Raw genomic sequence first — 284,252 nt, forward strand, 5'->3', positions numbered from 1 at the left:
TTTCTGAGCCCAGAGTTATCCAGGTTTGTGCTTTCAGCAGGTGAGAGGTGCAAAGTGATAAAGCTTAGGCAAAGCTCCTAAAGCCAGGGCTGAGTTCAGGGCACTTGTTGTGGGCTCAAAGTGCTCGTGGCAATGGTTGATTTGGTTCAGCTGATATGGGATAAACTCCTTGGAGCTGTGCAGCCAATTAGGAGACTTTTTTTTAATATTTTGGCTCTGGAATCTGATCAGAGCATGGGAAGATTTCCCTGGAAGTGTCCCCACGAGCTGAAGGCAGGACACGCTGAGCTGCACCCCCAGTCTGTGCCACGGCTCGTGGTGGGATCAGATCCCGTTCCGGATTGCTTGAGGTGGGAACTCCTCCCTGTGTGAGGGACTGGCACAAATCCCAGTGGCCACACTGGGGGAACTGAAGTCTCTGCCTTGATCCTGGGCTGAGACTCAGCTCAGCTCTTTCAGGTCAGTTTGGAAGATTCCTTTACCTGGGACCAAGGGAGCAGTTCTGGGAGCAGCCCTTTAGCAGGTGCCTTTCCTGGAGGAGGGACTCCATCCCGGAGCTCTCATGGCTCAGTTTGGACTGGGGATCCCAACCTGAGCCAGAATGTTGTGTCTGGCTTTAGCAGTTCGTCTCTCAGGGATCAGATTGAAGCACTTGGTCTGTCACACCTGAGGAGATCATTCTCTGCTGCATCTCCATGTCATGGAATCCCAGGGTGGCTCAGGCTGGAGGGAGCCCAGAGGGTCCCTGGTGGCTCCTCCGTGCTCCAGCAGGGCCATGCCAGAGCTCAGGGCACTGCAGGGTGTGCTCACAGCTCTGCAGTGTCCCCAGGAGGAGACCCCACAGCCTCTCTGGGCTCTGCTCAGGGCTGGCACTGCCCAGGGCAGCAGTTCTGCCTCCTGGGCAGGGGCAGCTCCTGGGCTCAGGCCCTGCCCGGGGCTCTGGGGCCATCGCTGGGCCTGGAGCAGAGCCTGGGGCTGCTCTGCCCTCCTGCACACAGGGACAGACAGGGACACACAGACAGGAACAGACTGGGACAGACTGGGACAGACTGGGACAGGCAGGGGCAGCCAGGGCTGAGGCCCCTCTCACTGGGGCTCCTCTCCAGGCTGAGCAGCCCCAGCTCCCTCAGCCTTTCCTGGGCACCGAGATGCTCCAGGCCCCTGCTCAGCTCCAGGAGCTCCTGTCCCTGCTGTGCTGAGGATCCAGAGCTGGGCACAGCACCCAGAGGTGTCCCCAGGGCTGGGCACAGGGGCAGATCACCCCTGACCTGCTGGGAATGCTCTTCCTCATCCTCTCCAGGACACCCCAGGATCTCCCACCCCTGCTGCCCTGCCCATCCCCACAGGCTCCTCCTCTTTGCCCATCCCTCTGTCCTGGAGCATTCCAGGTCACAGTGACCCTGGCACCCGGTGCTCACACCTTCCCAGGAGATTTTCCCCATTCCTCATCCCCTCCTGGAACCATCTCCAGGTGGCAATAGCAGGGGACTGGGAAGGTGGAATAATCCCAGTGGAGCTCTCCCCATTCCAGGCTTTTGTTGTCTTGGCTGTTTCTTCAGCACAGAAAGCTCTGGGACAGGGAATGCGCCCTGGATAAACTTCTGGGAAATCAGGCTCAGAAATATGGGCAGGAAAATGGATACATTAATACATTTTATTTGAGTTTTCAATTTCCTGAGCAGGAAAGGGATGATTTTGATCATGAATATTAATAACATGAGGGCATTAGATGAGGAGAAAGTCTGAGGCTGCCCATGGGAAGCCAAAGGCTGTGTCCTGGCCTAGGCAGGGAGGAGGCCAGCACTGCCATCCTGGATTTCCCATCATCTACCCCATCCTGGAGGGACAGCAATTTGATCCTGATTTCCTGCCGAGCTCCTTCAGGCTGTGGAATCCCTCCCAGCATGATTTGCCATTGCTGGAAGCCATCCAAGGCTGGTTATTTTATCCCTGTGCTGTGGGTGATTTGTACCAACATTCCTATTATTTTCCTGGCAGCCAGGGCCAGGCCATGCCCGTCTCCCCATCCCATCCCATCCCATCCCATCCCATCCCATCCCATCCCATCCCATCCCATCCCATCCCACTTCCACCAGTGCTGCTGGAAAAGTTCATCTCTTGCAGCATCCCATTCCCATTAACACACTCTCATTAAAATGACAATGAAAGCAAACATCAGCAGCGCCAAGGCTGCCTCAGTGAGATCTCAGCAGCTCCTGGAGCAGCTGACCTGGGCCTCCAGGAAGGTCCCCCCTTTCCCTGCTGCTGTGGGACATCACCCCGGTGCTGCGGGGCAGGGTGACAGCCACCCCTCACTCCCTGTTTGCCACCTTCTGCTTCATCTCTGCTGGCTCCATCCCCGCTGCTGCTGCAGGGCTTGGTTCATTGCCAGGCCTACTTTGGTCCTGAGACTTTTTTTAATCTTCCTTGGGTTGTCAGCCTCGGAGCTCCTGCTGCCTGACAACCATCCTTAGAGCCAGATCCTGCATCTTTATTGCTCACACTTTGCCCAGCTCCCTTCTTTGTGTTTGCTAGTGGGGGATTAACAATAACAGAATATCACTGATGATTAGGAGGGTTAAATATTGCTTTTGATCCCCCAGCTTTATGGCAAGCATTTGTAGAGTTCAGGTTCCTAGGAGGGGGTTCATCCTGCGAGTCACATTTAAAGAAAATATAGTGAAGTGATCCAATTTTCTCACTTTCAAACATCAAAAAATATTTCAAAATCATGTCAAACCTTCCTTTTGCTCCTCAGAGTGACCAAGGGCTCCCTGAAGATTAAATTCTGATGTTTTTGTTGGGAACATAATTTCTGTGATGTTCTTTTGTTGTCTTTTTCCCATAAGAACCCACAAATTTACAAAATTATTCTTTTTCTTTGCTCCTGGTAGCATTTTATGTTAAATTTCCTGGAGAAGTGCAAACAAACAAACAAAACCTTGTGTAAATAATGAAGGCAAACCTTATTAACCTACATAGAGAGCAGCAGCCAGTTCAGGGATAAAACAATTGCCCTACTTTAAGTGGGAAATCAGGAAAAAACACTAAACCTGCTAAAAACCAAGCGAGTTTTCACATAGGCAAAGGTGGTGGTGAAAGGCAGAGCTGGGGAATAAATCAAGGAGCAGTTTATGGATGGATAAAGGGGTTAAAGAGGGAGTCAGCCACTGGGATTTGGAGTTGATGTCTGGGGAGAGTTGTTGTCCCCAGCTCCAAGCGTCCCTTTGAGCCCCTGCAGGACCACGGACTCCAGGGAGCCTGGGACACCCATTCAGGAAGAAAAGGCATTTTCTTGGAAATGGATCAGCCTTACCAAACTCCTGAGTGTTGTCTCCACAATGTGCTGTTCCCAGCAGGATGTTCAGGAAGGACAGGGCACACAGACCTTTCCCAGCTCCCTGGCCAATGCAGGGATTGTGATCCTGCAAGCTGCAGAAAGTGATGAAATGTCATGGGATCGTGGAATGGGTTGGGTGGGACGGGACCTTAAAGCTCATCCAGTGCCACCCCCTGCCATGGCAGGGACACCTTCCATTGTCCCAAGGCTGCTCCCAACCCCATCCAACCTGGCCTTGGGCACTGCCAGGGATCCAGGGGCAGCCACAGCTGCTCTGGGCACCCTGTGCCAGGGCCTGCCCACCCTGCCAGGGAACAATTCCCTCCCAATATCCCACTTGAATCTTCTCTCTTTCAACTTAAAGCCCTTCCCCCTTGTCCTGTCCCTCCATCCCTTGTCCCCAGTCCCTCTCCAGCTCTCCTGGAGCCCCTTTAGGCCCTGCAAGGGGCTCTGAGCTCTCCCTGGATCCTTCTCTTCTCCAGTGAACCCCCCCAGCTCTCCCAGGCTGTCCATTACCACACCATTCTCTGGAAACCTTTCAGAGAGCCCAAATCTCCATGAAATGCCCTTAGACAGGAATTCCCAGCCCCATTCCCTGTCTGCAGACACTCCTCAGGGGCTGGCCCAGAGCTTGTTCTTTCCAGAGCAAGATTATCCAAATCCCAGCGTTCCCAAGGGAAGCAGACATTGTTAGGAACAGCAGCAGCTGCATCAATCTCCAAGGCCCCAAAGTCACTCCTACTGTGGATATTTCCCACCGAACTTCCCAGAGAGTGCCCTTCTCCCAGATGGATACCACCCCAACCCTCTCCAAGGAGATCCTCAGCTGAGGAAGCAGAGTGAATTCTCATTATTTTCCTTGCCATTTTTTTTTCCTTCCATGGATCTTTTGTCAACCCCCCCACAAACAGAATTTTAGGCTAGAGCTCTTCCATGAAGGCTCTTTGATCCATATTCATGGCAGATTCCTGCCTTATCTCTGAGCACCACTCACACATGCAGCTCACTCGAGCTGTTGGTATTTTTTAATGTTTAACATATAAAAGTTTAATCACAAAGTTGTTTGTTTCTTATGAAAAGCATTGTTAGTGCTCAAGCCACTCCTCTGGAGGTTTTCCACGTCTGTGCTGTGCTGGATCTGAATTTAGATGGAGTGTTCCAGGATGCAGCACTGCTACTGCTGCTCCTCAGGGCTTCCCAAAGTTCAAGGCTGGGTGGGAAACTATGGATGGGAAAACCCAGCCCAGCTGTGCTCATCTGGGAGCATTTGGGGAGCTGCTGGAAGGAAATGCCCCAGGTTCAACCAGGGAAAGGCAGGTCCTGCACCTGGGGAGGAACAACCAGCACAGGCTGGGGGCACCTGCTGGAGCAGCTCTGTGAGGAAGGACCTGGGGACAGCGAGAGTGACCTGGGGCCCAACGGGATCCTGGGGGCATCAGGAAGAGCATTCCCAGCAGGTCAGGGGTGATCTACCCCTGTGCCCAGCCCTGGGGACACCTCTGGGTGCTGTGCCCAGCTCTGGATCCTCAGCACAGCAGGGACAGGAGCTCCTGGAGCTGAGCAGGGGCCTGGAGCATCTCGGTGCCCAGGAAAGGCTGAGGGAGCTGGGGCTGCTCAGCCTGGAGAGGAGCCCCAGTGAGAGGGGCCTCAGCCCTGGCTGTCCCAGTCTGTCCCAGTCTGTCCCTGTCTGTCCCAGTCTGTCCCAGTCTGTCCCTGTCTGTGTGTCCCAGTCTGTCCCAGTCTGTCCCTGTGTGCAGGAGGGCAGAGCAGCCCCAGGCTCTGCTCCAGGCCCAGCGATGGCCCCAGAGCCCCGGGCAGGGCCTGAGCCCAGGAGCTGCCCCTGCCCAGGAGGCAGAACTGCTGCCCTGGGCAGTGCCAGCCCTGAGCAGAGCCCAGAGAGGCTGTGGGGTCTCCTCCTGGGGACACTGCAGAGCTGTGAGCACACCCTGCAGTGCCCTGAGCTCTGGCATGGCCCTGCTGGAGCACGGAGGAGCCACCAGGGACCCTCTGGGCTCCCTCCAGCCTGAATCCATCTGGAATTCCATGAAATCTCCTTCTTGATAATTCTGACTGGGATGTGGGACTAAACAAAGCTCTTCTGAAGGCAGGCTGGGCGCTCAGTCCCGTCCTGCAGCCTGAAGAACAGCTCATGCAGGAGACAGCCCTTGGAGTGGCTGGGAAGGAGGAGATAAGAGCAGGAGGAGCTGCCGGGAGGCTCTTTGTGATTAGGCTGTGCCTGGAGCCGCTGCCGGCTCAGGAATATTCATTCCCTTCACAGAGAGTCACCGTTCCCAGGATTTTACATATGCAGAACCTGTTCTGGTATTTCCAAGGAAATACAGCAGCCTGCTGGCTGCTGCCTGAACTGCTGCGGTGGCCCCAGGCAGGTGGAAGCAGGAGCAGGAGCAGGAGGATGCCAGGAGTGCCAGGGGAGTCACAGCGAGTGGATAGAAGAGCCACTGGGATCAGAGAAACGCAGGAAAGGGAATGTCCTGGTCGTGCTTAATGTGCAAATGGGAATTATGGCCAGGGCGGAGAGAAACCAGATTACAGAGTGTCGGAGTCCAGGATATCCCTCTGGCTGCCCTAGATGTCTTGAGACTCTGGCAGGGAGCTCAGGGACCTTGGCACAAAGTTAAAAACACCTGTGGCTTCGATTTTAGCCCATGGGAGAGGCTGTCAACTCTGTATGAGGAATTACAAGCCAAAAGGGTTTGAGTAGTGTAATGAGTGAACTAACACAGGGTGGAAAAGTAGAATTCTGGGGTTATTAGAATGTAATTCAGGGGTAAAAGATGGAGGAATCTGGGCGTGCCCTAGCCTTTTCTTCCTTCTTCTTGTCCTCCATGTCTTGGTGTGATGGTGACACTTTTCTGTTAGTTTAGGATAGGGACACATTGTCCAACATAGATTTTAAATATTACTACAGAAACTGTAAACATGGTACATGGAATTTTGAGTATATGATGTGGGAGACGCCCGGGGCTCGGGGCAGACTGCCATGGCTTCTGTACCAGGCAGACCTTGGCAGGTCAGAGAGAAACTCTTATAGATAAGAAAAAATAAACAACCTTGAAAACTTGACTTCACGCATTCCAGACCTCTTCTTTAGCTGCGTTCGGGTTAGGGAAGCAAAGACTCTTTACGATCTCTCTTAGGGTCACCCTAACCTATAGGAACCCCGAGAGAGAAGAAATCCACAGCAGAGGGTGTCCAGAACCCCTCTGAAGGGCTGAGAGTGTGCCTGGCTCTGTGTGACCACATCCTCTTCAGCTGCCCAAAGAAGCTGCACTCCCAGTGGGAGGGATGGCTCCCGAGGATTGCTGACAGGAGCACAGAGCTTTCCCCTCCTCGTACCCAGCCAGGATGTGATGGACACAAAAGGCAGCCAGGCCTGTCCTGCCGCTCCCCAGGGGATCCAAAGGCAGAAGTTTATTCACTTTCACTTGTTGGGATGCTCCGTGGTCCAGGATGAAAAGATCCAACTGAGGGTCAAAACAGAGAAAATCCAGAGCAGGGGAGGCTCCTGCAGCAGCACTGACCCCTTCCATGTCTGCCTGGATCAGTGCTGGAGACACCAAAGTGCTCTGGATCTGGTTGCAAAGAGCTCCAGCCATGCTCCAGGTGGTTATAGTGCCCGTGGAGGGTCTGGCCAAGCCTTCCAGTTCCCTGGAGAAGTGCTGGCCCCATGGAGAGGGACATGGACACTTGAGGACAGAGTGGGGGTGGGTGGGTCTGGCAAAAAGCAGGAGGATAAGAGGGGTCAGAGAGCCACCTGTGCTTGGCAAGGAGTTTAAAGGGTGATGCAGCCAATTTCTGTGGCAGCAGGGCAAGGGAGAGTTGCCAAAGCTTGAAGTAGAGGAGGCTCAGGTTGGGAACTGGGAAAATATTGCTCCCTGGGATGGTGGTGAAGCCCTGGACAGACCACCAGAGGGGTGGGGAAAGTCTTGGAACAGCTGAATTGACCAAGATCTACCAAGCTGGATTTTGATGATCCTTGTGGGTCCCTTCCAGCTCAGAATATTCTGGGATTGTAGATCCAGAAGCAGAGACCTGGTCTAGTGTGGGAACAAACCTTCAGGGGTCCCTTCCAGCACAAACCTTTGGGACAAAGCTGTCCTGGAGTGGCTCCTAAGGGTAAGAGGTTTGTTGTGAGGAAAGGAGGTGTCAAGGATACAAAACATCATTGGAGGGGTGTGGGCATCTCCTTTCTCCTCCTGGCTCTGGAATTATTTGTGACTTTGCCCCTTCACTGGCCTGGGGAAGGAAGGCTGGTGAGCAATGTTCCCACAGCTCTGGTTGTGCAGAACATCCTGGGACATAAGGATGGATGGACAACCTGCAGAGCAATTGTCATTTTTGGTGCTGCTGCCAACCCAGTGCCTAAACCCAGTCTATAGGATGCTGTGCTGGGCCACAAACCCCTGGTCTGAGGGGTGTTCACATCCTGGTTTCTTCTCCTTTCTTCCCACTGTGCACAAGCTGGAATTCTCCCAGGAACTGGGCTGTTCCTTCTGTCCAGGGCCCTCATTTTATCCCTGCCTGCAGCAGCCAGTCCATGACCCCCAACCCCTCCTTGCTGGTCCCCAAACGTGACCTGCAGACAATAAAACCAGCTGAGTTAAACTGGCACTGACAGACATGCTCTGAGATCTTCAATTGTCATTTACAAACATGCTCTGAGATCTTCAGAAAGTGGGTGGAGGACCCACTTTTAATAATGAGGCAAGGGATACAAATAATTAAGCAGCTGTTTCCTGTAGGGTGCTGCTCCCTCGCTGCCAAAGGCCAGAGTGGGACTTTGCAGAGTGCTCAGCCCCCTGATCCCAGCATTCCAAACATCCCAGCCATGGAACAGCCTTCACACAAATGCCCTTTCAAAGGGAATTGTCCCAGGAGTTTGAGAGGAGCAGGGTCAAGGGCAGAGCAGGAGATGCACCACGGAATTCCTGCCCAGTCAGTGCCCTGCTCTTCATCTGCTCCCTCTCCTTGTGCTCCCACAGGGGCAGAGGCCCTGGCAGATCCCAGCCTTTAGCCCAGGAGCCGTCTGTGCCAGGCTGATGTGAGTCCCATGGATGAGCTCTCAGTCCCCATGCTGTGTGCTGGGCTGAAGGACAGCCTCAGGAGGGACTTTCTGCCAGGCACTCCTGACCTCTCCCGTGGCCTGAGCTCTCGGTTATTAAAAGCAGAGTCCTTTGCTAATGAGCTGGTCCTGAGCTGGAAGAACAACTGGGCCCTGCTCCTCCTGGCTCCGCTCCCTCCCCCAGCAGTGTCCATCAGAAAGGTGCCAGGAGCAGGGGCTGCTGCAGATCCCATCCCTGCCGAGATGGGATACAGGGTTGGTGAAGGGTTGGAAGCTTCAGCAGACCCCTTGCATCTCTTCTTTCTCTCTCTTCAGTGGCAGCTCTTGGCCCTCCCAAAACAGAGTGGCTGAGCTGTGGAGGCCCCTCCACATTCCCTGAGGCTCAGGAGGAGGCACAGCCAGAAGTGGTCACCTTAAGGACCTGGGCTCCAGTGCCTTCCTTGGGACTCTTGAGGGGGATTTTGCCCTGCTGTAAACAACCTCAGCCCTTGCAGCAGTGAGAGAAACACCAGTGACCTTCGAGGAGGCTGAAAGTCACTCCTGAAGCCGGATGAGTCACTCTGTGTTTTGTGTCTTCCCAGACTCTTTGTGTCCAAGTCAATCTCCCAGGCCAGCAGTGTGGGCACATGTCCTGATGTCCTTCCCAGGCCTGGAGTAAACAACGGCCATTCAGCCACCAAGTCCCCCAAGACTTCCCAAATTGAGAAATCAAGTAACGAAATCCCGGAGTGGAGCAGCTGTCAGACAAAGCTCTGCGGTGGCTGCACGGTAATTCCAATGTCAATGAGAGCATGGAATGGGATGGGGAGAGGGTCTGGAAGCACTGCACAGCTGGGCCTTCACTGACACCCCCAGCTCCACCACAGAGCCCTGGGTTTCAGACACTGCTTTGCAGAATCCTTTAAAATCTGTGGGTTTAAAAGTCCTTTAAATAGATTTTTAAATCCTTTAAAAATCACCAAAGGTGACAGCATGGTGTGGTACTGAGAGGACAATGAATCATGGAATATTCTGAGCTGGAAGGGACCCACAGGCATCATCCAGTCCAGCTCCCTGGCCTGCACAGACACCCCAACAATCCCACCCTGTGCACCCCTGGCAGTGCTGTCCAAAATCTCCTGGAGCTCTGGAATTGGGGCTGTTTTTGTTTCCCCTCCCAGCCCAGATGTGTGTGACCCACCCAGCCCATCCGGCCCAGGGAGTGAGGAGGAGCAGAGGACCCGTGGTTGATGGGCAGGGCCATCCCAAGCTGGTGACAGGTTTCAGGAGCAGGGCACCCTCAGTCCCCAGCGAGGAGTGAGCATGGTCCTTGTGGGAGAGCCCCAGCCCCCACCCTGAGGGTCAGTCCCTGCTCAGGGTGGGTCCCCTCCCTCTCCACACGGACCCCAAGTAAAGCTGTGACCAGAGAAGGGAACCTCCAGCCCTTCTCCTTGTGGAGGAGGAAAGAAACCATATTCTGCTCTCTTTTCCAGCTGCTGGGAGCCAAGTATACCTCCCTCCTCCTCCTCACTGTCAACACCTTGGAAATGCCTCGGTTGCAGGCAGTGCTGGGATGCCTTTTTTTATCTGTCACTTGCTCTTCCAAGCTGATCTCTCTCAAATCACTTGGTTTTCTTGGCTCCCCACTGCTGAAGACAAAACTCAAGGATGCTGGAAAGAAGGGGAACCAAGGTGCTCCGAGGGTTTCTCTGGGGCACAGGGGTCCCACGGGGGGGGTGGGACCTCCCTTCTGCAAAGGCAGAGAGCTCAGAAAGTGGCACAAAGTGAGAACTGCTGAGTCCCCAGGGAAGGGCTCCTGCTGGGAGGGGTTCAGGTGCCACTTCCTCTGTCCCAGTCCTTCCTTTTCTTTCAGGAACATCTGCCCCTGTGACGAAAAACATGGATAGCTGACAACTTCCTCCCCAGAGATCATCCAATGCTTTGGAATCTTGAAGATCTGAGGATGGCTGAATCCAAATTCTTCAAGCCAAGCCCCTCTCACAAATTCAACATTCGCTCTTTGCTCCAAAGCTAAAATCCTAACAATTTGCCCTTGGAATTCTTGTTCCTGAACAGTCCCAAGTCGAGACCTCGGAAGTGTGTAGGGAGAAGCCCTCAGTTGTCTGGAAATGATCCTTCTGCTCCTTCCAGCCTTTTTTTCCCCCCCTTCCCTTTGCTTCTCCTGCCGGGTGAATCCATTTTATTAACAGCTCTTCATAAAGCCTGGCAGCATTTGAAAGACTGCGACGTTTGCCTTGGAATATCAATCAGCAGCTGCCTTTCCAGCTCAGGGAAGGTTTAAAGGAAGAAAGAGGGGAGCTCTGAGGATCAGTGATCAATGCCAGCCCCACGGGGCGCCTGAGTTTAGGAGATTTGTTAGTGAAATATTAACTCAGTTCCTGCCCAGAGTGGGCTGAGCAGGAGCTGTGCTGGAGGACTGGGGAACCTCCAGCCACGACGTGTCCTTCAGCACCAGGAGCATTCCTGGAGCATCCCCTCCATCCCACCCCAACACCAACAGCTGCATCCATGGCCAGGAGAGAAACTTCCAGGTCTCTTCTTCCAACAGAGCTGCTGCTTTTTTTTTTTTTTTTTTTTTTTTAATCAGGTAATCTCCTGAGTGGGAAAGGAACCATCAGGATCATCCACTCCAGCTCCTGGCCCCCCAACAATCCCACCCTGGGCATCCCTGGCAGCGCTATCCAAAGGCTCCTGGAGCTCTGGCAGCCTCGGGGCCGTGCCCATTCCCTGGGGAGCCTGGGCAGTGCCGGCACCCTCTGGGGGAAGAACCTTTCCCTGATCTCCAGCCTGAGCCTGCCCTGGCCCAGCTCCAGCTGTGCCCTGGGTGCTGTCCCTGTCCCAGAGCAGAGATGGGAGCTGCCCCTTGCTGAATGCACCCCTCAGTCTCCTCCTGCTAGAATTCTCTTCCTCCTTCGATGGACAGGAATGGAAGGTCAGGGATATCAATCCAGCCAATGTCCAGTTTAATTCCAGGCTCTTCTGCTTGGGCTCAGCTCCAGGAGCCTTGCAGGAGCCAGGAGGGCACCACTGGATGGGGCTGGGCAGCATGGAATTGCTTTGGATACAGTGTGTGTTTGTTTTGTAGAAAACACCATTTCATCAATTTTCTTTTTCTTTTTTTTTTTTTTTTCCCCACCCAAACACATCGGTTTTGATGAAATATTCATGGGAAAATTGTTTCTCTGGTCCAGGAGCAAACTTCTAATAAGTGAGTGACAGACTACAAGAACACTTTGCCCCATGTTTGGGGCACTGACATCAGACTCCAAGGAAATCCTAATCCTCCAGAAGGGACTGGAGCATAGAGCTCCCACTCCATGGCAAATCCCCTGCACCAGATCCTTGTTTTTAAGGTTGACTCCCTAGCACATTTTTGACCTGAGATCCCATCCCAGATCTTGGCAGCTTTCCCAGTTCAGCTTTAATGGAGACTTTCCAGCAAGACATTTCACTTTTGACAAAAAAAAATAAGCAAACAAGCGAAGGGTGGCAAAAAAATATTGTATTTAGCAAATTCCCTGCTCAGCCTCTTGGCTGTCTCCATCCCAACCCAAAATCTGCTTCTGTTCCTGTAAATCAAGCCTGTTTTGACTGGGTCCAGAGCTGCTCCTGGCCATCCTTCCAGATGAGCCACATCCTTTGGGAATCTGGTTCTTCCCAGCTGCTGGTGCCTCACAGCTTCTGCAGATTTGGGGTCCCTGCAGAGGAATGACCTGAACTTGGTCTTGGACTTCAGAATCCACTTGGCTGAGGGGGAACAACACCTTGGAGGGGATGGAGAAGGAGCAAACCCCTGCCTGGGGGAAATTCTGGGGAGCAGCAACCAGACTGTCCTGGCTCTCCTCTCCCTGATCTCATGGACTGCAGCTGCTGCTCTCTGGGATGAAGGGTTCTGGCAGGACAAAGCAGCACCAGGGGCAGGAGCAGCTGCTACAGGGGGACAAAGGAGGAGAAAAGGAGGCTCAGGGGAGCCCTTGTGGCTCTGCACAACTCCCTGACAGGAGAGGACAGCCAGGGGGGTTGGGCTCTGGTCCAGGGAACAGGGACAGGAAGAGAGGGAACTGCCTCCAGGAGATGTTCAGGTTGGACATCAGGAGGAATTTCCCCATGGAAAGGGTGGTCAGGCCTTGGAAGGGGATGTCCAGGGCAGTGGTGGAGTCCCCATCCCTGGAGGTGTCCAAGGAAGGACTGGACGTGGCACTCAGAGCTATGGGCTGGGGACAAGGTGGGGATTTGGGACAGTTTGGACTCAATGGCCTTGGAGGTCTTTTCCAACCTCAGAGATTCTGGGATTCTGTAAGTCCGTAAGGAGCTACAAGTACCAGGCTGATTTAATCCTCCATGGATGGCTCCCTGCACACAAATTTTACCTGGATATTGTGTAGCCCTTTCCTGACATCCAAAGAGGAAAAATAAAGATACTGAGAGCAATTTGGTGACACCTCGATGCACTGGGTTGGAAAGGGTGAGGAGCCAAAGCGCTGCAATTTAAAATTGCAAAATGCCTCAGGGAAGATCAAGAAATGGAGGGGAAGATAGACATGGAAATATCCAGGGAGCTACATGGTGAACATGGACTGGAAAGCAGAAAATACAGACAGCAGAATCCTCAAACACAGTTAACAAGGGCTGGAACATGAGCAGGGTTGGGGAACATTTGGGTTCCAGTGCTCAGGGATGAACAGAATTCTTCTGGGCATCCTTAGGGTCTCAATACCTGGCAGGAGAACTTCCACACCTCCTTCTGCCACCTCCTGCTGCTGCTGGCTCCCCACAGGTGACAGCACAGTGGTGGCCACCTTTGGATGGTCACTGTGTGAGGAACTGGACCAGCCCCAGTCACATGGACATTCATCTTCATCCCCAGCAGCACCAGGAGAAGGAATCCATTGGCAGAGTCCAGACTGGATGTGTTTGGGTAAGGAAGGGCAGCAGCAGCAGTGTCCCATTTCCCCTCCCCAGGAGCACCCACAGCTCCTGCCCCGCTGCCCCTGCCCCACCCTGGGTAAAGCAGCCAGATCAGCGCAGCCAAGGAGGCCCCTCCCTGCCCGCCGTGGCTCCCTGGATTTTGGAGTGCCTGGGTCGCTGTGCTCCCCCTGTTTCCGAGGACAGCCAGCGTGAGGAGACATCAAAGGGGACTTTGCAGCCTGCGCTCCCTCCAACACAGCAGCGAGCAGCAGCAGCTGGGAGCTGAGCTATTAAATATGCACAGCCTCACAGATCACACGGTAGCACTTAGCTGGCCTCTAATTAAGAGGCAGCTGCTTCCTCATCCAGGGCAAAAAGCCTGCTGGAAGACACTGGAATTTCCCTGTGTGATGGCTGATTAATGAGGAGCCCTGAGCTCTTTTCTGCCTGGCTCCAAGATGCCAGAGGGACCCTTCAGCCCTCCAGAGCTGCTAAGGGGCTCTGCTCAGGACACTCCCAGCCAGGCAGAGGGTTGGGATCTCACTTCAGCTAAGCTGGAGCTGCAAAGGTTAATGCTAGGAACAGGTGGAAGAACTTCTGGTGGTCCATGCCAGCTCCAGAGCTGCTTCCTGCACAGAAGAGCTTGGAATGAATAAAAGAAATCTTGTTGCCCGGAATCCGCCCCTCCAGCCATGAGCTCTGCCTCCCCACTGGTTCTTCTCATTAATTAATTACATTTGTATTCACGGAACAAACGAGTTTCCCAACCATGGGCCAAGATCCCACCCTGCTGGGGTTGGAGCAAACAAAGAAAACACGATTCATCCTTCTCCAAAGAGCTCCAAGTCTGGAAAAGAGGTGACTGCAGTCAACCAGCCATGGAGTGTGGAGGGATTATCCTGCCCTGAACATATTTTGGGGAAGTGCTGAGGCATTTCATGGCAGTGGGATGCCAAAGGTGCCTTTTGTGTGATTCCCAGAATCCTGGCATAGGGAAAGCCCAACTGGCTGCTCAAAGGAATGTTCCTCTGGAGGACATGGGATGCATGGGCTCGGCTGGGACAGACAGGGTCAGCCTCTTTTCCATCAGTCCCCTTTTCTTTCGGTGGGGAAAGAGGCTTCCGGAAGATTCCAGGAGCTTCACACAGGGTCAGCAACCCCTTTTCCATCAGCCAGGTGAGGCAGGAAGCTTCCAGAAGCTTCCAGGAGCTTCATCCATGGTTGGCACCCCTTTTTCCCTCAGCCAGGTGGGAATGGAGCCTTCCAGGAGCTTCCTGGAGCTTGGCTGAGCACCCCCCAATCACCCCCCAGATCACCCCCATCTCCCCCCCAACAAGGGGGACAGCAAGTCTGGGACCCTCAGGAGGAGCCGGACATGGATTCTCCTACTCAGCACCATCCCCATGAATGGTGGGGATCAAAACCACCCTGCCTCACGCTCAGCAGGACGCAGGGTGAGTTCTGAGTGGCTGCACAGCTCCCAGACAAAGTTTCCCCTTAACGAGAGTGGAGTCATTAGGGATGAGTTGGTTATTTATGCTCCTGGAGAGCAGAGCTGATGCCGAGAGGAGACTGGGAGGTGCTTCCCATTCCCTCAGTAATGAACCACAGCCTCTCACTGCCACCCACTTCTTTGCACCAATTCCCAGCCCCTGCTGAGAACTGGGTGCCCAGTGAAGCCAAATTTCCACTCAGCCTCTTCCACCAGTTGCACAACGCCTCAAATCCAGGCATGGGAGGAGATGGATAGGGATGGGGAAAAAAAATCCCGCTTGAATCCCATATTTGTTTATATATTTAAAGTGAAAAATTAAACAGCGAACAGACCCTGTATCTCTATCAAAGCCAATGGGATGAAAAGGATTTGCAGTGGTTTTGCTCACTGTTCTATTTATGCCATTTCAGTGAAATCCATGGATAAATTCTTCCCAGTGTTTCCCAGAGCCTTCATGGGAAAGCACAGGCACCCAGGTATGCAGGCAGTGGGCAGGTAAAGCACAGCTTAAGGATTTCGGGAGCAGGGCCCAGCTTGGAAGCACATCCCAGATCCTGTCTGGGAGGTGGAGGGGCCACAGGGATTTTTGCATAATCCCTCCCAAGGATCTGAGCTCTGGAATCTGCAAATATTTGTCCAAGGTAAACAGAGAAGAGGTTTGCTTGGGATGAAACACAGCAAGGAGCCATCCTGGGATGAACTTCAGAGGGAAAACAGGCTGGAGCATGGAATGGAGGCTGCTGCAGGGATCAGCTTGGGAGCAAGGCTGGGATCTACTCCAGTGCATCCAGCCCTGATGGGAATCCTGTGTGTCATTTCCCTTGGTCGGACCAAGGGAATCCTTTGCCCTGGCACTGGGGTGTTGCTCACCTGGGCAAAGCTGTGTGGTGGGAGGTGCCCCATGTCCCTGTTCCCAGGTGTCCTATGTCCCCATTCCCAGGTGTCCCATGTCCCTGTTTCCAGGTCTCCCATGTCCCTGTTTCCACGTGTCCTGTGTCCCCATTCCCAGGTGTCCTCTGTCCCTGTTCCAAGGTGTTCCATGTCCCATGTTCCCAGCTCCTCAGCTCAGAGGAATTGTCTAGACCAGGGAAATAAAAATGAGGCTCTCTGGGCAGACAAGGAAGCACTGGGAGAGGAAGCCCTTGGGACATCAAGTCAGGGAAGAGCAGGACGGAATTTGAATTCCCAGATCCAACCAACCTTTCTGTCAGGGAACAGTGACCTGACACCCCCTCCTTGCTTTGCATGTTGGGGCAGATGCTCATTTCCCTCTCCACAGGTTCCCTTTTCCCACCAGGTTCGACTCCAGAGCTGCTCCCTGCTCTCCCAGCACGGATTCAGGATGCACCTTGATCAGTATCCAGAGGCAAAGGAAAAGGAATCTATGAGCCACCCTTTTGTTTTTCTCCTGTGGACTGTTTTCAACATTTAGAAATATTATGCAAATGGAAATGACTTAGCTTCTAAATATCCTAAAAAATACCCACTCCAGCAGTTTGTGTTGTATGGAAATTATCTCTGCTGGGATGTTGGGAGATAAATCACCAGGAAGGGGAGGATGGATTGGCCAGCAGGGAACAGCTGATGTGGGAGAGAGGAGGTTTGTGCTTAAGTGTGGGACCTCCCAGATGGATCCTGCTGCATTTCCACTGTAGAAGGTCCCTGCCAGTCCAAAGGCAGGTCCTGGGAAGTTGCTGGTTCCTTTCCAGAACACACCACAACTTCAGCTTTTCATCCTCAGGAAATGATCCTGCTGGAGCTGATGAAGGGGCTGCTGGTGCTGGGAACCAAGTCAGGATCCTCAGGAAACAGGGATCATGGAGGGTGGAGTCAGAAGCAAAGACAGTGATCTTTGGCAGCACTGCACTGTCTATCCATCCCTCCATCCATCATCCATCCATCCATCCATCCATCCATCCATCCATCCATCCATCATCCATCATCCATCCATCCATCCATCATCCATCCATTCCATCCATCCATCCATCATCCATCCATCCCTCCATCCATCCATCCATCCATCCATCCATCCATCCATCATCCATCCATCCCTCCATCCATCATCCATCCATCCCTCCATCCATCCATCCATCCATCCATCCATCCATCCATCCATCCATCATCCATCCATCCATCCATCCATCCATCCATCCATCCATCATCCATCCATCCCTCATCCATCCATCCATCATCCATCTATCCATCATCCATCCATCCATCCATCCATCCATCCATCCATCCATCCATCCATCCATCATCCATCCATCCATCCATCATCCATCATCCATCCATCATCCATCCATCCATCCATCCATCCATCCATCATCCATCCATCCATCCATCATCCATCATCCATCCATCATCCATCCATTCATCCATCATCCATCATCCATCCCTCCATCCCTCCATCCATCCATCCATCCATCCATCCATCATCCATCATCCATCCATCATCCATCCATCATCCATCCATCATCCATCCATCCATCCATCCATCCATCCATCCATCATCCATCCATCATCCATCCATCCATCCATCCATCCATTCATCCATCCATCCATCCATCCATCCATCCATCCATCCATCCATCATCCATCCATCCATCCATCCATCCATCCATCCATCCATCCATCCATCCATCATCCATCCATCCCTCATCCATCCATCCATCATCCATCTATCCATCATCCATCCATCCATCCATCCATCCATCCATCCATCCATCCATCCATCATCCATCCATCCATCCATCCATCATCCATCCATCCATCCATCATCCATCATCCATCCATCATCCATCCATTCATCCATCATCCATCATCCATCCCTCCATCCATCCATCCCTCCATCCATCCATCCATCCATCCATCCATCCATCCATCATCCATCATCCATCCATCATCCATCCATCATCCATCCATCCATCCATCCATCCATCCATCATCCATCCATCATCCATCCATCCATCCATCCATCCATCCATCCATCCATCCATCCATCCATTCATCCATCCATCCATCCATCCATCCATCCATCCATCCATCCATCCCCAGGGTAAAGGAGACCCAGGAGGGAGGATGCAGATATAAATCCATGAGGATTTTGGAAGGGACTGCGGAGGGACTCAGAAGTTCCCACGAGGATGAATCCAGGCAGGAGCAGGAGGAATGGGGCCAGTCCTGGTGCAGCTTTACAGACAGAGTGGAAAAAACCCCGCTGGGAGGAATCAGGTTCTCCTCACATGACAGGGAGAGCAGAGGTGGGTGGGGGAGGCAGGGAAGGAACCCTGTGATCCTTTCCTATGGAAAAGGATGGGGAATCCAGACCGTGGGACTTCCCAGAACAGGCACAGGGGGTTGTGGTGAAGTACAGGGGGATTGGGACCACTCGTGTTTATTCCTGTGAGGGAGAATAAATGCAGTGGTTTAGGCCCTCTGCATTGGAAATAAACATTCCAGAAATATTCTATGGCAAAAGGAATTCACTCTCTCAGCTCTTTAAGGAGGTTTTCCACAAGCCCATGAAATTCCAGTGTCTTAGACATGGTAAAAACTGTTATTTACATGTGGCATAGAATTATGAGCTCAGTCTTCCCCAAAAAGAAGCCTTAAAGGAACAAAAACTGATCACAGGTCACAAGTTCTGGCTTTTCCTAAATGAGCCCAGAGGACTCAGGGCTTGGGCAAGTTGACTGTGGAAAAATGGCTCAGTAGAAAGGAGAGAAAGTGGTTTGGAGGCTGGGACATGGCACAAGTGGGTGGCTCAGGAGCTGAGGAGAGGAAGAAAAGCCTGTGGAGCTGCTGCAGGGGGTACCGAGCAGGTTCCATGTGATGGGCAGGTCTTTGGCTCTGTCACCACATAGAAAGGATGGATGAGAAGTTGAGGAGACTTTAGGAATCAGAAGCTTCAGGAAAATATGTCCACAGGGATGAAATTTTCCCAGATTGCCATGGGAAGAGACATAAATCCAGGTGAGAGGGAGGAGGATTGGAAGTAATGCTTGTTCAAAAGGAAGAGAGGTTTGAGTGGACAGCACCTCTTCAAAAGATACCCAATGCTGGGAAGAATTCCTGGTAAAATATCTCATGGTCCCAAAGATTGTTCCCTGGGAGGGTGGGCAGGCCCTGGCACAGGGTGCCCAGAGCAGCTGTGGCTGCCCCTGGATCCCTGGCAGTGCCCAAGGCCAGGCTGGACAGGGCTGGGAGCAGCCTGGGAAAGTGGGAGGTGTCCCTGCCCATGGGAGGGATGGCACTGGATGAGCTTTAATGTCCTTTCCCACCCAAACCGTTCCATGATTCCATGGACTGGCATCAATGGGTGATCCAGGGTGTTCCTTGGCACAATCCCTGGCCTGTGATGTCACTGTGGTGCCAACACAATGCCAGGTGCTCTGGCTCTGGGCAGGCTTTTCCCTGGGGTTGGCAGAGCTGTTTGGAGTTAGGAAGGGCTCAAGAAGTGTTGAGGATTTTCAGGTATTTGTGTGCTCATTTGGGAATGAAATCTTTGCCATCCCCTGGAAATGGAAGCCTCTTTGATGCTGAGGACAGCATGGATTCTCTGCCTCATTAAATCCCAGCACAAACCCGTCCCTACTCTGCCTGGAGCTGACTCCCACTGAAATTCATCCTACCCAGGCCATCCATGGAACTGAGGTGCCCTCAGCCTGCCCTGGCCCCCAGCTCTATTTTCCAGGAGCATTCCAGCAGGACAGGTGGGACAGCTCCCAGGGGAGCTCACCTTGCTGGGTGCCTTTTCCCCCACTAAGCTGCAGGACTGCTGCAGGCACTGAATCAGAAATTGGAATTCTGTTGCTCTCCATCCCATGGGAATTCTCCTGCCTCCTAGGTGAAAACAGCCCTTCCCAACTCCACCAGGATCTGAGGATTAGAGCAGAATAAAGGGCTGGAGAGACACAAGAGGAGGGGCTTTGGAGTTTATTTTCTGTCCCTTGTCTGCCCCTCCAACATCCAGCAGACGATGCTGCCTTAAAAGGCAGAATTTCTGACGCACTGAGGAGGGAAAGGTTTATTTTGGGGTTTCCAGCTCTGGTGTGAATTTCAAATCTCATTCAGCAGCAGCTGACTTGCTCATTAATTGATTCTGCTGCAGGGCTCCCTTGTTATCCTTCACTGCCTTTTCCTCCCTTGCAGGATGTGTCCCCACTGGATTTTGCCATCATTTCCAAGGAGAAAAGCTCTGTCCTGAGACCCTAGAGTGTCTCCTGTTCCCCTTCTCCCTGCCCCTTCCTCAGTTGGTTCCTCTCTTCCCTGTTCTGTGTCACCCATGCCCTTCCCCGCTGCCCTCCTGAGGTGCCACCTCTGCCTCGAGTCTCCTGTTCCACTGCAGTCTCCACTTTTCCTTCCATGAGTTTTCCCTCCCCTTGACTTCCCAGCCTTTTCCTGGCACATCAAATAAATCCCTCAAACCCACCTGGCTGCCCTGCACTGGGACTTTAACAGTGCTGGCGGGTCAAAGAGCAGGTATGACAGAGAAGCAATAACCCAAATGATTGTCTGGTATCTCATAAATCCAGTTTATTTTGAGCTGTACTGCCCTGAAATGCCTCATTTTGTCCCTCCCTTGCTCACTGACTTGTGTATTAAACAAGCTCCCCAGGAATGGAGCACCAGAGGTGCTGGAGTGATGCTGAATTCCAGAATCCCAGAGTGGTTTGGGTTGTGTTGGGTTGGAAGGGTCCTTTAACGTCATCTCTGCCATCTGCAGGGTATCCAGGGTCTCATCCCACCTTTCCTGGAACAAGAGCCAAGTGGAGCATCCCCAAACCCACAGCTGGACCTCACACATCCCCTTCCAGGTGCTGTTCATGGGACTCCAGCCTTCCCTGCTCAGCCACATTCCTAAGGAGAAGCCCTGGGACACCCAGCACCATGCACAGTCCATCAGGGCTCGCCTGATCCCAGGATTTTGGGAGCTTGGGGAGCACCAGCTGTACAAAAAAACAGAGCCTGAAGAGGCATCAACAGCCAGGAAAATTTTGCTTTCAGGGCTGGGTTTTGTCAGAATGAAAATGTCTCTAGAAAATGATTTTAATATTTCCCTCAGCATTTTCTATTATTCATTAAAAAATTAAAGCCAAGGGTTTATCTGAAGTGGTTTTGTGAGAAGTTCAACAGCCTGCACAGGAAAAACTTGGGGAAAAAAAGGAGCAGTTTAGGAAAAAATATTCAATTCTCCATCAAAATAGGACTTGACTGGGGAAATATTAAGCAGCTGTAACAATATTGGATCAGGAGGGAAATCACTGCAAACAGAAGCTCATTTCTTGGAGCTGACTTTTCATCAAAGCTCTCCCTTTTCTTCTGTCTCAAAATTTCAGTTGAAAATATGATTTTGTATCCCTACAGGAATCAGGAACTTTCTGAAATCAATTTGGTTTAGTCAAGAATCCAGGAAAAGTTTGGGCAGGAAATCCTTGCCCATCTCTCTCCATTGCAAGTGACACCCTGTTCCCATCCCCCAGACCCCTCTCCTGCACATCCCAGGAATTGCTGGTGAATTTGTTCAGAAACCCTCAGAGTCCCCAAAGAGGTCATTAAGTGTTCCTTGGATTTTATTCCCTCCTCACTGTTTTCCTCTTTTTATCCTTGATTTTTTTTCTCTTCTGAGCATGATGAAAGTCTCACCTGGCATCTGGACTTCCCATTTTTGTTGGGATTCGGGGCCATAATGAGCGTAACAGTCTCCCTCAAATGTTGATCCTTATGCAATGAGCTGCATATTCATGGGAGAGGCCCAAATGAGCTGGTTTTGCCATAAATCCCTGAGCACTGTGCTGTGCACGGAATAACTGACGGCACCTCATCAGTTCCGGGTTGGTGTGGCTTTGGGATGGTGCATGGGGACACAGGAGCAGTGCTGGGTATTCCCAGGGAATGCCTGGGAACAACATCATGGACATGCTGGGACAGCTGCATGAGTGGGGTTCAGGCTTTCCAGAGCTTTCCCTGGTCCTTGCGTTATCCCTGATCCTGAGCACTCAGGATGAATTCACAGCACATGGAGGCAGTGGATGGAGAAGCCCTCAGCAGTCAGCGGGAAGAATCCCCAGGGATTCTCCACATGCAGCATTCCAGCTTTCCTCAACATCAAAGGGCCTCTTTACTCTGTTCCTAATTTGGCTTTTTCCATGAGCAAAACCATCCCCATTTTCTGATAAGAAAGCAGGCAGGTGCTGCTGAGGAAAATGCTGACACTTCCCTGCTGAAGTGAAAGGTTTTTCATGGAATCTGTGCCAAAGGCATGGATTTGGTCAGCTGGGAACCCCTCGCTGGCACAGCCAGGTTTGGCCTCAAGCTCCGTGTGCGAGGGGGCTTCCAACAAATCCCTCATTGGAGAATTCGGTGCTGCCTGAGCAAAAAGCAAACAGCAACTGCCAATTTCTCCAGGTCTTAAAAGCACTGGAGAGGGAGATTCCTCTCAAGGATAATGAGCCATGGAATATTTGTCACAGAGCTGAGCAGCTGATGTGACACTGCCGAGGCTCGGGGCTGCTGCTGGGCCGGGCAATGTGCCCTGCTCGTTAATGAGATCCTGCAGCCGGGGGTTCCCAGGGATCCCCTCAGCTCGGGAGAGCTTGGAATGAGTGCCAGCTCCTGCCAGAGCCGGGCTCCTCCCAGGAGCAGGACTCCCAGGGGGAGCAGTGATGAGTTGTGGTGCCATGTGCCCATGGGCTTGGGAGCAGTGGGAACAGCACAACCTCATCACTCTCCACAACTCCCTGAAAGGTGGCTGTGCTCATCTGGGGTTGGGCTCTTTCTCCAGGCAGCACTGACAGAACCAGAGGACACAGCCTCAAGCTGCATCAAGGGAAATTCAGGTTGGATATTAGGAAAAAGTTTTTCACGGAAAGAGTGATAAAGTTCTGGAATGGCTGCCCGGGGAGGTGGTGGAGTCACCATCCCTGCGTGTGTTTAAAACAAGCCTGGATGTGGCACTGGGTGCCAGGGTTTAGTTGAGGTGTTGAGGCTGGGTTGGACTCGATCTTTAAGGTCTCTTCCAACCCAGTCATTCTGTGAATTCTGTGAATTCTGTGAACCGGTACACCTCAGCATCTCCACGGTGGGTCTGCCCAAGTCCTCAGGCTTGGATTGTTTTGGCTCCCAGAGCTGCCTTGGGGCTTGGAAAGAAGCATTTGGAAAGTTGTTCCTCTGAGCTGATGGCCTTTGGGAAACTGCCTTTGGAAAACTGCCACTTCCAGGTGATGCACCGGGCCCAGGAGGTGAAGACACCTGGAAGAGCTGCTGGGGGTGGAGCTGAAGGGAGAACATGTCTAAAAAATATTCCAGAAAAATTGGAATTTGCCTTCAAGCAGCACAGCCACATCCATGCCGGAGAAAGGGTCAAGAAAGGTCCTTCAGTCCCCAGGGAATCCAGGGCTGCATCTTCATCCTGCTTGCAGGAAGAACTGGGGACTCATTGGCTCAGAAGGGGTTTTCCTTGGCTCTGAGGGTGGCCCTGGATGATCCACACACAGGTGTCTGTACTGCAGCCATCTCCAGGCAGGGAACTGCATCCCACTTTGGTGCTTCTGTCTCAGGGAAGGTTTGGATTTGCCTGGACAGCTCCCAGAACCTCTGCCAAAGGAAAACCAAACACAGAAACCCTCTGAAGCAAACAAACAAACAAACCCCCCAAAACTCAACCAAATAAACAAAACAAAACAAAAAAAACAAAAAAAAAAACCCAAAAAAAAACCAAAAAAAAAAAAAAAAAAAAAAAAAGTGACTCTCAATGGAAAGAGTGCAGATGGATGGGATACTGGGAAGGAATTGTTCCCTGGCAGGGTGGGCAGGCCCTGGCACAGGGTGCCCAGAGCAGCTGTGGCTGCCCCTGGATCCCTGGCAGTGCCCAAGGCCAGGCTTGGCACTGGGGCTTGGAGCAGCCTGGCACAGTGGGAGGTGTCCCTGCCTGTGGCAGGGGGTAGGAATGGGATGGGTTTTAAGGTCCCTTCCAACACAAAACATTCCATGATTCTGTAAAAAAACTTAAAAAGTAAACTCTGACATCACTATTTGCAGTTTGGGCTGGCTCTGTCCCAAGAAACCTTGGTGCCAATGAATATTCCCAGTTCAGCTCCATCCAGACATGAATGAAAGCTGGAGCACTGTCTGCTCTCCGAGAGTGGATTTGTGTCTCTGTTCATCCTCACTGGCCTTTTCTAACTGATTTTTTCCCAAATTCCCATATCATCCTGTTGAAGTGAGACAACCAGGAAGGCCCTTGGCCTGCAGGCTGCAGATCCCTTCCTCCTGCTCTGCTCCTCATTCCTCAGCCTTCCAAGTTCCCTTTGCTTCCAGCTAATCAGAGCCCACTGAAGCCCTCACAGCCTTGTCCAGATCTTCCCATTCCCAAGTGGGATTTTTTTGGAGCTCATTCCTGTACTCAGGTGGGAAGGATTGATGATTATTTCCCCATCTGTTTTCTTTTGCCTTTATCAACCTTTATCCTAAGCAACAAACTCCCAGCCTGTGGATGCTGTTGATTCCTGCTCCCTTTCCCACCAGCTGCTCTCTAACACACATCCCATGCAAATGTTGCCACCTTTTAATGTGCTCCTTTTCAGGTAGTTTAGGAATATTACACATCCCAAATCCCAGCAGAGACCTTTGGGGAGCATGCCTGGCAACCACTTCCATTTATTTCTGCTCTTTATTCTTCTTCCTTAACCCATAAAGTGCTCCCACCAAAGCCAAGGTTCCTGAGGAGCTCCTAATGAGGGAACACGCAGGAGGCCTTTGGGAAATCCAGGATCACCCTCTTCTCTGTGTTTGCCAGCTCCTTTCTCCCTGCTGCTCATCCATTCTGCACTGCAGCTCTTCCCAGTTGTCATGGTTTGACACTGGCGCAATGCCAGCACCCCCATGAAAATGCACCTTCCCCAAATAAATGCTGTGAGATGTTATCAGGAACAGAGCAGAGCAGGCCCAAGCCTAATAACAAAGGGGAAAAAAACTTTATTAAACTACTACTACTACAGAAAACACATAAACTAAATCCAGGATGAAGACCTTTTAAAACACCCCTCCTCTTCCCAATTCCTACAACACCCACCATGAAACATCACCCGGGATTCCTGATCAAATTACCACCCTTCAGATAATCAATACTCAAGCTATCAAGGGAGAGAGAAGTCTCTCTTTCACCACAGACCCCCCAGGAAACACAGTTGCCACCTCCTGTGTTTCCCTGTCACACATGGCAACCGCCCGGAGAAAATCTGCCAGTGTGACACTCTCCTTTCCATGTCACAGTGCTCTCACCACCGTGCATGGACAGACTGCTCATAGGGCTCCTTTAAGGATGCTTTGCCACGGACCCAAAGATACAACAGTTCAGCTTCTCATCTTGGGACTACAGTCCCCCCCATTTTCCCCTGGGGCCAAGGGTCCAAGAACAGAGATCATCTTCTTTCCCGAAGACAGAGGGCATCACCATTCCCTCCTCAGCTTTCCTCTGTTCTTGCCATTCCTGTGCTGTTAGAAGCTGAAGCAGGTCTCCTTGGGTCACCACTGCATCCCCCTAAAATGCAGTCTCTATTGCAGGAGATTTTGGTTCAGTCCATGGCTAACAAGAAAAGTCCAGCCAAAAGCTACTTCATCATCTCCTCCCACCTAAATATTTCTTCTTCTAACATCTCAGGTCCCGGACTGTCTCTCTTCCACTACAAATCAAGGAGGAGTAATATTTTACAAAGCCCTCATTTCCTGGAAAGGGTTGAAAGTTCAGACTCCCTGGATGGCTGAAATCTCTGTCCAGCGTTCCGTCTCCCACGCTGGACATCATCCCCCCCCCTTTCTGCTTCTCCTCTGCTGGCAAATTTCCAGGTGCCGCCAGGCTCTCTGTCTCTTTCCCTCTTGGGGGGGTGGGCAAAGGCATCTCTACTTCTCTCCACCCTTCCGTCCACAGGAGCTAGCTCGGTTCCAGACCCTCAGCCCCTCGGCCTACCTGGACAAGGCCGCGTGGCTTCCCCTCCCCCACCCAGCCTGAGGCTGGGCAGGGGAGAGCCTGCACTCTCTGACGACCGGAACCAAAGAGACAGTTCCCCTGGGAGTTCTTGCTTTTAACCCCCTGTGTTCTCAGAGGCGTGTCCATACTTTCAGTGGTCACTCCAGGTGCCAATATCCAAACCTGACCACTGATTGGTTTGACCCAACTTCCTGGAAAAAAATTCACTTCCATGTCAAACCACGACACCAGTGTTCCCAGGGCAGCAGTCAGACTGCTCCGTGCTTCCCAGCTTCCCTGGGAGCTCCTTTCAGACCTTGGCATCTCCTCTGCCACCTCCCTTCCCTCTGGCACTGGGGCCAGAACCCCAGCAAGGGGTTCCCAAGCACAGGGAAAGCTCAGCAATTCCATATCTGGGCTCCTTGACAAGGCTGGGTCTCCAGCTGGGATGGACAGTTTGTCATTATTCCCTTGACTGATTCAGTCTCAAATCCCGTCTTCTGGCTCCTCAGCTCCTCTCATTTGTCTCTCCCAGCACCCAAAAGGCCTTTGGCCAAGGATTGTCCCCGTGTTCCAGTGCAAAGAACCATCAGGAACAGGGATTTTCTGCTATCACTTTTCCATAACAAACCCTCCACCACCCTTGGGTCACCTTTGGCTCCTGAGGGATTCAGCAGGTTCCCTGAGCTTCTCTCCTTCCCAGGATTTGCTGGGGAAGGACTGAGCAGAACTGAGGATGAGACAAGGCTTTGCCTTTTCCTAGTTTTACTCCATGGTGGTTTTTCCCCTGTGCCCACCCAAGGGACAGGATGTCCCAGTGAGGAGCCACCAAAGCAGGCCCTTGGTGTGGCCTTTGCAGCCTGGGAGGAGCAGAGCTCAGCACCTGCCTGGATTTCCTGCCAGTTCTTACAAATGGAACGTGTGGCGGAGCTTTGGGAAGCATTTAAGGAGTCCTGGGTATTTTCTTTTTAATTTGGCGTTTTCCCCTCCATGAATTAAAAAACATTGGGGGTGAAATGGAATTCTTCACCCGCTGCTCCCTGCTCCCCTTGTTACCTTCCTGGAACCCTTCCAGCAGGGCCTGGAGTTGCTAGAAACCCAAACCAGACCTCCTCAAAGCAGAATCATGGAATCATGGAATGGTTTGGGTGGGAAGGGATCCCAAAGCCCATCCCATTCCAAGCCCCTGCCATGGACAGGGACACCTTCCACTGGCCCAGGTGCTCAGAACATGTGGCTCAGCTGAGATGAGGGACACTGAGGAGGGGAGGGAAATGGGAATACACCTTCCAACCATTATATACAACCCCAAATCCAGGATGCTAACCTCTTCTCCATGACAATGCTGGGAAAACCTTTCCCCTCTACCACTCTGGGAAAACTTTTCCCATCTGGCAGACCGGGAAAACCTTTCCCCTCTACCGGACTGCCTTTAAAACACAACAACTAAAACCCCCAAACTCTGAGCTCCTTCTTACCAGGCCCATGTGTAATCGGTGTTCCAAAATTCCGTGACTCCCCAATAAATATCCTTAGAGGAGCTCTGTGCCTGTTTCTGGTCTCTGAGGATGGGCAAGCAGAGCTCCCTGCCCACCACAGCCGTGATTTCCTGCTCTGCTCCACACAATCCCTCTGTCCCCCTGCCCACTGCCCAAATTCCCGGAGTAATGGTTTGATTGTCACAAGCAGGGAGCTGCAAGGGCAACTCCACGCTGGCACCACATGGCAGCCATTCCTCAGGCCTCTCATTAATGCTTAATGAAGAGCTCTAATGAAGCCTGAGGAACTGGAACTGGAAGAGCACCACCTGGACTAGCAGACACCATCCTGAGCATTCCAGTGCTCCACTTCCAGGGAGCGGCCAGGGTGAGGGGGTGAAGGTGCAGAGGAGGACAAGGGGAGGATGTCCCCACATCCATTCACACAATCCCTTATGGATGCAGCTCCCAGCAGAGCCAGGAGCTCCTGGAGGTGGTGGTGGCACAACGGCTGCTCCCAGCATCACATGGGGAGCAAGGACCAAGGTGCTCCAGTGGCCTCTATACAATCATGGAATGGTTTAGGTGGGAAGGGACCTTAAAACCCATCCAGTGCCATGGCGGGGACACCTCCCACTGTGCCAGGATGCTCCAAGCCCCAGTGTCCAGCCTGGCCTTGGGCACTGCCAGGGATCCAGGGGCAGCCACAGCTGCTCTGGGCACCCTGTGCCAGGGCCTGCCCACCCTGCCAGGGAACAATTCCTTCCCAATATTCCATCTAAATCTACTCCCTTTCAGTTTAAAGCCATTCCCCCTTGTCCTGTTGTGACTCCATCCCATGTCCTAAGTCCCTCTCCTGGAGCCCCTTTAGGCCTTGCAAGGGGCTCTGAGCTCTCCCTGGAGCCTTCCCCTCTCCAGGTGAGCACCCCCAGCTCTCCCAGCCTGGCTCCAGAGCAGAGGGGCACCAGCCCTTGGAGCACCTCTGTGGCCTCCTCTGGACTGGCTCCAGCAGCTCCAGCTCCTTCCTGTGCTGGCCCCAGGGCTGGGGCAGCTCTGCAGGTGGGGCAGAGAAGCAGAAACCCCCCTTCCCTGCTGCCCACGCTGGGGCTCAGCCCAGACTTGGGGGCTTTCAGGGCTGGGGCAGGTGCAGCTCTCACCCAGCAGCACCCCAAACCTTCTCCCAGAGCTGCTCCCCAGCCATTCCTGGCTCCTCGTGCATTGCCCCAGACAGGGGCAGGATTTGCTCTGTGGCAGAGCAGAAGGACAAGTCCTCCCAGTGGGGATGGGGCTGTGGAGCGGCCTCAGCTGCAGGTACAGAACATTTGCTGCTCTGGGAGCAAATGCTGCTTTTTCTGCCTCTTGATTTTGGCCCAGAGAAGGGCCCTTGGGTGGGCACAAGAGGATCCCATGGCTGGGAGATCAGTGCCTTCCACCTCCTGCGTGTCCACGCTCTGGCTTTTCCTACCACCTCCATTTATTCGTGGGCTCAACTTCCCTTCCTGAGTTATCCCCCCAAGAGCAGATCTCCCCCTGCAGCACTGATTCCTCTGGACTAATTTGCCCCAATGAAAGCAGCAGTCGGAGCGCTGAGCGCAGCCCCGGCAGCGGGAGAAGCTGCACACAAATTCCAAAATGTCACTTTGGAAGTTCGCACTTCATCTTTTTTAGCTGTGGAGGGGAAAGATCCTCCTCAATGCAAATTAGCACTGCAGCAAAGATGCCAAAGCTTCTTTGCCTCCCCCAGTCGTGGTGAGATTCAAGATTGCTGCATGATTAAGCCCTGGCAGCTTTGCCTCCCCTCCTTTTTCTAAAACAAACATTAAATTATGAAAATAAATGTAAAAAATCCCTTCTGCTCCTGCAATCTGGATGTTATGTATCCAATGGACCGGAGTCAGAATATAGAAATTCAAAAGGTTACAGAGAAATATCAGCTCTTCATCCTTCATTTCACAGCCTTTAAATCAGGATTAAATGATTGCATTAAGGCAGCCGAATATTAGAGAGGGAATTGGCTGAAATTTTGCAGGAATACTTCTAGTCAGGGAAAATGGAAATGTGGGGAAAACAAAATGTTTTGCAAATCCATATTTGTTTTGCAACTTGTGCATTTATTAGAGATACTTGGGCAATGTCACATTCCTTGGGTTCCCATCATTGTGCTTTTGAGAGTTTGAGGTTAATTAAAAAAGGAGAGAGAGAAAAGAGGATGTCCCAGTTTTCAATTGAGATGTATCTGGTTTGTCAAACTAATTTTCACTTTAGCCATAAGAAATTCTTCTTCGAGTTTCTGCTTTTCCAAAAAATTCAGTTTGGGTTTAGCTTGGAATTGAGTTCTGTGATTCTGTGAAAGATCTGGGTTTGCACAGAATTCAAGTTGCTACCAAATCCTCTCCTTTTGTGTTTTCCAGCTCCTCAATTTGCATCCCAAGTTTTCTGTCTTTAATTGCTCCAGTCTATTTTAATAAATACTCAGTCAGCAAATCAGTCAGAGGCTCTTCTCCTTCCTTTCTTCTTCCTTTCATCTGCAAAACGCAGACGAGATCTGCATCAGGGCTGGGAACTGAAGGACACAGGAAGGGACATTCTCCATTCCCAGCTAATTTTTCCTGAGAAAAGCCCTGGAAAATCATCGTGTTTGACATTTTGGCATTTGCTGGGGATGAGCCCCATGTGGGTTGTTGTCCTCCCTCCGCAGAGGTGCTCAGCATCACCCTGTGCTTGGAATGCTGCCCATGGATGGACCAGAGCTTCACTGGGAGAGCCTCCATGGAGCCCTTCCTCAGAGAGCCGCAGGTGTGAAGGGAAATCCCAGTGGGAAATGGGAGAAATCAGAAGTTTTGGAGGAGGGAGCCATGGGGATGGATGCCAAAATTCCCAGGAGGACTTTTCCATGTGCTGTTCAGCGAGGGAACGCCACAGCCAATCCATGGGAGAAGGCCAAGGGCACCATGGCACTGCTCCCCTGCTTCCCTCAGGCCCCAGGCAGGAAGGAAGGAGAGATCCCAGACTGTGGAACACAGCAGGTACCTCCCATCTCTTCTTAGAAGATTTCCTTCACCCAGTAAGGCAGGAGAGTATTTCCATTTCCTGGGCAGATGGTAATGGGAAAGAAAAATAAAAAAACCCAATGGAAAAAAGAAGGAAGGAAGTGTGCAATGGCTGATTGGGTGAGCAAAGCTTTTGGGGCTTATCCTACATTTATTGTGGGAATAAAGTAAATATTTCTCTTTCCCAGGAGCAGACAACCTTCATTCATGCTCCCAACCCTCCTGACAAAGGTGGATTTCCAGTTGGGAAACCCAACAGCCATGGCTGGGATTTGGTGAATCAGCCACCAAGGGATAGGGAATGACAAAGAGCCCCCAAACTCTGGCTCCAGGTGGGAGCTCCTAAACTCTGGCTCCATGTGGGAGCCCTCAAACCCTGGACTGGGAGAACCTGGACAAGGAGCAGCTTCTGCCCATGTAGAGCAGCCCGCAGGGATGGGGGTGACTGTGCCCCACACCCAGGGCGTTCCTCCAGCTGGAAGCTGGAAGAGCAGCAAGGCAAGGAGAAATTAATCAGCCCAGATTTATCCTTTGACAGCCTCAGCACATGGAGCCAAGTGGAGAAAAATCCAGGTTTCAGCAGGAAAATCACTGCTGTCGCTGCTTAGAGATCTCCCTGAGGGATTCTTGGCAGGGAGGATCCCTCACTGCTGACCATGATGGGACTCTGGATCATTTCTGGGATGGAGACTTCTCCATTCTGCCCCAGTGTCTGTGCAGACAGATCCTGCTGGGTGCCTGATCCTTCTGGCACCCACGGACATCCAGAGGGAGCCCCATGATCCCCCTGTTCTGAGGGTCACATCCCATCCTCCTTACCCCCCTTCTCCCCATCCCTGTTCCCAGAGCAGCTGTGGCTGCCCCTGGATCCCTGGAAGTGCCCAAAGCCAGGCTGGATGGGGCTTGGAGCAGCCTGGGACAGTGGAAGGTGTCCCTGCCCATGGCAGGGGTGGCACTGGATGGGCTTTCCAACCCAAACCATTCCAGGATTTTGTGTCTCTTCCCCACATCTCAGTGTAGGTTGTGTCCATGCAGCCTCTGGGTTCCCATCCCAGCTCCAACACAAGCCAGGTGAGCAGCTGGGGATTAAAATTCCCCCTTTCCTACAAATCATAATTAAAAAAACACCCCCAACATAAACGACCCATTTCTTGTCAGAGAAAATGTTTCATTTGGCACTATATCCCAAAAGGAGCAGTTTCACTTCACCAGAATCTCTGTAAAGTTGTAGTTTTGGGTCAGCCTCACGCTATTATTTTTTTCTGGCTCACTGGCCAAATCCAGGGAACAATTCCTTGCAGATCCCTGCTCCCGACAATCTGACAAGGCAGCCTTGGCCCCCATCTACAAAGAGCAGAAGGAGGTGGAAGATCTGAGCTGTCACCACCACACCCGAACTGTTCCAGCTCCTGCTCCAGGGCCCACAAAACCAAGGGATTTTACAGGAAAGTGAATTATTCTCTGAGCTCCTTCGCCCGGAGCAGTGAGGGCGGGTGGGGCTGTGATTCAGAGAATGGATGTGCTTTGGAGATTCATGGAAACGTCGGGGTTAGGGAAGGGAAATGAGATGCAGGCAGAGCCCACGTCAGAGGCAGCATTGATGTTTCCAGGAAAGGCAGAGCAGCCCTCAATGAGAGCCCAGCACCTCCATTCAGGGCTGTTCCCAATTAGACTGATTACAGAGGGGATCTAATCACAACGGATCCTGGCCCAGAGCTATCGATAATTAAATATTTGCAGTTTCTTAGCGACATCCTGTTTTTTTTTTTTTTTTTCCACTGCAGGACAGCTCTGTGCTTGTTGCTGCCATTGCTTTCAGCCAACAAGGGCACATAAATCTGAGAAATTCAGAAAACAGGGAGAAATTACATTGTGAGTTCAACACAACAAAAGGAACAACATTCCCAAAGATTTCAGCTGCAGGTCCCATCTTTTTTCTAGCAAATCCTACATCCCTCCTTCCATGGGGGAATTCCAGAGGAAGCTCCATGTCTGCTCAAGCCCTGGCACCTGTGCAGTGCTGATGGGGATAGAGGTTCCAGACAGAATGGATGGAAGGTGGGTTTTCCTTTTCATTGCTCATTCTTGGATTGATTTCCAGTGGTTTCCACTGTGTCCCCTGGGGTTTTTTGTGTCATTTCCATCTCCATGGAAAGGGACTGTCAAAGGAACCAAATCACACCTTGGAAGGAAAGACTGACAACAGCATCTTCTTATTTTTGTATCCATGATCAGGAGCTAATTCCTCCTGGTTTGTGGAATGCTGGCAGCAGATAGCCCCAGCGAGCAGAGAATATTTGGGTTTCAGAGTTAGGGAAGCAGCCTGGCATCCGACACAGAATGACCTTGCTCCTTCTGCTGGAAATGGGAATTCATGGCAGAATTCTCTCCTTCCTTGAGAAAAATGAAGGACTGGAGTCCACCAAAGCAACACCCAGGAACACGTGGGTGGCCCTGCCTCAGGCTGTAATTCAGGAATATCCAAAATTTCCTAAAATGTCATCTCGGATTGCTGCCTAAAAATCTCTCACTTTGGGCTCTTTGTAGTTCCAGGACTCCGGATTTCTGTGTAAGATCCAGCCCTTCTAGCCTGGGCCCCCTGGTGCAGACTGTGTCTGGTTTTCAGAGGTTCTAACAACAGATCCTGAGCTTTTTAAAGAGCTCCTGTTATCAGGAATGGAGTCCCTGCGTCATTCCCAGCCTCAGCCTCCCATGCCTGCAATTTCCTACCCCTGGATCTTGATCTGTGCTTATCTGCAAAATTAGACATTGTTTTGCTATCAGGAATCTGCACCCTCTGGGGGGATTTTTGTGCTGTACTATTATTCACAAACTTCACTTTAATAAACTGAAGGATGGAACTGCTTCTGTTTGGCACATTCGGTTTTCCAAGCCTTGACTCATCCTTCTGAGGCTTTGTCTCCCTTTGCAGCACGACAACGTGTTTTAACAATGTGGATATCAACTCTGGGGGCACAGTTTATCTCTCCTCATTGTTGGATGCAGAAATCACGGCACCTTTTTCTCTCCACTTGGCATATCCCTATGAATAAATTCCTGGCTCCTGTTCACCATCCCCATTTCCTTATCTAGGAGTGAGAGCCCATTAAGTTGTTATCTCTGCTTATCTTCCAGTCATTGGTGGGGTCATGGTTTTATCATTTCTCATATCACCAATCTGATCTGTGCTGTCTGTGCCTTGATTGAGGCTCTTGTGTCTGGTGATGCATATCGATCATGGAATCACAGAATCCTGGAATATCCTGAGCTGGGACCCACAGGATCATCCAGTCCCACCCCTGTCCCTGCCCAGACCCCCCAACAGCCCCACCCTGGGCATCCCTGGCAGCACTGTCCAAAGGCTCCTGGAGCTCTGGCAGCCTCGGGGCCGTGCCCATTCCCTGGGGAGCCTGGGCAGTGCCAGCACCCTCTGGGGGAAGAACCTTTCCCTGATCTCCAGCCATTCCTGTCCCTGGCGCAGGGCAGAGATCGGAGCTGCCTCGGGAGGAGCTGCAGCCCCTGAAATCACCCCTCAGTCTTCTCCAGTTGAACATTCCAAGTGTCCTCAGCTGCTCCATAAGGAATTGACCCTTCCCAGCTGACCTGGATTTCTCAGTGTTTTTCCTGTAGCTTCCTCCAGCTCAGCTAGGAAGGAGTTGAAAGGTTTGGATCTGGAAACATCCCCAAGGTCTCAGGGTCCGGGTGCCGAGGTGACCCCAAGAGTGTAAAAGTCCTTGTTCTCCCAGCCTGTGCAGCCAAAGAAGGAGTCAGAATGCGCAGGGTCGGCTTCTCAGGGTTGTTTATTTTCCCTTATCTAGAACATTCTTTCTCTGCCCTGCTGAGCTCTGTCCAGCAGCTCAGCCATGGCATTCTGTCTGCCCTCAGGGTGGTGTTCACATTTTATACCAAAAACTCCATGTTACAATAATGTGCCAATATCTGTCATTTCTGTTGGACAGTGTGTCTGTACCTTAAACCAATAGAAAAGTGTCACCATCACAGCAAGACATGGAGGGCAAGGAGGAGAAGAAGGTCAGGACACACCCAAATCCCTCCATCTTGTCCCCTAAACCCCATTGTAAAAAGCCCCAAAATTGTACTTTTTCACCATATGTTAATTCAGCTATCACACTACTCAAAGCCTTGTGGCTTGTAATTCCTCACACAAAGTTGGCAGCTTTTTCCACGGGCTAAAATGGAAGCCACAGGTGTTTTTGACTTGATGCCAGGGTCTCGAGACAGCCAGGGCAGCCAGAGGGATTTCCTGGATTCCCACACCAAGGCAGCAGGGCGTGGGGGGCAGCTCCCAGCTGGGGCTGGGCAGCTCCGTGGGGATTTGCTTCCCATGTGGGAAAGAAGTGACTCCTCACCCTCTTCCTCAGTGAGAGGAGGATTTTAAGTGATTCCTGTGCAGGAATTTCAAGTGATTTAAGTGCATTGAGGGGAAGCTGCCAGTTACTCATATTAAACCTTTCTCCTGCACTGCTCTGTTTTCCATCATGGCTTTTGCCAGGATATTCCATTCTTACCTTGCCAATTGGAAAAGAGCAAGTCCCAGAGCACCTGGCCACTTCCCTCACAGCATCCCAGCTCCTGGAGGAGCTCAGAAGTGACACCCAGACCCCGGAGCTGCAATCTGGTGCTTGTAGGGCTCACGGGGAGGGCTCTTTTCCAAGGACAAAGCCATGGGAACCTCAGCTCCTCACGCACACCAGGCCGTGGCTGTGTGTGCACCGCAGCCCTGTGAATGCTGCACAGAAAATCCACTCAGCAGCTGCAGAAATCCCAGAGGAATTCCCAGGTTTGCTCCAGGTGGGATATCAAGACAGGCTGATCAAACCCTGGGGTTTGATCCACACAGGCCCAGCTGTGCAGGACACACCCGGGGCTCAGGTGGGCACAAGAGCACCCCAGCAGCGCCAGGAGCTCTCCCCAAAACTGCAAATCACACCAGCCTCCTGAATTACCACCTGGAAAGAGGACGTGAAACAGCAGCTACCTGGGAGAGGATTTTGCAGGAACAGCCAAGGGGAGGAGAGATCTGCGGTCAGAGGTACAGCTCCGTCCCCTCCAGCTGCAGCAGCCCTGCAAACCCAGCTCCTGACACCAAAACCACGCTGGGACAATACTGAAATCATAACCCCATCGTGTTAGGGAAGAAATTTGCTTTTAAGCATAATAATGCACTTTAAAATAGAAGAGAATTGGTTTGCAGGAGCAAACCAAAAACCCTGGGGAAGGCCAGGGGCAGCCCCTGCCCTGCAGGTGAGCAGGGATGAAGGCACAATCCCTGTGCCTGTCAGGAAAATTAACCCACAAACACCAGAGGTTTGTGTCCAAAAAGGAGACAGAGGAGTCCTTTTACTTTATTCAAATAAAGGGAGAGGCCATGGGGAATTCCCCTGGGGTCTCTCGGATTTTTGGGGGACGCAGCCTCCTTTTTATCCTAATTCCCTTCTCTCTTTCCCCATTGCCTGAGGCACTTGAGAGGTACCGACTTCCCAAAACACCTCATACCAAAGATTCCCCTCTAATGTATAACCTCCCTTTTAATTTTTAATTCTTATGGAATGTATGGTTTTTCCCCATTGTTTCTTTCATCTTTCAATGTCCAATTTCATTTATCAGCAAACCTCCAGTTTGTTTGTAAAGCAAATATCTTTTTGCGTTCATCAATCGGTGGAATCCTTCCCATTGTTTCTTTGATCTCTCAGTGCTAGTTTTAGCTGCCAGCAGACCCACAGCTGGTTTGTAAAGACAAATCCCTCATTCCTCTCAGTCCCTCATCCCAAGGCTGCTCCTGCCTGGCACCTGTGGTGGCAGTGCTTGTGCCCTGTCACCCACTCCTCCCCACAGGGGACACCAATGCTGATCTCCTCCCATCTCCCTCTCTCCCCAGTGGCCATCCAGCCCCTTTTTATGGCTGAGGGAGAATAGCTGTTCCAGCAGGACCTTAAATCTCCCCGAAATGCTCTGCCTGCACAGAATGCTGCACCTTTGGAGGCTGGGGGATGAACTTTGTGCCACTTTAAAGGGGGCAGCTCCTCCTCTGCTGCTTTGAGAGCCTCTCTGTGCCCATTCAGAGCTCTGCCCCGAGTGGCAAAGACACCCCAGCAGCCCCATGGCTCCCGTGCCCAGGAGAATGTGGTGTGATCCATTCCCTCACTTCCCATGGATTCCAAGTGCTCTTCCCCCAAAGAACCCAGACAAGGAAGTTTCCTCCTGCCTCCCTGCTCCCCATCCCTCCCCACACAAATGAGGCCTCACAAGCATGTCTAATTCCCATGAATAATTTATGCAAAGGAATAAGTTCCTGATGGCAATAAACAGGATAAATACAACTCCCAGAGACCACATTACTGAGCAGAATTCATTTTTACACAGATATAAAACTGTTATGATGGAGTAAGGGGAGAAATAATCTCCATCAATAACATTCCCTTATTTCCTCATTGTTTTATTTGCACAGGGCTTTGTCTCTGTGGAGTGCCCCATCCATCCAGCTGTCCTGGGGATGCAGAAGAAGCTGTTCCAGCCAGGACTGGATTAATCATTTCTCATCAGCACCCAGACAGTGGTGGAGGCTGTTCTTGTTTCCCTCTCAACATTAGATCACTTTGAGAACAAGCAGGGTGAGACCTAAACTTATTTTCCAGGTACTGAAAGCCAGACTTATTTATAAAAATCCATATTTTCCCGGTTAATTCCACACTGGCACTCAGCACACAAGACATAAAACGTCATTATTGGACACCAGGAGTGTTTGAATTCCGAGCTAAAAGTCCCTGGAAAGGCTCAGTGTCACTGGTGGCTTGATTGGATTTTTGCAGATGGCTTTTTCCATTTGGGTGCAGATTATCTTTTCCCATCATTTCCCAGCTTTTTCCATTTTATCATTCACTAAAGGGTTTGAGAGGCTCAACAGACACCTTTTGAGGCAGCATTTACTTAGCAGTGGCTGCATTCTAATGTCCTCCCTTTCCATAACAAGCGTTCCTTTCCCATGGATGTGGGAAAAGAAGCCTTGCCTGGGAAACTGCTGCTTTTCCTCATTGCTCACCTGATTTCCTGAACTCTGAAAAGCACAGGCTGGGCAGCAATCACCTGAAATTTCTGTGCTTTCATATTTTGACAGGGATTTGGGACTGGCAGTAGATAAAAAAACAAAACCAATTTGATACGTTGCAACTTTTTATCTCGAGCTCGGATTCCAGCAAGGACAACACTTCCTAATCAGCACAAATGAGCTCCCTCAGTGGGAATCTCTCCTGCTCAGCACGGAAAACATCAGGTCCCTTCGGAGGGGAAACACCTACCTCGGCAGCTCTTAATTGCCACTGTTAATTGCGGGGCTGGAAGCGCTGCCTGGCTGCCGAGATAAAGGCGAGATGAAAGGAGAACAAAGGCAGCGGCAAAGTGCAGAGGCGGGGATGTGGGGACAGAGCTGGGGACAGAACCAGGGCCAGAGGTGGGGACAGAACTGGGGACAGGGCTGGGGACAGGGCTGGGGACAGAGCCTGGGGACAGAGCTGGGGGACAGAGCTGGGGACAGAACTGGGGACAGAGTCTGGGACAGAGCTGGGGACAGAGCTGGGGGACAGGGCCGGGGACACAGCTGGGGACACAGCAGCTTGTGGCAGAGCAGGCAGGCGCAGGGGGATCCCGGGGAAGGGCTGGCTTTGGGTCGGTCAGCGGGGCTGCACCCAGAGCATCCCCGGGGCTGCAGCTCTGGGCTCCCACTGTGGCCTTGGCTTCTCCTCCCGCGCTTCCCAGCAGCGGCTCCGGGATCAGCTCCAGCACAGGGGGTTGTGGGAAGATGAGGAAGAGCTTGGTGGCACAGCCCAGCTGGTTGTGACCCCACAAGGAATGGAATCACAGGATCATGCAGTCATTAAGGCTGGGAAGGATCTCCAAGGTCACCAAGCCCAATCTTCAACCACTGAGCCCTGTCCCCAGGTGCCACATCTGCTCCTTCCTTGGACACCTCCGGGGGTGGGGACTCCGCCACCCCCCTGGGCAGCCCCTGCCAAGGTTTAACCACTCATTCAGGGAAGGAATTTTCCCAAAATTCACCCTGAGCCTGCCCTGGCCCAGCCTGAGGCCGTTCCCTCTCCTCCTGTCCCTGTTCCCTGGGAGCAGAGCCCGACCCCCCCAGGCTGTCCCCTCCTGTCAGGAGCTGTGCAGAGCCACAAGGTTCCCCCTGAGCCTTCTTTTCTCCAGGCTGAGCCGTGGAATTGCCCAGCTCTGCTCCTGGGCTTATTCCCTTCCCAGGGTTTGATCCCATGGAGGGAGATAAATGTGATTTAATGCCCACAGCTATGGTGCCAGAGCAGACTTTTCCCAAAAAGAAAGCATTCCATAGTAATTATCTGGGATGCCTAGCAGGGTCAGTTTGCCACATTGTGCAGGTGTTGGGAATAAATTTTCCCCAGTTTGTCTCCACCAGCAGTCAGAGAAAAATCTTGGAAAATGGCTCAGATAAATAATAACACTGAAACTGATAAGAGAACTGAGGTGGCCTCTGATTGTTTTTTTTCAATTACAGCATTTTCAGGAAGCAAAGAAATCTCTTTACAATTCCTTTCAAGGATTTCATTTTCACATGTGGAGTTTCCCTCTCGTTTGAACTTTGTCCTCTTCAAAACCATGGGCAAGCAGAGGAGAGCTCCTCATGTTTAACAAGTGAGGTCTTGGTTTTAAATATTCATGACTTCATAAAGCTACCTTTGGAAAAAAGCTGATTTTATCAGGTGGAAGCCAATATCCACATGGGAGAAGCTGAGTTGTGTCCATTCTCATGGGGTTTTAAGTGGCCAAAGAGAAGGCAAAAAACCCCACTCAACAAAGTGCACTTTCAAAGCCTTGTGAAGTTTTCTTTTTGTTTGCTTAAAATAGAAGCAGAGAATGAAAAAAAAATTGAAAATTAGTGTCAGTCCCTCAAAGCAATTTCCTTCAGAGAAACACTGGCTCTTCAATTAAGAAAGACATTTATTTTGGGAACTTTTTCATGCTCCCCCGATTAGCACCATCTAAACAAACACTTGCTTCTGAGAGCAGGACAAAGCCGGCAAATCCACAAACACTGGGTTTTTTACATTCCCACAGCATTGGATCTGGTTCCTCTCTGTCCTCAGCCACTCTCTAAAAACCCCAAGGGCATTTTCCATTGACCCACTTCAAACCAAAGTTCTGTTCTTCTGGGACAGATGCCACAACTTTTCCATGTAGAGCAGGGATGGATGTAACAGCTCCTGCCAGGAATCTGTTCCTGACAGATTTTTGTTTTTTGTTTTTCCTTCCCTCTCATTTTGAGTAGCTCATCTGGGCACTGGTTTTACCACCAAGGAGGCCTTGGCCACTTGGACCTTGGGTTCCTCCACACCAGGACTGGATTCTGGATGGTTTCATCTTAAAAGAGAGGCTAAAGTGGTTGATCTGTGTTGTCTTCGGAGGTCCCCAGTGCTCTGGGTTCCTCTCAAGGAGCAGCTGAGGTTTGTGTGGCACCTTTACTTCCTCACCTCATTTACAACCCTTTGAGGGTGAGCCAGGCTGGGAGAGCTGGGGGTGCTCACCTGGAGAGGAGAAGGCTCCAGGGAGAGCTCAGAGCTCCTTGCAGGGCCCAAAGGGGCTCCAGGAGAGCTGGAGAGGGACTGGGGACAAGGGATGGAGGGACAGGACACAGGGAATGGCTTCCCAGTGCCAGAGGGCAGGGATGGATGGGATATTGGGAGGAATTATTCCCTGGGAGGGTGAGCAGGCCCTGGCACAGGGTGCCCAGAGCAGCTGTGGCTGCCCCTGGATCCCTGGCAGTGCCCAAGGCCAGGCTGGACATTGGGGCTTGGAGCAGCCTGGGACAGGGGAAGGTGTCCCTGCCCATGGCTGGGGTGGCACTGGATGGGCTTTAAAGTCCCACGCATTCCAAACAATTCCATGATTCTGTGCTCTCAAGGCTCCTCTGCCCCTGCAGGTCTGTCTGAAGGGCAGGATGGGGACAGGGGCCGCTCCCTCTCCCCAGACAGCCTCACACCTGCCCAGGGCTGTGCCCCAGGGTGAGCATCCCTCCCACAGCCCCTCCTGGGACCTGCCTGGCAGCAGAATTCAAAGCAGCTTTTTCACTCTCCAAAAGGATGATCAAAGCCTTCCTCCCCTGAGCTGATTCCAGCAATATTCCTCATCAAAAAGCAAGGGAAAAAAAAAAGAACATATTTGCCTGTGGTTGTCTTCTAAATAAATCCCCCTCTCTCAGGAGGCTCGGGGCTGCTGTGTCACCCCCCCATCAGCTCTGGGGCTGCTGGTAAAATTCTTCTTTTCCCTTCAGCACCTCCAGAAAAAGAATCCCCCTATTGTAGGAATTGGAGATGTTTACATCTGCTTATCTTCCTTCTGATCTCAGGATTGCTGTAACATTCCAGCTTCCTCTTTGTATGTATCATTAGCTCTCCACAGATGACTGACAAAAGCCTCCTTGCAGAGCTGAAACCAGCTCAGCATCCCAGAACATCTCCACCTTCCTCTCCTCTGGCCTCAGCTCCCTTTATTTATTTCTCTGGACATGCTGGGGAAGGATTGCCACCCTGGTTTGATGGAGCAGCTCTCTCTGCAGCAGTGGCTGCAGCCAGACCCTGCCCCTCCTCTGTAACCTCTAAGGCTGCATGGGCAGATCTTGTAAAACGTGATATTCCTACTGAAATTCCTCTTCCAGAGGCACTTTGCTGTTTCCTTTCCAGGCACTCGCCTGTGCTGGAGCCCTGCATCCATGGAAATGGCAGTTTCCTGCCATCCCTGTGCTGATCAGGCAAGAGGGAAGGTCCAGCTCTGGCCTCAAAGCTGGACAAGCTGTGCCTGATGTTACAGAAATGCCCTCACAGGACATTTGTAACCTGCCACGGAGCAGGAACAGGTTTGAAATGCAGAATTGCAGGAGCCCCTGGGACACAGCTTCAGCCAGTGCTGTTCCTACTCAGGTGTAAAATTGAAATGATTTAAATGCAACAGAGCTGAGACAAAATAGATCAACCCAAATCCTTGTTCAGGTCCCTTGGACCCAAAGCCTTTCCATGATTCTGTGATGCACTGAGGGACATTTTTAAAGTCATTTGCATCCACGCCACCAGGCTGGAGCATTCCCTACTCCTGCTGCTCCTCAGGGATCCCACAGTGTTGTCCACAGGGGTCCAACCTGGCACACATCGCTTGGGAAGAGAAAAGGAGCTGAAAAGTTGTGTTTGACTCGTTCGTCTGTTGGCCCGTGAGGTGCAGAGGGACCCCAGAGCTGGGTCCCACTGAGGGCTCTATGTCACACCTGGGAGAGCTGTCCTGGTGCATCCCAGCCTGGTGGAAACGCCTCCAGTGATCCATATGCAGCACCCTGAGCGTTCCCTGGCACACAGCCCAGCACCCAACACCCCTCCAGGGATATCCTGCGGGAATTTGGGGATGGGATCTCCCTGCAATTCCTGCCTGAGGGGAGTGGCATCACCCCGAGGGCATGGGGAATTGTCCAAAGCAGTGCCCCAGTTTGGCTGTGAGCTGACAGCACACTGCCCACCAGTTACACCACCTGTTAACCCCACAGCATCAATATTCCTTGGAACTCACTAAGCAGAGAGTGACAGAGGAAAAGCAGCTTTCTACCAGTGCCACCAGTGGCTTGTATAAAGCCAAAATCACCTTTGTTCCCCTGTCCTGGATGCTGTGAAATCCCACCCCAAGGTGCTGGCCTGGCAGTGGCATCCAGCACCGTCCCCTTCCCCTGCTCCCTGCCAGAGCTGGAGCCTCCAGCAGCTCCAGGTGCCCTGCCCCAAACCATCCCACACTCATCTGCTGGTGAGAAAACACTTTTTAATGGAGCAGCCCTGCTCTGCTCCCAGGAATTATCTCAGGCTGCAGAGCTGCCTGCTTTTATCTGCACATCCATCCCGCTAGGCCCAGTGTTATCTGCAAATTCGCATTTATTTTTAGATAATTGATAGAAAAGTTGAAAAGTACAAAGGCTTCAGTGTTTCCTTGCGATTCCAGCAGAAATGTCCCCATTCAGTGACAGTTTTGTGTTGATTACTCGTGTTCGGGAGTTTGTTGTCACTTCCCAACCCATTTCACATGGATTAGGTAATGCCCAAAGTTAATGTTTAAAAACAGAGGATGATGTCAGGTCTCTTTCATGGTTATATCTGTCAGCTCCAAGCTGAGAGGGACTTCAGTGGCCTGGAGTCCAGTATTGTGTCACTGTGTCCTGCTTTAGTCGCACTGCACACAAAGGTCCTTGAACCTCACAGCAGCTCAGAGCAAAAACTGAGCTCCTGGCAGTGTCCTAGGCCAGGCTGGACAGGGCTTGGAGCAACCTGGGATAGTGGAAGGTGTCCCTGCCCTGAGACAGGGTTGGAACTGGATGAGATTTATGGCCCCTTCCGACCAAACCATTTTGGGATTCTCTGATCCAAGTCCAGCCAGGAATTCCCTCTGCCCTGAAGACTGGAGCTGCATTCCCACTGCTCCTCCCGAGGGAATTCTTGTGGTGCCCCAGCAGCAGCACAGCCTTTCTGCAAGTCTTTGCCGTGCCCCTGTGCTTTTGCCAGCACAGCAAGTGGATTATCCACGGGGATCAGGGAGTGGAGTCCTGCAGGGATTGTGCTCGGCAGCTCTGCTCCTGCCCTGTCCCCAAAGGCGGGCGGGCTGTCCCTGTCCCCGGTGGCGCTGCAGCACTGCCTGCCACATCCCAGCCTCCCCGGAACCATCCCCTCCCCATCCTGCCATCCTCCCTCTCCCCAGTCTGCCCACCCAGCAGGTAGCAGGGATGAGGCAGCTCCGCCGGGCTTCCTCTGACAGCCTCGTCTGCCTCTCTGCAATTAATTCTCCCTCCTGTCCACCGGCTCCTGGAGGTGTAAACAGGGGCTGTGCCAGTGCCTGGCAGCGCTCCAGGACCAGCTCCCAGTGTCAGGATGCAACAGGGATTTTTAGGTTTTTTCTTTAATCGTCAAGCTCAGCTCCAAACAAACCTTTAATTAATTCCTCCACAAAGTTCTGCTGAGCTCGTGGCCTCCAATTCCTCCAGGCTGCTAATTAACCTGATCTTCTCCCTCCCTGCTCCTTCCTCGTGATTGTCAGTTTGCACTTGTTGAATCCTAATGCCTTTCCCTGGTGCAACAATCTGCTCCTGTTCCCCAGACGCCTTCGCCCCCAGAGCACAGGCTCCACTTCTATTTTGCCTCTATGAGCTCATGCTCCAGCTGCCTGAGGAACAGCAACAGCTCCCACTCCTTCGCAGCAAAATTCCACTTCTTTCAACATTTCCCCTTAGCGCTGGGAAAGGAAATCACCCAGGGATTGCAGTTTTCCACTAAAATTTTCATTTTTAAAAGCTGTTGTCTTTTGGCTTTTTTCAGTGACAGTTACAGTGCTGTGGATTCATGGAATCATGGCATGGTTTGAGTTGGAAAAGGCCTTAAACCCCATCCAGTCCCACCCCTCCCATGGCAGAGACACTTCCATTATCCCAGGTTGCTCCCAGCCCCAATGTCCAGCCTGGCCTTGGGCACTGCCAGGGATCCAGGGGCAGCCACAGCTGCTCTGGGCACCCTGTGCCAGGGCCTGCCCACCCTCCCAGGGAAGGATTTCCTCACAATATCCAGTTTAAATCTCCTCTCCTCCAACTTAAATCCATTCCCTGTGTCCTGTCACTCCGTGCCCTTGTGAGAAATCCATCAGCATGTTCCTGTTGCAAATGTTTCCTGCAAAAACTTGAGGAAAAGCAATCCAGACTCTTATCAGATTCACAGATGTCCACAGGCATTTTGGGCAAAAGCCTGTTTTTTGGGGGGGATTTTCTTCCCTCAGCTCCATCTTGACCAAAAGCCCGTTGATTTCAGGCAGGAGGCACCCAGGCTGTTCTCAACATGCAAAGCATTTCTTGAGGCTGAGAAAAAGAAGCTCCTGAAAGGAACTGAGATGTTTTGGAGACATTTTAGTCTTTGTGTGACTCAGTTCCCTGAGACTGATGTGGGAGCACTGAGCCTTCCAAACTTCCACGCGTGGTGACACTGAGCACAAAAATGTTTGCAAAGCTTCCAGCTTTTGGGGGAGGCTCAGGTTGGATGCTTGGAAAATTTCTTCCCTGAAAGGTGGTCAGGCATTGGCACAGGCTGGCAGGGCAGTGGTGGAGTGCCCATCCCAGGAAGTGTTCAAAAAATGAGCAGAGGTGGTACCTGGGGACTACTGGCCATGGTTGAAGGTTGGACTTGATAGTCTTGGAGGTCTTTTCCAAACTCGGTGACTCTGTGATTGTTTCCATGATTCTACAATGCCCATGGGCACCGTGTGGCCATGGGAATGCTGAGGGTGGTGCTGGGGGGTGGGAGTTTGCACCCCAGGACCAGTCCAGTGTGGGATGTGGTGCCACAGGGACACTGAGGCACAAACGCTGTCTTTGCTCCATGTGGGAAAGCAGGGCTCTGACAGAGGGGAGGGAAGGCCAAGGTGCTGCCGAGGGCACAGGGACAGGTGGGATTGCCCACCTGCATGCCCATGGGAAGAGCCTGGCACGGTGCTGCAGCTAGAGGAATGACCCCAGAGGAGAAGGGAGTCGGGGGATTTCACACCGAGCCCAACGTGCACCATGAGGAGAAGCAAAGGGGACGCCCTGGGACCTCCACTGGCCTCCAGTGTCCTCTCTGCTGCCTGGCACTGCTGAGCTTGGTCTCAGAGGGACAGAAGCAGAGCAGGGACCAGGCCTGTGCTCCTCACCCTTGGCAGAGCTCCCAGGGCTGGCCTGGGGGACAGGAGGTGGCTTCCACCCACCTCTCTCAGGGACTGGCACCTCACTGCAGGCTGCTGTTACTGAGCTTCTGCTTCCAATGTCAAACCTGAAATAGAACCAATCCCACAGCTTTTTTTTTTTCTGTTGAACACACAGTTTTTGTCTTTCCAGTGCTCCTGAGGCAAAAAAAAAAAAAAAAAAAAAAAAAAAAAAAAAAAAAAAAAAAAAAAATTGGAGAGATGCTGATATTTCCATTGGGTCCTACTCTTCTGGCCTCAAGGATTACTGGGATGTTGGGTGGCTCAGCTCTCTGCTGAGACTGAGGCAGGAGCACTGAGACTTCCAAACTGCCCTGGGAGGTGGTACTGGGAGCAAAAAAATGCTGGAAAACTTCAAGACACTGATGTGGCCATGGAAATGCTGAGGGTTTGTGTGGGGACCAAATTCAGGGAATGAACCTACACCCCAAAACACTCTCATCAGAGACTCAGGGAAATTTGCCCAGAGCAGCTGTGGCTGTCCCTGGATCCCTGGCAGTGCCCAAGGCCAGGCTGGGCAGGGCTTGGAGCAGCCTGGGACAGTGAAAGGTGTCCCTGCCCATGGCAGGGGTGGGAGTAGATGTCCTTTAAAGGCCCCTCCCAACAGAAACCATGCCATGATTTTATAAATGCTGCCTGTAACCTGAATGTTTGGAATGGAAAGAACAGAAATGGCACAGTTCTGAGGGGCTTTTTTTTGTTATTCTTGTGGCTTTTGTTTGTTTGTTTGTTTGTTTGTTTGTTTTAACTTGTGTATCATCCTCAGAGCAGTCCAATCATGGATATTTTGTTTGCTGAAAAGGAAAAGTTTGGGAGCGCTTCCTGGCTCTTTGCTGCTCTAATAACCCAACAACCCAGGTGCATTTTGGGCAGAAGAGAGGTCACCAACCCCAACCCTGCTCTCCAAGCACCTGGAAAAAAACACTGCCTACAATGCTGATAAAATACCCTCCCTATTTTCCAACATTTACAAACCTTCCTGGGTGGCTGGGAAGCGCCTGGGCACCCCAGCAAGGAGCAGCAGCCCATTTTTAGTGCTGTATCCAGAGCAGGGCTGGGGGAGAGAGGCCACATATGAAACGTGCCTGTGGGAAGCAGAACTGAGCTGCTCTTCCACTCCCGGTGCTCTCGAGGTTGAGTGAGGTGAGGCCACGGGGAAAACGATGAGATCATTTCGTTCCTCATCTGAAGGAATCTTTGCCAGGAGTCTGACCCCACGCGGGGCAGCACTGCAATTCCTGCCTCATCCCACCACAAGGTTGCTCCCCAGGCCAGGCTTTCCAGCTCCAGCTGCCTATCCCGAGGGGGGAAAGGTCTCCAAAATCCACTCAGACCTGATATATTCCTCTGGTGGTGACACATGAGAGGAAACACAAAGGAGAAACCGTATCTAAGGGAACTTATATATTTGGGAAAGATGCTGATTGTTGCTTAGTTCAGGATTTAAATTCTGATGATTATGGGAGCCCCAGATGAAAATACAGCCGTTTGTGCCCAAATGCCACTTCTGAGGAGGAGAATCCCACTCTTGAGGCCACCTGGGGCATTTCACGCCCCCAGTCCCTCCGTTGTTCTGTGAGCAGTGACAACACAGGGCTGAGCCCTTCCCGGAGGGAATGGGGTGTGGAAGAGCAGCTCTGCCTGTCTCTGTAATACTCCTGTCACACAGGGCTCTGGTGATCCTGCTTTGGCTGCGTTTAGCTCTTGCAGATGGGAAGCAGAGGTGCCAGGAGCCCTAAAGGAACAGCTTCCCAGGGTGCAAACGCCTTCCAGGGGCTGAGCCCGTTCCCTGGGGAGCCTCCCCTGTCCAGCACGGCACCTGGGCTCCATCCCCCCGGGCAGGAGACAGCACCTGTGACATCTCCAGTGGGCCAACACAAGGCAAAGCAGACCCGGAGCAGGGGAGAGGGGGAGGACAGCCTTAAAATAAGATTCTTGGGGAAACAAAAAAAAAAAAAAAAAAGGCAAAAAAAGCCGCAACCCACCACGCCCCCTCTCCAACTGAAATGCTTTGAAAATGTGAGCGTTTCTCTGAGGCTGAGAGATGACAAAGAAAGAGCCCCAGGGAGAGGGGCTCAGTGGGAAGAAGAGAGCCCCGCGGAGCAGCAGGGCTTGCGGCCCGGGGGTGCAGGGGGATGCCCGCGATCCCATCACAGCCCGTTGTGCCCTTTGTTTCCGTGTTATTGTTAAACCCAGCCTGTAAATAGCTCGGCGGGGTGATTTCCTAATTGAGTTAACTCGGCTGCAGTGGCTGTGCCGCTGAAGGATGGGGCTGGTGATTAGATAAGAGCCTTGCCCCTTGCAGAACGAACACCACATTAAGGGGTTTTTCTAGGTCAGGCCGGGCTGCTCAGCAGAGCTCTGGCAGAGCCCGTGGCCCCAGCCCAAGACAGACACTCATTACAGCTAATGAAGGGCTGTGCTCTCCTTCCCCCGGGGAGCCAGGGTGGAAAACGGCAGCATCTTCATGCTGGAATCAGTGTCCTCTGCCACAGAGGCCAGGCTGGACATCTCGGGCTGCTCGGGCTCGCCAGGCACGTGAGGGGTCCCTGAGCTCTCCACAGGATCAGTCCCTGGTCATGGACCTCAGTGCAGAGCACAACAGCTCTGGGGTGTGACGGTCCCGCAGGGCAAGCCCCGCTGGTGCCCTTCCTGCAGACCCTCTCTGTGTCTCCCCAGAGGTGCCAGCCCCATACTGAGCCCGGCCAGAGCAGAGAACTCTGGGGCAGACTGTTCTGCCCTGAGTCACATCTCAGATGCATCTCCAAGGTGGCTGAGATCCAGACCCACATCAGGAGGATTCACAGCTCCAGGTGCAGGCCTTGGTGCCTGGATTCCTTGGGATGCCCACAGGAGAGCTGATGGAGTTGGTGGATCACAGAATCACAGAATCCCAGAATGGTTTGGGTTGGAAGGGACCTTCAAGCCCATCCAGTGCCACCCCTGCCACGGGCAGGGACACCTTCCCCTGTCCCAGGCTGCTCCAAGCCCTGCCCAGCCTGGCCATGGGCACTGCCAGGGATCCAGGGGCAGCCACAGCTGCTCTGGGAACCTCTGCTTGCACCTCTCCACCCTCCCAGGGAACAATTCCTAATTCCCAATATCCCATCTAACCCTGGGCTCAGTCACAACACCAGCAGCCCAGGCCAGACACAAAATGGGTGATGCTGTGGTGCCACCGTCCCCAAGGGCTTCACCCCTCCAGAGTCAGCCCAGAAGGACAATGGGGTGGCAGCAAGCCCTGGGGTTTCTCAGTCCCTCACGTCCTCCAGCTCAGAGGGACAAAGAGTTGGAGGCAAACCCTTCATCTCCAGTATGACAGGACTCAGAACAAAAGGATTCTTGTTCCCTTGGTGGTGCTGAGGCACCTAAACCTGCACTATATCCCAAAGGAGTGGCCAAGGGAACAGCAGGGCTGGGGACAAGCCATGAGGAAAGACTACCATAGCCACATTCCTGGATTCACTCGTCCACCGAAGCGCTTCCAGCCTGGAGGAGATATCCCAGAGGAGAACAGCTCCATGTCACACCCCCAACACCTGCACTGCTCCAGGGCTGAATCCAGAGCCTGCTTTGGCCTGGCTGAAAGCACAGAGGGAGCTGCAGGACATCTCAGCTCTCCCTGGAGCTTCTCCTCTCCAGGTGAGCACCCCCAGCTCTCCCAGCCTGGCTCCAGAGCAGAGGGGCTCCAGCCCTTGGAGCAGCTCTGTGGCCTCCTCTGGACTGGCTCCAGCAGCTCCAGGTCCTTCCTGTGCTGGCCCCAGGGCTGGGGCAGCTCTGCAGGTGGGGCAGAGGAGCAGAATCCCCCCTCCCCTGCTGCCCACGCTGAGGCTCAACCCAGGCTTGGGGGGTTTCAGGGCTGGGGCAGAGCTGCCCCCTCACGCTCAAACACCGGCCAGGCAGGGAACATGAAAGAAACTCCTTTTAACAAGAACTGAACGTTTTAAAGAGTGAAATCGTGTTTTCCCTGTCAGCCCAGAGCTGGAATTGGCAGCACACGAGCACCTGCCAGGGCTGGGCTGGAGTCATTAGCAGGATCAGAGCCCTGGCAGAGCAGCAGGAGCCTGGACTCGCTGACCTAATTTGCGTCCCTTCCAGCTCCAAGAGGCCTGTGATGTATTTTTAATGAAGCACACACAATAAACTGCTAACATAATATGAGAGGCTCACTTCAAAGCTCCACCAGGCAGGGAAATCAAGGTGAAAGTTTCTGGATTCATCATTATTATGTGTCACTCATCTTCACTATGACAACCCCTGGGCACACCAGATGCTTTCTTGCCAGCCTTTGGAACGTGGTTTGGAGCCCACTCTCCTTCTCATTTTTTTCCAAGCAAACCAAAAATAACCTGGAAAATAGAAATCTTGCCTAGATTCTCCTTATACACACATGCATTGTTCCAGCACCACAAAAGGTTTTGCAAGCAGCAGAATTTAGCAGCTCTGGAGAAAGCTAAGGCTGCTTCAGACCAGTTTTCGGCCACCTGGATGGCTTTTTGTTCTGCTCACCCATTCTGAGCTGGAGTCTGTGAGGTTTGGGATGTGTCAGAGCAGGATTAGAATGCCACGACTGGAAAAGGCCCCTCCAGCCACAGCTTTTCCCACAGCACCTGGGTGAGGGAGCAAATCAAGGGATGGTGGCCAGGTCGAGCCAGGAGCCCACAGAGCTCCAAGGGAAAGCCATAAAATCTGTCCATGCAGAAGCCAGGAGGGACACAGCAATGGCCAGTGAAGAGCAGCACTCCCCAGTATGGCCTGGAGGCACCAGGCTGGACAAAACTGGAGCTCCTGGGCCCAGGGTTTGGGTGGAGACACCAAACAAGGCTGGCCAGGACCAGGAGCACCCAGAGTTAGAGCAGGGCCCTGGCAAGGTGGGAGCTGCACCACCAACACAACTGAAAAGAGGGCTGCTGAGGTTCACTTTGCTCCTGCCCTGAACTCTCAGGCCACTCTTTCTCCCAAATAGTTTCTCCCAGAAAGCCAGACCCAGGCTGGGGTTGTTGGGGTATCCAGGAGTTGGACTGATGGTCCTTGTGGGCCCCTTTCAACTCAGGATATTCCATGATTCTACAAAACCTCTATTCCTTCTGGGATGGCTCTGCTTCCCCCAGTGGCTGGAAATCATCTCTTAGGTTGTTTAAAGCCCACAAATCTGCTGGAAATTAAGAGTATATTTCAAGGGAGAGAACAAATCAAAAACTGAAGGGTCCTCCGATAGGGTCACCTAAATATTCCTGGCCCCTCCAGCTGACAAGAGCTGGCCAAGAGCAACACAGTCAAAGTCCAAAGCACCTCTCAGGTCTGACCAAACCAACAATTTAGAACTTACCCACATGGAGCATAGAGAAAGCTGGAATTCAACACCTCTGGTAAGCTGAAATTGTTGGAAAATTCCTAAAAGCGAGACAGAAATTAAAACATACGGAGAAAAGTGAAATGTCCTGCGTTTTTTCCACTCCCACTGCTAATTCACAGAGATCGGGTGTGTGTGGGAATGCATTCCCACACTTCAAGTTGCTTCTCCTCCGTCCCCACATCCCAGCAAGGTCAGTCTGGCAGCAAGGCAGGAAAAGAGCAAAGAAAAGGCATTTAGTGAAATACAGAATGTAACAGTCTGGCTTGGAAACCTCGTTAGAATTCCAGCTTTTACTGCCCAAAGCCAACGGGAACATTTAGTCCTGAAGTCTTGAAGTGAGCCTGGAATTGGTGCGAGCGCCTGGCGGGGGTGAGGAGCTGCTGCTGCCCAGCCTCCTGCACCTCCTGGGCAGGCAGAGCCCCCAGGCCCTGGTGCTGGCTGGGGAGAGCGCGGGGATGCTCATGGTGGAGTGATGGTGATCGATTCCTGTCTCGGTGTGAGGACATGGGAATGTCACAGGGGTTTGTAAAGCCCTTGTAACTGTTACACGCAGCACTCGGAGCAAGAATCACACAGTATGATAACCCTCCCAGCCCGCTGCTCCGAGAGGGTGTTTGTACAACTGCTGGCTCTTCTTGACGTCTCTGCAAACAGCTCATAAATATTCCACTGTTGTTGTGGTTTGAATGGAAACACCGGGGAGAAAAGAGCAGCTCTGCCCTTATTTAGCAGCTTGCAGCTCAATCCGAGTCCTCAGGCAGCCACTCCAGGGCTGGGCTCCCGTGACAGCAGCGAGCAGCTCAGTGTCCTGCCCTTCTCCTGCTGCAGGACAAGCTTGGATGTGTCTGGAGAGCCAGCCCACACACCCAGCCGGGCCCTGGGAAGGGACCGAAGGACGCACCCGCGGTGTCACCGTGTGCAGGTGACACTGCTGCGGGCTGCAGCATCCCCCCGGCTGTGCCCCAGGGCTCAGAGGCAAACAGAGCTCCTCGGGATGATGGCTGAGGGCCTTGGGGGCACTGCCCATGGTGGGTGCTGTGGAAGGAAGGTGCTGGGCCCCTCTGGGCAGCCACAGGTACAGGAGAGCCCAGCACAGCCCCTGCCCAGGGCAGCAGGGCTGCCCAGCCTATGAAAGATGCTCCTGACACACAAAAAGGTTCCCTGTATCACTGCTGTGCTCCTGCTGCCCATGCCAGGAAACTTCTGCTCCTCCTCCAGAACTGCTGGGTTAACCTGCACTGGAGAGGCTGGGGCAGAAAGCAGAGCAGGATGTCCCAGCTCAGCAGGGAGCTGCAGGAATTCCAGTTTAAACCCCAGCAACCACCACCCGAGAGGTGCAGCCTCACTGCTTCAGAAACGTGAGCTACCCACTCCCACGGAGAAGTCCAGCACTCCCTCCTCGCACCAGACTGTGCAGTTATTCCCTTCCTAGTTGAAATTCCAGGGATAAGACTCCAGACCAGCCACAGAACAACAAATGCAGGTGGCACCCAGCCCTAACCACAGCAGCAGAAAGGAGCTGAGCAGTCAGCAAAGCACTGCCCACAGCCCCAACCCAGAGCTAACCCCTGCGGGTGGGCCCTGGCACACATAAACCCCTGAGGGTAGAACCTGACACCAGTAAATCCATGCAGGAGGACTCTGACACCAGTAAGGCCCTGCAGGAGGACCCTGACACAAGTAAATCCATGCAGATGGAGCCGCCCACCCGTGAGAGGCTGCGAAGGAGCCCAGCCTGTGAGTCATGCGAGCAGCGCCCGTGTTGCTGCCATGTGGAGTGCAGCAGGCTATCAAAAGCGATGATTTCATCCCAAAAAACGGCCCTGTTTTTGTGCTTGATGACAGCTGGGCCGTTTTGGTACCTGCTGACCTAGAACAAGTCTCTCCACCGGCACGGAAGGTGGGTCACTCTGAGATTTGAAGTGCCTCATCCTTCAGTGAGTGGGCAGGGTGCACCGTTATTTTCATTGTGCCTCTTTTTGCCCAGCCTCTGTTATCCCTATTTATAGATACCCTGGGTTGCAATTCCAATAAGTCTCACCTGCCTCAGCAGTTCCCCCTGCAGTGTCCTACTTATGGCACAAATCAAGGGGGCTCTAATTAGAGTTTCTGGCCTGAGCCAGACTCAGATGTTTGACTTTGGATTTATAAGAAAGGTTTTCACAGATTCCTTGCCCTCACCATGGTTGTAGGCAGAATTCCTGCTGTCTCCAGAGCTTCCCACCAGCAATCATGCACCGTGGTCCGATATCATGCCTAAAAAAACTCCTGTCTCTCCTGCCTGATCTCTGCTCTCCTGCCCACCCCCAGCTCTCAATGACTCTGGGATTTTTTTATCCTTTCCTGATTTTGAGAAGGAGGCAGAACAGCAAAAACTCTACTCCCTGACTGCCTAATGATGGGGAACTAATCCAGAAACACAGCTTGGAATTAAAAACCCTTCCAGCCTTTATTATTTCTATGCATCATGTTTGTTTGGAGCAAAACTCAGCAGCTCGGATAATCTGCTCTGTGTCAGAGCAGAGATGTGGAAACACAGCTTGCTCACAGGGCTATGGGGAATCTCTTTAGGAGCAGAGATCTCATCCCTGCGGAGTCACAGCCAGCTGGGAATCTGCCCCAGGATCTTCTTTTGGGGAAGGATGGAGCAGAGATGCCACCTGCCTGCAGCCCAGGTGTCCCCAAGGACAGGTGAGGACCGGAGCTCTGTGACACAGCTCTCAGTGCTCTCCTCATTCTGGTGGGATTTTGGGTTTTTCTTTTGATTCCCCAACTCCAAGGAGGAGCAGGGAGATTCCAGCCTCAGATGAGAAAACCCTTGGAAAAGGGTCTCCAGACCCAGAATGCAGCTAAGCAGGACTCAGGTGAGCTCCAGAAGCTGAGCTGAGCCCCAGTGCCGCTGTTGGGAACAGCTCAGAAATGGGGCTCCCTGTCCCAGGGGAAGGGCAGGAGAGGCAAAAGCAGCTCCTCCCACATCCAGTGGAAGAGAGGGAAGTGGGGAAACAAACACGTTTGAGGCAACTGTGGATTCCTCAAGTCTGAATGTAAGAGACAGCACCAGAGCAGGCACCAAGGGGAGCAGGACAGGGACAGCACCCAGGGAACGGCTGGAGCTGGGCCAGGGCAGGTCAGGCTGGAGATCAGGAAAGGTTCTTCCCCCAGAGGGTGCTGGCACTGCCCAGGCTCCCCAGGGAATGGGCACGGCCCCGAGGCTGCCAGAGCTCCAGGAGGCTTTGGACAGCGCTGCCAGGGATGCCCAGGGTGGGGTTGTTGGGGGTCTGGTCAGGGCTGGGGGTGGACTCCATGATCCTTGTCCTGTCCAGCTCAGCATATTCCATGATTCTGTCATTCTGCATGGAGCAAAGTGCCTGGAACACTCCTGGGGACACAGCCTGCTGTGGGTAGTGGGCAGAGGGTGTGCCCCAGTTGCCTGCCCGTGATCCCTCTGGCTGCCCCTGTCCTGCTCCCGGTCTCTCCCAGTCACCTGCTGGGTGCTCCTGCAGGGCTGACTCAGCAGCTGCAGCCACAAGTTCCAGCCCAGCCCCACGGGGCACTGTCACTGCCCAGACTCAGAGTGTTCATACCCCAAAGGCTTGGAGGGGCTCTGGACAGGAACAGAGAGGGATCCTCAGAACACAGCTTGTACTCAAAAGGCCTGAGCCACAGGGGTCAGAGCAGCCCAGGCCTTCCTGATCCATGGCCAAGATATTTTCCTAATCTGTGGCCAGGACATCTGCTGAACCAGGCCGTCAGGGGGGCTTCTTCCACATTGTATTACCCCTCTCTTGCCTCCAGCTTTGATGGGAAAGGTCTCGCTGATGGAAATTACATCAGAGCCACAACATCCCTCCATCAAGTTTTTATCCCGGAGAATCACAGTTATCCATTAGCAAAAGAAAAAAACATCTTCCAAAACCAGTTGGATGAAATTCCTCTTCCATAAAATCTGTCCACATCAGGTGTTGTAGCTTGGCAGCAGAGATGGGGTCCCCTGGAGTGAGGGGTCACCACACCTGTGTGTCAGGGACCCCATTCAGGATGGGTCAAACCCCCACCTGCACAGGCCTTTGGAATCCACTTCCCCATCCACAGGCAGAGGAACAGCCGCATCCCCTGTGCCCAAGGATGGGAAGTGGGAGGGAGGGGTGGAGGATAAACACCCTTCCATCCTTCCACCACAACAAGGAGAGGCACAATCTTCTCCTTGCCAGCTTGGGTTGTCCTTCCAAATGGACCTGAAAACCTGGAAGAAGGGTTTCTCTTCTGGTTCTCTTCCTGCTTGGAACTACCAGCCAGCAATCCATGGAGACAAATTCTGGAGAATTAAGGATGAGCACGGTTCCCACCGCTGTTGGAGGGCCTGTGGTGTGGCTGCCTCTTCAGCAGTGCCAGGGGTCTGGTGGGGACAGTGCCAGGGGGCCGTGGGTGCTGAGTGCTGCAGCTCTCTGCTGATGATGGGGAGCCCATTCTTCCCAGGGCTCCCATCCCTCATCTCTGCTGGCTCCTTGCTGCTGCCTTTGTCTCTGATTTCATTGCTGCCACCAGTGACAGGAGCAGAAAATTGAGTGTGACTTGCACGGTGAGAAAGGAAGGGAGAGGAAGGATCCTGAGATCTGCCAAAAAGGTCCTGAGCCCTCCTGGGTGAATCCCACTCAACTCAGTGACATATGAGTGTAAAGTAAGTCTGGGAATATCCAGAGAGTTGTGCAAATCCCAGCAAAGCTCAAAGCAGGGGTGAAACTCCCTTTCAACTCCTTTTCTACCTCACCAGTGCCAGAGCTCAGCCTTTGGAAGACCAAGCTTCTACGGGAATTCCTACTGCCCACTGCATTCCCTTCTTCAATATTTGTCATTCTAATGGCTGTAAACACAGGAATTGGCATCTGGACAGCAGGAAATCTAGGAAATTAGCACGAGGAACTCTCCTGGGCTTGTGGCCAATGTATAGTCCTAGGAGCCACTGAAAGCACAGCAGAGCCGAGCTCTAGAAAGCAGGAATGGTGTCACTGGGTTGGCAGAGTGCAGCTCCTGCTCCATTCAGGATAAATGATAGGCATTCCTTGTCTGCTTTGCATTGTCCACAGGGAGCCAAACTCCCCAAGATCCTGCTTTGGGCAGGGCAAGCCCAGCTCCCAGCTCTGCCCTTGAGATGCTGGGGAAAAGCCACAATGGTCTCTTTTTTCTCAGTTTTTTCCTTCCAGATTCATCCTGAATTTTTGCCACCTGGTCTGGCTTCCTCATGCCCATGGAGCAGGAATTTTGCCCTTGTACACTAATAGCTGTACAAGGGAGTTACATTGAGCCTATGACCCAAACAGGAGGTTCCATGGGAGCCCATCACAGCATCCCACAAGTCTTCCAGCTTTTCCATGGGCTTTGGAGTGCTACTGACCCCATGACCCCAAGCTGCTCTCTTCTCCTGAGCTTCAGATTCCAGTGTAGGTTTGAATCCTTCAAGAGTCTCAATGGTGCGTTTTGGGATGAGACAGAGAATGCAGGACCTTGGGAAATCCTTCCATGCTGGCATGATGGGACAGATGTGAGCAGGAATGGCAGGAAGTGGCTGGGGAGGTCCCAGTCAGTAGCCTGTGAGTGTGGACAAGTGCACCCCAAACTGGGCACACACAGCAGGGCTGGCAGGGCTGGCCAGCTCACCCCGGCACTGTCCCAGCACAGGCACTGATTTTCCACTCCATCCTTCTGCAGGGCAATGAATTTGCACCCAAACACACCTGGAGCCTCTGCAGAGCTGGAGCTGGGCTGGCAGGAATGGGATCTGCTGGGATCCCAGAGCTGTCCTGCACAGCAGCTCCTGCCCAGCTGGCAGAGACAGGCCTTGTCCCCATCGTGGTGACACAAGGCAGATGTTCACTCCCAGGGGTCTGTGCCACACCTTTTTGGAAGCTCCAGGGATGGATTTGGAGACAGATCACAACTGCAGCACTTTGGGCACTCCCTGTCACTCACCCAGGTGGGAACTGGCTGTGGCAGAGGTGGGAAGAGCCAGCAGCACCCAGAGTGGGGCCCAGACCCTGTCTTACAGTATCCCCAGGTGGGACATCAGTCATCCAAGCATCCTCCTGCTTCTCCCCATGGTCTCTGCTCCCTCCTTGTGAGCCATCAGGTCTAGGACAAGGCTGGAAGGAAGCCATGGCCCTGCTGATGCCCTTCACTCCTGGCTGGCAGTGCCTCACTCCTTCTGGGAAGCTCAGCACCAGTCCCAGTGCTGGGAACCCAAGGGATGGTGCAACCTGGAGCCCCCCAGTCTGACTTCCACACATAATCCTGGAGTCCCTGACAGCTGCGTGAGAGGCTGCTCCTGCCTTCAGAGACCTCCAACCCCAGCAGGAGAGAGGGGCACAGGACAATCTCTGTGCTTTGATAAGGAAAAGCAGCCTCCTGATAAGCTCTGTGCCCAACCCTTCCTAGCCAGGCCCAGGGGGTGGCTGCAGTGCCAGGAGGACACAGCCAGCTCCACTTCATGGACCACTGGGTCCCATGAGGTGGCATCCATTGCATGTGGACTGCAATGGTTTATTTTCTCAGCATCCCAAGGTCACCCTGCAGATGCAGCCACTGGCACAGTGACTCCAGGGATGGGCAGATGAGCTGCCAGGCCCTGTGTTTCTGGGGAGAGCCCCCCTATTTCCTAAATCCCAGTGCTGCTCCACGTGGGACCTACCACAGAGCTCAGCCCATCTGTGCAGAGCAGGAGAAAAATGGCCCTGCCCAAAGCTTGGGATTGTTTCTGACATTCCTCTACTCCAGCTCTGAGCAGCTGGGCCAGCATTTCCTGCTCTTCTGATCATTCTGGAATCTGAATGATGCTGGGAGGAGGTGGGATAGTTTGCAGGGAAACAGGAGCATGAGCAGGGCATGTTTCACACAACCAAACCCTTTGCTGGCACCACTTATGGGTTGCATAACCATCCAAAAATGCCTTATTTGTCACTGTGGTGTTAAATGCTCAGATCACGCTCCACATCCTCTTAAATCTTCAGCTTTTTAGCTGCTCCGAGTCCTTCACCCCTCGCAGATGACAACCACTTAGGAAAAAGAAATCTTTATTTTATACTTTTTTTGTATACTTGTACACAAGTAAAATAAAATGCATATCTATATATACTGCAATCTTGTGAAGGGGCAGGCAGCATTCTTTAACAAATGCTGCCCTTAAACGTGGTGTGAAGGATGGAATGGAGACGGAAAAACTGCAAGAGTCATCAACATAGGATTAAAACAGCATCAAATCCATTACCTCTGCAAATGGGAACCTGCAACAGTGTTCAGTGAGATGGTGAGTTACAAACAGATTTTAGACATTCTTTTCAGAGCATTTCTTACACTTTTTTTTTTTTTCCTGTAAATAAACCATATTTCTTTACCATCTGCTGTAGCAAAAGCTGCTTTGTGGGCAAGTGCAGCTCCGAAGACCAAAGGTATAATTCACAGGTTTCAGGACAAATAAATTATGTACATCTCAGTATTTGTCTTTTTGTTTTGTTTTGTTTTTTGTTTGTTTGTTTGTTTTAATAAAGGCATCCAGTTAAGTTTTGTGTAACAAAGCTTTCTCAGGGTGGATGGGAGTCCTGCTTTTGATTGCAACATTTATGGAGGTCAGCAAAAGTCGAGTATTAAAGTGTCATCAACCCAGGAAAAGAGTTAATTTTAGCAGAATAACAGTAAGCTCCACACCAAGGGGGGGATCAAAAGGCTTAGGCTGAGCTGTAATGTGGAGCTGTTCCCCTGCTGGGTGAGGCGGCACTGGGCCTTTGATCTGTTCTTTTTAGAGCAGCCCTGCCTCTTTTTGGTTGGGACTGTGGAAGGTTCAATGGGCTCTAGAAATTCGGGTCTCAACTTGGTCAAAGGAGGGTCTACAATGCTGGGGAAGGTCCCAAAGGGGGAATCGTTTATCTGCTTGTTGCTGCCGTTTTTGGAAGGGTCCGTCTCCATGTACTTGGGCCTGGACATGTTCTCCTTCTCCTTGAGGTGGTTGTTGGATGAGCGGCTGCTGTGGGAGGAGGGCCCTGCCTTGCCCTTGGCCTCATAAATGAAAGACTTGTCCATCTCTGGCTGGCAGCACTTGGAGGAGCCGTCGCGGGAGCCCAGTGGGGGCAGCCCCGTCGGGAGCTTCCCCGACCTGGTTTTGGTGCTGAAAACGCTGGTGCGGATCTGGTTGAAGGAGTCCACACAGCTGTCCAGCTCGGAGCTCTGCAGCCGCTTGAGGTCCCGCCCTGCCAGGCGAGGGGGCAGGTGGCACTCTAGCTCTGAGGAGGAGCCCTTGAACTGCTTAAACCAATTCCAGAGCGAGCGGGCCTGGCAGTCACAGATCCACTGGTTGCCGTTGAGGCGCAGGTACTGCAGGGACACCAGGGGGGCCATGGTGTCCCCCGTGAGCACGGTCAGGTTGTTGTTGAACAGGTACAAGGTCATCACCTTCCCCAGGTCGTGGAAGGCGCGCCGGTGCACCAGGCTCACCCTGTTCTGGTGCAGCAGCAGCCGGTCCAGGTTGATCAGCCCCCGGAAGACGTTCTCCGACAAGCTCTTGATCTTGTTCCCGTGCAAAAACAGGTACGTGAGGTTTGCCAGGTCGATGAAGGTGTCGTCCAGCAGGATCTGGAGGTTATTATCCTGAAGGTAGAGGTACTGCAAGGAGAACAACCCTCGGAAAAGCCCTGTGGAGAGCTCCAGGAGCCCGCAGCGATCCAGGTGGAGGGTGTGGAGGTGCACAAGCCCCCGGAAGGTGACAGGGTTGATGGATTTCAGGTTCGTGTTGTCGCTGAGGTCCAGCTCCTCCAGCTTGGTGAGCCCATAGAAGGCCCCGGGCTCGATGAGGCTGATGTTGTTGGAGTGGATCCACAGGATGGTCATGTTGCGGCAGGAGGTGAAGCTGGTGGCCCTCACCAGCGTTATCCGGTTGTTGTGCAGGAAAATGCGCTGGCTCTGGATGGGGATCTCCGTGGGGATGGCTGTCAGCCCCTGCTGCTGGCAGCTGATGGTGATCTTGGGTTCACTGTAGCATACACACGCCCCGGGGCAGGACTCCACTTCTGATGGGATGTTCAAGCAAAGCACCAAAATCAGCAGTTTGCTTCCTGAGGAAGGACAGAAATAGGGTGGGAATTAGGCAGGGTCATGGAGAGCGCTTCTCTTGGCAGAGGAGCCTGAAATTCCCCCTCCAAGTGTGGCACCACCAACCACAAACAGATGCCAGGGCAGCCAGTGATTAAAGTGTAGGATTAAAAATGGGATTCTGCCACTCAGCTCAAGAGCTTAAATCAATGTACACTTGTAGAGATGGAGTCCCAGCGCCTCCTCTGCCCCGCACCCTCGGGAAGTGAGAGAGAGGTATCAGCGCTTTGCATTTGCACATCCAACACCAGCCCTGTTCCCAAGATCTTATCTGTGAGCAAAGGGACCAAATTCTGGGGCATTTCCCTCTGCCATGGGCACACCTGAGCCTCTGGAAAAGCACCTGGGAGGTACCAGGAAACCCCAAATCCCATCCCAGCACCTCCAGCTCCTCACTTTGCAGGGTCACAGAACAACTCTTCCAAACAAGCAGGTGTGCCCACACTGCTCTCAAAATGTAACTGTGACTTTCCACAAATAATTTTGGACTGATTTGATCTCCTGGGAGAAATAACTGTGAGACATTCCCAGAATAACTTTCAGGTCAGACCTGCCTGGAGAAGTCTCAGGGCCAAAAGGATCCTTTCCTTCTCCTGCTCAAAACTTTAAGCAACATATTCCTGCTTCCTCTCTCCCCATATTTTTTTCCTTTGAACCTGTGCAGCCACCGAGGAAGAGGAGGAAACAGCAGGATTTTCCATTGTGCTGTTGTAGGAGGAAGTCACGTGCAAGGCTTCATTCAGGGATCCCACCAAGTGTGCAAGGCAGGAACAGATTCCATGTGTCCCAAGCATGCTGGCAGCCCCATGGGGCTGGAAAATCCCAGAGAGGAACAATTTTTTTCCTGCCCACCCACTTCCCCAGGAGCTGGGCTGCACAGGAATCCCAAGGAAGCATTCTGGTTCACCAAATTCCCCAGCTGGGGAGCTGGGAATGAGCCTGGAGGGAGGGAAGGGATGGAGAGAGCAGCACCTTCTCCAAAGGGCCTTCGAGGGTTCCTGAAGGTCCGGCTGAGAGACCTGAGGAGACCCAGGCTGTTCCCTGCCACTGGTGGGAAGGGAGGCAGTGCCAGCAGTGCTTTCCCAGCAATTAGCAGCCAGTAATTAGTCTGATTCCTCCAAATGGGAGATAAAATGAATGGACAGCAGCCAGGGCAGCAGGAGGCTCCATTTGGGGATGCCACATGTGAGCAGAGACACCATGACTCCTTCCCAGCTCCTCACAGCACCTCTGGCCAAAGGACACATCCTCCCCATCGTTGGGAATCTCCAGCCCAGGGACAAGAGCAGCTTTGCCTCTCTTGTGGGAGGGTTTTGACTCTGTTGTGGAAGGGTTTTTCCTTTGAAAAACTCAAAATATTGTTCTGGAATGTTGATGCCTCATTACAAAGTAAGGTGGAAAAGCAGAGTGCAAAAAGGCAGACAGGAAAGCCCAGTGGAGCAGAATGGGATGAACGGGGGAGACTGGAGCCAAATCCAGCCTTGCAAATTCCCGGGGGGAATCTGAAGCAGTGGCTGCACTTCCCTTCGAGCCTGGCAGGTGGTCGACACCAAACACCAACAGCAACAGATTTTAATCACACAGAAACCTCACAAAATCTTTACTGAAGGAATAACAATTGGAAAATCTGGGGTGGCAAAGTCTCCTTCCTGCACGAACAGCCCGGGATCTCAGCTTTGGGTGTCAGTCTGGTCAGAACAATTCACCGTGTGTGGTTAATAAATCTGATGTGATCCAATAGTCCAATACAGGCAGGAGACTCCCATATATCATATTCCACAAGGGATAAAAACCCCAGCTCAGCATGCAGAGATAATTGGAGCCTGATGCTATCAGCTGCTGAGCAACCCTGCAAGGCAGAGTTTGAGTGCAGTGTTGTGACACATTTTGGCTGCCTTGTCATGTTTTGACGTGTCACGTCCCATTGCATGAAGTGCAGTAAAACGAGACAACTGAGACTCCCCGCTGCAGCCATGGCACACCAAGAGCAGCCTCCTGGGAAATTAAAACAGTGCTGGCGACTCTCTGGCCACCCCTCTGCAGCTGATAATGAAACCCGTGGGCAGAGAAACGGGACTTTCTGGAGCCTCCCTTGTCAGCTCCGTGATTTGGGTGATGGGGCCGGGGGTGACACCACAGCAGTAGGAGTCACCTCCTTATGCAACATCCAGCTGTCCCCAGGCTGTTCCTCCCTGCCATGGCCTGGGAACAGCTGGATGCCACCCCAGTGTCCCAGTCCGAGCTGTTTTGCTGGAGTGCATCCCACAGGCCTTAGGAATAAATAGGAAACAGCAGAGGGAATGCAAAAGCCATTCCCAAGCGAGAGGAATCAGAGTGACACCATCCCTGTCCCAACTCCAGCGAAGGGCACAGTAAATCCATGTAAATCCATGTGTACACGGGGAGAGAGCTGCTGGCAGAGGTGAGCCATGAGCATCACCCTGCCCTGTGCCACCCATCCCGATGGCTGAGCGGGCACAGGTGATCCACAGGATCTCTCTTGGCCTGGGAAGCTCCCAGGCCAGGCAGCAGGGTCCTGCCCAGCTGCTGGCTGTGCCCAGGGCTGGAGCACTGTGGCCCCAGGAGGGAAGGGGCACATCCTGCTCCCAGGCTCGGCCCCCCTGCCCCATCCCATGCCCCGGAGACTGCCAGCAGCACTGAGTCAGTGGCACTGAGAGCGCTGCCAGCCAGCAGCACGGGGAAATTAATTACAGCAGGGCCAGGCTGTGTGCTTTAATTAGGGACCTGGTGCTCATGAGCTGCTCGGATTAGCTCCTTCCACCGAGACAGTTCCTGTCAATCATCCCCCAAAGCCTTTTTCCAGTGGCTTTCCCACTGTGCAGCCCAGCTGTGTCCTGACCGATCCATGGCACAGCCCAGCCCCTGTCAGTCCCCAGCCAGGGCAGGGCCAGGGGGAAGGGCAGGAGTGGATGGCCATGGGAAGCCAAGGTGACCCTTTTGTCCCCAGCCAGGCTGGGTGTGCCGTGACAGAGATCCCAGGGACCCTGCCACGGCTTTCCCTGCTCCTCCAAAACCCTTCTCCAGTGACTGGTGTCCAAACAGCAACCGTGCCTGGTCCCAGTGTCCCAGACCCCAGGGAACACCAAGTGCCATCAGCCACCCAGACCTTGCACAGGGATATTTTAATTTGTTTTCCTGGAGCACTGGGCTCGGCTCTGGCTGTGAGCTCCTTACCTTTCCAGGAAACTCCCCCCTGCCCTTGGCCAGAAGGACAGGAGACATTCAAGGCCAGGTTGGGCAGCTTGGGGTAGTGGAAGGTGTCAGGGGGTGGAACAAGATAAGCTTAAAGGTCCTTCCTGTTATATATGTATATGATAATTCGTGCAAATAAAATTGTCATATATTTTATAGTTATGTACTGTTAAGATGTACTCCTAGAAGAAGTTTTTAAAAACACACATGCCAGTGACGGGGATTGCAACACAATGTCGAAACCACCTGGACAAGGGAGGGAGAACCTCATTTACAATCAAATGAACGTGGCCAGCCCGAGCTGGATCATCCATCAAGGTGATCCCAGGAACGACGAATGCAGGAAAAATATCTGAGACTGAGATAGCTGGAGCCATGGGGAGATACATCTCAATACGGGGAACTGCAATCATGGGTGCTCATCACTCTCTGGACGTGTTTTGTTCAGCTTGCCACAGAGAAAGAACTCCACATGAGTATGTGCAGTCAGAAAAGGAAGAAAAGGGACTCTGCCTCGGGCAAGAAAAACCGTGATAAAAACCACTGGGACAGGACAGTCGGCGTGAAGCATAGGGGACCCTCTGCTGTAGCGGTCAAACCTGTGTCTCACCCAGCGCCGATACCTGGGCTCGGCACTGACCCTTTTTATTGGATAGTGGCTTTTCGTTGTTATTCTCTAAATTTTTACTTGGAGCATTTAATAAATTTTCTTCAATTAATAAATTGGAGGACTCATTTATAACACTCCCAACCCAAAGCATTCCAGGATTCTGTGATTCACGCCTGTCGGGGAGGAGGGAGGTCAGAAGGTTCTCTGTCTGCCCATTCCCAGAACATGCCACACTCAGCTCCCGGTGGGGAACAGCGTCCTCCCTTCAGCTTCCAGATAAATCCATCCCGACTTCTGTATCTGCAGTGAGCTCCCACCACCAATGGATGCTGGATCCTCCACCTCCAGCTGGACTCTTCCTCAGTGCCCATCCCTGAGGAAAAGGCTCTTGGAATGACACCCATCCCCCTCCTCTCTTAGCTGACAAACCATCCCTCCCTCTTTCAGAACATGATTGAAACTTAACTCGAGAGTTCCTGTCAAAAGCGAAACATGAAAGAAATTCCAGAACCTGGAATCTTCAGTCCCTCCAAGACTTTGGCTTTGAGTTTAGCATTTGTTCCTTCAGAGCTTTCTTGAAAGCCAGAAAGCTCCTTCAGTGAAGCTGCAGCCCTTCCCCTTTGCCATTCCCGAGTGTTCTGACTCATGGAACTGGAAGCAATTAAAGTGGGTCCATTATCTGCCTCTCCGCCTCTCCCCCGGGCCATCGCCTTGTCAAACGTGGCAATTAGAAAGAAAAGGCTCCGGGGACCTCCAACAGATGCTTTGCAAACTTTTTTTCAGGAGGCCAAAGCGAGCTGCAATGTGATGCCCTTTGCAGAGCCTCGGCCTCTCCCCGCTGCTCCGCTCTGCTCTGTTCTCGATTGATTTGGAGATATTCTAATGTGGCTTTCCTGCAGTGCAGGGTCAATAATCATCTGAATTCTCTCCTGCTCTGACATAAAGGGAACATTTTACAATACAAAGCCTTTTGCTGATGCACACAGCGTTTCGCCTTTGTTTATAGTAGGGACACACTGGAGCTGCCGAATTCCCCACTTGGAGTGGGCGTCCTTTGAAATTCCATGGGCATCCTTTGAAATTCCGTGGGCATCGTTTGAAATTCCGCACTTGGCTGCTCCTGGTGCCTCTCGCTTTGTCCTGTGGCCAAAGGTGGGGCTGTGCCTGTGCCACAGGGAAGAGGGCAGCGCTTTGATGCATTTCAAGTGGAGGTGAATCGAGAGGTCAGTGAGGAAGGACAATCGGCTCGGAGTCGTCTGGAATTTCTCTCCCTTCTGCTGCGGAGAGGAAGGATGGAGCATGAAGGTGCAGCTGGAGCAGCTCCAGCTGGGAGGAGAGGATGGGGGTGAAGCTTTGCCACCATGAAACACCCGTGACAGGCACCAGAGTCACATCTGCGGGGCAGAGCAGGTCCCTGCCACCCTCAGGCAGCTCTAGCACAACGTTTTGGGGCTGAAGCAGGTCCTGGGGCACCTCTGTATCTCCATGGGGATTTTGGGGTGTCAGACACCCCTCTCAGGTGGGACAGTCAGCGAGGTTACTGGGATGGGTGAGCTCTGGGGTTCTGAATCTCTCCCCAGGCTCTGCTGGGGATGTTCCATGTCCAGGGGCTGGAGCTCGAGCCCCAGCTCACACCAAAACACTGCTGATGAATCCCAGCAGCCTGAAAACAGGGAGCTAATTCCCTTTTGGGCACCCTTGGGGGCCTGAGGCAGCAGGAGTGCTGCGGGCAGGTTTGGCACAGATCCATGTGAGACCTGTGCCAGCCCTGCCTGGAGCTGCTGGGATGTGAGCAACAGCAGGGGCAGTGATTTAGGCACCTGAAGCCCACCCCTGGCTTGTCCCTGATCCCACATCCTCTGGGACTGTATCCAGACCCATTAATCTTTGTCACTGAGGTGCTCTTCCTTGCCTTTGGCAGCACAGCCCCTCTGGAACATCCTGAACAGGGTTTGAGCAGGAAAAATCCCAGCTTCGGTCAGGGCTGAAAGGTCATTTCTGTGATGCATCCGGGCAGGGAGGCAGGCAGTGCATATGCCATCTCCTCACTTCGGGTGTTCATCTTCTCTTCAATCACACTCCCTTAATGCGGTTTTTAGACTTAAGATTGCAGGGATATTTTGAAGGGAAGATGGTAAAAACGATTTATATCTTGTGCAGTTCTTCCACTCCATCCTCCCAAACCTCCAGGGGGGTTTGAACACTGGTTCTTCAGCATCTCTCGGGGCTGAGCTCCACGGCTCATTCCAGGAGCTCAGGGCAGCACAAACCTTCCCTGGGACAGCTCCATCCTTCCCTGGGATGTGCCAAAGCAGCTCCCACTTGTAGGGCTCCCCATCCCTGCCAGTGGCTCTCCCTCACTCCCCAAATTTTGGCAGCAGCCTGGATTTAGCCTAAGAACATTTGGCCAGGGTTATGTTCTTGGTGCTTTGCCAGCATTTCCCTGGGCAGCAGCAGAGAGAGGAAGGAGAAGGACAAAGTGAACAGTTTGTATTTCAGCCCATTTGAATGAGAACCCGGTGAGGAGCACAAAAATTAAAGTTTCTTCTGTAACCAGAGGGTTTCCATCCTGCTGAATTCCCAGGGCTGCTGCAAGGCACGGAGGTGTGAAAGCTGCTCAGAAAAAAGGTCACCAGAATCCTTCTGAGGGAAATATCAAGGGAGTCATCAGGTCCCTGGTTAAATAACAATTATCAATTATTGCAGCCCAGGAGTGCCCTGGGAGGCCAGGGAATGGGAAAAGTCCCGATTCCAATAAAAGAAGGTGAGAAGAGCTGCAGGGAGCCAGGCCAGGGACATTTGGGCTGGACTGAGGTGGGATCCAGGAGCAGACAGGGGTGGGAATGCAGCTCTAAATAGTGGAAGCATTTCCCTGGCACCTACTCCAAGCCCTGGGCAAGCAGTGGCCTGAGGTAGAGCCTCCCTGGCTCCCTACCAGACAGAAGACCTTTCCCCTCTTGGGGATTCTTCCAAGCCCGAGGTCCCTGGAGGAATGCTGCTCCAGACATTTTTGCTGTACTCCACAGGGGATACTTGGGGTGCAGGGGCAGCTTGGACCATGGCAGAGGTGCAGATGGAATTGGGCAGAGATTTAGAGGGAATTTTGCAGAAGTTCAGATGGAAAATTGCAGAGGATCAGATGGAGTTTCGTAGAGGTTCAGAGGGACCATGGCAGAGGTTTAGATGGAATTTTCCAGGTGTAAAGATGGAAGATTGTAGAGCTTTAGGTGGACAATTGCAGAGGTTCAGATGGAATTTTGCAGAGGTTCAGATGGAATTTTGCAGAGGTTCAGATGGACATCTGCAGAGATTTAGGTGGACTTTGCAGAGCTTTGGATGGACAATTGCAGAGATTCAGATGGAATTTTGCACAGATTTAGATGGACAGCTGCAGAGGTTTAAACAAACGTATGCAGGAGTTCAGATGGACTTTTACAGAAGTTGCACAGCTTCTCTGGAAATTCCATTTTAGCACCTCCTCTTCCTCACAAGGAACAATAAATAAGGACTTGGCCAACCCCACACAGGTTAAAGATGATATTTAAAATTATTTTCATGAAATTAAGAATAATCTTTGAGGTTCTTAAGCACTGAAAACCTGACCTAGTTATTCCTGTTTCCTATGGATAGGCACTGGGAAAGCCAATGGATACACCAGCCCATTTTGCAATGAGTGCTCCTGCCACTGCTCTGCCCCTCACCTGATGGGCTCTCTCTGCCAGGTCAATCAGCACAAGCAGAACTTTCAGCTGTTCTCATGTAGTACAAAATAAATCTGCATGGTTGCCACCTGACCTCTTTCCGTTTGCGGCACATCTGGAAGGGGAAAGCTCCTGACCTTTCACAGGGAGAAAATTATGAGCTTAAAGTAAAACATGGAGAATTCTTGTGGGAAAGGCCTCTTAGGTGGGTTTATTCCAGTCCTGTGCTTGACACAGGTCAGCCCTGGTCCATTTTGTGCAGACACTGCAGCTCTCAGATGCTGCTGGCCCACCCAAACTCCCAGTATTCCCATCTCCTTCCTCACAGCTGGTTTCCCCAGTGCAAGCAGGAGTGTGGCCCTTTTCAGGAAGTGATCATGTCTGGAGCTGGAATAACCATGGCTATGTCCAGCTCTCCTGAACACACAATGCAAAGCCTTGTCCTGAAGCCCTCTCCACCAGTGGCACACCACAGAGCCCCGCAGCACAGCAGCAGGCTCTGGACTCCAGGGAGCACATGGGATTTGTGGGGATTTGTCTCAGAGCAGGAGAATTTGCCTTGCTCTTTTGCCAGGTACCAAATTCCACAGTGACAGCAGGAGGAGAGGGCAAAATCTCCAGGAGATGCCCAAAGCAGGGGCCAGCTGTGCCAAAGGCAGGGACCCAAGGCTGTGGGAGCTGGATGAGAGGCAGAAAAAGCCCAGTGCTTTTCCTGGTTCCAGCACAATGCTGAGGGCACCCTAAGTCATCCCAATCCTCATTCCCATCCTGTCCAAATGGGATGCATCCAGCACACTGCACAAGCAGGATCACATGTGATCCTGCCACCATTCCATCCCCACACTGGGAGGAATGAAGTGACAAAATATTCACTGTGAATCACAAGTAGCTCCTCTGGAAGTCGGGATTATCTGTGCCATAGCTGTAAAAAATCTGGCACAAACAGGTGTCCAAAGGAAGGAAATGCAGGTTCCTGTGATGATTTAGGTCTCCCAAGGGGCACAAAGTACCTCAGGAATGCTTCAAAACCTTCTCAGGAAGAAGAAGAGTTTCTTGCAGCTCCAAACCTGGTGTTGGTGGCTGCTGTGTGTGTGTGAGTGACTCAGGGAGAGGAGAGGTGAAGCTCCAGATGGAATTTACACCTGCTCCCCCCCAGCCATCTGGGATTGCACCCCCTGCCAGCTGCAAATCCCACCCCCACAGCTTCTGGAAGAGCCCCCTTTGCCCAAGGCAGCATTTTCCTCGGTTTTCCTCTACAATAACATTATCTCAGTTTTTGCTCACAGCCCCAGCTTCTGCATCCTGTGGAGTGCAGGGATGAAGTTTAGGAAAGAGCCTGGAAGGGAAAGTTCTTCCAAACATTCCCTACGGCCCCAGTTTGGTTGTGTGTGTGTGTGTGTTTGTGGATGCAGAGTGAGCAAACAGCTTCAGGCAGCTCAGGCAGGACAGGGAGGGGGAGAACATTCCAACTCCAACCTTGGACACAGCCAAGGTCCCAGAGAACAGCTGGAAATGACCACAGAAGAGAGCAGGCACCGGGGACTGGAGATCAGATTTCTCTGCCCTGCTCACAACTTATTTCTCTCCCCTTGCTGAGCCTGGAGGACCAGAGCTCTCCAGATATCCCCAGGTTTGCTACCTGGAGCAGATGAGGAGCAGAACTGTGATCTGTGAGGTCTCCACCTCAACGTGGCCTTCAGCAGGCTCAGGACATTCCTCATCTCCCTGGGACACCTGGCCCCTCCAGCCTGGCCATGCTTCCCCCTCTCCCCCCTTTCCCCTTTTCCCCCAGCATCTCTCCCAGCTCCCAGCACACATCCCTGGCTCATCCTTTCATTCCCAGATCAAACTGGGACTGGTTTTTGGTAAGTGTGTGTGTCTCAGGTGAGTGCAGCTCACTCAGCCACGCTCCCCAGGTGAGGAGTAGGACACCTACAGCTCTATAAATAAATATATTCTCTGAAATGTGCAGCTTCTCGGAGCCAAGCTGAACAAGGACACAACAGGCTGCTAATTACACAGCTTCCTGTTTTCCTGGGAAGCGGGATTTCCCCTGAGCAATGGGGAAAGGATCCTGCAGCCCAGCAGGGTTTGAGCCCCCGGTGCTGGGCTGAGCTGCCCTCACCTCACCCCCACCCTGAGATCCCACAGAATTCCACTAGGAATTCACACCAGACTTCCATGCCCAAAGTCCTCAGTTCAAGGTCTCATTGCAGGCAGAGAAATGAGAGCCCCCTCCTGCTTTTCACTCCAGGTGGATAAAACTCCTGTTCCACCTGCAGCCTCCCCTCTTCCCTGTGTCCATCCATTTCCCCACTACAGGGCATTAAATGTCCAGAATCACCTGCTCCCCAGTGGGGCCTTAAATCACTTTTAGGCCCTGCAGCTCCCAGGCTGCTGGAGAGGCCCCCATTCCCTGCTCCCAGGCCAGCACCTGCTGGATTTTGATTCCCTGTTCCCCTGCTGCCACTCTCCCAGGCAGCTGCAGCTGCTCTGCATTAGAGCCCTGCCTTCAGCTTTATTTATTTATTTTAAAATCCCAGTCAGCTGCCAACTGCATGGGCAGGAATTTATAGATATTTTCTGGATCATTCATGAAAATAGAGAAATACAGCAGGGTGGAAGCTGAATCCTGCAAAGCTCCTGTGCAAGCAGCTTGTTCTGCACTGATCCTCCACCAACAATCGCATTTTGAGGGCTTTAAGCTGCCCGTTTCTTAATCCATTTAATAACTGTCCATTGATTCCATAGACAGCATATTCTCTGCCATGGAAATCGAGCGCCTGACATAAATCTGAATTTATTATGATCATCCAGATCCATGAGCAGAGGCTGGGGGAATTTGTGCACATCTCATCCAGCAGGACATTGGTCCAAGCCTGGGGCTTGCTGGCATCGAGGTGATGCCATCAATAAATAATTGTGACAGCAGTACCTTTAAAAGCAACATCAGAAAAAAAAAAAAAAAGACAACTGGGTTTAGAAAAAAAATCTGGGAAATACAGCAGTGGAAATTATTGGTGTTTCATGGACTTGTAGAATCAATAAGGTTGGAAAAGCCCTCTAAGATTTCCAAGTCCAAGTGTCAAGCCAGTGCCACATCCCCAGCTGCCACAGGGACACATTTCTGGAGCACTCCCAGGGATGGTGACTCCCTGGACAGCCTGGTCCAGTGCTTTTCCAGGCATTTTTCTCTGGATTTCTGTGCCTTTGAACCTTAGCTCTGTTAAATGTCTCCCCTTTCTCCACAGCACAGATGCTGAGCTGAGCAGCCTCTCCTCACCTCCAGGGCTTTCACACTTGCTGCTTCCAACCTTCCCTGGCCTTCCCTGCCTCTGGGAATCCTCTTGTTTTCAGGTTTATAAGGAATCAGAGCCAGGATCTTGTCAGCAAGTTCTGGCCACGCTCCCACACACAGTCCTTAGAAAGGGCTGGAGCATCCATCCATGTGGGATGATTGTCCATAAACCATCCTGGTGGATGGGCTCTCATCCCAGCTAGGCATCCCTCTCCACAGCTGTTTGAGCATTCAGGATCATTGCAGAGGAAAGAAAAGATTCCCTTGAATAAACAGTATTTTCTCCTTCCCATGGGAGCCGTTTGTCGCCAGGACTGGGCGTTGGTGTCACCCCTCCAGCCCTGGTGGTGGGGCCACCTGTCCTTCCCCTTCCCAGCAAGCACACAGGCTCAGCCTGTCCCTGACCTCAGCCCCTGGGGCTCATTTCTCGACTGAAAGAACCAAACCACGAATTTGATTGAAGACAATCACCACCCCATAGCCAGGCCCTCAAATGTCCAGGGGGACAGAGAATTCCCACCCTGCAGGTGCCTCCCTCCAGCAGAGCCCTTCCAGAGCAGCAGGGCTCTCTTCCCATAAGTGCCTGTTAATATTTCATGGGACTAAGTGAATTTCTTTCCATTTCATTTGCCATCTTTGTTTAATTCACCTCCCGCAGCACGAAAGGGAGACCAAGGACCAACTGCTGATGTGGGGGAAATATGAATAATCTCGTCAAAGGAATGAACTCAAGTGAAAAAAAGGAAGAAATTGGTCAAATTATAAATAGAAATTACAGCAGAATCACAGAAACGCCACTGGAAAGCTCAAACCTGCAGGAGCAATAACATCAGCCACCCAAATGGCACTTCATAGCTGCCATATATTAATTTCCAAACAGAATATCCCATCTCTTCCAGCCTGGAAAAGCCTAATCCCAGCATATTCACAAGGGTTTTTTTGGGATTTCTCATATAATGCAAGTCAAGGAAAAAGAAGAGTAAATCTTGTGGATTTGAAGACAGAAAAATCCCCATCTCTTTGTGTTCTCCTGCTCTTTTTTTTTTTCCTGGCACAGTGAAACTCTCCTTTCCCTAGGGAAATGATTTGTGCAGCTTCTGACAGGAGCAAGGACAGGGAGCACAAACCCTGCTGGTTCCAGCAGGAAGTCTCCAGACATCACTTCCCAAAGTGTTCTTGGTGCTAGCCTTGGTTCCCAAACCTGCTCTGTACTCCCACCTCTCAACCCCAAAACTCCACAAGAAGTGTCCAGCAAATCCCCTCCCAGTCTCATAGGGGGCATCATGGGACCTCTCGCAGGAAAAGCAGGAATGCTTTGGAGTGAAGCTGGGAATTCCAAATTGTGCCTACTTCTGATGCTTCTGCCTCTGCCTTCCCTTCCTGGAGGACTTTTCCAGAGCAAATTCAGCCAGTCTCCCCTCAGTTCCAGAGCCCAAACCCTAGATCACTACTCATGGAAATGTTTCCTCCCAGGATGTGATGCTGCTGGTCCTGCTTCACCGCCTTGGCCTCTTCCTTCCTACTTTCCTCCTTAGCTGTTATTTGGGGTGACACTCCCCTCACACAGCCCTTTTTCTGAAAACGGCCCGAACTCTCTTCCCCTGTGCACAGCCTGGTCACACGCACACGGGGCTCTGCAGGAAGGTGACGGCAAATCAGGGTGACAAAGAAACCAGGGACAAGTTCTGCTCTGTTTTGTGCATGCCCTGGGCTGATCCCACAGAGCAGGGGACCAAGGGAGGGGATTCTGTCCCTCTGCCCCACTCAGGTGAGACCCCACCTGCAGAGCTGCCCCAGCCCTGGGGCCAGCACAGGAAGGAGTTGGAGCTCTTGGAGGAGGTCCAGAGAATCCATGGAGCTGCTCCGAGGGCTGGAGCCCCTCAGTTCTGCAGCCGGGCTGGGAGAGCTGGGGGTGCTCACCTGGAGAGGAGAAGGCTCCAGGGAGAGAGCTCAGAGCCCCTTGCAGGGCCTAAAGGGGCTCCAGGAGAGCTGGAGAGGGACTGGGGACAAGGGATGGAGGGACAGGACACAGGGAATGGCTTCCCACTGCCAGAGGGCAGGGATGGATGGGATATTGGGAGGGAATTGTTCCCTGGCAGGGTGGGCAGGCCCTGGCACAGGGTGCCCAGGGCAGCTGTGGCTGCCCCTGGATCCCTGGCATTGCCCAAGGCCAGGTTGGACATTGGGGCTTGGAGCAGCCTGGGACAGTGGGAGGTGTCTGTCCCTGCCCATGGCAGGGGTGGCATTTAAAAGGTCCCTTCCCACCCAGACTGTTCTGTGGTTCCATGAGTGAAGCAGCAGCAGTGACCTGTCCTTGGGACAAGGGGGCCTCTGGCAGGGGCAAATGTCCCCAGAAGCTGCCAGTACAGAACTGCAGCTGCCACTGCACTCTCCAACTCATCCAGCTCCCTGGGAAGTCTAGGTGTGAAATTTAGATGAAATTCCTGGTACTTTTCTGGCACATGAGTTCCCTTGCCTCCCAGCAGTGTGAGGGTGCACATTTCCATCCCCAGGTGCTGGTGGAGCACGCAGGGTTTGCTTGGCCAGCTGGGCATGGGGAGGCTTCCAGAGGTGTCCAGGGCTGTGTCAGCATTCCTTAACCATTCCTAAGGCACCCATGAGCACAGTGGAGGGAGATCTGTTTGTTTCATCCTTCCAAAGTCCGGCCTGAGGGAGAGCCCTGAACCTTCACCCCCCAGCTGCAGCATCAGCAGCTCCTTCCTGACAGCTCTGCTGCACTGGGGGAACACTGGTCTGTTGTTCTTGTATCAAGGATGGAGGAATCAAGTGATAGAAATTCTTAGGTTTTTAGAAGGTAAAATGTTGCGTTTATTAGATACTGCACATTTTTTATAGATAGTTCTGACAAAGCTGGACTTGATTGGTTCTTAATTGCTACTTCTTATACTATTGGTTAATTAGGAATAACACTTTTGTATACATCTTACACATAAACAACACGTTTAAAACTCTTGTTGTAAAAATTAAGGATTGTTTTAATTTTTTCTCTGAACTTTCTCAAAACTTCCCAGAGTGGTGCCTGGGAAAGTTCATCTGACCAGACTGTCAGCATCCACACTGGTCCACATCATTCCATAGAGGAATCCCTTCTTCTGCCTGGAAGATCCCAACTTCAGTGGCTGATGGATGGAGAGGACACGTGCTGTGACAGGCCACTGGGACCACCATCACACCCAACTCATTAGAACTCTTGTTAATAATCTAATGAGGAGGGCGGGAAATAGCAGGTTAATTAAATCTGCCCCTCCTGAGCTGGGGAAGGTTTCAGCTTTAGCGGGGATGGATAAATGACAGGGAGGGCTGTTGAAAGAGCTGGCAGATTGTTCTAGGCTGGAAAACTGCTCCTTGTGGGGAAAATGAGCCTCCTTCCAGCTCATCAGGAAGGAGAAAGGCTGGAGATAAAAGAGATGTGTGTGAGGAGCTGCCAGGAGCTGAGAGGTGATGCCTGATAATGAGAGGGAAGAGCTGGGGGACTTGGGAGGGACTTTTTGCTCTGAGCTTGTGTTGCCAAATGTTACTCCTTGCCTGGGGCTCCTAGAGCCGATCAGAAAGAATCCAATTGTAATTGATCCCCGTCCCAGCAGCTCTTAGGGGCTGATGTTCTTCCTCAACCAAAACACCAAGAAACTCAGAGAAAGGGGGAGAGAAAGAGCTTTATCCACAGGTCATCTTGGAGCAGCACAGGTGGAAATATCTTAATTGTGTGTCCGAGGCGCTGGAGGATCCTGGAAATCCAGGATGGAGCAGTGTAGGCCAGTGAATTAACTAAGCTGGAGGAGGAGCTCCAGGACTTCCAGGGCTCATCAGCAAGGAGATGTGCAAAGAGAGCAGAGAAAAATGTTGTGTGACCTCTCCAGTTCAAATTTACCTCCTAACTGAGCTGTGCCATGACAGGGAAACCCATGTGGTATGGTACCACAAGGACACAGCACAGGACCACCAGGACAACCCCTGGCAGCTTGCAAAGAGCTGGGAAACAAAAAAAAAACCAGGAAATTATGGGCAAAATAGTCCCAGCTTAAAGTCTGTGTCACACTGGGACACTGCAACTGGCAGTGCCCAAGGCCAGGTTGGACACTGGGGCTTGGAGCACCCTGGACAGTGGAAGGTGTCACTGCTCATGGCAGGGGTGGAATTCCATGATCTTTAAGGTCCCTTTCCCACCCAGACCATTCTGGGATTCTGTGATTTGGCTGTAAGATCATCCCTCAGACCAGTACAGCACCACAGGTCAGCCTGTTATTGGTTATTTGGCCTCCTTTTTGTCATCCCTATCCAAGGGAAAGGAAGGAAAGGATGGCTGGTGCTCCACAAAAAGAAATATTTCAGGAGAAAAAGGGACAACAAAATGTTGCCTTTCCAAGGCAGAAGTGTGGGCAGAGTGTGTCTGTCCCAAGTTCTGCTCTCCCCAGAGTCAGAACTTCCCTGGAATCCTCCAACTTAAACCAGCTGCAGTCCAAGTGCTCTCTGAAACCACAGCAGTGAAAGACTAAATGACTTAAATCCTTTTCTAAAGGCAGGGACTTCAAACAAGAGGGAGAAGATATTCAAGGCAAATGTGGAAGTCTGACTACTTAAAACAGCTCCTGAAGAGCAGAGACAAGGCAATAAAGCAAGCTTTGAGAAAAAAAAAAAAAAAAAAAAAAAAAGGTGTTAAGGCTTGAGAGCAGCATTAATGCACAAAATCAAAGCAATTTCTCTAAGCTGTCAAAATAATCTCTGGATGTTGGGAGGAGCAGCCGCACAATTGGAGAAGGAAGGGATCCCTCCTGCCTGGGGGTGGGAATTCAACCATTCCTGACAATCACAATAGGAGCAAAGCCCATGGCTGAGTGGCATTTACAGGAGACTGAGAAGAAAATCTAAATGAGAAAGAGAGAATTGAAAAGCCCTGGCAAGCAGGGACACAAAAGATTTCTTTTGAGATGCTTGTAAGCCTTCGTGCATCTGAGACGTGCAGAAATTAATAAATCAGTGGTTTAGGGTTCTGATTAAAAAAATAAACCCATATATAAATAAGAGGTTGTCAGCTCCTGAGCACTTGTTTGAATCCACGTTGTGCCACCACTGATCAGATCTCACCCAGCAGGAGCAACTCAGCACCACAGTGAAATTAAAGACAAAAGGCAAGAAATCAGCATTTCTGACTTACAAGCTTTTTATAAACCCCCTAATCTGAGAGGAGAAACCTGCCAGGGTAAGAGGGACAGACCAAAGGGCTTCGGCCGAGTTTGGGTTGGGGGGGAGCTCCTGGAGCTGAGCAGGGGCCTGGAGCATCTCGGTGCCCAGGAAAGGCTGAGGGAGCTGGGGCTGCTCAGCCTGGAGAGGAGCCCCAGTGAGAGGGGCCTCAGCCCTGGCTGTCCCAGTCTGTCCCTGTCTGTGTGTCCCAGTCTGTCCCAGTCTGTCCCAGTCTGTCCCAGTCTGTCCCTGTCTGTGTGTCCCAGTCTGTCCCAGTCTGTCCCAGTCTGTCCCTGTGTGCAGGAGGGCAGAGCAGCCCCAGGCTCTGCTCCAGGCCCAGCGATGGCCCCAGAGCCCCGGGCAGGGCCTGAGCCCAGGAGCTGCCCCTGCCCAGGAGGCAGAACTGCTGCCCTGGGCAGTGCCAGCCCTGAGCAGAGCCCAGAGAGGCTGTGGGGTCTCCTCCTGGGGACACTGCAGAGCTGTGAGCACACCCTGCAGTGCCCTGAGCTCTGGCATGGCCCTGCTGGAGCACGGAGGAGCCACCAGGGACCCTCTGGGCTCCCTCCAGCCTGAGCCACCCTGGGGGATCCTGTATCTGTGACTTTGGAGAGTCTGAGAATGTGTGGCACTTTACAGAACGTCTGAATGGGCTCTGACAGAGCAGGGGATCCCACCCAGCTTTCCAGAGAGTGGGATACCAGCTGAAAGGGCACATCCCACCTCTGCCTCTTCTGCATTTTCCTGCCCACTTGAGGTGTGGAGCTGGAGGCCAGGATGGGTTTTCCATCCCTCACCGTGTCCCTGGGACTGTCTGGAATGCCAGCAGGGGGAGGGCAGGGGCCAGGGCTCTGCCTGAGATCATTACCAACGTTTGCATGAAGGCCCAACCTTTAAGAGGAATGGTTGGAGCTGACCTTTGGCTGCAATCCCTGCCCCGAAATCCCCCCCGAGGAAGCACAAACAATGTGACATTTCAGAGCACGGCCTCTGCGGCCACTCTGACATTACAGAGAGAGAAAACAACTTCAGACTGCAAGGGGAGTTTGCATCAGCTGCAGACACCTTGGCTGAAGGGAACACCCAGGGCTGGGTGACAGCCTGGGCTGGGGAAGGGCCGAGCTGGGCACGGCTGCCAAGCACAGCACGAACAATCCCAGATGCTGATGGGCTCTGTCCCTAAGCAAAAATGAAGGTGTAAATAGAGGGATTCTTGCTTATGAAGAGATCTAAACATTTCAGACACTGTTAACAGCAGCACAGCACGGGGCAGATCCTAGGAAAATGGGAAGGTGAATTAAAAGGGTGGAAAGCAAAGCCCCTGGGTGTAAATCATGATTTTTAAATAACCAAGCCCCTCTTGGACAATCAGCTGCAGCTCTGTCCCAGCACCACAGCTCTGCACACACACTCTCACACACTCCCACAACTGCTGGGTGAGAAGAGTCATCCCTCAGGTGCTCTCTAAGGCACATAAATCCTGGGAGCAGAGCTGTCAGATCCCATGTGCAGGTTAAAAACCACCAGTTTCTTGCAAAAGACAGGCCCTGCACTGATTCACAGTGCTAATGTTGATGCAAGAGCATTACAGCGTGAGGAGATGCTCCTGCACAGCCCTGGTGTCCTGTGAAACTGTGTCTCTGCACTTCCCAGGCAAATTCCCAAGCTTAAAGCTGTGCCTGTGCATCCCTGAGCATCTCGGTGCTTGGTGGGAGGCTCCAGAGAAAGAGGGGCCATTGAGCATGGAACTGTCCAGCTCACAGCCACATCCAAGTGGATTTGAGAGCAGCAAATGGGCTGGGTCAGGAACCTTGTCAAGAAGGACTGGAAATTGAAACAGTTCTGCCATGACAAATACAACCAGAGCTTGCAGAAAATGAGGCAGGAGATGAACTCGAGAGCAGGACAGAGAGCAGAAGGAGAAGGATTATTTCAGGCCCTGCTCTGAGCACTGTTCCTGTATCTGACATGACACAGCTGGGAATTAAAAACCAGAAATGTTTTGCTGAGAAGGGTGCGGGGGGGGGGGAAGGGTTCCTTCCCCCCCTGCGTGCTTCTGCTGTCCTCTGCTTGCTCCCTCGGGATCCCTGCACTGCTGGATGCATGTAGGATGGGAAGGAAGAGCTGCAGATCACCATTTCCCTCCCCTCTCCCTTCCCAACTGTCCATCTCTTGGGGTGGCTGCTGGCAGCAACCTGGACCACAAATCTCCAGCCTCTGCCTTGGCTCCCCCACTTGTGAGCCTGATGGCAAAGCTCAGCTGTGTGACATCAAACTGTCACCAATTATTTGGAGTTCATGCTTTGCAGACCCCTGGTGCACCTGGAGCACTGCATCCAGCGCTGGGCCAAACAGCACAAGGACCTGGAGCTGCTGGAGAGAGCCCAGAGGAGGCCATGGAGCTGCCCAAAGGGCTGGAGCCCCTCTGCTCTGGAGCCAGGCTGGGAGAGCTGGGGGTGCTCCCCTGGAGAGGAGAAGGCTCCAGGGAGAGCTCAGAGCCCCTTGCAGGGCCTAGGAGCTGGGGTTGGTTAGGTGAGCCTGACCAGGTTTGGGCACACAAGAGGGCACAGTCAGTGTGGAAAAATAATAAATACTTCAGTGAAAAGTATCGGGCCCTGGAGAGAGTGAGGTCACCAAGGGTTTGTCATCCTCAGACATCGTTTTCCTGACAGCTGCCACTCAGCTCTGCTCTCCCACTGCTCCTGCAGCCTCTCCCTGTGCTGAACTCCAGCTCCTGCTCCCCTTTCTGCATCCCAAAAATGCCCCAGCCTGTCAGAAAACCCACAGCTGGCTGCAGGTATGATATCCTGGGGGACAGATGACATTTATCACCACTCCCCTGACATTACAGACAAGAGGGAACTCTGAAATGCTTTTAAAGCAGGAGAATTCTGAGAAGGAACTCCAAACATCGCCTGTGGTTTCCTTGACAGAGGCTGACCCACGGGATGACTCCCCCAGGGAGATTACAGAGCTGTCACTCACTGCCAGCACCGGCAGGGAAATGATGGGATCAGGCTGCTGGGGAGTGTCTGTGTTCCTGTTAAACACAGGCTGCTCCATGCCTGCTCCTCAGGCTCAGGAGAGGCAGGGAGGGGGCAGGAGCCCCCCTGAGCTCAGCCCCAGGGCAGGGGATGTGAGGCACTCTCACACTGCAGCTCTCCCCACATTTCAGGGTTTGCCACTGATCTCAGGGTACTGAGCAAATTTTCTGAGTGAAGTGCCAGCTTCTGGATTAGGGGGCTCCTCACAACTTCCTTTATAATGCTATTTTATTTTTCTGGCAAAGATGAAAACATGAACTCTTCTCAAACCTCAGCGAGAAGGAGGGGTATGAAATATCCCAAACTGTGTCCTCTGGGAATCTTCTTCCCTGTTCCTGAGGTTTGCAGCTGTTTGCAAACAGGGTGGATGAGGAAAGGTTCAGGGACAGGCTCCTAAATCACACCACCCCTGCAGAGAGCAACAGCCCTTCCTCAGGATCAGGGCACCATTTTCCACGATTTTCTGATTTTGTGTGGGCTCCAAGCAGGGCAGTGTGGAAAGAGCAGAAGAAGGGCTCAAAACCAGAGCCTGGGCACTGAAGAGGATGGTGTGGGAGGACAGGGAATGGTGTGGAAGGACAGGGAATGGTTTAAAAGAACAGGGAATGGTGTGGGAGGACAGAGGATGGTGTGGAAGGATAGAGGATGGTGTGGAAGGACAGGGGATGGTGTGGAAGGATAGAGGATGGTGTGGAAGGATAGAGGATGGTGTGGAAGGACAGGGGATGGTGTGGAAGGATAGAGGATGATGTGGAAGGACAGGGGATGGTGTGGAAAGACAGGGGAATGGTGTGGAAGGACAGGGAATGGTTTAAAAGGACAGGGAATGGTTTGAAAAGCCAGCAGAGAGGGAGGACAATGCCGAAAATCCTCCAGCATAGGCTGAGCTCCAGGCTTGGCCCGCGGGCTCTGATTTACACGGCTGTGCCTTCTGGAGTGCAGATGACCAATAAGTGCTCGTCGCTTTTAAGAAAGCCCTTGTGCCTCGCAATAACTCAGCGCTGATTGCCCGCATTTCCTTAAAAGAGCTCATTTAGGGTTGATTTAAGCACTCCTGGGGAGGGCAGGCAGGCGGGGGGAGGTGATTTACAGAGCTGGAGTAGCCGCAGAGGCAGCTCAGGCGTTCCTGCCTGAAATGTGGGACTGGCTGGAGAACGGGAGAGCCAGGGACGCCCCAGAAAGGCTCCTGGAGCTGATCCATGAAAGGAGGGAATTCTTTTCCCCCTTTTCAAGGGCCAGCTGTGGTTCAAGCATGGATTTGCTGTGCCCCACAGATGCCAGAAGTCAGATGGTGTTTGTAGCTGCATTTCACCACTCGGATTTGGGGGAGGGCATCAGTCTGGGCTCCAGACTCTGAGACACTGCTGCTCAGGAGGAAACACTATTCCACACCACACCATTCCCTGGACTCCACTGAGGGCAAAGGGAACCTGCAGGGATTTTCAAATGAACGTCACTGGACAAGGAGATTGGATGTACACATCCCCATGGGGCCGATCCCTCTTTTTTTTTGCAGTGACACCTGCTATAGATACATATTATAATATTCACAAATATTAAAATGGATTTTATATGTGTAGTGTTAAAGTAGCTTTGTTATAAAGAGACAGTTTTTATTTCTGTTGTTAATTAAGCTCAGTGCAATAGCTGATATCAGTGTGCTTGTGTCAAATTGCCTGCTGGGATGGGATGACATCCCACGGACACAGGATGAGGACACCTGTACAGACCTGCCAACCATCAGCACTGATATCAGTCTGAAGGCAGTGTGGAGCAAGGCCCAAAAACTGGAGGTGATGAGAATGGACCAAAACCACAGCCAAGGAATCCACGTGCTCTAAAAAGGTGGAACCGAGGAGCAGCCAGGCTAAGCAGTCTTGGAACACGTAAACTGGTTTGGGAAAAGTTTACCATGCATAAGGGGCTATGAATATGCCACAGGCTGATGGAAGGGAAAAGGAATTTAAGGGGTACCCCGAAGGTAACAGGGTGGTCTGGGCTGAGTGCCAAGATGCACCCGGCCCTAACAACCTTTGCTCCATGGTCCCTGTCTCCTCTTGTCCTTTACTAAACTTTTTAAATGTTCTCAGGAGAGTGAAGGTGTTTTACACACACCCCTGCAAGAGCCTCCAATGAGGCCTTTAGGGCCCTGAGGGGAGGAGGTTTTGCCCCTGTTTTACAAAGCCTCCTCCCGTCTCTCCTGGCTCTGCAGGGAGTTGCTGCACTCGGGACAGCCCTGGCAGCAGAGGCTGGCAATGTGGGCAGGCAAAGCCCCCGATGGGTTCGCCATTCCCGAGCACTGCAGGACATTCCTGCCATGCCAGAGGTGTCCGAGAATGACAGGAAAATGATCCCTAGGCCTCTCAGCCACAGCCTCTGACATTCCCAGGAGCTGCCTGGCAGGTCCCTGCCACACTCCTGGCAAAAGCAGAAAAGCAGGAATAATCCAAACTTTTAATGACACATCTCCTAGTTTGTAAGTGTGCTGCCTCTTTAAAACACTGCCTGACATTTCTGTGCATCCCTGTCTGGAGGGGCTGGAAAACACTGAGAAGAGAAATAATGAGGAGAAAAGGATCTGCTTAGCAATGAGCAGAATGGGGAGAATTCTGCTGTTCTGCCCTCCCTGTGCCCAGTCCCCCTCTCTTCTCCTGCCCTCCCAAATTGGGAGCAAGGCCAGAAAACCAAGCACTGCCCCTCGTGTGCCCCGTGAGGTGCAGTAGAGGCTCAGAGCCTCTCTGGTGCTCGCTGTCGCCCACCCTGGAGCCTTGTCTCTGCTTCCTCGCTGCTGAGGGCTGGAGCTGGCAGAGCAGGGCCTGGTTTCCATAGCAAACCTGTGCAGAGGGACAGGCTCAGCTCAGCTGAGCCGGGAAGAAAAGCCTTTATTCCCCCACAAGCATGAAGGGCACGGAGAGCTCCGATGCCACGTGTGGTTTAGATTCCACGAGCTCCCTCTCAGCAGGGAGAGCCTGGCAGCCAGAGCCTGCTGGCAGCTTTTGTCTCCTGCTCAGTCCAGGGCTTGAAGCCTTTGTGGCTCCGAGCTGAGCTTTGCTCCCAGTTTATGGATTTGCTGCTCTCCCAGAGGAGATGCCCAGGGGGAGGATGGGCACAGAAGGAAACCTGCCCAGGGCAAGAAGCAGTGGAGGCACCAGCACGTCCTGGCATGAGTGGCAGGACGGAGGGGAAATGGAGATGGCCAAAAGCGCTGAGTCCTGTGGGAGGCAGGGAAAAACAAGGCTCAGGCACCTGGGATGAAGGCCCTAGAAAACCCCCAGGGAGGGGCCGGGCGTTGCCAGGGCCACAAAAGGTGAAAGCCCCCGGATCAGGGGTGGTGGGACATTCCCGTTATGGCTCTGCTCTGTCCCACCCCCACTCCCAGGGACCCCGAGGCTGTACCCCGGGTGTTCCCCCTCCCACAGCAGCGGGGAAAGCAGCACAGAGGCCACACTGTGCTCCCCCAGCACTGCAGGGTCACTGCCACCCACCAGCACCTCTGCTGCTGGTGCCAAGCCGCCTGCACAGGGACACAGCCGGGGTTTGGCTCTGGCTGCATGGAAAACAGGAGAGGACATTTCCCACATCCACCTCCCGGCACCACCCAGCTGATGGCATCTCCTGCAGCTCACCGAGGCTGTTGAGCTGTGGTTCTGTGTGTGTGAGTCCAAAAGGCTGGGCTATCTCACCTCACCTCACCTCACCTCACCTCACCTCACCTCACCTCACCTCACCTCATCTCTCTGCACTGCCATCAGGACCACAAACTGCTTCCAGTCACAGCCCTGCTCCCAGCAGCTCCAGTTCTCCTCAAGGACCGGGCTGCAGAGGGCTGGGAGGAGACACTTGTCTAGCTGACAGGGGAGAGGGAAGGGGATCCAAGGTCACAAAGGGTTACAGAACCCTTAATGGGAATTATTTCTCTCTGCCCTGTGGCTGGGGATCCCCAGCTCACTTGGCACAAGCCCTGTCGTGTCCCATGCGAGCCTTTGGGGACTGGGAAGGGCTGCAGGGTGCTGGGGACATCTCTGCCTGCACAGGGGCTGTTCCACATTCCCAGGGGCACGCGGGAATCCATCCTCTCCTTGGCAGGCCCCCAGGAGCAGAGAGATCACCCAGCCCACTCTGCCCCGGGGTAGCTGTGACTGTCCTGTCCTGTCCCCTGGGCAGGACCTGAGGGCTGTGTCCATGTCCTCTTGAGGGGTTCCTGAGCAGAGCGGACAGAGCAGCCTCCTCCCCTCCCCCAGATGCGGAGATCTGCATTTGCAGTGGACATTAAATCCACAGCAATGATAAAAAAGAAAAACTGTGCTGCAGCCATAAAGCTCCTTCCCTCAGGCAGAGCCCAGGCAGTGCCTGCAGTGGCAGGGACACTGTCCAGGCCAGGGCAGGCAGGAGGGGACACGGGTGACCTCAGAAGTATCACCTTTCTCACAGCTACCCAAGGGCAGGACAAGCATCCAGTTCCTCCCCTGCTGGACTCCTGTGCAGGAATGCACCAGAACACTGGAATGTGCTGGCAAGAGTTCCCTGGGCCCAGCGACCCCGGGGCTTTTCCGTGGCTCTGGAGTGCTCGGGCACAGCTGGGCTGAGCACTCTGCAGGTGAAGGGAACTGGATGTTGGACACAGGCTCTTCCTGCTCCCTCTGCCCCTTGCCTTCCCCTTCCCGAGGGAGGTGGGAACAGCCCGTCCTGCAGCCCTGTGCCCAGCCCTGGTGCAGAAGGAGAATTCCAAACTCATTTCCAAATGGTTGGTCAAAAAAAGGCAGTGAAGGAGGGAAGATGCTCTTTTATATATTAATTACACATTAACTAATTTGCTCTAGAGCTACACCAGGAGCACATGAAGAATTACTGCATTAATTAGGGAGTAAATGACCCCAAACTCATCCCTGACAGGCTCCCAGCCCTGGCAGCTGTTTGTTACCAGCAAGGAAAAGCCCCAGATTTCACTGCAGAGCAGAACAAAGAGTGACCACACACTCAGCACTTCAGCATTCCCCTGCCAGAGCACAGGGAATTGTCTGTCCCCCTGGGATCAGCCAGACCTGCTCCATATAACACTCCCAGCATCTCACACCTTTGATTTTGGGACCAAGAGATTTTTCCTCCAGCTGAAAATCTCTGCAGCAGCACATCAGAGCAATGACCAGGGGCAGCTTTCACTCCTGCACCGCTCATCCCCTGCCAGAACCCCAGCAGCCTGTGCATTCTTAATTGACAGAATTAGGAAGCTTATTTGAAGAATACTTGAGTCCTCAGAGTCTAATTTCCTGCTGTATAAATAATACATCGGCAACAGCAGGCTCTGGGAAAACCAAATAAATAAATAAATAAAAATAAAGAACCAAAGGAACCCAGATGAGTATTCCAGCTTCCATCACACTGTGAGAAATCCTTTGCAGAGGCTTTTCACAATAGCCCCCAACTGCATTGTACCATTTCTCGCCTTGTCTGCTGGAACCAAGGGGATGGGAGCTGAAAATTATTCTTGGGGCCCTCTCTCTGCAGGTGTGATCACACCTTGTGATGAGCACAGCCAGCGCTGGGCTGGCCAAAATAAACATTCCAGCCCCCCAGAGCCCAGCCTGCAGCTCTCCATCCAGGAAGACCCCCACCAGCATCCCCAGGAGAGCTCTCAGCCCTGCTGCCGTGGCCACAAGGGCTCATGACAAAAAACCACCATGAATGTCCCAGCCAGTGTCAACTCCCAGTGCTCCCAGTGCAGCCAATCCCAGACTGGTTTGGGTGGGAAGGGACCTTAAAGCCCATCTCATTTCACCTCCCTGCCCTGGGCCTGGACACCTCCCACTGTCCCAGGGTGCTCCAAGCCCTGTCCAGCCTGGCCTTGGACACCTTCAGGGGTCCAGGGGCCGTTCCTGCCCATGGCACAGCCCAGGCACAGCCCCAGGAGCTCACAGAGCAAGTGCTGTGTTACTGAGTCCTCATTCCTGGGCAGGAGGGATGAGAGATGCACAGGCACCTGGAATTTGGGCACACTGCACTTTCTTAGGGCTAAGTTTGAGGCTGGAACTCCCTCAGCAGGTCCAGCTCCAGCCCCAGGGTGACAGGGCAGTCTGGGCTATCGGGTTGGAAAGTGCCACTCTGGTGTCCCTGGAGCACTCCATGTGCCAGCATCATCCCCTGCCCCTGTGATCCATCCCAGGACCTGCACCCCTGCCCAGCAAAGCTGCACTCAGCAGCTGCCACCCGGATTTACCTGGAATTACTCAGCCCTGGGCCTGAGTTCTGATTTCATTCTTGCTTCAGCCCCACACTACTCTGCAGACACCATTGAGAGATCCAGGGAACCAGAGAAATCATGGAATGGTTTGGGTGGGAAGGGACCTGAAAGCCCATTCAGTGCCACCCCTGCCATGGCAGGGACACCTTCCACTGTCCCAGGCTGCTCCCAGCCCCAGTGTCCAACCTGGCCTTGGGCACTGCCAGGGATCCAGGGGCAGCCACAGCTGCTCTGGGCACCCTGTGCCAGGGCCTGCCCACCCTCCCAGGGAACAATTCCTTCTTAACACCCGATCTAAATCTCTCCTATTTAAATTCAAAACCACTTCCCATGCCCCCCCCCCCCCCCCCCCCCCGCTACTTCCTGTCCCTGCAAAAGCAGCTCCACATCCCACAGCCCAGGAAGCTCCAGGAGTTCATGGGAAGTGTTTCCGCAGCACAAATATTTGTATTCCTATGCTGTGGGATTTACAAGCACACACTCGACTCCAGCAGGGAGAGCCTGCAAACACAGGCGTGGTTTCTGTGTACTCACCACTTGCTCCTGCCTTTCTCCCTTCCTCTGGCTTCTCCCTCATGTTAGCTCCATTTTTTTCCTGTGCCTGACCCAGGGAATTGTGGTTTCTGGAAAGAGAAAGCCATCACTTGGTGCTCTCATCAGAGGCAAATCAGCCCCTGAGACTGGGAGCACACAGTGACCACTCAGACTGTCCCTTTCCTTCCTGGAATCCTGGAATCACAGGGTTGTTAAGACTGGAAAAGCCCTCTAAGACCATTGAGTCCAACTGTCAGCTCAACACTGCCAAGGCCACCACTGACCACTGTCCCCAAGTGCCACATCCACGTGGCTGTTGAAAACCTCCAGGGATGGGGCCTCCAGCACTGCCCTGGGCAGCTGTGCCAGTGCCTGACCACCTTTTCCACAAATGCATTTCCCCAAAATCCACCCTGAGCCTCTCCTGGCCCAGCCTGAGGCCATTCCCTCTCCTCCTGTCCCTGTTCCCTGGAGCAGAGCCTGACTCCCCCGGCTGTCCCCTCCTGTCAGGAGTTGTGCAGAGCCACAGGGTCCCCCCTGAGCCTCCTTTTCTCCAGGCTGAGCCCCTTTCCAGCTGCCTCAGCCTCTCCTGGGGCTCCAGCCCCTTCCCAGCTCCGTTCCCTTCCCTGGACACGCTCCAGCCCCTCCAGGTCTCTCTGTCAGGAGGGTGCCAGAGCTGCCCCAGCACTGGAGGTGCCCCAGCAGTGCCAGCTCAGGATCCTCATTCCCTGAGTGCCAGCAGCTCCAGTGAGCACGGCTGGAGCCTTGCGGGGGTTTGTGCTCCCACCCGGCCCTGTCCCCGGCTGGAGCTCCTGCGAGAGGGGCAGGGCAGATCCAGCTCCTCCAGAACCCCTCCCGAACCCCATCCCGTGAGCAGTGCCTGCTGTGAGCCCAGCCTGCAGGGTGCCACGGATCTGCAGCAGCTGTTGGACAAGCCCCCGGGGCAGTGTGTGGGGAATGGAGGTTCCAGCTGCCAGCACCCTGCCCCAGCACGGAGCTGATCCCAGAGCATCATCCCCAGTGCCCTCAAGTGCCCGGGTGCCCGTCCTGCTGGGATTGAACTTTTCCAGAGGCGCTGGCAGAGCGGGAGCTGTCACACACTGCTGCTGCAGCCCCGAGGGCACGTCAGGAGCAGCTTTTTCCATCCCCACCGAGATGGGAGCATCGGGAGCGGGACCAAGCTCAGAGGAGTTGCTCTGCAGCCGTGTGGAACACGATAACTTTGGGGTGCCACCTTTTCCATGTCTCCCCGAGCCCTCTGAGGAACGGTGGGGAGCGTGAGGGGCAGGGCTGTGCCCCACCAGTCCAGAATGTAATGAACAAAGTTCCCAGATGTTCCTGGGGACGCGGGCAGGGCCTTTCTAGTTCCCATGGCAACACTGGACCGGCTGCTGGCTCTAGCTGAGTACCGATATTGAAATGTTAATTACCTAATTGCTCTGTTTGTTTTCTCTAAACTACCTGGAGAAAACCTGCCTCCCCTTCCCACGCAGATATTCTAGGACTAAAATGCAAATTTAAATCCTTGGGATCATGGGAGTGTTTTTAGGGGATAAAGACACCCCTAAAAAAAGAACTAAACACAGTAGAGGGGGCTAGACAAATGCCCTAGGTGAGGAAGAGGGAAACACATCCCCTGATCGACTTTTGCCCATCACCATCACCTAAAAAAAGACTAGACTAGACTAGACTGTGGAAAGCAAAAACAAAGAGACAGAAATTCTTGGCGTTGCCACAAGGAAAGAAGAAAGGACAGCTGCTGCTCTGGACTTCAGCGACGGACTCTGCACGCCTCCTTCCCTTTCAGACACCTGGGAAAGCTACAACAGCAGGGGTGAGCTCCGTTCAGGCCCCCCGCCCAGCTGATATTTTCAATAAAGAGCTGAACATTAATAAAGGCATTAGCCCTGTTCATTACACAGAGCAGATCACTTGCACAGACCTTTCCTCTCATTGCCCTCATCCTGCCCCACCAGCAGCATCCCAAAAATGTGAGGGAAGAGGAGGAGCTGCTTAAGGAGGCATCAGTGCAGCCAGCAATGCAATGCCAAGGTGCTGGGAAGAACCTGAACCAAATCCAAATCTTGGCATTGGGAGGTTCAAGCACTTTTTCAGCATGTGACAGGCCAAGGCAGCTGCCACCAGCTCCTGCTCTCAGCCTGGCATAAATCAGCAGTAGAGGAACAAGGTGACTTGTCTCCACTCCAGGTTGTCCCTCTTTGGAGCTGGCACTGACACAGTTTCCATGAAAAATTTATTTTGCAAGAAAATGGGTTTTCAATCAAAGCAAGCGTTTCTGCATGAAATATTATTTACATTGACATTTCCCCATTTTTTTCCAATGATACACTTTCCTTCCTTCCTTCTCCCACTTTCTTCCAAAGAGACAAGCCCAAAAATAATTCAGAGGCAGTGTTAATTTTTCAGTGAAAGTGTCTGGCTTTGGGTAACAGAGGACTGCATATTTTGAGAAAAAAATCAAATATTTTCCCTCCAAACTGAGGAAAAGTCAGTTTTCAGAAATGAAACCATCAACTGGTAATGGAGTGGGGGTATCAGAACGATCTGGGGAAGGGTTTGCAGAGAGGAATGGGGATGCTGTGTCCCACAGCAGCCCTGAGCACGGGGAGAGGACAGCAGTGTCCCTGTGCTTGGGTCTGTCCTCCTCCTCATGAGCCAGAGCCCACGATGTGCCAGGATTCCCTGTGCCATCTCCTGCTCTCTGACCAGTCCTTAGATTGAGGCTAAGGAGGTTGGATGAGGCACCTAATTAATCCCCTCTGGTGGTACAGGAGGGAGGAGGCACGGTTCTGGTCCCTGGGGACACCAGCTCCCAGACTCCCACAGGTCCCAGGTGGGCTGGCTGCTGCTGGGGCCATGCCAGCCCCTGGTGCCCTGGATTCAGCTTCCTCTGCCCTATTTCTGCCTGGCACATCAAAGCGCCAAGGCAGGCTCAGCTTCCCAGAAGTATTCCACAGACAAAGGCTTTGCTTCTCCGAGCCATAGTAGATCATCCCTGGATGTGCCAGGGAAGCAGAGAGCATCACCTGCAGGTTCTGCATCCTCTGGGTGCTGGGCTGTCCTGGTGTGGGGCTCAGGGCCAGCCTGAGGGATGCCAGGGGCACTTGGAATGTTCAGCTGGAGCAGAGGACACTGAGGGCAGAGCTCCCCAGGAGCTCCAGCTCCTCCCGAGGGCAGCTCCCATCTCTGCTCTGGGACAGGGATAGCACCCAGGGAACGGCTGGAGCTGGGCCAGGGCAGGTCAGGCTGGAGATCAGGAAAGGTTCTTCCCCCAGAGGGTGCTGGCACTGCCCAGGCTCCCCAGGGAATGGGCACGGCCCCGAGGCTGCCAGAGCTCCAGGAGCCTTTGGACAGCGCTGCCAGGGATGCCCAGGGAGGGTCTGGGCAGGGCTGGGGGTTGGGCTGGATGGTCCTTGTGGATCCCTCCAGCTCAGGATATTCCATCACTCTGTGATTCTGTGACCTCATAACCTGTGATCCCACAGCAGCCCTGAGCTGGGTGTTATCCCCTCTCCCTGAGCCAGAGGGGAGCAGAGGTGCTGGAGCCAGAGAGGGTCTGAGGCCGTGGCTGTGCAGAGCAGCTGGAGCTGTTGAGGCTCTGCCCCCTGCTCCTGCACGGGGGACGCTCCTGGCTGCCCTTCCAAGGAGCAGAGCCAGCTCCAGAGGGGCCCGGGGGAGGCTCCCCGTGCCAGCTGTGGCTGGCAGCTGGCTGGGCATGCGGCCTTGGGAAATTCTTGCTATTTTCCAGCTCTTGCTCTTTTGCAGGGCTAGCAGAATTTCTCAGTGTGGAGACATTTGTCAATTTGCATAATTAAAGCATTGCAAACTCATCCAGATTCACAGATCCCTGCGCTGGCTCCCTGGAGACTCCCCACTTCTCTCCCATGAATTATTTATGGGCAGTGCTGGTTCTAACAGGGCCCTTTGTCTGCGCCTTTGCTCCACATTTCAGAGCTCCCAGGTGGAGATGAGGCGGCTCCCCCGGGGCAGAGCTGGGGACAGGAACAGCTCCTGTCCCACAGCCCTGCCCTTCCACTCTGCCGGGTGGGAACAACGGGAATTCCTGGAAGCTGTGGGGCTGCCAGTGGCGAGGGAGCTGAAGGTGTTTGGTCCAAGGCTGGACTCGATGATCCTGGAGCTCTTTTCCAGCAGCAGGGATCCTGTGAGTGAGCTTCATGTTGAGGTGGAGGTGTCTGCAGCAGGGCAGCCCCAGGGCTGTCCCCACACTGCTTCAGGCCTTGGGTGCATCATCAGCTCAGGGTGCCTGGCACCTCTCTCCCCATGTCCCACCCTGTCCCTGCGTGGGACCTGAGGGCTGGGAATGTCCATCCATATCCCCTGAGCTGGCATTCCTGGGGCACCTCCAGTGCTGAGACAGCTCTGGGACCCTCCTGACAGAGAGACCTGGAGGGTCTGGAGCGTGTCCAGGGAAGGGAACAGAGCTGGGAAGGGGCTGGAGCCCCAGGAGAGGCTGAGGCAGCTGGAAAGGGGCTCAGCCTGGAGAAAAGGAGGCTCAGGGGGGACCTTGTGGCTCTGCACAACTCCTGACAGGAGGGGACAGCCGGGGGGGTCGGGCTCTGCTCCAGGGAACAGGGACAGGAGGAGAGGGAGCGGCCTCAGGCTGGGTCAGGGCAGGCTCAGGGTGGATTTTGGGAACATTTCTGCATGGAGAGGGCAGGCAGGCATTGAAAGGAGATGCCCAGGGAAGTGTGGAGTCCCTGGAGGTGTCCAGGGAAGGCCTGGATGTGGCACTCAGTGCTCTGGGCTGGGGACAAAGTGGGGATCAAGCACAGCTGGGGCTCGATGGGCTGGGGGGGATTTTTCAGCCTTAGTGCTCCTGGGATTCCATGACCAAGAACTTCATGTGAGAAAGGTGACATGGCCACAGCCCCTTTCTGTGACCAGCTGCCATGCCCTGGTGACCAGCTGCCACGTCCTGGCTAGTCCCTGCACCTCCAGATGTACCCCGAGAGCTGGACATTGGTTATCCCTGAGCTCCAGGCAAAGGTTCGCATACCCCAGCATGTCACCAGTCCCAGGACAGACTGCAGGAGCCTTGACTGGATTGGGGCAATTCCTGGATGAATTTTTGGGAGCGTCTTCAGGTCTCTGCACTGCTAGTCATCTGCCACAGCCATCAGCCCTCGGAATGCAGCAGCTCCAGCCATCCTTCCTGCTGCCCTTGGGCAGGGAGCTGGGAGCTCCCCTGTGCCAGCGAGACACACAGCCCAGTGTCACCGAGAGCACGAAGGGACCAGAGCTTCTCCTCAGGGCCTGCCATGAGAGTGGAGGGACACAGCATGGTCCTACTGCAGAGCCAGCAGATCCTCTGCAGGACAGGGCTGCTCCTTTCCCTGGTACCAGAGGCTCCTGACCCATTTCATCAGCTCCATGGAACCACAGATCCATGGAATGGTTTGGGTGGGAAGGGACCTGAAAGCCCATCCCATTCCACCCCTGCCATGCCAGGGACACCTTCCACTGTCCCAGGCTGCTCCAAGCCCCAATGTCCAGTCTGGCCTTGGGCACTGCCAGGGATCCAGGGGCAGCCACAGCTGCTCTGGGCACCCTGTGCCAGGGCCTGCCCACCCTGCCAGGGAACAATTCCTCCCCAGTATCCCATCTAAATCTACTCCATCCCAGTTACAGCCACTACCCCCTGTCCCATCACTCCGTGCCCTTGTGACAAGTCAGTGGCCACATTTCTTGGGGACCACTGAAACCTTTGCAGGGCTGCACGGGCAGCTCTGGCTCCTCTGCCTGCTCCCTGCTCCTCCTCCCCGGGGACAGCTCACAGGGATCTGAGGGCGCAGCCTCATTTTACACTTCTGCCTGGGCAACTTGGCCAGGTGCACACAGGGGGATCAGAGGTCACTGCACCCTGCTCCACTGGCCACGGCCAGAGAGAAGAAGGCCCCGTTATTTTCTGCCTCAGCACTGGAGACAGACAGCAGTGCCTTAAAACAGGATCCTCTCATCAATCATTTATTGGATTTATGCAGCTTCACTTAGGAGCCTGATTTATATTTCTTTCAATTTACTGCATTTGAATTGTTTGCAAATAGGCATGTGAATCATCGGCTGGAGAGGGGAAAAAAAAAGCTATTTTCAAGCTTCATTTAGGCCTTTCCAAGCATTAATTTTTAGTTGCAAAGGCTATTTTTTGCTAAATTGGTTTTTAGATCTTGTCTTCCTTGTGCTGGCTTATAAATTTAGTGCAGCTGGAGCAAAAATGAGCAGAATTGGATATTTCCGGATATTTTTCAGCCTTCTGAGGCAGGTGCAAGGGCCCAACCCTGTGCTGGGTTGTGCTGTGGGATGAGAGGAGAGAATTTGACAGAAATACCCACCTTGTCCTCAGCACAATTCAGCAGAAGAGCTTCAGGACAAGCCCTGTGCACACTCCCTTGTGTTTCCTTGGTATCGGGGCTGGATCTTTCCTTTGAGAAGATTACAAATCCTTCAGCTGCACTCCAAGGGTGCCTTTGCTCCTGGAGCATCACCTCAGAATGCAGCAGGAGAAAAGCCTCCAGCTCAGCTGTTTTAAAGGTGAACTCTTTCCAGGGCCACAGCCTCCAGCAGCTTTTGTGGGTGGCTGGTGGCTGATGTTTTATTTAAACACAAAGCCATGAGATTCCAGCTCAGTTAAACAAATCCTTTGCTGGGAAAATATGCACATATTTTTGACACAAATCTGTCCGCAGCTCCATTAATTCTCCACCAAAGTGCTTTACCTGCTGGAGCAGATGATAATTCAGCAATGTAAACAGAGCCTTTTAATTTCATTTTGAGATCACGAAGGGAAACAAACTGATTAACAAAAGCAGGGTAAACAATGGTTCTGCCTCCTCCTGTTAGGATTAATGTTCGCCTGGAACTGATGCTGCTCTCCCGGGAGCCACGCGATGCCATGCCCTGCTCAGGGCCTGGCCCAGCCAAGGACGTGGGACAGGGCCAGCAGGGTGGTTTGGCTGCCTGGACACAGGAACGGGGCCTTCTCAACACTGGGATCCACCAGCACCGAGGGGATGCATCCCCTTGGTGTCTGCAGTGCCCCAGGGAGCTCTGTCCCTGCTGCCTGGGCTGCCCCACCACCCACAGGGTCAGCTCATGGAGTCAGCACAGAATACCAGAATGGTTGGGGTGGGAAGGACCTTAAAGTCCATCCAGTGCCACCCCTGCCGTTGCAGGGACACCTTCCACTGTCCCAGGCTGCTCCAAGCCCCAATGTCCAGTCTGGCCTTGGGCACTGCCAGGGATCCAGGGGCAGCCACAGCTGCTCTGGGCACCCTGTGCCAGGGCCTGCCCACCCTGCCAGGGAAACAATTCCTTCCCAATATCCCATCTAACCCTACTCTTTATCAGTGTGAATCCCCTTCCCTTTGTCCTGGCTCTCCAGGCCCTCTGAATTGTCTCCCTTCACCTTCCTTGTCATCCCCTCCAGGCACTTCCCTGCACACGCAGTGCAAACGCTGCCAGGGAGGGACTCGAGCTGGCACAGGGAAGTCTGGGCTGGGATTGGGGGGGTCTGGGCAGGGCCCGGAGCTGGGCTGGATGATCCTGGTGGGGCCCTTCCAGCTCAGGAGATTCCATGTTTATATGATTTACTTGCCAGGGGAGCCTTCAGGCAGCCCAGAAGGGTTTTGTTCAGGAGCAAGGGGAAGGAATAAATCTCCACACACAGAGGTTTTGTTCCTGACAGCAGAAGGGGTGACAGCCCCAGCCCCAGCCCCAGCCCCAGCCCTGGCTCATCTGGAGCTGCAGGAAGGGCTGGGAATGCCAGAGCTCCTCTGCAGGTGTCAGGAATGCCTGTGGGATCCGTGTAAGCATGGGGAGGGACAGAGGGAGGGACAAAGGTTATCCCAGCTGGAGCAAGGGCACAGGGAGGAGCTCAGAGCTCTTGTTCCTGAAATCTCAACCCAACGCTGCAAACCCAGCCTTCAGGGAAAAGCTGGGAACCTCAGGGATGGCAGGGCACAGAGTGGGGCTGGGAACAGGGGACATCACAGCTGCTCCTTGTCCACAACACCCGAGCAATAAAAAGCAGTTCAAGCACTAAAAGAGAGCAAGATGTGGCTCGTGGGTGGACAACGGCTCCATTCCATCCTGACTGGATCTGATCCATGCTGAGATGTAGGCAGGGAGGCAGATGGAGAAGGGAAAGGGCTGGAGGACAAGCACAGAGATCATGTTCAAGCCACAGGCTGAATTAAATCTTGATGATCTTGTTCGTGCTGCAGCTGCCAGAAGAGGCAAAGCCAGAAGGCACCAAAAGTTTTGGTGCTACAAATACAGGTTTTTCTTGCTTGATTTTGGTGCTGCTGTTTGACTCTTTGCTTTGGAGAACACCAGGCTGGGCCTCTGCAGGACACAGCAGGGGAGCATCTCCTAACAGAGCTGTGAGCCAGAGTGAGCCACGGGCACCACGGTGGCAGAGCTGGGCAGCAGAACACAGACCCAGGCACCAGGGAGTGCTGTGTCCATGGGGAAGGGATCCCTCGGGAAGCCCCAAAGGAAGAGTTTGTGTGTGTGAACAAGGAGAGGAGGAAGAGAAGCCAGCTGGGCTCCTGAGAGGTGCTCACAGGAGACCAGGGAGGTGAAGGGAAGGCAGAGCACCCACACCTGGCTTTGCTGGGCCTGGGCTAACAGAGGGGATGTCCAGACCAAGAACTCACTGAGACAGCTTACACAGATATCCTGAACCTCTGGATGCAAAGAACAGATTTCCCTGGCTGGGGCACAGAAGTTACCTCATCCTGGGCACTCCAAGCTGCTCGTGATGTCAAGTCAGAAACCTGGGAGAGCCCAGCAGCACATCCCAGTGCTCCAAGGGCTGGAGCCCCTCTGCTCTGGAGCCAGCCTGGGAGAGCTGGGGGTGCTCACCTGGAGAGGAGAAGGCTCCAGGGAGAGCTCAGAGCCCCTTGCAGGGCCTAAAGGGGCTCCAGGAGAGCTGGAGAGGGACTGGGGACAAGGGATGGAGGGACAGGACACAGGGAATGGCTTCCCAGTGCCAGAGGGCAGGGATGGATGGGATATTGGCCAGGAATTGTTCCCTGCCAGGGTGGGCAGGCCCTGGCACAGGGTGCCCAGAGCAGCTGTGGCTGCCCCTGGATCCCTGGCAGTGCCCAAGAACAGGCTGGACACTGGGGCTGGGAGCAGCCTGGGACAGTGGGAGGTGTCCCTGCCATGGCAGGGGTGGCACTGGATGGGCTTTAGGGTCCCTTCCCACCCAACCCATTCCATGGTTCCGTTGTCTTCCTGCTCAAACTGTGTCAAGTCCAGCTCAGGGGACACCTCCCACTCCTGCTCGAGGACTTGAGGGCAGGGATGGAAGGAAATTCACGGGGAGTGGTGAAGTACAAAGCTCCCAGGCCCCATCAGAGCATTGCAAGGAAACCATGGACAATCAGGGCTCCAGGAGGGTAATTCGGGAATTGTGTAGGAGCAAAGCACCCACCTGTGTGCTCATTTGTTACAACTGAATTTGCATTCCAAGGTTGTCATAAATATTGAATAAACAATGATTTTGGAAATGCTCTTATTGCAGGTTCTTTGTGAAGGAATGAAAAGGTTCCTGTGGAAAGGGAAGGAGGAGAAAAAAGAAAAATGAGCTCAAATGAGAGGGGAGACCGAGGGCCTGCTGTAGTGTGTGAGATGCAAAGTGCTGCAAAGCCTTCTTCCCACTGCAGTTCAACTGCCTCTTGCAAGAAGAGGCAAATGGGCAGAAAATCAGCACTTGAGGGTCTCTTTTTCTTATCCAAGAGATCCCTTCTCAAATCGACTGAAGAGCATTTCCTCAGCAGGCCTTCAGCTGCTTGAGGGGCAGCAGCAGGATGCCAATGTAAGGAAGCTCCAGGAGCAGTAGAATAAAAAGCTCCTTGAGATGGTTTCTGGGATGGGCGTGGATGGGATTCCAGAAGCCTCAGGACATCTCTGGATCCTGCTCATGAGCTCTGAGTTCTCCCTGCCAAGGGCATACACGAGAGCTCACAGAACCCAGAATCAGGGAATGGTTTGGGTGGGAAGGGACCTTAAAGCCCTTCCAGTGCCACCCCTGCCATGGCAGGGACACCTCCCACTGTCCCAGGCTGCTCCAAGCCCCAGTGTCCAACCTGGCCTTGGGCACTGCCAGGGATCCAGGGGCAGCCACAGCTGCTCTGGGCACCCTGTGCCAGGGGCTGCCCACTCTGCCAGGGAACAATTCCTTCCTAATATCCCATCCATCCCTGCCCTCTGGCACTGGGAAGCCATTCCCTGTGTCCTATCCCTCCATGCCTTGTCCCCAGTCCCTCTCCAGCTCTCCTGGAGCCCCTTCAGGCACTGAACCATCACAGAGTTAAGGTTGGATAAGACCTCCAAGGCCATGGAGCCCAAGCAGTGACCTCATTAACCAGACACTGCCCAGGCCAGCACTGAACACCATTCCTCCATCACCACATCTGCATGTTCAGGGATGGAGACTCCACCCCTCCCCTGGTTCCTTCCCCAAGCAGGACTTTCTGTGGTGTGGAACATCCCTCTGGCCAGTGTGGGTCAGCTCTCCTGGCCACCTTCCATCCCAACTTACTGCCTGAGTGTCACTATAGGACACGAGAAAACATGATGCGTTTTGTTGTTATTGTAGAGGTAATAAAGGGAAGTTTATTTTTTGACTCTAATATTTATAGTTTTCTAAAGGTGCCAGTGGACTGGAAGGTGAAAGTGTCACCTCTCCAACTACACTGGACAAACTATTAGTTTATCAAATTTCTCCACCACTATGAAGGAATGCAAAAACAGTAAGTTATTTACAGAAAATGTGTGAGAAAGTTTGCTACAAGAATGTAAACTCAGAAGGCTTTAGAAAAATCTTAAAAAATCAGGGTGACACCAGAGCCTGGCATACTGAGAACTCCTGTGTTTGTAGCGAGCACAGCTTGGCACCAACTACAGCCTCAGGGTGTTCTCAACGTTATCCTCACAACAAATCCCAAACACAGCCCTGCACCAGCTCCAGGAAAGAAGGGATCCTATCCCAGACCAGAGCAGGATGGCAGGACAGAGGTGACAGACAGCAGGACAGCAGTGGCAGCATCTTGCTGAAGGTGCCACATGGTCCCGCCAGAGTGACTCCGACCCCAGCACACACAGAGAGGGGATAGAAAGCCGGGACAGATTTGTCACCACCCTGCATTTGTGGACTGGTGACATCAGGTGTCCTGAGCACAGAAACGTCCTCGGGAGGTGACAGCCAGGCCCTGGCTCAGAGCAAGCTTGGGGAGGGGGAGTTCTTGTTCTCATTCCACTCCCAGCAAAACTTCCAGCTGAGAGAGCAGAGCACGGAGAACTGGCAAAGTCAATGAAGTTATTTGGAGCTTCCATTTAAAGAGTTCTGGCTGTTTCAGGACACCTGCAATGATTTAGGAGATTTGTGCTGGCCATGTGATCCATGACTGGCACAGAGCAGCTGGGGCTGCTCCTGGACCCCTGGCAGTGCCCAAGGCCAGGCTGGATGGGGTTTGGAACAGCCTGGGACAGTGGGAGGTGTCCTGCCCATGGCGGCGGTGGGGGGGCACTGGAAGAGCTTTAAGATCCCTTACCACCCAACCCATCCCACAGTTCTGTGATATTCATTTCACCAATTGGCTGCAGGGTCTGCGTGACTCTGCAGACCAAGCAGGGAGCAGCAACATGCTGTGGATTTTCACACTCACACACAATAAACCAATCAGAACTCCACCATCTGTGGGTGCTTTTTGGTAATTTTAGAAAACCATTAAAAAAAAAAAAAAGAAAAAAAAAAAAAAAGGACAGACATGAGCCAGGATGAAATCTGCAGCTTCTAAAAGTTAAATCCCTGCTTCTGCAGCACCCAAGCAGCTAGGAATCTGGGTCTTGGCTGCTCCCGTGAACCCTTCTAAAATTCTTTTTTTTGTACAAGCACTGGAATATTGAAGCACTACAAAGATCATGGGGCTTTCATCCTGTCCTGGCACAGCAGAGGCTCCACATGGGCCCGAGCAGGTGAGGCAGGGCAGAGTGTGACAGCCGGGCCACAGGGAACAGGCAGAGCTTTGGAGAGCTCCAGATTTGGGATTATTTACATGCACCACCCGCTCCACGGCCACCGTGGATCCCAGAAAGCCACTTTGCCTTTCCTCTCTTCAACCTCACTCTGTCCTTCAACTCCCACAGCATCCTGAGGCAAAGCCCTCCACAAGTGATGGATGTGTGGTGAGGTTCCAGCCTCACCTGTTCCCTGAGTGCCACCAGGGTTAGAGATGTGACCAGTTCCTCAGTGCCCCCTGCCCCGCCCTGGATACCTCTGGCAAAAAGGTGTAAAACCTCTTTGTGGGTCCTTGCCCACCCCAGCCCTCTGATCACCCCGGCTGCCCTTCTCAGCAGCTTTTCCTTTACTCCAGCATCTTTTCCGAGGCAGGACAATGAGAAATCCATGGATTATTCAAACCATGGACATAGCATAAGGCTTATTATATCCATATTAAAAACACTTCTCTCTTAGTGGCATAAAATCTTTGCACATTCAAAACAAATTGATTCCTTGTTAGCATTAAAAAGCGATCTTGGCTTGCAAGACACAAGGCAGCTGTAAAATTCCTGTGCATAGGGGCTGACATTTCCAAAGGCAGCAGGATAAAATCAGCCCAGTGCTCCAGCCAAAGGGAACAGGGAAAGGTTTACTGAAGAATGTCAAGGCTCGAGTTGCCCAAGTCCCAGAAAATTCATCCTGGAAAGTTTGATTGGATATAAAATCATGGAATGCTCTGGGTGGGAAGAGACCTTAAAGCCCATCCCAGTGCCACCCCTGCCACACCTTCCATCCTGCTGATTTTCTGCCCGTTTGCCTCTTCTTGCAAGAGGCAGTTGAACTGCAGTGGGAAGAAGGCTTTGCAGCACTTTGCATCTCACACACTACAGCAGGCCCTCGGTCTCCCCTCTCATTTGAGCTCATTTTTCTTTTTTCTCCTCCTTCCCTTTCCACAGGAACCTTTTCATTCCTTCACAAAGAACCTGCAATAAGAGCATTTCCAAAATCATTGTTTATTCAATATTTATGACAACCTTGGAATGCAAATTCAGTTGTAACAAATGAGCACACAGGTGGGTGCTTTGCTCCTACACAATTCCCGAATTACCCTCCTGGAGCCCTGATTGTCCATGGTTTCCTTGCAATGCTCTGATGGGGCCTGGGAGCTTTGTACTTCACCACTCCCCGTGAATTTCCTTCCATCCCTGCCCTCAAGTCCTCGAGCAGGAGTGGGAGGTGTCCCCTGAGCTGGACTTGACACAGTTTGAGCAGGAAGACAACGGAACCATGGAATGGGTTGGGTGGGAAGGGACCCTAAAGCCCATCCAGTGCCACCCCTGCCATGGCAGGGACACCTCCCACTGTCCTAGGCTGCTCCAAGCCCCAATGTCCAGCCTGTTCTTGGGCACTGCCAGGGATCCAGGGGCAGCCACAGCTGCTCTGGGCACCCTGTGCCAGGGCCTGCCCACCCTGCCAGGGAACAATTCCTTCCCAATATCCCATCCATCCCTGCCCTCTGGCACTGGGAAGCCATTCCCTGTGTCCTGTCCCTCCATCCCTTGTCCCCAGTCCCTCTCCAGCTCTCCTGGAGCCCCTTTAGGCCCTGCAAGGGGCTCTGAGCTCTCTCCAGAGCTTTCTCTTATCCAGGCTGGGTAATTCCAATCTCTCAGCCTTTCCTAACAGGAAAAGTGTTTCAGTCCTCTGACCATTTCGGTGGTGATTGATGATGATCAATCTTTGTGACCTGTAAGGTCAAATCCTAGCCCCCGGATCTTTCCCAGTGCATCAGAACTGGACACTGAGGCCCAGCAATCATTTCTACAGCCAGGCTTTCCCTTTCACTTCATGTCTTTCTGTATGGATGAGCTTTTTTAAGCCCAACCTTAAAAAATCAACTTCAGAAGAAGAACAGGTCTCCATAGGAAAGCTAGGAAGCTGCTAAGAAACTAATTAAAGGAACAAGCACAAAACAACCACTTCAGCAGTACCAGCCTCTAAGAGGAGCAGAAAATGAGGGAAAGAAAATGCAGCCTTGCAACATGAAAAGAAATAAAACTCATTTAAATTTTAAAAACTTTAAAAAAATTTATTTATTTTAATTTTTTTCCCCAGTTGCTTTGTGCTTACCCTGGTTTCTCTGCACACAACAGCCCTGGGCCACAGCTCAGCCACTGCCACCTCCCACCCAGGGAATTCTGTGCAAAGCTGGATTTTGCAGCTCGTTTGGATCACCAGATCCCCCAGCAGGGCCAGGAGCAGTGTCCAGGGCAAGGTGTGTACCTTCAGGGAGATGTTCCTCCTCTGGGCATGCAGTCTGCTTGGAAAAGCCCTCTGAGACCAGCAGCCCCAACCCTTCCCATGCCCATTCCCATTCCCACTCCCATTCCCATTCCCGTGCTCATTCCCATTCCCATTCCCATTCCCATGCCCATTCCCATGCCCATTCCCATTCCCATGCCCATGCCCATGCCCATTCCCGTGCCCATTCCCATTCCCGTGCCCATGCCCATTCCCATTCCCATGCCCATGCCCATGCCCATGCCCATTCCCATGCCCATTCCCATGCCCATGCCCATGCCCAGCCATGCAGGGATGGAGCTGTGGCCTGGGCACTGTCCTGCAGCCCCTGAGTGTGCCAGGGCGAGCAGGGGGCAGGGAATGCAGGCCACAGCAGCCTGTCCCATTCCTGCCTGGAACCACTGCACAGCCCTAGGAGAGAGTTGTTCCTCCCACCTCCTCAAAAGCAGACACAACAAAACTCCATGGATTTAATTCTCTTTCACAGCTGGTCAGGAGGGAAATGCCAACTCTGTCCTCCAGCCCGGCTGTCCCAGACCCCAGCTTGTCCCAGCAGGCACCTCCTGCTCCTCAAACACGGATTTTAGCTGCAGCTGCTGGCAGCAAGCCCTGCCTGACCAAAGGAGCTCCCTGCACTCCACTGCCTCAGTGTTTGAGCCACTCCAAAGCCCTGCAGCCCTGCAGGTGGAACCTGAGCTGGGGCTGCTGTCCCACAGCTCTGCCCCACACAGCCCCTGCCTCTGCACGGTGCTGCTGGGAGCTGCTCCTGCACTGTGGAATCGGAATCACAGAACCATGGAACCATTCAGGCTGGAAAAGAGCTCCAGGGTCACCGAGTCAAATCTGTGCTGATCTCACCTTGTCCCCAGCCCAAAGCAGAGTGCCACATCCAGGACAACTCCAGGGGGCAGACCTGCCTGGGTACCCCCTGCCAAGACTTGAGCACCCTTTCCATGCAGAAATTCCTTCTGCTGTCCACCCTGAGCCTCCCCTGGCCCAGCCTGAGGCAGTTCCATCTCCTCCTGTCCCTGTTCCCTGGAGCAGAGCCCGACCCCCCTGGTTGTCCCCTCCTGTCAGGAGTTGTGGAGTTCCCAGCAGGGATCTCAGGGGCCTCCTCCAGCTCCCAGTGCCACATTCCTGGGATTACTGGGGTCCCCTGACTTCTTCCAGGGAAACTAAGAGACCCAAACCAGCAGCACAACCCAGTATGACCCTGCACAACCCAGCATGCCCCAGCATGACTGAGCACAACCCAGTATGACCCAGCAGAACCCCAGTCTCTCTCCTTTCCCAGAGCAGTGCCCGTGGCAGAGCCGTGTGTGCAGGTCTACCAGCACCTTTCACCTGTACCAGCCCTGCAGAGGGTGGCCCAGGTGTCCCCTTAGCAGCACCTGAGGGTGCTTGGGCAGTCCCTCGGTCCAGCTGCAGCTCTGCTGTCTGCCACGCACAGGCTGGGTGGGGTCAGAAGTGTCCCCAGGCACTTTCCGACCTGAGCCTGGCACTCAGGAACTGCAGGGAGATGGGAAAGGTCGAGCAGTAAGAGCCCTTGATGTGATTCTTTGCTGAAGCACTCTGGAAGCTGGAAACACTCAGCCTGCTATTTCCAGAGCAGGCTTTCCCGGGAGAGGGCCTGGAGCAGGCAGTGGGAGAGGATGGAGTCATCACCCTCCCTGCACTGTGTCTCGGAGAGCTTCCCTGGGCCAAACCCATGGGAACACCTGAAATGGATGTTGCAGGACCCGTGGGAGAGGGGATTCCTGCATAGGAAAGGAGGGAAGCAAGCAGTGCCTGCTTGGAGGTTTGTGCAGACCTGAGTGTCACTGCCTGTCCGTGTCCCCTGGGGCAGGACAAGCCCCCGGCTGAGGGAGATGTGATGTGACCATCTCCATCATCAGATGTGGAGCTCCCTGCAGCTGAGGGAATTCTCCTTGCTGGTGGGGACAGATCATCCATGAAGAGGAGCAGGGAAAGTGAAGCTCAGAGTGACCAAGGACACAGACACCAAACAGCTCAGCACAGCAGGACACAGGACCAGGCATGCTTGGGTGGACCACAGGTCAGTGGGTGCTAATGAAATACTCTAACTAAAAGCCATGAATTCTTTATATCATCATTTTATCCTCTTTCATATTTTAAATGTGAATTAAAAACATCATTAAGGACTCCCTATGTATATCTCAGATTCTTCTTACTTATCAAGCAAATATTTTTTCACTGGTTTGCTCGAAGTTCTGCTGACTGCATTGCACATTTATTGGCTTGCTTTTTTGCTTCTTTTGCTGTCCCTTCTTTTTGCTTCTTTGTTGTCCCTCCTGGGATGGAGGTTTTGTAGGATTTGAGACCATTCTGACTAAAATCAGACTGTCCTGCCAGCTGCCAGGGCTTTGTGTCCTTTCAGACACGAGCAAAGCTCTGCACCCCCCTGCAGCCAGGACGCCCAGCCCAGCCCAGCCCAGCCCAGCCCAGCTGCTGGGGGACAGGGGCAGCAGGAGGACAGCTCAGGGATTCTGGGATTCAGGCTTGTCCTGGCTGTCCTGGAAGCCCCAAGGAAAGCCACCCAATGTCTAAAGTCTGCCCCAGGCAGTGCTGGCAGCCTCAGCAAAGGGTCCTGGGCTGGCTCATATTCCCAAGGGATCACCATCCCCTCAGCCTGGGCTGCGCAAGCAGTTCCCTGCTTTGGCCATGGTCCCCAGCTCTGTGGGGTGGGCAAAGGCCCTGGAATGTCTTCTCTGTCCAGCTGAGCCAGCACTCTGGCTCCTCCAGGGCAATGAATCCCTCCCTTCACCCGGGAAGCCCTGGGATGCAGCTCCCTCCAGCTGCCACACACAGGCTGGGGTCCAGCTCATGGCTTTGGGCCTCAGGGAGACTGGCAGTCACTCCTTGGGGCAGGGGTGGGCATGGAGCTCCGCCCTGCCTCTGCCACCCTGCACTGCATGTTCCTGGATGAGCCTTGAGCCAAGATTCAGCCCCACAGAGAGGGGAATAAAGTGAAATAAAACTTCATTTTCCGTATCCAAACACAGCAGATCCGGCTCTTCCTGCCCCACCCATCCATGAGTCCACGGCATGTCCAAAACCAGCAGCTGCTCATAAGAAGTGCAGCTTCCAGCCAATGTCAGCTCAAGCCACAGTGCTGGGACAGAACTCCATGATTAATCCCACTCTGCAAGTCCAGAAGGGAATTGGCCCACTGTGCACCAAAAGGAAGGCAGGATGATTAGAATATTGCTCCAGTGGAAATCTGTCCCAAGGGAGTTCAGAGAAAGGCACAAGACTGAGAGCAGTTGTGAAGAAGAGCCTAAAATGATGTCAAGAGCCAGGACAAACTGTGTGAATAAAGACACCTGATCTGACCGTCCCCTAAAGAAAAGCTAACAGCTGACCTGATAACAGTCCCTGAGCACTTCCAGGGGAGGAAACCAGTGGACACTGAAAGGCTCTTTAATCCAGCAGAAGATGGCAAAGCATGACCCAGGTTCCAGCCAGGGAATTCAATTCAGGGTCACAGTGGTCAACCACAGCCACAAAGGCTGGGGGGAGCAGCAGCTGCTCCATCAGCTGGTGCCTTCCAAGCCATTGTCCAGAATGCAGCCTGCATTCCTGCACCCAGTTGCTGCAGCTGTGCCTGCTGAGCCCCATTCCTGGCCCTGCTCCTGAGCCTTGCCAGTGGGAACCAGGCAGCCCTTCCCCCCCCCAGACAGGGTTTGCAATGCACAGAGGCAGGGGAGGCTCCGGGCCTGCTTTTGTAAGTCTTCCCATTCCCCCATGGCACCGAGACACAGAATGGTTTGGGTGGGAAGGGACCTTAAAGCCCATCCAGTGCCACCCCCTGTCATGGCAGGGACACCTCCCATTGTCCCAGGCTGCTCCAAGCCCCAGTGTCCAGCCTGGCCTTGGGCACTGCCAGGGATCCAGGGGCAGCCACAGCTGCTCTGGGCACCCTGTGCCAGGGCCTGCCCACCCTGCCAGGGAACAATTCCTTCCCAATATCCCATCCATCCCTGCCCTCTGGCAGTCCAAATCCATTGTCCCTTGTCCTGTTGCTCCCCTGGGACACTCCACTGCTGAGCCCCTCCTCCATCCCTCTCCCAGCGGAGCCCCTCAGGGGCATCCAGCAGCCAGGCCCAGGCCAGGGGTCCCTGCTCTGGGTCCTCGAGGGGATGTGACAGTTCTATTTCTATTCCAGCCAGTGCCTGACACTCCAAAATGGCCCCTTTCAAGGTGGGACTCCCAACATTTCTAAAAGCAGTGGTGGGGCAGGCAGCGAACCCAGCACTGCCCACAGATCCTTCTGGAGTGATGGGACAAGGCCCTGCTCAGGCTTGGTGCCTTCTCCACTCCCGGGTTTCCAGGGTTTTGCTGGAATTCCAGTGCAGCCAGTGACAGAGTGGCCCTGGATTCCAGTGTGCAGCTGGTGGATCAAAGGAGCCCTGCACCAGGAGCACACAGGCCAGTTTGCCCTGGGCCAGTTTTGCCTGGGACCATTTGTCCGATTTTGCAGCCTCTCCCAGGGCTCCAGACCCGCAGAGCTCGTGCCACCTTTCAGCCCTGTGCCACCTCTCAGCCCTGTGCCACCTCTCAGCCCCGTGCCACATTTCAGCTCCGTGCCACCTCTCAGCTCCTGCCACCCGCAGTGCCGCCCTTGCTAATGAAGGTGTTAATGAGAGCACGCATGCCGCTGCCCGCAGCCCCCCGGGCAGTCTCTGCTCGCTGTGACAGAGCTTCCAAACTCATCCCGAAACAAAGGTTCCCTGAGAATCCGCTCCAAATGCTCTGGAAATGTCCACCTTGCCCGGTCTCTTCATTTGAGATGCCAGCCCCAAGGGTGGAGCCAGAGGAGGGGCTCTTGGCAGGGCCTTTAGAAGGGCACACACCGAGGGATCACATCTCTTTTGGCAGAGCTCTCCAAACAAACACTCCAACACAGTTTGCTTCATTTTCCTGGCTTCCTGAGCATCAATTCCAAAATGGATCCTGTGGCTGTGTTTTTATTGGTGCAAAGCCTCCTTGGGAAGCACACAGAGAGAGAGAGAGAGAGAGAGATGCTCCCATGTTTGCAAAGCAGCCGAGATCACATTTCCATGGGAAAACTTCAGAGTTATTTTTGTTCTTCCTTGGGAAATCTGGGGTGGGAAGAAGAGGGGCTAACACTGGAATCTCACAAAGAATACTAATGCTGGGTTTTCAGCGTCTCTCCTGAAAGTAATTCCATTTTCTAAGCAGGATTAATTCCTGATAATCCTGGATCAGGTTTGCCCTGGGATCAGCTCTTTGCTCAGCCCTTGTTCCTGAGTTTGCAGGGTCAGAGGAGCGGTGCTGTGAGGTGTCCCTGCAGCAGGACGGGCCCCTGGATGCCAGAGCTCTTCTTCTCCACCTATCCCATGTCTGCCAGAGCTGCTGCCCAGGGAAGGGGCCCATTCCTGCTGGGAGGAGCACACACCTGGGCTCCAGTCCCACTGAGCTGCACATTCTGTGCTTCCCTCTCCCACAGAATTCCTGGGAGGAGGCTCCAGCTCCAGAGCTGGCGCAAAGGAGCAGTGCCCAGTGGGCTCAGGGAAGGACAGACCTGTTTGTGTCCCCCGGGCAGCTCTCTATTCCAAGGACACGGCTCTGCCCTCCCACGCCTGGGAATCACTCTGGGAATTTGGGTCTTGGCTTCCCCAGAGGAGCTCCGAGCTCCACTGCAGGAAGCGTCCCCTGGGACCTCGTGCCACCATCCACGTTCGTCACGGAGCGGCTCCGTGCTGGGCCACAGCTGCCCCGGGCCCAGCACATCCTGGTTCTCCCCCTATTCCCTGTGCCCAGGGGTGGGAGTTGGCACCAGGCTCTCCCTGCTGCCCTGCGACACCCTGGGTGCCTGGCCAGAGCAGCCCCAGGCCAGGGGGATGTCCCCATCAGGAAAAGTTCATGACCTTCACCTGAGCACAGCCAAGTGACAGGGCAGGTAAAAACACACCTGGGGCTGAGGAGCCACCCTGGCTCCCTGCTGGGTGAGCAGGGAAAGGGCATCCTGCAGTTTTCTCCATGGCCAGGGCTCTGCAGGGTTAAAGACACGAAGGTCCAGGACTGGCTGTGGGCAGCTCAGGTTCCCGGTGTGGGGGAGCTCCAGGAAACAACCAGGGAGGATCTGTGTGCCTGGAGAGGAAAGGTGAATTCACAGCTCAGCAGAACACAACAGCATCCGACTGACTGGAGCACATCTTCTGTTTGTCAAAATAAAATGTAGATGCTTAATAATTAATCAGCTCATATGCAAAATAGGTATCATAGCAGAAGGGGAGGGGGGAACGCATTGTTCCTTTAGAATAAATATTTAACATGATACAGAACAGCATGAATTTTTAAAGACAAGTTTTTGTAACTGCTGAGGCTCCGTTAAAGAAGCAGAACATCCTCAAGCAGCAGTGCCACCTTCTTGAGTGGGCACAGCCATTTCCACACAGGGACTGCAGAGAAGGAGGAGGAGGAGGAGAAGGAGGAGGAGGAGAAGGAGGAGGAGGAAGGACAAGAGAGCCTGGCCCCAGGAATAGCAGATTTTCAAGCCCCCTCCTCCTGCAACCACAGCAAAACAGCTCTCAAAGTGCATCTCCAGCTGGAGGGGGTGGTGGGATGGGAAAGGGCTCAGCCTGCACTGGTGGGTCTGTGAAGAAATCCAAGAAATTCCTGCTGATTTCAGGCTTTTCAGGATGTCAGTGAGAGCAAAAGTTCAGGGAGCAGAGATGCTCCAGCCATTTCTGCTTTCTGGGATGTGAGGAAGGTTTGTGTTCTACCCTGGGTGGGGCCGGCGGGTGCAGCACCTGGTGCCTGGGACCCTGCCTACCCCTGCCCATGCTCTCACCTTTCTCTCTCTCTCCCCACACCTCCCAGTGCCTCTGCACCATCAGCGGCTCCAGGCCCTGCCTGCAGCATCGGGAATGAGTCACAAAGGGATTTATCCTGCAGGGAATGCAGCTGCTCCAGCCCAGCTCAGTCCCCACAGTTCTCCCAGCACGGAACCCAGCAGAACCTTTGCCAGCCCTGGACTGCTCCAGGCTCACCCAGCAGCTCCCACTGGCTCCTGCTGAGGTTTCCAGCAGCTGGGATCCTCAGCTCCCAGAGCAATTCCAGGAATGTCCTGACCTGCTGGATGCCCCCAGGATCCTGTTGCACAGATGGTTCCAGCCACCCCCACCTCAGCTCTCCTGCCTGGGCAGCCCCTGGGCCATCCCTCAGTGGGGGTGTCGGGGGGGGGGGGTGACAATGGGGCACAGCACCACGGGGCAGGGAGAGGACAGAGATCACCCCACAGCTCCATCCCCACCTTCCCAAGGGCTTCGGGCTGCTCAGAGGGGCTTTGGGAATGGGAAGTGAGAGAGAAGGGCTAATCTGTCCCTCCAGCTTTCTGCCTGTTCCACCAGCCACGGGACACTGAGGGCATTTCTGCAGGCAGGAGCAGCAGGAGGTGACACTGCCTGAAGGGACACCTTGGGCCAGGTCCCAGAGCCAGGAGGCAGAGAGAGCCCAGGAACTGCACCAGCAGCTCTGGGTACGAGCAGGGAGGGACAGGAAGGACAAACTGCCCCTGGTGGGGGCAGGGGCATGGAGAGGGGGTGGGCACGGACAGGGCACTGCAGGAAGGTCCTGCAGGAAGGGCACGGAGCTGGGTGGGTTGAGCTTTGGGAAATCTCCCCTTCTTAAGTTTCCTATTCACTGCCAGAAGCCAAAGGGCTTTGGATCCCACTGCCAGCTTCCTCCCAGCACAGGTTTGGCACTTTGGGCAGTGTGGGGCAGTGGCAGGACTGTCCTTGCTGCTGAGCTGAAGGAGTTAAAGCAGTGCCATTGGTGAGTGTTCCCACAGCTGTCCCTGCTCCCAGAGACTCCAAGATGTCCCCCCAGGAGATGGGCCACAGGAAAGCTATTACACTGTGCCTGATATATACCTCCCATAAATCCAGGGCCCATAAATCAGGGTAACCTTCTGCTTTAAGAGCTGTCTGAGTCTGCAAAGACATCCCAAAGTCAGGCACATCCTCACTGGAGACACGGGAACTCTGTCCTCATTTCCCTTGGGAGCATGGCCCTGGGACAAGGGACAAACACCCCAGCCCAGGGGGCAGAGGAGCTGTGCCAGCAGCTCAGGGCCTGGGGAAACCCCCAATTCCTGTTCCCAGAGGGGACCAGGGCTGCTGTCTGATCTATTCTTGTGTCCTCAGGGCCTATCACCCCTGAGGGATGCAGCTCCTCTGTCCCTGTGCCCCTGGTTTGTCTTCACTGAGTACACAGAACAAGCTCTGAGTCCTCACTGACTTCTCAGAGGTCAAGGAAAGGGCCACGAAAAGGATGCAGCACTTCTGTGTTCCTCTCTGGAAGCACCTCTCCTCTTCCTCCTCCTCCTCCAGAGCTGAGTGGTCACTGTGGCCTTGTGCCGTGTCCAGGCTCAGGATGCAGCCCCAGGCTGACCCTCATGGCACCAAGGCTGCCTGGGCTCCCTCTTCTCTGTGCCATCCTCCCCTCCATCCCACATCCCAAACACCATCCCAGGCTGTGCTGGGAGCCCCAGGGATGAGAGCAACACAAGTGGAAATGGATCCAAACTGTGATTTACCCTCCTGGAAATAGACTCAAACTGGGATTCGCTCTCCTGGATCCAGCTCCAGGTTGATGGCAGGAATAACAACCCAGACCACAGCCCCAGGGGAACGGGAACCACTGGTCCCTCAGTGCCCTGAGGCAGCTGAAACCCCTCATGGAATTACAGCCATTCTGCTTCCACCTCATTCCTTCTCACTCTTCTCTTGCCTCTCCTCGGGAATTTCTCCTACCCAAGCAATTAGTACTAGAATCATGGATTTTGGATTGGAAGGAAGCTTAAAGGTTCCAGCCCCCTGCCAGGGACAGGGACACCTTCCACCATCGCAGGCTGCAGGAGCTGGGAGGTGACAGCCAGCAGCATGAGGACATTGCCGGGGGGCAGCACTTGCCAGCTGTGATCCAGCTTCCATCCCTGAGAAAATCCTGCTTTCCCAGCACCAGGATCCTGCAGGGGCTCCAAAGGCAGGAGAGCACAGCCAGGGCATGAGGGAGCAGATCCCCACCACCACGGGCTGCCAGGAGCTCACAGGGTCCGAGGCAGTCCTGTCCAGACCCCTGTGGGATTGACCCCTTCACGGTCCCAGGCTGTGAGGGATGTCCACCCCCTGTCCCAGGGGTGCAGGGGACAGGCCCCAGACCTGGAGCACCCTACTGTGAACCCAGCCTGCATGTCCCAGCCTGGCCCTGGAGCTGGCACCCGGCCTGGCAACGTTTCCCACACACCCAACATTCAAAGCTGAAACTAAACAGGATCAGCTTCCCAGCAGAAACCACCCCCCAAACCCAGCCTGCTCATCTGCTCCGGGATGAGGAATCTAATAAAGTCATCGAGGTGACTTCAGGCTGGGCACCATTATTCTGCCCCAATTTGAGCTGTCAGCCCCTTGTAAAACATGACATATGGCCCTGAAAATTCATCTTGGGCACCAAACTGGATTTATTCTGCTGTAAAAAAGAAAGAGACAGTGAGCAGTGGCCCAGGGACCTCCACACCACTGCAAACACACCCGCACTGATCTCAGCAAACAATTTATTTGATTCCCCACCGCCGCCATCCGTCTCCACTCCATCCACTGCCTGACCAGGCTGGCAGCAGAAGATGAGTTTTAAAGGTCACCACTTAATGATGTTAAGGAGCCATCCTCCCTCCCAGATAAAATACAGATCAATCTGTAATATTTCTGACAGGCCCTTGCTCGTGGAGAAGATACAGGGGGATTCTCTTCTCCTTTGTGCTTCCTATGAACTCAGAGCCTTTGCTGGCACCAGGCTGGAGCCAGTCCCAGCTGGAAGTGGCACATCCCGGCTGCAGGGAGCAGGCAGGAGGGGGATGGAGCTGGGATTGCTCTGCAGCATCAATGCAGTTAAATCCTAGCATAATATAAGGTACAAACCTTTGGCTCTTGCCTCTTCTGTCACCCGTGGGGAATCAGAACAGTTGGAGCAGCTCTGGAGCCACTTTTCCCCTCTTTGGGTGCCCAGAAGGGGCAGAAGGCTCAGCAGCCCTGAAGCATCACCTGCCACATGGATTTGGGATGTCTGGGATGCTGAGCAGGCTCAGGGACTGGGTCAGCAGGGACAGGGACACCCTCTGAGTGTGGCATCCCCAGGGACCTCCTGTCCCTGAGATAGGGCTGGGCTCCCCCAGTGGGGCTCCCTAGGCTCCACTCTGGCGAGACGTTCCCAAACCTTTGCTGAGCCATTCCTGGCTGCTCCCAAAGCACAGCAGCCACCAGGAGTCTGTGTGACAGCTCTGGCCACCAGGGTGGTGTGACACCAGGGGTCTGTGTGACAGCTCTGGCCACCGGGGGTGGTGTGACACCAGGGGTCAGTGTGGCAGCTCTGGCCCCCTACAGCCGATCCCTGCTCCGAGGAGAGCCAGCAGCATCCCGGGGCCATCCCGAGGGATGCCCAGGGCTACCCTCTGCCAGCCCAGCCCTGGCACCTCGGCTCCCCTGGCTCTGAAAGGCTCCTGAGCCCTCTCTGGAGAGCATCACACACCCTGCCCCACCCACCCCTCCCCAGCTCCCAGGCAGAGATTCCCCTCCTGAGCAAAAGGTAAATACTCCGAATCCACAATCCTCAAACTGAAGCAAACATCTCCATTCGATATTGCACTGAAGAGGATTTAATTTGCTTTTGGCTGTGCAGCCTCTGCCCGAGGATGGGGTTTATAATTTATTCAGCAGCCAGAGCATTTCCGAGTCTGTCAGAAGTTCCTCACAAAGAAAGCCACGGGGTGGGGTTGTGCAGCAGAATTTTATTTATATTTTAATTTTTTTTTAAACAAAGCAAGCAGGGTCAGCTCTGAATTTCTAAAGCGTCTGTGAGATGAGCAGACTTTTAAAGCTCTCCTGAGAGAGCACTCACATCTTTTCTTCCATCGTTCTGCTCTGCAAAGTCGATCCCTGAAACTTTGTTTTGCAAACAAATCAACACAAACCTGCCTGCCTTGCTCACGGAGCAGCCAGGCTCCAACCCTCTCCCCGTGGTTCCTTTAGCGAAAACAAAGAGAAAATTAACACCCCAGACCTCTCTTTACTCTCAAACAATTCCACAGGAAAACAATTTAGCTTTTACTAATCGAGGCCAGGAGTTTAAAGCAACCTGGGCTGCGCACAGCAAACAAAAGCGGGTCAGGTTTTTGCCTCCTTCCCTCGGTCTGGGTTTCAGAGGAGCTCCCAGGGGCTGGTGCTGCTCCAGCTGAGGCTGCAAGATGCTGTGTCAGAGAGGGCTGCAAAGATCCTGAATCCCAGAGGGCTCTGTGGATGCCCCAGGGAGGGTGGGATGTGTGGCACAGCCTCCTGAACCCACTGCCCCCATGGCCTTGGCTCCCAGAGCTTCCAGAGCCACCCCAGGGACAGCCCAACCTCCCAGCTCCACCTTCCTCCTTCTCCCGCAGAGGCAAAATCGAGAGAGAGCATTTTGAGGATGCCGGAATGCAGGGATCCCCCAGCAGGGATTTCCCAGGAGGAGCTGGCAGGGCCATGGAGCTCTCAGCGTGCTCTGGGAGCTGCCTGGGGCACAGCTTGGAGCTCCCGCAGCCACTGCCAGGGCTCCTGGTCAAACCCCTCAGCAGGGACTGGCCAGGGGATCCTGCCCCTCTGCGCCCCCGGGTGAGAGCCCACCTGCAGAGCTGCCCCAGCCCTGGGGCCAGCACAGGAAGGACCTGGAGCTGCTGGAGCCAGTCCAGAGGAGGCCACAGAGCTGCTCCAAGGGCTGGAGCCCCTCAGCTCTCAAGCCAGCCTGGGAGCACTGGGAGTGCTCACCTGGAGAGGAGAAAGCTCCAGGGAGAGCTCAGAGCCCCTTGCAGGGCCTAAAGGGGCTCCAGGAGAGCTGGGGAGGGACTGGGGACAAGGAATGGAGGTTGTGAAATACAAAGTTGTGTTTCGTGTCAGGTAAATAAAGGCAACCTGTGTAGTTGTGGTTATGAAATGTGTGGAACACTGTTGTAGATGCTGGTAAACCCAATGGGAAGAATGATGATGTCTGACTCCACTTCAGAAGGCTGAATGATTTCATTATTATAATTATGCTGTAATACATTAATATACTACATAAAAGAGGATACTAAAAACTACATGCTACTTTCTCTAACTACCATATCTGACTAACTCACAACTCGTGACCCTGTTCCCGAGAGTCCAGCCACAGGTGGATCCGATTGGCCATCAGGCTTAAACAATCCACCATGATCCAACCAAGCATTTGCTCCAGGTGAACAATTCTCCAAACACATTCCACGTAGGAAAAACAAGGAGCAGAAATAGAAATTGTTTTCTTTTTCATTTCTCTCTGTGCACCTCTATGAAAAATCCTGACAGAGAGAGAAATGTGCTTGCCACAGAACAAGGCCATGGGACAGTTACAAAGATGAGTTCTAATAAACAACTGAGGAAAGCATGGAAGAAGGCTTTTGAACCAATCTTTTGTGGGCAAATAACAATTATAAGTCTTAAGTTGTTCTGTAATAAGAACTTTTGAATTATAACTTTAGAATGCTGCTTAGTATTAAGGGTATTAAACTGTAGTTCTAGAATGTATAAGTCTTAAGCTGGTTTGTAATAAGGACTTTTGAATTATAACCTTAGAATGTTGCTTAGTACTAAGGATTTTATACTGTAGCTCTAGAATGTACAAAGGATTTAAACAGAAAGGGAAGGGACCCTATCTCAAGCTCCTGCAGAAGGAAGATGGACATCAAGATTGCTGATTAGTGACTTCAAAAGGGAAAGCTGAACATCACTAGCATAGATTACTAATCCCAGAAAATAGAAGTTGGACCCTACCATGTGGACACGCATCCTGGGATACACACAACAGGGTACAGAAATTGGAAAGGAACCAAACATCACCATCATAGATTTATGATCCTGGAGTATAGAATTGTCATGTTAAAGGTAGAAATGGAAACTGTCAAAAGCTCACGTAGGAACTGGGAAAAGATTATGAATATGCATGAATATGATTGATAAATGCCAGCAAGCCCAAGAACCGGTGTGCAGTCGGAGGGGAAAACCCCCACCACTGTACCAGCGCTGTCTTTGCTCATATGTTACCATATTAATTAATAAATTAATAAATTGAATTGCTGCTTGATATATTGGCTGAGTCAAGCTTCCTATTCCTAACAGAGGGACAGGACACAGGGAATGGCTTCCCACTGCCAGAGGGCAGGGATGGATGGTGAAAGGAATGAGGTGTCTAAAACAAACTGTGTGTCTGCTGGTAGATAAAGCCAGGTACTGAGAGGTGAAAGAAGCAGTGGAAGGAACCACAAATTCCAGAGGAATCCCATTAATTGACACAGACTGTTGCTCACCCAAGGATGTGCTAAATCCCTGGACTTAGAGAAAAAGAACAGAGACACAAAGAAAAAGAAGCAGGGGGATGCACAGTACAGAAGGGGATCTGTACCAGGCCATTTGAGAAGTCTGTATCTTGCAGGTACCTCAAGCAATGGGGAAAGAGAGGGAAATGTGGCCGGGAAATTGGGATAAAAATGAGGCTGTGTCCTTTGGCAATGTGAGAGACCCAGGGGAATGGCCCATGGCCTCACCCTTTATTCAAGTAAAGTTACAGGGCTCCTCTGCCTCCTTTTTGGACATGAACCTCTGATGTTTGTGGATTAATTTTCCTGACAATGGGATATTGGGAAAATACTGGGAGGGTGGGCAGGCCCTGGCACAGGGTGCCCAGAGCAGCTGTGGCTGCCCCTGGATCCCTGGCAGTGCCCAAGGCCAGGCCGGACACTGGGGCTTGGAGCAGCCTGGGACAGTGGAAGGTGTCCCTGCCATGACTGGGGTGGCACTGGGTTGGATTTCATGTCCATCCCAATCCAAAGCAGTTCATGATTTTATGATTTTACGAGCAGATGGAACCCCTGACTGAGGCCAGATCCCATCCCAGTGCTCCTGCAGGCACAGTCCCTGTGGAAAGGGCTGGAGCAGGGCAGGGTGAGGGGTGTGGAGGCAGCCCAGGGCTGCCAGGGCTGCACCACAACAAGACCACAACAGCCCAGGGCAACTGAGAGACAGCTCGGTGACACAGGGCTGGGGCTGCCCCGGCTGGCACAGACACAAGGCCTGAGGTTTGGGAAGGAGCAGGAGCTGGAATTCCTGTCTGTGTGACACTCGACAGTCTCCAGGGACACAGCCCTGACTGGAGCTCTCCACTCTGCTGGAACAAAGGCTCCAGCTGAGCAGAGCCCAGCACTGGCTGCAGGTGTGCACAGAACCACAGCAGGGACTGCCTCAGCACTGCACCCCCGGGGAATCCCTGGGGATCTCCTGTGGGGACAGCTGGGGCTGGTCTTGGGGCCTGTAAAGAGAAAAACTCTCCCAGGTAACTCTGTGACCCAAACCCACAAATGCATGGGTATCCACCTGCCAGCCATGGAGCCTGCTGGGCTTCAGCAGCAGGGGGATTCCTACAGCTGGACACTTGGAATGTTTCCACACAGGGAGTTTGTCACTTGGGCAGGAAAGGGTCCCCATGGGGGTGAGACAGGCACAGACACCCCTGCCACACCTGGGGGTGGGGGTGGAGTGGCACAAAACAAACAATCATGGAGTCAGAAAGGCTGGAAAAGCCCTCTGAGATCCCCAATTCCAAGTGCCCCCCCAAGCACTGCCCAGGGCATCAGGGACTCCTCCCCTGCCCTGGGCAGCTGTGCTAGGGCTGAATTTCCTCTTCTTCAGATGTTCCCCCAGATCCTCCCCAAACTCAGGGCCCAGATCCCGCTGGCTGCATCTCAGACCCCAAACAATCAGGAGTAGGCAGCAGCTCTGGCTGCTGAGGTTCCTGGACCCCAGCACAGGCACTGAGCACCCTCCCTCTCCGTGGGGACCCCTCTGCTGCCCACCTGGCCGGGAGAGCAGCTCAGGGACCAGCAGGGGCTGGGCCAGGGCGGGGCTGGCACTGCCAATGGGCTGCCCAAAGGAAAGGGCATTGCACACTGCAGCTGGCCTGGGAGTACCCAGCACTGGGGCGGCACGGGAGAGCTGCCTGGGAGAGGGAAGAAATGAAAATCAGGGTTGGGCGGGTTGGGCATGGGGACAGTGACATGAGGCTGCAGCCCCTGTCCCCAGGAAGGGCTGTCCCTGCTGATAGTGGTCCTGCTACCAAGCAGCTGTCCCAGCCCTGCTCCACTCTCCTCAGAATACCAGGATGGAGCTCAGGATGTGAGCAGGAAAAGGTGCTCAGGCCGTGGCCCAGGGAGCAGAACAGGAGATCCAGGCAGACATGGAAGAGCTGCATTTCCCAGCAATATCCCAACTCTGGAGCAGTGTGAATAGAAGAGAAATAAAGGCCTTAAATATGACAGATTAATGGGCTAGAGCTGAAATATGAGATTAGAAATTTCAGAATATGCCTGCATATTCCAGGTGCTCTTTAAATTTGTACAATCCAGTTACTCTATTATGTGCAATTTAATTGCCTAAGAAATCCATATCACTCTGTGCTCTCAGCAGCTGGAGCGGGGGCTCCTTACTTCTGCAATCTTTATTCAGGCTGCTTTTAAAGATTGAAATGTGAGCTCTCCTGGGTGCAGGGAGTTGACTAAATCAAGTGCCAGCCTTAGGCTGGAGCACAAAAGGAGGTGTCCAGCAGCAGAGGGAGGCAGGGTCTGCATGGCCAGGCTGCCCATAAGCCCCTGGGGTTAACAAAATCCATGGAATCACAGAATCATGGAATTATTTGAGTTGGAAGAGACCCTAAAGCCCATCCAGTGCCACCCCTGCCATGGGCAGGGACACCTTCCACTGTCCCAGGCTGCTCCAAGCCCCAGTGTCCAGCCTGGCCTTGGGAACTGCCAGGGATCCAGGGGCAGCCACAGCTGCTCTGGGCACCCTGTGCCAGGGCCTGCCCACCCTGCCAGGGAACAATTCCCTCCCAATATCCCATCCATCCCTGCCCTCTGGCAGTGGGAAGCCATTCCCTATGTCCTGTCCCTCCATCCCTTGTCCCCAGTCCCTCTCCAGCTCTCCTGGAACCCATTTAGGCCCTGCAAGGCTGGCTCCAGCCCTTGGAGCATCCCATGGCCTACCCTGAACCCAAACTGGGAGGGCTGGTCACAGCCTGGGCAGCAGAGCAGGGCTGGCACAGCAGCAGGACCCCGCACACAGGAGGGCTCAGGGGCTTCTGCTGCCCAGCTTTGGAGGATGCTGAGCAGACACTGAGGGGGGGGCAGAGCCAGACCCCAGAGACCCCAGGGCAGGGTCAGCACCAGCCACCCCCCCTTCAGCTCTGTCCCTGTGAGCAGAGGGATGGAGAGAGGACTCAGAGCCACTGCAATCAGCAACTCCCTGAGCTCTGGCAGCCCTTTCTGAGGAAATCCCAGCTCCTGTGCCTGATCTGGCAGTACAGGAGGATCAGGACTGATCCTGACTGGGCAGGAAGCCCATGGGCATGGGCAGGAGCCTCAGCAGGGGCTGAATGCATCGTGAGCCATGTCCAGGGACAGCAACCACCCCAGAATGTCACCCACAGCCTACTTCTCCAGGGCTCAGCATGTCTGCCTGGACTGGGGACAAGGGATGGAGGGACAGGACACAGGGAATGGCTTCCCAGTGCCAGAGGGCAGGGAAGGATGGGATACTGGGGAGGAATTGTTCCCTGGCAGCACGGGCAGGCCCTGGCACAGGGTGCCCAGAGCAGCTGTGGCTGCCCCTGGATCCCCGGCAGTGCCCAAGGCCAGGCTGGGCAGGGTTGAACACTCTCTCTTCTTGTCCATGCCCGTGGCATCCTGCGGTTCTGGGGGGTATCAGGCACTGAACAGCAATCCCTGAGCTGAAAATCTCACCTGCAAATTCACTCAGGGCCCTCTCGGAGGCACTGGGCAGAGCCAGGACTGAGCAGAGAAATCTCTGTGAATAATTTGCTCTCAGACACTCAGCCTTGCACAGGCAGAGCAACCAGCTGAGGGATATTTAAGGTTGCTCCTGAGCACTTAATATAGTTTATATTTACAGCTTAATGGCTTTTCAGCATCACTAACTTCCACTCCAGCAAAAAGACTTCTACTGTATTGCCTCGGCTTAAGTGCTAACGACATCTTCACATTAATAAATATTTTAAAACAGTGGAACTCTAAACTCCTCTGGCAGCGAGCCGGCATCCGCTCAGCTGGAGACATCTGCACACGGGGGAAAACAGAGAAGGGGAAAACCCCTTCGGGGTCCTCGGGCCTGCAGCAGAGCAGCCCTGCCTGCGAGGCTGCCTCCCTCCCTCTCCACATCCCCAACACGGCCACAGGGATTCCTGCCCTGCAGCCCTGCTCCGGATCTGCATCCCAGTGCCAGGCTGCCACGGGTGCTCCAGCCTCTGCCACACTTCTCTTCACTCCCCAGGGGCTTCCTGGCCTTCACTCCTGGATGATGGGGCCAAGCCCTCAGCTCTGTGCCCCACTGCTCCTCAGAATTCCCCTTCTTCTCCTACAGCCACTCGTCCCTTTCATGTCTGAGCCCTGCTGGGAACCGCAGGAGGGGCCTCTGTGGGTGCTCCCACACCTCACAGATGCCCCAAAGCCTCCACGCACCCCTAAAGCTTCCATGTACACCCCAAGCCTCCACCGACACCCCAAACATCCCACATGAACCCCAAAGGCCCCATATGTACCCCAAGCCCCCACATCCACCCCAAAAGCTCCACATACACCCCAAACCCACTCACACCTCAAAGCCCCCACAGAGACCCCAAACCTCCACAGAAGCTCCAAAGTCTCTGTGTATACCCCAAACCTTGACACACACCCCAAAGCCTCCATATACACCCCAAAGCCCCCACATACACCCCAAACCTCCATGTACACCCCAACTCCCTCCCAAACCCAGAAGCCACAGAGCCTTCTCCTGGCAGCCCCAGCAGCTACTGCTGCCTCCAGTGCTAGGGCCTGTGCTGGGGTGGCCCCAGACTGTCCCCAGGGTCTGAGGTATCCCCAGGATCCAAACAGAGCCACGTCCTGGCTGGCCGAGCTGAGCCCTCAGCCAGGAGCTCAGCAGCTCCCCGGAGATCCCTTGAGCCCTTGCTCTCCCACAGGGACAGAGCTGCCGTGGAACAGGACAAGAAGCAGGAGGGCTCCTGGCACGCAGAGGGCTCTGCTGCTCCACAGAATCCTCCCCTGCTGAAACGGGGATGCTCTGCTCCTGCAGAGCCCTGGACCACCCACCCTCTCCCAGCCCCGGGTGCCGAGGCCCGCAGAGCTGGGCAGTGCTGCGAAGTTCCCCTCTCCTGTCTGCAAACCTCGGGCTCCTGCCCAACCCCTCAGCCTGGACGAGGCTGCCCGTGCCAGCCACACCTGCCTTCCCAAACCCAGAGCTCCCGCTGGAAACTCCCCTTGCCATCAGCCCTGGGGATCCCTCTGGCAAGGGAAGGGATGGGATGGGGGTTTTGTGTCCCTTCAAGGGAGGCAATGGCACCAGAGCCTCACCTCTGCCACTCCTACCAGCAAAACCAGGGCTGAGAGCAGCAAACACATCAAGCACGCGCTGGGCCAGCTCTGCTTTGCATTCTCAGGATGGTTTCCTACAGGAGGGAGGGAAAAAACCCACCCCACCTGGCTGTGAAGGATCCAGCTCTGAAGCAATGTTTGGATTGTACAGAAAATTTTACAAAGCTCAGCTGAAGGAGAGCCTTGCCTTGTACAGGGAGAGATAAAATCCTCCGTGCTCACAAATGAATGTTCACATCTGCTGTGCACAGCATTATCTCACTCAAAGAGGGGAGAAAAGAAAGAAAGGGGAAGGAAAAAAAAAAAAAAGGAAGTGAATGGAACTCAGGATGCTTTTCATTTCCCAACAATGTGCAGCAAACTGTGATTCCTATTCATTAAGAGAGAAGATTGACATTCATTAGAGTGAGCATTAAATTCCTCATTCTTCTTCTCTCCTCAAAATGAATCCACAGAGGGTCGTACCCAGCACTTTCGATATTGAATTTCTAGGAACTACAGTGGGTTTTTTTCCCAATAAGCCAGGCAATTACAACAGGACATGCTTCTCCCTGGTTGGGAAAACAGGCAGTGCCTCTGAACCTCTGCTGCTTCCCTTTCCAGGGGCAGTTCCACATCTGCACCAGCAGCCCACGTTTGTTCCTGAAGGAATTTGGGAAGCACCAGCTCTACCCCAGAGCTCAGAATCACAGAATACCACACTGGTTTGGGTTGGGAGGGACCTTAAAGCCCATCCAGTGCCACCCCTGCCATGGGCAGGGACACCTTCCACTGTCCCAGGCTGCTCCAAGCCCCAGTGTCCAGCCTGGCCTTGGGCACTGCCAGGGATCCAGGGGCAGCCACAGCTGCTCTGGGCACCCTGTGCCAGGGCCTGCCCACCCTGCCAGGGAACAATTCCTTCCCAATATCCCATCCATCCCTGCACTCTGGCTGCTCAAATCCATCCCCCCTTGTCCTGTCTGTACATTGCCTTGTAAATTGTCCCTCTCCAATGTCTGCCATGTTTGGATTTGTGTAACCACGAGGTGTCATCAGATGTGGGAACCCCACCAACCTCCAGGCACACGTGGCTGTGGCTGGGAAGGCACAAACGTTACAAATATTCCCATTTCCACAGCACAGGATGCTGCACAGGGAGATCTGATCCCTGTGGAGGTGCCTCTGAATGGACAAGCCAGGACTTGGCTCCTCTACCATTTGTCCTTCCTCAGCTGAATGCCAGAGATTTGGTCCATCCATTCTGGAATCTCAGGTTGCCCAGAGCAGCTATGGCTGCCCCTGGATCCCTGGCAGTGCCCAAGGCCAGGCTGGACAGGGCTTGGAGCAGCCTGGGACAGTGGAAGGTGTCCCTGCCATGGCAGGGCTCTCTAGATGACCTTTAAAGATCCCTTCCTACCCAAACTATGCCGTGGATCTGTGACAGTGGTGGCTGGACACCTTTAGCACAGGTAGCTACACAGGTGGGCTGGGGTGACCCCTGGGATCCCCTTGCTGGGATAAGGGACATGGCACTTGGTGTGTCCCACAGCTGTTGGGAACAGCTGGGGACAGCCAGGGTTTTTCAGACTAAGCTCTTTTCTGACCCAGAGATGGGGCAACTGAGAGGTGTTTTAAAAACTTTTATTCCATTTTCAGTCTCATGAGAAGAGTGAGACAATACAGGTGTTATAATTCAAATCATCACAATCAGAAGCCAACTATTTCCTAATTACAAAACACTGTAAGTGTTTCCTGGCCTATCAGCTTTAGCCACACCATGCTGTAGATGCCTTAAAGCCAATCATCTAAAACTACCCCTCGTGGGTCCCACTACAATGCACTTTCATAGTTCTGTTTCTCCAAAGTATCCAGTCTTATTTGCAAGGCCATCTTTGAAATTTGTTTCTAGTTCCATTTCTCTCTCAACAATGTCTGTCCTATTCCATGGCATTTCTGAGTCAGCATTTCTTGTCTCAAGGTTTGCACACAGATGCACACTGTGTGGGTCTTCTGTCAGGTTTAGAGAATTCTCTACAAATTCATTTCCCACACCAGGGCAGCACAGCTGGAGAGGACCTGTGAGAGCCTTCAGCACCCAGGCCCTGCTCCTGCAGATATTCAGATACCCATGGAGACTGGGAAGCCTCAGACCAGACAGAGGCTTTTTAGCACAGCACAGCAATTTGGGTATTTTGCTATTTCCAGGTCACACTCCAAGGTCCAACCTCTGTCCTTAAGGGACAAACTCACAGCCGCTGAAGGTCCTTGCAAGGCAGCACCACGAGCTCCCCCAGACAGGCTCAGGAGAGGCTCAAGGACAGGAATGGGCATCGATGGACACGGGGGTCCCTGAGGGGCACGGCCAGCACAGAACAGAGCAGTGTCCTGCCCCAGAGCAGGTGGAGAAGAGAGTCTGTTCTAGAAACTTCCTGTCTGGAGCCATCAGGGCCCTCAGATGGTACCTGAGGATTGTTTAGATTCTGTCTCTGTGCCTGGCAAGGTCTCCTTTAGCCCTGCTGGGCCCTGAGCTCAGCACTGGGCCCTTGTCCCACAGCAGGGACACAGACTGGGGGCACACAGGGAGTCTGGACAAGAACGCTGCACAACGAGCTCCAAAATCACCTCACCAGGATCAGCTGCCTCATCAGGGACACCTCTGAGCCCCCAGGCAAGGGGAACAACTCCCTTCCTGCTCCAGGAGGAGCTGCACCACCAGTGCCAACAGGGAACTGGGAGAGTTTGAGTAAAGTCAGGATCCTTCTTTGGCACAGCCTTCCAGGGACATAATCCCACCATAACTGAGGGCCTGAGGGTCCCACCCAGGCACCCACCTCCTTCTGGCAACCATGGATTGACCACACCTGCTGCTCACACCCTCTGAGTGTCCTCTCCTTTTAGGGATTGAGGAGTCCCCTTCACAGAGGTGAGGTTTGATCAGGAGATGTGGATATGGTGGCAGCTCTCTACGTTAGTGCTGTTTCAGGAACTCTTGACCAGGAAGGGGTGTCCCAGACCTGAGAGGCACTTCTGGTCAAGGCCCACACAAATTCCAAAGCTGATCCAGGGGTCAAAGCCCTCATCCAGTCTTTGGGCCCATTCAGATCCCAGTTAGCCAGTGAAACATGGAATCATGGAATGGTTTGGGTGGGAAAGGACCTGAAAGCTCATCCAGTGCCACCCCTGCCATGGCAGGGACACCTTCCACTGTCCCAGGCTGCTCCCAGCCCTGTCCAGCCTGGCCTTGGGCACTGCCAGGGATCCAGGGGCAGCCACAGCTGCTCTGGGCACCCTGTGCCAGGGCCTGCCCAGCCTCTGAGTAAAGAATGATTCAGGCCTTGGCCATTCCCACCCGCCAACACAGCTCAAAGATGCTCCTTAAAATGGTTCACATGAAAAGAGGGATAAATTCTGGTCTCATTTTTGGGATGAGGCTTCTCTCAAGCATTAAAAGGCTGGCCTGGTTCTCACTGTTTCCTATGGACAGGCCCAGGAAAATCCGATGGATATCACAGGCCTTGCTCCCGTGAGTGCTGGGCAGGGAATGTTCCACACCAGCCACTGCTGCGAGCTGGGAAGGCTCCAGTCCTCACCTGCCTTTGGGGCCATTCCCCTCGGTGTAAGTAATCCCACACCTTGCAGCACCTGCCTGGCCCTGGGCTGGGCTGTCCCTGCTCTGCTCCAGGGCCTCCTATCCCCTGGAGCCTGTCCCAGTGTCCCCTGAGTGGCACCACCTGCCCGTCCCCACTGCCGGGACAGAGCCTGGCGTGCTCTCCCAGCCCAGCAGCCCCAGGGCTGGGCTCAGCTGAGCCCAGGTTCAATCCCAGGATGGGCCCTTCAGAGCCGCTCAGGGATCCTTGTGGATCCCCTCCAGCTCAGGACATTCCATGATCTGGCAGATCCAAGGGCTCTGGAAGTTGCTCATGCACCATGAGAGCAGCAGCTTTCCCATGTGGACCTTGCCTTGCTGCCTTTGTTTCCCTGCCTTGCTCCTAGGGTGAGGACCAGCAGCACCCCCCATCACTGCTCCATGACTCCAGCCCTGTCCTGCAGCTCTCTCCAGCACTTAATTAAGGAGAGTTGGATACACCTTGTGATGGACTTGTCACTTCTCTTGTCTGAGTGTACAGACCTGCAGCACACACAGCACAGCTCCAACCTGCTCCTCATCAGCAGCCAGGAACCAGGAGCACAGCAGATCCAGGGGTGCACAGGGCCCCACGCTCCTCCCAGAGCCCCTGGAGGTGTGAGTGCAATCCCAAACAGCTCAGGCTGCTCAGGAGGGCACCTCCAAGGCATCTGTCATCGCTTCCAAACCCTTTGTGAGTCTACTGCTTCCCAAACCCCTCTGGGAACGGGGAAATGAATCTGTTCTCCCGTGGAACCCACCACGTGGACAGCCTGCCTTGCTCATTTTGGGCTGCTTGTGAAGGCACCTGCTCTGCTTTCCCTGGATCCTGTTGGCCCAGAGCTGCCCCTGCTGCTCCTGGAGGAGAGCCTTGGCTGTCCTTGGAGAGCTCCTGCCCTGCTGACCCCGAGCATTGTCCCACACACAGACAGACCCGAAGTGACAGCTCAGGTCACTCTGCAGAGGACACAGCACCAGGGCCACCCCCCGCCCCCCACCCCTGAGCTGCTCACGGGGCTCTCCAGGTGTGCTCTGCCTGCTCAAAGCCACAGCTGGGGCTGGCGCAGCCCACGGGGAATCACAGAATCATCTGGGTTGGAAAAAAACCTCTGAGATTGTTGAGTCCAGCCCTTAAGCCAGCAGCACAATGTTCACTACTAAGCCATGTCCCAGTGCCACATCCACACAGCTTTCTGACCTTTTCCAGGGATGGGGATCCACCACTGCCCCGGGCAGCTGTGCCACCCTGACCATCCTTTCTTTCCATGAAGAAATTTCCCCAAAATCCACCCTGCCCCTCTCCTGGCCCAGCCAGAGGCCATTGCCTCTCCTCCTGTCCCTGTTCCCTGGGAGCAGAGCCTGACCCCCCCGGCTGTCCCCTCCTGTCAGGAGTTGTGCAGAGCCACAAGGTCCCCCCTGAGCCTCCTTTTCTCCAGGCTGAACCCCTTTCCAGCTCCCTCAGCTGCTCCTCAGTGGAATAATGGAATTATTCCATGAGAATGGTGCAGAGATCAGCACATCCACCCTGGCAGGGGCTGCCAAAAGCCACAAAGCTGATGTGGCAGCACCTTCAGGGGTGTTAACAAAGGCTTTGGTTATTCTGATGCTGAAATTCCTCTCCCTCCCACAGTCAGTCCTGCCCCCACTGCAATGCCCCTTTTGTTTGTCCTACAGGTGCTTCCCAGGAAAGTCAGCCCTTCACCTCATTCTGGGCTGAGCTGGGACAGTCCCATCAGCCACTGCCAATTCCCTTCCTCTCTCCAAGCAAACAGGGAGCTCCCTCCTGCCATAGCAGCACCCTCTGAACCCATCCCTCGAGCATGGCACTGCCTTCCAAGCCTCTCCCAGCAGCAGGAGATGTGTCACTGCTGACAGCTCCCCCCGCCATGGGGACATGAGGGACACAGCCCTCCCTCTGTCACTCAGGAGCTGGCTCCAGTCACCATAATGTTCCACCCATCCCATCCCATCCCATCCCATCCCATCCCATCCCATCCCATCCCATCCCATCCCATCCCATCCCATCCCATCCCTGCAGACAGCAGGGCAGGGCAGGGCAGGGCAGGGCAGGGCAGCTCCCAGAGCTCTCCCAGAGGAGCCAGGCACACACCACTGGTGCTCTTTCCCCCGATCCCAGGAGCAGGCGATCCCAGCTTGGTGCCCCCAGTGACATTTCCCGGGAAAAGAACAGCACAGTAAATGCAAAGGTTAAATTTGCATATTCCCTGTGCTGCTCCAGAGAGCCAGGCAGACATCCAGGAGCTGCTGCCAGCCTGGGGCACAGGAGCACCAACATCCTGTGCCAGCAGGGCTCAGGGACCTGTTCAGGTGGCACCGGGCACCTTCCTGGGCAAGTGGGAAAGTGGAAACAGCCTCAAGCTGCACACCAAGGGAGCTTCAGGTTGGAAATTAGGGAAAATTTCTTTACTCAGAGAGTGGTCAGGCCCTGGAACAGGCTGGAGTCACCATCCCTGGAGGTGTTCAAAAAGTGAGCAGACATGGCATTTCACAATACGGTTTGGTGGCCAGGGGTGTTGTTCAAGGTTGGATTTGATGATCTCAGAGATCTTTTCCAGCCCTAATGATTCCATGACTCTGTGACTCTCTCCACAGTGGCCTTTGGTCCTGGGAGGGATCACAGCAAAGGACCACAGGCAGTGGAGTGGCCACCGTTGTGGCCCTGCCTCTGCAGAGCAGCCCAGGGCAGGGAGGAGGAAACCACCACCACCTCCTTGTCCCCTGGGAGGGACAGTGGACCCTGGGAAGGGCCATGGAGCCACCTCTGCATTTACTAACACAACATCTGCTCCAGGGAGGCCCCAAAAGCCTGCCCAGCAGAGCTGCAGAGGCTCCAGATGAGCACAGTGCTCCCACTGACACCTTGTGGGGTGGTTCCACACCCAAGTGACCGATCCAGGAGGGAATCATCCCACACGGAAGGGCTGGCCCTGGCTGAGCAAGATGGGCTCTCTGGGACAGCACTCAGGCTCAGCCTAAAGCCCCCAAAGCACAGGAGAGCCCCTGGGGCAGCTCACTGTGGGGAGGAACAGAGGGTCCCCTCAAGGGTGGCACAGGACCCCCAGCTCAGCACAGTCACAGAACCCCAGGGTCACTGAGGTTGGAGAAGATCTCCATGTTCATGGAGTCCATCCTTCCATCCTTTGACACCACCAAACTGCTAAAAGAGCATTCCAGATCCATCATTTCCTATCACTTTCTGCTTCTCAAACCTTGGCTGCTCCTCTGGGTGTTTGTGCTGTACTCTGAGGGATCCCTGTTCCTGAGCTCACCTCCTTGAAAGCTCCTCTGGAAAGCAAACTGAGGTGGAAATGCTTGAAAGGCAGCAGAACTCAGGGATGCCTCTGAGCCCAGAACTGTCCCCTGAGAGAACACAGGGTCCCCAGAGGGGCAGAGGGCACCAGTTGCTGGTTTTGCAGGAGGAGCTGCTCTGGTGGGCACTGGTGGTGACCCCTCCCTGCATTCCCACAGGGAGCAGGGCTCTCTCCAAGCCTTGGCTCTCCTGCAGCCCTGCCAGAGGTGGGAGAGCTGCAGGCTGCAGGCTGGATGGTGGCCTGCAAATACAAACATGGCCCTTGCTGCACCTGTCCTGGACTTGGGGCCCAGGAGACCTCTCCTGCCCACAAATGTTCTCCTGTGCCATTTGTCACCACCCTGGTTTGTGTAGTCTGTCCCTCTGTTCCATCTCCCTTTGCAGCTGCAGCCCCTTTAGCCCTATCCATGCCAAACTCTTGGTGTGTCCTCAGCATTTTGGGTCTTTTAGGAGAGAAGGGGATAAGGGAACTGTAATTCCCCAAGGGAGGAGGCACAAATTTACATCTACACCTTCCATTTCCTCCTCAGCCAGGGTTTATCCCCCTTCCCGCTTCCTCCCAGACATGTGGGAGACAAGAAAAAAAAGGAGGAGAAGGAGAAGGAGAAGCCTTTTACCAGCTCCAAACCCATGGGCTCACACAGTGCCCATGCAGTGCTGACCCCAGCCCAGATGCCTGGCAGAGCCTGTCCTTACCCTGTGTCCAACACAACCATTTTTTTTTCACTGTTTTTCATTCATGTCCCTGATTTTTGTGTCCCTGGGTGACAAACAAGCCATGGCCCATTCACCTTCATGAGCTGTGTGCCCATCCCACGCTGATTTTCAGCCCTGTCCCATGACAGACCAAGGGCAGCCCCTGGTGCATCTGTCCCCATGCCCTGCCTGCTCCCCACATGTGTGCAGTGTCACACAGCCAGCCCCAGTGACTGTCACACAGCCAGCCCCAGGGTGTGCAGTGTCACACAGCCCCAGTGTGTGCAGTGTCACACAACCAGCCCCAGTGTCACACAGCCAGCCCCAGGGTGTGCAGTGTCACACAGCCCCAGTGTGTGCAGTGTCACACAACCAGCCCCAGTGTCACACAGCCAGCCCCAGGCTGTGCAGTGTCACACAGCCACAGTGTGTGCAGTGTCACACAACCAGCCCCAGTGTCACACAGCCAGCCCCAGGGTGTGCAGTGTCACACAGCCAGGCATGTCCCTGCTCTGTGGTTTTGGCCCTACAGCCCCTCAGCACCACAAGATCCATCCTGGGTCCCCACGGGGCTGTGCCTGGCCTGGACAGGGGTTGTGCCCGTCCCCTCCTCCTTCCAGGGCACGAGGGGCAGCTGCTCTGGCACGGTGGCCCCACAGCTGGCTCGGGCTCTTTCCCAGGAGTTGTGGGGCTGCCCTTGCAAACTCTGTTCACTCCCTTTCCCCTCTGCCACTTGCTGGCAGGCTCTGGCTCCCATCATGGTGAGGATTCCTGTGCTGTTAAAGCCACACTGCCATCACGGTGTCCATCACTGCCCACCTCGCCCCGTGACAAGTGCTGGGCTCCTTCCTTCCATTCACGGATCTGCCTGGATTAGAGAGCACAGCAAGCACCAGCCCTGTGAGCAGGGAGGGCTCCCAGGGCTTTTTCAGCTGCAGCCTCTGCTTTAGAGCAGCTGCTTCCATCCCTGCAGTGCCCCAGGGCACCAGGTCACCCCAGCTCGTCCCCTGGGGACATTCAGCCTGGGCAGGGGGCATGGAGACAGGTAGGGGCACTCAGACGCTGGTGTCCCCTCCTGTGCGGGCAGACAGGCTGGGATAAGCTGGCAGGGATTTAGCGGGAGGGCCTCGTGCTCTGTCACGCGCAGGGGAGGTGGCGGGCGGGCTGCTGGCCCCGCTGTGTGTCACCAGTTCATGGTCTGGAGAGCAGGGCTGGCCCTCCCCGCTGTCCTGGTGACCCCAGGGCCAGCACACTGCACACAGCCCCCAGCAGCAGAGGGGTGGAACACACCCAGATATCCCACAGAGCTTTAGGGGCTTCCACTGCAGTATTCCCACACCGAGCCACGAGGGTGGCTTCAGGAGCACCACTCAGGGCACAAGGGTCATGGCAGGGAGTCGTGCTCACATGGGCCACGGTGAGGCCCTGATTTTAGGAGGAGAGGAGTTAGAACACTCAGAAACATGGGTGAGACCAGCAGAGCCCCAACACTTCCAGAAGGTCCATCCAGCGAGGGCAGGAAGGAGAGTGCACAGCACCCAGGAACTGGGAGGAGGCAGGGCTGGAGCAGGCACAGGCTGAGCTGGGGGGTCCTTGTGACTATAAAACAGGATCACAGAATCCTGCAATGGCTTGGACTGGGGGAACCTTAGAGATAATCCAGTGTCACCCCTGCCATAGGCAGGGACACTTCCCCTGGCCCAGCTGTCTCTCCATGCAAAGCACTCTACATATGGCCCAGGTGTCCCCAGGTTAAACTTTTCCAAGCTCACAGTAAATCCAAGCTCCCCAGGAAATGGCCAAACCCAGTGTTCTGAGTCAGACTCTGGCCCTGCAGCCCAGCTGGCCACCCCAAAGCTCAGGATTAATTGTAAGCCTTGAGAAACTCTTAAGAAAGCCAAAAATAAACGGAGAAAGCAAAGCATTCCCCACAGAAAAGCTATGGCCAAGGAAAAGCTCTCCTGGGCTGGCTCCCCAAGGCAGCTCAGGGTCATTTATTGTGCCACTGGCACAAGTGTCTCTCCTCAGCTGTGCTGTCCCATGGAACTCCCTTCCAGCCTGGGAGAGAAGGGAACAGGGACTGGACACAATCCCCAGCCAGCAGCACCCCCAGCCCCTCACAGAGGCCCTTCCCAGGGCTTTGGGACCACACTCTGCACCCAGCAGAGGACACAGCCTCAGGAAAACAGGAAGAGTGCTCGAGTAGTGGGACTGATGTTTAAACAAGTACTGTCTGATTTCCAGACCCCACACTGCCTCCAGTGCCTCAGCAGCAAAATTTGTGTCATGGTAGAAGCTGGGTCTTGGTAAAAGCTTGGGAGAAATGGCTCCTTGGGCTTGTGGGTGACATCAAACCCAAGGGGGTGACCTTGGAGGTCACCTGAAGATGAAGCTGCACCCCTCAGCCAGGCTCTGCTGCCAAGCCCAGCTGAACCCTGATGTCAGAACTCGAGGTTCAAACCTGGAACATCAGTCCTGGAACATCAATCCTGGAACATCAATCCTGCAGGGGCTGAGCCTGATCCCCCTGCCATGCCCAGGGAGGCTGGGGGGGCACAATCCCTTTGCTTCCCATCCAAAGCGGCTAAAATCCATTTTGTGGCCTGAAATGGACCCAGCCAAGTGGGGGATACAGCAGCTCTGCCCAGAGCTGTGTAAATGTGGGGGAGCAGGGTGGGGTGAGAGATGCAGCCCATGAACCCAGCCTGGGCAGCTGCCCCAGCCATAGCAGTGCCCAAGGCCAGGCTGGACACCAGGGCTTGGAGCAGCCTGGGACAGTGGAAGGTGTCCCTGCCATGGCAGGGATGGGCTGTAGGGTCCCTCCAACCCAACCCAACCCATTCCACGTTTGTGTGGTTCCTGAGCTGCCCTGCCTGGCTGGCATGGGCAGGGCACAGCAGCTCTGTGCCAGCAGGGCCAGCTGGGGCCCTCCTGCCTGCCCACAGCTCCCAGCTGTGCCCTGGGTGACAGGACAGGGACAGCAGGCGATGCTGCCTGCAGCAGTGACCCTGAGCAGCAAAGGGACCCTCGGCCCGGGGACATCCCTGTCCTGAGCCCAGGGGACAGCAGCTCCCGCTGCTGCTCCTGCTCCTGTCCCAGCCGTGGAGGGGGGTGGATGCAGAGCAGGTCCAACACCTGGTCCCCATGGCCCAGCAGTGTCCCACCACCATCACTGGGACAGGGTGGGACATCACTGGACAGGAGCAGCTCCCACTGCTCCAGGCATCCAGGAACAGGAAAATTCAGTGCCACAAATGCGTGGCATGAGGGAGGGGTTGTGTTTGGGGTTGGAATTCTCCAGGCAGGCCTGAATTCAAACCATGTGTGTCAGGCAAAGGCAAGCTTTAGCTGGTTCCATCTTGACCAACTTTACAAGTTAAAGGTGAATGGGGACAGAATTAAACCAATCAATTAAATTCAACCAGCAGGAAGTTGTGCCAGGGCAGGCTCAGGCTGGAGATCAGGGAAAGGTTCTTCCCCCAGAGGGTGCTGGCACTGCCCAGGCTCCCCAGGGAATGGGCACGGCCCCGAGGCTGCCAGAGCTCCAGGAGCCTTTGGACAGCGCTGCCAGGGATGCCCAGAGTGGGATTGTTGGGGGTCTGGGCAAGGACAGGGGTGGGACTGGATAGTCCCTGTGGGTCCCTTCCTGCTCAGGACATCCTGTGATTCCATGAAACAAATGGCAGCAGGCGTCCAAAGCAACCAGGCTTCATGGTGGCAATGTCCCCAGAGGTCCCAGCCCCCCAGAGGTCCCACAGGAGAGCCAGAGGAACTGTCCCAGATGAACCTTCAGGCAGAAGCAGCCAAATCTCTTTTAGCCCTTGGACACAAAGGCTCCTCCAGCCCCCAGAGCCATTTTCAAAACAATTCCTGTCTGTCACCCCCCAGCTGGATGTGCAGCTGTTCAGGGCTGCAGATCCTCACCAGGGCAGGGCAGCAGCAGGAAATGCCACACTCCTGGAAACCCAGAGCACCCCTGTGCACCACAGAGTGCAAAAGGGGCAAAAGGGGCCTGGAAAAACAGGAGGGGAAGGAATCCTGTTTGGAAACTGCTGAGCTGGACAGGGGGCAGAGCCAGAGAGCTCCACTTCACCAGAAGCTCTAAAGGGCCTCCAGCCCAGGGCAGGGATGCTGTGAGCAGCACAGAGAGCAGAGCTGAGCAGCAAACAGCAGCCTGCAGCACTCCCCACCCCACAGGATGGGATGCTGGCAGACCGAGGGATCCTGGTCCTGCCACAGGAATGTTCCTGGCACACGGGCTGCTCGCAGAGGGAAAGGGACAGACAGCCCTCTAGTGTAAAGCCAATGCTAACCGTGTTTGCACGGCCACAGAGAGCATTGATCAGGGCCAGATCCAGCAGGATGTGTGCTTGGCAAGGAACCTGAGCACAGGGAGAGGGATTTGCTCGCACCACAGCTCCCACTGCTCCTGAAAATATACCAGTGCCACAGGGATGTGCAGTCCCAGAGTCCCAGACTGGTTTGGGTTGGGAGGGACCTTAAAGCTCATCCAGTGCCACCCCTGCCATGGTTTGGGGGACACCTTCCACTGTCCCAGGCTGCTCCCAGCCCTGTCCAGCCAGGCCTTGGACACTGCCAGGGGTCCAGGGGCAGCCACAGCTGCTCTGGGCACCCTGTGCCAGGGCCTGCCCACCCTCCCAGGGAAGGATCTTTCCTGATACCCAGTCTAGACCCAGTCTCTGTCAGTTTGAAGCCATTCCCTGTGTCATGTCCCTCCAGATCTTTGTAGTGCAAGTCCTACAGGTCCTGGTGGCTCCCAGGTGACCATTTCTCTCTACAGTGACAAATTCCACATTCCCAAACTCCAGATTTGCTCTTAGGCTTTCCAATGACCCCTGTGGACAGGGGAGAGTGTGGAGCCCTCCCAGCCTTACCCTGGCACCCCCAAAGGGCTCCTGAGAGCCCAACTTGGCCAGCAGCTCATGGCACATCCCTGCCAAGCCCCCGTGGGAGCAGGGAAAGCTGAGTTTGGGGGCTGCAAAGGTATTTTCCTTCCTCTCCCTCCCCTCCACTGATGAGCCAGGCTGAGTTCCCACCTCCCAGTGCACATGGCTGCATTGTGCTCAGGGATTACCGTCCATGGCTCCCACCATCACTCACAGCCTTAAGAAAGAGGCACAATTAAAATCAATATTTAAAGTCATCAAACAAGCAGAGGCAAATTTGAACAGCCCCACAATTCACTGTGACATAACAACCCAGGGTGCAGGGCTGAGTGCTGAGCTGCAGTGCCAAGAGCACACTTCTGCCCACAGTCTTCAAAATTTAATGAAAACACACCAGTTTTAAACACTTCCCCAAATCCAGCTCGCAAAATCTGTCACTTTGATGTGAATGGTCCCAGTCTCAGACTAATCAGTCACTTTTACTTCCTCTTTAGTAGCTAAAGACGCAAATGAACTCCCTGCAAACCACACAGCTCCGGGAGGAGAATTTAGCAGCCAGATGGTTCTTGCAAAAGATTGGTTTTTAACAAAAAAATAAAAGTGAACCCGTTTCCCCCATGAGCAGCTCACGGGAGATGAGGTGACACATCACAAGCCACCGCGAAGTGTGACATTAGAGCATCACTTCTGCCACAGAAATGCCCCTTCCTAAAGCACCATGTAAATCACAATTATCACTAATAAGGGATCAATTAGTGCAAGGCACTGTAATTATCCCCTGCACTCAGGGAAGAAAGGGAAGCATCGCGCTGGAATGCAAACATTCTTTTGTTTCCAGCAGAAGGTGCAGCACGGAGAGAGAAAACAAAGTGCTGGGAAGGCACCAGGATTCCCAGAGCCAGGGAGGGAATGTGTCCAGCTGCAGTGGGACTGAGAGAAGCTGGGATGGGCTGGAAACTCCCCTGCAGGCACTGAGCCTCTTTCCACTGCTGGATCCGACCGTTCCCCCCTCCATGTGGAATTGCAGCTCGGGGTGGGATCAGAGCACAGCTGCCAATAAAGGCTCTGCAGCCCATGGATCAAGGACAGAAATGTTGGACAAGGAGGTTTCTGTGAGCCAGCTCCAGTAAACAAACACCATGGGGCAAAAGGGTTTGGATCCTCTCAGGATGCAGGTCCTGGAAGGAGGAAGGAGCCGATGTCCAGTCCTTGTCCTTGGCTGGCTGGGCTGGAACTCCACCATCCCAGGCTGCTCCAAGCCCTGTCCAACCTGGCCTTGGGCACTGCCAGGGATCCAGGGGCAGCCACAGCTGCTCTGGGCACCCTGTGCCAGGGCCTGCCCACCCTCCCAGGGAACAATTCCTTCCCAATATATGCCCGAGTATATCCTACAGGGTCAGGCAGAGGGAATTATGATGGTTGGGCTTGGAAAAGAGAAGGGGTGGGGAGATTTAATTCCAGCCTCCAGCTACTCCAAGGCAGTTGAGAGGACAGCAGAGCAAACCACACCTTTGTGTGGCCAGGTGACACAGCAAGGAGCCACAGCCAAGAACTACAGCTTAGGAGCTTCAGTTCAGACATCAGGAAAAGCTTTTTAATCAGCTCCAGCACTGGGAAAGGCCAGCAAGGCTCCTTCACTGGAGGTTTCCAAAGCTTGGACAGAGAAATCCACAGCAGACCTGAGCTGAGGTGCAATAGCCCTGGACCCTTCCACCAGCCCCTCCAGGATTCTGGGATTTGGCCAGGTTTGTGTGTCCTCAGAGAGGTCCCTGCCCCTGCAGGGTGCCAGGAAAGGCTCCCAGCACAGGGTGCATCTGAGGACTGCAGAGCTCCAGGGGAGCTGTGTTTAATGACCATTGATGTGGGACACTGGGCTGGGGCAGCTAGAACCAGGCCATGTAAAACTGGCCAGGGACTTCTTCCCCAGGAGCAGCCACCAAAGCAAACACCAGCACAGGAAACGTCTACAAGGGTCTGCTGCCACCCTGAGTGTCCCTGCAGCCACCCTAAATGTCCCTGCTGCCACCCTGAGTGTCCCTACTGCCACCCTGAGTGTCCCTGCTGCCATCCCGAGTATCCTGCTGCCACCCTGAGTGTCCCTGCTGCCACCCCGAGTGTCCTGCTGCCACCCTGAGTGTCCCTGCTGCCATCCCAAATGTCCCCTGGCCGTGACCTGGCTTTTACCCCTCTTTGGTGCCTCCCCAGCACCTGCTCTGACCTCACAGGGAGACAGTGTGAAGTTCACCATCACTCCTGCCCCTGCCCTGCCGCGCCCAGGGACAGAGCCAGGCACCCCCAGGTCACCAAAGGGACAGGGAGCACCCGTGTGGAGGAGGACAGGGTATCTCCATCCTTGGGAAGACATCCATCCTGGGAAAAACATCCATGCTGGAAGGACAAGTCCCTGAGCAACCAGATCTGGCTTTGAAATCATCTGTGCTTTGAGCAAGAGGTTCTTTAGACACCTCCAGAGGTACTCCAGGTGTATCCAGGTGATTCCTCCAAAATATTCCATGATTTCATGAAAGCAAATATTCTGAGCCTGGCCTTGCCTGACCCAGGCAGACAGGACCCAGCACTGCTGCTTGAGAGTCATCAGGGTGATGCCTCAAACTGCTGAGCTTTCCTGAAACTGAACAAAAAATCCCAGCACTGGAGTGTTTGTGTTTTCTTGTTTCCAGTCTCCTTGATGCTTTGCATGTGCTTGTGGAGTGTTTCTGCTTTCCTTGACAACCGAGGAGGATTCCAAATAAAACTCAAGTGCTTTTCTAATCTCCTGGTTCCAGGAGAGGGACAATAAATGCTGTAAAATCTGCTGGTGCTGTTGATCAGCTGCAGTGTGAAGGTTGGGAGGAAGGTGGGCCAGCCCAGAGACACAAACCTGCTGTGGATGCAGCAACAGCCCTCAGGAGATCATCAGTCTTGTCACCTGACACTGTGGCACTGCTGAGGAGGTGATCAGTGACTGCTCAGACCTCCACATTTCAGCTCTGGGCTGAGTTTAAGCATATCCTGGGTCCCTTGGGACATAACTGAGCGTCACTCTTTGAGGGACAGTGCTGGAAAAGCTAAGACTACATCGCAGAAAGGCTCATTGACCTGGTCAAGGATACAAAGAAGGCAGAAGCAGGGCCAAGACCAGACTCCACAGGCCTTCTAGGAGCACTCCAAAAGCAAAGCAGGCACAGTCAGGGTCTGTGCCACACCATGAGATGTGCTCTGCCCACACAGGCTGCTGCACACAGCCCAAGGGAGACAGCTGTATCACCTGGTGCCACTGCCCTGAGCTCACACACCCCTCTGAACACCACACAAGGGGTAACCAGCCACTCCAGACTCCCATTCCCACGTGTCCCAGCAGTCTCAGGCTGACACAGCTCAGGCTAAGGTGAGTCTGCACATTTGAGCAAACTCTGCACGAATTCCTCCAGCATCTCTGCGCAAGCACGGCAGGATCCACCCTCAGCCTCTTTCAGCTGATTAAGACTTTTCAGTACAATTGTCCCCTTTTCCCTCAGCCTCTGGAAACCTCCAGGAGTTGCAGCCACAGCAGGAAAGGGGAGGAGAAGGTGGGCTTTGTGTCTCACCAGCCTCACTCCTCCCTCCCACGCCACTGTGTGTCTGGGATGGAGAAGCCCTGACACCCTGCTACTCACAAATCCCAGACGGCTCCATCTGGCTCTGGGACCCAGCACAGAGCTTCCCACCTGGCCAGGAGGGACAAGCCCTCCCAGAAACTCCCAGGAGGGACAAGCCCTCCCAGAAACTCCCAGCCCTGGCAGGCCCCACGCTGAGCTGCTGCCTCTGACATCCCCCCTGTGCAGTGGTGTAGGGTTCTCCTGTTCCACGGGGGCTATGCCTCCTGCATAAAGAGAAAACCTCTTCAGGAACATCAAAAGAGGCGCCTGGCACTCGGAGATCCCTCTCACTGAAGGTGACAGCAGCAGAGAGCATTGCAAATCCAAGGGGAAGAGGACGCAGAGCTGTTCAGAGCGGCTCCTTCCTGGTCCCTGCAGGGCGAATCCCAGGCTGCAGCTCCCCCCATCCAGGGGATGGGCTGAGCACGGCGGGGCTGAGCCGCCCGAGCCGCCGGCACAGCAGCCCAGGGCAGGCTCAGAGCAGAAATGGGAGCTCAGCTCTGTGCAATCTGCCTCGTCCTGCTTTGTGTGCAGGCTCTGGCTCAGGCGATTTTCCCTCTCCTTGCGTGTGGCTCAGGAGGATGGCAAGGGAAGGAGCCCCAGTGCTCTCAGCCAGCAGGGCTGTGCGTGCAGGGGTGCAGCATCCTCCCCTTCCCTGCCCCCAGTTCACAGGCTCCTCGCTGCTTCCGAGACAAAAAATGTGGAAAATTCTCATCTGTGCTGCTGGATTTTGGTTATTCCTTTGGAAGGCTCAGAGGCCAAAGTCGTAGTTGGGGTCAGGAGATTACACAGCACAGGGCCTGTGTCAGCAGGCACAGCCTGGCACAGGGAATGTGGGATCTCAGCTGTGCATCCCCGTGGCCCTTGCCAGCTCCCAGCTCCACAGGATGAGCGGATGGAGCGACAGCCACTCTCCTGCCCTTGCATTCCAGGCCCCTGGAGCAGTGCAGGGAGCAGGGCAGAGCAGAGAGAGATGCTGTGAGACAAACTGTCCTCTTGCTCCTTCCCACCAGCGACTCCTTCTCCTTCCCACTCCTTTATGGACACAACAGGCTCCCAGGAGGTTTTCCCAAGGCAAGCCCGGAGCTCCTGAGCTCGGGATTGCAGGAATTAATGAGGGGCCCGGCTGGTTCGGCACGTGCTGCCCACAGCCCTCCACACTTTCTCACTGCTTCTCATTAACTCCTGCTCTGGCCCAGCTTTGTCTGGGAAAACATCCCAGATCCAGCAGGGAACAACCATGTCTGCACCAGTTCAACGCCCAGGCACCGAGTGGTGCAACAGCACCTCCACCTTTTTGCCCTAAAATTCCTCTTTGAGCACATTCCTCTTTAGAAAACCTCTCCAAACACACCCTTTGATGGGCCCATGGAATACAGGTCTGAGGTCTGTGCTGCCGGCTGGGAAAGGGGGACAAAGCCCAGAAAATGCAGAGCATCCTTGATAAAAAATTTACATTATAAAGACAGGAAATACAGAATAATGCAATGAATGGTGTATTTTCTCAAGAGGAAAAAAAAAAGAGCTGCTCTCACATCGGTGATGTTGATGTAGGTTCTCATATTACAAGGGTTTGTATTCGGGTTAAAAAAAAAAATAACCATAGAAAGCCCTTTTTCAGTAAAAATGAATTGTGTTAATAAGGCAGCAAGTGCTGAAAACAGGGAAAGCTCTGCCTGTCCAACTGCCCCTGGTGGCTATTTCTGGCTTACAAGGCACTTGAAGCATCCTGGCAGCCCACAGTGGGAAATGTAGTCCAGATCCAGCAGGATGGACACTCAGCTAAACAGAATCCCCCAGGTTTGTAAGGACTTTCCAGCCAAACCTGCCAGCAAGGCAGCCTCTCACAGGAGCAATTCATAAACTACAGCAAAAAAAGCAAATAATTCAACCCCAAACTCCTCCAAGCCTTGTTCTATAAATAAAGCCGTTGTAACACAGTTTTTATATTTCATTATTCCCCGTGTTGTTCCACACGATGCTGGCGGCAGCCGGGAGTATCACTGCGTGGGGAGAGCAGCGCTGCAGCAGCAGCGGGGATGGAGCAGAGGGGATCGGGGTGTCCGCACCACACCCAGCACCTGGGCTGCTCTGCCAGCACCGCGGGTGACAAAGAGCCCGCGGCACAGCCCGGCACCGGCGGGCCGAGCTGGGCACGGAGCCGCCGGGCTCAGATCGATGGCAACCCCTGCGCCGGGCACGGCCCCGGCAAATGGAGGCTCGGGTGTCAGCATCCCCTCAGGGCCCGGCGAGAAGCTGGCAGCCGAGCCTGCTCCCAAGGTGTTCCCCGAACAAGAATAAATTGGCCATTTCACGTTTCAGATGGACACAAAGCCTCTCAAGGAGGCAGTATGCGGTGTGGATCACAGCTTGGATGCGTCCTTTGATCGTCACAAATAAATCAGCCAGAGTGCCCTCCAAAATAGAAAGGAAAAGAGAATTATATCTGTGTCGTTGATGGGAACGGGAAGCGAGCTGGAGACAGCACAGCTGGGAGCAGAGTCAGAGCAGCCAGAGGCTCCGCGTGCCCAAACCTCCCCTGCCCAGCACCTGGCCAGCCCGGGAGCTCACACGATGGGCTGATCCCTCCAGTTAAAAACTGCAATCCGTGGGCTGGGTTCCCAGCGAACACACCTGGGTGGCAAACGCTTCTCGAGCGGGCTGAGCCCGCAGCCTGGCAGCGAGTGTCCCTCCCGAGCTGGGGCCGCATCCCGGTGCCCCCGGAGCCCCCGCAAGCTGCTGAGGCACGGCGGGACCGGGGGGCTCCGAGAGCCGCCGCAGCCCCCGGCCCCTGTGCCAGCCCTGTCCCAGCCCCAGCCCGCAACCGGGGCCGGGAAACAAAGACTGTCGCCAAAGTCCATGGAAAAGGGCTGGTTTAGGCAGAGTCCGGCCGTGCCAGGCTGCGAGCTCCGCGCCTCTCCCCCGGCGCAGCGAGCAAGTGGAAAGGGGGTTCAGCCCCTGCATCCCCAGCCCTTCCCAGCCTCTGGCTCCTGAACATGAAGCGTCGGGACCCTAAGGGAGGGCTCTGCGGAGAGCCCCACCGCACCCCGGGACCCGCTGTCCCTGCGGGGCGCCCGGACCCTCCGGGAACTTCCCCGTCCGGAGGCTCCGCGAGCGGGACGGGTTCGGGGAGCGGAGCCGGAGCTCCCCCGGCGGCCGGGCTCCGAGCGGGGCAAGCCGGGCTGCCCCATCCCCTCTCCCGCCCTCCCGGCCCCCCGCCGCGGGATGCGGGATGCGGGCTGGGGACGCGCTTCCCCCCGAGGCACCAACTTCGCCCGGTCACTCCAAGGCCGAGCTGAGCCAAGCCGAGGCTGGGCGGCGGCTGGAGGAGGTTTAGCCCGCTGCTCTCCTTCCACCCCGGTGCTCCCTTTCCATCATCCCTCTGTCCTCCTTCCATCCCGCTGCCGTGCTCCGCGGCTGGAGCCGAGCCTTGCCCGGTACTCGCTCCCCCTCCGGCCTCGTCTCCGCTCCGCTCCCGCGGCCGCGGCGCTCCCGCTCCCCCCGCGCCCTCCCCGCCGACTCTCCCGGCCCCAGCGCCCGCTCCCGGCTCGGCCCCGGGCCCCTCTTCCCCTCGTGGGACCTTGGCCGCTCCTGAAGACCCCACGGGGAAAAAAAAGTTGCAGCGAGGGAAGTTCCCGGCGCCGGGAGAAGTTGGGGCCGCGGCCGCCGTGCCCTGCCCGGGGGAGCCGCGGCGGCGGAGGGGGACCGGGGCGCACCTACCTTCTGCTATCGCCCTCTTCATCTTAGGGGTCGGGGAAGGCACGTCTGGAGGCGCAAAGTGGAGCGGCAGCAGTACAATCCTTGGGAAAGCGGGGCAGATCCCGGAGCCAAACTTCAGCCCGAGCGGGGAGCGGCGGCGCACGGGGAGGGGGGGGGCGCTCCCGGTGCCGGCGCCCTCGCTCATCGGGGGAATGAGCAGCCCCCGAGCTGGAGTCAGCATCCAGGCGAGGCTCCCCCTCCCTGCCTCGCCTCGCCTCGCCTCGCCTCGCCTGCCTCCTCCTCCCTCCGCCCGCCCGCCCGCCGCACGCACGGGGCCGGGGCTGCGGCGGATCCCGCGGCGAGGAGTGGAGCCGGCTGCGCTGGATCCCGGGAGCGAGCGGCGAGCGAGCGGGGATGGAGAGGCGATGAATGTTTTATGGGATCATGTGGTTTGACGTGAGAGGAATCAGCCTAGATCGGATTTACTGGCTGGAGGAGTGAGCGGGAGGACGGGGGAGCCGGGCACGGGCTGGCGAGGGGAGGAGGGGCCGCTCCGACGGCGGCGGCTCCGCGGCGGAGCCCCCGCGGTGCGCGGCCGCGGCCCGGGCAGGGCTGCGCGGGGCCGGGAGCCTCATTCCTGGAGGAGAGGTGCCACCTAAAGGAAGCGGCGGAGAGGGACGCCCGGGCGGTGGCGGGCACCGGGCCCTCTCCCTCCTCCCCACCTCCCGCCGCAGCCGCGCCCGCATCGCCCCGGGGACCGCGGGGGCCACGGCTCGGAGCCCCTCGGGAGGCACCGGAGACCTCGGCGGGTGTTTTCACTGCTCTGGATCTGCGCACCGGGGAGGCGGCGAGAGACATCCGAACCCGCGGTGCCTCCTCTTCCTCACCAGATTCGGCTGCTGCGGTTGCGGAGCCCGAGGGAAGGATGTCAGAGAGCCCTTTGGGTACAGCCCGAAGGAGAACTCTTCCCTGTGGCTGAGCCCTCTCGCCATCCCTGCCCTTTGGGATAAGTCTCCCGCGGGCAGGAAGGACAGCAGCTTGCCTCAGTTTACCCAAAGAGCACGAGGGTTACACTGTAGCTGAAGCAGGGTGAAGCCGGATTCCCACCCTGCTGAGCCCTCCGGCAGCCTTCCCTGTGCTGGAGGGACAAGGGCTCCTGCACAGGCAGATCCCATGTGCAGCCATCCCATGTGAGAAGCAGAAAGGTGGATTTTTATTAAGTGAACTCATTTGCTCAGTGAGGAAAGGAGGAGGGAAGGATTGTGCCGGGGAAAGCTGAACAATATGGGGAGGTGGTGGCTCTGTCCCTGCTAGGCAGAGGTTCAACTGCCACCAGAGCCATGGACAATGTGTGGATATGTCTGTATCCATGTGAAACCCTGCTTGGAACTCTGCATACAGTCCTGGTGCCCCTAGGACACGGGACATAGAACTCTGGCAGCAGGTCTGGACTGCAGCCCCTTCCCTATGGAGCCACGCTGGGAGCTGAGATTGTTCAGCCTGGAGAGGAGAAGGTTGTGTGGAAAACTCACAGCACATTTCAGGGTCTGAAGGGGCTGCAAGGAAGCCAGAGAGGGACTTTTCATCAAGAACTGGAGTGCCAGGACACAGGGAATGGCTTCCCACTGCCAGAGGACAGGGATGGATGGGATATTGGGAATTAGGAATTGTTCCCTGGCAGGGTGGGCAGGCCCTGGCACAGGGTGCCCAGAGCAGCTGTGGCTGCCCCTGGATCCCTGGCAGTGCCCAAGGCCAGGCTGGATGGGGCTTTGAGCAGCCTGGGACAGTGGGAGGTGTCCCTGCCATGGCAGGGGTGGGAATGGATGAGCTTGTCCCTCCCAGCCCAATCCATTCTGACATTCTATAATGTGTGTGATTATCTTTACCTGTGTATACCAGGAATAGAAATGCTACTGCGCCTTCACTCCTCACTTGTGGTTTGTCACCCCAATATTGGCCTTCTCTTCCAGCTTGCCCTCAGGGTTGTCACAACCACATCCCTTCAAGGCCAGCCCAGTTTCCACCTTTCCTTGTAGGCATCACTGCAAGGTGAGCCAGGGTTCAGTTTCTCCTGTGCGCCAAATCCTCTCACCACACCCAGAGGCTGAGGGTCCCTCACACTGACGCAGCCCACAATCACCTATGGAAAAAAGAATCTCACCCAAAGACACTCACTCAAAGACACCCAGCTGGACACTTGGGGCAGCTGGAGGTGATTTGCTCAGTGTGGGCCTTTTTTGTGCAACAGCCTGAACTAGCCCAAGGTCCTGGGCTCAGAATCACAGGATGGGTTGGGTTAGAAGGGACCTTAAAGATCATCTGGTTCCAATCCCACTGCTGTGGGCAGGGATACCTTCATTAGGTCCTTGAAAACCCATCTGAAAATGACCCAGAAGAGCTGTCCAGACACCCTCTAACTACAGATGTGAAGTTCTGTGCAGCCCAGGGCCTGCAGCCCCTTCCTGCAGCCCCCTGGAGAGGGCAGGTGGCACCTGGGGAGGGCAGGGGGCTCCCTCTGGCCGCTCTCTTTCTGCTCCTCCAGTGTGCAAAGGTGCAGAGATGATTCCCTAATCCTCTTCCTTCTCACACCTCCAGTCCAGCTCAGGCATCCCCTGACCTTCTCTAGCCCTTCTGCCTTGCCTGCCCCCTTCCCTCTGTTTGCTCTGAGTGATTCCCAGCTGTATCCTGCCCATCCTGGATTTTCCAGGAGCCCTGCACGCACTTAATGAACAGGAAAGCTCTTAATGAACGTGCTGCCAGAGGAGCACTGTGCCCACAGGGCCACAACTGGGCCACTTGGAACATTTGGGTCACTTTCGGATGCTTGGGCCAGTCCATGGCAGGCCTGCTCTGAAGGAACAGAAGGGTTTTCTGGGAATGCCAGGATAGGTGAGGTCTGGGAAGAGACAAGGAACATTCCTGTGCAATCTGCTGCAGTACACTCTGTTGTTGATTTGTGGACGTCTTCTGGGAGGGAGGATGATCCCACCTGCCCTGCTATTGCTGCAGTGGCAGCCCAGCTAGCACAGGTTAGGAATGTGCTGCTCCTCCCTTTTGAACACCCCTGCAAGCACTCCTGTTTCAGCAGTGCCCTTCGACTTCTCCATCCCAAGAGGTGCAGCAGGAGAGAGAGGTCACCAACGTGTGGGGCATCAAAATAGCTGCAGAAGAAAGGACCCTGGAGCTGGAATTTCCTGGGAGAGGACTGGAAGGTGAGCGGGAGCACTGAAGGAGTTAATTGAAGCTCTAGTCACAGGCCCGAAAATTCCAGGTTGTACCAGGGAGGCGGCGGTTGTTTGGCTGACATTTCTGAAAGGTTAATCTGGAAACGGAGAGAGCACATCTGTACAGGGCTGGGGCTGACTCTTGCTGCAGATCCCTGCACCTCCTTGGGCTGTTTGACCCAGCAGCTGTGACACAGAGGTCACCATGAGGCAGCGTGGGGCTGTGACCTTGGCATGCAGTGATGCTCCACGGTGTCCTCGGACCAGCTCTGCCTCCAGGCCCGTGTGACAAGGCACAGGAAACTGGCTCTGCTGTGTGCCCCGTGCTGGACATCTGTGCTTCCCGTTTCTCTGGGTGACATCTGTGCTTCCCGTTTCTCCATGTGGCATGGGGCGTCCAGCAAGAGCTGGGTGAAGGAGGGGAGTCCCAAGCAGGAGATCTCCTGGGGGAGCTGGGGTGCTCGCAGTTGCAGTGGGAGTAACTCTGGAGAGGAGCCAAGGCTCCTCGAGATGAAGACACCTTGCTTTGACTGGATAATTATATGTTCGTCTCTACCTAATGCTTAATCACACTGGGATCAATTCTCTTCCTGCACATTGAGAGTCTTGTTTGCAAAGTGCCATCCCTCCCTTCTCTCTTCAACCTGGGGCTGTGAGCACAGGGCTCCCAAAGGATTTAGGGCACATTCCTGGGCCTGTGGGCACTGAGAGAGGTGGATGTGGGGAAACAGGGCACATGAAATGGGAATTCATTGCCTTTTGCTGTGCTCACACCCACCTCTTTCTTTTTTAATAGAGCCTAAAGGAATTGACACTCGAATCCCAATATTGACTAAAGTGTATCTTGTTCTGGTCCAGAAAAAGCTTTTCACCCTTTCTTCCCCATGGCCTTGTTGGCTGCACCTGTCCTGTGGCTGATGTGGCTGGGAGCACCTGAAAACACCTCTGAGAGGAACAAGGAGGCAGAAAAGGGAACCAAAAGACCAGGTTTTTTTTTTCTCCTTCTAGTGGAAGGGGGACAAAATGCTCTTTTAAGGTCCCTTCCAACCCAGACCCTCCTGGGACTCTGTATTGTGCCTCTGCCAAGCTCTGGCACTGCCTGTGCTCACAGGAGACAGGAGGAGATGTGGGCAAGCAACAGATGAGGGAATGTCACCTGCTCCAGGAGGAACCATCCCTCTGGGCCTCTGGAAGAGTTGCCCTGCAGAGACACAAAAAGATCTTTTTGATGCTCACCTGCTCTGAGGCCAGGCATGGGCACACCATGGGGCAGATTCTCAACCACAGACCCAAAAGGACTCCCCAGAGCCACCACCACTGCACTAGTGACAAAGTTTATGCTTGACACCTTTCACCTGTTGACTTTTGTGAAGGGCACCAAGACCATGGTTCTTTCCTGGACATTTCCAGCAGCTGGAACATGACCCCTGCAGACTGGGAGGCACTGGAAGGCTCTGCATCAGCAGGGCTCCTGGGCCAGGGGAGCACTCGGGGAGGGTCTGTGCTGACAGGATTTATCCAGGCACCCAGAGCAGCTCCTGCTCCATTTTCAGTGCCTGAACTGATGCACTCCAGCAGGCAGAGAAGTTCTGTGCTGGCAGAGTGACTCTTCCAGCAGAACAGAGTAGCAAGACTGACCCATCCTACCTGCACACCTAACATTTATAATATAAAACAGGTATTTTACACATAACTGTAGGAGCAGTTGATGTGAAGTTGTGGCAGGTGGGACCTTGTTCTGGGATCATTCTCCAGAACAGCTCAGCTCCCACAGGAAGTGTGCCACAGAGAGAAGGAGCCCAGGTGTCCACAGGAGGAATTTCCTGGGGAAGAGGAGAGGCAGGCACTGAGCTCTGCTCTGTGGTGAGCAGGACAGGAGCCAGGGAACGGCTGGAGCTGGGCCAGGGCAGGCTCAGACTGGAGATCAGGGAAAGGTTCTTCCCCCAGAGGGTGCTGGCACTGCCCAGGCTCCCCAGGGAATGGGCACGGCCCCGAGGCTGCCAGAGCTCCAGGAGCCTTTGGAAAGCGCTGCCAGGGATGCCCAGGGTGGGGGTGTTGGGGTGTCTGGGCAGGGACAGGGGCTGGGCTGGATGATCCTGTGGGTCCCTCCAGCTCACACAGGTTATGTGCCAGGTCTGGTTTCTCCCTGCAGTTGGTCTGCTCTGGGTACCAGAGCACCTCAGAGGCCACTCGGGGCCAGCACTGGCAGGGCCAGCCCAATGCCCAGAGGACAGAGGCATGGCTGGCCACCCCTGGGCCCTGTGCAGGGACACAGGATGTGGCAGGAGCTGCTGGCTGGGCTGCCAGCACAGCCCTGGTGTGAGCTGTGCCTGGCTGCAGCCCCAGCAGGCAGGGCACTCCATCCCTGCTGGCTGCTCAGCTCATTGCCAGGCTCAGGGAGCGGCTCCGGGTGTCTGTGCTGTTCTCTGGGCTGCTTTGCTCCTCCTGCCATGAAAAACTGCACCAGAGCCTGGCTGGGCAGGGCAGGGCAGGGAGAGAAAAGCTCGCCTCTGCTAGTCCATGGCAGGCCTGCTCTGAAGGAACAGAAGGGTTTTCTGGGAATGCCAGGATAGGTGAGGTCTGGGAAGAGACAAGGAACATTCCTGTGCAATCTGCACCTCTGTCAGTGCACCCAGCCCTGCCTCGGCAGCGATCCCGGGGCTGCTGCTGCTCCCAGCAGTGAGTGATGGCCCTCGCAGCTCCTGCTCCGTGATTTCCCTCACATTTCAGGCCTCTCCTGCCTGAGCAATGGGGTCGGCGTGGACGAGTTGTTCCCGTAAATCATCCCAGCACCGCTCCAGCCTGACACATCAATCCCCTCTGTAAAAGGTTCCCACCTGGTCCTGGCGGTGCTGCTGAGATTGGGATGTGCCAGGAATCCTTCAGAAGGCTGTGCAGGAAGGGCTGCTGGTTTATTCAGGCGTCTCTTGCAGAAAGCTGCTCCCTTTCCAGCCTTGGGGAGACTCACCTGGCTGAGGGCTGCCACTGGGCTTGGGGCTGCCCTGAGCTCGCCCTGCACTCACTGTGGAGCAGCTGGCATCAGGCAGGGAATCCCAGAATGGTTTGGGGGACACCTCCCACTATCCCAGTTTGCTCCAAGCCCTGTCCAGCCTGGTGTTGGGCACTGCCAGGGATCCAGGGGCAGCCACAGCTGCTCTGGGCACCCTGTGCCAGGGCCTGCCCACCCTCCCAGGAACAATTCCTAATTCCCAATATCCCATCCATCCCTGCCCTCTGGCAGTGGGAAGCCATTCCCTGTGTCCTGTCCCTCCATCCCTTGTCCCCAGTCCCTCTCCAGCTCTCCTGGAGCCTCTTTAGGCCCTGCAAGGGGCTCTGAGCTCTCCCTGGAGCCTTCTCCTCTCCAGGTGAGCACCCCCACCTCTCCCAGCCTGGCTCCAGAGCAGAGAGAACAGGAGGGATGGGGAGGTGGGGGAAAGCTGTTTTTAAGGGTTATTTTATTCTCATTGTCCTGCTCTGATTTTTTTGGTAATAAATTCAATCACTCTCCCCAGGTTCAGGCTGTTGTGATGATGACCAGGGAGGGATCTCTCCCAGTGTTTACCTCTCCCTTTATTTTCTCTCCCCTTTCCAGTTGCAGAGGGCACTGATAAAGCAGCTTTAGTGGGCACTCAACATCCAGCTGGGGCCAGCCCACCCCAGAGATTCTGCACGTACAGGGGGAGCCAAGGGGAGTGAGAGAGGTGCAGCAAAATCTGAACGAAGACCTGACAAGAAAAGCTGCTGCCAAGAAAAGGGGAGCCCTGTGCACGCCATGGGTGTTGGAGGCTGGGCTGAGCTGGAGGTGCTGGGTGTCCCCCAGGCCATCCCAGGCAGCTGGGAGCCCAGCACAACCACGGCCTCTCCATTTCTGCACCAGCTGCTCTCATCCCCACCCCAATGGCAAACCTCCAGGCGGACACAGGATCCAGACTGAGCAGGTTCTTGGGGTGAAAAGCCCTCCCAGCAGCCTCCAGTCCGAGCTGGTGAGCACCTCCTGCAGTCTGGGCTGCGTGTTGGACACACAGCCAAGGAGTGGGAAGAGTCCTGGGAGCAGCAGCTGAAGAATGGCCGCTCCAGCCCAGCTGATGCCTGAACATTTTTGCTTTTTCTGTATTTTTCATATCTTTATGACTTTGTAGACCATTAAAATGTGTTTATACAGCTCCTGGTATTTTTCCTATCCTTTCTCTTCGATTTCAGAGTAAGAAGCTAACCTTCTAACACATTCCTGAAATACTGTTTAGTCTTATTTTCAAAAAGAGGACCGACAAGAAGAACATTCTGTTTTCTAATCAGAATTTAAGAAGACATAACGAGAAGTGGGGCAAAGAAGCCCCAGACCAACTCCAGTGGGGCAGTACCTGGGGGAACAATTACCTAACCAACTGCTCTTCTAATTCGACAATATTCGTTAGATATGCTAATTTGTTAAAACTCTAAAAATTGTAAAAATACAATACTGGGCGTGCCCATGACCACCGGGACACCTGGAAGCTTCCAAATAAAGGTCTGCTTTTATTTTACTATTTTAGATCTGTTACAAGAGTTTCCTTTTTTGATTATAGGCAGCACAGACACACCAGTAGGATCAAGCTGGGGTCACTGCTCTGAGCTCTGCCTTCCAGGGGCTCTGCTGTTCCCAGGGGCAGCACTTGAGGGGTGGGCTGTAATCCATGGGTTATCGCTGTGTTATCTGAGGGCTCAGCTGTGTGTCTCCCTTCAGTCCAGCAGTGTCTCCACTGCGGTGGAGCCTGGGACGGACATCGCTGCCCAGACTCCCTCTGCCTCGAGGTACTGGCACGTGGCTTCTCCTCCTCACTCGGTTTGTTTGTTTGTTTGTTTGTTTTTAATTTCCTTGTGTATTTTTCAGGCTGACCCCTCCTCTCCCAAGGCCCCTGGCTGTCCTGGCAGCTGCAGGGACTTGCAGGAAGGCTGCTGGAGAGCACTGGCAGAAAATGAGCGTGGAATTTGTGACCGGGAGCAGCCGCCCTTGCAGCCCCATCCCAACCGTCAGAGATGTCACAGAGGAATGAGAGCATGGCAGCACCACCTGACCAGTCACAGCAGCTCTGATTTCAGATCTGCAGTGCTCCCAGCAGAGTTAGCAAATGAGTTGCAGACCGGGAACTATCTGCAAATAGTTTCCAATAATGAATTGAGGTGTGAAAGCTGCAATCTGCTCTGAGACAATCTGTAAACAGAGGGAAGGAAAATTCACCAAAATAAATTATTCATTTTGGATTACTCCTCTAGCTCATGTCTTAACTTGCGAATCTCCAGGGCCTGCAGAGACTTCCGGGGATGCTCCTGTACCTTGAGCAGAGCTGTGTTGGGGCAGGTACAGGGATGTGAGACAGATCAGGAGTCCTATCAACACCTGGCCAGCTCTTCTGCCCCCACTGATGGGGATCTGCACCAAACACGGACCAGCTCCATGGGCTGTCCAAGGGCACTGAACGTAAATTTATTCCAGGCCAAAAATTGGACTCTTCCCCTTTCACTCCCTGCCACCAACAAAGAAGAAAGGGAACCACCCTGGAGCAGGAACCAAAGCAGAGGTGGGATGGGGAGTGGGAAGGAGAGGACACAAGGATAGAGGATCAGGGCAGGCTGGAGGCAAATCACAACTTCAAGCTGGACCAGACTGTGTGGGACACACAGATGTGCCCATCATGGAGTGACAGTCCTGGGTAGGGGCACTGGAGGGACTGGGTGAGGTGTGATGCACCAGGAACTGTGCCCAGCCACCCTTTGAAACCTTCCAAACAGCCTGAGGAGGAGAAATCGGCCCTGAGGAAGAAGGAGATCCCCAAGAACAGCCTGGAGGTCTCAGGGGGCACAACAAGAGGAGCCCCCCTGGCCCTAGGCAAGGGGAGCCATGAGCAGGCTGTGCCTGAGGGATGTGAGGGACTCGGTGTCCCACCCCCTGCACAGCTCCCTGATGAATCTGGGGCTGGCATGGCACTTGGCACGGCACTTGGCATGGCTTGGTGCTGGAGAAACTGGCTAAAGAGCAGAAAAACTGCACATGGAAAAGAGAAACCTATGGAGCTGGAGGAAGGTGCAAGATGGGAAGCTGGGGTAGAGCAGTGATCACTTGTTCAGTTATCTGCAAAGATTGGCTTGGGCTGCTCCTGGGTGCTCCTAGGCAGGCTCTTCAGCTGGGACAGGCCAGGTTTAAGCAGCTTTGTCATTCTGCACCATGGATCTCCAAGTGCCACAGTCTGGCTCTTCAGTTTTAGACCTTTTAGTCAGTCCCAAGCCTTCAACCTCCCCATGGAAAGCAGCAGAGTGGACTGGAGCACATTGAGGCATTTCAGAGAGGTGTAAGGCAGTATTGTCTTCTTTAGTTAGAATTAAACAATAAATACAATTCTAGTGTGTATTTTCCTGAAAATGTAATGCGTGGGCTGCAAAGTTCACAGCAGAATTCTCCAGTACTGACCATGCCAAACTGGGCAAAAGATTGGAGAACCAAAGTATTGCTCATACTCCAAGAAGGTTTTAGATTAAACCTGACCCCAGACTTTGCCTGGAGAAAACCTGTGGCAAGCTGGACTTTTTCAAACCTTTTTTTCTGCCCTGAAACTTGCTCTATATTCAGGGGAGTGCAGGAATACTCAAACAGCTCAAATCTGGTGGATTTGTCTTTGATCCAGTTTGGCAATTATTGTCCCAAACTGCCATGATCCCAGTAAATGCCGGGTTTGGCCTTGTGGAACTGCTGGTGTTAGAGCCCAGCTCACCTGCTCACCAGGCACGGAATTACGGGGGCATTGTTGCTGCTCTGGACCACAGAGGTGTTCCAGGGGATGTGCTGGAACCTTCAAGGCTTTACAAGAATTATTTCAGCTCTAAGAAATAACCCCAAGAAAATGCTGTCAGCACTGTTGAACCAGCTCTTAATTAAGGCTTTAGAAACATCCCTGTCAAGGCCATGGCTTTGCTCTGCTGGCAAAGGGCAGGGGAGCATCTGGGCACCCAATTCCACAGGGGAAGTGGCAAAAGAAAGTCATGGAATTGAGTATTTTGGCAAAAAAGCACTCAGTACAGTGAAAAGGAGGTAGGAGGTGTGGTTTTGGCAGCAGACTGAGCGTAGAAGAGTTCCTGGGATTAGGCCACCTCCTGCACCCCCCTGGCCTGCCTTGCCCACCCTTGCCCAGAGCAGTGCAGACACTGCAGTGACAGCTGAGAACTGCTCCTGCAGAGTGCCCCGGAAAAGCCAAGTGCCCATGTAGCTTCCTAAAGCAAGTGGCTTTCAGGAAAAGCCAGCAGGCTGCAGGAAAGCAGAATGCAGCTCTGCGGGAAGGCTCAGCGGCCCATGGAAATCAGCTCCTCTCTCTGCAAACTTGACTCTGCAGAGCAGCTGCTGGTTCAGAGCCCTGGCAGCAGCACCAGGAGCTGGGAATCCAAAGCCATGGCTCCATGTCCTGCAGGACCAGCACTCCTGAGGCCGTGTGGCCATCCCTGGGCAGGGGACAGCACTCAGGACACTCAGGCCATGCTGCTCCTGCAGGGTGAGCGTTGTACATAGGTGGAGCTGAGGTGCCACCAGGAGTGACAGAGGATTCTGTGACAATGACACACAAACCACATCTCCAGCAAACCAGTCCACATTCCTGGATTGGAGGAACCTCCATGAGGCTCCTGCTTGCCCTGGGGCTACTGTTTGTGCCACCTCTTGGCTAAGGATGTAAAATGGGCAGCACGAGGATGCTTGTTTGGGGGTTTTTGTGTTCCAGAGACCTCAGAGCTCTGAACAGCACCTGAGGATTCCCCCCAGCGCAGGCTCAGGAGCTCAGGGAGCAGGTGCAGGTGTTACAGATGTGCCTGGGCTTGAGCTGGAGGGGTTTCTGGCACTGGTTTCTGCTGCTTGGTCTGGGACTGATGGGGCTGTGCTGCTGCCTCACTGAGCAGGGTCCCTGTTAGTGGCACCCCAAAACCATCAGAGGATGCTGGCACCAGCTGTTAGTGGCACCCCAAAGCCATCCGAGGGTGCTGGCACCAGCTGTTAGTGGCATCCCAAAGCCATCCGAGGGTGCTGGCACCAGGGCTGCGCTCAGGTGTGAGCCCGGGTTTGACCCGTGCTGCCAAATGGGGCAGGGCCAGCGCTGCCCGTTCCTTCACAATGAAATCATCCTCTGTTTCCTGGCTGTTTGCAATTAGCTTCCCGCAGCAGATGAATAATCTGTTCTTGTTGATTCGACAGAGCCGCTTGGAAAGGGGACAAACAGCGCGTTCCGCCTCGCCTGGCAGTCGCAGGCAGGAAGGGAGGGAGGAAAACACGGACATGCCGCTAATTCCCAGCAACAATCCCGTAAATTTAGCAGTGCTGGCACAAGGCAGGCGACAAATGCAACAAACAGGGATTGGAGGAGCCGCGGAACTGCTGCCAGCAGGCAGAGCAGCCCCCGGCACCCGAGCGTGGCTGGAGAGAGGGGTCAGGGAGGGCAGGGGCAGCCCCTGGGCCGGGCTGCTCGGAGCCGGGGGGTGCCAGCCCACAGCCCCCAGCCCCCGTGGGAGAGCTGCTTTCTCACCGTCAGAAAATCAGAGCCATTTTCAGAAGGAGAACAGATTTTGGTTGGGAGGTGAGGGAAGCGGAGGGCCAAGAATAGAAGGGAACAGTGGGTGGAATTCTGACTCCCTGCTGCATTCAAAGTAAAGTACAGGACAAGTTTCAAGGAAGCAGTGGGGCAGCTCTCAGAGGAGCTGGCAGGGACCAAGGAGCCTGGCAGGGGCTGGGGGCCGGCCCTGCAGCCCGGGGGGCACGGGAGGGCAGCGGGGCAAGGACAGCACCCAGCAGAGCTGCAGCAGCGGTGCAGGGGACAGCACCCAGCAGAGCTGCAGCAGCGGTGCAGGGGACAGCACCCAGCAGAGCTGCAGCAGCGGTGCAGGGACAGAACCCAGCAGAGCTGCAGCAGCGGTGCAGGGACAGAACCCAGCAGAGCTGCAGCACCGGTGCAGAGACAGCATCCAGCAGAGCTGCAGCACCGCACTCGTCTCAAGCAGCCCCAGAGGCAGCAACCACAGCCCCCTGACGGGGATTTCAAGGGAGACAGGGGTTTTCCAGCAGGAGATGATGCTGGGTGGCAGCGCTGAAGTGGATTTTAAGAGTGACAGCGCTGAGCATGAAACGGAGAGAAATCACCCGGGCACCGAGCGCTGTCCAAAGCCGGCATTTGTGGGGTTCGTCTCTGTCTGCGGACCCGGCCGGCCCTGCAGAGCCGCGTTCACACGGCCAAGCCCAACGCCATCTGTGCGGCCGCGGAAGGAATTGCATTGGGCCGGCCGGGAATTCGGGAATGCGGGATCAGGGGAGGCAGGAATTGCATTGGGCCGGCCGGGAATTCGGGAATGCGGGATCAGGGGAGGCAGGAATTGCATTGGGCCGGCCGGGAATTCGGGAATGCGGGATCAGGGGAGGCAGGAATTGCATTGGGCCCACCGGGAATTCAGGAATGCAGGATCAGGGGAGGCAGGAATTGCACTGTGAGCTGGAGAATGACAGGCTGAGGAGAGGGCGTCACTTTGAGCTCCACTGTCACCTCTGTCCCCTCCAAGGGCAGCGCTGCCAGGGCTTGACACAGGGCTGCTGCCACGGGCTCTGTGTGTTGATCCATGAGATTCTGGGAACATCAGGCAAAGCCAGCACGAGGCTGACTGCTGCAGGTGCCAGGCAAGACAGCGCTGAGCATTTCCATGCTGCAGGATGGAAATTTTGGCTTCTTTTCTCCATGAGAGATTCCTGCAGGGCTGGAGGTTTTGCCCAGAGTCTGCTGGAAGTGAGAACCTTGGCTTTATTCACAGAATCCCAGAATCACTGAGGCTGGAGAAGCCCTCCAAGGTCATTGATTCCAACCTGGTCCCAATCCCCACCTTATCCCCAGCCCAGAGCCCTGCGTGCCACATCCAAGCCTTCCTTGGACACCTCCAGTGATGGGGACTTCAAACCTCCCCAGGCAGCCCCTGCAAAGGCCTGAGCACCCTTTCCATGAGGAAATTCCTGCTGATGTCCAGCCTGACATTTTTGCTGGGCACTGCAGCTCTGGGGTTGTTTGCAGATAGGCTGGAGGCAGAGACAGTGTGGAAGATGTGCTGCTGCCCTGGGCATCCCAGGGAGGATGGGCAGGGCTGAAAGGGACTTTTCCCCATGAAATGGGGCTGAGGTGCTGAGGCCATGTCCCAGCTCCATCTCTGCATCAGGAGTGATGCTCAGGGAGCAGTGCAGGAATAGGGCAGGTATGAGGAGACAACAACTGGCAGCCCTTGGAGATGGATGCTGGCATGGCAAGGACAGCAGGGATTCCTTATTCCTCCTCCTGAGGTTTTTCCAAGCCCAGAGCCCAGCTGGCCCTTTGGCTAAACCCCCGCCCCCATACTTTTCTCACATTTCACAGTCCTGCTCTTCCTCTCCTGCCACTGCCATGTTCCCCTGGGCTGCAGTCCCAAGGACAGGGAGCCAAGGAGAGCCATCACACCATGCAAGAGCCTGGCTGAGGCCCAATCCCACCCAGCCTCAGCCCCCCACGTGAACAGGCAGAGAGCAGGAAGATGGGACTGAGCATGTGCCCAGGTGTGTGTCTGGTTGGTGCCACTGTGGCTGGCTGAGTTCCCAGCAGAGCAGCAAGAGGAGGCCCCTGGGAACTCTTCCACCTCCCACAGCTGTTGCAGGGACCATGCTCAGCTCTGCTCCAACAGAACCTTGTGGAGAGGGGCTGTGCCCTGGAAAACTGCAGCCTGGGAAGCTCTTGCACCACTGCCTGAGTGTGGAAGGACTTCTGGTGTCTGGGGCTGCTCTTCTTCCAGCTCCAGAGGGTCTGTGGATCACATGGACAACTTGATGTCACCCTAAAGCAACAGAGAAGCCCCTCTGAAAGGCACCTTCCTGTGTGCACGTGACAAAGTGCTCTGAAATACATAAAACATTCTCAGAGTGGGGAAGATCACTGAGAGCTTTACCAGAACTGACTTGAGAAGCTGTTTCAAAGCACTCCGAATGGAGCTTGCAAATAGCTGGCCGTGTTTGCTGTTCCCTGGCAGGAGTGGGTGGTGGTGCCTGCTGCAGTGCTCCCAAGGAGCTGCTGGGAATAACCACACTGCTGCAGGGTCCTGGGCATGGCAGCACCGGAAAGGGAAGATGGGCCCCAGGCTGAGCATGCCAGCAGCCCTTCAGCTCACGGTGGAAGCACTCCTTCCCTTTGAAGTGGATGGAATATCTGCTGCTTATGGCTGGGTTGGCCCCCAGACCAGGATGGTGATGCACTGGGAAATAGAAAACCAGGAGGGAACCTCACTTAAACTGCAGGTTCAGGATCTTGAGGCAGGGCCCTGGGGCTCTTCCGCTTCCCAGGGATGTGGGCAAGACCGAGGGAGTTTTCCTGAGCTGAGCTTCTCTGAAGGAGGAGTGGGGCTGGGGAAGTTCCCAAAGCTGCTGACAACTCGTGGTGTCCCCTGTCGCTGGGGCTTCCCTGGCAGTCCTGTCCAGGTGTTCTGACTGCAGCAGGTCCCAAAGTGGACTCTGATCACTCAGGATTTTGGAGAGCCCTGCAGCATGTCGAGAACATCTCCCAGCATGTTCCCCACCCCACATGGATGGTGAGCAGCCTGCCAGCCTCGCAGCTCCTGGCAAACACAGCTCCCCACTCACTCCTGATAACAACAGCCTGGAAAAAAAAAAAAAAAAAAAAAAAAGAAAGAAAGAAAATGGATTTTCCCCCTTCCTTTTTCAGGAATTCTGGCAAGATGTCAAAATGCTCCGCTGCCACTCAGAGTGGAGAGCATTGCCCAGCTCTTCCCCGTGCTCGTCTGCCAGGCCTGGAGCGATTGCAGAGCTTATTTTCGGCAGCTGAAGCGGCAGCAGGAGCGGGAGGGGAAGGCTGGGCTATCAGTCACCGGGAGATGCTGCTCACTCCCACGGAGGTGTTTACAGGAGGGGCGTGAGTGTGAGCTGGAGCCAGCTGCCATTAGCATTGCAGATCGGGCACTTGTTAGCAGAGTGCTTCGCCCCTGCTTTACAATTTGCTAATAATAAAGCATTTGTTCCCGGCAAACAAACGCCCAGATTTATGTCTTGCTCACAAAGGACTCCAATAGATATATTGATACCTTGTGAAGCTGCAGCGGGGAGAGGGATTGAAAAGCTGCTGTCTGTTTGACTCCATCCAGCTCCTCTGTTGATGACTGGGAGGCATTTATTTCACCGAGGATAGAGCACTCAGAGCTACGAACTCTTTGTTACCAATAGTGCCATATTTAGGGTTATTATATCACCATAAAACAGCTTTATGGGGCCATGAATATTGGGGCACGTCGATACCCAGCACTGCACCACGGCTGTGCCTCCTGCCTGGCGGGACTGGTAGAGCCCAGGCAGCCCTGGAGCCCAGAAAACAGGGAAGAACACCTTTCAGGGGAGAAACAGGCACAGGAGGAGCTCCTGGAACTGTCACCTGCCCTGCTGCTGGGCCCAGTGAGGACAGCCGGTGTGCAGACCTGTGCTGGCACTGGGGACTCAGTTCTCCCGCACATCGAGCCAACGCAGGGATGCCAGTGCCCTGGGAATGTGCCAGGCACCCAAAAATCAGGGCAGGAGCTCCAGTGCTCCTGCTGTGGGGTCACTGGGAGGGCTGCAGGGTGATGTGGTGCTGCCACGGGTGGGACCTGGCAGAGCAGCGTTCTCCGTTCTCCAGCTTGACAGGTGGCACCTTGTCCTGGGTTCCTTCTCCAGAACTCCTCAGCTCCCAGGGGCAGCACAGCACGGAGGGAAGGAGCTCAGGTGTCTGCAGGAGGAATCTCTTGGGGAAGAGGAGAGGCAGGCACTGAGCTTTGCTCTGGGACAGGGAACGGCTGGAGCTGGGCCAGGGCAGGTCAGGCTGGAGATCAGGGAAAGGTTCTTCCCCCAGAGGCTGCTGGCACTGCCCAGGCTCCCCAGGGAATGGGCACGGCCCCGAGGCTGCCAGAGCTCCAGGAGCCTTTGGACAGCGCTGCCAGGGATGCCCAGGGAGGGGTTGTTGGGGGTCTGGGCAGGGACAGGGGCTGGGCTGGATGATCCTGTGGGTCCCTTCCTGCTCAGGATATTCTGTGATTCTGTGATTCTTCTGTGGGAGGAGTTGCAGCCCTTCTGGGATCCCCCCGGAGGGGCTGTACCTCACCCAGCCCAAACCTCCCGTGGGTCCGGGCTATGCCTTCCCGCCCCATTCCCGTGTTCAACCGCTGCATCCGCCCCCAGGTGAGCCCTCGTTCCTGGCGATCCATCAAGCCTGGAGTGAGCTCTGCGGGTGCAGGAGAAGCACAGCCCTGTAACCGCTCCAGAACAGGCTCTCCCTGTCAGCTCCCATCCCCTCTTACATTTTAGATGCTAAATAATGCACTAATGGAAAAGGAAACCTTAGCCAGGGCAGAGAGATTAAGATGCAGAGCAACCACAGCTTTTAGCTTTCATTTTCTGACTCCAAATGCTGTATTTCTTAGCTTTATTTCTATGCATTTTGTTGGTGGTGGGGTTTTTTTTTGCAAGGGCTTTCCAAGAGGAGACAGATTTTGACTGCAGCACTTGAACTTTTGTTACCAGCGTTCTCCTCACAATAAATTTTGGATTTGACGGGAAGCTGCTGGTTCTAAGAAATCACAAACGCAGGAAACAAAACACAGAAAAGACTGAGAGGTGCCTTCAGCCTTTTGAGAAGACTCTGTTAAGATGCTCTAACTCTTGGATTGTATTTTAGCCTTTCTGCTCACCGCTGTGTTCACCTTCGAGGGGGAGTGGCCTTTCTCTTTACAACCTGAGAGAGTTTTATTCTGACTATTAAATTAGTAATTAGCACTTAATTTAGCTGGGATCTCTAGTGCCCAGACAGTATTGATTTGTCAGAGATAGAAAGATGGAGCCTCTTTCACCACAGTTTTGGGCACCGAGTCAAGGGCGCTTCTCAGCTTTTTAGAGGTGCATTTCCCATGCAGAGGACAGGCAGGGTGGGACAGAGGGGCCAGGGAGGGTTTGTCACTGCAGGTGTCTCATCCCTGCACTGTTCTGCCCAAATCCCACCTGGCAAAGTGCCCCTGGGCAGGACACAGGAGCTGGAGGCTCCCCAAGGCTGAGGGGACAGCCCATTCCCAGCAAGGCACAGCCCCCCGTGTCCTGCTCTGCCAATCCCCACAGACAGAGCATTCTCAGAATGCTTGGGATGTAAAAACCCTTTCCTGCAAGGCTCTGCTGCCTAAGGGGGACTCCAGGCTTAGGGCTCACCTCAGCTGGACCAGCAATTGCCAAAGTCACCTGTGCGTTTTAACAAGAGCTTGTGATTCCTCTGGAGAGTTCTCAGGTGGGTCTGGAGAGAGAATGAGTGCAGGAGCTTGGCCAAAGAAAGCCAGGGCAATGGTGGAGTCCCCGTCCCTGGAAATGGGGAAAGAATGACACGTGGCAATCGGGACATGGCTTAGTGACCGTGGTGGGATTTGATTGAAGGTTGGACTTGATCTTGGAGGCCTTTTCCAAGTTAATGATTCCATGGATGTAGGGAAGGAGCCTCATGGATGTTTTGTGTGTCATAGTCACTCTTCTTTCACCTGAAGTTTAAACCAGGGCCTAACTCAGCACCACCCCAAAGCTGAGTCCAATCCCAAGCGTTCAGCAAATGTTTAATTTGAAGCAGCCATTGATGAACTGATAAAGCATCACTGAGGAACCCTGGCAAACTCAGAGGAAGAGATGCCAGAGACCAGGGCAGAGGCAGGAGGCCACAGAGCTCTGCTGAGCATCTGCAAACCAGCACAGGAGAGCTTCTGTCACAGTGACAGGGAATGGGCACGGCCCCGAGGCTGCCAGAGCTCCAGGAGCCTTTGGACAGCTCTACCAGGGATGCCCAGGGTGGGATTGTTTGGGGTCTGGGCAGGGCCAAGACCTGGACTGGATGGTCCTGGGGGTCCCTTCCAGCTCGGGAGATTCTGTGACTGTGTGAATATTCAGGGTATTCTGTGACTGTGAATTCCTTTTGGAATCAGGTTACAGAATCACACAGTCACAGAATGTCCTCCCTGCAAGGAGCCACCAGCACCAGCCAGCCTAGCTCCTGGCCCTGCACAGACATCCCAAAATCCCACCCTGGGCATCCCTGGCAGCGCTGTCCAAAGGCTCCTGGAGCTCTGGCAGCCTCGGGGCCGTGCCCATTCCCTGGGGAGCCTGGGCAGTGCCAGCACCCTCTGGGGGAAGAGCCCCAAAGCACTGGGGCACACCTGGAGTCGAAGCCCTTTGGAGGGGAGCAGGGCATGGAAATGCTGGAGGCTCAGCAGGAGGCTCTGCTGGAGTTTAAATGCAGGAAGGAGGATGCTCTGGGCTGCCAGGGCTGCCCAGCCTGGCAGGAGCAGCACATCAGCCTGCACAGCTGTGCAGGGGATTAGCAGCTCCGAGAGGCTTTGCCCACAGCTGTGCAGCACAAGGGCAAACATATGTAAAGAAAAAGCCTTTAGAAATAATCTTAATCTAATCTGAGGCTGCAGACTCTCTACACTTACCCACAGTGACACATCACAGCAGGCAAGCAAAGTGTGTTCCCGGGCTCTGTGCTGCTCAGGGGCTGGCTGGGGTCTTGTCCAGTGCCACAGCCACATCCTCTTGCGCCACAGGAACTGGCCATTGTCACACTGTGTGTCACCTGCAGCATCACCCACCCCTGGCACTGCCCAAGAGCAGCTTAGTGAGGATCCAAACAGCACAAATTTACAAGATGCCATCTTGAGTTAAAGCCTGGAGACATTTAAGGGATTAAGGGACTTAATTTATCTGCAACAGCCGATGATCTTTGCATGGCAGAGAAGCTCCCTTGGTCCAGTGGAGTGCAGGGGATGAGAAACTGCTCTGGGCTCTCCAGGTTTGTGGGGTTTTTAAGTTTACAGAATCACAGAAACGTTTGGGTGGGAAGGGACCTTCAAGCCCATCCAGTGCCACCCCTGCTATGACCAGGGACACCTTCCACTGTCCCAGGCTGCTCCAAGCCCCAGGGTCCAGCCTGGCCTTAGACACTGCCAGGGATCCAGGGGCAGCCACAGCTTCTCTGGGCACCCCGTGCCAGGGCCTCATGACCCTTCTCCCATCAGAGGAGCAGATCCCTCTGGGGATCCCAGCACTGCCCAGCTCCCAGTTCCTGCATCTCCCAGTTCCTGCAGGCTGAATGGGGCACTTGGTAAGACGTGGTGCCCTTTTGCTCTAAGCATAATGAGGCCTCTCCTAGCTTTGTGAGCAGCCAGACAGGGAGGAGGGAGCTTGGGTGTGGAGGAAAAGGGGGATCAAGAGCTGAGTGTCTCAAAATCATAGAATCCCAGACTTGTTTGGTTTGGGAGGGACCTTGCAGCCCATCCCATCCTACCCCTGCCATGGGCAGGGACACCTTCCACTGTTCCAGGCTGCTCCAAGCCCCGGTGTCCAGCCTGGCCTTGGGCACTGCCAGGGATCCAGGGGCAACCACAGCTGCTCTGTGCCAGGGCCTCCTCACCCTTCTCCCACCAGAGGATTCCCATTCCCACAGTTCCCAGCCAGGGAGGGTCTCTGCTCCCCCACTGACTGAAGGCTTCTATCACACCTCGATCTAGAAATGTGTTATAACAACTCCTGCTGCTATTACTTCCAGCAGCAGTGGGTCAGATATCTGGATTTTCCATTCTGCCCCTCAGGGATACCTCGTGAGCCCAGATTCCCAGCTGGGAGAGCATCCTGCTTTTCCCTGCTGGGCTCCCCCACTTTGCCAGGTTTCGGCCCTGCCCTGCCAGTCCATCCTGCACCCTGAATCTGACCAGCTGGAACATCCTGAGCAGGAGGAGAGGAGGGATCAGCTGGCTCTGGGAACAAACAGCCCATGGGAGGTCACCCAGAGCACACAGCAGGAACAGGGGTGCGTTTGGGCAGCTCCAGGCACTGGAGTCACGGGATGTCACCTGCAGCTCACCTAAAATTTTTGGGGGAGGTTGGTGTGCGGAGCAAAGCTTAAAACTCTGGAGACCTGACTATCAGATGGCCCAAAGGCAGAGGGCAAGGGACACAGAGCCCCTGGCTTTGGGCCCCTTGGCCAGGAGGAGGGAGCTGCAGGAAGGGTCAAACCCAGGCAACGCTGGGGTGGCCACCAGCAGTGCTTGCCAGCCATGGGCAGGACGGGCCTGGGCAGCTCAGGAGCTCAGGGGCACCTGGCAGGGCTGAGAGCAGTGGTCAGCCTGGAGTGGACACCAGGAGCTGCAGGAGGTGTCCTCTGCTGGGCTGTGCTGCTCTCCTGGGGCTCTCAAAGCCCAGTCCTGGTGCTGCAAGCCCTGGCACTGGGCTGAGCTGGGGCTGCCATGGGTGGGCACCGGGCAGTGCAGGGGAGGAGGGCACTGATGGCACCACCCCAGGTGCCTCCTAGGACTTCATAGAGTTGTGGGCCAACTGTGCTACTGGGAACTCATTGAAAACCCACAAAATGACCCAGAAAAACACCCGCTTTTTTGTGTTTCAAACTAGTTAACCCAATATTAATTGAACCAAATTTGCAAACACAGGCCCAGTCCCCATCTCCTGCCCTTGGGGGGCTGCTGGGATGCAAAAAGGAGCAAGGAGTTCCCTGCAAGGGGAGTGGGCTGAGCAGCAGCCAGGATGGGCTCCAAGCAGGAGGATTTATGGTCTGGCTTTGGCATCCCAGATGGAGTCAGGACCTCCCCAGGCTCCCGCAGAAGCTGCTCCCCAGCTGGTGCGTGGTGCTCACAGGCTGCTCGTTTCCTGCTCAGGGCCCCTGGCTGCTGCCACCAGCAGAGTCAAGAGGAGCCCTACAAATAGTTCAAACAGCTTGGAGTTAAATTTGTGGATATTTGTGGCTACAGGGAAGTGGCTTTATCTTTAGTAGGGCTCAGGAGCAGGGGAGGAAGGAGGGAAAGAGGGCAAAAGGAAAAAAAAAAATCTGTAAAATTCAAGGACATTTGGAAAAATCTATGAAAAAAAAAACCCTGATTATTTTTAATCAAAAATTTTGATCAAAAATGAGGACTTTAAAAAAATTTTTTTTTGAACTCTCAGGTTGCCTGGGCTTACACAGGAGAAACAGAAAAACCTTGGTATTCTGGGTAAGTAGGAAAGAAAAACTGGAGTTATCCATCAAAATCTGCACATCTTCTTTCTCGGTGCAAGCACCTAAAAGTAGGTTTTAAAAGTGATCCTGTTAATCCTTCTCTCCTGAATAGAGGGAAATGTTCCAGAAATTGCCAGACTTGACAAAAACCAGTTCTGTAAGGAGAATCCCAGAATGTCCTAAATTGGGAGGGACCCACAGGGATCATCCAGTCCCACCCCTGTCCCTGCCCAGACCCCCCAACAACCCCACCCTGGGCATCCCTGGCAGCGCTGTCCAAAGGCTCCTGGAGCTCTGGCAGCCTCGGGGCCGTGCCCATTCCCTGGGGAGCCTGGGCAGTGCCAGCACCCTCTGGGGAAGAATCTTTCCTGATCTCCAGCCTGACCTGCCCTGGCCCAGCTCCAGCCGTTCCCTGGGTGCTGTCCCTGTCCCAGAGCAGAGATCAGAGCTGTCCCTGCCTGGGGGCAGCTCTCAGTGAACGTGGGACATGACCTGGTGTGCAGTCACAGCTGTGGGGGCAGAGGTGGAAGGAGCCCTGCTGAGAAGAGCTGTGGAGTTTCTGGAGAGGATGACCCAGGCCAAGGTCAGTGGGTGATACCTGACCCCTTTCAGGACAAGAGGAAGGCTCCAGGGACACAGAGGGCACAGCAGGGGGACACTGGCAGTGGCTGAGGGCTCGAGTCAGACACTGGCATGGCACAAGAGCGGGGATGGGCTCTGGAGGCCACGCAGTTGCCAGGCTGAGTTGGGTGTTGGTCATGGACCTAGAGGGAGAAGGATGGAGGTTGAGGTTCTCTGCCTTGGTCACCTACAAGGTGATATTCTATGAATCCACATCAAATTGCTGCTGAAAACCCAGGCTTTAGAACCAAGGCAATTTTCCCAAATAAATCCCTCAGATGTCTCTGGCATTGGCCTTTTCCTCCTGGATGGGCTCAGTGTATTGGGTGCTCACAGACATTTTCCTAGGATCCCAGAATCCCTGAGGCTGGAACAGCCCTCCCAGCCCATGGAACCCCAGCTGTGCCCAATCCCCACATTGTCACCAGCCCAGAGCCCTCAGTGTGCCTCCAGGCATTCCTTGGACACCTCCAGGGATGGGCACCCCAAACCTCCCTGGGAAGCCACTGCCATGCCTGAGCACCCTTTCCATGGAGAAATTCCTCCTGATATCCACCCTGAGCCTCTCCTGGCCCAGCCTGAGGCTGTTCCCTCTCCTCCTGTCCCTGTTCCCTGGGAGCAGAGCCTGACCCCCCCGGCTGTCCCCTCCTGTCAGGAGTTGTGCAGAGCCACAAGGTCCCCCCTGAGCCTCCTTTTCTCCAGGCTGAGCCCCTTTCCAGCTGCCTCAGCCTCTCCTGGGGCTCCAGACCCTATTTTGTGATGAAAAAAAGGAAGTTTGAGTTAAAAAGGAGTTTGAGGAAATCCAGGCACAGCCCAGAATCTGGAGCTGAGCTTCCTTCAGCTGAGCTCTGGCTTCACTACATGAGTTACGTCCCAGTGGCTCTGCAGGTTTGCAGTGACACAAACCAGGAGTATTTGGCCCATTCAGATCACTTCCTGGAGGCATTCCATGAGATATCTGGTCCTCAAAAGGAAATATTTGTGAATACACCTTCCTGGAGCGGGTGAGTGCTGCTGTCAGCACGCTGGGGAATGAAGCAGTTAAGGACTTTGAAAATAAATGTCAAGAAATTGCAAGGAGAGTCACCTGCTCATTATTTTTATCAGCTAGAAAAATTCTTTCTTGCTGAAAGAAAGCAGCTCTAGGTAGCACACGACAGTGCCATGAGAAGCTATAAATGTCACAACTGTTTTCCTTAATTCACAGCAGGCAAAGGCAGCTGCCCGTTACAAGTTGCTGCTAAAGAAGGACACGTGTAAGAGTGGCCACCCAGAGCCCTGCTTAACATGCTCAGCCTTCCCCAGGCATCCATCACAAAGCCAGCCCTGCCTGCTGCAGCCTCCTGCAGCCCATTGCTGCTCTGCTGCTGCTTTGGGGCCATGGAGCCAGCACAGAGCTCTGCTCCTGGGGGAAGCACACAGCACCCCGGGCACTCATGCATTTCTCACAAGCCCTGCTGGGGCTGCAGTCCATGCCATGTGTCTGGGCTGGGGAAACAGGAGGGAAGAGCATCCTATGGGCCCAGTTCCTGCAGCTCCCAGTGCCCAGTTCCTGCAGTGCCCAGTGCCTCCAGCTCTCAGTGCCTCCAGCTCCCAGTGCCCAATTCCTGCAGCTCCCAGTGCCTCCAGCTCCCAGTGCCTCCAGCTCCCAGTGCCCAATTCCTGCAGCTCCCAGTGCCTCCAGCTCCCAGTGCCCAGTTCCTGCAGTGCCCAGTGTTCCTGCAACTCCCAGTTCCTGCAGCTCCCAGTTCCTGCAGGCTGAATGGGGCACTTGGTAAGACGTGGTGCCCTTTTGCTCTAAGCATAATGAGGCCTCTCCTAGCTTTGTGAGCAGCCAGGCAGGGAGGAGGGAGCTTGGGTGTGGAGGAAAAGGGGGATCAAGAGCTGAGTGTCTCAAAATCACAGAATCCCAGACTGGTTTGGGTTGGGAAGGACCTTGCAGCCCATTCCATCCTACCCCTGCCATGGCAGGGACACCTTCCACTGTCCCAGGCTGCTCCAAGCCCTGGTGTCCAGCCTGGCCTTGGGCACTGCCAGGGATCCAGGGGCAGCCACAGCTGCTCTGGGCACCCTGTGCCAGGGCCTGCCCACCCTGCTATGGCCCCACAGCTCCTCTTCTCTCTTTCACCCTGCAAGCTCCTTATGTCCTTCACCTGTTGGATCTCCATCCTTCCGGTCACCAAGGTTTTATTTGCCCCTGGGATGCCTGGACACACTTTGATTCCTACAGGAGCAGTAATGGAAAATTTCCCCTGTCCTGGGGGGTTGGCATGGCAGGCATAGAAATTCTAGATATGTCTGCTTATTCTTCTCTGTGTAGCCAGGGTGGGAGAGCTGGGGCTGTTCTGAGACCCCAGAGCCCCTTCCAGTACCTAAAGCCTGCAGAGCTGAGCAGGGGCCTGGAGCATCTTGGTGCCCAGGAAAGGCTGAGGGAGCTGGGGCTGCTCAGCCTGGAGAGGAGCCCCAGTGAGAGGGGCCTCAGCCCTGGCTGTGCCTGGCTGCCCCTGCCTGTCTGTCCCTGTGTGTCCCAGTCTGTCCCAGTCTGTCCCAGTCTGTGTGTCCCAGTCTGTCCCAGTCTGTCCCTGTCTGTGTGTCCCAGTCTGTCCCTGTGTGCAGGAGGGCAGAGCAGCCCCAGGCTCTGCTCCAGGCCCAGCGATGGCCCCAGAGCCCCGGGCAGGGCCTGAGCCCAGGAGCTGCCCCTGCCCAGGAGGCAGAACTGCTGCCCTGGGCAGTGCCAGCCCTGAGCAGAGCCCAGAGAGGCTGTGGGGTCTCCTCCTGGGGACACTGCAGAGCTGTGAGCACACCCTGCAGTGCCCTGAGCTCTGGCATGGCCCTGCTGGAGCACAGAGGTGGTCCCAGGTGACTCCCAAGGGTCCTTTCCCAGCTGGCCCCTCTGGGGGTGCTGCCATCCCGAGTGGCTGAAGTTCTGAAGTGTCGCTGTGTCTGTTCTGGTTCCTGCTGGATCCTACCTGGGACATTCCTCACACTCCAGTGCCTCCAGCAGTGCCCGCCTGCCCCTTCCAAGCAGGAATTGTCTCTTGGGGATGACAGCAGGGAGGAAGCTGAGGAGGTGTTTTCTGTTCATCCAGCTCCTTCTCTTGCAGCAGCAGAGACTTGGGGCAGCCATGTGTCACTGCCTGCATCCCTGGGATGGAGCCTGGAGGTGGGAAAATGTTCTGTGGACAGAAGAACTCCCACAGTGTCTTTTTTTTCCAGCAGAAAACACCAACAACTGCAGTTCTGCTGCCTCCTGACACTGCCAGTGCTCGCTTGCTTTGAGGCCTCTGATTTCATAGCTGGGGAGATTCCCTGGCAGTGCCCCCTGTGTCCCCTTGATGGGAGCCTGAGCAGGAGCCACCACAGCTGAGAAATCACCTGGCACCCACCAACACGAGCACAGCCTGAGCATCTCCAGAGGAATCCAGGCTGGTTTGCAGCACCCAGGGCCTATGCCACCAGGCACTGATGCCCATGGCTATTTCAGCAGGCACTTCTAGAAGAGGTGAAACTGGGCCAGCAGCCAGCCTGGAGGGGCTGCAGGGACCTGTCACACTGGCCAGAGCCCTCTGTGCCCTGGGGAGGGCAGGGGATGTTCCCCCTCCCTTTGCCAGGCTTGTGGGGTGCAGATAATTGTGAGTTTGTCTCAGCAAGGGAGACAAAGCCCTGCTCCCAATGCTCCGTGATCCTTGCAGCCCCTGGGGCCTCGCTGGGACACCCGGCAGGTGGAATGCTCTGTCTCCATCCTTGCCAAGGGCTGGGATGAGCAGACAGACCCCACTGAGCTCAAGGGAAGTTACCCCCGTTAGGTCTCAGGGTCACATCCCACTGTGTGGTGGCAGGACTGGGCACCAGTGACAGCACTGAGCTGCTTAGGATCTCCCTGAGCCCATGTGGGGGCTGATAGCTGTGCTCCCTGATCTCAGCAGCCCCTCAGGCCCTTCTGGGACACCCTGTGCATGAGGAATGTCCCGGCTCCATCCCCACAAAGGCCTGGGATGGGACGGGATGGGATGGGATGGGATGGGATGGGAGGCAGGGCAGAGCTGGGGAGCTTCCCCTGCCATCCCAGCTCGCTCAGGCTGCCATCCTGACTCCTCTCACTGTGCTGATCCCACCAGGGATGGAGCCCAGCTGCAGCTTTTGTCTGTGGGTGAGCTGGGGCTGGCTCAGCTAGTCAGAGCGTGGTGCTGATAGCCCTCAGTGGCTTCCATTCCCACACAGGCCATTCACAGCTGGACTCGATGGTCCCTTGGGCTCCTTCCAACACAGAACCTTCTGTGAGTCTGAAAATCATCTCAAACTTCCCCCTCCGAACACACACTTCCTTTCCAGGCTCCCCCATTGTCCATCTGTGCCTGGTCTGAGGAGGCTGCTTCCACTCTGTTCCCATCCCACACTGACTGGGACACGCTGGGACTCTGCTGCTGGGCCAGGATCACTCCCAGGCTCAGCTGCCAGACTGGCACGGTGGAGCATTTAATCAAGCACTGGCTCCTGTGCCCGGCAGAGCTCCTGTAGCTCTGGAGGGGATGGAAATGTAACATTTGAATGAATGGCCCTTTAACGATGCCCTGCTCTTCCCGTGCCGGCTGCAGACAGCGCAGGGAATGTTAATGGGGCAGCTCCCAGCCCTGAGCAGCAGCTGAGCAGTTAAGGCATTGCAGGTGACTCCTGCTCTGCAGCCCCAGTGAAATGCTCCCTGCCGTGACTGGGGACTCAGAGCACCTGTCCTTGGTTAAATCCAGTTTAAATTCCTGAATCCATGCAAAAGCCCAGCAGGAGAAGCTGTGTCTTAGTCAGGCAAATGCAGCATTTGAACTGCACAAGGAGCCCAATGCTTTCAGGGATTTCATCCAAGCACAGGCTTGGCCTGACCTTTTCTTACCTTTTTTTTTTTTTTTTTTTTTTTTGGGTGGTTTTTTTTTTTTTTTTTTTTTTTTTTTTTTTTTTTTGTTGGGGGGGTGGGGGAGCTCATCTGCTTGGAGAGGAGTACCATCGGAGCAGAATACAAAAGCTTTAAAAAAATTCCCAAATAAATGTTTCTAAACCTCCTTTGTAATCCTCAGCTGGGAAGCAAATGCGCTGTGCCCCGGGCAGCTATCTGTCCCTGGGAGCCCTGCAGGGGACGTGGCACACAGGGCTCCTTGCCAGGCTGGCAGGGAGTGCTGCTGCACCTCTGCTCCTTCAGGAGAACACCAGCACCTAAAGGGGCTCCAGGAGAGCTGGAGAGGGACTGGGGACAAGGGATGGAGGGACAGGACACAGGGAATGGCTTCCCACTGCCAGATGGCAGGGATGGATGGGAGATTGGGAGGGAATTGTTCCCTGTGAGGGTGGGCAGGCCCTGGCACAGGGTGCCCAGAGCAGCTGTGGCTGCCCCTGGATCCCTGGCAGTGCCCAAGGCCAGGCTGGACACTTGGAGAAGCCTGGGACAGTGGAAGGTGTCCCTGCCATGGCAGGGGTGGCACTAGGTGGATTTTAATGTCCTTTGCCACCCAAAGCATTCCATGATTCTGAGAATATGGGAGAGGCCGTGGAAATCCAGGATTTATGTCCCCACTCTTTAGTGGAGGAAGGAAATGGAGATAAAGCATCAGCCAGGGTTTGATAGAGGCCTTGGAGGGTTTGCTATTGTCCGTTTAGCCAAATGAAAAGATGAAAAGGAGCCAGCTCCTTTGACAGGGATTTGTTAATCAGGGCAGAGAGTCTCCAACAGCCAACCTGGAGCTGTGTGAGCAGGATGGGAGGCAGGGATGGATTCCTGGAGGGGTCAAGCTCTTTGCCTGTTGCGAGGAAGGGTCAGAGTATTTTGTGTCAGCCCTCGATAGGGGGGCCAGGGAGATCCCCAGCAGCTCAGGGGATCACAGACCCAGGCACTGATGTCCAGCCCTGACACTAAAAGTGGGATGTCCTTCAGCACCAGTGACCCCGAGTCCTAGCGTGGGTAGCTTTCCTAAGAGCTCACCAGGAATTTATCTGCCCTCTGCTCCAGGCAAATATGAACAGAATTAGGGTGGGGGAAGGTGGAGCCCTGGGAGGAGAGGTCTGGCTCCTCCTCCAGACCTGCCACAGCTGAGCACAGCACCGAGCCACCACATCCCACCTCTCCTGAACCCTTTATGCCAGCTCCAGGGCTTCTTCCCTGCTCTCCAGCCCAAAGCCAATGCGGCTGGTTGAGTCCCTGCTTCTCTGGCCCTCCTGCTGAGGTCCAGGGAGCATCTCCAAACCCAGCTGCACCTTTGGTCCTGCCCAGTGAGGAACCTTCTGATTTCTCCTCTCTTCTGTCTTCTCTCTTTTTTCTCCCTTCCCTTCCCTTCCCTTCCCTTCCCTTCCCTTCCCTTCCCTTCCCTTCCCTTCCCTTCCCTTCCCTTCCCTTCCCTTCCCTTCCCTTCCCTTCCCTTCCCTTCCCTTCCCTTCCCTTCCCTTCCCTTCCCTTCCCTTCCCTTCCCTTCCCTTCCCTTCCCTTCCCTTCCCTTCCCTTCCCTTCCCTTCCCTTCCCTTCCCTTCCCTTCCCTTCCCTTCCCTTCCCTTCCCTTCCCTTCCCTTCCCTTCCCCCTTTTCTTCCACCTGTGGACACTCCTGGGCACTGTGGAAAGAAAAATAAAATATCTACCTGAGAGATGCCTGTGCATTACTGAAAATGTCTTTGTTTAATCCCAGGGAGAGGCAGGCTCCGGGAGAGAATCTTTGCTGTGCAGCTGCATTAGCCTGAGAGAAGAGGAATCTCGGGATGCAGCTCGGTGTGTCCAAAAATTGTACAATATTTGTCATGCAAATGAGGAAAACAACTTCAAACCTTCACAAGTGTGAAAACCAGGAGCAGCGGCCTAGAAAACATCTTCTGGGATAAGGAATTCACTCACAGTCACCCATGGCCTTCCAAAGCAGGGCTGCTGTTAGAAATGCTGCAGAGGTTTGGTCAAAGAGCAGGGACCAGGATCTTATCCCTCGGGAAGGGAACAAAATCCTGCAGCCAGGCTGCTTGACCTGAGGGATTGTCCCTTTTGGGGGGCACTGGATTTCCTCTCTCAGCTCCTCTGGAGTTTCTTTGTCTTCTGCACAGCTGCTCCTTCTCTTGAGCTATTCAGGCCCTAAATCATGAATTGTGCAGTCCTGGGATGGTTTGGGTTGGAAGGGACCTTTAAGCCCCTCCAGTGCCACTCCTGCCCCGGGCAGGGACACCTTCCTCTGTCCCAGGCTGCTCCAAGCCCCAGTGTCCAGCTTGGCCCAGAACAGCTGAGGGTGGCAAATGCCCAGCTGAGTTGCTGTCATAGAATAATAGAAAGATTTTGGTTGCCAGGGGCTTTGGAGGTCTTTCCTTCCCTCTTCTGCTCTAAGCAGGGCTAACTCTAAACCTGGACCAGGCTTCTCAGTTTTGGTTTAGAAAAATTCCAGGGATTGAGATTTTCCCCCACCTCTCTGGTCCTGGAAGTGAAGAATATTTCCCTGGAACTTCTCCCAGTTGCAACTCATGCCCATTCTCTGTTAAACCTCATTACACAGCCCTGAGAAGAGTTTGGCTCCATCCTCTCCACAGCCCCTTTTAAGTGACTGTTTTTAGAGCATTTGAATTTCATCCAAGCTACTCTAGTTTGAATCCTGCCCTTCATTCCAGTTGGGCATTCTTCACAGGGCTCAGCCTCCCCATTCCATCCTGTAAACCAGGAATTAGGACTGAAAACAGGATCAGCCTCAGGTCAGCCCTGGCTGAACAGCCCTCCTGCTTGGACAGAGCTTTAGAGGAGCTCTCTGGGAACAGCCTTCACCTGCTTGCACCCCCATCCTCTCAAGAAATCTGGATCTATTTCCTTGCTTTGCTCAGGGAACATCCTCTTGTGCTCTGTTAACAGCCTTAAAGTCAAGAGATTTCGCATCTATTGCTTCTCTTTATCCACTGGGCCAGTTACTGTCAAAAAAAAAGGCTCTGATTTGCAATGATTTGTTTCTGACAAATCCCAGCTGGTTCTTTTCCATCACCCAGAGCTCTCACATGAGCTATAAACTGAGGGCTTCACGTGGTTCTGTCCCTGGCACCAGTGCCAGGCTGAGGCAGTGTCGCCGTTTGCCCCCTCCTGCTGCCCTCAGCTGCTCTCCCAGCCCTGCCCACGGCCCCCAGGGGCTCTGCAAGGTGAGGTTTGCTCAGAGCTAGAGGCAGCTGGTGCAGGTTCTCCAGGCCCTGGCACCTTCATGTCCTGCTCCAGAGGGGGTCTGAGCAGGCTGTGTTTCCAGCCCCTCCTTCAGCCCCTCCTCTAGACCTGCAGATCTTGGGGGCTCCCTGCAGATCTTGGGGATCCCCTCTGAGCTCTTTCACCTTCCAGAGAAGTGACAGAGTGCTCTGACCATGTCTCGCTGCTGAGCACCCTAAATGTGTCCTGCTTTGTCCCACAGACTGAGGTGGGTTTGGATTCCTCAAGGGATTCCTGACTTGATCCCCCTCTGGTACCAAGAGCTGTTCTCCTGGAAACCCCTCTCCAAGTCCAGAGTCCTAGGAGTCCTCGTCAGTGGGAGCAGATGGAAAGGAGGCATTGCCTGAGCCTTTTCTGCATCCCTGTCACTCCATGACCCATCCCATTCCCGTGGTTATCCCTGCCCTTTCCATGGCCATGCCTGGCATTCCTTGGAGCCTTCAGTTCAAGGAGAGCTTTGGCTTTCCCAACACCTCACCTGCATCCTGGGCCAATGCTTCTGTACCCCCCCTTTCCCAGCCCTTCCCCATCCTCTGAGTGTCCTCCTATGCTGGAGCTCAGGCAGAAGCTCCCTCTTCAGCCAAACTGGACTTCTGACTTTCCTGAAAGCTGGAAGGGACCATTCTCCTCCTGGGGCAGCTCTCCTGGAACACCTGCCAGGTTTCCTGAGCTCCTTTACCCTTCAGAGCCCCCACCCATGGGCTCCCACCTACCAGTACCCCCAAAAACCAGAGGTGCTCCCCAGGCCTTCCCTGTCCTGTGGTCACTGCCTCAGGGACATCTCCAGAATATCCAAGGTCCCTGGGAAGCTCCAGACCTCCTGTGGCCCAGCTCAGGGGAGCAGAGCTGTGTCTGTCCTGCACAGGAGAGAACCTGAACTGAGAGCACCAGCTGCCTCCTCCTGCTGCTCAGGCTTTGTCCAGGGCTGGCTGAAACCTCCCCTCCCAGGCTCTGGTGCATTTTTTGAACACAGAGGTTCTGCAGCACTTTGCTATCCCAGCCCAGCAGAGCAAGGCCATTATTCCCAGGCTGCCTGAAGCCACCAAGTACCACACTTGTCCAGGCTCAGCCAATCTTCAGCCACGAGTTCTTCTAGCCCTATCTCCTGCTGTCCCACCTCCTCTTCCTCGCAGACCTCAGGACTTTTTTCTCTTTAACGCTCCCCAAAGGCCGTGTCTCTCTTGTGTTCCTCCTTCCTGCAAGTGCCTCTGTGTGCCCCCAGCTCCTTCCTGTGCCAAATCAGGCTCTCAGCTGGCATTTGCCTCCCCCTGGGTGCCACCAACACCCCCAGCCCCAGGAGGGGCTGTAGCAGCCACAGCCCACTGGTGCAAACCTTTTTAATGAGGAACCCCCCACTAATGAGGGAATGGACAACAGAGGCACTGAGCTGGAGAAACCTCTGATGGTACTGGGGGAAACAGAAGTGACAAATTAGATTTGATAAAAATAACAAAACTGAGACAGCAGATGGATAAATAGAGATAAAAGAGTGGTAGATGGACAGAGAGACAGATAAATCTATCAACCAGTGCACCCACTGAACAACTGCATGGGATGTGTGGGAGAGGAGGGAGAAGCACCAAAACCCCCTTCACTAAATAAATAGAAGACAATGAAAAATGACTGACCAAGAAACTGCAGATGGGAGCAACAACAACAACAACAATTTAAAAAAACGCTGCTGGCCCCAAAACAATCCCAAGAAAATGCCCTAGCTAAATAATAAGCACAAATTGTTTGCCCTTGCCTGTGCCAGTGCACCCCTGTGGTGTCTCCTCAGTTTCTACACCTAAAGGTCAGCCAGCATTGCAGGGAATGCTGAATTTAGGAACAGGAATAGGGAGGGGTCATGCAGGTCTGTGATGTGCAGGGTGAAATGCCAGCAAGGAGATGCAAATCAGCCCTATCAAGTCAAAATCCAGTTCACTGAATCATGATTTTTTTTATCTCAGCTGAGACCTACCCAGCAAATTGTGTGTGGGACAGGCAGCTCTTGCCCCACAGACTGGGATCACCAGGGACTCAGAGTGGCTGTGCTGGACAAGGTCTCTCCTCATTTTCTTGATCAGCTGCAAAATTAGAATGTGTGGGGAAATGTTTTTCTCCCTCCAATGAATTAATTTATTCCTTGAACAGAATTATTTTCTGTATAATAAACGCTGGGATAACAAATGAGGATGGAGGGTGATGAGGAGCAGCTGAGGGAGCTGGAAAGGGGCTCAGCCTGGAGAAAAGGAGGCTCAGGGGGGACCCTGTGGCTCTGCACAACTCCTGACAGGAGGGGACAGCCGGGGGGGTCGGGCTCTGCTCCCAGGGAACAGGGACAGGAGGAGAGGGATCGGCCTCAGGCTGGGCCAGGAGAGGTTTAGGTTGGGTATGATGGAAATTTTTTTCATGGAAGGGATGGTCAGGCACTGGCACAGCTGCCCAGGGAGGTTTGGAGTGCCCATCCCTGCAAGTGTGGATGTGGCACTGGGGGCCGTGGCTCGGTGGGTTTGGTGGAACCTGGCAGTGCTGGGCTCAAATATCTTAGAGGGCTTTTCCAACCTTAATTATTCTATGACTCTGTGTTCATACATAATCAGATTTATGGTGTGGATGGATGTATTTCTGTATTACATACACAGGTCCCTCTGGGGCCTCTCAGACTGTGAACTGAGCTGTGCTATAAATTGCAAAGTTTTTTGTGCTCAGCATTGATGTGAAAAACCTTGACCTGTCCCTTCGTCTCACAGTGAGGAACTCTGCTCTGCTGGGCTTCACCCCTACACTCACTCACACCTGGTTTAAGTGCCACCCTGTAGCTGGCTGTCAGTGGGGAGGGGCTGCCCAGGACTCACCCCCAAGCAAAAGGAGCAAGGTTCAGGGAGTTTATAACTCCTGCTCTTCCCGCCAGGAGTCCCAAGCCCAAGTGCTGGGCTCTGGAGAGCTGCCTGCCTTGCAGAGGCCTGGCAGGAGCCTTGGAATCCAGCCAGGCTGCTGTCAGGGCTTTCTTCTCCCAGGGGGATGTGCTGCCATGTGGGACTCTGCATTATCCATTCTGACAGCATGGCAAAGCAAAAGAGGAATAAAACTGACTTTAATCCATCAAAGCACCATCAAACCCTGGCTGTGCAGTTTGTCAGGGATACAAAACAGGAAACAAATATGTGCACAAATGTTGACATTTACCAAAGATCCTTTTCTTTAAGGTCTCTGCTCTGGGGACTGCAGAGATTTCCTGGAGCTGATCCAGGCCGGGATGAGTCAGAGCTGCTCCCACATGGCTGCAGAGTCCTGGGCTGGACAGGAGCCCTGAAAACTGGCTGGACACCCCTGTCAATCCTGGAGAAAGCAGGGATCTCCAGGGACAGCCACAGCCTCTCTCCTCTCCCAGGCCTGTTTGTTTGTGGAGTACAAAGAGAACTGGACTCTGGGAGGGGTCAGCACACACGTATTTATTGCCGAAGGATGTTGGGACTTCAGAGAATCCCAGGATGATTTGGATGGAAAGGGCACCTTTAAGCGCATCCAATGCCACCTCTGCCATGGGCAGGGACACCTTCCACTGTCCCAGGTGACTCCAATCCCCATCCAATTGGCCTTGGACACTGCCAGGGATCCAGGAGCAGCTCTGGGCAACCTGTTCATCTCATTTTCCTCAGCTTTCAGAAAAAAAGAATTAATTTCTCCTGCGGAGCTTCTCAGCATATCTGTCTGACGGGGGCTGAAGGACAAGCACAGGACCGAATCCCATCCCTTGTGATGCACTGGGAAAGAGATCATACTTGGACACAGAAGTGGCACAAGGACAAAGAGGAGGACAGCTGTGGAGCCAGTCCTGCTCTGCTCCTTTGGGGAAATAGAGGGTTCCCAGCAGCATTACTAGCAAGGTGAGGAAGTGAACTCTCAGTAGAAAAAGGGCAAAGGACAAGTGAGAACTGGGTGTTATTCACTGGGCAAATGTTTGAATCTGCTGAAATTCATCAAGCTTTGGGTATTGCCCCATCCCTGGAAGTGTCCAAGGCCAGGCTGGATGGAGCAACCTGGGATAGTGGAAGGTGCCACTGCCCATGGCAGGGGTGGGAGTGGATGAGCTGTAAGATCCCTTCCCACCCAAAGCATTCCATGGTGTGGGGTTGTTTGGGTGTTTCCAAGCATTACCCTGCCCCTGTCATAGCCAAACCCAGCAGATGTTGGCTTTGCCATCACAGGCAGAGGAGTCACTTCCCTCTCTGCGAGGACACCTGTGGCAGCAGTGGCCAGGTGGGACCAGGCAGCTCCTCCTGACCTCCCCACGAGAGCCTCAAACCCTGCTCAGCCTATGGGTGCAGGAATGCTCTGACCCATCCCATGGTGGGGAGTTCTATCCTGGGATTTGCTGAGGAGCAGAATCCCCCTGTGCCACAGGCAGGATCACCAAACCCAGAGGTGAAGCCTTTGCAGGTGAAGGGATTTTCCAAGTCATCAGTGTTCTCAGGAGCATCCCCATCCCCATCCCTGTCCCCAGCCCCAGCCCCATCCCCATCCCCATCCCTGTCCCCAGCCCCAGCCCCAGCCCTCCTTTCCCAGCTGGAAAAGGTTGCCCAGGGCTGGCAGCTCTGATGGTTCAGCCCTCAGAGAGCTGTTCTTCTCTGACAGCCCCAGCTGCAAGAGTCAGGGGATTACATGGGACACTCGATCCTGAATGAAAATCATATCAGAGCCAAGCATGTGACTGCAGAGAAAAGCTGGAAACACAATTCCTAACAGCCAAAAAAAAAAAAAAAAGGCAAATAAACAGCACCTGAGTTTATTAATTTTTAAAATCTCATTATTTTTGGACAGCATAATGTTATCAGAGACCTGAGTGAAGTGTTTGGAGCAGTGGGAGTTGATGAGGGAGCTCTGCATTCACTGCAAGCAGGGAATGAGCAGCACACGGGCTCCTCTCGAAGCCACCAACACTGTCTCCGTTCCCTGACAGCATTCCTGGAGTGCAGCTGGGAATGTTCCCTGTTCAGGGCAATGATGGGCTTGGTCCCCACAAAGGGGAGATAGAAGGAGGTGAATCAAGGAGTGTAGCACACCCACAGCCTCACTTCAGCATCCCCATGCTGAAAAGTTAACTCCATGTCAGTGTGGCAATCCCTGAGTCATCCCAGTCATTGGGACGTCCCCCCACGAGGACATTTGCCACGAGCTTGACAGCTCCAGGGGTCCCCATCTCTGGGTGAAGTGAAAAGTGGAAAAATGGAATTGTTGGCCCTTAGCTTGGCTGTGCTGGGCCATCTGCCCTCTGGCTGCACCTCGTGGGTCAGGACGGGCTGGCAAAGCTGTGCAGCCCCAGCCTGGCACCTCTTGGCCAGGCAGAGCATGGCAGAACACAAGGACACAGGTGGGATCCCCCTCCTGTCCCTCCCCAGTCCCCAGGACTGCTGCCATGTCACACTATGACATGAAATAACTCACACATGGATGCCAGATGCAAAACAGGGAAGAAAAAAACCAAAAAAGAGATTTTATTTTCTGACTCTACTATATATAGAATTTCAAAAGTGACAGTGGATTGGAGGGTGAAATTGCCACCTCTCCAACCACACTGGTCAAGCCAACAGTCCATCAATTCTCTCTTCCCACAAAGAAGAATGCAAAACAATCATTACTTACATGAACAGTGTGAGAAGATTCAGTAGAAGTCTGTAAACATCAGAAGGCACGGAAACTTTTAAAAGAACTTTAAAACTCTCAAAAGAACAGGGCGACACTACCAGCTCTGTTTGTCACCAGCATTGTGGAAAAGGCCCCGAGTAGCCCAAGGAGCAGCTGTGCAGACAAAACTGCACCTCTGGAAATGCAGGAGAAGAGCATGAGCCTCCCTTCACTCACCTCACCCAGAACACCCATGGGACCCCTGGACCTCCAATGTCCCCATGGGAGGACATCCCAATGACTGGGATGGCTCTGGGATTCACACGCTGATAGGAAATTAATTTATTCTGCACCTCCATGTCCTTCCAGGGTGAAGCTCCTGCCCTGGTTTGAAGAGGAAGATGAGGGCTCTTTCCCGCAGGAGTTGCGCACAGGTGAGGTTTTGTTGGAGAGGATTATTTAGGACACAAGGCACTTGCTTTTATCAGGCAGCCTTTTAAATGTGCCACAGGGAGGGGAAAGGTCTTCAGGGAGGGGAGAAAATAAGCTGGAGGATGAGGAGCATGGGTTTAAAATGAGCATAATTTTACCAGCAAACCAAGATTGATTTAGGCTGGATGAGGCTTGGAGCAACCTGGTCTTGTGGGAAATGTCCCTGTCCAGGCCAGGGGAGGGAAGCAAGATGAACTTTAGGGGCCTTTCCAACCCAAACCATCCTATAATTCCATGATTTATGAGTAATTTCTGAATGAGAAGTGTGGGGAAGACAGGGGAAGGCTCCCATGTCACAGCTGCCCCTTTGTGCTCAGCTCTGGTGCACAGCCAGGAGAAGGCAGATCCCTCTCCACCACTGCTGCACTGGTCAGGAAAATGGGCTGAGCAGCTCCCTGTCCCTCTCTGGTGCTGATCACATGCATGCTGTGCCTGCAGAGAAGCCCAAGGGTCCCACAGCACCAGCAGGGCCAGGAAACAGGCCCTGTGCATAACCCTGTGTGAAAGCTCCACCTGTGCCATGAACTGAGCAGCCAGGCTGGGATAAGGGTGTGTGTGTGTGTGTGTATCCCTGATCGTGGTGGCAGTGCCACCCAGCAAACACAACTTTTGTCATTCCCAGCTGGAAGCCAAAGGCCTTTGTTGACCTGGAGTGTCGGGGCTGGTCAGGGCTGGCCTTGGCCTGAGCTGCTCTCAGCAGGCACTGACAACAGCCCAGAGCAATCAAGGAGCTGCTGCTGCTGGGACAAACCCTATGATGTTCATGGTGGAACAAACCCAGGCTGTTGCATAGGATGAAAGGAGCCCTTTGGGTTATGGAAGGCTCCTGTGAAGCTTGCAAACTCTATCCAGGAGTTAGGAAGGGGGAGCATAAAAGAATAACCATGGGGTGTTATTACACGAGGTTCCACATGTTCCGTGGGGTCAGAGGTCAGAGACAGGGACAACACACACACACCATGTGACAGCAGCATGTTTTATTGTTGAGAACCTTCTTATACAGGGAGTTCAAAACTGCTGGGTCTCAACTGCTGATTGGTCTGATCCCCTCACAAGCCCAGCTCCTGACCAGGGACATGTCTGCATGTCTTGAAAAGACTGGTGTCTGCTAAGGAAGGGAGGAGCCTCCCTTGAAACGGAAATTTCAAACACCCTCCCTCCGAATTATTATAATTTTGGATTTAAGGGGTTCAGGCAAAGATATGGGAGTAGGAATAACAGTTCTTTATTGGGAAAAAAATAAAAGAAGATATAAAAATAAAAATGCAGTAATACACAACAACCCTGCCAGAGTCAGAACATGCCCTGACCCCCTGTGGGTCAGGGTGTGGCACAGTCCCATTCCATGGTGGCTCAGCCCTCCTGCAGTGCCAGCTGTGCTTCTGCTGGAGCAGGATCCTGGACAAGGCTGGAGTTTTCCTCTGAAGCTCCGGGGCTGCTGGAGATGGGCCTGGGCTTCCTCTGGGAATGCAGTGGGGCAGAAAGCTGCTCCTCTGGGAATGCAGTGGGCAAAGGCTGCTGTGCTGTTCCAAGGTCAGATTGGATCCAGGTAGGAATGCTTGGCTCCTCCCCTGGGCAGAGCCTCTCCCCATGGGATGATGGAATTTTCTCAGCCATGCAGGGACACTCAGTGGCCATGAACAGGAGAGATCTCCTGGAGGGAGGATGGGTTGTGGAAGAGATAAAGGAAACTGCCCCACCTGGTTTTAACAGTTGGCCCAATTAACAGAAGAGAACTGCCCCACGTCTAATGGATGGCAAGAGAATACACACCCCCGGCCGCATCTTGCATTTCCAAACTAAGACACTGCAGCCCAGGATGGAACATGTTAAGTGAAGTCCCTCTGTAGATTTAAATCCATCCTATCCTTGCCCACCCAGGGACTGTAATGCTACAACTCACCTTTTTGGTTATACAAAAAAATGTACAAGTGTTCTTTGTTACCTGATAGGATGACAAAGACGACACAAGTGTTCCACTCAATCTGACAAACTTAGCTTTCTCATTTGGCAATGTTCTTCATGTGTCACTGGAGCTGCAGCACTCACCTCTAGGAGCTGTTGGGCGAGAACTCAGGCCAGCATGTCACAGGCTATTGGGTTAGAAGTTACAAGGTTACAATTTAACATTAAAAACAAAAAAAAATTTGACCTATAGAACTGTTATAAAGATCCCAACTACTAGGAAAACAATTTGTAAACAGGAAAAACAATTTGTCCTTTTGTTGTAAATTGATTGAAAGACAAGAGAAAAATATGAGAACATGAGAACACTCAAGACCTTTGAGAGGGGTGTACATCCACCCCTCTTCATCCCCCTTTCTTCATTCCAGCAATTATAACAAGAACAAAATATGCACAACTGCCTATATGCTTTACCATCACTCAGGGTCTGCCATCACTGAGGGGCCTCTTTCTCACAATGAGGACTTGGAAAGTTTCTCTGGACAAAGCCTCCACGTTTATCTTAAAGGAAAAGGGTTCAACTTTTGCTAAGCCAAAATAGCTAATCAGTGTGACTTGCTTTGATCTTTTTTGTACAGAAACACCTGGTTTTAAAACTTTCCCTGCCAGTCAAAGCCATAGCCTGGCCAGGGCTATGACCTGGCATGATGGAACACCTCTCCTGCCAGTAAAGGCCACAGCTTGGCTAAAGCTGAGACCCAGACTGGGCAGGCTTCCCTATCATATAATTAAAATAAAGTTTTATAGAATAGGTGGTTTTGCTATTTACCTTCAGCTAAACAACCAATGATGCTATAAAGAACCTATAAACAACTATAACTAGGTACACACATAAATAAATCTCTTGAAAGCACCATTCACCCTCCTGTTAGAAACAAACCAATTTAAACTATACACACAGATAGTCTGTAGTACTATAGAACAGAGGTAACAAAAGTGAATCACTTTGACATCTAAGGACACTTATGAAGTTGTCTCTTGAGGTTGGAAGGAACCTAAATTATTTATTTTAGATTTTGAAATCCTATAACCAAAATAGTGAGATTTTTGGAAGAGGAGAAAAGACTTTCAGGTTGTTGGAGTAAATATGCTTGCAGAGTGCACAAAAGCAAAACCATTAAGTATTCTACCACAAATCTTAACCCCTATTCTGTAAACAGTAGCCCATATTTGAAATACTGACTTAACACTTCTATAGTGACTGCAATAGAATTACTTAACAAAGACATGCCACATGAATCAGTTTCAACCCCAGCACATGAAAATGCTGCAGTCTTCTCTTTTGAGGAAGGGGCTATTAAACTAGCCCGATCCTTTCTTTTACTCAGCATTGGTTTATTAGGGTTTGTAGGGTACAAGAACCTTGGTAGAGTTAAAGCAGTAGCAGGTAGGGCAGCTGTGAGGTAGGGTAAGAACTCAACACTGCCTTTGTTGGTATCATTTGGTCCTCCTCCCACAGCCCTGGGAAACTTTGGATGCAGAAAGGCTTGGAGAGGCTGCAGCAGGATTGGGGCTGGGACCAGGACTCGGTACAATTGTGCTAGGACTTGCTGGTTGCGGTGTATTTTTGGGAGTCACGTAGGCTCGGCATCCGGGCACCTGTAGTCTCATTGGGGCTCACACCCGTGCTGCAACAGCAAGTAGGCATGGCCATTGGGGGCTGGGTCAGGGTGGAACCATGCCCACTAGGAGACGGGGTGTTGCATCCCAGAACAACAAAGGGGATGCAGAAACTGGGATGCCCTGGGAAGACACTCATCTTAAGACAGGGTGACCCAGAGAAATGGTCTCCCACAGTCCCTTGCTTCATTATGTTAATAACCCCAGTTACATCATCCCTGTTCTCCTCCCCAGTTCCAGAATGTGCCTTACTCCCATCTACCTCATTGGTCCCTATTCCTTACTGCTCCTCCCCTGAATCCCTGTTGGTTGTTCCCCTGCAACCCCACCTTTGTACCTCCCCGGTTCCTCTACCCATTGTCCCTCAGATCAGATGTTCCACTCTCCTTGTCCCATATAAAATCCTGGACCCTCCTTTCTTATTGGATCTTCTGTCCTTGGACCCCTTCAGTGTGTTGGCCAATAAACCACCACTGGAACTCCAAACGAAGAAGCCCTCCTGCCTCTTCATTCTGCTGACCTGCATTTACCATCTGGTGACATGAGTGTCTGGTGCTTGCCCAGCTATTCGTCCTTCCTCAACGCTCTCAGGAAGGTGGTGGCTTCGGCAGCTTCTGCCACACCACTGCAGCATGGCCATGCTCCACAGAGGCATAGCTTTGGGGCTGGCCCACTCAGTCTCTGGAGGAAGCGGTCCTGGCACGCATGTGGTAGCAGGGGGTGCCAACATAGCAGCGCAGGGTGATACCTGAGTGGTCGCTGTGTGGTCTGATCCCGTGGAGCGGGGCAGCACCGTCTGCTCACCCAAAACAGCAGCATGGTCTGACTGGCACAGCAGCCTGGTGCAGGACGTGCAGGGGTGGCCCTGGGGACCGCGTGAGTCTGCAGGATGGTCGCAGGGTGCTCAGCTGCTGTGGTGGTGCGGCTCAACCTGGGATGATAGCCCGGGGTGGCCAGGTGACGACTCAGCCCGGAGTGGGCGCCATGGCTGTGTTTGCTTCCACACCTGGCTGAGCTGCACAGTCCAGCATGCCACCCCCCTGGGCACCAGCAGCCGCAGTGGCGCAGGCAGCACACAGACTCTCTCTGCCTGCTGGATCCCCACCACTTTCTTGAGCTGCACCACCAGCCAGGGCACTGCCCAAACATGCTGAGGTATCGGCTCTGCGCGGGCTCTCACCGTCCACTGGGATTCGGCTGTCCCTCCAGGCCCCGCCACACCTCTGGGCTGTTACATAGTCTTGCACGGGGCACCTATTAAACACCACATGGCGTGGCATGGCTGCTTTTCCCAGAACCCAGTCCTCGACACTCATCTCAATTTTTATCTGTATTATTAAATTCAATATTAGTTTCCAAGGTCTTAGGATTTTTACTGCACTTTTGTCACCTTTGTAAGCTGCATCCATTATATATTTACCAGTCTGTGTCCCTGTATGTATATTTAATGCATTCTCTTTGGTAGGTTCCAATCCTCAATTTTTAGTCCATATTATCAAATCTAATAAAGTCTCTCGTTCATAATCTATGTCCCATTCCCTTAGAAAATAGGTCCATACCTGCATTGCAGAATGTTTCTCCCTGGAGACAGATCCTCCCATGTTTTCCAGTGGAGTTTTTCTTCTATTTAAAAGGGGTATATACAAAGGAAATCTGGATTTTTTAGCAGCTTTCTGCCGCAAAACAGCTCTGCTTGTTGTATCATTTGGGTAGCTCTTCATGCACGCCTCTGGTTATTTCCAGATTTCTGCTGGTTTGGCGGCTCTCAATGCACGCCTTTTGATTATTTCTTCAGCTTTACCACTGGTCTCTCTGGTGGCTCTGCTCACACACCAGCCTGTCTTCTCCCGTTGTGCCCATGGGGTCTGGTTGAGTTGTATCACATCAGGGTCACCACTTTTTGTGTTAGAGTCCGTGTTCCGTGGGGTCAGTGGTTGGAGGGCAGGATAACACATACACCTCAAAGCTGCATGCGACAGCAGTGTGTTTTATTGTTGAAAGCCTTCTTATATATGGAGTTCAAAACTCCTGGGTCTTAACTGCTGATTAGTCTGATCCCCTCACAGCCCAGCTCCACCAGTGAGATGTCTGCAGCCCAGGATGGAATGTGATAGGTGAAGTTGCTTGTGTGGATTTAAATCCATCTGTCTTAGGCTGGAAATGCAAGATGTGGCTGGGGTTGTGTGTTCTATCCCCATCTGTCAGAATGTGACAGATCTGGGGCAGTTCTCTTCTGTTCACTGGGCAGTTTCCTTTATCTCTTCCACAGCCCATCCTCCCTCCAGGAGATCTCTCCTGTTCATGGCCACTGAGTGTCCCTGCATGGCTGAGAAAATTCCATCATCCCATGGGGAGAGGCTCTGCCCAGGGGAGGAGCCAAGCATTCCTACCTGGATCCAATCTGACCTTGGAACAGCACAGCAGCCTTTGCCCACTGCATTCCCAGAGGAGCAGCTTTCTGCCCCACTGCATTCCCAGAGGAAGCCCAGGCCCATCTCCAGCAGCCCTGGAGCTTCAGAGGAAAACTCCAGCCTTGTCCAGGATCCCTGCTCCAGCAGAAGCACAGCTGGCACTGCAGGAGGGCTGAGCCACCATGGAATGGCACTGCTGCCACCACCCTGACACACAGGCTGCCAGGTTGGATTCTGACTCTGCCAGTGGTTTTTCTTTTTATACTATTGCATTTGTATTTATTTTTAATTTTCCTAGTAAAGAACTGTTATTCCTATTCCCATATATATCTTTGCCTGAGAGTCTCTTAATTTCAAAATTATAATAATTCAGAGAGAGGGGGTTTATATTTTTCGTTTAAAGGAAGGCTCCTCCTTAGCAGACACCTGTCTTTTCAAACCAAGACACCAACATATCCTTGCCCACCCAGGGGCTGCAATGCTACAGGGTATTCCAAAGGGAGACAGAAGAAATCCCACCCTGAACATCAGACTCTTCCCAGCAAAGGGCTGAGGGCACTGGTAACCCACTGGGACTCTCCCACCTCTCTGTGATTCCCTCCTACCCCTCTCTGACTCTTCCCTCTCTCTGTGTGACTCCCCGACCCCTCTCTGTCTCTGACTAAGGGACCTGTGCACTCCAGGCCACATCTGGGTCCCCAGAGCCCCACAGGGACACTGTGGAGGTGAGCATGGCACCAGAGGAGAGGACACACATAGGAAGTTTTTGTGTGACAGTTTTCATTGCATCCCTAAGCAGGGGTGCACTTACATGACCTCAACTCTTAGACTGCCAACTATGAAGTGGACTTTGCTCCATGTGGTGTTTTCCCTTTCTCCCATGATGAACCTTAGGCAAGAGTAGCCTGGAGGAGGCAGGCATACCCTGAGCCCTGGGAAATGGTAGAGTTATTCCCTTGGGTCTGTTCTCCTCCTGCCAGGACCCAGCCCTGCCACCTCTCGAGCAGTCCTGGGTGCTGCCTCTCCAGCTTCCCCCTTGGAATACTCCACACCTGTGATGTTTGCCATCCCCATTCCCACTGTATTGGCAATTCCCAGCACCCTGTCAGTGGCTGATGAGGCAGAGCTGCCAGAACAGCCCCAGCCTGAGCAGGCTCTGCGGGGACAGTGCCTCTGATCCACAGCTGCTGATGGAGCCTGGCAGCCTCCCAATCTTTGGGATTGGTCTCAACCAGTGCTGGGATTTAACTTCTCTGTGTCATTTCAGACTTCCACATCTGGAAGTGAACTGGTCTGGACTAGACAGGAAGCCCTTTGCCGTGAGTCCAGAGCATCCAGTCCTGTGCTGGGATGCATCAGCCACCAAGAGTGTGACTGGTGGGCTCAGGCTGCCCTAGGAGGCCCCTCCCTCCCAGGAACTCCCATATCTCTCCCTGGACTTGGCAGCAAGTCCACCACCACCACCAGCTCTGCTCAGCAAAATTTGCCAGTTGGGAAAACTTCTTGGGTACAGCTCTTGCCCCTTCCCCACTGGAACCCGAGCAGGAGCTGGGAACAGGCTCAGCCCAAGTGTTTTGCAGCTCTCCACGCTCCAGCCTGACTCCTGCCTGTGCCTTCCTGCCTTTTCTGGGATACCTTGGCTCAGAGTGAGTGCTCTGTGTTCCATGGCCAGGCTGGCAGCACAGCCCGAGCTGCAGAGGGAAGGGAAGGGAAGGGAAGGGAAGGGAAGGGAAGGGAAGGGAAGGGAAGGGAAGGGAAGGGAAGGGAAGGGAAGGGAAGGGAAGGGAAGGGAAGGGAAGGGAAGGGAAGGGAAGGGAAGGGAAGGGAAGGGAAGGGAAGGGAAGGGAAGGGAAGGGAAGGGAAGGGAAGGGAAGGGAAGGGAAGGGAAGGGAAGGGAAGGGAAGGGAAGGGAAGGGAAGGGAAGGGAAGGGAAGGGAAGGGAAGGGAAGGGAAGGGAAGGGAAGGGAAGGGAAGGGAAGGGAAGGGAAGGGAAGGGAAGGGAAGGGAAGGGAAGGGAAGGGAAGGGAAGGGAAGGGAAGGGAAGGGAAGGGAAGGGAAGGGAAGGGAAGGGAAGGGAAGGGAAGGGAAGGGAAGGGAAGGGAAGGTCATGAATGAAGCTCTGCTTTCCTTGAAACATCCTGAGGCTGCTGATGGTGGAGCATGCAAAGGCCGGCATGTGCAGGGCAAGCTCAGGGCTGGGTGTGTGTGAACTCGCAGGAGTTCCTGCTGAAAGTGCTTGGAAACACTTCCCAGCAGGAACCCCAGTTCCACTGAATCTCTGGGGGGGATCAGAACACTCCTCTTGGAGCATCACTGTGCTCCAATCCACTTCCCATTATAGTCCTTTGGGAAGCATTCCTTAGTCACCTTTGAGGTGACTAAGACTGTGACAGGGCTGCGGTTCAGTGTGTGAAGTACAAAACAGGATGGGAAGATTTTCTCATGGTTCCCATCTTGATCCCACTGGTTCATGCCAATATTTTCACCCTCCTTGCCCTTCCCAGAGCTGGGCAGTGCTCCCAGTACAGTTTCTCCTGCTCACCACTGGGAGGGGAGAGAGGCAGAGCATCCCTGCAGTGGGACCAGGATTTGGGCTCTAGTGGGGGATGCCTGGAGATGTCCAGGCCACACAGACCCCTGGTTTTGGCAGAGGAGAAGTCTGTCTGCTGCAACTCCCAGGAAATTCCCTCCCAGATATTGTTCTCCTGCCCTGGGGCCAGGCTGGGTTTGGTGGGACAGTGGGACAGCCTGGCAAAGCTTTGCCCAGGGGGTTAAACCCTGCTGGGGGCCTGACCTTCACTTCCTCCCACCACAGTGATCCACAAGGATAAACCCATGAGGACAAGGCATCAAGCCATTGTTTCATGTCCATCCCTTCCCCAGGCACCAAACACCTTCCCCCCCTGTGCCCAGGGCTTGGCAGCTCAGAGCTCTGCTTGCAACCCCCACACCTCCCTGGGTAACTGGAACCCCTCCCCTGCTGCAGTGTGGGCCTTGTCTCACCATCCTCCAACGTTCTGCCATGTCTGTTTGTCCTGCCAGCACCCACATGCCCAGATCTGGCTCTCTTCTCACCAGGACTCAGACCTGGCTGTGTCCTGAAACCCCCTGGCACCATTCCATGGGCTCTCCAAGGGAAAGGCAGTGCTTGGACCCATCAGGATTTACCTGCTCCTCATGTCCCAGGCAGAAGGATGATGATCCATGTGGAAGTCCCCAGCACCTGAGGGTTGGGGATCATTGAGGTTTCTGTTCACTGATTTGAGATTTCTCCATAAATGCACCAATTATTGAGGCAGGTTTAATGCTGGCTAAACGCCAGTGCACCCACTAGAATATACTTACTCATTTCTTGTTGTGAGATAGGAGTAGGAGGAAGGTAAAGAAGGCTCAAAACTTTAAAAGGGGATAAAGAAAAATTTATTAACAGTAACTAAAAGAAAAAGTAATAAGAATCAGAATAAAACTTTTAGAACACTTCTCCCCCATAACCTTTTCTTTTGCACTAACAGAGTACAGAAACAATTCAGTCAGTTTATTACTTCTAGAATAGTTTTTCTTTAGTTCACTTAGGGAGAGGAGTCCCTCCTGTCAATTTATGGAGACTTCTCCATAAGAAAACAGTTCTCTTGTGGCTTTTCATTTCTACGAAGAGCAGCTGTGTGGATATTCTCAGCTCAGTCAGAGAGAAAGAGAAAGGTTTTTCCAACCAGGCGAGAGCCTGGGAAGTAGTTGGGAAAGAATGTAAATAATTCTCTAATCTATCTTGTTCACATTGTTTATAGATATGTTCTGCCACCGTGCGTCATTCACTGCACACCAATGGTGTGAGATGTTTTTACTCTAAGACCAATGAAATTAATCCGCACAATGTTCTCTATACATAGAGCGGTGCATTTGAAATAAAAGAGAGTTCATTTTCTTTGCCTTCTAATGTGGAGTTCTCTGTTCCCGTCCTGCTCAATGGCGTCACAACTGCCCGGAAAAATCTGAAATTGTGAAGTCTCTCCTATCTCCCACAGCTTTTCCCACAGCGGTGTTTATGGGCCATGCCAACTTATGGGGTACTATTTTAAAAATTAGCTGTTCAAGAGCAAAGGTTTTCTTTATCTATCTCTGAGATCATCTCTGGGAACAGAGGTCTTCTTCTCTCCCTGGGGGCAAAGGGTCTTTGTCACTCTTCTCTCTCTCTGTTCAAACTTCTGATGATATCACAGCTACTTCAACATCTGCTTACTTTATCACAGAGGCCTTTGCTCATATCTACAATTTGAACACTTAGTCTCCTCATACTTTCAACGAGTTACAGGGAAAAAGAGTCTGATGTATCAATTACATTCTTCTCTATAGCTTTACAAGAGGATTTTAGCCCCAAAATTAAGGCATGTCCTCATCCCTCCTATCTGGGACTAGACTGACTTTGTTGTCTTAATGTTGTTCTTCTACATGCTCTCACTCTGTCCTTTTCTCTCACCCGAGGGAGAACTGAAGGTTTTCAAGTCTTATCTGTGCACCGAAAGAGTTGCTCCAATGCAAAACCAGCACATTTACACAACACCGACAGTGCAGGAGCAAGGCTCCTCTTGTGTCCCGTGGCTCACGGTGGATTCTCTGTGGGAGGGAGCTGAGCCATTTGGGTAGGGGACATGGGACAGCACATGTTCTAACACAGGTCCTGAGTCAGGAGCTCGAGGATTGGCAGAATGGGAGCAGGAAAATTTCCTTTCAGCACAGAGGAGTTATTAATAATCTGGATGAGGGACTTTGTGCTGTGTCAGGTGGTTTAACAGGACCATGGGCAGGAGAAGGAATTGGCAAAGTGCTGGGAGAGGCTCCTTGTTTGACAGGACTGGAACCTGTCCCCAGTGCCGAGGGTGTTGCCAGTTTGGCACATGTGGGAAGGTAAAGGCTGGGAATTGTCATTGCAGCCACCCAAATACAGAGAGCAGGTCTGGGCAGTGTTCATGAAACCACAGCTCTTGGAGGGCTCCAGACAGGTTTGTGCATCCTGTTCCCCACCAAAGGCACCTGGGTGTCAGAGCAGGGCACAAAAGGAGGGACATATCAGTGCCAGTCCCTCAGTGGCACAGACTGAGAGGGAATCTCGTCCCTGCTCTCCCGGGCAGCCTCTATCACCTGGCCATGAGCATGTGGGCTCTTCTGGCTCAACACCTGCACATCACCCCCACACCCTTCCCAGATGCCCTGAGCCCCTCACCACCAGCAGATCATTCATCCTGAAGCATGGCTTGGCTTTCCAAGCCACCAGCAACGAGGGAATCCCATTGCCCAGTTTGGCCTTCTGCCTATGCAGTTTTGTCAAGAAAGAAAGAATAAATAGAAGTTTTCTGGGCTGGGGAATTGAACTGGCGTAAAACTGGTCTGAGTTCATTGTCCCAGTGTGCCCCAAGTCCTGGTGTCACCAGTGAATGGATGCCACCAGCCTGGAACTCGCAGCTCAGGAAGCCTCCTGAGGTAGGTGGCACCATCCCTGCTGGGCTGGGCCTTGGCCAGGGAGGGCTGTCCTGGAGCCACTGGAATTGGCTCTGCTGGACATGGGGGAAGCTTTTGACAACTCCTCACAGCAGCCACCCCTGTGACCCCCTGGTCCCAAAACCTAGCCACGCAAACTCAAAACACCCCTTCAGAAATCCCGCAGTGCTCACCAACCTGCCAGCTAGGGATTATTTATTATCATTATTATTGTTATCTTTAGTTTTCCTTATTAATTCCTACCTTTCCTTGCTGCACTTCATGCCATGAATTTCTTCCTGTCTCCAATCTGTCCATGAGACATTTTTATTTTAACAGTTCCTTCCCTTGACCACTAAACCAGTGCAGACTTTCAGGCAAAATCATCTTTATTTGGGGTGAAATTCTGACCTAATCATCCCTCATGAAAGAACTTTGTGTCTTCAATCACTTTTTTTTTAGTTCCAATTTCCCTCCAAATTAATTCCAGTGCTCATTTTGCCCAACTTTGGGAAATGACTCTGTTTCAAGACATGAATTGGTGGGGACTGCTCTCTCTTTGCCTATATTAAAGATAATCAGGTCATGATCATGGCTCCCTAGGCAACCACTAAGTTCCAGCATGGTGATTAATTAATCTTTATCCATCATAACGAGGTCCAAAATTAATTACCCCATATTGGTGCAGTACCTTTACTGTTAGATAATGACCATCTCTAATGTGCAATAACACTAACGAGGTTTGACTCCTGCCTTGGCAGGGCTGGGATTTCTCTCTCTGTGCCTCATGTGGGGGCTGCAACTGCTGCTCCTTCTACCACAGCTACCTGGAGGAAATCCCAACCCATTCCCAATAGGAGGAGGAAGGGGAGAAGGCAGACACCTTTCCCAGGCATTGGGGACTTCAGAGGAGTCCTGTGTACCTTTAAAATGGCAGGCATGCCATGGTGGGATCCCAGACCTGGCTGGTCTTCTCAGAGCTTTGCCTGGACATTCTAAGTCTTTGGTCTGTATTTTCCTGCCACTCAGGGCCAGGAGAGAGATGACATCCAGTGTGGGGAAGGCTGATATTTTCATTGCTGAGAAAAGGGGTAATAGAGCTGCTGGAAGAGACTGAAGATCAGAGACCTCCAAGAATAACTGGAAGAGCTTGCCAAGGGAAGCTGTGGCTGCCCCTGGATCCCTGGATCTCTGGATCTCTGGCCTGGAAGTGTCCAAGGCCAGGTTGGATGGGGCTTGGAGCACCCTGGGCTAGTGGAAGGTGTCCCTGCCCATGGCAGGGGTGGCACTGGATGAGCTTTAAGGTCCCTTCCCACCCAAACCATTCCGTGACTCCATGATTCTGTGATTCTATGAAGAGTGGACAGCACAGCAGCTTGATAAATCAGAATTCTCTTGGCTGCTTTAATCCTTCCCATGCCCTCTCCAGGGTTTCTGCTTCCCACAGTTTTCTCCTGATGGATTAACTGGGATCTGAGGGTACAAAGAAGACCATGTCACATCCCAGAGTGGGACTTGTGGGGCTCAAAAAGTCTTGACATGTTTATTCCCAGGGCAATGAGCACAATCAGTCTCTGGGAAAAAAATTGGGAAATCCTTGGAGAAGAAAGGCACTGCTTATCTCCTCTGCACCTGCAGGGACCTGTGTGTTGTCCTTAGAGGAGACAAAGGCCTAGTCCTTATAAGGGGATTGTCTTCACTGTTTTTCTTCACATTCTTCAGGAAGGAAAGCAATGCTGTGGAGGCTGGGATGGCCTTGAACTCCAGGTGATTTGGTATATTGCAATAATACTCTGCTATTCTGGGGCCTGGGATCACCATGTTTGTCCCAGGTCAGGGCATGAACCATTGACATGGGAGTTATGAATCGAGGGGGGACAATCCAAGGTGTCTTCCTGAAGGCTCTGCCTTCTCCTTGGACTTCTTCCTCCCCTGGAAGTAAGCATTGGAGAGGCTACAGGAAAAAATGTTTTGCAGTCATTACTCAGAGCAGGGTTGAGAGATCAGGCTGCCCCTTGGCCAGAGGGGTCCCAAAATCTTGGGTCAGGAGTTCCAATGCTCTCCTTTCTCCTCTGGTTTTCCATCCTCCGAGGAGATTCGTGCACCAAGGACACCAGCCCAGCCTGTGGCATTCCAAGGGACCATGGACAGGGATGCTCACACAGTCTGATTTCCAGGGAGAGCAATCCACCTGTCCTGGCAGCCTGGCCAGCGTGGACATAGCAGGGACAAGAACCTGGGAGACACAGGGGTGAGGTTTTTGTCTGTTCAGGGCAGCTCTGGGAGAAAGCGGGAGGACTTGGTTCAAAGGTCATGGAATGCATCTCTCAGGGAGCTCAGGGGTGGGAATTGCCAGGAGTTCCCAGTCCCAGGTAACTTTATCTGGTGGCCATCCATCTCCCAGCATTTCCTATGGCTCTTGGTCCTTTTTCAGTTCTGTCCCCCTCCTCTTTCCTGTCCCATTCTGTCCCACCTCCTCTTCTCTGTCCTCCCTCTCTGCCACAGCCCTGCAACACTTCCCAAACTCCCTTGTCTGCTGAAATCCTTCCCATACCCTCTCCATGCCTTTGCTTCCCACACACTTCTCCTGATGGATTAACTAGGTTCTGGGCACCACTGGGTACAGAGAAGACACTGTCACATCCCGGAGTGGCACTTGTGGAATTCTCCAGGCAATGAGCACCAGGGAGAGCCAATGTCAGCTTTAATGAGGAATTTGGGCGGGGGGGGGAAGGGAATTTGGAGCCTATTAAGCCTTCCCTTGTAACAGCATCTCTTACTCACTTTTCTTTAGCCACAGAATCCCTTAATAGAGCAAGGCCCCTTGTCTGAAGGCTCTGTGACGTTATTACAGAAAGCAATAACTGTGCTTTTGGGGCAGGAGGAATAAATCAATGCAGGCTGAGGTGCTGCCACTGCTGGAATTTGATTCTGCTTTCTATGAGGCAAAACAAGGCTCAAATCACGTTAACATGGCCTGAAAAAGCAGCAAAGCAGAAAATCTGTCTCTGGTGAGAGATCAAATGGCAAGTCAGTGTTGAAGGAACAGCTTCAGTACATCCAGTGAGCCATTCTCAGGGACCTGGCAAAGGGACATCACCCAGGAACCTGCTTAACCCTTCCAGCTTTCCATACCTCGAAGGATGCAGTTACACCCAGCAAAGCCAGGATCCTGTGCAAGCAGGGAAATAAGGAAAGGGGAAAGAGGGACAGGGCAGGGAAAGAAAAATCAAAGAAGTGAGAGGAGCTGTACAAGGCTCTGTTCTCATCATCTTCGAGCCTTGGTTCAGCTGTGTAGGGTGAGCACTGAACTCCTCACTTCTGCCAAGGTTCCTCAGGAGCTGGGTGATGGAAGGGGGAGTGATTCCTCATCCCAGCAGCACATTCCAGCCGTGCAAGGTCAAAGAGCAGGGACAAAGCCTCACAGTCCATCATTGTCTTGAGGGATCATTTTGTTACATCTCTTCTTAGAATCACAGAATCATGGAATATCCTGAGCTGGAAGGGACCCACAGGGATCATCCAGCCCAGCTCCTGTCCCTGCCAGACCCCCCAACAGCCCCACCCTGGGTATCCCTGGCAGCGCTGTCCAAAGGCTCCTGGAGCTCTGGCAGCCTCGGGGCCATGCCCATTCCCTGGGGAGCCTGGGCAGTGCCAGCACCCTCTGGGGGAAGAACCTTTCCCTGATCTCCCACCTAAGGACCCTAAAATCAGCCAATACATTTTTCTCCAGCAATATGGCCCTGCCCAGGCCGGTGTCCATTTGTTTCCTCTTTGGCTTTCTTGGTTTGCTCTCTGTGCACTCTGAGGAGAGCTTTGTTAGACCTTGGACAGCTCAGGTCTTCACACAGCCTCCCTTTCCCAGGAAAAGCCTAGCCTTGTCTAAGGGGTTACTGTAAACCCGCAGAGAAGGGTTGGACTTGGAGCCAAGGGATGCTCCACACTGGATGCCTGGCTGAGGGCGACATTCACTGCAGGACAAAGGCCTTGGATATTAAGGAATATCAGGATTAAAATCTCCTGTGCCCACTCTTCTCATCTGTAAATGTTTGCATGAGCATTTGTGGTGACTTGAGAGGCTGCCTGGAACAGAGGCTAGACAGAGTTAAAGGAATAAAGTAGGGATTTATTAAAAGGCCTCAAAGGACACACCTTGGGCAGTACAGGAGCCCAGCCAGGGCTACACCCAAGATGGGCCCTGGGTCATGAGTTTTCACCATTTTATAAGTTTTGGTCCATTTCCATATTGGGGTTCACTGCCCAATTCCAGCTCCAGGTGATGCAGTCCCATCCTCCCAGGTTGCTCTCCTCCATTCCCTGCTGTTTGCACTTTTTGGGGCTGAAGCTGCAGCAGTGTCCTTGGTTCTGGGGCAGGAAAAGGATTGTTCTGTCTCACTGAGCTGTGAGGAGAGCTGCTGACACTTTATATGGAGTTCAGAGTTACACACTAAGGCAGTACAGAGTCTGGAAAATATAAAAGCTAAAACTTCAGGCATCACTTGGAGCTCTCTTCCAAGCAGAGGGTTTAAGATCCAGCTCATCCAGAGCCTGGACAAAGATTCCTCTACCAGGAGTGTCCCAGCACTGACCATTCCATGAAGGACACTCTCTACAGTCCAATTAGAGCCTGGTTTTGGCAAGACCAGCACCTAGTGGACACTGGTATTGTTGGCAGGGTAAGAAATTGGCTGAGAGAGCCCAGGGATGGCCAGGAATGGCTCCCTCAGGACAGGCTCTGGGCACATTTCTGAGTCTGCAGCAGCTTGAATACAAATTGAATTTTAATGGATAAAAGAAAGCAGGGAGGAGGAGGCGGTGAGGGAGAGGGAAGGGCTGGTAGCACTGGGAGTCCAGCTCTGAGGAGTGACCACCCATATCCACCATATCCCTGATACCCATCCCTGGGTGAGGAATCCCACAGGAATGGGAGGATTCTGCTGTCAGTCCTGCCCCAGGATTGTTTTACACGTTCCTGTAGTTCCCTAGCTCCATTCTACATTCTGCTTTTCCACACCTGCCCTGCTGCCCAGGGCAAACAGCAGCCTCTCCTCTCCTCTCCTCTCCTCTCCTCTCCTCTCCTCTCCTCTCCTCTCCTCTCCTCTCCTCTCCTCTCCTCTCCTCTCCTCTCCTCTCCTCTCCTCTCCTCTCCTCTCCTCTCCTCTCCTCTCCTCTCCTCTCCTCTCCTCTCCTCTCCTCTCCTCTCCTCTCCTCTCCTCTCCTCTCGGATCCCAGTGTCTGTGGGAGGCTCCTGGGAGCAGCTCAGCTGCATTTCTTCAGACATCTCCCATAGCAGAGGCCTCCCTGTGCCCTGGAAGTGCGAATATCTCTCTGTCAGCTTCAAAGACAACCAAGACATCGAGCTCTGGGGAGCAGGAGAAGTTGGGATGTGTCTACTCACACACAGCTCTGTTTGGACAGATAAAACCCAAGCAATTTTTACAACTTTTAAACGTGCCAGGCTCTGGAGGCAAATCTGGGGAGAGCTGAGCAAAAGGAGTTGTTGAATCTCCTGGAAGATGCTGGTTTCAAAGCCAACAGCTTGTGCAGGGTTACGCACCAAGGGGACACGGAGCAGGAGAATTGTCCTTCTCCAGCAGCAGCAGAGCTGCAGCAGCCTCAGCAGAAAGCTGAACACACACTCTTAAGTCAGGTTTTAGGTGCTGAATACATACTCAAATCAGGTTTTGGTGGCTGAACACTCTTTCATCAGGTTTTGGGCTGATTGTGCACAGGATTGCTGGAGGTTTCCCATTCTACTTTTCCCACTGGAGGTGGGATTGGAAGAGCCTTCCTCCTCAGGCTAATCTGGCAGAAGGAGACAGAATCTGTGGTAAGGACAAACATCTGGGCTCGAGCGAGTCCTGGAGCATCTCTGAGCTCCAGGGCCTCCTCCAGGCTCTGCCTGTGCTGGGAGCTGCTGCTGGAACAGGGGATGGGAGAGCAGCCCTTCCCCAGGGGTTAAGCTGCCTGGCTCAGAGGATGAGTTCAGTTACTCCACATCATCTGAGCCTCTCTAATGAAACCTCCTCTCCCCGTTTGAGGTAATCTGCCTTTGATCAAACCCTCTTCTCCTCTGATGAGAACACAGCACAGTAATCAAGGAGCTAATCTGAGCCAGAGCAGGCTCCCAGACCCCTCATCACCCTCATCCTGCAGCTTCCTCGCCTCCATCTCCTCCCTGGTCCGTGCCAGGAATCCTCCTGCACCTTGCACCTGGATCCTGCTCCAGCCCCACATGGCAGAACCCTGGGAGGGCCCTGCAGGCCCTGGGCTCCCAAAACAGGGAGCAGAAAGTGCCTGCCCCCACCTTTGTTTGAGTGAACTCTCTCCAAAGACAAAAGGGGCTTTTAAACTTGAAATCCTGCTTTATTAGAATGTAAACTTGAATAACCATGTTTCTGGGAGAGGAAGAACTCAGTGACCAGGCCATATGGAATAGAAATAAAAAAGCTTGTAAACAACTCTTTTCCTTCCCCCTGTGTCCCCATGGCTGAGTCTGCCCCTGGTTTGGTTTACACAGTGGCTCTCCAAGTTCTAACAGATTCTTTCTTATCCTCCTCTTGTCCCTGGCACATCTTTCCCTTTCTGTCACCCCACCCAAACTCTCATCCCAGCTGGGAAAATGCCATCCCTGCTCAGAAAATGCACTATGTAGGATCAGGAAGGTGACTTGGGAAGAACAAGATGCACCCTGGCTGCTCTGCTGCTGATAGAAATTACAACTGAGACAGGAATCTCCTTTGCTTTTGCATCCTTCCTCCCTTGAAGGAAGGACAGAAGCAATTTTGTGGGAATAAACCTGAGAACACCCCCAGAGGCCCTGCCCCTGACTTGCTCCTTGAACAGCATGAGCTGTGATCCAGACATGATACCCAGACCATGGGGTTCTATCCACCCCTCCCCAGAGTGGGTTCTTGGCATGGCAGAGCTCGTCACAAACACTGAGCAGCACTTCAGGTGATGAACAAGCTGCTTTGCTCCCAGCAGGATCCACATGCACTCGTTATCCCCACGCTCCCCTCCTCGGGTGAGCACTTCCCACTGAAGAGGCAGAGCTGTGGGACTTGAAAATGCAAATTCAGGCTTGAACATCCAAGGAGAAACATGGAAGCAAACACTCCAATGGCTGCAAGGCTCCTCACACAGAGAAAGAGGCACCTGAGTCTCCTTGAACACCTGAACCAAGGGTTTTGCTCTGCTCAGCAAGAGCTGCAGCCCTGGGAGCAGCACTGGCCTCACGCAGAGCGCCAAGTGCTGGTTTGCTAAAAATGGAACATCTTTACCCATTTCCAGAGGTGGGGAATCCAGGAGTGCATCCCAGGGCTGCATTGCCAAGCAATGAAGCTCAGTTTCACAGCAGGGTTGCCATAGCAGGCACTGAGTTCTGCTCCCCTGGCTCCAAAGCCTCTGGGTGTTGCAGTGCTGAACTCTGGGATGAGGTGGAATTTCCACCAGACCCTCTGTCCTGGCTTTCTGCACGTTGGAGGAGCCCCTTGCCTGTCCCACAAGGGTGGGAACACAAATCTCTTCTCCAGCAGCAGGAAACGAGAAGAGTGGCCAAAGTCTGTCTTGCATTTGGGCATCATTTTTCAGCTGGATTTCTCCTGCTCTTCCCACTGGGGGCTTCATCCTGCTTTGTTCCTCCTCACGAGTGCTGGGCCAGAAGGAGCATCCCTGAGTGCCTGCTGTCCCACAGGGGTTCTGATTTCCTTTGGGAAGAGCAGCCTGCACACCACATCCTCTTTGCACAGCCTCTCCTCCCTCATTATTCCTGCTGGACCTCAGGAGGGCACAGCCACAGGGCCAGAGGAGCCCAGCTCTGCTGGGAGCTGTGCTGTGACCCTGTCACAGGATCCAGGCTGGCAGCTCAGGCTGGGGACGCTCAGTGGGGCAGTCACAGCAAAGCATCTGCAAATGCAGCCTGGCAGCAGCACCTGGCTCCTGCTGGGGCTCTGCAGGGCTGGTCAGCTCTGGATGTTGGGAATGTTGTTGGGCAACATCTGGAAGATCTGGTTGATGATCCAGTTGAAGACATCCCTGCTCACTGCAAGGGTTGGACTAGATGGCCTTTAAAGATCCTTTCCGACCCAAACTATTCAATGAAATCTCAGAACATCTCACTGCAAAATTCAGGGATTAAACCCACTCTGTGGATTTAACCTTTGTAGTACTTATTTTGTTCTCTTGTTTCCAAGGGGAAATTTCTCTGAGGGATCTTTCCCCAGCCCAGTGCTGCCTGTTATCTCTTATTGATCTGAAGCAGAAACATGACAATAAAAAAGGTAATTTCTGGTAAAACCCACAGAGCAGGAAATGAACTGCTGCACACCACATCATGGCAGCTGAGCCTGAGCCCTGTGCCAGGGGACCCGATTGTCACCATTGGTAGGGTTGGGGGCTGAGTGGCACAAAGCAGAGCTGCCCTGGCAGTCCAGCAGGTGTGGAAAGAGGCTCACCTGGGGCATCTGCAGACCTGGTCACCAATTCTGCAAGCGCTGGATTCAAAACATGCTGGGCTCAGGAAAGTCACTGACTCACAGAATCATGGAATCACACAGTGGTTTGGGTTGGAAGGATGTTAAAGGTCATCCAGTGCCACCCCTGCCAGGGGCAGGGACACCTTCCACTGTCCCAGGCTGCTCCAAGCCCCTGTGTCCAACCTGGCCTTGGACACTTCCAGCTGGACACTTCCCCTCCCTTCTGCACAGGGGCCAGCAATAATTCCAGGGAAAATTACATCCATGGTTCTAGGACTTCCCTGGAGCTTGTGAATCTCCTCTCTTAAAAAAAATCAGAAAGAAGCAGCCGAAGTTTGGAGCATCTCCCTCCAGCCCAGCCCAGCCCAGCTGCTCAGGTGGGGGTCTGCCTGGGGCCATGCTTAGCTTGCCCAGCCCCTCATCGCTGTCACCCTGGGAAGAATAAGGACAATTCCTCATGGACACACTATTTCCAACAAGGGAAATCCTTGGCAAGGTGAGTAATGTGTTCTACACCAAGTAGGGCCATGGAGCCTCAGTCCATCCCAGGAAACCTGAGTGCTGGGGCAGGGGATGTGGGAATTGTGCTGAAAAAATCAGAATTCTCCACAAATGTCCAGCATCTACCAGACTGTTTGTGACATTCTCTGCCTGGACGGAAGGAGCAGGTGGAGAACTCCCTGACTTGTGCTCACCCAGGGCAGAGCAGCTCTGCTGGGCAGGGTGGCAGCACCTCCAGGGCCCTGCCCACAACCTGGGATTAAAGCCCACATGGAGCTCATAAATCAAAGGTTTTCTTGCAGAGGGAAAGAGCTGAGCTGAGATTGCAGCCACATCCCAGTGGGACTTCAGCTCTTCCCTGTGGGAGGGCACAGCCTAGCGGCTCCTCCTCTGCTCCTCACACACGAGTTGTGGCAGGTATTGGCATTGCCCTGTGCTGCTGGGGACATCCCTACTAAAATTTCCAGAGGCTTGGACCCCTCCAGGCTCTTCAGGGGGCACTTGAGAGCTTCACCTGTGGGGTCCAAGCGCCCTGTAGCACCACCTGGACATGGCAGTGGTTTGGGTTGGAATCAGAGGACACGGAACAGCCCCACGGAAAAGCTCTGGAGCAATAATGAGGGAAAAAACCAGCTTCAGGAGCCTTGAGAAAAGGAGTCCAGTGGGATCTTATCCAGGTCTGCCTTCCTAGAATAGCCAGCTGAGCATCTCCTTTGCAAGGATGCCAAGGACACAACACAGGCTGCTCCATCCTGTGCCCCTCAGGGCTGTCAGAGCAAACCCAGGAGATTCCATCATCCCTGCACAGCCCCACTTTTGGAGAGAGGCTGAAGTGGGAGCACAGGGAGGTGCTGACACTGGAGAAAGGCCTGGGTTTGCTGGATCTTGGAGCCACAAAAAGCTCCAAAAATAAGTATTTGTCCAGATACGCCTGGATGCAGACAATGCTTTAAAATGCAAAACTCCTGAAGCAAAATGCTGCCAGCTTCAGGATGCAGCTCAGAACTGGATGCTGAGGGATTCCACAGGGATCTCACCTGCACAAGCACCTGCTTTTATCAGCTGTAGTTGAGAAAAGGAGGAAAACCCCATCCCAACCTCACTTCCCACCAGCCCATCACCTGAGGAGTGCTGTACTGACTGCATTTCCGTGGGGGATTTTCCTGGTGGATCCTGAGGGCTGGGGAAGGCAAAGGTGTGGCCGATGGTGGAGCCACAACTGTGGAGTTATGAGAGCAAATCTAAGGTTGGAAATGTCTCTGCCAAGGATTTAAGCTTTTGCAATAATGCTGCATGTTTATTTGGAGGGATCATCCCAAAATCACAGGAAAAAGAAGGAATTTATGACAACAGGGGCAAAGTCCCCTGAAAAAGGGCTCCAAAAGGAGCTGCATCCAGGCTTAGGAGTGTTGTAGAGCAGCATTAAAATTCGTGAAAAGAAGACGTGATTCTGCTGGCAATTATTGTCCAAAGAGTGCAATTTAAAGATTCTTGCTGGAATGAGAAATAAAATCTGGAGCGATAACTGAATGAAAAGCCAAACTATCACACACCTCACCCGGAGAGCCAGGTACACAAGGATCAATCAGATTTCAGCCCTGCACACAAAAGAAGCAGGTTCTGCCTTTTATCAGCTCAGGCGGCGAAAAAAAGGCCTCAGGCAAAACCCATTGTACAGGGGAAGTCCAGAAGGCTCCAGGGAATCAGGGAAGCAGCAGCTGATCCCAGGAGAAGCCAAGCGGGATGGGACCTGCAAAGCCACAGGATGAGAGGAAAGGGCCTCAAGCTGCACCAGGAGAGGCTCAGGCTGGACAGCAGCAGGAATTTCCCCATGGAAAGGGTGCTCAGGCCTTGGAAGGAGCTGCCCAGGGAGGTTTGGAGTGCCCACCCCTGGAGGTGCCCAAGGAAGGATTGGATGTGGCACTCAGAGCTCGGGTGGGGACAAGGTGGGGAGGGGTCACAGGTTGGACTTGGTGACCTTGGAGAGCTTTTCCAATCTCTGTGATCCCACTGAATGCTCTGCAAGCTCCTCTCCTGTAACAACTGGAATGTGAACACTGTGTGCTCGGGATTTGGGCTGGGAAACAGAAAACTCCATGAGAAGCAAGGTGAGCCATGGCCATGAGCAAGGCCAGGGTGAGGTGGGGTGAGGTGAGGTGAGGTGAGGTGAGGTGAGGTGAGGAGAGGTGAGGTGAGGTGAGGTGAGGTGAGGTGAGGTGAGGTGAGGTGGGGAGAGGTGAGGTGAGGTGAGGAGAGGTGAGGTGAGGTGAGGTGAGGTGAGGTGAGGTGAGGTGAGGTGAGGTGAGGTGAGGGACAGCCCCATGTGCAGAGGCACATCTGGAGGAGCTGTGCTGCTGCAGTGCCCTGTGTGTGCACAGAGTGGAAGGAGGTGCAGCTGGGCATATTCCTGACCCAAACTACCCAAAATCATCTGCAATGTCCAAAGAGCTCCCTAGAGCATCACTGCTCCACCCCAGCTCTGCAGGGCTGCTGTGGGACCGGGGCCTAGGGGCCACACACAGCTGGACACCAGAATAAGGCCAGGAACGGGTTTATTCAATGTCCCAGTCAGTGGCAGTCAGCTTCTCATAAATTTGGCCTTCAAGGGAAGCTCAAACTACTCAAGTGCCTGTAGCCACAGAGTGGAGGAGCCTCTCAGTGCAGCCCCTTGTTGGACATCCCTTGGATTGGCAGGACTGAGCACTCGCTGTTGTCCAAAATTTGGGGAAAAGCTCCATCCTGATACACCAAAGCCTTTTGGGTCTAAAGGAGACTTGTCATGGAATCAATCAGGTTGTAAAAGCCCTCTAAGGTCATGGAGTCCAACCATGAACCCATCACTAACCTATGTCCCCAAGTGCCACATCCCCACGGCTGCTAAGGCCCTCCAGGGATGGGGCTCCAGCCCTGCCCTGTTGGTTTGATTGCTGACTCTCCCAGGCTCCTTGCAAGGGAAGTTTTCTCCTCTGCAGCAGAGTCTGAATTCTCTTTCTACCCGGTTTTCCCCCATTCCCATAACACCAGACCCCACCACCCCACCAGAATCCGTGGAAAGTTGTAAATTCCCCCTGTCCCCCACAAAACCCACTTGGACAGATGCAAGCACAAAGCAGCGCCAGCCCTGCAGGAAGCTTTCATTCCACGCGGCTTACTTTTGTGTCGGAATGAAGCACAGCACAAGGACAGGCCCCCGCCGCCCCCAGGGGAGCAGAATGCAGGGCTTAGCTCGGCTCCGGGGGTTAACTGTCACCTGGGACAGGCCGAGAATGAATGGGCACACCCCGACGTTCTGCTGCTGCTGTCCCAGGTGCTGAGCAGAGCCCGAGGGCAGCAGACTGCGGCGGGCTCAGGACTCGTTCAAACTCGCCGGGATGAAGGGCAGGAGCAGCCCAGGAAAGGAAGCAGAAGGGACAGGGCAGCCCGGGAGGGAGGGATGTGTGCGAGCAGTGTGACCCTTCCAAGGAGCCTGAGAGGGGCCAGGGCAGCTCTGGGACCCAACACATGAAGGGACCCAAGCCCAGAGCGTCTCCTCCCTTCCCCAGAGCGGAGGACGGGCCCTCACAAGGAAACAGCCCCTCCGGCATCACCTCTTCCCATCTTCAAGCCCCGGAAGTGCTAAAGGAGAATTTTTGCTTTTCTCAGTGCATTATTATTATTATTATTATTATTATTATTATTATTATTATTACTGATCAGCTGATTCCCATCTTCACTGGTTCTCCAAGGCCTTGGAAGTGCTAAAGGAGAATTTTTGCTTTTCTCAGTGCATCATCATCATTATTATTATTTATTATTATTATTATTATTATTATTATTATTATTACTGATCAGCTGGTTCAGAAGGAGGAGCTGCATGGAAACAGTGAAGTTCAGGCTCTATGCTGTAAATATTTTCCTTTCTGGAATGTGCCCTTTGTAGAGCCACCAGAAAGGACTTTCCTTCTCTGTGCCCATGAGTGAGTCCCTCACAGCTCACAGAGAGAGGAGTGTGTGGGGATGATGGAAACAGACACAGATGGACACAGACATCTCCTCAGGGCTTCCTTCCATTAAAACTGGTCCACAAAAATAACTGATTATATTTGTAATAAGTAATTTACTGCAAATTTGCCGTAAATTTCAGACTCTTCACTGACCATGCTGCTCACTCAGAACCCTCTGTGGTCTGTATTTCTATCAGAACAGTCTCAAAAAACAATGGCAACCAATTTAAAGCAGAAGGAGCTTTTGGTGGGGCACCCCGAGGGGTCATTTTTCAACTGAAAGCAACAGCATTTAAAATTTTTTGTTTGCTTCTCTGAACCTGAAACCATAAATGTTTTTACAATTTGATAAACCTCCTTTTCTGAGTTCCTGTGAGCACAAGAGGTTGCTTGAGTGGTTTTAGGGCTTCAGTGAGGTTCCTGAGAGAAGCAGACTCCCACTGGGTATTAAATCCCCTCTGAGAATTCCTGGCCAGAGTGAGACCCTGGGCACCTCAATACACCCTCGTGGGTGGGTGGGAGAAGAAAGCTTTGCACTGGTGGAGGGTGAAGGGCTGGGACCAGCTCCATCCCCTTTCTGGAGAACTGGACTGGCTCCAAGGACATGAGACCCTGAAGAGTTTCCAGCACCTGCAGCTCTGTCCAGATCCAGCACATCCCAATTTCCCACAAATTACAGTTTCACAGCTCTGGGAATTTTGCTCCTCCTCCTCCTGAGCAAATCTCAGCCAAATGAGCCACTGGGCTGCAGGAATCCTGCCTGGAACTGGAGCAGCCAGCCTGGAAATGCCTGCATGGGAACAGGGTCAAAGGGGGGAGCTCGGAGAGTCCCAGTGCCCTCGGTAGGACAGAGTGCAGCAACGTGTAGTGGGACACCTGTGAGCTCAGGGCTCTATATTCCCATATGGGAATAGGCCTGGCTTTAAAATCAAGCTTTAAAACCATGGTGGTCAGTCTTAGGGCCACAGGGCAGCAGGACAGGAGTCCTCGGACAACCAGTGACCCCCGTAAGAGTGCATTTTCCCTCTGGGAAATGCAGAAATCTCCCCCTTGGGGAAGAGGCAAAGATCCCACTGTGGGCTCTGCATTCCCTGATCCTTTTGCTTCCTGCAGCACCTTTAGTTTTCCTGCAGCTTTAGTCTTTCTGATTCGGGAGCCTCAAACCAAGGAGTGTCTGAGGATTAATTTTTAGCTTGATTTCCTTCTTCTGTCCGTGCCCAGGCTCGTTTCTTTCACCAGCTCAGTGACTTGCAGAAACCTTGTGCTGAAGATGCTCCAGTCTAAGTTAATATTACAGACGAACCCAGCCCTGATAGCTGCTTTTCAGTGCCTGGCTGAGCACAGATCCTCCAGCAGCCCCGTGCCAGCCAGGCCTGGTATTTCCTGCAGGGTAAATAGGAGACAAATTTCCTACAGGTCAATAAAATGCTCTGCATTTTCCCACTGCAGCCAGGCATCCAAATGCCTTGTCCCAGCACAAAGCAGACTCCAGGGATCACAGCTGGAGTGGCTGCCTGGCAGGAGCAGTGGCTGGAGGAAATGCTACAGACCCAGGAAAAACTCATATTGTTCCCCTTGCTTTTCTGTTACCTGAGTGCTGGAGCAGCTGCCAGAGCAGTCAGTGCCATTTTCAGCCAGAAATTCTTTCACTGAGGACAGACTTGAACATTAAAAACCCTGAAATATGCTTACTAGGTCTGTAAAGAGATTTTTAGCCCCCAGATGCCTTCTCTCCTTTCTTTGTGCTGAGGCACAAAGGGCACTGAGGGCAGTGGGCCCCTACGCTGCCCCTTAGATCAGAGTTGTCTCCTGCTCTGATCTTCAAGTTGCTGTACTTGGGATCTTGGCTCTTTCTTTAAAGGATAGTCAGGACCAGGCAATGGAGCCTTGAAGGAGCAGTTCCTCCTGATTTGAGGGAAATGCACCCCTCAAATAAGCCTCTCCCTGGTTTTCAGGCAGATTCTCCACAGCGCTCTCCTGCAGCCACTGCACACTGCAGCACTCAGAGGCTCCTGCTCTGTTTTCTGCCTCCCTTCCTTCTTTTCCTTCTCCAGTCTCCTGCTCTGGGATTCTTCCAGAGCATCCTCGCCCTGTGACACAAAGGCCCAGCTGGGCCTCTCCAGCTGTGCAGCCTGAGCTGAGCATCGAGGGTGTAATTCCCCATCAGGAATCAGAAACATGTGCCAAGAACAGCTGGAAAACTGAATCCCTGTAGGACTGCAGCCCAGCAGGCACAAGTGTCACTGCTGAGGAGACAGGGCAGGGCCAGGTTGCCCCGGTGCCCCGGGCCTACTCCATGCTCCTCTCCACTTGCTGCAGTGGCCCCTGCAGTGACCGGGCTGGGCTGGCTTTGAAGAAAATTCGGATCCCAAGATCCTGTGGCTCTCTGTGCACACCCACAGCCAGGTTTCTACGTGTCCTTGCTCCCAGCAAGAACCCAGCAGGGTGGGACAGGCAGGGAAAAAGTAGATCATGGAGAACCTGTGGAAAAATGCTCCCAGAGATGGGCCCTCCTGCGGGAGAGCTGACCCCAGATGGTCACCAGCTCCTCCTAATCAGTCCATCAGGAATTAGCCAGGAACAAGCTCCTCCTCAGCCTAAAGGGTTGTTATTACAGTCTGTGGGGTGGCTGCTACCTGGGTAATTTTGAAATTGCTTCAGAAGCTCAGGTGTGATTATTGAGCAGTGGCAGGGAGAGGAAATGATGGGACATTGCCCTTGTTTGAATACGTTTGCATAGGGGGTTTTATCCACATGTGCTGTGGAGGGGTGCAAGGGCAGCAGGAATTAAAACACAGACACAAAAGTGGTGAGCAGGAACGGGAGCAGCAGCTGGTGTGTGGTCAGTGTGTCCAGGCTGTGCTGACCCACAGGAGCAAGGCTGGGATGGACAAGCACTGGGAATATTTGATGTGGAACTGCTCTTGGCGGGTCAGCTCTGCCTGCGACACGCAGATATTTCCCAGTGCTTCCCAAAGAAATGCACTGAATCCCCACATCCTTGTGCAGATCTTCCTGCACAGCCCAGCACTGCCCTGCTCAGGTCCCATGCCTGATAAACAGGCACAGACAGAATTCCATCCTCCTGCCTCCTCCAACCTGGGCCCCATTGCAAAGGCCACCCAGGGGTGTCTCACAGGGGTGACAGGGGTCTGTCCCCCTCTGAAGGGACATGGTTTGGAGCCCAGAATTTGTCACAGTGCGCGGTATCGTGCTGGGCAGCAACAGCAGGGGCGTGACCTTCCCCCTGTGAGCTCTGCTATTCCCAGTTATTGCTTGGTCTGGCAGGAACAGGTAACGACGACACGGGACATGGGGTAAAACTGGATGGATTTATTAAGTCCATGACCTGGGACCCCAAGACAAAGCCCAGGGGTGTCTGCAGAGGTTTTTATAGGGGGAGTGGTATAGGGCAACCAACCAATGAGGGCATGGCAGGGGAGGAATCTAGGGCAGGACTCTATAAACCTATCAGGGAGAGCAGGGGAGGGGGATAATACAAAGCAACAAATGGGGTATCGAATGCTACAAGATAGACAAGGAACACTCTGGAAAAAAGGGTAGGGATAGGGAGGATTGACAGCTTGGGAGGGAGGAAGTTAGGGAAGGGCTTGGGGAGATTGGTAACTCGGGAGGGGAGGAGATTAGGGAGGAGAATAGTGGGCAAACACAAACTTAAAGCAAAAACCACACCACAGCAAGAATTGATCCTGCATCCCAAAATAGCGAACAAAAGGAATGGTAACACATGAGCCACATGGTGCCTTTGTCAGGGCTCCGAGCCCTCCATTGCCAGATGGGCTCATTCTTTATCACTTTTGGAAAAGTGGGTGGAAGACCTGGAGCAGAAAACAGGAGGCACAATTCAGTTTTTCCTGGAACAAGGTCTGGAAAATGAAGGCATGGCGTTTGGCATGAAATGGCAACTGAATCCCAAGTGCCAGGTTTGAAATAGCCTCACAGACTCCTCATTGGCAGCAGCTCAGTTGCAAAACTGCATTTTTGGAAAAGCCACAAGCCAGTCTCTCCTCCAGGCCAGAGCTCCCCAAGCCTGGCAGGGATCCTGCTGCAACCCAGCATTTCCGTCCCACAGAGTGTGCAGCTGAAAACACCACACCAACCTGTCAACCCTCTCCTCTCAGCCTTGTCCTTTTGTTTACTGACACAAGAAGATGATTTTACCTCTCTGGGAAGTCCTGGGAGGGCCTGCAGTGGGATCAGCAGCCAGGTGTGACCTGTGAGCGCTGATACATGGACACAGCAAGGGATGAAGGCTTGGACAGGTGTCCCCAGGGGGCTGCAGGTCGCCAGGAGCCCCACAGGGAAGTGCTCAGCTCGTGCCCCTCTCACACCAGGATGCAGACTTGAAGGCAAAAGGAAAGGGCCAGGAGAAACAGAAAAATGCACCTGGAGAAAATGAACTGAATCAGTTTGCATCATATCATGGTGAGCAGAACAAAACCAGCACCTGCAGAACTGGGGGAGGGGGTCAGGAAATGCTTACCTGGAGACCCTGCAAGGGGCAGGAGGTGATTTGTGACCCAGTGCAGAGTCCCAGACACTGCCCCAGCCCTCCACTTGTAGCTGCAGCAGCACCCAGGGAGCAGGGCCAGGGCAGGACCGTGGCTGCTGGAGAGGAGCCTGGATGAGGATTACTCCAGCCCTGCCATTCCCAGCTCTCCCCAGTGCCTCTGCTCCTGGAGAACTCGTTTCTCTCTGCACTGCCAAAAGCACAGTGTGAACTGTCGGTGCCTGGGTGACACAATTTTCAGCAGGAATCAAAACAGATACCGCACAGAGCCCTGGAAACAGTCGCTCACAGAATGCCTTTTCTTCTCTTTTCTTTACCTAGGAAAAAAAGGGATTATTTGAACTTGTGGAAAGTGATAGCTGGAGTGAGGAGAGCAGCACAGTCCTAGGGCAGAGCCCGCAGAGACTCTGGCCCTGTTGATCTCTCTGAGCGCCTGGATTTTCACACATTTTTCTGCATCTTTAACCTCTGCCACAGATCAGAAACTCCACTAAGCATCATTGCTTAATTGGGTCCCTTGGATCAGCTGCTCCCTACCTGTCTCGCTCTTGTAGTCCACCCACAGTCTCAGTTTGGGATCTGCACTCTTCAGGAAGGATTTTTCTGTCACCACCCACTGCTGCACTGGAATTGACCCCCCCAGAGCACACAACCCCAATTGCACTGCTGGGGAGATTTATTCCTATCACTTAAAATTCATGTCCCCTTTGGGTGCAGAGGTAATTAAATCTTACTATCATTATTGTGTAATAAAGGGCAACTGAAATTTATTTAATATGTGCTGGGTGAGAGGTGCTGCATTACAAAACTCCCTTATTTATCCTCAGGGAGCAGTGCAGGGAGCGGGGCAGCAGCCAACGGAGAAGCAAAGCTGTCTGGGAGGGCGGAGCACATTCCTGGTGCCAGTGAGGATCTGGGGAATCAGCCAGGACCCCAGGGGGCTGATATGGCATCTGGGGCTATGAGGTGAGGAGGGAGGTCTGTCACTGCAGACCACTGGTGCTGGGACCTCTGTCAGCACAGGAAGGCAGAGCTGCCATGACAATCAGCTCCTCAGAGCCTGAAGAAAAACTCCTTCCCCTGGGGTACAGATCCTGGGTATAAGTTAGTTACACGGCACCTAAATCCTGGCCCAGACCTGTTCATCCCAAAGCTGTGCAGGAGGCCCCGGGAGCACTGGCTGCAACACGACTCCATGATCCAGGGAGCAATGTGTCTCCCACTGAAAGGAAGCATTTGCAAACAGTCCTGTAAATTCAGGGTTTAATTTACCTCTCTTGCAAAGCCCATGGATAAATGGGAACACTCCCCAGGACTCCTAATCCTGGGAAGCAAAGCCCACAAGGAATTGGGAAGTCCATGGGCAAAGAGTTTCAAAATTTCTTGAGCTGTGCTTTTCTCTCAGGACCTGCCTGCTGGGAAAGCACGTGCAGGCAGAGCCTCCTGCCCACTTCCCATCACACTTGTGCTGCACCAGCAGCTCTGCTGGGAACATGTCAGCGGGAATAATGATAGGGATCACCTGGAGGAGCAGGAGCAGGGTCTGGTTGGGACTGTGCTGCTGATGTCACAGCTCTCGCAGGTAGCAGCAGCTGTGGGCACTTCCCGAGGCCTGTGAGTCACTTCCAGCCACATGAAGCTCTGAGCCTTGTGTGATTCAGGGGCTGATGAGCGAGTTGGATGAGGGAGATGAAGGACAGTGGATAGGGGAGATGAGGGAACTGACAAAAAGTGCTCTGGAGAAACTGCTCTCACGTCTCCTCTGCACCCGAGGGCTGGCTGCAGATGGGAGAGGATGGTGACACACTTCCAGGGCTTGAATCAGCTTTTATTCCAAACCTTTCTCTCTTTTGATAACAAACAGCATTTTTCAAAGGTGGCTTTGAGCTATTCTTTTGCTATTGTCACACATCCTCTGCAAAAATACTTCAATGGCACCTTTGATTGATTCACAGACAGCAAAGGCAGGAGGAGCAGTCAATCAGTCACCTTGTCTGAGCTCCTGTGTGGCACAGGCAGATAATCCCACCAGGACACCCTGCCTCAAGACCAAAGGCTTGCTCTGACTAAATTGCATCCCCTGGGAGGGTTCCCAGTCACCTCCTCTGAGGGTTTTTTGGGAGCTGAGTCACCTTCTGTGAGATCCACATGCTTCCAGCAGCACACAACTGCTTGCACAAAGGGCTGTGGCAACAAAATCCAGGGTATCCAGCCTGCTTTGGCACCAGATCACGGCTGTCAGAGGACTTATGGAAATTTCCAGAACTTCCCATTCCCGCTCTCCAGCCATGATGTGGAAGGTCACCCATGAGGGGTGGCTGTCTCCGGTGGGGAGAACCAGGACAAGTCCGTGCTGGGGAGCTGCAGTGTCCCAGTGGAGCTCTTTGGGACTGGGTGTGGATTCCCACAGGCCCATGGACACTCTGACCCCGTGAAGATCAGCACCATGTGTGTTGTGTGGAATTACAAACACGGACTTGAGGAAGGAGACACTCCCAGGAAGCCGCAGCCAGAAGGGAAGGGGTGACACAGGGAACTGGAGGGGTTTATGGGATCCTTCTGGCAAAACCAGATCTCCTGATTCCAGGCCATGCCCTCACCAGCAGGAGCACCATCGTTAGAAGCAGCACGTGCTCAAAGGCCATTCCCCTCTGAAGAGGGGTGCCTCCAGCAGCAGCAGTTCCCCTCGCCCTGCTGAGGGCTCCCACGGAGCCTGGATTGATCTCCTTGGTGCAAATGTGGGTTTGGACTTGTGGTTACAGAAGGATGTGAATCAGGGCAGGAGTTGAGCCCTGCAAATTCCCCAGTGAAGTCAAAACCAGCAGAGGGAATGGGGTGGCTGTCAGCGCCCAGTGCCTGGGCTGCCCTTGAACCCCACAGAACTGCCCCCAGCAGCAAGCAGCTGCAGAAGGACAGGGGCAGCCGGGCTGGAGCCAGCCAAAGGCAGGTGGGAACTCATTTGGCAAAGCACAGACCTGGATCAGGAGGCAGAGCTGCTCTCCAGGGACAGTTTTTTTCTCTCTGAGGCCTGTTTTAGACACCACAATCCTTACTTTAAAATAAAAACCTCTGTTTTGTGCCACTGGTCGTCATCTGGAAGCAGCCAAGGAAGAAGAAAAGGAGTATTGATTTCTGCTCCTCAAATACCAGGGACGGGGTTGGTGGTGCCCCAGGCCCTGCATCTCTCCTCAGCCAGAGGCTCTGCTCTCCTCACCTGCAGGCTCAGCCCAGCTGCAGGCGTGCCAGCTCCAGGAACAGCCTGTGGAGCCCGGGGGAGCTGTGGCTGGCAGGACAAAGCCTGGGAGCTCTCACCTGCTGCCTTCAGCTTCCCTCCCCCCTTGAGCTCTTTATTCAGGTTCTTCCCCGCCAGGGCTCATGCTGAATATCCCCAGACTCCCTGTGCCCCTCACCCCGTGCTGGCTGACACTGGGTACAGAAGTGCAAATCCCTCCCCTGTGCTGTTCCCTGTTCCCACCGCCCCAGCCAGCTGGTCTGGCTGCTGCCAGCCTCCTCCTTGTCCAGTGTCACAGCCAAACCCATGCCAGCTGCCCCTCCCCGATGGTGTTTGGTACCAGGGACCTGCTCAGAGCCCATCTGGAGCAGCCACAGCTGTGATTGCCCTGATGTCACTGTCACACAGTGGCCTCAGTCCAGGCTCACACAGCCACCACCTCCTGGTGCCAAATGCCCCTCACAACAGCCCTTCTCCTTCCTGCTGACACAGGACTCTTGGGCCAGGCCCAGCACCCTGCTCCAGTGCCATCCCAGAGGGGAAGCCTGGCTGGGCACGGGGAGTTGTGCAAGGGCAGCTCTGGCAGGTGCCAGCCCTCACCCTGATGAAGTGAGTGCTCACAGACACTGGAATTCCCAGGGGAATCATCAGAGCTGAGGTGGTTCTGCTCAGCAGTACCTCTGCTCTGTGGAGCTGGCACTGCCCTGCTCCCATTGCTCCTGGGGGCACAGGGAGCTGCTTTTCTCCCCTGCGACCTCCTCTCCAAGTGTTCTGGCCACCAGCTGCCACCTCCAGGAATGTATTCCCTGCAGGATCCAAGGAATATGTCTGCTGCCTAATCCCTCTGGAGCTCTCTGGAGTGACCCTGCAGCTCCACCTCACAGCAGAGCCGATGGAATTCTGCCCTGGGAGGAGCAGGGAATGCCAGACCCTCCTCCCAGCCAGCTCCTCAATGCCATCCCCAGCTCACCCCCGTGGCTTTCAGGCAATGATTGTCCTGTGTGCTGTGAAAGGCGACGCTCTCTGGGTCATCAGGGCCCCATTCCTGAACAGATGTCATATGTCAGAGTACAACAAGACCTTGGCCACACCACAGGAGTTCCAGAAGTTCTCGTCTGGGAACCCAAGCAGCTCCTCCAGTGTCTCCCAATGCAGCCCCATCTCTGCTGTCACACTGATCAGGACAGGGACCCTGGCCTGGTGTCGGAGTCCAGGATACCCCTCTGGCTGCCCTGGCTGTCTCAAAACCCTGGCAGGGGGCTCAGAGACCTTGGCACGAAGTCAAAAACACATGTGGCTTCAATTTTAGCCCGTGGAAAAAACTGCCAACTTTGTATGAGGAATTACAAGCCACAAGGCTTTGAATAGTGTGATATTTGAACTAACACAGGGTGGAAAAGTAGAATTTTGGGATTTTTAGAATATAATTCAGGGGGTCAAGATGGAGGGACTTGGGCATGTCCCTGGCCTTTTTTTCCTTCTTCTTGCCCTCCATGTGTTTGTGTGATGGTGACACTTTTCTATTGGTTTGGGGTAGAGACACACTGTCCAACATAAATGTTAGATATTGGCACATTGTTATAAACAGGCTGTACATAACTTTTGATATAAAAGGTAAACACTGCCCGACAGGGCAGAGCAGATTGCCATGGCCTCCTTGCTAGGCAGAGCTGGGCAGGTCAGAGAAAGAATGTTATAGATAAGGGAAAATAAACAACCTTGAAAGTGCAATCAGAAGCATTCCAGACTCCTTCTTTGGCTGCAACAGGCCAGGGAAAGGACTTTCACACTGTTGGGGTCCCGACAAGCTGACCCCAACAGTCTGGCTTGTTCCCTCTCTAAAAGTGGCAGAACCAGCGGGGCTGAAGGTGCTGATGCCACTGTCCTTGTCCTTGCAGCCTCCTGGAGAGCTGAACCACACACAAGTGAGAAAGGCGCAGACTTGTGGCACCTGGGGACACAGTTTGGGGGTGATTTTGGTGCTGCTGGGCTGATGGTTGGACAGATGCTCCTGAAGGTCTTTTCCAACCTTCATGAAAAGCATCACTTTGCCAGGGAGGCTCTGGCTTCCTCATCCTCTCATGCCCCCTCTTTTGGAAGCCCTGACTTGTGGAATTACTGTGGCATGAGTCTGGCTGTGGCATTTCCGTGCAGGGTAAGCTGAGCTCTGCATCCTGAGCCCAGCTCCGACCCTGGATTCTCCTGCACAAGCTGCCTATCAGAGATCCAGGCTTTGTGGAAGCAGCATCCCTGCTACCACCTGAAAAACTTCCAAACTCGGGGCATGAAACAGCAAAAACCTGTCTGTCTGGCCTCCAAGCTACCAGCAGAAACTGCAAATCACTCCTCCAGATGCTCTTCCAGCTGCCACAGCCCTCGGAGAGGTTTTCTTGTTAAACGAGCAGTAAAATGGATTGCAGGGAGCTGACACGGGAGGGGAGCAGAGCAGCTGTGACTAGTGTGTGGAACAGGAGGGAATGTGAGGATTTGTCCGGCTTTGAGCTCTGAGCAGCAGAGCAGGTGAAAAAAAGGCACTGGGCCACAGGACAGGCATCCAGTTCTTGGTGTGTGCAGTCACAGATGGAACCTCCCTGCTGCCTCTGCAGCAGCTCTCCCCATGGTCAGGGGAAAGGCAGGGAAAATGTTACATCAAACCTGTTAAAGGACACCTCCTGTGGCAGGAGGGACCAGGAGTGTGGCAGCAGGGGTGACACCAGGCCCGGGCTGCAGCTGCTGTGTCCCAGGGCAACACTGCCCAGCTGGATTTCACAGCCATCTGAGACTGGCTTTGCCATGGTGGGAGGTAATCCCAGGGAGGGCAGTTGAACAGAAAGCCCATGGAAAGGAAGATTTCCCCAGGTTTTTCCATTGCTTGTGCTCCAGAGCAGCTCAGGGACAGGCAGGGCTCAGGTGCTGGGCACAGCAATGCCTGAGCAGCCTCTGTGCTCACTGAGGGGAGGCACAGGCCTCTCCAACCTCCCCTGTCCCTGTTCATGCACAGAGGAGACTCTTCCTTCCTAAACCTTGGATTTCACTTCCCAAAAGCTGCAGCTGAATCCTGGCCCTAGCTCTGCAGCTGGACACACCAAGGACAGCACATTCACCAGGGCTCTCCAGGGCTTCTCTCTGCCAGCTCCTCTGTGAGGGATCTTGCAAGAGTAGAACCTTTCAATATTTGTGTGAAAACACAAATATTCCCTGATTCATCAGAATAAAGAATAATTAACTCATCTAAAAGAACAACTACAAAGCAATCAGGAAAGGCAAAGGAATATTGGAAAAGGCTTATAAACTGCCTCGTGATGGTTGTAGAGGTCTAGGCAGGTTTTTGCCTCCCTGTGTGAATTGTAGAGAACTCTGACAATTTTCTCTCTCTCAGCTGCTGCACCCTGGAGACCTTCTCCAGCAGGAGCCGGCCCGGGGGCTCCTCAGGGAAGAACTTGAGCCTCCCTTCCTGGGGCAGAGCTGTGGAACCCAGCCCAACTGGCTGCCACAGCTGGATCCTGGGAGGGCGCTGCTGGGCCTCCCTCACCTTTCCCAAAGCTTAGTGTTCCTCAAGGAGGAGATCCAGCTGTGCCCGGCAGGGTGGGTGACCCAGGGAGGCCCCCCAGCCCTCAGGAGGGTGTAGTGCTCCCTCAGGAATGCCCTTCCTCGCCCCAGGGCAGCCCCAGCCCCTCGGGGTGCCCGGACATAGCCATTCCCTTTGTCCTGCATCACAAAGGAGCTGGCCTGACTGCCATAACTGCCCCCAATAACCGAGACCAGCACTAATTACCCGGCTTGGGAAGACGGCCTCATTTGCATTTCCAGCCAGCCAAAGGCAGGCAATCCAAGCACAGGAGCAGAAATCATTAACTCCACTTGCTGGAAGGCTCAGAGTCTTTGCCTCTGCCCAGAGCAAACCCGAGCAGCTCAGACCACCCAGCACTTGGGTCACACCAGCGACGGGACACTGAGTGGGGCCACCAGAACCTCCAGCACCTTCACCACGTCAGCTCTGCAGGTCTCAGGCTCTGCATTCCCAGGTTTTCCCACGTTTTAGCGCCTGTGTTCTCTCACTCAGCCACCCTTTGCAGCTGTGTTGGGATACAGTGGAGTTTCCAGAACATTTGTATTCCTGGTTGATTTCCCAGCTGAAGGACAAATCTTGCTCAAGGGGAGACAGCGAGATGTCCTGGGGTGTTCATGGAGGGTCAGAACCTGCCTCGTGTGGGTGCTGGAGGTGCCCAGGGCACAGTACTAGCTCCAGACAGCCCCATGTGCCCAATGCCACCACCCTGACATGAGATGGGTCAGTGCCTCAGGGGACTCATCACCCCTCCAATGCCACCAGCTCCATCTGAGCTCACCCAGCCGCCCTCAGGGGCAGAAGCTCCTCCTGCCCTGGTGGTCAGAAGTACAAAACCTAGGGCCAGGTATTGTGACTCATTTCCCTTCTTCCTAAACTTACCTGCAGTGCAGAATTGCTCTTTTTGTCTCAACAGGCATCTCTAAGGAAGTGTGGATATTTACTGAGAGCATGTCTGGAGTGTGGTGGGGGAGGTGTTGCTAAACCCCAAACTTTCCATTGTTTGTTTTTAATCTTTTCATTTAAAAAGTTATAACTCATCACTACACATCCCTCATCTGCTTTCAGTGTCCCAAAGTGGTGCTGTCAGATGTGAGGGGAGGTTCAGGTGAGTCCCACTGGACCCAGGGAGCAGCTGGAGCCAGGCCAGGGCAGGCTCAGGCTGGAGATCAGGGAAAGGTTCTTCCCCCAGAGGGTGCTGGCACTGCCCAGGCTCCCCAGGGAATGGGCACGGCCCCGAGGCTGCCAGAGCTCCAGGAGCCTTTGGACAGCGCTGCCAGGGATGCACAGGGTGGGGTTGTTGGGGGTCTGGGCAGGGACAGGGGCTGGGCTGGATGATCCTGTGGGTGTCTTCAGCTCAGGACATCCCGTGATTCTCCCTCTAGAGACACATCAGTGGTGTGACCTCTCTGTCCAGTGGTGGCAGTGGTGGTGTCTGACACAGTAAATGAACAGGAGGCATTTTGAGTAATCCATGAGTTATTTTACCTGTCCAGCTCCAGATCTGACACCAGTGCCACTAGGATTAATTAAGATTAATGGCGCTGGTCGTTAAGAGAACAGAACACAGTTCAGCCAGTCTGAGCACTTCACCAGCAGCTGTACCTGCACCCTGCCAGCTCCCTAGATGCTCCACAGTGCCCCAGAGCCCCTTCCCTGCTGAGGAAAGCTTTGTCCTGGATCTACAGCTGCCAGGAAGATCCCTGCTCTGGTTCTGGCTTTATTTGAGCTGCTCTCTCCCAAGGAACAGCAAAAAGCCTCACTCATATCCAGTCACTTCCCCAGGCAGGAAATGATAAGAGAACACTTTGCTTTCTTGTGATTTGATTTTGCAGCTGGATGTTTGTCGTTTAATACACGCCAAAAATGAGAATATCCCGGGCATTAGGAGGGCTCAGGGAGCTTTGCACTAATACTGGGTGCAGATGATGTGTTAATGTATTTATCTGATCCAGCTCAAGCTCTGCCTAATCTATGAACAAGAACCTCTGGGGTGGGGACAGAGCCACACACAAACCAGGCTCTGCAAAGCCTGACTCCATCTCCACACAAGGGTTTGCCACACCAAACCCCTCCGAGCTCACAGCACCTGGGATCTGGGACAAAGCAGGGACCACGAGGAGCAGAGGACTCCTAAGCCAAACTTCCCACTGTGGAAAATCCTCTGGGCTTTGGGTATGGTGACTTCTAAACACCTTTGACCTGTAAAATCTCACTGGCACCTGAGAATAGCCCTGGGTGGGACAAACCCTGCTCCAGAAGTTTCCCCATTTTCAATAAAAACAGCAAAAGGGAGAGCTGAAGTCTTGTTTTTTACCTGGCCAGGAAAAAGCCCTTCCCTCCCTCCTCTTGAGTGGCTCCTGAGCCTCCCTGGCCTGTTGCCTTCACCTGTCCAAGCTGTGGGTTTTCAGGGAGGCACAGCAGCGGGAGCCCCCCTGGCAGTGAGTGTCCCTGGGGATCTTTGGGAGGCACTTTGCAGCCCATTTCCATCAAATCAGTTGCCCCATACTGTGCTTTAGAATTCTGAGACCCTGTTACAGGGCAGTGGCTTCCTCAGCCAGTGCTGCAGGGCCAGGATGCACATTCCAGTGTCACAGGCCACCTGGAACCAATTCCCAGAGCAGAAATGTGCCCTGGTGCAGACCCTGGGCTCTGCTCTCTGTGGGACCAGCTGCAGGAAGCAACATCCTCCTCTCCCAGCCTGGGACCAAATCTCTCTGAGCCCCTCGTGCCACAGCACTCTGCAGACCATGGCAAGGAGTGATGGGTTATTCCTACAAATTCCTTCCATTTCTGACCTGGGGAGGAGCAGTAATATACATTTTCCTGGAAAAGATTCTGCATTTAACAGTGGGGCTCAACTGAGACCATGGGATAGGAGACAACTCTGTTGCAGTAAAAATAATTAGGATGTGCTTGGTTTGTTAATTGAGCCAAATTTCCATGGTTCTCCTCAGCCATGGCAGTAAGTTTAGCCCCAAAGATGAAATATTTCTCTCTGTGGCTCGTAAATCAAAGACAGAGAGACAGACTGAGCTGGTTCTGCAGCATGTCCTTCACCTGAAACCAGGAGTCAAACATTTCATGTGAGTGAGATAAGCCCTGGGTGAGTAATGTCCCTGCCTCCTCTGCCAGCTCCCAAAGACAAAACACAAACATGTGCAACTGTGGCTGTTGTATTTACAGGAATTAGAAAGGTTTGGTTTAATTGAGTTTAGCTTGTTTCCCAAATGGGATTTGCATTCTGAAAATGACACAAATTTCACAGCCTAAAACAGAAAATTATGTTGAAAGGTGCAGGCATCCAATCCTGACCTGTCTGCAGCCACTGCTGGAAACAAAGGCTTGCAGTTAGTGTCCAGAACAAGTGAAAAAGGATGCAATCATGGAAGGTACATTATCAAACCCGTCGGACGAAGGAGCCCAATATGGATTCTGTTAGAAGCTGCCTCTAAATGTAGGGAACCATCCAGGAGCTCCAAGCAGCACAGGGGGAAATGCAGATAAATGGAGAAACAACCCCAAAACAGCCACCAGGAACTCATGGCAATGTGGGACCCTGCCAAGGGTGGACAACTCCCTGCTTTCTAGAGGGGTTTAGGGTCAAAAACACATTGTTGTCTTCCCAAAGAGAACAAAAGTTCCTGCCAGCTGATTGGTAGGACAGGAACCCTCCTCCAGAGGGAACAGCACAGCACAGCTGTAAATTGTCTTTGCTGTGCTTTTAATCTCTGAAAGGTCTGTGAAAGTGTCTGGGCACTTGCTGGTTTTCAGTTGTGACCCTCATTTTGTATCTACTTATTCTGGATCAGTTCAGGAAAACTTCCCCCAAATGACCTTGATCAGTTGTTCTTTATTTCATAAATCCTTTTCAATTCAACTCTTGTAATAGCAGGGCCACAGTCCCAAATGCACCTTCCTCCTTGGAGAGCTGCTGCCAAACGTGAAATGTGCATCAAATACTGAAGAACTGAGAAATGGCAGTTAAATGGTAAGGCCAACAGAAAGCTCACAGATTGACACTGGTATCTGATTTTAAAAAATGTCTCCAAACTGAATCTGTGTTCAGACAGCCAGGGCTGGGTGTATTTACACACCATCAGTGCCCTGCTGATGGTACACTTTGCTCCTGGATGGAGGGTGGGTTGGCAGGTGTGAGGTGTGCCTGTGGAGGTGTACACACAGACACACACACACACACACACACACACACACACACACACACACTCGTGGGTGCTCCTGCTCACCCACACCCCCCCAGGGACAATCACAGCTCCTCACTCATGACAGGATCCACTCCAGGCCAAGCAATCAGCGGATAAACCCAAGACTGGCTGCTTAATCACCACTGAGCCTCTCGTGAGCACTTCTTAGGGGGCTGAGTTTAATCATATGATTATTCGCTGCCTTTTGCACAAAGCACCTTTCCTTTTCAGCGAGCAGGCTGGACCTGCCTGGCAATTAGTCTGGGCTGTGTCATCAAAGGATCTGAACATTCTTGTGACTGTGATGTGGAACAAAGGTTTGGAAAAAACAATCTGTGCCTGTTCCTCCTACAGGATCACATCTGCTCCTTCACAAGTGACTTAGAGTAAAAAGAGATTGACTGAGAGTAAGACAAGTGTTCTCAAAGCACGTGCCCTTCCTTTTCTGGATGACCAGCTCCATGCCCAGGTGTTCAGGAGAGACAAGTGCTCCCACCTACATGAGAAATTTGCACATTAAATAAGTAAAAGGTTTTGAAAGACACCCTTGTGAAAAGTTAGATCCTTCATGTCTGTTCTATGGAGCTGTGCCAGGGGACATTTAGGTGGGAGATCAGGGAAAGGTTCTTTCCCCAGAGGGTGCTGGCACTGCCCAGGCTCCCCAGGGAATGGGCACGGCCCCGAGGCTGCCAGAGCTCCAGGAGCCTTTGGACAGCACTGCCAGGGATGCCCAGGGTGGGGTTGTTGGGGGGTCTGGGCAGGACCAGGAGTGGGACTGGATGATCCTGTGGGTGCCTTCCAGCTCAGGACATCCTGTGATTCCATGATTCTACAGAAAAACAAGGGGAGGTTGTGACCATGGTGCGTGGAGACGCTCCCTGTGCCCGGGGGACACTGGCACTGACTACTGGCAGAAAAGGATAAAACCCTCAGTAATGCCACAGACAGTGCAGAACAGCCTACAGGGACAGTGGGAGCAGGGCAGCATTAGTGTGTGCAGCAAAGAAGGGCCTGAGGCAGCCAAAAGAGGTAAAATATTCCAGAGGTGTTCCTTTAGCACCTTCCCAGCAGCACACGGACTGAGGCAGCAGTCCGTGGGACAAATGGTCTGTGGCTGTGACATTTAAGAGTAGGGAACAATACATACAGATAAGGGAGTGGGATTATTAACACATAGGTCATTCCTAGCCTGGCATTTCCCAACATCTCCCACTCCTATAAATCAGTTTTGGAAGGCACTCTCCCTTTCCAGCTGGAGCAGCCCCCTCCAGACCCACTGCAGGTGGCACTCAGGTATAGTGAGCACTTTGTTCCTTTCTGCAATGCAGGGTCTCCTGGAGGGACACACCACCTCAAACCCTCCCTAAACCAGAACCATTCCTGAAAACAACATTGACTTGTCTTTCCTCTTTGCTTTCTGGCTGCAGCAGCTGGCTCTGATCAGCCTCAGTTTCCAAAGGCAGAACTCTGCTGACCCCACGGGACAATCCCTCCTTCCACCACAGCCCACAGGTGGCCTTCCACAGCCTTGTCCTCAGACCTTTCTGATCATCACACCATTTCATAGAACCATAAATCATGGCTTGGAAAGGGCCTAAAGCTCATCCAGTGCTACCCCTGCTATGACCAGGGACACCTTCCACCATCCCAGGCTGCTCCAAGCCCCAGTGTCCAGCCTGGCCTTAGACACTGCCAGGGATCCAGGGGCAGCCACAGCTTCTCTGGGCACCCCGTGCCAGGGCCTGCCCACCCTCACAGGGAATGATTTCTTTCCAATATCCCACCTAACCCTGCCCACCCATGGGGTGCCATTCCCCCTGGGATCTCAGCTGGGATGGCAAATAGCTGAGCAGAGCAGTGGGGCTCATGTCCTGTTTTTGCAGCTGCCATAAACACTCCCTGGCCTGTTGCTGTGCCTGTCCCTTTGCCCTGTAGTTGCCAGGACTGCAGCAGCTCACAGAGTCCTCAGGGCACAGCAGAAAAGGCCCAAAAAGTGCAGAGGCCCCAGACCTGCCCCACCATGAAGCTCCTCTAGCCCCCAGGAAGGGCTGGGGCAGTTGGCAGTGAGTGTGAAAGGAAGCTCACAGTAGGAGAGGATGGACAGCAGAACTTCGGGGTGAGCCAAGGGCATTTAAACATCTGATAGCCCAGACTTAGCCTTCAGCACCCAGAGTTTCTCTGCGCAGCAAAACAGCCAAAGTGTTGAGGGGACATCCCAGTGATGGGCAAGTGACACCAGCTTGAGCAGCACTTGCAGCATGATGGGCTGAAAAAAGAGATTGGCAAAGAAATCAAAGGGGAAATCAGCACAGCCACCCTTCTCCTCTGTTCTCCTCGAGGCATGCCTAGCATTGCCACCCACAGGAATCCTCCTCACCCACCTTACCACACACTGAGAATTCCCTGGAGAGCCAGCCCCACTGCCCTGGTGATCTATCTATCCATCCATCCATCCATCCATCCACCCATCCATCATCCATCCATCATCCATCCATCCATCCATCCATCCATCCATCCATCCATCCATCCATCCTTCCATCCATCCACCCATCCATTCATCCATCCATCCATCCATCCATCCATCCATCCATCCATCCATCATCCATCATCCGTCCATCCATCCATCCATCCATCCATCATCCGTCCATCCATCCACCATCCATCCATCATCCATCCATCCCTCCATCCATACATACATCATCCATCCATCCATCATCCATCCATCATCCATCCATCCATCCATCCATCATCCATCCATCATCCATCCATCCATTCATCCATCCATCCACCATCCATCCATCCATCATCCATCATCCATCCATCATCCATCCATCCACCATCCATCCATCCATTCATCCATCCATCCATCCATCCATCCACCATCCATCCATCCATCATCCATCATCCATCCATCCATCCCTCCATCCATCTCATCCATCCATCCATCATCCATCCATCCATCCCTCCATCCATCCGTCATCCATCCATCATCCATCCATCATCCATCCATCCATCCATCATCCATCCATTCATTCATTCATCCATCCATCCATCCATCATCCATCCCTCATCCATCCATCCATCATCCATCCATCATCCATCCATTCATTCATCCATCCATCCATCATCCATCCATTCATTTATCCATCCATCCATCCATCATCCATCCACCATCCATCCATCATCCATCCATCATCCATCCACCATCCATCCATCCATCCACCATCCATCCATCATTCATCCATCATCCATCCATCCATTCATTCATTCATCCATCCATCCATCCATCCATCCATCCATCCATCATCCATCCCTTCATCCATCCACCATCCATCCATCATCCATCCATCCATCATCCATCCATCATCCATCATCCATCCACCATCCATCCATCCATCCATCCATCCATCCATCCATCCATCCATCCATCCATCCACCATCCATCCATCATCCATCCATCCATCATCCCTCCCTCCATCCCACTCAGCCCTGCAGTGACAGGAGTGCTGAAATGCAGGGCCTGGTGCCTCTGAGCTGATGGAGTTGGTGTTTGCAGCACAGCCCCAGCTCCTCAGGGCCCCGTGGCCAGGGCTGCTCCCCCAGCAGAGCCCCCTGCTGCATTCTGCCCCGGGACACGGGCTCAGCACAGCAGGGCCTGCCCAGGAATTGTTCCTTCCAAAGCACGTGGGAAGAGCTGTGGCTGAGCCTCTGCAAACACATCCAGTCCTCCCCCCTGCCATGCAGTGCTCACTGGGAGCTGCTCAGCCATCCCTGCTCCGTAGGGCCGCGGGCAGAGTGGAGAGCTCTACTGGCATTTGGCCCAAAAGGTTAGTTGAAACAGCACCTGGGAGTGCACAGAGCAGGACAGGATCCTCAGAGCTGGCTGGGCGAGATCCCAGGCCAGCACACGTGGCTGGAGAGCCAGGGAATGTGTTTGGAAGGCATTGGAGTACAGACAAGCCCCCAGGCTGGCTCTGACGCACCCTGCTTGCAGAGGTTCCCCTCGTGCCTCAGGCTGCTTGTGGCTTTGCCATGCTCCCACTGGTGACAGGGGACCTGTCCCCTGCTCTGTGCCCTTCTCAGTGTGCTCAGAGCTGTTCCAGGATGTCATCCTGCAGGAACAGAGCACATTTCAGAATTGCAAAGGAGGGCTGGAAAAGGGGAGTTTGGGTCAGAGAACAAGGAATGAAAAAATGACTGTTTTTCATTTATGAACTCTACAGACCTTGAGCAAGTGCAGGATTGTTAAAGGCTGGGCTGGGCCTCCAGGTTTATGAATTGGTGAAATGCAGCACTGCAAGGTGCAAGTGCTGAGCTGAAACCCCCTCCGTCCCCAGGAAAATCCTGCCTGGAAGGAAGATTTTATCTATGGAAATCCTCTTCCCATGAGTCCACAGGGACTGTGTGTTCCAGAGCAGAGGAGCAGGTACTGAATCCCAAACCTTGTTGGTGTCAGTGAAAAGGCTACAGCCTTTTTTAGGGTATCCCCCCGCCCCCACCAAGTCTGATCCCAGTTAAATCAATTTTCCGTCTTTACAAGTATGCTAGGAAAGGGTCTCTGTCACCTGTGAGGCTCCGGGTCCTGCCTGCACTCAGTCCTACATTAAACACTCTCTCTGGCAGTCACACCCGAGTGATCCTCTTGGAATGCAGGAGTCTATTAGTGATAGACAAATAATCAATAGGACATCTCATTCCTACCGGTGGTAGGGCCATTAGCACCCCAGCAGAGCCCGGCTGAGGCTGCTTACCCAAGCACACCCCAGGGCACATGGAGGGTAAATTGCCTGTGACTGTGGCTGCTCTGAACGTTCCTAATCCAAAACATCCTGTTCACATGAAAGGAGAATGCAGCTCGCTGTGCCCCTGGAGTGGAGAACCTGCAAGTCTGTGCCCTTCTCCCTCTGCTCTTCCCTTGGGGCTGCACTAAACAGCCAAAATCCCAGCTCAGAGCCAGTCAAGACAGGAATTAATTTCCTGAATGACCAAGTTACTGTGGCAGCAGCTCTCTGGCCACAGAGAGCAGGCACAGCTTTCCCAGGCATCATTCTGGGGAAGGCTGTGAGAAAATCAGAGAAAGGAATGAGAAACAATTCTTATCTCCACTTGTTGCACCTGCTGTTGTGAACATGTGGAATGTGCCATGGAGATTTGTTTACCAAAGGGTGATTTCTTAATTGGACACTGGTGATGGTGTTTGGATTCAAGGACCAGTTGGGTCTACCTGTGTCATGACTGTCTGTAAGGGTGATGGGTTTCTTAGTAAGTGTAGCACACCAAAGTGATTGATCAGCCTTCTGAGAATCACGGAGTCAATGCTAATTATTATCCAGCTGGGGGCCTGTGGCAACAAGTTATTATAACCACGTTATTGTCAAACCCTACAGAGCTGCCCCTGCCCAGGAAAACCTGAAGCACCCCCTGACACTCCACAGCTCTGCCTTTAAAGGGTCACTTTAAGTCCTTGAGCTCTGCAAGCTCATGAGCCCACTGAGGTGCAAAGGCTCTGGGGGAATCAGGGGGAATCTCTTCCTTATCAGACAGGGGGAGGTGAGGGAGGCCTCCTCCAGCTGAGGGTCCTGGGGCTTTAATCAGGCAGAATGTTTTGTGACTGACTCTGGGATTTAGAGCAAAGCTTCACAGTTGAGCAGCTCTACAGCCAGCCTGGAAGGGGACAGGTCCCGGCAGCAGCTCTGCAGCTCCTGCAGGGACTCACCTGGGGAACTGGAAACCACCTGTGGGCAGCACGTGGTCCTGGGGAGGTTCTGGCAAAGCTCAGAACTACAGAACAGGATTTTCTGAAATCTTCCTTTTTCTAAAAGGGCATTGAAGTCAGCATTGCTTCTGGATTAACTGTGCCAGGGAAACTTCCCAGTGAACATCCACAGGATCAGGGCTCTTTGGATGGCTGGGCTGGTGATGAGACATGAGGCAGACATTGGAAGGAGGGAGCTCAGTACCCCAGACAGGTGTGGGTGGGAAGGGACCCTAAAGCCCATCCAGTGCCACCCCTGCCATGGCAGAGACACCTTCCACTGTCCCAGACTGCTCCAAGCCCCAGTGTCCAACCTGGCCTTGGGCACTGCTAGGGATCCAGGGGCAGCCACAGCTGCTCTGGGCACCCTGTGCCAGGGCCTGCCCACCCTGGCAGGGAACAATTCCTTCCCAATATCCCATCCATCCCTGCCCTCTGGCACTGGGAAGCCATTCCCTGTGTCCTGTCCCTCCATCTTTTGTCCCCAGTCCCTCTCCAGCTCTCCTGGAGCCTCTTTAGGCCCTGGAAGTGGCTCTGAGGTGTCCCTGGAGTCTTCCCCTCTCCAGGGGAGCACTCCCAGCTCTCCCAGGCTGGCTCCAGAGCAGAGGGGCTCCAGCCCTTGGAGCAGCTCCATGGGCTCCTCTAGACTCTCTCCAGCAGCTCCAGGTCCTTCCTGTGCTGGGCCCAGGGCTGGGACAGTCTTATTTAAACTTTGCGGCCAAAATCTGGGCTAATTGGGAAGGCACTAATCCTTTTAGGGCAGGAGGAAGGAGATTTTGTCTCAGGATCCTCTCACTTGTTGTTTGCTCTTTCAGTTTCTGCCATATCTTGAACAGTTTAACTGCAGTGTTTAGAAATTCCATGAATTTCAGCCTGTCCTTACCAGTCCCACAAACACTCTAATTGCCTGGGAAGGAGTTGGCATTTGGCCATAAAGTGCTTTGCACCACAGGTCCATAACGTGAGGCGTCCTTTGCTTTGTTGCTGTTTCCAAGGGCATGGAGTGACAGGACAAGGGGGAGCAGCTTGCTCGGACACAAAGTGTGTTTACATGGGATATTAGGAACAAATCCTTCCCTGGCAGGGTGGGCAGGCCCTGGCACAGGGTGCCCAGAGCAGCTGTGGCTGCCCCTGGATCCCTGGCAGTGCCCAAGGCCAGGTTGGACCCTGGGGCTGGGAGCAGCCTGGGACAGTGGGAGGTGTCCCTGCCATGGCAGGGGTGGCACTGGATGGGCTTTAGGGTCCCTTCCCACCCAAACCATTCCATGATTCCACACTCAGCCCCAGCTCCCCTGTGTCTCTTTGACCATCACAAATTCTCTTACCTTCCTGCCAGGTCTGTCCCTTTTTCCTTTCATCTCCTCAGCAATAGAAACGTGCTGCTGGCCAAGTTCTGGCCCAGAGCTGAAGGAGAGTGCTCCAGGGAAGGGAAATGTGCCTTCCTGGTGCTCAGAACATCCGTGATACCCCCACTGCTGCAGAACCTGTGCCACTCCAACCACGGGTGCAGGGGCATCTCTGCCCTGGGGGCACCGAGAACAGCCAGTGCTGCCCATGGGAAGTGTGGCTCTGGATCCTGCTGAGATAATGGGTTCCCATCCCCTCTGGGGTGGAGCAGGAGGAGGGAAGTGTGGCTCTGGATCCTGCTGGGATAACAGATCCCATCCCATCTCAGGGTGGAGCAGGAGCAGCCTGGCAAGGAGCCCTGGCAGGGCCACAGGGAGCCCTGAGCCCTGCTCCCACAGCTCCTGCTCCATCCTTCATCCTCTCTTTGGGAGCTGGGCCCATTCTGGGAGCACACAAACCAACTGCTCCAGGCCAGCTCCGCTCCTTCCTGGCATTTCTCAGCTGCCAGGTGCTGCCCTGCAGCCAGAGGTGCTGGCTGTGGGAATGTGGCCTTTAAACTCCAAACCAGGCTCTGCACCACAATCCATTACCTCAAACACAAAATCAATGGTGCCTTTATTTCGCTCTGCACAGCACTGATGGATAAGGAGACTTTTCGTCTCCTCTGCATTAAATAAACTTTTCCCTGGTATGTCCCTGGCAAGGGACAAATCTGCATGTGTTCCTCCTGGTCACTCCAGAGCCTGGGAAGGATCATGGCTTAGGGCAGATCCTGAGGAACTGTGTTGGAGCTCCCCAAATGACAAGGACATCCAGTGGCCAAACTGTTCTCTCTGAGGTAAATAAATCCATCACATCTTTTTTTCCTATGGAGCTCAAACACTCCATAGACTCAGAGAAGGGAGTTTCACATATTGTCTGTCTTTTAAATATGGATGTACTCAATTTTTATACTCATAAATGTATATAAAAATGATATTATATTATATTATGGTTGTGCCACTGCCCTTGCACAGGTGAAGGCCAGGGCTGAGTTTTGTGGCTAAATCGGGGATTCAAACAGCTCCTTATGCAGGAAGGAGGCTTCAAAGAAACTGTTTTCAAGGAATGCCCTACTCTAATGACTAATTGTTGTGTTAATTTTAAGACACGTATTTTTAAAAATGTAGCACTGTTTGGGGCCATTTTTCTCCCTTGAATATAGATTAGAGCAGATCCTCCAGATTTGCCTCTGAGTTAAAACCATATGAAAGTTGGTTCTTTGGCACCCTTTGCAGTCTCACTCTTTAGGATTCATGCTGCTCTTCCAGGATTCTGTCCCACCCCAAGTATTCCTTTGAGTGATCACCAAGCTGGAGGTCATTTCGAAGCTCTGTCTCCAAGGATGTGGCAGTGCAGGAGGTTCTGCAGCTCTGTGCCCGCTCCCTGCCCGCACTGCAGTAGCTGCAGTCCCTCTGGAATGTGCATGGAAGCGCTGGCCGGGCTCTCACCAGGAGCAGGGGACGCGGAGGGCGGCTCCCACCTTGGGCATCCCAGGAGCAGCCTCAGGCTCCACCTCCCTGCCAGGACCAAGGCTCCTGCAGAGCTCAGCAGAGCAGCAGGACGCCTGGGACTGCACAGAAAATGGCACTGAGAGCCAAAATCGGGCCTGTCTGCCCCTGATTCCCACAGCTGGGTGGGAACAGACACAATTCCCAGGTGGGGTCACCCCAGAGCCCCCCAGTGCCCAGTGTGGTGCTGCTCCCCTCCCTCGGCTGGTACCAAACTGTGCCCCAGGGCTGGGGCTGCTGCTGGGCCAGGGCTGGAGGCTGAGCCCAGCCTGGGGAGCACCCACAGCTCCCAGCTGGAGCCAAACCTGGGAACCAAACCTGCCTGGGAGCAGCTTCTCACCCAGGGCTGGGTATCACCAGGAAACCAGGACAAATCCCTGCTCCAGGACAAATCCCTGCTCCAGGATAAATCCCCTGCTCCAGGATAAATCTGTGCTCCAGGACAATTTCCCTGCTCCAGGATGAATCCCCTGCTCCAGGACAATTTCCCTGCTCCAGGTTGAATCCCTGCTCCAGGATAAATGCCCTGCTCCAGGACAAATCCCTGCTCCAGGACAAATCCCTGCTCCAGGATAAATGCCCTGCTCCAGGACAAATCCCTGCTCCAGGATAAATGCCCTGCTCCAGGATAAATGCCCTGCTCCAGGACAAATCCCTGCTCAAGGACAAGTCCCTGCTCCAGGACCCTCTGCAGGCTGCAGTGCAGAGATGAGGACCTTCCTGGGGTCCATGGTCTCTGTGGACTCCATTAAGGCACAATCACAGAATCCTGAAGGTTGGAAAAGACCTCCAAGATGATCAAATCCACCTGAACACGCTCGTGCCCACAGGCCACCTTGTGGGTCACATCTAGTGCTCATCTGAACAATTCCAGGGACAGTGGCTCCACCACTGCTCTGGGGAGGTGGGACAGCCACGCAGCTGTCCCAGGAAGTTCAGGGGTGAACTTTCCTCGTGCTGAGGAGCATTAAAACCCCACAGAGGGCAGGGCAGCCCTGCCCCCAGTGCTGAGCTTTCCCTGCTCTGCAACAGCACCACAGAGAGCAGAGCAGTCCTGCCCCCAGTGCTGAGCTTTCCCTGCTCTGCAACAGCACCACAGAGAGCAGGGCAGTCCTGCCCCCAGTGCTGAGCTTTCCCTGCTCTACAACAGCACCACAGAGAGCAGGAACACGGCCCTGGAAGGGACAGCTCTGACAAGGGACAGGGGAGGGAGCGAGACCTGGCAGCAGTTCACCTCGGCAGGTTTTGGCTCCAGCACTGCCCACGAGGGGCTGAGAGAACAGCCAGGGCCAGGGCAGGCTGAGCATCAGCCCCCAGCATGCAGAGCCCTGCAGCAGCTGGGCTGGGCCTGGCAGGGGACAAGCTGGGGACAGACACAGACTGACCCCACAGTGAGGAAAGAGAGGAGGAACACACCGGGCTTTGTGCAAATGGGGTTTTCAGGGAGTTTTGCTTGTCAGCTAGAAAATTCCTGCTCAGTTTGGTTAGAATGAGGTTTTTCAAGAATTTCCAGTGAGAGTAAAGCAAACTGAGTTTCCTCAGGGTCACCCTAAGCTATTGGTTTCCCTGGTATGCCCAATACCCCCCAGGTACCATGGGGTGCCCCTAACAATGGCAGTATGTACAGAATTCTGTGGAATCACAGAACCATGGAATGGGTTGGGTTGGGTTGGGTTGGGTTGGGTTGGGTTGGGAGGGACCTCACAGCTCATCTAGTGCCACCCCTGCCATGGCAGGGACACCTCCCACTGTCCCAGGCTGCTCCAAGCCCCAGGGTTCAACCTGGCCTTGGGCACTGCCAGGGATCCAGGGGCAGCCACAGCTGCTCTGGGTACCCTGTGCCAGGGCCTGCCCACCCTGCCAGGGAACAATTCCCTCCCAATATCCCATCCATCCCTGCCCTCTGGCACTGGGAAGCCATTCCCTGTGTCCTGTCCCTCCATCCCTTGTCCCCAGTCCCTCTCCAGCTCTCCTGGAGCCCCTTTAGGCCCTGCAAGGGGCTCTGAGCTCTCCCTGGAGCCTTCTCCTCTCCAGGTGAGCACCCCCAGCTCTCCCAGCCTGGCTCCAGAGCAGAGGGGCTCCAGCCCTTGGAGCACCTCTGTGGCCTCCTCTGGACTGGCTCCAGCAGCTCCAACTCCTTCCTGTGCTGGGCCCATGGCTGGGGCAGCTCTGCAGGTGGGGCAGAGGAGCAGAAACCCCCCTCCCCTGCTGCCCACGCTGGGGCTCAGCCCAGGCTTGGGGGGTTTCAGGGTTGGGGTAGGTCCAGCTCTCACCCAGCAGCACCCCAAATCTTCTTCTAGAGCTGCTCCACCTCTTCATCCCCTGGCCCTATTTTCAGAGCAGCTGAAGTGGGTTTTTGTGGAACTCTCAGAAGGAACACACAGACACTGCCAGCCTGAGATGGTTAATATGGAAACATCAGCCCAATCCGTCAGCGAGTAACAAAAGCCACTGCAAACAGGAGAACCTCAGAGCATCAGCTGTGCCAGATCCATCTGTGACACAGCTACACATCTCTTACTTATTTTGGCTGAGGACAATTTTTTTCCCCTCAGAAAATGGAACTATCAATGTAAACAGTTTGCAAAGCTGTCAAACTGCTCCAGTCAAAAGATGAAGCTTTTAAAATGCCCCCAAGATCCAAAATTTTGCAGTTTTTCTGTACAGCAGGTTTGTTTTTTTTTTTTTCCCTTCACTTCCAGCCTTTCATTTTTAAGTGCTTAGAAAAAACTGTTGCAAAAATGCCCTGACACTACACAGATTAAACAGTCCTGGCATGTTCTGGTGAAATCCTCTGCTCAGCCCAAAATTATGGCTTGATTGGTGAAGAAATGCAAAACCTGAGTTGCTTGCCCAGCTCAGGGCAGGAATGAACTGTAAACGGATGCTTGCTCTGGTTTTTGTTGTGAGCGTTTGGGCACGGGGGACCCTCAGCACAAGGAGAGGAAGGCAAGTTGAGGTCAGCTGCAACACTCACTAAACAGGAAAAATAGGAATATCTGTGGTTTTTCCAAAGGAGCCCTGACAGCCCCCAGGTGGTGACACTGGCTGGAGCAGTGGGATGGTGGCAGTTGATCTGCAATGTCTAATGAGCCCCTTGTCCCTCCCCTGCCAGCCCAGCCATGACAAGGCCACTGTCAGTGGCATTTCCAAGTCCAGCCCACGCTCAGCCTGAAGCCTCTTTCCCTCCACATTTGCCAGAGGCTGTCTTTAGCACTCCAAAATACTACAGAGAAATCTGAGCAACTTCCTGAATTTTATTTCCCAAAATCACAGCATTTTGATTGACTAAGCAGCAATTAACATCAGAGCTGTTTTTATTTTATATCATGCCAGTAGAAACACTGAAGTCAATATCCATCAGATTTGTGAAAAATGAGCAAAACCTGGCCCTTTCCAAGCATAATTAAGACTTGGGGAATGGTGTTGCTTTCATTATAGGTCAGTACTAATATTAGCAATTTGGCTCAATCTTTTATTCTCATTTCCAAAAAAAATCCTTTTTCGTTACAACCACCAGAAAGAATCTTCCAGTGACATAAGCACAACCCCAGGAACGCCAGGACTTGAGGAATTGGAAGCAAAACTGATGAAGCCTAAATAAATTTGCATGAAGCTGGATGCAGCTGGGTTGTGTTGGCCTCAGGGGTCAGCATTTCTCACCTGGCATCCTGAAGCTCATGGAAGTGACTGCAAATTCCACATCATCATCATCATCATCATGGAATGGTTTGGGTGGAGGGACCTTAAAGATCATCCAGTGCCACCCCTGCCATGGCAGGGACACCTCCCACTGTCCCAGGCTGCTCCAAGCCCCAGTGTCCAACCTGGCCTTGGGCACTGCCAGGGATCCAGGGGCAGCCACAGCTGCTCTGGGCACCCTGTGCCAGGGCCTGCCCACCCTGGCAGGGAACAATTCCTTCCCAATCTCCCATCCATCCCTGCTCCCTGTCAGTGCCCCACATCTGCCCTGGAGCCAGACTTCCCTCTCATCCTCGGGAAGATGCTGGAGAAGCCCTGGGCCAGTGAGGCTGCTGGGCAGTGCCCAGGTGAGCAGCTCCAGACTCACCTGCAGGGAGCCCAGGGGGGTATCTGGGCACACACAGCTGCAGGAGCAGCTCCAAAGCTTTGTGTGACAGAGCCCCAATTCCTGGACCCTGAAGGCCCCTGCAAAACAGAGCTGGGAGAGTCTGCAGGGTCCTTTAGGAGTTTTAGGGTCTGCTTTTCCCACCCCAGAGCTGACAGGGCAGGGCTGGGGCATGGGGACAGCAGGGAAATGGTTAAATACCACATAGTGAAGTGCTTTACTCCAGCACAGCTTCCACTTGCCCTGATTAGGAGTCCTGGCTCTAGTAATTATCTGTTTTTGCATAACTCCTGCCCACAGACAACTTTCAATTCACAGCTGAGCAGAGCCTGCTCAGCTTTGTTCATCACAAATAAAGATTTCCCATATTTGAAAGAGGAAGCTCAGCTCAGGCTCTCATGCCCAAAGCAGTAAAATTCAGCCTCCTGTTTTTTTATGGCAGTTTTTCATTTCCTAGTCTGGGCTGCATTGGGTTACAGTCAGGATTATTTTATAGATTCCTTATAGAAAGACCTGGGTTTGTCTGATCATGTGACCACATCCAGGGGACAGTTTGATTACACAGCTAAAGACATTGCATGGTTAATTTTTACTCTTCTGGTGCAAAAATGGGCAAAGGATGGGAACAGAAAGTCTGGTTTTGTATGAGCCTCTTTGCTGAGAGAGAAAAGACTTTAAATTCCACACCACTGCTCTGCCAGAGCAGACAAAAGGCACAGGAGGGGCAGGATGGGATTGCCAGGGGCAGAGCACGTGGGAAGCAGGCTGGGCACACTCCTGCCCATCCATCTCCACGTTCCAGGGCGGCAGCGTGTGGGGCTGCGTGCTGGGAGCCGAGCTGCTCCCAATGATCCTGGGGTTGCTGCGGATGGATCAGAGGGAAAGCCAGGCCCAGGAACCTCACTGCTATCCTGCAGGAATGGAGATCAGCCCAGATGGTGGAGACAGGCAGATGGAAGCACAAAATGGGTTGTGAATAATCTGCAAACAGAAGCTCCTCAACAGCTGCTGCTCTGAGTCAGGGCATCAACACCCTGCAGCTCCTGTGTGCCAGATGAGGGAATGGTCCTCCAGGGCTGGAGCCAGCCTGGGAGAGCTGGGGGTGCTCACCTGGAGAACAGAAGGCTCCAGGGAGAGTTCAGAGCCCCTTGCAGGGCCTAAAGGGGCTCCAGGAGAGCTGGAGAGGGACTGAGGACAAGGGATGGAGGGACAGGACACAGGGAATGGCTTCCCAGTGCCAGAGGGCAGAGATGGATGGGAGATTGGGAAGGAATTGTTCCTGGGAGGGTGGGCAGGCCCTGGCACAGGGTGCCCAGAGCAGCTGTGGCTGCCCCTGGATCCCTGGCAGTGCCCAAGGCCAGGCTGGACACTGGGGCTTGGAGCAGCCTGGGACAGTGGAAGATGTCCCTTCCCATGGCAGGGGTGGCACTGGATGGACTTTAAGTCCCTTCCAACTCAAACCATTCCATAAATTATATAAAAATGAGGGCAGAGGCACCATAGCCCAGGCCCACCCTGTGCTGGAAGGATTTGCCCAGAGGGAGCTCTCTGGGTGAAGCCCTCGAGCTGCTCCCACCCAAGGGCTCCTCCCACTGCTGGGAGACATTTGTTCATTTGGCCAGAATGAAGGGATACACAGGAGATAATCTTGATCTCTGCTTTGCTGTAGGCCATGGCCAGAGCCCAGAGTGCAGCTCTCTTTGAGAACTGCAGCCCCTGGCCCCTGGGCACCGCTGCTGGCTGGCTAGAGCCAATTAGGCTCATTAGGAGCCAGCAGCAGCCAGAGCAGGGCCAGAGCTGCTGAAGGCAGGGCACGCTCACACTGCACAGGAAACCAGCCTCTCCCACAGGGCCGGCTGGGGGCCAGCCTGGGCCACGGGGCAAGGAGAGGCTCAGAGAGCACAGGAATGCCTATCCCTGCCCTGCTGTGATGGCATTCGTGTGGCTCAGGTCATTATCCCACATTGCCTTTATGGGAAGCACCACTAAGAATGCATGGATTTGAAGTCTAAGGTATCTCCTTCTTCCAAGGTTCTCCAGGAAAGCACAGTCCAGGAGCAGCCCAGCATCTCTCAGGGGTGGCAGTCACAGACACTCTGTGCTGTGCCAAACCCCTGTGCCTGGGGAGAAGATGTTGAAGTTTTGACACTGATATTTTTGCAGAGTTTTTTTTTCTGTTGGGAAAAACTGCACAATGCCAGTGCCTTAGCTTGGCAGACCTGTGGGATTTGGGACAAAGACACAGGACTGGAGCATTGTACCAAGAAAAACAGGTCTTCATGGAATCACGGAATGCTTTGGGTTGGGAGGAACCTGAAGCCCATCCTGTTGCACCCCTGCCATGGGCATGGACAACTCCCACTGTCCCAGGCTGCTCCAAGCCCCAGGGTCCAACTAGGCCTTGGGCACTACCAGGGATCCAGGGGCAGCCACAGCTGCTCTGGGCACCCTGTGCCAGGCCTGCCCACCCTCACAGGCAACATTTTCTCTCCTCTTTTATTTTAAAGATGCTAAAGCTGTTGTCCTGTCACTCTCTATCTAAGTAAAATGTTGCTCTCCCTCTTTTTCATAAGCCCCTTTAGGCCCTGCAAGGGGCTCTGAGCTCTCCCTGGAGCCTTCTCCTCTCCAGGTGAGCACCCCCAGCTCTCCCAGCCTGGCTGCAGAGCAGAGGGGCTCCAGCCCTTGGAGCAGCTCCATGGCCTCCTCTGGACCTGCTCCAAGAACTCTGTGTGCTTCTTGTGCTGAGGATTCCAGAGCTGGACACAGCTCTGCAGGTTGGGTCTCAAGAGCATCTTCCCTTTGGCTGATGTCCCTGGGGGGAAGGATGTGACAGGAGATGGTTCACAAAGGAGTTGGTAATTCTTTGGAATAAAGGCCGTGTTTAGAGCTTCTGCAACGCACTGTGGGTGGCACAGCCTGGGCTCCTCATTGTACCCCGTGCCCTTCGTGCCACCCTTCCCATGGCCACAGCACCTCCTGCAGCTCAGGAGCCTCCAGTGTCCCCCAGAATTCCCACAGCCCTCGCAGCCCATGCTGCAGCATCCCCCGTCTTATGGGCACCACAGGCTTCCCAACACCATCTGGGAAAGCCCTCACCTCCAGAAATGATCCTTCTCTAGCTGTTGTGGAGGAGCAGTCTCAGACATCACTGTATACATGCTGTTTGTGGTTAGAAAAAATCCCCAAACCTTAGCATTTACTCCCAAAGGGGAAAAAAAAAAAAGGCTGTGCATTTACCCACCAGGGTATTCTCTTTTCCCATGGAAACTGCTCAGTTTTCATCTTAAAAACAAAATCTATGGACTATAGATCAAAATTTGTAATTCAGAAACAGAGCTGAAGCACTGCACAAGAGCCTTCCTGGGCTGCCTTCTGCCCCCCCTCCCCTTTTTTGGAAATCACATTGGAGCAGGTTTACATCTCTCACCACTCCCACAAGCCAAAGTGACACTGGCTGCCCCTAAATGGTCTGGAGAAGAGCTCCAGTGATTCCTGGAAGCTGCAGCTCAGTCAACAAATCTTATCCACAGAGAAGGGCCTGGAGTGGTGAATGACAATTCGCATTAGACACAGCAGCAGTCTGTTGTAATAAAAACCCAATTTCCCACTCAGATATTTAAATTTTGCAAGGAAATTCTTATGCTTCAGTTCCTTACTGGAGTTTGGGATTTCTCTACAGTCCTGCTGTGATTTCCTGCTTCCTCTACCAGTCCTGCCTGGGTTGTGCAGCCTGTCCCTGCAGGGGTGACCAGAGCTGGGTGTCCTGGGAGCACTCTGGAGCTGGGGAGGGTCAGCAGAGCCTGTGGGGCTGGGTTTGTCTCCTGGTGGCCTGAGGGCTGCCCCAGCCATGGGCACAGGAGGCCTGTTAGGAGCAGCTCCCTAAATACCCATTTTCAAGTAAAACATCCTCTTCTTCTCCCAGCCCTCCCTGGGTGGCATCCAGGAGGGAGACAGGCACATTATCCTGCCAGGACGTCACCTCTTGTGCCAAGGGGACAACTGACTACGTGCAAAAGCCTCCTGGCAGTGTCCCCAGGGCAGGGACACTGTGCCAGGTCTGTGTCACAGTGTGGGCCCCCAGGCCCCGCAGTTCAGCAGCAGGGTGGGGTAACCTGCACCTCACAGGTCTTAGGGGCTGCTGCCTCTGCAAAGCTCTGCCCCAGGACACCCCCCAGGTCCCTTACAGTGACACCTGTAGTGCATGCTACAAACCATTCCAGGTTTTCCTCAGTGGAGAAGGAGCTCCCTGACATCTGTTCCAGGAGCTGTGGGAAGCCAATTATCCTTGAAGGCAAACTGTCCGCAGATAATTGGAAATATAGACTTTTAACTGATGGAGTGTTGACTGAACTGCAGCTCCTGCTCGCTGGTGTCACATTGAATCTCGGAAACCTCTTGTAATGTTTAGCAGGTGCATTATCCTGTCACATCCAGACAGGCACCATAGCTCTGCTCCTAACTGGAAAGCAGATTTGGAGCATCCCTCCCACAGTGTCACTGCAGGAGCTGTCCTCCCCTCCTGCCCAGGCTAAGCAGACAGCGCCAGGGCTGCAGGCTGGCATGCACTGGAGCACTGCGTGGTTCTACTGCGGGCTGCAGAGCAGGAGGCAGCTCTGAGAGCAATGGAAGGTGGGAAATGGGATGGAGGACAGAGAACAGCCCATACCACAACCTCTGCCTAGGGCCAGTGTTCTGTCACTTAACCAGGCCTGTGGAGTTCACACAGCTCTGTCACCTCTGTCCTGGATGTCTTTGCTCTGCTGGAGTGTTCCAGGTCCAAGGGGATACCAGGCTCCTGTGGGAAGGCAAGCAGAGCCTTTGCTGAGTGTTTGTGCAGGGGGAAGCCCTTCCTTGGGGAAGGTCCATTGCATCCCTGAGGGAACAGCTGGAGCTGGGCCAGGGACAGGAATCACTGGAGATCAGAAAAGGTTCTTCCCCCAGAGGGTGCTGGCACTGCCCAGGCTCCCCAGGGAATGGGCACGGCCCCGAGGCTGCCAGAGCTCCAGGAGCCTTTGGACAGCGCTGCCAGGGATGCCCAGGGTGGGGTTGTTGGGGGGTCTGGGCAGGGCCAGGGGTTGGATCAGTGATCCCTGTAGGTCCCTCCAGCTCAGGAGATTCCATCCTTCTGTGAAGTTGTGCCATTCCAGTCACTGCCCCACGTACCAGCTCAATGGAGAGTTTGGGATGTAACAGCTTCCTACAGCAAAACACAAAACTCTGTTCCCTTACCCCACAGGCACAGGGATCCCCTGCCCAGGCTGCACAGGGGGGGGAGGTTTGGCCCCAGCAGCTGCTGCAGACTCAGCTCTGACTCTTGCAGGAAATAAAACAGGCACGGTTTTCATGATGCAGGAACAGAGAGCACCAAACCCCACCCAGCAAAACCACCTGGTCATTCCATGACCCTCAGCCACAGCCACACTCAGCACAACACAATGGGCAGGTGGGAAGGGACATCAGCCAAAGGGAAGATGCTCTTGAGACCCAACCTGCAGAGCTGTGTCCAGCTCTGGAATCCTCAGCACAAGAAGCACACAGAGTTCTTGGAGCAGGTCCAGAGGCCATGGAGCTGCTCCAAGGGCTGGAGCCCCTCTGCTCTGCAGCCAGGCTGGGAGAGCTGGGGGTGCTCACCTGGAGAGGAGAAGGCTCCAGGGAGAGCTCAGAGCCCCTTGCAGGGCCTAAAGGGGCTTATGAAAAAGAGGGAGAGCAACATTTTACTTAGATAGAGAGTGACAGGACAACAGCTTTAGCATCTTTAAAATAAAAGAGGAGAGAAAATGTTGCCTGTGAGGGTGGGCAGGCCTGGCACAGGGTGCCCAGAGCAGCTGTGGCTGCCCCTGGATCCCTGGTAGTGCCCAAGGCCTAGTTGGACCCTGGGGCTTGGAGCAGCCTGGGACAGTGGGAGTTGTCCATGCCCATGGCAGGGGTGCAACAGGATGGGCTTCAGGTTCCTCCCAACCCAAAGCATTCCGTGATTCCATGAAGACCTGTTTTTCTTGGTACAATGCTCCAGTCCTATGTCTATGTCCCAAATCCCACAGGTTCAGGCACTGGCATTGTGCAGTTTTTCCCAACAGAAAAAAAAACTCTGCAAAAATATCAGTGTCAAAACTTCAACATCTTCACCAGAGAGGAAGTGTGGTATTGCTGAAGGACATCCCCTGAGACAAACTCTCCCCAGGGAACTCCCCCAGGACAGCAGGATATCATGCAGGGCTACCTAGGGGTTCCCATCACCCTTAAATATGCTCAACCTCTGGGCACCTCACTTCAGTCAGGTGATCAGTTCTTATTTTAAAAGGTACATATTGTTTGCCAAGGCATACCCTTGCATCCCAGCACCTTCCTGGAAGAAATGGGAAATACAAAGCTTGAATCCTCTGAGGGAGGAGCAGGATGTGCAGGTGGAACTGTCCGGGGCTGCTGCTTTTCCTGCAGAGCCGGGGGAAGGGCTGCACTGAGGTCAGGGAATCAACAGCCCCAGCTCTGCTGTTCCCGTGGCAGCACAGCCCATTTGTGTTGGTAATTAATGCCTTGGCTGGGGGAAAATAAATGCTCCAGCTTTATTATGAAACAGAAGTAAATTTTTAATAAGGTCCAATTAATGGCAGTTTCCAGTGGAAGCAGCTCTGCACCTTCCCAGCAGCCCCTCAAGGAGGAGGCAGGAGCAGCTCAGTGAGCCCCTTCAGGAAGGCCCCCAACCCCCAGGTCCCTGCAGGGGCTCTCTGGGGCACTCCTGACCCCCAGGTCCCTGCAGGGGCTCTCTGGTGAGTTCCGGGCTCTGCAGCATCCTGGAGATGTGCAGGGGTCCCCTTGTGGGTCAGAGATTCCCCATGGGCAGCCGAGGGTGGGAGGCAGCTGTGGCACACAGGCATGTCCCCCTGTATTCTGGTGCCCAAACTGCCCTGAGCAGCATCCCAAGAGAAACCCCACCAAGCTGTGAACTTCCAGCAGCACAAACCAACCCCACCAAGCTATGAACTTCCAGCAGCACAAACCAACCCCAGCAGGCACAAATTCCTCGGGATGAGCCCTGCTTGATCTGCAGAGAGCCTGGCACAGCTGCACTGACACAGGTGTGCCAAAACTCTCCACTCTGGGAGCCAGTGATGGTCATTTTCCTGAGGACAAACTCATAATTCAAGTCAACGGCTGGGCCAACACCCAGGAGGAGAGGAGGACAACAAGGACAGCAGCTCCATTTCCACGGGGTCATCTCAGAGAGGCACAAGGAGGCGAAAATTTCCAAAGTATTTGCAGTGCTCTGCTCATGCTGGGGAGGTTGTTTTGGCAAGGGGAGTGAGACTGCAGATCCAGTGACCTCCACAGCCTGCACTCCACTCAGCTGTGCAGGTGCTCACAGCAAACACAGGGCAAGCCTTGCACAGGGCCCTGCCCCCAGCACAGGGGTCCCAGGGTGTCTGTGACCCAGAGCCAGATGCACCAAAGGAGGGGCACAGAGCAGCCCCACACCAGGGCTCACATTTAAACCTTTGATCAGAGACCCACAGACTGCTCTGTTTACTGTGGGCTGCCTCACAGAGGGACTTAGTCAGGAGGGGACATCAGGAGTCCTCACTCCATCTCCATACCCAAATCTTGTCTCAGACCAGGCTGCTCTGGTCTTTGTCCAGGTGGGGCTTGACATCCTCCAGGGAGGAGATCCCATGATCTGCTTGGGGCTCTATTCCAACATTTCACTCTCTTGACATGTATTTCTTTTCTTACATTCTGCCAAAACCTCCTTTTCTTCAGTCTTTAACCACAGTCTCTTATTTTCCCACCAAATTTCTCAGCAAAGATTCTGTTTCCATCTTCTCAAAACCTCCTTATAAGTACTGGCAGGTTGGTATTTAGGTTCACTCTTCCCTTCCCCAGGCTGAATAAACAAATTCCCTTGGCTTCTCCTGGGCTGTCACATGAGCACCAGCCCCATGATCAACATCTTTATTTTTCTGGAAGACACCCCTCAGTTGAATCCTCTTTTCTCCCAGGAACCCAAAGGGACCAGATTTCCCAAGAAATGCTTGTCTCAGCCCTCCTGCACTACTGGAGTTGTTCTCTCTGAACCTTTTCTCTAATCCCAAAGGTCTGAGAGACATCAGTGGAGAAGACAAAAAGAGAATAGGGAGTCCTTCCACCTCCTCTGTCCCCACTGAGCCCTCTTCTCATTCAGCAGCAAACCCAGTCTCCTTATTACCTATTTTTGCTGCTGTCACACTGGTGGAAGCTCCTCCTACTGTCCTTGACATCATCTTCCAGCTGAGCTTTGCCTTCCCAACACCATCCCTGGCTGGGTGTTGCTCACTCTCCATCCCCTGTCCCACCTGGGCTCCCTTCAGCACTGGAGCTCAGCTGTGAGTTCCCAGTTCAGTCAAGTTCCCTCTCCCCCTTGCTGATGTGTCATTCCACATCTCTGGCTGCCCAAACCCCACCTCAGGTGTGGCTGCTCAGCTCTGATGTGGCCACTGCTCCTCCACTGGCCAGCAAACACCCAGCTCCTGCTGGCTCTTGGCAAACCCTGCTCAGCACCAGTACCTGCTGTGGGCTCAGAGAAACTTGGCAAGATGCCCTCTTATTTAAGACAAAAAAAAAAAAAAAACAAACCAAAAAAAACCCAACAACTATGTATAGCCTTTATTCCACATGGTTGGGAGCTCTTATCCTAAGTGGCAAGGCACGTGCTGCCCTGTCCAGTCTCCCCAGCATCCATAGCCAGCCTGGGCTTTGGACATCACTGCTTCCGTTCCATTTCTCCAGACCGTGCCATTCTGCCACCCCCACTCCTGAAATGCCACCAAACTCAGGGAAGTGCCAAAGGCCAGCTGGCACCTCAGGTCCCTTGCACACCCTGTTGCCCTGCTCTCCCTGCCCCTGCCAGCAGAGCCATCCCACCTCAATGCCCCACACTCCCTGCACCCCCAGCTTCCCTCCCCAGTGCCCTCCCTGGGCAGGCAGCATGGCCCTCTGCTTTATGGAGCAGCTTTCAACCTGCTCGGCTTCCAAATATCCCCAATATCCAACCCTTTTGGCCTTTTAGAGCCCTGCCTCCCGCCTCAGCCCTGCCACCAGCCTCAGGTTCCTGCCAGCACTTGCAGGTCCAGGGCTCTGTAGATCCAGGTGGGGCTTGTCATGGTTTGACAGGGAAGTGAATTTTCTCAGGAAGTTGGGGTCAAACCAATCAGTGGTCCGATATTAATATTGACACCTGGTGTAACCACTGAAGACATAGACACACCTCTCAGAACACAGGGGTTAAGAGCACAGAACGCCCAGGGGAACTTTCTCTTTAGTTCCACTCAGTGAAGAGTTCAGACCTCCACTGGCCTAGCCACAGGCTGGGCGGGGGAGGGGAAGCCATGCGGCCTAGGAGAGGTAGGCCAGGAGCCCTGGACAGGGAAAGGGGGTGAAGGGAATGGAACCGGGCTGGCCCCTGCAGGACGGAGGGGTGGAGAAACACTGAGATGTCCCGGGCAGCCCTCCCAGAGAGAGAGAGGGAGAGCTTGGGCCACCTTGAAATTTGGTATCATGTGCCGGCATACTGCCAGCAGAGGAGAACGAGAAGGTGGGGGGGGGGAAGGTGCCCAGCCATGGGAGTCCTGGGCAGGCTGCTGTGAGATTTCAGGCGTCCTGGGGGCAGCAGAGCCCGAGACTTTAACCCTTCCTTGGACCAAAAAACTTTGCAAAACACTAATCCTCCTTGATCTGAAAGAGAAGGGAGACAGCCTGGGGCCTGAGATGTCAGAAGAAGATGGGAAAGAATCCTAGGTGGGAAGAGATGATGGAGTAGCCTTTGGCTGGGCTTTTCTTGTATAGCCATAGACTGAACCAATTTCTTCTGCAGCAGAGACTGCATTTCTAGGGGGATGCAATGGTTGGAGCCAAGAGAGTGACCTGCTGCAGTGATGAGGAGGGTGTGGTGGTGCCCTCTGTCTTCAGGGAAGATCTCTGTTCTTGAGACCCTCAGCCCCAGGGGAGGAGAAAATGGGGGGGACTGTTGAGAGAACTGAGAAACTGAACTGTTGTTCTTCTGGTTCTTGGCAAAGCATCCTTAAAGGAGCCCTATGAGCAGTCTTGGTCCATGTTGGTGAGAGCACTGTGACATGGAAAGAAGAGTGTCACCATGGCAGATTTTCTCCAGATTTTCTCTCCCTTGATGGACTGAGTATTGATTATTGGAAGGATGGTAATGTGATCAGGAATCCAGGGTTGTGTCTCACTGTGCTTTGTTGGAAATTGGGTGAGGGGAGGAGGAGTGTTTTGGAAGGTTTTCATCCTTAATTCTGTGTGTGTCTTTCATTGTAGTTGTAGGGTAATGAAGTTTTCTCCTTTATTTCTAAGCTTGAGCCTGCTCTGCTGTGTTCCTGATCGCATCTCACAGCACTCATTTGGGGAGGGTGTATTTTCATGGGGACACTGGCATTGCGCCAGTGTCAAACCATGACAGAGCTCCTATCCCACAGGACACGGGATTCCATCTGCTGGGGAGGAGCTGGGCTCACCTCCGCACTGGGGCAGCAGAGAGGGACCAGGAGGCCAAAGGAAGCGTGAGAGCCAGCAGCAGCTGGTTCCTCAACTTCAGTTCCTGTTTTTCCTGGCATCCCTAAGAGTGTTTTGTGTCTCTGTTATAGGTAAAAATTGTAATGAAGAGTTTCCAGGTGTTCCCCAGAGATGTGGGCAGGGCCTTCCTAGTTCCCATGGCAACACTGAAACAACTACTAACTCTAGCTGAATACCGATATTGAAATGTTAATTAGCTAATTGCTCTGTTTGTTTTTCTCTAAACTACCTGGAGATAACCGGCCTCCCACCCCACCACGCTGCCATTCTGGGGCTAAAATGCAAATAAAAACCCTTGGGATCATGGGAGTATTTTTAGGGGATAAAGACACCCCTAAATCAAAAACTAAACACAGTAGAGGGGTCTCGACAAATGCCCTAGCTGAGGAAGAGGGAAACACATCCCCTGATTGACTTTTACCTGTCACCATCACCTAAAAAAGAATAGACTAGGTTAGGCTGTGAGAAACAGGGAGACAGAGAGAGAGAGAGCCGTGGTGCTGCCACCACGGAAGGAGCAGGGATAGCTGTTGTTCTGGACTTCAGCAACAGACTCTGCACGCCACGCCTCCTCACCCTCTGGCCACCGGTGTGCCACAAGGAAAAAAGGGACAGCTGCTGCTCTGGACTTCAGCGACGGACTCTGCACGCCCCCTTCCTTTTGGCCACTTGGGAAAGCTACAACAGCGGGGGCAATCTCCATGTCGAGCCCCCCACCCCCACAAGCTGATCTTTTTAATAAAGAGCTGAACATTAATAAAGGCATTAGCCTTGTTCACTTCAGTTGCGGGCTCGTCCGGGATAGCCACGCCCGAAGAGGACCCCCAGACAGCTCGACCACCTGCTTCGAGGGACCCTCGGGAATCGCTGGCTACCTTCAGACCCTAGGATCAGCATGAGACGCTAGGATCAGCGTGAGATGAGCAACGCAAAGGAGCGTCGGATTGGTAAGAAAAAACCAGGAGACGAGCGAGTGAGTGAGTGAGACAGGGGCCGGCAGCTCGGACCCCCGAAGTGAGAGGGACCCGCTAGTACCGCGTTTCTGGACTCCTGCGAAGGGTCCGGCCGGGAACAGTGGGAAGCGAGTGGAATAGAGGAGCGACTGAGGCATCTCCTTAGAAGTAAAGCAGGCCGTCCTCCAAGCGTGTGGAGGTCCCCTAGGGGGGACAATCCTGGCAATCAGGGCAAGGAGAATGTCCCCAGCAGGGCAGGTGGGATGGGGATGTCCTAGAGAGCATGTCCCCGCCAGGCAGAGGGCATGTCCCCACCAGGCAGGACAGGATAACAGGGCAGGTGGGATGTCCCTGGCAGGTAGGGCGGGATGTCCTAGTAGGCAGGAGTGGCATGTCCCCGCCGGGCAGAGGGCATGTCCCCGCCGGGCAGAGAGCATGTCCCCGCCAGGCAGGACAGGGTAACAGGGCAGGTGGGATGTCCCTAGAAGGTAGGGCAGGTTGCCCTAGCAGGCAGGAGCGGCAAGTCCCGCCAGGCAGAGGGCATGTCCCCGGCAGACAGGACAGGATAGCAGGGCAGGTGGGATGTCCTTGGAAGGCAGGGCAGGATGTCCCTGTCAGAGCAGGCATGAACCCGAGTAAGCAGAAAGGCAGGAAGGCAAGCAAGCTAAACCTAGTAGGAGAATCAGGCAAGGGGGCTTGGCTGGAATTCGAGTGTAAGGCTCGGCAGGACGTTCGACCTTACCTTGGCAGGGAGTGCAATCCTCCTAAGCCTAGTAAGAAGGTTGGGCAAAGGGCCAAGTAAGAGTTTGGGCAAGACTTAGCAGGTGTCCAAGCCTAGAAAGTCCATCAAGAAGTCCAAAACGTAGGCCAAAGAGCAAAAGAATGGAAGACAATAGATGAGAGTGTGACTAGTGATTGTCCTGGCCAAGAGACAATGTAAAGTGCCAAGAGGGTAGGACCAAGAGTGGGAGTTTAGTTAAAAGATATTAAGTTCAGTCAAGTGGTTCAAAATACTAAGTTGTGGGAAGGGGCCAGATGAGCTTTAGCTGCCTGTCAGTATATTCCATTTTAGATAGAAGCACCATTTAAGGTATATTTTTTTCCTTTTCTTTTTGAGGCCTGAAAATGGGAAGAGGTTATAGTAAAGGAGCAAATCCTTCCAAAGCAAATAGAATTCCCCCTAACAGCCCCTTGGGGCAACTGTTAGACCAATGGGATTCTCGGGAGACCACGAAGGGTCTAGACAAGAGTAAGATGATACATTACAGTATAGAAGTATGGCCGAAGTTAGAATTACAGGGAGAGTGGCCATGATATGGAACCTGAGATCAGTGGATGTGTAATCAGTTAAACCAAAAAAAAAAACCCTGGGATGACCTTGATATAGAACAACTATCTTATGCAGCTTGCTGGCTGGAGAATTCTATAAATAATGAGACTGTGAGAATATGCAAGTTACAAAGAAATAGAGAGGAAGACAAAGAGAATAGAGAGGGGGAGACTAGAAAAATAAAATTATGGGACCCCCTCGATTGCCTGCCCCCTTCTGCTCCTGTTACCTCTCCAACAGTTTCCCCAGTTGGTCCTTCAGCCCCTCCTATTGAGTCCCTGATTTCTTTCCCCCGTTTTCCCACCTCTGTTCCATCGTCCCTTCCCCTAGTTTCCTCAACCATCTCCCCAACTCCCTCTTCTCCTTCTCCCGCTGGAGTTTCCTTGCCACCTCCCACTTGGGAGCTGAGGCCACCCTTGCCCAGTGTTGGTTCACCACCTGGCATGCCCCCTGGCCTCCAGGGTCTGTCTCCACTACTATTTCCCTGCCTGGTGTCTTAGAAAAAGGGCCGTATTGTAGCACCCAATCCAAAGCACCAAGGGTGGAGGGGCTCTTTCCCCTTAGAGGGGTTCCTATGGGTAGAGCAGCTGGGGGAGTTAGGCTTGTGGATGCACCTTTGGCAGCTTCCGAAGTCCGGGGATTTGGGAAAGAGCTAAGAAATTTAGTGGAAGACCCCGTTGGAATATCTAGCCAGCTGGACCAATTTCTAGGGCTGAGTATTTGTACCTGGGGAGACCTGAGCTATTCTAAGCATTCTGTTCTCTCCAAGAGAGGTCCAGATGATCCGAGCGGCAGGGGTGAAGATATGGGAAAGAGGGTGGACTGGGGCCCCCAGGGAACCAGGGGATGCCCTTGGTGGACCCCAACTGGAGTCCCAGCCAGCAAGAAGGTAGGCAAAACATGGGAGACTATAGGGCCCTCATGATAAGAGGGATCAAAGAGTCTATCCCTCGGGGAAGCACGCCTCCTTCCTTTTGGCCACCTGGGAAAGCTACAACAGCGGGGGCGAGCTCTGTGTCGAGCCCCCCACCCAGCTGATATTTTTAATAAAGAGCTGAACATTAATAAAGGCATTAGCCCTGTTCACTTCAAAAATTATCAAGCCGAATTTAATAATTAATAAAATAGATTTTTATTTCATGACCAAGATTCGATCTAAGATAGCCACAATCAAAAGTCAGTGCCAAGCCTGGGATCGGCGCTGGGTGAGGCACAGGTCTGACCTCCACAGCACAGGGTCTCCTATGTTCACCCTGACTGTTTTGTCCGAGCAGTTCTTATACTGTCTATTCTGCCTGAGGCAGGGTTTCTTTTCTTCTTTGCAACAGTTCACATATTCATGTAGTTTCTTTTCTCTTTATGGAGCTGAACAAAAGGCGTCTGGGAAGCAATGAATGTCGATCAGGGAGTTACTGGAACTCTGCATTGAGATGCGTCTTCCTGATAGCTCTGGCTATCTCAATCTGAGATATTTATCGAGCATTCATCATCTGGGTGTTCCTCGGATCACCCTGGAGAAGCACCCATGTGCTTGCGAGCCAAGTTTATTCGCTAGCAAATTAGGTCCTTTTCTCCCTGCTGATACCATGAAGTGACCTTCCCCCTCCCGGTGTGAGTGCTTAAGAGAACTTACAGGAATATTTCTAATATAACATATTTCATACGTCTATTTCTCATATGCACGAATTATTCAAAATACACATAACATCTCTTTATTACACAACGAAAACATAAAATGGGTTTGCAAAGCCTGTCCTGGGTGAACAGGACAGCTCGGCCAGGGTCAGGCTCAGAGATGAACACAGGCACACCTCTCTGGTGGGGCTGCAAGGCAGAGCTACTCCAGGGCACAGCTCACCCCAAGCACTGCAGCTGCAGCTGCACCGAGGGGACCAGAAGAAACACCCTCCCCTAAAGAGGAGATCAGGAAAATTTATCCTGGCAGCTGCAGGGGGGCAGCTGAACCCGGGAACCTGAGGTTATTAAAGACACATTTTCCCAAAATAGGGCAGAGAAAAGCCTCGAGCATGGCTCAGGTACCCACCTGGGGTCAGGTGCCTTTAATTCTCTCTCTGTGGATGAGCAGCTCAGCCCCAAGCCCTAAACCAGCCCTTTCTACTTCTGTGCCTCCCTCCCCCAGCTGATCCTGACACGGGCAGGACTCTGTGAGAAACCAGGAGGGCACAACAAAGTGCTGAGTTTAACACACAGACTGAGCAGCTTAGGCTCAGCTCTGCACATCTGCTCTGGGAGGGGCTGTGCAGCTCTGGAGTCTGTCCTTGCCAGCTTGAACCCCTTCCAAGGTGTTTGGAGGATACAAATCAATTCTAAAAAGATTTTGTTTTGTAATAATGGAACTGTCCGTATTATAACAATAGAATTTCTTTTTAATCCTACTAGGGGCTTTTTGAGGCCCTTTGCCACTTGCTAAGTCCTTGCCATTTTCCAAGACAGAGTTTATCCGTGGAATGGAAACTTCCCTCAACAGCTTTAATTTAAAACTTCATAATTATTTGAAGAGCCTGCTGGTTTGGATTTTTTTTTTTTTCATAAAATGATGAAAACAATCTCCTTTCCTCTCACCCTACTAATCAGAAACTGTAAATAAGTGATCTTTAACAGCAATATAATTTCTTCCCCTGCAGAACAAGGCTGATTAATGCCACTCTGTGGGGGATTGGCATCATGTGAATATCCCATTATTAAGGTAATTTCAGCCAAAGCAGTGACAAACAGGCACTGAGACTCCTGTCAAGGGACGTAGTGGAGACATGACCAGACCTGGAGCATGATGGCATCACCTGGGCCTTTGGGACTGGGGAGAGGAGGGAAAGAGCAAAGAGGAAAACAGAGATGAGGACACCCAGCAAGTAAGGATCAGGTGTGGAGAGCTGATCCCACTTCCCATTCTGGTACCTGCACCTCAGGGGTCTGTGCTGCCTCTTCCCTTGGGAGGACAGCTTGGGAGGGAGGGTTGTTACTGCGTGAACTCCCCAGGCTCAGGAGCCTTTGGACAGTGCTCCCAGGGATGCACAAGGATGTTGGGGTGTCTAGGCAGGGCCAGGAGCTGGCCTGGAGGATCCTGGTGGATCCCTTCCAGGGTATTCTGTGACAAAAATCTGTGGTTCCCCCAGAACACACCAGAACTTCAGTGGTCTCCTTTAGCTCTAGTGAAATTTATTTCCAGCCAATGTTAGGCACACAAAGCACAGAGGAAGGAGTGAGTGTCCAGCTCCCCATGGCCTCCAGCAGAGCCTCTGCAGCTTTAATGGATGTTCTAAAACAGGACAGAGCCCCCAACACCACTCTCAGCCCAGAAATTAATTGCCTGGCTGTTGGCTGTCTATATGTTGTTATAGGAATGTTTTTACACTTGAAGCTCCCTGAAGGCCCCTATAAGTATTCTGCTCATAAATACAATTACAGCAGAGCTCTTGCTAGAAACAGCCATCTATTATGGGATATTGCAGTCTCATCACCATACCAAAGACACTGCAAAATCCAATAGATCAAAAGCAAAGAGTTATCACCTGAGCGCTCGCCCTGGTGGGAAGTTCAGCACTGGAATACTGAAGATGCCGGCGTTTCCTCAAGGCTTTCCCGCAGGGGTTTGCAGGTGGAGCCTCCTGTTCTGGGCCTCTCTGTGCAGATTATTTCTTGTACCCTGGCTGGATGTGTCCTCATCAGGAGGAGAAAAATTGCCTCCTGGAGGATTAGGTGATGAGGTGAAACTCTCACTGTTCATAAACATTGGCAAAGGGAGACACAGATCAGCTCTTCTGGAGGCTTCATCTCCTCTGGAGGCTTCCTTAATATTCCAGAGGATAAAACAGACAGATCCTGTATTAACCCATGAGGACAAAATGCATTGAGGGGCTCAATGTCACCCTCTTAATGTCACCTTCTGCTAGAAAGGCCCTTCAGGCTGCTCTAGAGCCAAAAGGAGCCTGCTGGCTTCTGCAGAGCACAGCCTGGAAACCAGTGGCTGGAAATGAAGGGATGTCCTTAGACAGCACAATGAAGCCACCACCAGCTGCCAGGCAGGGGCAAAACCAGGCACAGAAGGGACTTTGGAAAAGTCCCTGCCCTGCTGTGATGTGGCCAGAGGCCTGAGTGCCTCTGTCAAAGTGTTCTCCTATGAGGCTCTTCGTCCCAGCTCTGCCCTGGAGGGGCAGCTTTGTTTGGAGCTGTCTGGGTGTGATGCTCTGTGCCAGGCTCAGGGACAGCACCAAGCACCCAGCCCAGATGAGTACAACTAATATAGAGGTGCTGCCCAGGAGCTGTGCACGTGGGTGGCACTGGTGACACAAACCCTGCTGTGCCTCAGGGACAGGCAGGTCTGAAGGGGTGCTGAGCTCTGAGGCCCATCAGAGTTTCAGGTCAGGTCCTGACGGGGCTGGCACCAGCTTCTGTGCAGGGAATGATGTATGAGGCACACTGTGCCTAACGAGGGCGGGGATTATTGGGTTATAAATCAATTAAGTGCTTCTGAGGAAGTCACAAACCACAAGAAGAAGCCATGAAAAGAGAGAGCAACCTCTGCTGTCTGGGGAAGAGTGGGAGCCATCAGGTGCCCTCAGCCTTTGGGTTTTCCTGGAGAGGAGCAGGACCCCCCTGCCAGCTGTGACCCTCTCTGGTGTGAAAGTGGTGGCTGAGGCGAGAACCCGCTGTGCTCTGTGGGGTTTGGGGGTTCTAGCTGCAGGGTGCCCCTTCCAGGAGATGATTCCTGCTCTGCCTGTGCAGTCTGGATGGGTTTAGGTGGCCAGAGCTGGCTGTGATGACTGTTCCCAGGGACTGGCAACACAGATACACATCCAGATGTGTCCAGAGAGAGAGGAGACCTCACCAAGAGCTGCAGCTCTTCCTGAGGGCAGCTCCCATCTCTTCTCTGGGATGGGGACAGCACCCAGGGAACGGCTGGAGCTGGGCCAGGGCAGGCTCAGGCTGGAGATCAGGGAAAGGTTCTTCCCCAGAGGGTGCTGGCACTGCCCAGGCTCCCCAGGGAATGGGCACGGCCCCGAGGCTGCCAGAGCTCCAGGAGCCTTTGGACAGTGCTGCCAGGGATGCCCAGGGTGGGGGTGTTGGGGTGGGATTGTGCAGGGCCAGGAGTTGGGCTGGATGATCCTGTGGGTGCCTTCCAGCTCAGGAGATTCGATCATTCTGTGATTTTGCAGCACCAGGGCTTCCCTGTCTGGCAGATTCCTCTCCTCCAGGAGAATGTTGGAGGGGCTCATGGGCACCCTGTATGCCCTGGGCACAACAGGGTCAGCTGGTGGGTGCTGGTGCCAGCTCAGGGAATTGGGATGGTTTGGGCTCTTGAGACCAATTCCCTCTCCAAGTCCCTGTGTCAGAAGGACACCCCCAGCCTGTGCAGCAGGGGCCAGCTGGGAGCACGTCCCTGGAATACTGGATGAGGTCCATTCCTGTCCCACCACACATGGCCAGGCCAGGAGAATCCTCAGGTACCTGTGTTAGTCCTGCCCACTCATGCCTGCAACCACGGCCTGACAAAACCTCCAACTTTTCCTGTGTCCAAACTCAGCATTATCTTTTCTGGGAGAAGGCAATCTCACCTGTGACAGTTTGATTCCTGTTTCCTTTGCAAGAGGCTCCAGCTGCCTCCTGTGCCCAGCGTGACCTGGGGAGGGTGGTGGGAACCAAGGAAAATGGGCACAAACAGTCTTCTTGGGCAAAGATGTGACCCAGCCTTGCTGTCGTGCTGTGGGGACCAAAGGTGACAAGGACATTGTGCAGCAGCTGTGGGACCATCCCTGCCTGAGCCACCTGCAGAGTCAGGGCAGGCAGGTAAATCCAGCTCCCTCAGCAGGGCCCATACACCTGGTGTCCAGCAAAGGACAGATCCCTGCACAGCACCTGCAGAGCCCACGGCTCCCAAGCAGAGATGAGAACATGAAGGGTGCAGCCTTTTCTTCCTGGATGGTTTTCAATCGAGTGCTCTTTAGAGCAGGGCTGGAAAAGTTTCAAGTTTGGGACTAGTGAGTGATGGCAAGGAACCCCTTCTCTGGGAGTCACATGGCTCCTGTGCTACTCATTGTCCTCCCAGTTCTTGTGCTCTGTGTGAACAAACCTCCAGGAAAACAGCAATGCAGCATTTTCTACATCCTAATGAGCTGCTTCCTAATAGTTTTCTAATGAGTTGTGGCAAGCGGCAAGGCAGCCTTGTTTGCTTTAATCTCTTTAACTACAGCCTATCCTAGAGGCAAGGCAGCTCAGGGGACCAAGAGTGGACTTGAGGCTGGACAGACACCTCGGGGATCAGGGCTTGTCCTCTGGTGTCTCTGGTGCAGGCCTGGAGATGCCAGCATGGGTGTTAAACCACTGGGTGCCTAAGCTGTGGGTCAGTGGGAATCAACCTGCAAACCTCTGCATCCTGCTCAGAGGAGATCCTGTCTTGCCTGAGATTTGGCTGCTCTTGAACAGTTAAATTTTGAGGAAAACAGAACACTTTCAGGAAACAGAGGTGAAATGAGGAGCAGACCTCAGGGAGGCCTCAGGGAGATCTCACTACAGCTCCCAGTACCTTTAGGGGCTTAAAGAAAGGAGGGGAAGGGACTTTTCATATGGGCACACAGTGACAGGAGAAGGGACAATGGTTTTAAACTTACAGAGGGCAGGGTTAAGTGGGATGTTAGGAGAATTTTTTTCCCTGGCAGGGTGGGCAGGCCCTGGCACAGGGTGCCCGGAGCAGCTGTGGCTGCTCCTGGATCCCTGGCAGTGTCCAAAGCCAGGTTGGACACTGGGGCTGGCAGCAGCCAGGCACAGTGGAAGGTGTCCCTGCCCGTGGCAGGGGTGGCACTGGATTGGCTGCAAGGTCCCTTCCCACCCAGACCAGTCCCCCATTCCATGCTCTGTATTAGTTGTACTCATCTGGGCTGGGTGCTTGGTGCTGTCCCTGAGCCTGGCACAGAGCATCACACCCAGACAGCTCCAGACAAAGCTGCCCCTCCAGGGCAGAGCTGGGACGAAGAGCCTCATAGGAGAACACTTTGACAGAGGCACTCAGGCCTCTGGCCACATCACAGCAGGGCAGGGACTTTTCAAAAGTCCCTTCTGTGCCTGGTTTTGCCCCTGCCTGGCAGCTGGTGGTGGCTTCATTGTGCTGTCTAAGAACATCCCTTCATTTCCAGCCACTGGTTTCCAGGCTGTGCTCTGCAGAAGCCAGCAGGCTCCTTTTGGCTCTAGAGCAGCCTGAAGGGCCTTTCTAGCAGAAGGTGACATTAAGAGGGTGACATTGAGCCCCTCAATGCATTTTGTCCTCATGGGTTAATACAGGATCTGTCTGTTTTATCCTCTGGAATATTAAGGAAGCCTCCAGAGGAGATGAAGCCTCCAGAAGAGCTGATCTGTGTCTCCCTTTGCCAATGTTTATGAACAGTGAGAGTTTCACCTCATCACCTAATCCTCCAGGAGGCAATTTTTCTCCTCCTGATGAGGACACATCCAGCCAGGGTACAAGAAATAATCTGCACAGAGAGGCCCAGAACAGGAGGCTCCACCTGCAAACCCCTGCGGGAAAGCCTTGAGGAAACGCCGGCATCTTCAGTATTCCAGAGCTCTGTGTTCCAAGCACCTGGAGCTCGGCTGCCACAGGGATTTGGGGCATTCTGCCCCATCAAGTTCCCCCAGTCCTTCAAAAGGGCAACTTGCTCAGACTCCAAGCACATCAAGGGGGTCTAATGGCCCTTACTAGGGCATCCACCCATTTTCATTGAGCAAACAGTATTGGAAACATGATCATAGAATCATAAAATCACAGGGTATCCTGGGCTGGAAGGGACCCACCAGGATCATGGAGTCCAGCTCCTGGCTCTGTCCTTCCAGGCAGGCGGCAAAGATCAGCCTCATCTGATAAATAAAGTCCTCAAAACCTTTCCAAAACCCCACTGAAGTGTTCAGGGGTCATTCTGCTTGCAGGAATGTCACAGCTGTGACCTGTCCCAGGGTCTTGCAGGATGTGGAGCCTTGGGTCACTGTGGGGGCACAGATTCAGAGCCAGGAGCAGGGTTCTTATCTCAGGGCTCCAGGAATCCCAAGCTGTCATGGATGGGGGTCAAATGGGGCTGGTTTGAGGGGCAGGCAAGCCCAGGAGACAATGTGAAAGTGCCTCAGTACCATAACAAGAGGAGCAGATGCAGTGATGGCAACCACGGCCAACAGCCCTGCATGCTTGGTGAGCCCATGGTGATGTCCAGATAAAACAACCCCAAACCCAGCTCAGACCAAGGCCAAGGCCACACCTTTGAGCTTAACTGCACCTTGTGATCCAAGCTCCAAAGCAGGTGGGGCAGGGCAATTAAACGCTGGCATTGTGCCCTGCTGGATGGAGCAGCCAGGGCTCCTGGAAGTGCTGGAGCTCCCAGAATGTGATTCCCCAGGCTGCCCTGCACACCTGCAGCCTCAGAGCCTGCCCAGCTCTCTCCCCAGGCCGGCTGAGCACAGGGATCAGCAGAGCTCTGTGTTCATTCATTATTCACTCCTTCCTTGCAGCAGGAGACAGAGAGCCTTTCATGATGAATGCTGTGGTTGTTAAAAATAGTTTACTACAGCTCAAAATACAAGAGCTGACTCTTCCGTCCCTAGTGAGGAGTAAATTGGAGTCACTTCAGTGGAATCTGCAGTGACACACAGGGAGAATGAGAGCAGAGGAGGGCCAGACAATCCCTCCTGGCACCTGATCAGCCCTGTCTGGGCACAGCTCCAGCCCAAAGGTGTCGGCAGCTCCTGCTGCCCATGCTGAGCAGCCTCACCTGGGCAGCTCTGGGACGGGAACTCCACCGCTGGCAGAACACAGAACCACCCAAGAGCAGGCACAGAGAGTCTCCAGTCACGCTTTTGAGTCCTGAACAGCTCCTCCGCTGTTCCCACACTCCAACTTCCCTGGCACGTGATCACTGAGTTATCTCCTTTATCACTCGAGACATTTGGGAGTCATTAATGCCGAGGCAGAGGAAGGAACAATCCCGATCTCCCGGTGCTGTCTGGAGCACAGCAGGGAGATGCCCTGGAGGGGAGAACGTGGCACCACCACATCACCGCACAAAGGACTAAGGGATGAGGCTGATTGCTGCTTCTGGAGGCAGGAATTCACCGAGGTCTTTCCCAGAGGATCTGCTCCATGACTTGTGAAGCTTAGGCTGGACTGAGGGACCCAGGTGATCTTTCTAAGAACTGAGCAGGGCTCTAGAAGGTGTGTGAGAGGGAGGGAGGCCAGAGGAGAGAGGAGGAGGCAGGAGCAGGAGAGAGGTGTGTGCATACAGCTCAGTGTGCAGGGCTGTGTTAGCTGGGCTTGCACAGAAAAGCCCTGCTCAGAGAAGTCCAGTTATCAAGGTTCAATTGAAATGATCCTCATTTTATTTCTTTGGAGAATCAGGATCCCTGGAGAGGCCGCCCTGAAGGGAATACTGCCATGGCACAGGAAACAGCCCCTGCTCACAACTCTGTCACACAATCAGGCTGGTGACTGCCACGGGGAGCCTTTCTGCTGCTCAGCCTGTGCCCAGAACAGCTCCATGAGGGTTTCTCAGGGAACACTTCCCTGCCCAGGACCCCCAGAGCCTTTGGTGTTCCTTGCTTGGATTCCTGCCTCTGCAGGCACACAGCATCCCTCAGCCCTGGGCAGGAAAAAAACATTAGGCAAAGAAAAGATCAGTGGAGAAGACTTCTCTGTGACTTCAGCCATGAGGTTATTCCAGGAGTGTGCAAAGGGACTGAGCTCTGCCCAGCCCCAGGTGTGCTCATCCCCCATGCTGGGAGTCCTCCATGGGACAATCCCTGTACTGCAGTCTCAGGCCGAGCCCTGGCAGGGATTGGGATGTGCCAGCTCCTCCCGAGGCAGGCAGGACAGCCCTGGCAGAGCCTTGGGAAGAGCTCTCAGAGTCGGGGATTTCACACACAGTGCCTGGAACAGCTGCGGAGGGGGAGCCAAGGAAGGCAGGGGCTTCCCTCAGCCCCAGCACGGCAGAGGGGAGCAGCCCCTCAGACACCCCAGCAGCCCCTCCTGCACCCCAGCAGCCCCTCAGACACCCCAGCAGCCCCTCTTGCACCCCAGCAGCCCCTCCTGCACCCCAGCAGCCCCTCAGACACCCCAGCAGCCCCTCCTGCACCCCAGCAGCTCCTCAGACACCCCAGCAGTCCCTCTTGCACCCCAGCGGCCCCTCCTGCACCCCAGCAGCCCCTCAGACACCCCAGCAGCCCCTCTTGCACCCCAGCGGCCCCTCCTGCACCCCAGCAGCCCCTCAGACACCCCAGCAGCCCCTCTTGCACCCCAGCGACCCCTCCTGCACCCCAGCAGCCTTGTCTGCATCCCCAAGATGTCACACTGGCCCCAGAGATGGTGCCTGACACAACAGAGCTGCTGGACATGATACAGAGCATAATGCTCCTCGTGCCTGGCAGTGATCCATGCACAGCCAGGAAAAACGGGAATGTGGCAGCAGAGCCACACCAAGGGCAGTGAGAGACACGGGGAGAGCGTTACCCCAGCACAGGGTCTCGAGGGGAGCTGAAAAGGAGCAGCTGAGGGCACTGAGTTTGTTCTGAGGGCTGAGCTCACTGGGGCACACCGGGTGCTGGGACCAGCCCCACTGGCTGGAAATGCTCTCCCTGCCCTGGGCTGGCACCTGTGGATATCTTTGGACTCTGTGCCTACAGCATCACAGCTGCTCTGGAAGTATTTGTAGATCCCCTCCAGGGCCACCCTTGCCCACCCTTCCAACACTCGCGGTCCCCCCTCCCTGGCACAGTTCTCACCTCAGGAGCTGTAAAACTGCTTGGTGTTAACAAAACAAACCGAACAGAAGGAGCCCAGCTCTGTCTCCAGCGCTCTGGAGCTCAGAGCGGGTGGGTGACAATGAGCCCACCCGCGGTCACATTACACACAATGCAAATTAACACTTGACTGATTGCTAAGAGCAGCTCCTACTGCTCACGCCAGAGCAGCAGAATTAATTCCCTGTGATCCCAGAGATCCTCGTGCCTCAGAGTCCTCCCTCCCTCTCTCTTGGCTGGATTATTTGTGAGCAGCCGAGCTCAGCCAGGCACCTGAGGGATCTTCCTGCAGTTGGTGAGTCCTGTGGAACCTCCCTGGTGTCCACAGGGTCTTTGCCACACATAATCTCTGCCCCCGAGGCTGTGCCGCCACTCCAGAGGGGAACACTGCTTCCTTCAGGTTTGCCAGGTCAGAGCCAAGCAGCTCGGTGCTGGGGACAGCCCAGTGCTGCAAAGCCATGGTGTGCTTGGAGCTGAGCAGCTCCGTGCTGAGTCCAGCAGTGCCACACCACCCAGGGCAGGAGACAGGGCTTGCCGCAGCCAGAAAGGCCGGAATGGATCTCCTCACGTGGCAGAAGGCATTCCTGCCTCTCCATTCAGGGAGGTGGAACACACCAAACCTCTCTGGAAAGCTGCTGCTGTAGAACTCAGGGTGGAGCTGAAAGGGCAGTACCAGGTACCCACAGTGGGAGGAGCAGTGCCACACCTGAGCCAGGCCCAGCGCTCACAGCACACCCTCAAAACTGCCTGCTCGGAGGGACCACGGCAGAGCTGAGCTCACTGACCCCGCTTTGGCCAGGCCCAGCTCAGCTGCAATTTCCTTCCCTGAGCTTTGGCCAGGCCCAGCTCAGAGCTGCAATTTCCTGACTCCCTGAGCAGCTGCTGCTCAGCAGGACATGCCTGGGGTGAGGAAGAGACTTTTCTGCACCGTGTTCTTCCTGGTCCTGCTCAGAAGTGTGGGAACTAAGCCCCAGGTACTGGGGCTGAGGGGTGGGTGACCAGCACCCCAGGACCAAGAGGAACACGGTGCCACCTCATACGAGGTGACAGATCTTGGAATGTGCAAGGCTCAACAGCCTGACATCAGCCTGTTCCCAGACAGGGCAGGGGAGACCGAGCTCCTGCAGATGCTGCCTGGGGCCCAGCCTGTGCAGCTCAGATCTTGTTGGGATGGACTGGCAGCAGCAGAGGCCAGGCTTGGTGGCAGCTGAGAGCTCAAGTGTTGTATCTCAGCATGTCAGACTCAGCAAGGTGACACCTATCTCTGCCAAACACTTCTGTAGGCACCAGATCTTTTAATTAGCAGCTTCTTCCAGTTAATTACTTTTGGAAAATGCTCCAGGCTCTGAATGAAAGCAGTATTTTCCTAGGACAATGAGGAGCCTCTCCTTCCTAGCAATCATAATACAGCAAAGCTTAGGGCAGGTGAGAGGCTCTGTGGGACCCAGAGCACTCAGCAAAGGGCAGGAACCACATGCCACCTCCATCCTTTGGAAGGGGAAACTGAGGCCCTGGAGCTGTTGTGCCAACAAGGCTGCAGTGCCTGTGGTTGCTGGAGCAGGCTCACCCTACACACAGAGAGCATCCCTGTCACATTCCCAAAGATGTGGCTGGGCTGAGGTGGTGTGGAACCCTGCAGCATGGAACCCTGCAGCATTCCTGGGGACACAGAGAATCACAGAACCATGGAATGGTTTGGGTTGAAAATGGTGTTAAAGCTTATCCTGTTCCAACCCCTGCCACTGGTGGAACTGGATCAGCTTTAAGATACCTCCCAACTCAAACCATTCAGTGTCTCTGTGACTCTTTTCTCTCACTCTCCTCTTGTATGCTCTGACCTGAGGCAGGGATGACTCCCCTTTCCAAGCACTTCCCCCCATGTTTGGCTGCTTTAATCCAGGGTGAAAGCCCAGGGTGGGTGAGATGCTGAGGTCTGAGATGCTGAGTGCCTCTCTGCTCAGCCTCACAGAGGTCACTCATTCTCTCTATCATTTTCTTTTTCCCAGGATGGGGGGGTGTGCAGAGCCTTCTTTCTGCTCTGTGGGTGGCTGCACATCCGAGCAGTGACAGACCATGGCTGGGCCTGGGAGTGGTCCCACGCTGTTTTCTGGGAAACATCCCCAGTTCCATGGGCTGCTGCATCCTAGCAGAAATTGCCTCCCCATGGATGGCACCTCCTGGATAGCTGACGGGGGACAAGTTTAAGGTGCTGTGAATCTGCAGGCAGGGGATCACCCCAGCACTTGGCCCTTCTGCACAGCAGTGATTAAACATCCCTGGGGACCAGGGGAGCCAAAGGGATGGAGCAATTCCTGCCTCTCCAGGGACCCTGAATTCCTGATGCTAACAGGTCACATTTGTCATGATTTTATGCCTCTGCCAAGCCTCTATATGAAGCAGTGCAGCAATATTGAATTCTTCATAGGACTTATCCTCAAGCTGCCTTAATCAACTGCTGTGTTAATTGCTCTGTGCATTGAATGGCCCCTCTCTAAGATCTCGTTCATTAATGAGCACGAGTTTGTGGATGTTGTTTATATTCATATAATTATAAAGCCATTGGGAGCTTTGTGGCTGAGCCATTACAGGGCTCTGGAATAATGAGGGCCTGATTCCAGGATATGCTTCCCTGTGTGCATTCCTGCCTGTGAGGGTCATGGCATCATTCAGGCCAGAAAAGACCTCCAAGATCATCAACTCCAACCTTTGACCAAACAGCTCAGGCCCACCAAACCACAATGCAAAGTGCCACGTCTGCTTGTTGTTTGAACACTTCCAGGGATCGTGACTCCAGCACAGGCCTGTGCCAAAGCTTAACCACCCTTTCAGTGAGGAGAGTTTTCCTGGTGTCCAACATGAACCTCCTCTGGCACAACATTAGGCCTTTCCTTGTCTGTTCCCTGGGAGCAGAGCCTGATTCCAGCCTCCTTTCAGGTCATTGTAGGAGCAGCTCCAGTTCTCCTGGCCTCCCAGCATCAGTGGGGTGGGATGACCTTGGTGGTGTCAAGTGAATATCCCAGCACCCATTCTTCCCAGAGCTATGTTCCTGCAGTCCCACATTCCATTGCCAGAGCTGCAGCTCCTGGGGACAGCTGCCGGGATGTCTGGAGCTCTGTCCATGCACTGCTGGATACAGACCTCACCACCTTCAAAGGGACAAAACCACAGTCAGCAATTTCTGCCTCATCCCCTGTGAGATAATCAAGCTGCTTTAATTTGTGAACTCCTGAGAACTGAAATGTGTGGAAAATGGTGTGACAGCAGGTAGGGCCTTGGCATAGGCAGTCCCTAGGGTTGGGAGATGTGTATTTTCAAAGAGGAAGGGAGAAAAGCCAACGTTAGAAGAAGGAGTCCAAGCTGTCACCTCTTCTAGAACAACCCTCATTCTGTGTTTGTGTCACCCTGTGACACTCCTATGTCACAGTGACACATCCCACTTCTACAAGGAAGTGAGGACCCAAGATCCAGAGATCCAGAGATGCCCATGGTTGAAAAAGAATGGCAAAAACCAGAAAGGGTCAAAAAAAAAAAAAAAAAAAAACCCACAAAAAAACCCACCACCCCCCCCCAAAAAAAAGAAAAAAAAAACAAAAAAACCAAACAAACAAAAAAAAAAGCTTACAAAGTTTTATAGCTTTATTAGCAAACAAGACATAGAAACTGGTCTGTTGTGTCCTTGTCTTCTAGTAGGAAGAGAAATAAAAGAATAAAGGAGAAAAGGGAGGAAGGAGAGAGTGAAAGAGAGCAGAGAGGAGAGGAAAGGAGATCACCAGCCCTGGTTCCAGCATCAATCCAGCCCACAGGGAGTCTAGGGGCACCACCTGGGTTCTGTACAGCACATTTTTATAGGGAAAGATTTCCCCACCCTGGAATTGGGTTTCTCACTTGTTGTGTAAATGGTGAGCATGTTCATCCTGTTCTTCTGGACCTGTCTGGAAATGGGTTAGGTGGCTTTGAGGGTCTTTTGGTGGTCTCAATGCCCCTCTCTTGATCTTGCCCACTCCTTGACCCCACTTCTGCACTAGCACTATGCTTTGTGTGGTCCCCATGGACCTAAGCAGGAAAATGGGCTCCAGAAAGGAGCTGCCCCACCTCTGTACAGCCCCTTTCCAGGCACATCCTGTTCTAACTTCCCTGGACACCAGTGTTTGAGGCACAGCCACCCTCTAACTCCCTCCAGGCTGCTACACCCAGCAATGGGGTTTTCCATCAGCTCCCTGGGGCAGGACCTTGCAGATCCTTTGACTTTTACAGGTGAGTATCTCCACACCAGACGTTGCCAACATTTTGCTGTCCTGCCCTCCGTAAGGCAGGCATGCAGGACTGCACAGCTCACTGTACTTTTAGGCCTCTGCAATTAGTGCAAATTGATAGGCAAAGCAGCCTGTGCACACAGCCCACACATCCCTGTCCCCACACACGCCGGCTGACGGACGCGCCAGCAGGAGCCTCAGATTTGGGCAGGGACACCTCTTGCATCACAAATGCACATTAACAGAAAGTGCAAATGGCCATGTAATAAACAGAGGCAGAGCAGCTCGTGGATGCAATGAGGTCTGGCATAAGGAACACAAATAATCACCCTGAAACGGAATGAGCCACACCAGCCCCGCGCCACGTCCGCGTGTGGGGCCAGCTGGGGACCCTGCCCCGGCCTTGGTGCTTGGCAGCCAGGCACAGAGAGAAAGGGACGTGCATTTTAAAGCTGATCTCCTGTAAACATTGATACAACAGGCTCAGGTATTGCTGCAGGAAGTCCTCAGGAGCCCTATTAGCAATCCCACATGGCTCACAGAGCTCCCCCTTGCACCAAGGTGTGGAGCTGGAAGGGTTGACAGTTAGACTCGATGGTTGTTGAGGTCTTTTCCAACATTATCGATTCTGTGATCCTCAGGTCAGTGCCCTTGTGGCTGCAGAACATGATGGGGAGCAGGAGTTCAACAACAACCTTGAGATGTTATCAGAAACCCCACCTCTGGAATGCAAAATCACTGCTTCGAAAGAGAGGCTGGACCTTGGAAACCCTGAACCCAGCCCCAAAGTGCAAAGCCTGCTTTTAGAAGGATTACAAATATTTGGCTTTTTCTCCTTGTGAATTTCTTGCTCCTGTGGGTAACACAATCTCGCTGGCAGCTCTCCTACATCAAAGGGTAGCAAGGTGAGCTTGTTCCAGATGCAGAACCTCTCAGAACAGCAGTGCCCAGACATGCAGCAGCTCTGCTCCAGGGAATCTGCAGTCCTGAACAAACAACAGACAATCCCATGCCATGGGACCCACAGCACTGTGTCAGGACAGGTGAGATGAGTTGTCAGCCCCTTCCCATTCTTTGGGAATCCTTGTGAGAAGCCAGATGTAGGGCTAGGGTGGATCCCTTCCCAAAGCTAAAGAGTCTCTTACCAGCCCATCTGATCTCGCTTCAAGCCCATCTGGAAGTTGGGAGGTTCCAAGGCTCCTGCTGCAGCTGAAGGTAAAGGCAGGTGGGCTGTGATGAGGCTCTGAGTATTGACAGCTCTGGTTCTGCATACAGAAAATCCCAAGCAATGTTGACCACGTGCAACACGTGTGGCTTCAAACTGACCTTTCTTCAACCAGACTGATTTCAAAGGCTGTTGAGCAGAGGAAGGTTCTGATCCTGCTCCTTTCCTCTAGAGAGGGTCAGGATGAGCGGGGCCAATTCTGTGACCTGAAAGCATTGAACCTTTTTAAACACTACCAAGTCATGGCCCAGGCTCTGGAGAAGGGTTGTGTATAAACCCAGGTCAAAGGCAGCTTTTCCAGAAGAGAAACTAAAATTCTTGAATACCTGGTCTCTGATTTAATTTATTGAATTTTGGATCTCTAAGATTTGGGTGTTGCTGGGACAGTCAGGGCTTGAGCCCCTCCTCAACCTCCAGCTCTCCAAGGAACTTCTGCCAGGTTTCAGGAGGCCAGGCCAAAACCAGCTGTGAAAAGCAATTGGAAGAAAATCTTAATGTTTAAAGAGATGACAGTTCAGCTTTACTGGGCTTTCTAGGGTTTGGGATGCAGACACATCCCAGCAAGCAGAGACTATTTGCTAGTCTTGTCCTGTTTCTGTGCCACTGCACAGTGCCAGCAGAAACTCAGAAGCCCACCATTGCTCTCCACAGCCTTCCTGCTCTCCACCCTTGGGGGGTTTCCTTTGGTGTCACTTTCTCCTCCCTGGTAACGACTGACACAACTGCAAGAAACAGCCTCAAGTTGTGCCAGGGAGGCTCAGGCTGGCTATAAGGGTGTCTTGGTTTGAAAAGACAGGAGTCTGTGAAGGAAGGCAAGGGCCTCCCGTGAAATGGAAAAGGTAAACCCCCTCCCTCCCAATTACCACAATTTCAAAATAAAAAGGCTCTCTGGCAAAGATATGGGAATGGGAATAACAGTATTTTATTTGGAAAAAACTAAATTTTAAAAAAATGTAATTAGCACAAACAAAACTACTGATAGAGTCAGAAACCTGACACCCTGATGAGTCAGGGTGTTGGGGATAGTCCAGTTAAATGGTGGCTGCTCCTCCTGCTCCTGGAGTGGCAGATGAAATGCTGTTGAAGTGATGATCCAGTAGAAGGGTGTAGTTTTCTCTGAAGGTCTGGTGATAGAGTAGATGGGCCTGGTCTTCCTCTGGGAATCCAGTGAAGAGGCTGAGTTGATGTCCCAAGAAATGCTGATTTTATGCAGGTAGGGATGCTTGGCTCCTCCCTCTGGCTGGAGCATCTTACAATGGGATGATGTAACTTTATCAGTCATGCAGTGAGCCATTCAATGGCACATTAACAGAAGATATCTCCCCGGAGGGAGACATTGTTCTTGGAAGAGATAAGAAAACTGCCCAACTTAACAGAAGATACGTGCCCCACCTCTGAGAGATGGCAAATAGAATATATGCTTATCTTACAAGCCAGGACAGAGGGAAATTTTCTTCACAGAAAGGGTCCTCAGGCACTGGCACAGGCTGCATGGCAGTGGTGGAGTCACCATCCCTGGAAGTATGCAGAGATCAAGAGGATTTTGGAGTAGCCTCAGGGGTGCCAGGGTGCCAGGTTTACAGGAAGACATTCCTGTTCCTTCCCCTGCCAGACCCTGTAAGAAGATGCTTTCTTCATGGGGACCGAGAGGATCAGGGTCCAGACACATCTCACATGGCTGCAGCACATCTGTCATCAACTGGTGACTGTTATGGGCAACCTAAAATTTGAAAATTAAGCCCAGAAGTTCAGCTGAAGAATCTCACCCTGTGACTCCTTCCTCACACTCTATAACTCCTGGCTCAGTTACAGTGGTTCTTGTAGAAAAACCACCTGATTGCTGCTTGAATGCTGAAAAGCCTTTCTGGCTTCCAGCAGTTCTCTCCATTGCCTGCTACAAGTGTCTTCCCTAATTCCAGTCCCAATATTCTCTCTGGCTGTGGCATTAAAGAGCTGCCCAAATCAGAGATGTTCTCCCTGTGATCTTGGTGCCTTCCCTGTGATGAGTTAAGCAGTGAGATCCCCATTCATCTACACAAAAACACTGATCTTGCACCCCAGGAAATTTTATTCAGTGCAGCAGCATCTTCCAGGTGTTGCTGAGGACCTGCAGCTCATCTCAGCAGAAGGACATCATTAAATCAGGGCACTCCTCCGAGTGGAGGCTCCTGCTCATGGCTGGCACTTCTGGGCCACAGGGGATTAGCTGGGGAGCATTTTGAAGTCATGGAAAAAAATCTGCATCTTAAAGACATTATTTAAATTCAGTTCAGTCCAAGCAGCCCTAATGATGTTACCCACAATATATCTTAATTTGATGTTGGTAATAAAGTTCAGTGTAGCTGGAGCACTATCATACCAATGTACCAACATACAAATGAATGTTACCCATGTCATTTAGTACCTCTGGCTGTTAAGGTGTCACTTAAGCTATATATTTAATAAATAGGTCCTTTTATGACTATAATAGTGATAAGTATTCAACTAATTTCCATGTATGTTGCATTCTATATGTTGCCTGGGATTTTACCAAGGCCGTCACCAATAGCAACTGGGACAAGGAAATAATAAATTCAGGGAGCATTCAGAAAGATCTACAGCGTGGAATCACTTTGTAACAATACAGGATACATTAATCACATCGGTGGCTAATGGGAGGGCTTGATGTGATCAGTTTAAATCCCTTCTGATAGGAAAAGAAACCTCTCAGTGCCCAGCCCTAGATCTCCTCTCAAACTAGAGTAAAACTCGCCTGGAAACTTTTGCTAGGTTCACGATCCCAGCCTATTTTTGTCTCTGCAGTCTGCGCTGCTTGGCTCTGATCAGGGAGCGCTGCAGCAGTGGGAGGGAGGGCTTCAGAGCCAGCTGGAGTCACAAAAGGTGCTAGAGAGCTACATCTTCTGGCCTGTTCCAGAACTGAGCCGAGCCTGCCCGTGCCGTGGCCCCGCTCCGCTGCCCCCCTGCGCTCGGCCCGGGCTGCGATCCCATCTGAATCGTTCCCCGCTCCCGCAGGGGCTGCAGGGATGGCCCGGCAGCAGCGCCCCGCCGGCGGCAGGGACAGCCGGGACATCCCTGCCAGGCGGTCAGACTCGGCCGGAATGAGCATCCTCAGCCTCAGAGCCCCCCCCGGTACCTCCCCCGGGGCTGTTTTGGGGTCACTCCCTCTGAGCATTCATTACAGCGCGGTGCACCCGCGGGACGCTCTGCCAGGCATGTGACATCGGAGCAGGGGTGGTCTTCAGCAGCTCATTTCTGTGTCTCCTTACACCTAGAGGGGAGCCCCACAATGAAGTCGGTAGTGGCTTCTCACGCCAGTCAATGACACAAATCCCCTTTCCCAGAGCTGGGAACACAAAACTGCTCAGGACAGTTCCGGGTGAGACCCAGAGTTGTGAAACACCCTCAGCTGGAAGGGACCCACAGGGATCATGGATCCAGCTCCTGGCCCTGCCAGACCCCCCAACAACCCCACCCTGGGCATCCCTGGCAGCGCTGTCCAAAGGCTCCTGGAGCTCTGGCAGCCTCGGGGCCATGCCCATTCCCTGGGGAGCCTGGGCAGTGCCAGCACCCTCTGGGAGAAGAGCCTTTCTCTGATCTCCAGCCTGAGCCTGCCCTGGCCCAGCTCCAGCTGTTCCCTGGGTGCTGTCCCTGTCCCAGAGCAGAGATAGGAGCTGCCCCTTGGGAGGAGCTGCAGCCCCTGGGGAGCTCTGCCCTCAGTGACCTCTGCTCCAGCTGAACATTCCAAGTGCCCTCAGCTGTTCCTCAGCTGGGAGAAGACAGAGCGGCTGGAAAGGAACAGGAAGAGGCAGTGCCACAATGCCTCTGCCATCTGTCACCTGTCTGCTCGGGGCAATGGCCCTTGTGAAGACCTTCCCCAACTGCACCAGCAGAGTTTGGGACAGGTGAGGCAGATCTGGACAGGCCCAGCTGCCGTGGGAGGGAAAACTGGCACATTTTTTCTGATGGACCTCAGTCAATTCAACTTTGCATCTTCTTCGTAGGACACCTCCAGGGATGAACGATGCATTTCAGATGGATCACCCCATCCCTACAGGAGTCACCCCCAGACCATGGCCCCACAGCCCAGCTCCCTGTGCTAGGCACATCCAGCTGGATCCACACCCCTGGCACCCACAGGACCTACAGCTCCAGATTCCTGTAGTGCTTCCTAAGTTCCTCTGAGGAGCACCTTTGGTGTATGAGGATGTCACAGGTGGCTGAGCTGGGGGAAGCTGCTTTGAGTGCAGCTGGGGGGAATGCAAAAGGAAAAAATGACTGTGTGCTTTCTTAATAAATACAGAGAGCAAACCAGATGTGGAAAGCGGGTCCTGTGTGCCCTGGCTGAGGCACAGCACACACATTGCCGTGTCCCTGCAGCCCCTGCTTCCCTTGCCCACAGCCACAGCATGAGTGTCCTTCCCCCCTGCCCTCCAAGCTCACTCCATGGCTCCTGCCCTGCCTCTGCTCCTGAGACCCTCCCTCACAGACAGCTCTGCCCCTGCCCCCATCTGTTTCCTCCTGCAGGAGCTCAGCTGCACACATCTGAGCATCCCTGCCACTGTTCCATGCTGAAACTGTCACTGTTCCCAAGATCTGGAACTCCACATCCCCATGAGCCAGCTCCCTTCCCTGTAGCTGCCAGGCCCCTCCATGTCCTGCATGTACAAACCCTGCCAGCTGCACCCAGCAGTATCCTCAGCTCCCCTCTCTACCTGCCTGGCACCTTCCCCCGGGACACCCAGCCCCTGCTCGCCCTGTGCAGGCACCAATCCCCTCCCCAGCGCTGGCTGCTCCCACCCCCAGGGCTGCAGGGGTCTCCTCCATGGAATTCAGCAAACTCCACTTGGTTAAAGAGAGCCTGGACCTAGATCCTGGCAGCCACTCTCCTGTTGCCAGGGCCAAAGGCCAGGAGGAGCCCTTCCCACTCCCTGGAGAAGAGGCAGCACTGGAGGTGTGCCCAAAGCACAGCTCTGCATGCCCAGGGCTCCCCGTGGGGAAGGAATTGTGCACAGACTGCCCAGCTCACAGACACACAGCACCCACCCAGGGCCTGCTGTGTGTGTGGAGTGTGGAGAGCTCTCACGCTGCAGGCAGAGTGCTGGCACCAGCACTGGACATAGTCCTGGCTCCCCCGGGGGTAGGCAGGGTAAATCTGGTGCCCTCTGTGCACATCACAGAGATCTCTCACCCTTTGCAACGCAGAGATTCTATGGAGCAGACTGTCCCCAGTTCAGGCAGGTTTTCAGCAGTCAGTGCAGCAGGCAGGGTGAGCTCTGTGCGCTCTGTGGTGCCCAGTTATGGGCACATTGTTCCATGGTGAGTCTTTCTAATGTATTCCTTGCATGGTGCTGCATTTAAGCCACTCATTTCTGTGCCCAGCTCACAGCATACCAATGAGCCAGGGCTGGAACAGCAAGGTCAAGCCTGAGCAGAGCTCTCTTCAGCCCTCGGAATGGCTCTGGCATGTGCAGGATGTGGTGCAAACAGGGCCCTGCTGCTTTACCCTCCCTGCAGCCATCCCTGTTCCCCAGCAGTGTTGGGAATACTGTGCCAGGAGGCTGGATAGAGGCAGGGCCAAGCTCACAGGGACACCTGGCACAGGGGACACTCCCCAGGGGTGTTTGCAGCAGCAGCAGGACCCATTTGCCCTCAGGGAAATGATCCTTACCAAGCTCATCCTGGCAGCCTGCTCAGTTTCAGGCTGGTTCACAGATCTGCCAAAGACACTGCTCTCAGAAGACAGCCCTTCAGGTGACACTGATTCCAGGCAAAAGGATCTCATGGACCGTCCTGAATGCACCTTGCAGCAGCTCAGGCAAGGCCAAGCTGGTTTCCAGGACCTGTTCTCCTGCAGTGTTGTAGGTCCCCTGAAAACACAGGGCTGGATGCACTCACCTGGACTGGGAAGGGAAGACTTCACTCCACAGGGTGCTCCTGAAGAGACAGGATCTTCAAAAAGATCCTTCAGAAGATGGACAACCGCAAACAAAACACTGGGACACAAGCAATGCTTCAGCTGGGCCCTTTCCCTCCGTGCAGGCTGGGCAAAGGTTCTCTTTGAGGGAGAACTATAAACCATCATCCACGGGCAGCCTGTGCCTCCAGACCAGGGCCAGGAGCACCAGAGCTGCCTGAGGATCAAGGGTGTTTCCAAGCAAAGTTGAAGTCTTCCATCCAGGGGGATGGTGTGCTCGGGCTGCAGCTGGATGCAACATCTTTCCCCCAGTAGCCCCAGCCCTGGCTGTCCATTCCAGAGGGCTGAAAAGGTAAAATCCTGTGCAGTTTGCCAGCACTGGAAGCTCTCCTGCATTTCCCCTGGCCAGTTCAGACAGCTCTTCCATGACCAAAGGGCTGAGCTTCAAGCATCTTCTTCATTCTCAAAGAATCCCAGGAGGAGTCAGGCTGCAAGGATCATCTGGTGCAACCTTCCCTGCCCATTCCAGACTCATGGCACAGGATTATGAGCAAAGCTCCACACTGGCACCTCTGCTCAAGCCCAAATCCTGGCCACCAAGCTGCCAGAACAAGCCTCCTCACACAGACCCAAGGGAAAGCTCTCATCTGGGTGCTAGATGCCACCACCAGCTCCAGGTTAATTTTATTTTCCCAATGGGAGAAAAAATTGGTAGGAAAATCTGGTCTGGCAACTTAAAAATGCTGCATTTGCTGGCAAAATTCTGTGTCAGGGGACATGTTCCTGATTCCTGCAGGTCAAAATGTATCCAAGGAGAGAGTGCAGGACCTGGCCACATGGACACACATTTAACGCTGGGTGGTTTTGCTCTTGGGGCTGAGCTGCTTTTGCAGGTCCCGCTGCCTTCGCTATTGCCAGTTCTGTTCTCCAGAATCTATCGTGGAGAGTGTTACAGTCAGTAATTACTGAGCTGCAGTAGAGCTAATTGCCTCTTCTCTAAAGATTTATCAGTTCCATGAAGCAATTCATATTAAATACCTGCAAGTGAGCTACTCAGGGTTGAATTTGTTAATTGATTTGAGTTGTTTCTATTAGAGACGGAGCTGTTCTGTTGCTCACTGGAGTAATGCTGAGTCATTCATTTACTCACACTGAAATTTTCCCAAATAACCGAGTTTTGCATGGTGGGAGCAGCTGTGACTGTGCTCTCACAGCATCTGCCACGGGAGTTCTCTCAGCTGCACAGGTGTCCCCTCTTGTCACCCTGTCACAGCAGTTGTCCTGGTTCTGTCACATTCATCTTCTTGAAGGGCAGCTCCAAGAGGAACTTAGGAGAGGAGAGGGACTTGGGACAAGGGATGGAGGGACAGGACACAGGGAATGGCTTCCCACTGCCAGATGGCAGGGATGGACAGGATATTGGGAATAAATTCCTGGCTGTGAGGGTGGGCAGGCCCTGGCACAGGGTGCCCAAAGCAGCTGGGGCTGCCCCTGGATCCCTGGCAGTGCCCAAGGCCAGGCTGGACACTGGGTCTTGGAGCAGCCTGGGATGGTGGAAGGTGTCCCCGGCCATGGCAGGGGGTGGAATGGGATGGACTTCAAGGTCTCTTTCAACCCACACCAGCCTGTGATTCCCTGATTTTTTGATTCCATGGTTCCATGGGTTATTGCTCACAGGAAGTTGCTGTGATCCACAACCAGACTGAAGTGCCTGAGAGCTTGGAGGGTGCGGGGATTGCTTGACTCCAGGACGGTTTGGGTGGGTGGTAACGAAGGATCTCTGAGGCCCGGTCTTTAGAGCATAGGGTTTATTATAAAGGATGAAGGGCCCTGCTTAGAGTTGCTAGCCGCAACTCGTGGCAGGCCCGGGGAGAGCGGGGGGAGAGAGAGAGATGGTGCCAGGTGGGCGTCCCAGCAGGAAGGTCCGAGAGAGAGAGCGTCCGGTCCCTCGGCCACACCTTATCAGGGGGCTTCAAGGTGGGCTGGGACAGGACTTGGGCCAATGGGGTTGCAGATACCTGATACTTCAGGGGAGGGTTACAGGTATGGGATGAACCATACATTGGGGGGTGAGACAGGACATTCCATTTGACCTTAGGTTCTATCAGGAAAGGGGGATTGCATTATTGTTTTCGGGATGCTCAGTAATGAAGGTTTGGTATTTCAAACCTCGTTTTCATCTCGATATCTGTATTCTCTGATTCTTTTGCCAGGCCCTCATATTTAGAGGGCCTTGCTATTTCATCTTCCCCAACAGAGGGTGCTGGGATCAGGCCAGGACTGTGTGTTCAAAACTCCTGTAGGAAGCCCATACGCTGCAGCCAAGCTGGAGCAGACACACCCATCCCTGGCAAGAATTTCAAGGAAATTTTTTGCTCTTAAGAAAGATGTGCAGGAAAGTGGCAGTGCCCAGGGAGCATTCCAGCCCCTTGGACAAGGACATGAAAAGCTGCTGGACACATCCCAGGTGTGAGTGAGAAGGACCCAGTGTGAGTGTCCAAAGCAGCCTTGTGCTCCCATAGCTCTGGAGAACATGGTTCGCCTGGGAAGTTCTGTGGGCCTCAGTTCCTCTGTGCCACAGCCTTTCCTGCCCTCAGCATGTCCAGGGCTGGGGACGGACCACGAATGTCACCCGGGGCCTTGTCTGTTGTCTGTCCCAGGCTGGGGCTCCCTCACAGCACTGTTGCTGCTTTCCCAGGTCAGGTCCATGTCCTGGGCCAGGTAAGAATTAAGCTCATCACAGATTAGAAAATGCACCTGACCTGACCCAGAGCATCCATTTCTGCCTCTGTCTTCTTGTCCAGCCCAGACTCTTTCCTCCTTAGTGAAACATTTGCCCCGAATATTCCAGAGCTCCATCCTGCCCTGCCATGAGGAACCTTTCCCAGCACAGTGGGAACAGGTCCCAGCCCTGTTGTTTGGGGTTTGGTGCTGAGCAGAGCTCTGCATCCAGCCCCAGCCCAGCAGGACAGCTCCAGGGCAGGTCAGCAGTGTCCCTCAGCCTGACCCCCACCCTGGCTGCTCAGCAGGGCCTGGCAGTGAGCTCTGCCATGCCCACACATTTGGGATCGTGGTTTGTCCACAGGACAAGGCAAAATGAAGCCTCCTCCATCTGCCCAAGCTTGATCAAACAATGACAGCCAGGGATCACTGAGAGCCTCATATCCAGGAGATTTGGACAGGTCAGGTGGATTGTGGAGCCACTCCAGTGACTGGGAATGCCAGGGATGCTTTAACCATGGAACCTGGACTGTAATGTTGGGAAAATACTAAGAATAAGTATATAAAATAATGAGTATAAAATAATGAGAATGAGAAGAAGGAAAACCAGAAATTAATGAACAGCATCTACGGCAAAAGCACACCTCCAGCAGATCATGGAACACAGCTGACAGAGGCAGAAGGGCACAGAGTATATTTCAGGAATGAACAAACCCACTGATATTTCCTTCTGCTCTGTTAGGGAGCAGAGGCGAGGCAGGAGAGGGGGAAGCAAAGCAGATGCGAGAGCCCCATCAAACAAAGCTCAGCCGAGTGGGGCTGGCCAGGGGCCATGTGGTACATCCCCAGTCCTGGGAAAACCAGTGTACTGCATGCTAAATATTAAACCTATAAACGTGCAGGAGGATGGAACTCTGAGTATCAGAATCGCAAAAAGACATTACTGGAAGGATTGATTGCTGTGTTTTTTTAATAATAGAAGCCCCTAATTAGTGCAAGAAAGGCCTGTGATAGCAGCAGCCTGTCTGAGTTTTAATAAAACATCTGATGCATTGTCTCACGAAGCCACACTTGAAAAATTAATTCAAACTGACTTGGCTGTAGCTGGAGTCACATGGGCTGGGGATGAATGGAGATCCAGGGAGTGCAATAATAGCCCATTTTCTGTGGTACGGAGCTCATTTCTACCCAAATGAACCCTGCTTTGTGCAGAACACGGGCAGCTCTTCCCTCACTTTGTCAGGCAGAAGTGCCTCCTGTGAAGCCACTGAGTGCCAGTGAAACCCACCCTGAGCCTGGAGAGCTCTTTGTTCTCTGTGCCATCAGTATCTGTGCAAAGGAGGCAGCTTTTGGAAGTGTCCGGGATTTCACAGCTGCCGTGTTTGCTGCCTGCCAGCCTGGGAATGCCTGCTGTCTGTAACTCTCACAACTTCCCTCTCAAGTCAGCTGATACCTCATGTTTTTTTGTCAAGCCCCAGCTGCTGAATCTGTGTTGTTTCCTCAGAATATCAAAAGTAGATTTCCAACCTTTCCTTTCTCTGAAAAAAAACATGGAATATTGCAGAAACCCTTTAGTGCCCATTAAGACACGTGCACTGGGTAGGTAACTGTTGATTATTTTCTGCTGGTTTCTCCGTGTTTTTTGATGTTTTCCCAGTACTTTCTCAGCATGCAGGTCTCTACTTTTGGATGCTGAAGTAAATCATGATGATTTTCATTCATCTTTAATTGTTGCCCTCCTGGTAAAGTGTCTCAGTACCCCAATAAAGTTGCAGAAGTTGTCCCACCCGGCCCAGCACATGCAGGGAATGGTTAATTAGCAGTCAGTCATCACAACAAACAGCCTTTGGTAACACTGGAGAGTAAAAATTATTTCCCTGCACCTCCAGCATCCATATGAATAATGAATCCATTTGCAGGACTGAGTATCAGCTCATGAATGAAACCTCAACCAAGGACCACTAACAAATACAACAAAAATTAATCATTGTGAGCTGTTTTCATACAGGCACAAACTCCGAGCTCACAGGGGACCATCGCTCAAGCCGTGCAGGAGGATGAGTCTAAGGAAGATTGTCACAAGTTTTCCACCCTAGCAGAAATGAGGAAGGTTATAAAAAAGCTCTGTTGTCCTTTGCAGTCTCTGTTCCCATTTTTGCAGCTGGGGTGTGTGATTACAGCAAACTTCTGAGCTGAAATTAAGGACTTTCTTTAGAATCTCCTGTTTAAAAATGGAACATGGCAGGCAGATGAATATTTTCTATCATATTTTATTGTGAAAAATGTCAGCCAAAAGCTTCAGCCTCATGTAAATAAAGAATCACATCATTTTGTCAAGTATCAGAACTGCTTTAATGCCTTCTGCTTTCTTTTTTGAGCATATTAGAGCAACCAGAGCTAGGAGATGATACGTGTAGGATTCCTTGCTATCAGCAGATCAGAAAAATGTCAGATAAAAGTAGCAACATATTTTGGTATAAAGGGTTCCTGGAGGTTTGAAAGCTTCCCTGGAGATGGCACCTACAGCTGAAGATGAGCCTAGTTTGCTCCCCCCCACTGCCCCTGCTCTGTGTGCCCACAGCTCTGTGTGCCACCACAGCCGCCACAAACCAGAACAAGCCCAGAGTTCCCAGCAATGGAGAAGACGAGTTCTGGAGGGAACTCCTGCACAGGGTAATTCCGATGCCTCTTCCTTGCTGTTGGAGAAAGGTAATGAGGAAGAGCCAAAGCCAAAGCGATGGGAACGCTGGTGGCAGGCAGGCAGAGCGCAGGCTGGGAGCTGGCTGTTCCCAGGATGAGGACACGGAGTGTCCCCTGTGTCCCCTGCAGCTGCGGGAACCTGGCAGGTGCCACCCAGGAGTTCCCTCAGCTGAACTGCTCCTAGGGAGGGACACATGGGATGGGCTGGGACCTCTTCCCACCTGGAAGCTGCTGTCCGTGGTGATGAGGCCTGTTTGGGAGAGTTCTCCCACTGCTCCTGGGAACGTCCTCAGTTCCTGTGGATGTAGGAGTTGGACTCAGTGCCCCTTGTGGGTCCCTTCCAGCTCAGGATCTCCTACAATTCCATGCATTGTTACCATTTTGGGTTCACCCTCACGCCGGGTGGTCTGGAAATTACCAAGCTATAAACTGCCATTTATTCTCCTGACAAAGATTTTGGTTTGGCTCAAATGGCTGGGCAAAGCTTTCGGGAGGACAAGGGGCCCTTGTCCTTCAGTGGTTGGGAGCTAAGGCAGGTCCTTCACAACTGTGCAGCCCTGTCACTGTCACACCCATGGAGAAGTGTCCTGGCCCCACTGCCCTGCCAGGCACAAGCAGCCATTTCTGACTTAATAAATGTTCTGGTTTTTCCCAAAACAAGCACTGAAGGCTCTGCCCACTCTTTTGGTGGGGATGAGATGACAATTCTGCCACAGCCCTGCTGCCCATCAGGCAGGGTCACCACATCAGAGCCCCGGGGGATGAATGCAGAGCAGCCATCCCAAAGAGCCCACAGATCCTCCTGGACACTGAACACCCCACACCCCACTGCCCCTGGAGTCACAGCCCAAAGCTCTGTGTGCCACCACAGCAGCCACAAAACCCCAGAGCAGAGCTGAGCCACTCTCTTTCACTGGCCAATCTCTGCCGTACCAGGCCAGGGGCACCTCCAGGGATGGAGACTCCAGCACTGCCCTGGCAGCTATGCCAATGCCTGACCCCTCTTTCCATGCAGAAATTCCACCTGAGCCTCCCCTGGCCCAGCCTGAGGCCGTTCCCTCTACTCCAGTCCCTGTTCCCTGGAGCAGAGCCCGACCCCCCCGGCTGTCCCCTCCTGTCAGGAGTTGTGCAGAGCCACAAGGTCCCTCCTGAGCCTCCTTTTCTCCAGGCTGAGCCCCTTTCCAGCTCCCTCATCCTCTCCTGGGGCTCCAGCCCCTTCCCAGCTCCGTTCCCTTCCCTGGATTTGCAGATGCTGAGCCATGCCTGGGTTCATTCAGCTCCTACACACACATCCTCCAAGATAACGCTCCTTGCTCACCATTCCCACCTCGCCCTGGCTGTGGATCATCTGCAGCATCCAATACAAGGAGTATTGGCAGCAGGAACGGTGTGAAAGTGCAGAACTCGCTGCGTGTCTCCGCCTGAGAGCCCCGACCCCACAAGAGACCCTGCCTGGGAGGGAGAAGGGGGAACCCCAGCCCAGCCCATCGCCCCGGGCTGTTAAATCTGGAGCAAATTATGTGTATTATTACTTTTTCTTTCCTAATTGTTACCTCTTGTACGGCTAGAGCAGGGGGCGATATCCGGGAGCAAAGACCTGGAAATAACCAGCAATGGGACTTCCAAATCACTGCCGGCAATTTAAGCAGCACTTGAGCGAGGTCAGCCGAGGCAGAGTTAAAGCTGCGGCTTTCCAGGCAGGAGCCGTAGCAAAGGAAAACCCCAGGGAGCTCAGCAGGATCCCAGGAAGAGTTGAGCAGGCACTTCCAGTCTGGTGAGGCACTGCCGAGTGAGGAAGGTGAGGGGTACAAAGAGTCTGGGGGGGGGCTGATCCACCTGGGAAAGTCATTTCCAGTGTGCCAGCAGCTCTCTGCGGGGCTGCCTTCATCATCACAGTGACTCCGAGGGTCCTGGGAACGCTGGGGATGCTCCCTTGCAGTTTCTGCAGGAGAGAATCAAGATCATGGATGCGGCCGGGGGCCGGCGCAGCTCCCACCGCCGGGCACTGCTGGGAGCCTGCAGGGCAGTGCTTGTGTGCTGCTGATGTCTGGTGTCACACTGGAGTCACATTCCCTGAAATAACATGGAAAAACTCCCACATGGCATCCCGGAGTTCAGCATAGTCCAGAACCTCCTTCCCCTACCTGTCTGGGACCAGTGTGGGACCCCTGGAGCACTGGATCCAGCCCTGGGGTCCCAGCACTGGAAGGATGGAACCTGTTGGAGAGAGCCCAGAGGAATCCATGGAGCTGCTCATGGGCTGGAGCCCCTCTGATCTGCAGCCAGGCTGGGAGCGCTGGGGGTGCTCCCCTGGAGAGGAGAAGGCTCCAGGGAGAGCTCAGAGCCCCTTGCAGGGCCTAAAGGGGCTCCAGGAGAGCTGGAGAGGGACTGGGGACAAGGGATGGAAGGACAGGACACAGGGAATGGCTTCCCAGTGCCAGAGGGCAGGGATGGATGGGATATTGGGAAGGAATTGTTCCCTGGGAGGGTGGGGAAGCCATGATGAGCTCTAAGGTCCCTTTCAACACAAAGCACTCTTTGAGTCCATGATATGATTTCATGAGTGTGGCCAGGGCAGGAAGAGGAAAAGCTGGGTCCAGAGGGATGGATCTTAAGCCCAGGAGTGAGATCTCCCAGTTGTTTCCTTTGCAGGAGGGTACCCGCTCAGTGACCCACCCCCCCCCCCCCCCCATCATGGTGTCACAGCAGCACCAGGGTCCTATGCCAAGGTTTATCCCCAGTTAGTGCAACAAATCCAACCCAGCACCCATAGAGCCTGGGGTCATCCCCAGAACCTCACAGGAAGTTGCTCCTATCACTGCCCAGCTCCCTGGAATACATCCTGGGAATCCTGGGACCTTCAGGAGCTTCGAGGTGAGCCACAGAAGGCATCCAACAGATGGAGGACTCTGATTCCCACACTACCCCTTCTCATGTTTCCCAAAGAGGAGCTGTCAGCATTTCAGACCAGTGACACTTCAGCCTCCTCTTTCTGTCGCATGCAGCAGCAGGGAGACACTGCAGTTGTGGCTCATGCAGCTGCAATTCTGTCACTGCTTCCTCTGCGGTGAGACATCCCTAAGTAGTTTTTGACCCAAGGATGGGGCTGCCTTGGGAATTGGCTGTTTTCAGCACCTGCTCTGGGCACAGGCAGCTCACTGGGTTCAACTCCAGCTCCCAAGGCCACGCCAATGGCTAATGAGGCATTAGAGGTGGTGTCCCTTTCCAGGGGAAAGAAGCAGGACAGTTATGCTGATTAATGTATTCCCAAGGTGCTCCTGCCTGCAGTTCCAGCATCTGCAGGTAACTCGAGGCAGGAATGGATGCTACTCCTCAGGGCCCCAGGCTGTGCAGGGAGCAGTGGCCCAGATTTGAGGAGTGGGTGGGATGTGGAAAGTCAGTCTCAGAACAACTAACCAGTGCTTCTAAAAATTGCCCCCAAATTAATAGCTGTCCACAGCTAGAAAATAGTGCAGTACTGTTAACTTTTATTTGCTAAAATATAATTTTTGGAAAAAAAACCCTAACATTAAACCCTTATTTAGTGAGAACATGACAGCACAAAACAACTCTGTAAAGTGTCACCAGGTAGAGAAGCAGAACTGCAAACACTGCTCTGTCAACATTCCACATGCAGCGCCATGCCTGAGCCCGCACACCCAGGATTGCCTCGCTCAGAGACAGCACAGGACAACAGCAGGAGCTAAATGAGGATAAATTACATCAGAGGCACAATGTTTACAAGAGCTGGTAATTCACCCCAGCAGCAAATGACTTTTAACAGCAAGAATCTGCTCTTCATGGGCTTGGCTGCTGTGAATGAGGGAGCCTCCAATGGAATGCTGATGGGATTTACCTTGGAGTGGTTTAGTTACCCACAGAGACGGGAGAGGTGGATGGATGGATGGATGGATGGATGGATGGATGGATGGATGGATGGATGGATGGATGATGGATGGATGGATGATGGGTGGATGGATGGATGATGGATGGATGCATGGATGATGGGTGGATGGATGGATGGATGAATGGATGGATGATGGATGGATGAATGGATGGATGATGGATGGATGGATGGATGGATGGATGGATGGATGGATGGATGGATGATGGATGGATGGATGGATGGATGGATGGATGGATGGATGGATGGATGAATGGATGGATGAAGAGATGGATGAAGGGATGGATGATGGATGGATGGATGGATGGATGGATGGATGGATGGATGGATGGATGAATGGATGGATGAAGGGATGGATGATGGATGGATGGATGGATGGATGGATGGATGGATGGAAGATGGATGGATGACAGATGGATGGATGGATGACAGATGGATGGAGGATGGATGGATGGATGGATGGATGGATGGATGGATGCATGGACGGATGGATGACAGATGGATGAATGGACAGGCAGACACACAGGCAAGAAGATACCAAATCCAATATCTGTCTTTCTTTTAACTGATGGTATTTACAGAGGACTTTTAGAGAATTGTACAATACAAAAATGCAGAATTACACTCAGCAGTTTCATTGGGTAATCAAACCAATTACAAAAGTGAAAAAATCCTAGCCAGGGCTGTCCTGGAGTGAGGTGCTCTAACAGAATGAGGCATTTGCAGAAGACACAAACACATCTTTCTTCTCTCATTCAAATTAAAACTTACTCTGAAGACCCCAAACTGCTCCACTTGCAACTCAGCACAAAAGTGGGCTCATCCCAACTAGGAAACCATCAGACATCCTTCATTGCCAAGATAAAAAACTCCCACTAAAGGAGCAACAAGTGACTCAGCAAATCAGGGATCTCTGCGGAAAGCCAACATGTGACCCTTGTAGCCTTAAAATTGATTATCCACAAACCAGCCACATATGGAGTGGGGGTACTTCATCAGAATTTGAGAAATTATCCAGGAAATAATTTGATTGTTTTAGAAACCTTGCAAAGAATTTCACAGAAAGATGTTGACATTGCAGGGATGACCCTTTCCAACCAGATTTACATAGAACAAATTTCTGAACTGGAATCAAGAGGAATTTGGGAAGATTGGCAGTGGGCAGGGAGGTAGAAGAAAGAGGAAGAGCTGCTCCCACACTGCTCCTGAAGGACACAGTAAATGGTGGAATGGACAGAAAATCCAAAGGCACCAAGGAAGTGACAACTGTCCTTCTAAAAGGGAGATCAGCAGGTTGGACCATGGCTGTGCCAGGCAATGTATTCATGCAATGCCAGACCTCCAAGTTCATCCAGTGCCACCCCCTGCCATGGGTGGGGACACCTCCCACTGTCCCAGGCTGCTCCAAGCCCTGTCCAACCTGGCCTTGGACACTGCCAGGGATCCAGGGGCAGCCACAGCTGCTCTGGGCACCCTGTGCCAGGACCTGTCTACTCCCACAGCCAATATCCATAACAGTTCCCATCCTCAGGCAGGGGTTTTTCCCAGGTGTTGCTGGTCAGGAGCTTGGCTCAGGCAGTGCCACAGCTCAGGGTGGTGCCAGCCTGGCAGGGCCGCTCGTCACAGGCCTGTTCTGAATTTGGGTGGTGCGTGCACCAGCCCACCCACAGCTGATTCCAAGCTTGGCTGTTAGCTGGCAAAGCACCATAACAGGACAGTATAGCAAGACCTTGCTTTAATTTTATCGCCTGGTTTTGTTAACTGTGTGAAACAGCTCTGGTTGGAAAGCATATGGTGCAGTATAAAAATCTCCATAGGATGAATTACAGCAACTTTGCACAGAAGATGGAGAAGGACTTAGAAGTATTTCAGCAGATTTTAATAGAAAATATCTTATTGAAGCCCTCATTGGCTGGTAGACCAGGATTTCAGAGTGGCAGCTACTGCTTTTAATTTTATACCCACACAGACAAATGTGTATCCCACAGCGGGGTAGGTCCCTCTGGGGTGGTGGCAGTGTGCTGCATGTCTCAATACAAGTGCCACAGTTGGACTCAGACTGTGCAATCTGATCTCCTCATCGATTTCCAGGGATGGGATGTAAATAACTCTGCTGTGTACATGGGATCAATGGGGACGGAGCAGGGGTGTCGATGCTCAGTGTTATGAGCCTCATTCATTGCAGCAAATGATGATCAACACAAGAGAACTTCCATCAAAACCACATCAATTAGTAATTGCTTTGCAGCTTCTGTCCTTTTCTGTCATTTCAGCTCTTTGGCAGATGAAGTTCATCCCCCCCGCCCCCCCCCAAGATCTCAGGCTGTGGCTGATTGCCAGGCAAGTGGAGCACAGAGACTGGATTAGAGGAGGCTCCACAGCTCTGCACAAACTGCGGGTTCTTTGTCTGGGCCACTAATAGCAAGTTTATAAAAATTGAAAGAATTGTCAGCACTTGCTTATAGTGCTGACAGATAGTCCCAGATGAAAACCACAGGACCTGGTTAAAAAGCTGTATTAAGATTGTTAAAGACATAAGAATTACTCAGGGCACATTTGGCTTCATTGGACTTTGCATCAGGCTTTTGTGAAGAAATAAACTTCACTGCAAAACAGCAAAAAAAAAGGACTTAAAACTGAAATGTTAGGGAGCAGAGAAATGTACATATAAAGTGCTGAAGTCTAGTTAAGAAAGAGGAATTCTTTGTGAAATGCAGTGTACAAGAAGCTGGCTCTGTGCCCCCGCTCTGTTCTGGGTGCAGGGCACAGGCCTGGGCCATAGAGGTGCTCAGGAACCAGCTCCTATCTCTCCACGGGGACTGGTCACCCCTCATTTCACCAGAGCTGCAGGCTGAAATGTGGGTCCACACCAGAGCTGCTTATACCACCTGGTTCTTCAGAGCTTTCAGGATCTTGGGTGGTCCATCCCAGGCATTGCAGCCAAGGCAAGGCCCACAGCAGCACCATCCAGCTAGTGAAGGTCCCCAGGGTGACCCCAAATCCCAGTGCACAAATCACAGACTCAGAAAGCTGGAAAAGCCTCCTAGACCATTGAATCCAGCCTGGGGCTGAATATCTGGTCAACTCAACCAGAGAACCAAGTGCCACATCCACTTGGACCCTTGGACACCTCCAGGGATGGGCACTCCAAGACTCCCTGGGAAGCCCGTGCCAAGGCCTGACCACCCTTTCCATGCAGAAAATCCTGCTGATGTCCACCCTGAGCCTCTCCTGGCCCAGTCTGAGGCTGTTCCCTCTCCTCCTATCCCCATTCCCTGGGAGCGGAGCCTGAATCCCTCAGCTGTCCCCTCCTGGCAGGGAGTTTTGAAGGTCCCCTCTGAGCCTCCTTTTCTCCAGGCAGCATTTGAGGAGATGGTGGTGAGCAGAGCTGTGAGGCTGCACATCATGCATGTCAGCAGCAATGCAGGAGGTGGAACAGCCACCAGGATTCCGATTTCAGAGGGGCTTTGCATGGTCCAAGCAGGTCTGAAGCCACACAGCCCAGAGAGGCTGGCCCACCCCTCAGCTCTCAGCACCAGCCCTCCACTCTCTGCTTCAGCACAGCCTTTTCAAAGCACAGTTCCTGCACCCGGGTATGGAATTCCCATCCATTCCCATCCATTCCCATCCCAGTCCCATCTGCTCCCATCCCTTCCCATCCCTTTCCATCCATTCCCATCCCATTCCATCCATTCCATCCATTCCATCCATTCCATCCATTCCCATCCGTTCCCATCCATTCTATCCATTCCCATCCGTTCCCATCCGTTCCCATCCATTCCCATCCGTTCCCATCCATGCCATCCATTCCCATCCGTTCCCATCCATTCCCATCCATTCCCATCCATTCCCATCCATTCTATCCATTCCCATCCGTTCCCATCCATTCTATCCATCCCATCCATTCCCATCCATTCCCATCCGTTCCCATCCATTCCCATCCATTCTATCCATTCCCATCCATTCCATCCATTCCATCCATTCCATCCATTCCCATCCGTTCCCATCCATTCCCACCTGTTTCCATCCATTTCCATCCATGCCATCCATTCCCATCCATTCTATCCATTCCCATCCATTCCCATCCGTTCCCATCCATTCCCATCCATTCCCATCCATGCCATCCATTCCCATCCATTCCATCTATTCCATCCATTCCAACCATTCCCATCCATTCCATCCATTTCCATCTGTTCCCATCCATTCCCATCCATTCCCATCCGTTCCCATCCATTCCCATCCGTTCCCATCCGTTCCCATCCGTTCCCATCCATTCCCATCCATTCCCATCCATTCCATTCATTCCATCCGTTCCCATCCGTTCCCATCCATTCCCATCCATTCCATCCATTCCATCCATTCCCATCTGTTCCAATCCATTCCATCCATTCCCATCCATTCCCATCCATTCCCATCCATTCTATCCATTCCATCCATTCCCATCTGTTCCCATCCATTCCATCCATTCCCATCCATTCCCATCCATTCCCATACGTTCCCATCCATTCTCCTCCATTCCCATCCATTCCCATCCATTCCCATCCATTCTATCTATTCCCATCCATTCCCATCCATTCCCATCCATTCCATCCATTCCCCTCTGTTCCCATCCGTTCCCATCCGTTCCCATTCGTTCCCATCCATTCCCTCCATTCCATCCATTCCCATCCATTCCCATCTGTTCCCATCCGTTCCCATCCATGCCATCCATGCCCCTTCCCCTGCCCAGGGCTGGGGGTGGCAGCACGTCCCTGTGGCACAGCAGCCCCAGCCTGCTGCTGAAGCAGCAGAGTGAGGGAAATCTGCCTGAGGAAACCCCAGCTCTGAATGAAGAGTGGGTCTGAGGCTGCAGCAGCCTGTTCCTGGAAAATTCACAGAGAGAAAGAAAGGCAGCATGGCCTGCATTAATTATTTCGTGCAGATGATTCACTTGTCTCTAATTATACATGAGCTTCTAAACACAAATGTCAGTTAAAATGTTATAGTTCTCCTGCAGCTGTCATTCATGTGCTGGTAAAGAGATCAAGGCCAGAGCTATTAAAAACCTTGGGAGTGAAAGGAAGCGAAAAGGAGTCCTTGGTGCAGTGAAATTAAAACAGGAATTTGTCCTGAGCATTTCAGGCCCACAGAGCTCTCACCTGTGTTCCAAGCCCCTGCAGGCAGCTGAGGGACTTTAGGGCCAGTTTTTCATTTCTGAAAAATGGTGTGGTGCACAGAGAGCCCCTGCCACCCCAAGGGGTGTGGGGAGCAGGACAGGAGCTGCTGCTGGTTGCCCCTTGCCCACAAACAGGAAATGAAGAAAAACTGGAAAAAATCCCAGCCCTGTGTGAATAGTCAGAGGAGACTCCCAGCCTGAGGGGTGGCTGAGCAATGAAAAGGGACACCTTCCACTGTCCCAGGCTGCTCCAAGACCCAGTGTCCAACCTGGCCTTGGGCACTGCCAGGGATCCAGGGGCAGCCACAGCTGCTCTGGGCACCCTGTGCCAGGGCCTGCCCACCCTCCCAGGGAACAATTCCCTCCCTATATCCCATCCATCCCTGCCCTCTGGCACTGGGAAGCCATTCCCTGTGTCCTGTCCCTCCATCCCTTGTCCCCAGTCCCTCTCCAGCTCTCCTTGAGCCCCTTTAGGCCCTGGAAGGGGCTCCCCTTGGAGCATTCTCTTATCCAGGCTGAATAATCCAAATTCTCTCTGCCTTAAGAGTTTATCTTGTTTTACCTCTCATTAAAATTCTTTGGTAAATTATCATGTTTTAATTCAGCATTTTGACACTTCTAGATGAGAAGTCTCTGCACAGGGAAGCTCCTCATGGACTGCTTTCCCTACAGAGTTTGCCCTGAGCAGAGTCAAGAGTCACTTCAAAACGGGGCCAGGAGCCCCATGGCACCCCTTGTGCCACACAGGATGAAGGCACACACATTGTGAGGGTGTTCTCTGTGCTGATTTGAAGATACAACACAAAGGGAGAATGGTGAATGGAAAGTCAGAGAGAAAACATGATGGGAAGAAACTGATTTGCCTGTTGAGTCAAGGGAATTTTCCTTGAAGCTTCGTGGCTGACATTCCAGGGGCTCAGAGCTGCCTCAGCAGCAGCTCCAGTGACCCACACCTGTCCCACACCATGGGGTTCCCCTGGTGCTCTCCTGCAGCACAGCCTGGTCCCAGCAGGACCACTGGGTCATGCCCAGCTTCTCTCCCTCCACCTTTGGGTTGCTGGGGATTGTTATTTGCCTCTTTCTCTAGCCACCTCTTCAGCTGAGCCTGAGCTGCCACCCCCACTCTATTCCGAGGGTGCAGGAGGCTGCACCCAGCAGCATTCCCAGCACTGTCAGCAGCTGTGCCACAGCCTCTCCTGTGGGGTGGCTGCGCTGTGTCCTGGGGCAGCTGAGGACAACAAGGAGGAGAAAACCTCAGGAGGAAGAAGACCTTCCCTGGGGCTTTAACCCTCGAGAGAGAGCCGCTCTGCACATGATGGATGGCCATGGTCACCTGCAGCACTGTCCAAGCAGAGTCCAGCACTGCACTTGGACACAGACTTGTTTGCTACCCTCAAATCCATCTTTCTAGAAAGCTGCCCAGAAGGAAAGGCCCTGGGGGAGCTGCTGACAGCAGCTGGACATGAGCCCAGCTGTGCCCAGGTGGCCAAGAGGCCAAGGGCACCTGGGCTGTGCCAGCACTGGGGTGGCAGCAGGAGCAGGGCAGTGCCCGTCCCCTGAGCTGGCACTGCTGGGGCACCTCCAGTGCTGGGGCAGCTCTGGCACCCTCCTGACAGAGAGACCTGGAGGGGCTGGAGCGTGTCCAGGGAAGGGAACGGAGCTGGGAAGGGGCTGGAGCCCCAGGAGAGGCTGAGGCAGCTGGAAAGGGGCTCAGCCTGGAGAAAAGGAGGCTCAGGGGGCACCTTGTGGCTCTGCACAACTCCTGACAGGAGGGGACAGCCGGGGGGGTCGGGCTCTGCTCCCAGGGAACAGGGACAGGAGGAGAGGGAACGGCCTCAGGCTGGGCCAGGGGAGGCTCAGGGTGGACATCAGCAGGAATTTCTGCATGGAAAGAGTGCTGAGGCCTTGGCAGGGGCTTCCCAGGGAGGTTTGGAGTCCCCATCCCTGGAGGTGTCCCTGGACAGGACACTCTGTGCTCTGTGCTGGTGGCAAGGTGGGGATGAGGCACAGCTGGGACTCCATGGTCTGGGCTGGCTTTTCCAACGTTAATAATTCCATGATTCGGTGATGCTTTCTGTCTGAGCACCAGCTCCTGGGTACCTGCAGCAGTTCCCTGTCACTGAAGCCCCTGAGGGCAGCAGAGCTCTCTCCAGGCAGGGCTTGTGCACAGCTGCAGTTCTGCTTGTCCCGTTCTTTAAACCCTGCCTTGGCTGAATGTATCCACACACCCTGGCTTAGACACAAACCCTCAGTGAAAGCTGCTGGAGCAGATGATGGCTCTGCTGCCTCCTGTTCTGCAGGCTCAGGAACATCTCAGCTGTTAACTCTGCAGCTCAAGAGCATTTGGAGTTTACAGTTATTTTATTTTGCAAGGACAGATGGCAGACAGCTCTGTAGTAGAGGGGCAAATGGCTGTGCACCTATGAGCAAACCAAAACAAAACAAAAACCAAACCCAGAGAAACTGCATGGTGAAGCTGCAGAGTAAGTGGGCTCTGCTCCTCCTGTCAGACACAGCACATGGGCCCAGCCACAGCCCCGTGACTCATCTCCCACACGCAGGTAAGAGCAGGAGGGGGCCCTTGGCCTTTAGGAAAGCATCACACAGAGAAAGAAACATCAGTTGTGCTGTTGAGATGGACAGGAGTGTAGGGAAGTCGTGGCCCAGGGGAGAACAGCTGGCACTGGCTCAGGTGGGTGAGGAGGGAAGACTCCTCCTCAGGAGGAGGAAGGGTGTGGGAGGAACACTCCTGCAGGGTGCCAGCCCATGGAAAAGGGCACAGGGGCTGCTCCTACTCCCCGGTGACCTTGGCAGGACCTGGAACAGAACAGGTCCCTCCTGCACCTCACCTTGGCCTTTGGACGATGCTTCGTCATGCATGAAGGCACCCATGGCTCTGGGAGGAAAATTCCTGGGGGTTTTGTGTCATCCACACTGGGGACCAATCTGTAAGGTACAGATTGGAGGAAACAGCTGGGAACACTCAGTGAGGATAAATATCTGCTCCTCTTTACATTAAATGCACAGGACTCTCCAGTTAAGTGTTGAGAGGTCCTACCTATTATCTGGTGAAACCAAATGACCCAAATTTAAGCCTTCTTACTTTATGCAAATTGTGCTAACCAACTGAAATGTGAAATTCTCCAAGCCTGGGGAAGCAGGACCTTGAGAAATTCAAGCAAAGCTTTTTTCAAGGATGCCTTTCATAGAAGAGAAAGGCACATGAGACAGAGCAGAATAATTACTGATACACTTCCCTGTCCCACAGCATTATGTGGCTAAAAACCTATGGATTTTCATTAGACATCATGTTTCTCCAAGAAATATTAACTTTCAGTATTTGAAACATCTTTTTAAAAGAGCAAGAAGAGGTCAGACCCACAAGAGAGATGCCCCTCTTGCTCTCCAATAAATTAAACATCAGAGTTATCAAGCCAATATTAGGAAACCTATATGTTGAGGCATTGTGGATTATTTTTCCCCAAACAATTTCCTTTTTATCAGCCCTGAATGTTTGTTTTCCCTCTTGGCTTTCATTTTATAATTAGTCTCTCTGGACAGAAAGGGAATCTTTCATTGACTCGCTTACGGAGCAGTAATTGTCAGCTAACCTCGTTCTTTGGGGAGCTTTAATGCCAGGCTGCATCCTGCACTCAGTCAAATTCCCATAAATTCTTATCCAGGCACCAGGAAATGCCCACGGTGTCAAACAGCTGCCAACTCTGATGGCTCCTGGCAGGAGCTGCTGAGTGGCAGAGCCCAGGACTGCTCTCCAGCAGTGATCCATGCCCAAAGGAGCAGGAGTGCAGCTCATCCTGCTGGATCCGCTGTCTCACACTGCTCTAACTGGTCACTAGTCACACCTCCTTTCCATTCGTTTTAAATAAAAGAGACAAAATAGACTAATGGGCTAGAATTCCTGAAGTATGACTGGAAAGCGGATGAAATATGAAACAGAATGAAAAATGAGCATTTAAATCATAGAATCATGGAGTTGTTAAGGTTGGAAAATACTTCTAAGTTCATCAAGTCCAACATCAACCCAGCACCACCACATTCACCACTAATCCATGCCCCCAGGTGCCACATCCACACATTTTTTGAACACTTCCAGGGATGGGGACTCCACCTCTGCCCTGAGCAGCCCGTGCCAATGTTTTACAACTGTTTCTGTGAAAAAAAATTCCCTGATATCCAGTCTAAACCTCTCCTACTGCAATTTGGAGTAGGAGAAGTTTGGAATAGGCCCTCCCGTTCCCTGTGAGAAGAGACAGATTCAGAAGCAATATGAAATTTATACCAGTGTCTCATCAGCTCAGGAACAGGGCCCAGAGTGTTGCTGTCAGCAGCACAAGGTCCTGTTGAGGGTAAATCACTAAGCTGCACCCTGGTCACTGCTGTTGCCAATCCTAGTTAATAACTTCATTAATGGCCTGGGACAGGGTGCCCCACCAGCCAGCCAGTCTGGGATGTCACCAACTGGGAGCAGTGGTGACACCGCAGACGGTGGGGTTGATGTTTGTGGGCCATTCGAAGGCCCTCAGCAGCCTAGAGAACTGAGCAGAGAGGAATCTCATGAAGGAATCTCAAGGGGGATGCAAACCCCTGTTCCTGGGGAGGAATAACTCCAGGCAGCAGCACAGCCTGAGACCCATCCATCTGTGCAGGGAAGGGCTCTGGAGCTCTGGAGGATCTCAGGCTCCCCACGAGCTGCGCATGCACCCTTGCAGTGCTGGAGGGCAAAGTCTGCCCTTGGGCTCTGTTGGACAGAGCAAGCCAACAGCCATGGGGATGTTGTCCTTCTCTCTGCTGAGCACTGCAGAGGCCACATTTGGAGTTCTGGGCACAGTTCTGTACCCCCAGAACAAGAAAAACATGGATTTATTGGAATGAGTCCAGCAAAAGTCCATTAAGTTGATTAAAATACTTTTTTTTTTCATTGTGAAGAAGGTCAGGCATGGGTTGCCCAGAGAGGCTGTGGACTCTCCAGCTTGTAGATATCCAAAACCTGACATGGCCCAGGGTAACCTGCTCAGGGCAACCTACTGGAGCAGGGCTTGCACTAGAGCACCTCCAAATGTAGCTTCAGCCTGAGAGGTTCTATGATTCTGTGGTAGATTTGGCCACCAAGGATCCTGAGCTCCTCCTGCTTGGTGCAAGAATAAGTCTGGTCAAATCTATGAAGCCAGACTGGGAACAAACACTGTTGGGTTATGGCAGAGGCTGTCAGAAATAATAACCTGGCTGATTCCATTAGGAAATCCTTTGTTTGGGTGTCACGGTTGGACACTGGCGCAATGCCAGCGTCCCCATGAAAATGCACCTTCCCTAAATAAATGCTGTGAGATGTTATCGGGAACAGAGCAGAGCAGGCCTAAGTTTAATAACAAAGGAAAAAAAAACTTTATTAAACTACTACTAATACAGAAAACACATAAACTAAATCTAGGATGAAGACTTTTTAAAACACCCTTCCTCCTCTCAATTTCTAAAAATACTCAGCCATGAAACATCACCCGGGATTCTTGATCAAATTACTACCTTTCAGGTAATCCATACTCAAACTATTAAGGGAGAGAGAAGTCTCTCTTGCACTACAGACTCTTTAGGAAACACAGCTGCCACCCTGTGTTTCCCTGTTACACATGGCAACTGCCTGGAAAAAAAAATCTGCCAGTGTGACACTCTCTATTCTATGTCACAGTGCTCTCACCACTGTGCATGGACAGACTGCTCATAGGGTTCCTTTAAGGATGCTTTGCCACGGACCCAAAGATACAACAGTTCAGCTTCTCATCCTGGGACTACAGTTCCCCCCATTTCCCCTGGGGCAGAGGGGTCCAAAAACAGGACTCATCTTCTTCCTGAAGACAGAGGGTATCAGCATTCTCTCTTCAGCTTTCTTCGTTTCTCGCCATTCTTGTGCTGTTCGAAGCTGAAACAGGTCTCTCTGGGTCACCACTGCATCCCCCTAAAATGCAGTCTCTATTGCAGGAGATTTTGGTTCAGTCTATGGCTAACAAGAAAAGTCCAGCCAAAAGCTACTTCATCATCTCTTCCCACCTAAATATTTCTTCTTCTAACATCTCAGGTCCCGGACTATCTCTCTTCCACTACAAATCAAGGAGGAGTAATATTTTACAAAGCCCTCATTTCCTGGCAAGGGTTAAAAGTACAGACTCCCTGGACGGCTGATATCTCGGTCTGGTGTTCTGTCTCCCACGCTGGACATCCCCCCCCTTCTCTTTCTCTTCTGCTGGCAAATTTCTAGGTGCCACCAGGCTCTCTGTCTCTTTCCCTCTTGGGGGGGTGGGCAAAGGCATCTCTACTTCTCTCCACCCTTCCGTCCACAGGAGCTGGCTCAGTTCCAGACCTTCAGCCCCATGGCCTACCTGGACAAGGCCGCGTGGCTTCCCCTCCCCCACCCAGCCTGAGGCTGGGCAGGGGAGAGTCTGCACTCTCTGACGACCGGAACCAAAGAGACAGTTCCCCTGGGAGTTCTTGCTTTTAACCCCCTGTGTTCTCAGAGGCGTGTCCATACTTACAGTGGTCACTCCAGGTGCCAATATCCAAACCTGACCACTGATTGGTTTGACCCAATTTCCTGGAAAAAATTCACTTCCGTGTCAAACCACGACATTGGGGAAGGGAGTATAAAACTCCATAAAATAAGAAAACATTTGATCATCAAAGAACTTAGAAAGAATGTGAACTTGCTTGCACTGAGCAAAACTCATTTTTAGCCTGGGTTCATGTAGAACAAAGACTGCTGGGATCACACGGGCTCCTCTGCCAGCCCCTCTGCCTGAGTGAGCGCCAGGCACGTTGGGGGTGGAGGGGAGAGGTCTCAGAGACAGGAGGTGTCACAAAAACCTGCAGCTGAGGAAAGGAACTCCAAAGGAACTGTTGGCTCTTCTCTGTGGGAAAGGCAGGGACAGCTCAGCCCTGGCCTGCTCAGAGCAGCCAAGGCTGACTGATAACACAACTGATAACACAGGTCCAGCCTGGCCACACAGCAGCTCACAGTGTCACTTCTCCCTGGGACAGGGACAGCACCCAGGGAATGGCTGGAGCTGGGCCAGGGCAGGTCAGGCTGGAGATCAGGGAAAGGTTCTTCCCCCAGAGGGTGCTGGCACTGCCCAGGCTCCCCAGGGAATGGGCACGGCCCCGAGGCTGCCAGAGCTCCAGGAGCCTTTGGACAGCGCTGCCAGGGATGCCCAGGGTGGGATTGTTGGGGGATCTGGTCAGGACCAGGAGTGGGACTTGGGTCATCCTGGGGGTCCCTTCCAGGTCAGGACATTCTGTGATTCTCTGATTTGGGGCGGTAGAGGTGTTTTCAGACGAGCCCAAAACAATTGGCCAGGAGCTGAGGAACCTCCAGGGGAGTCAGGGGTTCTGAAGAGAAACTGGAAATGCAATCTCACAGAATAATAGAATTATTAAAGTTGGAAAAGACCTCCAAGGTCATCAAGTCCAACTAGAAGCACAGCATCACGGCTGTGCTTCATCTGCCCATTTCACGTGGCCTCTCTGCTTCCAGGATGCCCCAGTCCCACCAGGGCCACCACTGTGGTGGCAGTGCCACACCCAGACACAGTGACAAAAGACAGCCACAGACATGGCCAACAGCAGGACCAGGAGCCAGCTGGGGG

At 53.5% G+C, this 284,252-nt stretch overlaps 1 protein-coding gene and 1 long non-coding RNA gene across 2 annotated transcripts; one reads left to right on the forward strand and one right to left on the reverse strand.

Annotated features, from left to right (window-relative positions):
- Positions 1-57,513: 57,513 nt before the first annotated feature.
- On the reverse strand, positions 57,514-140,037 carry RTN4R (reticulon 4 receptor). The gene is made up of 2 exons (XM_053994223.1): positions 138,199-140,037; positions 57,514-59,561 (listed from the first exon to the last, which is right to left on the reverse strand). The coding sequence occupies exons 1-2, from the start codon at positions 138,416-138,418 to the stop codon at positions 58,135-58,137; spliced, it is 1,647 nt and encodes a 548-aa protein (XP_053850198.1). The 5' UTR covers positions 138,419-140,037; the 3' UTR covers positions 57,514-58,134.
- A 780-nt stretch (positions 140,038-140,817) lies between these two features.
- On the forward strand, positions 140,818-145,564 carry LOC128816407 (uncharacterized). Its single transcript, XR_008439894.1, has 2 exons — positions 140,818-141,389; positions 144,994-145,564. It is a non-coding gene; the product is annotated as an uncharacterized LOC128816407 (long non-coding RNA).
- The last annotated feature ends 138,688 nt before the right edge of the window (positions 145,565-284,252 follow it).

The sequence above is a fragment of the Vidua macroura genome, chromosome 18 (genome assembly GCF_024509145.1).
Source record: "Vidua macroura isolate BioBank_ID:100142 chromosome 18, ASM2450914v1, whole genome shotgun sequence".
In the NCBI taxonomy this organism is placed as follows: domain Eukaryota; kingdom Metazoa; phylum Chordata; class Aves; order Passeriformes; family Viduidae; genus Vidua; species Vidua macroura.

What these genes read in the sequence shown, in the direction of transcription:
- RTN4R (XM_053994223.1), bottom strand. Translation starts at nt 138,418, where the DNA reads ATGCTGACTCCAGCTCGGGGGCTGCTCATTCCCCCGATGAGCGAGGGC. An exon ending in GAAGAGGGCGATAGCAGAAG is followed by an intron (nt 59,562 to 138,198) that starts GTAGGTGCGCCC and finishes GTCCTTCCTCAG; the next exon opens with GAAGCAAACTGCTGATTTTG.